Source organism: Neodiprion pinetum, chromosome 5 (assembly GCF_021155775.2).
Source record: "Neodiprion pinetum isolate iyNeoPine1 chromosome 5, iyNeoPine1.2, whole genome shotgun sequence".
In the NCBI taxonomy this organism is placed as follows: Eukaryota; Metazoa; Arthropoda; class Insecta; order Hymenoptera; family Diprionidae; genus Neodiprion; species Neodiprion pinetum.
This window is the reverse complement of record NC_060236.1, coordinates 15,882,909-16,164,377: the sequence shown is the minus strand read 5'-3', so window position 1 is coordinate 16,164,377 and position 281,469 is coordinate 15,882,909. Positions and strand designations below refer to the sequence as shown.

The following is a 281,469-nucleotide window of genomic DNA, read 5'->3' as shown; positions in this document are numbered from 1 at the left end:
TTTTCACTTCAGATCCGTAATCAACATTCTGAAATACCCCCGAGTACCGAATTCCCAACTTAAATAACTTGTAATCGTATAATTATCGAGTATGCTAGATCCGCCTTTTTATTTTTCCAGATTTTGAGTTTAAATTTATAACCAGCGACCAAAAGAACCGCCAAATTCGAAATTTCGTATCAGTGAAAAGTAAGGAGATATAAATCTATGTCTCAAATGAATAAATTGCACAGCCATCTCCATCCCATCATAGTTTCGTCAATACACGGATAAACAAATTTCATTTATACTATACAAGCCTCATTTTTCACACACAACGCTACGGGCTTACTATATAAGCGATAAGTTACGAGACACCCTGTATATCATTGTGTGAGGGGCGTAGAGGCTCGGAGAGGAAGGGTCAGGTCATCGGGACTGAAGGAAGGAGGCGGAGGGTAAAAGAGCGATTTCGTGGGAAAGCGTGTGGCGTGAAGTGCGTATCCTATGTACGTATCTCTGCGTGATGCAGGCGTTTGTAACAATGTGCGTATGTACGTAGGCAGACGTTTAGCAGAGAATTGGTTATAGGATTAATTCCCGATGCTCGATCAAGTTCCGATTGTTTTCTTCTTTGTAGCATTGAATATGACTCCGTGACAGAATGATGTAATGTTGAATATAAGAAACAAAGCTTTTCAAAATTTCAAAACCTTACCTTACTTATACATGCGAATCAAACGAATGGTGAGGGGAACGTTACTTTTTTACATTTAAATATTTAAATAACTCGAAAACTGCTGAACCGATCGAATCCAAACTCTAATATATGTACGTTGAGTAAACCACGTCGATTGAGACCAAAATCATTAAAATCCGTTAATGTATATTCTTAGCATACCGTTGACCAAAAACTGATTCATCACGCGGTTAGATGCCCATCTGAAAATGATTGCAGGTGTTTATGCAGGTCTTGAAACACGGAGATCGAATCAAAATTTAACTTTTTATTTTCGGCGTGATTATAATAAATCCCCCTCCAAGAACTTGAAAATGAACTTATCATCAGAAGCTTTTCTTACAGACTACAAAAAATTGTAGATTTGTATGTAAAAAAAATCTTAACTTATCCGCAGTTCGTGGATCATAGTGACATGTGAATGAAAGTAAGGAATCTTATTGCGCAATAAGGTATGAATACGACTTCCGAAGGCTCAGGGAATGGCAATAGAAGTCAATTACTTTGTAATATAACAGGGTTCAAGTAATGCTTTCTTTTTCTCCTGTCACTAATTTCGACTAATCGATTATCGACGATTGCAATGATAATTACCATGTAACAAGTTTTGACACTTTCTTTCTCCTTTTACAGACTGCTTGATGAGGAAAATACGGCCAAGAAATTTATGTTTGTTATTTTCAATAACATTTTTCGCAAAAAATATTTAAAACCAACATGATCGTTAAGTATAATGGGGGAGTTTCGTATTTAAACAAAATATTTGTCATTTTTATGATTTCTTAGGACAAGACAAAATTAACAGTGCAAGCTCTTTTTCAAGATAGGATGAATTTATCTCGAGTTATTATGATTTTTTCAATTGGGACCTTCTCATTATGAGGTGAACCTAATAATTGTCCATAGAATCTATACTAATACATATAATAAACATCTGTGAATCTTTGTAAAAATAAAACTATTGAACTGATTTTGATTGAAGTTTCACTAATAGTTATAAGAACTTATGTAGTGCGAAGGAGTAAAAATAGTTTACACCATAAAAGGAAAAATTGGGCATGGACTTGCGAGAACGTATAGGAAATTGAGAAAGAGGCAAATTGGCACATACTTTCAACTAAAGAATGTACAGGAAAAAATTGTTAGTCAAATTCAATGCTAGATAAATTTGATACTGCATATTTAGGGGAAAAAAATTATACTGACGAAAAAATATTGTTTGCAAACTAATTATATTATTAAGGGTATATCTGAGTGCCGACTGTAAGTGAACAAATTCTGTTTTACAATGTTTTTCTATCCCCAGTAATGAAATGGATTGAAACTTGAGAAAATAATACGAGTTAACTATTGTGCTTTTGCGATAATTGAAAAAAATATAGAAAATACAGTATTCAGGTATCAACATCGTGGCGTGACCTCAAAAGGATGTGAGAATTTGCTGCACGTACTCGTATATTCGTAGTGTTCCATACATAGCTTCAATTTTCCAAACTTTTTTCAATGACCACAAAAGCAAAATTGCAAAAACTGTCATTCCCCAAAGTTTAAACCGATTTGATCACTCTGGGTCGGGAAAAAGTGTAAATACGTCCTAATCACTCCGTCGTCAGTCCAACATCCCTTCAATGCGAGTTGCGACGAAGTACAAAAATACGTATAACAAGAGACTTCCGAGATTGTTAAATGTGTCAGAAATCTAACCTAATCGAGTAATTACAGTAATCCATGAACTGTAACTTGTAACATACGTAGGCATATCTACGTTACAGACGTGATCGCAAACTCTTTATCGGCATTACAGGTATCAACATATACCTGCGATTAACTTTGATAAGTATATCGCGTCTGCTTCTGAGCACCGTGGGACGAATCATGGGTTTTCCTTGATTTGTTGATTCGATACTCGTTCCACCGTGAAATCACTTTGTCTCCCCTTGATCGATATGCCCGCCTATGCCTACAAGCATTAGTGTGTGAATACCGCGCGTACCTCGATATAATGCAGTGGATTCATACAATGCAATGTACTCGGGTCGTTGATACGCATGCGTACCTGCGTGTGCGTCTATGCATGCGCATAGTCACGCGACACGCATGCGCCTCGATGGTACCGAGTGAGCAACGAGGGCGGGTTGCAGTGGTGGGTATCTGACTTCGGGGGTGTGCGCAATAAAGTTCACACAGGAATTGGTTGAAGCACGCGTTCGCACGATTATCGCCGAGCGGCATCGCGTAGTTGGTGCCGTGGTACGCCTGGGAAACTCGTCCGAAGGGTGTTTCTACGATCGATCTACAGATATCGTATTTTAAATGAATAAATGCACTCGGAATGACGGCCTTTAGTGACCGCGACTATACTTAGGGCAGAGCCACCAATTATTTGCGAACGATCTGGGCTCAAATTCTCAATTTTTATGCAACTTTGATCTCTTTTCGAAGATTCAAAAATTCTGCTATGTTTCAGACTTCTAACTCTTGCGATTTAGAACACGTTGGTCATTATTTTAAATTGGAACAGATTGATTTTGTCACCCGAAGTTCTATTGTAACCTTATCGTGGAAAAATATGACCTAATGTGTTTTTGATATAGAAGAGTCTGATGTTTCCTGACAATGAAATTCGTTTTGGGCTACATCCTCAGGAACCGTAAAAAAAATAGCAAAAACAGTTTTGCCTCAACTTAGACATTTTTATCTGAAATCTCGGAATTTTTTACATTATACACTCAATTTTTAAAAAGGTATTGGAAATTGGATTATGGCGGGTGCTGTAATTGATTTTTTAAGGCATAAAGTTTTTTTGTCGCAGCGAAAAATTTTTGAAAAATCCCCAATCTCTTCCCTCCGCTCTTTCTAGATGTTTTTGTTTTTTTTTAGTATGGACCCAATACAAATATAATGAAATTAAAACCTAGTACCTATAACATCGCATGTCCATTTATATGAAGTAACTGTAGTATAGTTGATTTTGAAACCTGAATTCACATCAAATCTTGATTACAAATTTACTGAATATTAGTGGAGGAAGAAATACAAATGATGTGAGCTGATTAGGTAAAACTTACGTCTGATTCATGGGAACCATTAACTCGACCTACTTAATTGTTAAAGGTTACATGCTTAAAAGTCGCGATATCTACCGAAATATTGTATTAAATGCACTTGGAATATGAAATCGCCTACATTCATACTATTGAAATTTCAATTCCCGTTGATTCTAAGCAAAATCCAACAACCCACGACGAACTGATGAATTACATTTGAACTCCCAGATTCCTGTGATCCTAATAACGATTCTGGAGTTGAAAATGGAAAATCAAAGTTGTGAGAGTTACATGTTACCACATCAAAATCATATTTCAAATGAAATTCATACACGTACATTGTTCGATAATTTCGGATCAAATTCTGAAAAATCAAATATTTCAAATCTAACAACACGCAAATACGTATAGACTAGGTGAAAAAATCGCTTCTTTTTAGCTAAAACTTTCAGGTAAATTTCTGTAAAAAATTGAGTAAACTTGTGTAAAATACAATTGAAACAAGCAAATAAAAGTCAAAAACAAACGAGTCGAAAGCAAATAAAAGTTTAAATGAAATAAAAGCAGAAAAATAGTTAACTATGTATGCGTGTTTCATCAGGTGCAAAATATGTAGTTGCATCTCATTTGAAGAAAATGTAACAATAAATCCATCTCGGAAACACTCCTCTTTCACCTCTCCCGTTTCATAGGCCCGTGTCATTTTTATTTCTTCACTGATGATTCTTTTCATAGAGCCACGTTCCCACAGGCTTTTCCCCTTCTCGTTGTTATTTCTCCCCTTTTCGTTCGTCTTTCCTAAATCCTCACCTGGGTCGGGTCCAATATCAGGTAGGTTATGACCCTTCTATATTGGCATGGGGAGGTGATCCTCTTCTTCCCTTAGACTCATGGATCTCAAGATTAGATTAAACAATCGGAAGTTCAAGGGGGTACATACGATTAGATGGCTGAAAAAATGGGTGAATATCAAAAATTTGTATCTCGATGACCAACTATTCAATTCCATTCAGGCTTTTTTCATGTAGATACAAGTTCATTCGAATTTTCGTTGAATCAGACTCTAATGATAGGAAGCATTGCTAGTGCCGATAACGTCAGCCATTTCATTCGGTGACATGTTCTGCGGTGCTCACTGTGTCTGAAAAACAGCTCCACTGATTTACATCAAATTTAAAGTCAGTTGGATAGTTTGTTTCCTTTGTCAAGATGTGAAATTTTTGATATTAGAGTTTTTCATCGAGAAGGCGACCGTTTGAAGTTGGTATTAGTTTTCTCAAACCAAAGTTAAAACTTTTTTTGATTTGCATAATTAATACAAAAATATGATTGAACAAGAGGGAGCGTTGAATGGACGGTAAATTATCTAAGAATGCTGTCTCCACATTTGAGGTAAATCGGTTGACGATGAGTCGTTTTGGAGATATCCTGAGCACCGCTGAACATGTCACTAAACGAAATGCATGACGTTATTATCAATGATCATGCTTTCTATTATTTGATTCTAATATACAAAACACATAGCACAAATACATAAATTAAGCTCGATCTATTTACTTTTGAACCCAACGAACCCCGATCGAATTGAAAAATTGATTGTCGGATTAGAAATTCCCAAAATTCACCCACTTGTTTTGTTAGGAAAAGGAAGGGTTCAAATGATGTCCAGCGCTGTTATTTCCGTCAATGACAGTAAACCTTAATGAAGGAACAGCTTTGGTATACAGTAGAAATGAAACGGATGAAAATTCGTATGATACAAGTTGAGAAAACGATATCATTAAACTGTAGTGTTCATGATCTGATTTTGAGACTGGTTTCGCTCAATTCCTAACTTGTAATTCCGATGATGAGGAAGTGTGACAAGAGAATGATAAGAAAATTAGGACGAAAAATCAACTTCCTCTTCGGACAGTCACCATAATGACATTCTTATACTGATAAAGAAATTGGTTTTATTTCCGTTTCGAAGTACTGGAATCCTGTCAACCGTCTCACCCATTTTTTTGCGGCCATACTTAGAGGCTCATAACTGTTAAATTTTTTTCAACAAAATATTTTTTATAACTTCTTGAAACATCAACAACATGGATCTAAAAAAAATTAATACTAAAAATATATTTTTTTTGATCGCAAACATTATACAGTTAATGGTATCGATGATTCAGATGTACTGCTATTAACTTTTATGCTGGTCATAATATTTATGGACTTTTCTGCTTATGATTCTTCGAAAGTGCTGCTCCGTAGCACGGTACCTAAAGTCTTCCTGTGAACCTTCGTTCGGCACGCGACTTCGCCACGTGAAGTCACGTGTCGTCGGCGACTCTTGTGTTTTGTAAAAAACTCATGGCCCACAGTCTTTAGTTCAATGTTTTCATTTCCTAACACAGGTTAGTGTTTCACTACGTCGTTTCAAGATAGCAGGCGACAATTTTTGAACCAACGCTATAGCCCGTTTTTACCGACCCCAATTATCCACAAAATAGTTTTTCACCATTCGTGAGCGCAAGCATGAATTCCAACTTCCCTTTGCTACTTGACCTTTTAATGCGAAGAATAGAATAACGTGATGGTGAAATGGTCAGTAAAATGGCAAATAAATTTTGCTCCTTATCGTCGAAGTTGACCGACCATTTCAAGTAAAAACACATCATGCTACCGTATCTGCAAATTTTCCTGCGATTTACAGACTTAGTGCAGATGGCAAATACATTCACACTCAGTGGTACACACAGTGTGAATCATTTGCCAAAAGAAAAAAAAATTGACTGATTTGATCCATGAATGAATCTTCCAATTAACACTTCCAAAATCAACATACACCAAAACTAATTGGGATTTGACACTGGTTCTCAGTACCTATTTTATAAGCTGCAAACATTAGAATTTTTGAAGTCAATAGGTGACAGGAACAATTGAAAAGCTCTTAGCACTAAGCACAGTGCATAGAAGGTGAAAAATTAAGGCATTAAGTATTCCAGACTCACAATCAGCTATTAAAATAGGAAGTTCCGAGTTTGAAATATCAAGACTACCCAAATAACGAAGCGCGTCTGTGCAGAAGGGGGGGGAAAGACTTCGGTAAAATTTTCATCTAAAGTGACAAAAAAAAAAATTAAACAAATCTTAAGCTTGCCATGATTGAGAGGAGAGGAACGCCCGATGAAATTAATATGTCAAGCAATTTGAATAGAACTAAATGCGTATCAGACTATTTATTCTCGGACCTTAAAAACCACGAACAATGATCTCAGAATCGAAAAAATGTTCTCACTAATGAGCGTTTCGCTCTTTGACAGATTCCTGACTATCCGCTCTTATTTCTCTGAAGCAAGATGTTGGTCTGTCATATCGATTGATTTTTAGGATTCCTAGCACCCATGCGAAGAATGCCTAGGATCGCTTTCATTTTTTTATGGCCCCGAATCTGAGGGAAAAAATTAATATCATATCCTTTCTCTTGCAATGCTTGTGTTATTCTTGTCGAACCAAGTATTCGTAACATCTTCCAATTTTTCGCCGTGTTCCCAAGGATCTATCCAAAGAATATCTAGCGTCGGTCAATTTTTTCCAGATTTTGTCTCGGGAATAAACATGTAACCATTTTTGTAAGACATTTTTGAAATTTTTCCGATACACATTCTTCCAAGTTTATAAATTAATGAATTTTGTATTGCATCATCACTCACTAGTATTTGTATATTATCCACTAATACATTTACATTTTTTACGGTGGACAATCGTCAATAATTTGCAGTTTATACACGACAGATCGTCTCGATGTATATCTATCTGTATTCCAGGTCAACTCAGTAAACGATCAATAATGAAATTTTTCTATTTTTACCAAGTATTTTTTATTTTTTTTTTATTTTTTTTTTTTTTGTTATAGTAATTTAACTCGTGAAAATCGTTGTAAAAAATTTTACAATTTGTTTTTAGACACCCGATTCAAGTCTAGAAATTTTCAAACCTACCCTAACAACTACCCAATTTATGTTCAAAAACTAAATCTGTAAATATTCGATTCTCAAATTGAAAACACTCACATAAATTTCAGAGTCGAAGGATGATTTTTTATTTATCTTTAATTCAATTCTTCATTCTTATACCGTTGTTTTACCGGATGCAGCCCATAGTCTGTCACAGTAATATTACAATACCTAATCAGGCTGATCTAAAGAACTGGCGACACGCGTCACTGAACGTTCGACTTCCGGCGTTTCCGGTCTTGTGGCAGCTACAAACAACCTAAAATTTTCATAAAATAAAATCATCACTTTAATATTTTTAAATATACATCGCTGTTATGAAATTTTTCGAGAAAAAAAAACATATTTATATTTACCATGAAAATTATATGGGAGTTTTCGTCATAGTAGACGTAAAGTACGGGAAACCCTGGTGGTAATAATTTCTACGCTTAACTACAGATTTTATTTTACAATTAATTAAAGAAATTCGGACACGTGCGTAGTTTTGGCATAGAATTTGTTCTAGATTATCGTACATTCTCTAGATTTTCTTAGATCTTTGTAATTTCCTCTAACCCGTTGACGCTTGTTTTAGAAGAAACTCATATTTTTTTTTTAAATTGTCGGACTTTGTCGTAAATTATTGCGGTTTTTTACAAATCAATGTAGAATTGCTTACATTTTCACCATTGTTTTTTTTTTTTTTTATCGAGTGCTATGATGGATATAATTTCTTGTAGAATATCGTAAAATTCCTGGCTTATAGAATTAACAAATATTAGTTTTGTCATAAGACTAACCTATTGAGACAAGGTGAGTTAAAACATTTATGACAGATTCTCTAAATCTGCCTCGATCATACTCAAAAGACAAGAAGAGTCTTCGAATGTGGACCCGAATTCTGCTGGAAATTTCTTGTCAGCGATAAGTTTTCCTTGTGAGAGAGGTGCAATATCTAGCAATGATTCAAAAATAATATTTCATACTTTCTCGTACTTATTCGTAATCTTATCGACAACCCTTCTTAGAAATTTAGACTTTTCTGCGAAATTCCAGACAAAACAATTGTTTCGTTTTCGAGTTGTAGATTTCCTCAACACTTTAAAAAATACCCAGTTTCTATTCCATGCTATAGATTTTCAAGGAAATTCGTGCAATTCCACAAGAGTCCACAGAATCTTATTTTCAATATATATATAATGGCCGGTGGATCTTTTTATGTTTTTGTAGAAAATTGTCGATCATCATAATTTTTCGTAGAAATTCGTAACCTTTAATAAGAATTCTCAGGCTCTTACTTAAATTTTTTGAGTTGATTTTCTTATTTTATAACATAGCATGGTTTTCTATAAATAGTCTACAAAAAAACAACCATTTTCTACGACTTTCCATCTTTCCCGTATTTTCGTATAAAATCTTATCACCGTGTGAAATTATCATAAAAGGTCGGACTTTTCAACGTAATTCTAAGAATCACTACGAGAAAAAACCTATTTTGTCTGGGTCCGAAATTGCAATTCCTTTTTTGTAGAAAATTGTAGATTTTTATAATTTTTCGTAGAAATTGGTAGTCTTTTTCTTTTATATTTTAATTTTTTTGAAGTGAATTGGGCCGTTTCTTACGTAGATTTCAAAATTCACATACAAAAAACTGATGATCGAGAAAGTTATAACAATTTTTTACCAGACTGTTTCCGAGGGTTTTCATTATATCACATGCAAAACCGTTGGTAAACATTCAAACCGTCGCTATTAATCGGAGAGTTAGTCAGTTGCCAATGGAATACCCCACATGATGGTCAGCCTGATTATATTCTCCGCGCCACCTTCCGACTTGAGAGCAGTGCATCTCATATCAAACCACTTGACGTCGCGAATCCATCAACCTCAAAATTAGATGTGTATATACGCCAGAGTCTAGTGCCAGGGACGTTTGACCATCGGTTGCGCAAACTGCGACTCGAGAGCCAAAAGGTCATCGTGAACGAAGGAAGGTCAGCGTGAGCGCCGTTCCTGCAAATGTAAGATAAATACGGTCGTGTATTAATCTGTATGTTCCACATTACGAGCACAAGCGCTGGGCGATTTTTGCGGTGTCCTTTGCCGGCTCCCTCTAATGAAATAATGAAAACATTCGCCTGGCCAGCTGAGTGCGATTGTCCCTTGAATTGGCTGCTCGCCGAGTGACCAGTGGTCAGTCGGTCCCTTTCCTGCGTCTCAACAGTTGGCTCGGCATTCGACACAAGTCGAAATAATTGGCGCATTGTCTGGTGCCGATACGAACTTGTAGGCACCTCGGGGTCAGCCGATAGTTTTGGACCGGGGAGGTCGTGTTATACCGAAAGCATTTCTCCGCGTTTTCACACATATGTCCGTGTCTGTGCACGCACTTTACGATTTGTTGCGGTTCTACTTTGATTCACGTATAATCGGGAATATGAATTTATCGCTGATCACGTTACTCCCTGTGCAATTGAATTATGAAGCGATTCGCGATTTGGACATTGTTTGGGCTCGTAAATTCGATATTCTGTGGACGTTCATTCTTCCCGCGTCAAAATTACGCAGTATGGAAAAGTAAATGTGTGCTTACTTTATCGTCGGATGCGAAACTGCTTTATGGATCATTGTGTGATGTGAAAATTGATTTCATTTCCGGAAGGTGTCTCAGATGTACTCGTAGAATCTCTTTTGGTCCTTTTGAAAGTTTTATACATTATTCTCCAGAGAAACTCTTTATTCGAATCATAGTCTCTCTAGATCGGACAATTCTCACAAAGAATTTACCCGAAATGTATGCACATCACCGGCATTATTCATTTCGTGACATGTTGTAGTAACTCAAAAAACATCAGAAGCGTATTCTTCCAAGGGGTAAAAAACAGCCACAAAGTGTACCTCTATAAATCGATATCGTAAGATTTCTCGATAATAACGTACATTTTTGGTAAAAAACAAATTACAGTTATAATTAGTAATTTGGTAATTACAAATTTGCCCAACATTGGTTGATATTGCATGTGGTGAAAATATTGCAAGTTTGAAAAATGATCATCGCAAGCCAAGACATTTTTCATAACAGAGAAATTCGTTTCGTCAAACTCAACACAATGTGGTTTATTCACAGATGTTAAATGTTGAAAATGACACGTATAGTTGAATATTAAGCCGTTTGTTATTGAAATTAAACTTCATGTTCTTGTATGATAAATTTCTAAAATAGTTTGGGAAATATTTTAGATGACATAACTTAGAGTAGAGATATTATATTATCTAATACATATACAAGTTAACGTGCGTAACATTTTTCCTTATAGTCACGTATGAAGTTTGAGTCGGTGATGCTCGGAATAATTGTACTACCGGAGATGTGAAAAATACATCGGCACAAAGAGTTACCAGGAAAAAAAATTAACAAATTTTCTCTTCAATACCTCATTAAGCTTTGCTTCGGTAGTTACGTACATTTGCAGGGAATCTGCGGCCACGAAAGACATGCCAGTTCACTTTGAAGATAATTCGGTTGCTGCTTTTTACGGTAAAATTTGGATGATAATCGGAGCCATGAGTTGAGAAAAATCTTGGGTATAGTGAAAAATTTCCTTTCATCCGTCATTATGCCAAAACATGTTTCGCCATGGCAAGGCCTCCTAAAACACTTGTTCTAATTGTAAGTATGACGGTTGATTATTTCCTCACAGGCCATTGCTTCCAGAACCTTATGCATATTCCCCGTATGTGCGCCAATAAGGTCAATTCTCACGTACAGACATTGTTAAATAATAAAAATATGTGCCCACCACCTTCAAACAAAGTCTAACTGTCAATTGGTGAGTATTCAGTCTGGTGTCTGATATTCTTTTATAATAATCTCGAAGGGCGTTCGGTACCGTGCATTTACCCAATTTCACTGTGAACTAGGACGAATTCGTCGGAGAAATTTTGCTACGTCACGAAACCACAGTAACGGTCATCACCGCTGCTGTCCCAGAGCATAAAGCACGGTATTGCCATCTGTGACTTGCGGTACAATACAGGTTCAATTGTAATTTTTATTGAATTAATAAGCATTGTTCAACCACTCTATTCCTGTCACTTGTGATGTGACGTACGAAAACAAAAGATCACTTCGAAAGCGTTATAATTTGATTTCAAGGTGGTTTAATCACGGTTTTGAACTCGCGTAGTTACGAAGTCCAATTTTTTCTCAAAACTTCTTATCGACTTGGAAATTTTTGAAAATTGATCATGTAATGGTCAAAAAGTGCGCTCTGATCATTTTCGTGTAATTAATTACTACGTCAAATTATGAAAAAGTACATGCTTCGGAACATTTGACAAAATTCAAAAAAACGGTCGGAAACCGTACGAAATCGTATAACGAAATAATAAATTATGAATATGGTAGAAACTTCTAATTTTCTATGACAATAACTACATTGAGAAAAATTTCATTTGTTATAGTAACTAAAAAAATCAGCAAAACAGGTATCGTTAAAAAAAACTGTTTTAATATTGTTGGAATTACGAAAAACGAGATACACGTAATCATTTTGCTCTATTGTCGATCCTTTTTTGGCAATTGCAACGCAAAACCAGTTTGTGAGGTTTACTGTATTTTTTTAGTTAAATAAGTCTTTAACATCAATTTATTGCTGCACAAGCATTAAATTTTCGCAACAGTTACAAGAAAATATAGTAACAGTGATCGTAATGAGAAAGAATAGTAATGGATACTAGACTTTCTGGTAACAGGTACAAAACTAATTTTCATTTTATACCTAGAACTATATTTTTCGATTGTGGTAAAAAATGGAAATAGTTAAGGACTGAGCGGTAACCGGAACTAAAAATTTCTCTCAGTGTACGAATTTTTACATTAAATTATTATAAAACTTACAAAAAATTGTTACGGGTACAGGCGGGTTGGTTTGACGAGCGGTTGTCAATCCATTTCTATATCCCGCCCAGGATGTTATTCCGGAAATTGGGTCCGGTCTCGTTACTGTCCTCCTAGACTGCCAGTAGGCTACCAGAGCCTACTCTACGCCCAGTTAAGGTGTTATTTGTGCACTTACGTGCCACTACTCCGAATGCAGAAAATGATAGAAGGAGGAAGGGATCGGTTTCAAGGGAGGTAAACGATTTAAACTGTATAGTTGGTTTATTATTAATCATCAAATAATTGAATTATGAAAGTCGTCAATGTAAAGGAGTTGGCTTGGGGGGGGGGGGGGGGGGGAGGGGGAGGCTTGGATAGGAATGGAGAGGTATTGTATATAATTAGAAATTACTCGTGTGAAAGCTAGGATGCGAGTGACATGCTTGTAGGACGTAGGAAACTCGCTAGTTGCGGTTTACAGATGAACCTGCTAACTTGGTGAACATGAGGCGAGGATGCAGGGTGTAAAGTGACTATGAGACTGTGAGAAAGGAATATGAGGTCTGGAGGACGTAACGCATGGACAAAATTAATTTTTTTTCGTAGAATATCGTGATATTTTGTAGAAAACTATGATTTTTTTATAAAAATTTAATAAAAAGAAAATATTTTCTACAAAACGCTCATCATCGATTAAACCTTAATCCGCAGCCGATGCTCATGATAATTTCTACGATATTCTACAAAAATACAGTAGGAATAGAAAATCTCGGAAAGTTTTTTTTTTTTTTTTTTTTTTAGGTTATCTATAGAAAACTATGATGTATTACAATTTGAAAAATCAAGGGAAAAAAATTTAAATAATACTCCATGAATTCTCATAAAGGAGTACGAATTGCTACGAACAATCATAAAAAAAAGTCCACCAATTACTTCATAATGAAAATTAAAGTCCGTAAACTCTTGCAGAATTGTATGGATTATAAAATATTAAACAAATCTACAACCCGAAAACGAAAAAATTGTCTTCCGTTGAATTTCGTAGAAAAATATATATTTCTCAAAATGATTGTTGATAAGCTTATGAATGTGTACGCGACAGTATAAAACACTATTTTTGAACTACCGCTAGATGTCGTATCTCTCTCGCAAGAAAATCTTATTGCAGACAAGTTAAGTACCTAGCAGAATTTAAGTTTATAATTTATTAATTATTAAGGCAGATACCAGCACTTTTTGAATCGAGTCGAGTCGGGTTCCCGAGATTGACAAAACCCGAAACCCGAGAACTCCCGAAAACGTCCGCATTAATGAAACTGTCGGGATTCCACAAAATATTAGTTTGGTAGAAATTTTCCGGATTCCTGGATATCCCTGATGAAAGATTATATACTTTTTACTGAAAATATTGATGTCTTTTAGATATGCTGTTTAGTATTTAGTATGTGTGCAATATTATAAATATTAGGAAAAACTGTCACTTAAAACTAACTGTCAATTGAATATATCGCATTATTCTATATTGCTTCGACAACAACATTATATTTTCACGATCTACAGTTCATTTTGGGCATGCATAAAGTAACTTTCCACAGAACGTTTAAATGAAGATATCAACTGCCATGTCTATAATAGCACAGACAAAAGGTGAACTGCTGAAAGTCAGCAATAAAAACCTAATTAATGTTATAAAGTTTTTTGAATTCCGCATTTAATAGCATCATGCCGACTACTTGTGTTTTAGACAACATGCGACGGTACTAGATTTTGGAAGAAAATTTATCTGATCCGACGAAACAAACAACGTTTTACAATATTATTTGTGTATTGGTGAGTAAATAATAATATTTTAGGAACAAATTAATTCTCCATGATTCAAATACATGTGGTGTAAGATCAAAGAAACTTTTTGCGTCAGTTACATATTTAATACGTAATAACCATATCAACAGTAGTCAAGTACCTAATCGTTCATTTAAAGACAATAAATTATTTTTTTACGAACACAAATACGAACTGAAAAACGCTATAAAACGACTCTGTAATGACGAAGCAAGTTTCCGAGTTGAAAGTAAATGCTTTTGCAAAGCTGTATATGTTTTTCGCGATGTCAAATACAATGGGCACTCTACTTTACGATCCTGCCTGATGAATTTTTGTGGCAGAAGCTAATCCCTTCGTGAAACAAATCTACTCATCCTTGTCGCACAAAATTCCAATTACACTGTACATTCAGCAAATAAGTATAAGATGAAATTGCGACGACAGTTGGACATGTGCAAAACCCTTGGGGCGTTAACAATGACTAGTTGCGATTGAAAAGTGATCGATCATTCATCGTGGTTGCAACCATGCTTAGTGATATTGTAAAATTGCAATGGAAGATTGATCGAGCGCGCCCCACCGAAAATGTGCTTCCAAAAGTAGCAGTACAAATGTGGCTCAATAAATTCAGTACGTAGTTCGCTCAATGTAGTATACTTACGAAAGAAACTTTAGAGAAAATGTTGCCGAGTATTTCGCTGTAAGTTTGATGTGACTGTAATAAAAAAGAAGTTCTACGGAACAAACATTTCCATTTGCTGGATTTAATTTAAAAATAATTTGTTCGGATATTATACGATCATCACGAATCTAACAAATTCATTTTAACCACTGCTATTGTAGTTAGATATTCAAACTTAAGTTGTAGGTACGGCAATGAAAGAACGTAATAAGAGTTTTGTTTGAAACTTCTATCTAGACCAGGGCCCTTCGGCTCTGGCTTGCTAGGGACTACCTTTGGGGACGCAAACTGCCAGGGGGCGCTAGTAGACCGACTCACGATTAACAAAATGGCGCCGACTGTCGGTGGAAGAGATATGGAGACTAGAGTAAACGAGCCCGATCTTCGTACATTTGATCCGGCATCAAAAATCCGTACAATAAGGGTTGCGCTAGCTGACGCTGGGCGGCGCTGATATCGCAAAGATCCGACGAGTGGTGGGGAGACTAGACCCAAGGATATTCCCTTTCAGATGAGGTGCAATTTCATTTCGGTCACGATCGATTTTCATATACATTTTTACCAACTTCACTTAGGAACTTTACAATGACAGCGCTGCTTTTGATGAAATCTAAAACTACTAAACGACAAATTTTCGAGGACGGTTTTTTCGTATGCTCGCCAATAGAGATCGGACTCCTGTACTCTAGTCTCCATGGGATGAGATCCCCCAGTATCCCGTAGCGCCCGAGGAATCAGCTTGTTCCCAGCGCTCCTAGCGGATTCATGTTTCGCTGCGTCACTTTAGGTACCACTTTATTCACAGGTATTCAGATAGGAGTCGGAGGGGGCTGATCTAGATGAAAAATTGAGAGGTTATGTGCATCTCGAAAAACAAACTCATTTGAACTCTTGGTGTACTGCAATAAAGTACTTTGTGAAGCATCCATAAGGAAAGTACCCCAGGTGCATCCACCCACAGAAAAAAAAGTAGTCGAATTTACCAAATATGACGATGAAATATGGCGAAAGAAATGTTTTCTTGACCTAGATAAATGTGGTACACTTGATAACACAAATCACTGTTCCAGCCACTTTTTTGTTGAATAAAATAACTTTTTTTTTTGTCATATTTTATGGCCATACTTAGTAAATTCGACAAATCCCCTTTCTGTGTAATAGAAACAAACTAACCGAGACGTAGAAGTAGTATTTTTTACGATACTTTTTGTCACTTTACAAACCAATTCATTTCTGGACGAACCATCAAGTATGATCAAGTTTTGAGAATATGTAAATTTGAACAACTGGTGAATTTGAAAAATTAACGACGGAGCCAGGAATCGAACCTGGAATCTAGCGATGCTTTACCGGAGACTTACTCCACTAGACCACCTAGCCGCCCTGACTCTGTTGTCATTAATTTCTCTCATAACCAGTGAGTTCAAATTTGTTTTCATGTGCCCGATTTGTATGAGTAAGAATTTCTTCTCTGCATGCACGATGTAAGGAGACTGTCGTGCATGCAGAGAAGAAATTCTTACTCATGATCAAGTTTTGTTATTAAAATTCACTTTTTTTCATAAAAAGGCTACTATATTTTCCACGAAATACTCTTTTATTGCATTATTTTATTCGTTTCGTAGCAATTTGTAAAAACCTTCCACGAACGTTGTATGGACCGCGTTGGAGTTCTTTGGTTGTTACGAATTTTTTTCATCAGAAGCTGATGGTCAAAGACAAAATGACAGGTCAATTTTGAATACCTATCATTTGACTGTAAAGTCGTGTTCATTTCAGATTTTTTCATCAAAACTTTTGAGGTCATCGCAGTAGTTTATCAGGACAAACTAACAAACAGATCGACATTTTTCGAAAAACCAATTTTTCAAAAATATCAAGGTACGAAAACGTTAAGATTTGTTGAAATCAGAAAACGTAATTTTCTAACGAAACCGATACTTTTCCTGTATCACCATAGGCAACGAAAAGTTATCACTCATTTTTTTTACCAGTGCTAGTTCAACCATTTAAGAGGTGAATCGACGTCTCAAGTTTACCCCTGAAAATCGATTTCTTAGGATTACTCACAATCAGTAATGATCGAAAATTTCATAACAAAACCAGTTTGACAGTATTCACTATCAACAGACGATATAATTAGTTTTTGGGAGTAAGTTTAAGGGATAGCTTTTTCGCCTTAACCGACCAAATCAACGTGTTGAAAAAAAAAACACCTGTCTAATATTTTTAATACACTACAACACAGAATGAAAAAAATAAGTGAAGTCCACCTTGGATACTTTTCTTGTCAATTTCATGTTTGAAACCTATTGTCAGGAAATTAGATAAAGTTTGAGATTCCGGTAACTTGGAAATTTGTAATCGAAGTTTTTCAAATTTAGTGTAAATATTCGACGATTGTGTAATAATTAAGGTACATACCAATTATTGAACTCATGTTATTTTATATACAGTGACCACGGGCTGTGAAGGGAATACATTTCTCAAAATCTCGGTTCCCCTACTCTGACTGTAAACGCTCGTTCTCAAGAATTAGTTCTCAAACCTCTCAATAGTACCGCGCGAAAAAGTGTACCTTTCGTGCCTTTGCATTCCATTTACGTACACACTACTGAATTATGGAAGTATGTATGTATTTCACCAGCGGCATTGTTGAAAGAGAATGTGAAAAACTGTGGAGTGGGGATTAAGGGAAGAACGGGTTGGGAGAAGTGGCATTATTGAGAGGTTGTACTGTACTCCTAAAATAAATAAATTTTTTTAAACTAATTTTATGGTCTGTTTTTTATGCTATACTTAAAATTCCGTGTGAACATGTCAGTTGTAATTTTCTGGGTCTTGAATTATTGATCACCGCAAATGTGCATAATGCGATCTGGTACGTAAAAAAAAGAAATATGTATCATTAGTATCCTGAAGTTTCACGAATTGCTGAGTGTCATTTCCGCACTCGAGAAATGTACGAATATTAACACTATCGAGCTATCAATTTTTTTTATAAATAAAAAATTGAAACAGCTCCAGCTGATCATCATTTCGGTCTCTTATACCTATAGAGATTACCTATCAGCGATTTAAAAAACATTAGCCGCATGAGACAACAGTTGTGACATCCGAGTAGATTACATTTTCTTAGGAGAGTAATGGTTTTTTGAACAGATCTATACAATTTTTTTGAATTTTACATTTTTTTTCATAGAGCTCGTAAGGATTTATGTAAAAAATGTTCTACGTACAAATTTAGTTCGTTAGTCACCAGTTTGCGAGATAAGACATGCAAATGATGCAAAAGAAATGTGACGTTTCGGATTTCTTATAACAAGCATAAAAGCAGGTATTGAGAATAATTCTGTTCAGTGTTTTTCAACGCTATACTACGCCTTCATATTATTCAATTTGTCATAAATCGATGGAGTTTTAATAACTACCCCATGTAAAGTTATGTGTACAGAATTTGTGTTATGAAAATCGATGATTTTTGCCGAATTTCATGAACATTTAATCTCCTCAGCTTTTCTTTAGAATATCTACACTTTTTTTAAAATAATATTTTCGGCATGAAATTGTTATAGTAGGTAATACGATTCAATTGAAACCACACCGAAGGGTTGGCCATCCTTGAAACCTGATGTAGACTACTCATGAAATTTTGTAAAATGCTGTGAAATCACGTGAAATCCCTGAAATATTTTGAAATCGTACAAAATCTCTTAAATTTTGTGAAAATATCTTATGTAGTTTGTTCGAAATCCGTTGAAGTCTTTTGAAGTCCTTAGAAATCTTATAAAATTATTTGGATTCTGTGAAATAATTGAGATAACGTGAATCTGTGGAATCGTGGAATCTTGAAATCTAGTGTAAATGCAAACTGATGAGCGGTCAACCCCTTCAAAATACCCTTTTCTCAGTTAAATCATAATAGACCATAACTCGTGCTTCAAGAACCTTTGTGAAACGTAGGTACAGCGCATTGCATACGGTATGCAATTTTGAGGTTTTATTATATCGCAGTAAAAAATATATCACGCCAGGGTAAGTTTGGGAGGGTTCGGAGGCGCGGGAACAAAATTAATGAATCTTGATTAGAGTGAAACGAGTTCTAAAGCATGTCGACTCACAGAATCGTCGAAACGAACGTATGTCCTGGTTTCGGTCTGTCAAGCACCGTTGACATCTGTCAGTTTAAAATCACGAGCCTAAAAAATTGCATAATAAGCGACTCTGGGGTTGCGTAACAAATGTATCGCCGTACCGCAACACTTGTCTTAATTCCAATTTCAAATGCTGACCGTGCCGAATCCCAGTTCACACGATTGGGGTGTGCCGTTCGAACCAGCATCTAATCCCGAGGGTGAAATGGCTAGGGGATTTCCCCAAACTGAAGCTATAGGCAAGGAAAGTATTTCGTCCTTCTGGGATTCTCTCGCCGAGATAGTTGTAATTCAGCAAATCGAGAGATCAGAAAATAAGTGGATTTTCTGTGTCGTTTCATCATGAGAACACAAGACGATACTTTACAAAATCCAATGTAGTTTTCACGATACAAAGTAAAGGACTGAGTCAGGGAGCTGAAATCAGCTGTAATTTATCACGACGAAAGACGAGGGCTTACCCATTCATCAATTGGTGTGTACACTAGGTTTCATGATTCCACAATTTGGAGACTTCACATTTCAAACTTTAAAGTATTTTACATGATCCACATGATTTACGTAGGATTTCTATGGCTTTAAATGTATTTATTAGTATTTCATAAGATAACGTGAGCAGGGTGGACCAAATTTGAAGGGTGGTCAATTCTTCCGCTAACAATAATAAGTTGTTTGTTTAACTTTAAAGCGTGTGGTGCCATTTCGCATGGAATAGGGAAACGATTGCTGGATGATTTCAAAAAAGAACCACGAGGCACAATTCAACGATTAAACAAATTTTCCGGCCCCCAACTTCATGCCAAATGGAGCCACAAGCTGCAAAGTTAGACAAATGAACCGATCGATTTTTTTCTGTTACAATTAATTATATCTGTCGTGCGCTCCTTGATTAGTGTATTATTTCTTCAAAGTCTTGCCATAACCATTCTGCAGGTATACAGGTGAGTTCGTTTCAGAGAGTACAGACGAGTAGACTGTTGAAAAATAAGGTGAATTTTGGGAAGTTATAACGCGACGACCAATTATTATTTAATTCCATTGGGGATATCGATTCACTCAAAATTACGTGCATCAAGCTTCATTGGCCTAATTTTTTTCAAATTGGAATTAATCAATAGGAAGTTTATTTTGTTAATAATAATGTCAACCATTTCAAAATTTAACGATGAAATTCAAATTTAGAGAAAGTATTCTTGGATAGTTAACTCTCTTTGCAACCATCCCACTTTTTCTCATTATCATGTTTTACTGAGGTAAATTCGAATATTTGTATATTTTGGATGAAGAATCGAGTTTCAACTTCAAATGCTCACCATTTAAAAATAACAATCGAAAATAAAAAATTCACATCTTGGCAAAAGTGATGGAGTATCTAAGAATACTGTTTTCAGATTTCTGTTCATTGATTCCATTCAAACAAAACGTAAAAGGAGTTTATCTACATACTTTTCAAGAAAAAAAATTCCAGCAGAATTGAATAATTGATTGGCGACTTATGAATTCCCAAATTTCACCCACCTTTACAGGCGTCCGCTGGTATACATACACTCCCTTAAAATGAATGAAATGGTACAATTTTTTAGGATTTGGTAAAGTTTTTCCTAAATCGTTTCAATTCTGAAAGACTCGGACAGTTTTCGAAAAATTTTGGGATCCTCACAGTCCAAAATCAGTGGTAACCCTAATTAAGAAAAAAAAAAGTAGGCTGAAGATGAAAAATCTCCAGTGTGAAAATTTAGGGATCAAATGCAGATAACGGATTTTTTCCTGCTAATCTTTTTTGCTCTTTTTCCTATTTTATTAGAATTTAAATGCACAACCATCTTCACTGTACCATCACGGGATGAAAACCTCAACTTGAGTGTAAATTCGTGCCCCCAAGTCATAGACAATGCTAAATTCCCATAAGAAAAAAGTTGAGGGTGCGAATTTACACCCAAGTTGAGGTTTTTTTTGCGTGAGGATAGACTCAAAATGTTTGAAATTACTATTTCAATACAATTTACTTCTAAAATTTTGCAGATCACGTTTTTTCTCGTAATAATTGTAAGAGTATCATGAAATTGAAAATGGTGAATCATGGTCAAATTGAGATGGTCTGGAATACCCCGTATATTTATGGTATTTTGAATACATATTTTGACCCTAATTTGGTGACAATTGCATCTACAGCAGCAGTACCTACCCATAATTTTATCTGATGAAATATACGTTTATTTTAATACACGAGTGCGCTAGATTTAGGTACAAGGTAGTACAGAAAGAATTAGCGTTGACTGAAGATATATCTATAAGGACTCACGGCCTTATGGGGCATTTCGGAGTCAAAAATGGATAAGATCAGGAAAGAAGAGGGAAGGTGATATAACTCCGTACTCTTTCCGGTGGCAAAAGTGGGACACATTCTGGTCGGAACTTTGTAGTACCGATAGCGTCACTCGTAGCGCTGGTTTCGTCTGTTGCATCGGAAATTTAAACGGCTATACGCGCGCCTGACGCGCGCACAATTTTTAAATGATATTCATTGTTGTCAGTCTTCAAAAGCAGTCCAACAAACGATATCTGCGCTGCGAGCAGCGAAAAACTCCCGAAAAAAACGTGGCCCACTTTTGTAATGGGGAAATATGTCTCCATCCCTCTTCCTTCCCGGACGACAAAAATTCATCGTGAAGCGGAGTACTTTGCATCGCGCAACTCAAGTCATTGCGTAAAGACAACAAGAACTAATGTTACCATCACTCACGGTATGTACCCAGATGGATAATGCAGTGTTAGTAGACTGGGCCAAAAAAATTGACTATTTTTTTTTTTGAAAAATATATTGAGAATATCATTCAGTATGGCAAAAAAAAAATTTCATGAAATTTTAAGCCCTTAATATTAACTTTAAGAGGTCTATCATCGCTATTTTTGATTTTTAGTAATAATTTGATGTTTTACGTCAGAACTGTCGAAATATTGAAGTGAAAATATTTATGTTCACTTATCCCTTTATAAAATTAAATTCCCTACAAAAAAGGTCTGATTATAGATTTTTGTCAGACAAGCCGTTTCCGAGTAATTAAGCTTAATAAATTGATATAATTTCTCGATTTGACTTTTTTAATTTGGAATTTTGTGACTAACGAATCAATGAATGTATAAAAAAGATCATGACAGATTCTTAAAGGAAATTTAATGTTCTACAAAAAAGATCTCTTAATATTTTTGCCTCAATTTAATTTTTCAAAAGTTATTCTCAATTAAAATTTTTCTTCAATTTCTCAATTTTTTCTTCAATTTCTCAATTTTTTCTTCAATTTTAATTGAGAATAACTTTTGAAAAATTAAATTGAGGCAAAAATATTAAGAGATCTTTTTTGTAGAACATTAAATTTCCTTTAAGGGGAGATATACTCGTACACCTAGAAAATTGAAAAAATCGATTTTTTTTTTTTTTACATTTTCTGAAAGTTTAAGGTCCTTAGAATATTTGGTGAAAATCGCAAATTAATTCTTCGAAAAATAAGGCAGTTATAACCGAGAACTGGAAACGTTAGATTTCTTTTGTGATAGAATTGTACAGTGCTCCCCCCCTAAGAAGGTCGAATTCGTCGTCGGCAACAAGCTTTAGATGCAATGGGAATTCCGTCGACTGTAGAAGACCTACACTATGGGCCTGGTATTGATGATTCCATGTAAGTTTAAAATTTCATGATTTTTTAATTCCTAAAATTTCAAACGTGTTTTTCTCAAAACTACGTTTTTCAAAGCGGTACCCAAAATTTCTCAAAAACCAATGTACCGATTGCTTTGAAATTTTTTGTGGTCATTCTATATAATATTACCTAGTATTTGTCATAGGATTTTTTTTTTTCGTTACTTACTCTTCATTTTATAGCCAAAGTAATTACACGTTTAAGGCCCGAAAATCGTTACCTATATTCAAATGGCCGCCATTTTGTTAAAAACCAATAATTTTGAAATCGGCTATGACAAGTACTAGATTATAGTATCTTATTTAATAATCTTTTTTTTTTTTTTTTCAGATGATTTTTGAAGATACGCCAGTGGGTACCGTGTGCGCCGATTTTTTCAAGGACCTCCAAGAATCCTACGATATCCTTGTATCTTTTTGATATTTGTACATAAAAAAAATTTGACATATATTGGAATGTATGTACTTTTAGATAATAAAAACTCTGATCTAAAATAAATGATTACTTTTCTTTGAAACATTTTTAAAATAGAACCTTTTTTTACGGCTTCTAGGTGTATATCTCCCCTTAAGAATCTGTCATGATCTTTTTTATACATTCATTGATTCGTTAGTCACGAAATTCCAAATTAAAAAAGTCAAATCGAGAAATTATATCAATTTATTAAGCTTAATTACTGGGAAACGGCTTGTCTGACAAAAATCTATAATCAGACCTTTTTTGTAGGGAATTTAATTTTATAAAGGGATAAGTGAACATAAATTTTTTCACTTCAATATTTCGACAGTTCTGACGTAAAACATCAAATTATTACTAAAAATCAAAAATAGCGATGATAGACCTCTTAAAGTTAATATTAAGGGCTTGAAATTTCATGAAATTTTTTTTTGTCATACTGAATGATATTCTCAATATATTTTTCAAAAAAAAAATAGTCAATTTTTTTGGCCCAGTCTAAGTGTTAGATATTATTATGACTATGAAATGACCACCGATTTAAATTTTTGCGTTTCGGCATATAAACGCCGTATACCCTCAACAACTATGCAAATTTATTTGAAGCAATTCATTTCTGCCAAATTCAGCAATATTAATCTTACTGCATCTCACAATCAGTCACATAGACAAAAATTTTATTTGAATACGTGCTTGATATGAATAATAGAAAAATAGCTGAAGGAATTACAATGAAGGGATGAAATTATATAGCGGTACTTATATGTAACTTATGTACTTATAACCCTAAGATACATGACTCATATTTTCATCGGCAGCAAAAAAGGGGGTGATACAAAAAGTTAATTTTGCACGCTTCGATTTATGTTGAATTTTCGAGGCTTATTTAAAACCACTGCATTTTTATCGGCAAACTGAGACTTTTTCACATAAAATTAGTATGTGGACATATTTATTTGAAATTAAAAAATGCACGATTGTTATTAATACTTGAACCCATGCTGCAACAAAATCCCTTTAACTTTAGGAAATCATTATCACAAATATAATGGTTTCGAAAGTTCCGGCGATGTTACATGCCACTTGAAATATTCCTGAAATATATTTCTGATATCGAAAATATTATATTGCACTTGCAATATGAATTTCTGAACCGTTTCAGAAATTACGAAGAAAATCTTTCGTTTTTGGTGGAAAACGTTTCTCTTGCAAAATTACATCGACTAGTGCGTTACAGAACTAATTCCAGCATCGTAGAAAATTGTTAACAAGTTCACTAAAAATCCAAAGGGGTTAGCCTTAATTTTCTGAGCAAAAAAATTTTAGTCCAATTCTCTATGCAGGGAATGGACGGTCAAAAAATGAATTAGTTACAAAGATAAAAGCTAGTTTAAATTAAATCAATAATTTATCTTTAACATTCAAGAATGTTATAAAAAAATTTACACTGTTGAGTGTGAAATTGTTATTAGTAGAAAGTATGATTAATCTTGGAAACGAAACTGCCTGAGTAATTAGCAAATAAGAGGAGTTGAAGCTGATGAAGATTGAGTTATAAATTGGCTTGTTGGAATATGGAATAAAAGTATATTTGTGAGAGGTGGAATCGACTTACATACTTGCAGAAAATGTTGAAAAAAATATATGTCTTCAGTCAGCGATTAATATCCATCGTGGAAATACATACCTTGTATGTCAAGACAGTGTGATGCGAACTGATGCGCCCGCCCGTCTTCAATGGATTAAGCAAATTGAGCCTGCTGCCGATGATCTCACAAGGACCTCCGTAAAAGTGGCCCACCGCTTGCTCAAAAAAATTGGAAAAAATCACAGACTAAAGAGTTATTTATGAGCTCTGCAGTGCCGCAAACCGCGATTTTTGAGCTCGCTTCTGTTACAAGAAAAACAATTTCGAAAAGTGGGGGGGGGGGGGGGGGGGGGCAGCTTACCGGAAAGCTGACCCGCCGAAGTGAAAAATAAAATTTTTATTTATTTTGACTACCTGAGAATTAGGAGTCAATTAGGAGCTCCTGATAAACTACAGACAATGTCGTGAAAGCAACCCCTATGGATATATCCACGCCCAATCACGATATAAGAAAAAAAAAATTCAAAATGATAAGTTCTGGCATGTTAAGTGATTTAAGAGCTTTTAAATACCGACAATGGCAATTTTTGATGTTCAACCCTTAGCGAAAAAAGACGACCCTTCAAATTCATCGCAGCGAATTATTTCTTACGGCAAAATGTTCAGCGATTTAAGACCCAACAGGATATGCTAAATTCGATTTTTGAGCCACATTCACTTCAGCTGCCTTACCGATTAAAGAGTCCTTAGAGTACGTTAGGTCTGATGTCTTCTACGCCTTACTTAATCTTTTACCTCCAGCTCACATTCGTTGCCAATGAATATGGAAACCAGATTTTCCTCTGGATTTGCATAAATCATCTACCTCGTGAGCGTATGTAGAAATTGATTGAATGTTCGTTCGTATTGTGTTCAAATACCAATGAAATGCTCTTTTTATTTTCAAGGACTACACATACGCGTATATTCACTCGTCATTATACTAACCTTACGTTTTAAATAATTGACAGTTTAATTTCAACTGAGTATCGGATACGGTGTGCTTAATATTTTCGCGGTTCCGCGGTAAAACTTTTACCGAGTTTGTTCACTTATCTTTAAACATACGTAAACCAATATTCAGATATTTTTATTCTTTCAAGAGTATATACAAGTCGACTGGTGAACAAATGGGTGAACAAATTTTGAATCATTCAATTCGAGTGGAGTTTGTGCCATTCTGAATAATTATTTTAAATTATTAGGAGGTTTACATCAAAATAATATACAACAATTTGCTGCAGTGGTTTTACAATTTGTGGATATGGATCCAATCAACCGACGTCTAATTTTTCCTCTAATAAAATAAATGAATAATATCTTCTCGGTCTCGTCTCACGTGCGTTGTTAATTGTTGGCTCTTTCCTTTAAATTCCGGGGACTCTCGGGTGGTGAGTTGGCGGAGAATTAAATTTTTGGACTCGTCAGGTGGTCGAATCGATCGGGATATGCCGAAAGTATACAGTCCACGTTCCCCTCCCTTCATCTCCTCTAATATGACATTTTAGTGGCCTAATAAGGCCGCGAATATTCAAATTCCGTATCGCCGATACGTGCAAAGAAATTCTCGGTATCTTCCTGCTCTACTACTTTCGATTGCCGTTTTCGGTACTCTTTTTATTGCAGGTGGCTACAAACCAGATACCTCTTTTTGAACAGCCTCTTCAACTCGTTCAGCTCCAGTTTTCGGATGCGTAACAATGTAGTCAATTCTTACTTTTTGAAGTTGAATAAATGCGCAACAGTGCAAGGTGTAACTATACTTGCTTCATCTTCCTTTGATGCTCAATCTCGATTCACTCACTCCCTGTCCTCTATTCGCGGATCCCACGTCATTCATCTAGTATCTATCGCTATCTCTTAAAACATTATGAGTATCTTTTATTAACGGTAGTACGTACAGCCGACAGGATAAAAATTAACTTCACAGATAATGTTGCATTCGAAACAGAACTTAATGAATGATTTGAAGTCAACGGATTATGCCCCTTGAAAATCAGTTATTGAAAAACAACTGTTGATTTATCAATAATGTTATTTATGTAATTCTGAACGTTTCAAAATTTGACCTGTGACAATAATCAATGTTTACGATTTCAACAATTGAGAAAAAAAATATGGTTTGATGAATACGTCAATATTATACAGAATTGTTATTTATTTTTGTATTCATTCAAGCACTTGCGTAATTTTTCTCAATTAAAACCCAACTACCGCTTCCAAATTTTTGGAAAAACTCAGAAAATAGTTTCAGCCTTCTATACATATATCTTCAACGTGCTTCTAGGAAAGAGAAAAGTGTGTCAGAATTTTTCAGATATGTTCAAAAAATTGAGACACTGAATTTTTTCTATTCATAATACTGAAAGTGTCCAACAAATCAAAGCAAAATTCTGCTTACGAACATTCTAGAAACGATTGAAACTAAAAATGAAGTTAACAATTTTTCCAAAATATTTACAACTCCAGGTTGACTTTGTAAATAACTTGGAAAAAAATAAATTGAGCATCTTAGAGATGCTACTGTCACCTATACAAGATTTGATATATTCATGTAAATATAAACGATACACGTTTATGCATTTGATTGACATTTATTTTTCGCGTAATTTCGGCGTACATATTCCAAGTGCGAGATTTTCTCAACTTTTTAATTTCACAACACCGATAGTATGTTACCAACGCCGGTGACTAAGGTTTATATATCTTCAGTCAACGCCATCGCTTTGCACACGATAGTTGTTGGTTATGAACAACTTCTCTTACCGGCGTGGTCACTTACTCGGTTGGTAATACGTGAAACTGTTAATACCCTAAAACCCACCCAGACCCGCCGAACTGTTACGAAAAATAACACAGGGCTGTAAGTCTTTACATATCTTCGATCAACATTATAGCTCTTTATAAGAGGTTAATGTTGTGTATATTATTACGTTTCTTTTCCAAAACTGGTGTTGGTACCATTGGCCTAAAGGGTTTAATGCTATAACAATGACCTATTATTACACTGTTTAGATTGTTGTTCAGCTGTTTTACCCTACAGAGTCATCTTGTATGTAGGCTTACCCTCGGTGATTTCGTTATCAAGTTCCTAATATACTCTCCAGGTAGTGCTCTATATGGCTCTGCAAGTCCCAAACGTTTATGTGCGTTGCCTATAATATGGCCCTTCAGGAAAAATTACACGATTCATACTGGATAATATGTATTCACGGTTTGGAGGTTCCGCAGTCCCTAGTTTTGTAGTTTATTGCAGCAATTCATCGAACTATGTTGTATCGATTAAACATCTATTATATTTCAGTCTTGTTCATCTCCAAGGCTATGTAGTGTAATGTAGATTGCCTATAATAAGGCTATGAACTCCTTGGTCGAAAGTAGCGTTATTAAGTATATCATGTAATGTTTGGATATACGGACTGAGTCACTTGAAACTCCGAGAATGAGAAGAGCTTAATTGTTGAATTAGGCCATACATCTCACAATCAGCTAATCTACTAGGAGTTCCGGCTGCTGTGCCACCGCCATTTTGAAATATTTTGATCTAAAAAAATTTATCAATATACTTTACATCATATATTTTGAGATATGCTTTATGTTACTTCAATAAACAATTCGATTTCTTGGCAAAAGAATCTTCAAAAACGTGCATTCATATGAGTAGCCCCCCTTAAGGGATGATACACATAGTTTGGACTACAATTGTATCTGATTTGTATACTTATAGTGATGAAATGTCCGTTACCAGTATAATTTTCGGCTTTTATGCCGCAATAACAGCCGTTCGTAACCATTTTCATGGCATTTGAACTCTTCTTCTTATCGTCTTATTCCTCGCTGGCTATCATTCAAACTCTTACACACGTCGTAACAACGGTTGTCTAACCTATATTGTAGTCAGTATCCAGCGTCTTCTACACAGGTCTGGGGATTCCTATCCCTTTGCCATAGACCGCGGCGTAACCGTGTCACGTGCGGGGCGGTCTCGCACGCGACGACTTAACCCTCTAGGTAACCGTAGAGGTTTATTCTTATTTTTTTGGTGGGTCGGGAGGTGATCGTCCTCTACAGGACGATCGTTGTCAAATGGATTGGAGGATGTCAATATTAAATTTAGGAATGTTTTCTATGGAACAAAAATGTTTAATGAAAAAGATAGCAAGAGAAATGGGAGACGGGGAAGCTTACAATGTTCTTTATCTTAATGTTTACTCTCTCTCTCTCTCGCACTTACTCTTCGGTGGTTCAGCTCCCAATTCGCAGAACGGCTCATGCTTTCACACTCACATTCAATTAAGACTACACAACTTGATTAAGTTCGTGGCACAGCTTCCTACACTTAAAGTCTAACTTCGAAGGCTAACGTCGCGACGCGAGACGCTTGGATCACCGTGTGTAGATTTAAAGGAATGCTCTCTCTAATCGTCGGAGACCCAAGACTTATAACTCTATACTCGACAGCTTTGAAGGAGCCTGTTTCCGTTGACGTTGGTTTGATCCTGTCTCTAACGGGACTGACTTCGCTCGCTCGTCCGACACCCCTTGGATCGTCGGGCAGCGAGCGAGGTTTTTGCTGAAGTTACAATTTTGGAACAAAGGCTCGCCTCGCGACGGTCATCCTCGAAGCGCGTGATTTCGCGCTCGCCTCATCCCGGTGTTGATTACACCCGGGATCTGGCGGGCGCGGACACGCTGACGTTGCTGACGGTCAACTACGCCGTTGCGCTTTGGTCGTGCCACGAACTGTTTTATAATTGAATAATTATGAATTTACTCATGAATTTAAAGCCATGCTTCCTCGTCTCTAAAGCGATATTAATAATTATTGACATGGTTATGATGATATATTCGGGTGTGAATATGCGGCGTTCGTGACATCCCTCCCCCCTTAGGTGTCGATGCCCCCATCGACTCGGTGCGCCGGGCCGACGGTGACACCGGCACTGGAGGGTTTGCTCACCCCTGACCACATATTTTGATTAATTGGTATTTACATGGTTTATACATCGCACATGCGCTCTTTCATAACCACGCACACATACGACACTTTTTGGTTTTGGTCACTTCACTCACTTTGTTGTCACTTCGCCGCTGGCTCGTCGCTCGGTTGTCCTTGCGCCTCACCAGCTGCGTCGTCCTCGTGAGCCTGGTCCTTTTTGGGTTGCCGTGGCGTCCTCGGTGTCCTCAGATGGCCTCGGCGTCCTCGTCTTCCTTAGGCTCGGCTAACGGGGGGGTCGCGGGTGGAGTTCCGCCCGGCGATTCCTCCCACCGGATCAGGTCTTCCACGACCTCCGGTTCACCTTGCAGAGCATCTGCGAGGTTCACCGGAGAGTCTGGTGTCGCGGGCGGTGTTTCGCCCAGCGACTCTTCCCAGGCGATCAAATCGCCTTCCTCCGTTGCGTTCTCCTCCGCGGGTCCGAGGAGTTGGTCCATTTCTCGCTGGAGCGAGAGCCAGCGCCCCAGGATGCGTGATCGCACCGCGGGAATCATGATCTTGCTCAGCCTACGGAAGTCTATCAAGAAGGGAGCTTCCTCTCCCTCCTGGATCATGATCGGGTCGGTCTGGGTCCCCTTTTCCTTGGTGTCCCGCTTGGTCCGGACACCCCTCTCCTTGGTGCTGACAGTTAGACTGCGTCGGGACGTCGTCGTCTGCATCGCGCCGTCCCGTGGGATTGTCTGCACGGGCGCATCGTTCTGCCGGGTCGTTGGGCCGGCCTCGCGGATGGTTCTCGAAGCTGCAGGGGCGACGGGGGCTTCCTTTGCGCCGAGGAGGCGCCCGAAAGCCTCCACACAGTGGCCCGCGTGGAGTCCCGGTCGGTCGCCCACGCTCTGGCCGCAGAGACTGCAGTTACTGCTCCCCGGCCTCCGGTGTGAGAGGTAGCGCTCCAGGTAGCACTTCTCCCAGTGCTGGTCGCTCACCTTCTTCCCGCAGGTTGGGCAGACCCCGCGCCTCATCTTTTCCACCGCGAGTGTCATCGTCGCTGATGTCATCTTCGCCGGCGGAGGCACCTTCATCAACTTCGACAAGGCAGTTGAGGTTGGTGGAGCTGGTGCTGGTGCTGGTGCTGGTGCTGGTGGTTCATTCTTGGCGTCTTTTGCTACTCTATCGTACTCCCGCGCCATTCTCCGAACATATGCAGAACACGCGCTTAATTTATATATGCTCTCACACTCATACTTGCGCACTCTCATACACATATTTGCTATTGCTCACGGCAATTACCGCGTAGCTCAGCTGTGCATTACGATATATTTTTATGGTACAATTTCAGTAAACTGGCTAGCGGCTTATACCACCGCCAGTTTTACCTTGTCTACATGCTTCCTTATCCTTTTCCCATTTTTTGCTTACAGTATTACATTGCTATGGTCAGTTACCTGGACAATTGTATAGGGACCATGATATTGGGAATCGAACTTACCCTCATGAGGTTCCTTAAGGACATAGGCAAGGTCGCTCACTTTACCTGGGAAAGGACGGATTTTCTTGTCATAATATTTTTTGGTTGTTTCTTTCGCGCGATTCTGATTTTCACCGGCCATTTCGCGTATGTCGGAGAGACGTTTTATTAACTCGATAGTATACGAATTATACGTTGATAGTTTATCGTCCACGGGGAACTGACTCGGGAGCCGAGGCAGCCTCCCGTACACGATTTCGTAAGGGGTGAAATTTGTCGCCTCGTGCACGCTAGTGTTGTATGATAATTCCGCGTAAGGCAACAAGCGATCCCAATCATCGTACGTATCTGCATACTGCTTTATGTATTCCGCTAACAGTATGTGACTTCGTTCGAGCGCTCCGTTCGTCTGTGGTCGATAGCCGGAAGTCGTTACTTGTTTTATATGAAAGGTTTTAGATATTTCGCGTAATAGATTTCCGGTAAAGGCTGCTCCGCGATCAGTAAGGATCGCACGGGGAGCACCAAATTGCGCAATTAATCGCCTCGCCATAGCTTCGGCGATCGTAGTCGCTTTTAAATCGGGTATCGATTCTGCTAAACAATACTTCGATAGGTGGTCTTGCATGGTTAGTATGTGTTTATTGCCATGTGGTGTTGTAGGCAACGGACCCACCATATCGAGCGATACCTTATCAAAGACGTCAGCCGGCGTATCAGTAATGAGCATCGGCTCGCGCGTCTTTGCTCGAACCAATTTACGTTCCTGACAGCCTTTGCAACGACGGATGTAATTTCGCACTTCGTGTCTCAGCGAAGGCCAATAAAAACGTTCTCGGATTTTGCGATAGGTCTGGGTTACCCCTCGATGGCCTCCAACAAGACTCGCGTGAAATTCTTCAATTATTTGCGAGTGTTGTTCATCCGGTAGCCGTCGAATTGTACCGTAGCATATTGTGGTGACTATGTTAGACTTACTGAGTAACCTGTTCAACCAGTCGAGGAATTTCGTGTGCGGTAATTCGTCCGTATAATCTCCCGAGCGTAAAATAAGAACCGACTTCACGGCCGCTCGTTGAAGGGCGAATTTAAGATCCTCGAGTCCCTTGAATATGTGCTCGGGTTTGGTTTCGTCGTAGTACCGCTTTTTAATAACAATACTATAAATTTTATTGGACCCATATGGAGTCACCGCTATTTGTCCGATTTTTAATATCCGGTCTTTAATTGTTTGTCCATCTACCCTTCCTAGATCGGCGAATACTTTTCCTACTGAGGTTGATAGTTCTCCATCCATAGAGATGAAATGGACTAGATTATCCGGTTTATACGTTAGGCATTCTCGCGAGCCTATTATCGTACTTGTTTTTCCTATAGATTTTTCCCGCTCAGGTTCCTCTTCACTGGATGAGTCCAGTGAGGACGACGTGATCGAGGACGAAGTCGTGTCCTTTGATCCTATTATGATGGGATCATCGGGAAAAGTTATGAGTTTGCTTTTATTCCCGCTAGAATTATCGGGAAGTGAAGCACGTGGTAACGCACGTGGTCGGTACGGTGTAGATCTTGCAGCCGGGGCCGCATCGTTGCTGGGCAATGACCATCTCACCGTGTGGCGGGGAGCGGGCAGTAGAGAGGTCCGAGCGGGCTGTGAGGTGTCGGGTTCGCGCTCGAGTCCCGCGGCCATACTTGTCTTGGGCCTCTCTCTCGCACTCACTCGCGGCATACTCTCTCTATCAGCTGGTGGCTCATCGCTCTCGTCGTCCGCCTCCGTTCCTTCTTCTACCGTGAGTGATGATGTCTTCTCTCCCGCACTCAGCTGCCGTACTAATTCCTGGTCCGATGGTGACTTGAACCTATTTTCTAACGCTTTTAAGCGGCTGGCAAGCTCGGCATCTCCGGCGATGTCATCGAAAGGGTCTTGTTCTTGGAGAATCTTCGGAGCCTACTCTTCTACCTCATCCCCCTCCGACAGATGATCAGGCCAGTCAAAATCTGTTTTATCAGGCCCTTTTTTGGGGTCGCGGGAGGATTTGGTGTGATGTCGCTCTTCCAAACGCCTTAATGATTCGTTAAATTTGTTAATTGAGTCTTCAAGGGTTGCGTTACCGTCTTCGTGCTATCTGCTTCCGATTCCTCCGTGCTTCCATCAGAATCGTTGCTAGGGGTGGTGAGCGTAACCGTGATTGCAGCAGACCTCTGGTCAGACGTCGCGCTTGCGGACTCCGATGAAGACGCTGGTTCTTGGGGATCTCCGAGGGGCTTGACCTCTACGGGGGGTGGAGGCTTCAGCCTTTTCGGAGGGATTAACGGTGAGGGCAACATACTGCGATGCAAGCGCTGTATGGGTGGCTCTGAGCTCTCCGATTCGAGTCCGGAGGGTTTCGCGACGGTGGGAGGTGGGCGCCTCGCGGGTCTTGTAACGATCTTCCCGCGTGTGCGTCTCGCCACCGCTGCACCGGGCCGGAGCTCTCCGAGCTCCCCTCTCCCCTTTCAGGTACCGTTGGCACTGTAGGCACGCTGCGTAGACGCGATCGTGTGCGCGCTGCTACGATTGATGCATCGGCCTTGGACGGGCCAGCTGATGTTTCAGATGTCGACACTTCTGTGCTAGACGTCAGGCCTTTACGAGTACCGAAAGGTTTTGAAGATAAAGACAAAACTTGAGCTTCCTGAGTGACGTTCGGCTCTACGCCCGAATCACTTGAAGACGAGATTATCATCGGGTTTACGGGATTACGGGAGAGTGCATCGGCATTTACATTTTCGCGCCCTGGCTTATGTTGGAATCCATAATCGTATTTACACAATCTAATTTTTCATCGATTGGGCCTCTTGCCTGGATCGAGCGTAGAACGCATCCATTTGAGAGGCTCGTGATCGCTTACGAGCTTAAATTTCCTTCCATACAGATATGTGGAGAAATGATCTATTGAATCGATTATAGCCAGACACTCTTGTTCCGTAGTTCCGTAATTCTTTTCAGCATTAGAGAACATTCTAGAATGATAAGCGACTGGTAGATCATGGGCATCGTGAATTTGCGACAACACTGCTCCGAGTGCAAATTCCGAGGCATCGGCCGTCAAGATGAACTGTTCGGACAAATCGGGATACTGTAAAATCGGTTCTTGACGCAGTGCTTTGCGAAGCTTGCGAAAGCTGTTTTTTTGCTCCCGCTCCCATACGAATGTTTTTCCCTTTTTGAGCAAGTCTGACAAGGGCTTCGATCTGGCAGCGAAATCCGGAATAAATCGACGGTAATAACCGGCGCAAGTCCCAGAAATTGGCGCACGTTTTTCTGCGTTCTCGGGCGCGGAAATTTACGCACTGCCTCTAGTTTCTTCGGGTCCATTCGCAACCCATCGCGGCTAACGATATCCCCGAGATACGCGACTTCGCTACGCAAGAACTCGCATTTGTCCGGTTCGAGGACAAGGTTAGCATCCTCGAGACGTTGTATAAGACGACGGATTTTAATCTTATGTTCCTCGAGAGTTTCCGCAAACACAACAATATCGTCGAGATACACAAACAGCTCTGTCCCCTGCAACCCGATCAGCACCCGATCCATCAGGCGTTGAAAGGTCGCGGGTGCGTTTTGGAGACCTTCAGGCATGCGAGCGTACTCGTAATGCCCGTTTATCTTGGAAAACGCTGTCTTTGGAGCGTCGCTCCGATCCATCGGGATTTGCTGGAAACCGCTCGCTAAATCGAATGTCGAAAAGTACGTAGCTTTTCCCAGCTGTTCGAGTATTTCTATCATATTCGGGAGAGGGTACACGTCGGAAATCGTCTTCTCGTTCAATTTACGAAAATCGATGACCATGCGCATCCGAGGATTCTCTTGAGAATCGGGTTTTTTTAGGGACTATCCAGACCTGCGAGTTATACGTGGAGCGTGAATGAACGATTATTCCCTTCCTTAGCTTTTTCTCAACTTGCCGTTCCAGTTCCGACCGATACACCACAGGAAATCTGTATTGTTTCGCGTTTACTGGCAGCTCGTCCACCGTCGGGACCCGATGGTGAACTTGATCCGTGCATCGCAATCTATAGCTTATACATGTGAGGGTATTCCTCGATGAGATTTATAACATGTGCGCGCTCTACCCCGTTGAGCCTATCTAATCGCAATGATTTAATTATGGCTTTTACCCGATCCGTCGGCGGAGTAGTCTCTATGCCGCTACCGTCGGAGTTTTCACCGCTCCAATAGCCGTCCTCTCGATAATGCTCGAAGTCTTCGAGCTTTTCGACTTCGATTTAGCGAGCGGTTTCCAGCAGATCCCGATGGATCGGAGCGACGCTCCAAAGACAGCGTTTTCCACGATAAACGGGCATTACGAGTACGCTCGCATGCCTGAAGGTCTCAAAAACGTGCCCGCGACCTTTCAACGCCTGATGGATCGGGTGCTGATCGGGTTGCAGGGGACAGAGCTGTTTGTGTATCTCGACGATATTGTTGTGTTTGCGGAAACTCTCGAGGAACATAAGATTAAAATCCGTCGTCTTATACAACGTCTCGAGGATGCTAACCTCGTCCTCGAACCGGACAAATGCGAGTTCTTGCGTAGCGAAGTCGCGTATCTCGGGCATATCGTTAGCCGCGATGGGTTGCGAATGGACCCGAAGAAACTAGAGGCAGTGCGTAAATTTCCGCGCCCGAGAACGCAGAAAAACGTGCGCCAATTTCTGGGACTTGCGCCGGTTATTACCGTCGATTTATTCCGGATTTCGCTGCCAGATCGAAGCCCTTGTCAGACTTGCTCAAAAAGGGAAAAACATTCGTATGGGAGCGGGAGCAAAAAAACAGCTTTCGCAAGCTTCGCAAAGCACTGCATCAAGAACCGATTTTACAGTATCCCGATTTGTCCAAACAGTTCATCTTGACGGCCGATGCCTCGGAATTTGCACTCGGAGCAGTGTTGTCGCAAATTCACGATGCCCATGATCTACCAGTCGCTTATCATTCTAGAATGTTCTCTAATGCTGAAAAGAATTACGGAACTACGGAACAAGAGTGTCTGGCTATAATCGATTCAATAGAACATTTCTCCACATATCTGTATGGAAGGAAATTTAAGCTCGTAAGCGATCACGAGCCTCTCAAATGGATGCGTTCTACGCTCGATCCAGGCAAGAGGCCCAATCGATGAAAAATTAGATTGTGTAAATACGATTATGGATTCCAACATAAGCCAGGGCGCGAAAATGTAAATGCCGATGCACTCTCCCGTAATCCCGTAAACCCGATGATAATCTCGTCTTCAAGTGATTCGGACGTAGAGCCGAACGTCACTCAGGAAGCTCAAGTTTTGTCTTTATCTTCAAAACCTTTCGGTACTCGTAAAGGCCTGACGTCTAGCACAGAAGTGTCGACATCTGAAACATCAGCTGGCCCGTTCAAGGCCGATGCATCAATCGTAGCAGCGCGCACACGATCGCGTCTACGCAGCGTGCCTATAGTGCCAACGGTACCTGAAAGGGGAGAGGGGAGCTCGGAGAGCTCCGGCCCGGTGCAGCGGTGGCGAGACGCACACGCGGGAAGATCGTTACAAGACCCGCGAGGCGCCCACCTCCCACCGTCGCGAAACCCTCCGGACTCGAATCGGAGAGCTCAGAGCCACCCATACAGCGCTTGCCTGGCAGTATGTTGCCCTCTTCGAGTTCCTGAGGCTCGATTTCTAATTCGATGTCGTCGAATAGCGTGTTTACTGCTAAGACGTAGCACGATCCTCCCGCAGGAGCAACGATACTTTCTCCGGTAAACACACCCGGTTGAGTTTCGACTTGCGGTAAGTATTCCTCCTTAAAATTCGCGTTTTTCAAAGGGATGCTTATTTGTTCACTCGTACGCGCGCGCAATTTATAACTTCGTTTATCCGAGGTGATTTTTGCTGCTAACACGCGCCTTGTTGGTTCCGCGTCGGAAGGAGGTAAGCCTACGAAAGGCTTGGGTCGGATAGGATCACTTGAGGTGACTGAGGTATTGTGATGAAACAAAATTTCGGCTTTCTCCGCGAAAAAATACGGTTTACCGATTAACGCGTCGCTTTTCAGTGGCAGGTTTCATAACACATAAAATTTAGCCGGTTTTTCGGAAATGTGAAGGACAACTGAGCCGAGTGTCGGAATATCCGATTCCTCTAAGCCTGTTACCCATATTTTATCGTCAGTATTTACAATTAAGTCCTGATTGAGGGTACTAAGTTTGATTAAGCCAGCTGAGGAACCCGTGTCAAGAAACAATTTTCCCTTCTTGTTACGAAGTTCGGGGGCAGTCAGTTCGACTACTGGGCTCTCCTCGTCGGTGGGGGTCCAGAGGACGAGGCATCGTTCTCCAGGAACCTCACTGTCTGTTGGTGTTCTCGGGGTCGACTCGACTCGCTTGCTCCAGTCGGGCCCGCAGGGGGATTTGCCCGGCGAGCCCCAGGGCAGTTTAAAGGCTCCCTTTGCGGGGAACGCCCCGGAGATGACCGACGCTTTAACGGGCAGCACGGGCAACCCCTGTTTTCTTTACAGCAATATTTATATCCGCAAGCTGTTGACGGACGAGAATATGACATTCCCGCGGCACCCTCGCGGTTATCAGGAATTTGCGCGGGTTTCAAAGTTCCGGGAGTCGGTTGTGGTGACTGGCTTCGATAAGTAGATGACTGTCTATTTTCCCAAGCCGTCGGCGACGGAGTTCGAGAGTCATAGCGAGCGTAAAGAACACGCGCCGATTCGTCCTGACTCAAGTCATTTGCTTTCCGTCGGCTACCTCGAAGCGCGAGTTTTTCAGCGATTTTAAAGGCTGCTTCGAGTGTTTCCGGCTCGCGCAAATCTACCGCGGTTTCGATATAGGTAGGCAACCCGTTTATGAATGAACCTAACGCGATGTGATGTAGCGGGTCCCGCTTCAACTCTGGCGGATCGATGCCAAAATATGATTTGAACGCGCTTCTTCCCCCGCTTAGCAAAATTCGTACTTTGTCGTAGAATTGCCCGACGGATTCATCGCGTTTCATACGGATCGTTGAAAGCGCCTCCGTGTAGTAGTCGTAGGTCTTTCCGCGGGCGAGTCGATTCTTCAGCAGTTTCACCAGCCCGGCCACGGTCTCGACTTTCTCGCCGTAGACGCAGTTTCGCGCGTCGCCGCGTAATCGCGATATTACTGCGCCGAGGTACTGCGCTTCTGCCGCGGCCGGCACGAACGTGGACGCGTTTTGGATGTCTTGCAAAAAATTCCTCAACGGCATATTTTTTCCGTCGAATTCGGGAATGTTCGCGAAATTGTTTTGGATGGCTAAGTTTTCCACCATAGTGGTAACACTGGCGACCAGTTCGGCCGTCATATCGGCGGCCTCTCTGGCTGAAGCGTGATTAGGCATTTTGACGAGTCCGGGGGTTGGAAAGGGAGAACGAAAAGGATAAGTGGTTCTTTCACGTATAGTTCGACTCCTTCGTTCGGCGCAATGAGCAAGATTCAGAAAAATTATATGATTTAAATTCCAAAAATGAAATCCTCGATTCCAATTCGCAAGGAAAAATCACCTCGGTATCCCACTTCTGACGTCAGTTTTTGTCTGTCACGTGCGGAGCGGTCTCGCACGCGACGACTCAACCCTCTAGGTAACCGTAGAGGTTTATTCTTATTTTTTTGGTGGGTTGGGAGGTGATCGTCCGCTACAGGACGATCCTTGTGAAATAGATTGGAGGATTTCAATATTAAATTTAGGAATGTTTTCTATGGAACCAAAATGTTTAATGAAAAAGATAGCAAGAGAAATGGGAGACGGAGAAGCTTACAATGTTCTTTATCTTAATGTTTACTCTCTCTCTCTCTCGCACTTACTCTTCGGTGGTTCAGCTCCGAATTCGCAGAACGGCTCACGCTTTCACACTCACATTCAATTAAGACTACACAACTTGATTAAGTTCGTGGCACAGCTTCCTACACTTAAAGTCAAACTTCGAAGGCTAACGTCGCGACGCGAGACGCTTGGATCACGGCGTGTAGATTTAAAGGAATGCTCTCTCTAATCGTCGGAGACCCAAGACTTATAACTCTATACTCGACAGCTTTGAAGGAGCCTGTTTCCGTTGACGTTGGTTTGATCCTGTCTCTAACGGGACTGACTTCGCTCGCTCGTCCGACACCCCTTGGAGCGTCGGGCAGCGAGCGAGGTTTTTGCTGAATTTACAATTTTGGAACAAAGGCTCGCTTCGCGACGGTCATCCTCGAAGCGCGTGATCTCGCGCTCGCCTCATCCCGGTGTTGATTACACCCGGGATCTGGCGGGCGCGGAGACGCTGACGTTGCTGACGGTCAACTACGCCGTTGCGCTTTGGTCGTGCCACGAACTGTTTTATAATTGAATAATTATGAATTTACTAATGAATTTAAAACTATGCTTCCTCGTCTCTAAAGCGATATTAATTATTATTGACATGGTTATGATGATATATTCGGGTGTGAATATGCGGCGTTCGTGACAACCGTATTGAAAGCGCTACAATCTCAGAGCTCTTTGTGGAGGCTGTGTGCAACAAAGAACTACAATCTCGGAGGCCGGGGTATGCAGAGTGTGCAGCAAAGAGGAATATACCGGGACAATCTCTAGAAACTATACAGTCAATGCGCATGCGCGAGTTTTATCGGCTGCTCGGGCAGGCTTGCCACTCCGAGTTTCAGCTGTCAAACTCTGTTTCTGGCAATTCTTTATTGCGTCGGTTGAATATTTTCCGATATCGACCACGGTATTGCTGAACGATACTATTCTTCTTAGCAATTCACGCTACGTAAAAATAAATCGCAACATAACCTCAATCCGCGGTTTTATGCGCGAGAGATTTACAGGTCTTGAGTCTTGTCTCATTTTGTGTACGTTAGCCCCCTGCTCAGCAGACAAAAGATCGCCGCAGGGCGATTTGACCGACCAATGAGATTGAATTATTTGGCGCATGCACATTGATTGTATAGTTTCTAGAGATTGTCCCGGTATAAAAGCTTTCCCTTCACTAGTGCCACCTTCCACATTTTCAGGTCACGGTTTTAGAGACGAAGCGCCCAGACCTGTGGTAGGGATCAGTGGGTGCCACCAGCGGGCTAACACAAGTTTTCCCTTCCACTTTTTTATTTGAGAACTTACCACATTCTATTAGCAAGAATAAACTGTCTATCATATAGTCCAGTTATTACTTTGGCAACAAAAATAAATTTTGCCAAGGAAATTAAATAGTAAGAGGGATAGCATTGATTATAATAATAACAAACAATGGAAATTTGTTTTCTCTTCTATCTCGAGAGTGCGCTGCGATAAAATAGTGTTACCAATAAACGTGCGGGGAAACTCAAAGTTCTACTAACCTTTGGTTACTTCATCAACGAGCTCGAGTCAGGTGGTATTATGACAATGTTTTGCAATAGGTTGTCGATTAAGGGTGCGTTTCAAAAGTAGGTGACAGTACTAAAACTCTCTAGGACAGAGGCAGAGCTACTCACGATTTCGGCAACGCAAAAGAAATAAAAGATTACTGACAGTACTGGGAGCTAATTGCGAAACGCACGGAGCGGATATGTAGAATTGGATATAAATACTACTTGCCGTAGTGAGGCATCCGCACTAATCAATTACCTGTTACCTATATTACTATTTAAAAAATAGGTACAGATGTATTGTAAGTTTTCTGATATTACCTTAAGATTATTCGATTTGGGGTTGAATAAGCTGTAAAATCAAAATTGGTAAATTTTGGACTCGTTTTTGGTATTTTCCCAATTTTGTGTAAAGAATGGTAATGAAATCTCGAAGTTTAATTGTATTTTACAAGGAAATCTCAAATTCACCTTTCTACTCTCTACTTGTTTTCAGATTCTCCATAGCAATCATTACGTCTTGTTCGTTGGGTTCCGCTACTCTGTTGTTATCGATGTCATGCGAATTGCGCTACTTTGGGCGCTCTACATTCTGGTTACCCTTGATTTATAAATGAATTCTTAATGAAGTGTGGTTACAATATAAACTGTGATTACATTTATAACTAAGGTTATGTATTTAGTATCGTCTAATACTATCTAGTGTTTTGGTAATTATATTTAATTGCTCCATCGACCAATGGTGATTTGGATCCTGTGCACGTATACTAGTCGTTGTTTCAATTAGAATATAGAAGGTATCACAAATGTCGCACAAACTCCTTCTGTGTAAAATCCGCGTATTACATAGATTATCATTCCTGTAATAGAAAACCATTTATTGTGCACCCGTGAAGCGGTTGTTTTCTGTTTGTCAGTTGTATATAATACATCAGTACTGTCTACTAATTTGTCAAGACAAAACACCGTAACCCGCCATGGCTATCCATAGACATACCTATAAGAATAGACCGCAAGAGTGAGCGAAAAATGTGACAGTCGCGTAGAAAGAAAGAGCCGCAATGGAGCCACTGAAATTATATTATAGAGTTAAGTGATTGGAGCCATTGGGAGCTTTCCAGCAACGACACAGAGCGACACTGTGTCGAACATGGTGCTTTCCAACAACGACACCGAACGACACAGTCGGACCAGAGATGAGTAGGGAGATCTCCAACGCTCGGCTTTTCGTGATACCAGCTAGGTTGGAGCGTCGACGTGACACCTAGGCGGCCACGCACCGAAGGTGGCCCATTTCCGACCTGACACCTAGGCGGCCATGCACCGAAGGTGGCCCACAATCGTGCATATATAGATATACTCGGTCGCTCGAGCAAGCGGTTGCCAATCGCATCCTTGTCCCCGCTCGCACAAATGTTTCCAGGAATGCAAGAATTGGGATTTTTTTGTTTCAATTATGAATGTCAGCGAATAAAAGTATCTCCGGATTTGATAAATTTTGGATTCAATTAGCGGACGTTGAACCAAAATAATTAACCATTCCCAGCCCGAATACTTTTTTTTTTTTTTTTTTAATAAATATTATTTTTTTATTGATATGAAAATATGCGACGCCTGGTGTTCTCGAATATTTGTATACGCAGTCTATGGAAAAATATACGAAGCCAGCTCGATAACATTTATGCAAAATGTGCAATGGGCAAGTGGTTCGAGGAAATTTTTTTTTTCTCGAACTGAATCTTCCAGAGAACCATCAGCGAATTCCAAGCAAGCTCCATAAACATACCGAGCAAACGCGCGATCACGGACGTAGCTGTGGTGTGGCTGAGTGGATACCACATGAGGATGAATTTTCAATCACAGGTTTTTGCGCGAAGTTTTCCTGTATTTAAGTTAATTACTGCTGCCTCTGCTATAATACTGCATTCAAGTCTTAAACAAAACACTGAAAAATTGGTTAACCAATTAATGTAAAACAAAATGTTAGATTGAGCTTAAAATTTAAGCCGGAGTTACATAAACTAAGATAATTACAAGTGCAATATTGTAAATATTGAGCATTTATTGTTCAGCTAAATAAATATGGTTTCCTCCTCAAAAAAAAAAAAAAAAACATGAGGATGGAGTGATGCGGGACACGGGTTCGATCGCAGTTCACTCTTTTTTTTTTTTTATTTTTAAATTCAATCCCGGCTTTTTTTTTGTATTTTCGGAGAGAAAAAACAAATGAAAGAAAGAAAATTTCGAGAGCCGGTCGATTTTTTCCTTCTTTCCTTTTGCTTTTTTTTTACTGAACCCACCTTTTTTGTAGAAGGGGTAACCCAGAAGAGAACAAATAATTGAAACAATAAAATTCCGAGAGCGAATCGATTTGTTCCCCGTTTTTGGCGCCTCTTTTTTGATAAGGAAAAGTTTTGACAGTAATGTAAAATAGAGATTACTAAACACAAATGTATTGTTTTTTAATAACACCGGCCCCACAAACAAAAAAGTGGTCTGTACTTTTGACCGGACCTACCTATCTTGATGTATTTTGACGCGCTCAATCCGAATCTGAAGTCAGTTTTGCCCGTACACCCTCAAAATTTTGAGTAAATTGCAAAAAACCATAAAAATCGCCAAAAAATTAGCATTTTTGGTAAGAAAAAAATTTATGGAAGTATAGACCAAGTATGATTTTTATGCATTTTGGTCCGCTAAACCCAAATCTGAAGTTTATTCAACCATAAGCCTTTTAAAATTTAATTCGGCCGGTGTTATTAAAAAACAATACATTTGTTTTTAGTAATCTCTATTTTCCAATACTGTCAAAACTTTTCCTTATTAAAAAAAAAAACGCCCATTTTATATCAGTCTTGACGAGCATTTCTTAAGAAGTTTGAGAGATGCGAGATCGGAACGACAAAATTATTTCAGTAGCAACAATGTATGGACCCCTCTCCTTTTCTGATATTGGCAGCCAGTTAAGAGGCTTCACAGTGTTCAGTTTAGTGCCAGCAGCTCTCGAGGTAGCAAGATGGTAAGTGAATTACATAATTATTTTACATGTATGGAAAAACCGGCAGGTTTGACGATCGTCTATTTACTTTATAGATTAAGAAGAGAAAAAAAGGGAAGGACCTGTAGTCGTATTTTATACTTTATTTAATTTTCCTTGAATTGTCAGACGTTTTTATTTTTGATTGTATAGGAAGAAGATGTGTGGGGAATTCCATTCTAGTGCCCAAGAATAGAGTACACATTTTCGATCATTTTTTCTTTTAGGAAAACATTTTCCTCAATTTCCAAATTTCCTTAATTTTTTGGTATTCAAATCGATTCTTAACAATTTTGCGCACAGGTGGGATTTCTTTAATTATTTTTTCCCTAATCCTGAGGATATTTCCTATCTGAGACCACTGTCAATAGGCGAGATTCCGAATATCATAAAATTACCTTTTTTTCTAATTAAAAAGAAAATCACATAAGGCCACTAAGAACTCGAAATGAAAATCTGAAAAAATTAGAGATGTTTTTTTATATTCTAAGCCATTAACGTAAATAATCCGTTTAACGACCATCCTAATAGATATACATTTTATATAGGGCATTCCGCGTCAAATTTGCAACCCATGTACCTCACCCTCTTCGATTTCGATAATTCTTTAGTATGATGTTAAAACCACGGTTTCAATCGACTTGAAACAGTGTCGGAATTTTTCGCAGATTTCTTTAGCCACCACTGAAATAGAAAAAAATTGTAAAACCGATTCCGAAAAAGCTTCTTTTAAAATTCTGAAGAAATTCACACTAATTTTATAATTAAGAATATTATTTGTAAGCACGACACGATAACGGGATCTCAACATCTACTACTTTTCTAGCAAGTTTTTTTTTCTCATGCCGGAATTGGAGTTTCTATTTATTTGTTCGGTCATAAATTTCTCTATTATTAATGGATTTCAATTTTTCTGAAATTCAGAGGAATGCCAGAAGGCCTGAATACAGTTCATACCATTTCAGTCTTTTTTTTTAAGTTATCCAAAGATCCAAGAAAACTAAAAACTTGCTAGAAAAGTAGTAGATGTTGAGATCCCGTTATCGTGTCGTGCTTACAAATAATATTCTTAATTATAAAATTAGTGTGAATTTCTTCAGAATTTTAAAAGAAGCTTTTTCGGAATCGGTTTTACAATTTTTTTCTATTTCAGTGGTGGCTAAAGAAATCTGCGAAAAATTCCGACACTGTTTCAAGTCGATTGAAACCGTGGTTTTAACATCATACTAAAGAATTATCGAAATCGAAGAGGGTGAGGTACATGGGTTGCAAATTTGACGCGGAATGCCCTATATAAAATGTATATCTATTAGGATGGTCGTTAAACGGATTATTTACGTTAATGGCTTAGAATATAAAAAAACATCTCTAATTTTTTCAGATTTTCATTTCGAGTTCTTAGTGGCCTTATGTGATTTTCTTTTTAATTAGAAAAAAAGGTAATTTTATGATATTCGGAATCTCGCCTATTGACAGTGGTCTCAGATAGGAAATATCCTCAGGATTAGGGAAAAAATAATTAAAGAAATCCCACCTGTGCGCAAAATTGTTAAGAATCGATTTGAATACCAAAAAATTAAGGAAATTTGGAAATTGAGGAAAATGTTTTCCTAAAAGAAAAAATGATCGAAAATGTGTACTCTATTCTTGGGCACTAGAATGGAATTCCCCACACATCTTCTTCCTATACAATCAAAAATAAAAACGTCTGACAATTCAAGGAAAATTAAATAAAGTATAAAATACGACTACAGGTCCTTCCCTTTTTTTCTCTTCTTAATCTATAAAGTAAATAGACGATCGTCAAACCTGCCGGTTTTTCCATACATGTAAAATAATTATGTAATTCACTTACCATCTTGCTACCTCGAGAGCTGCTGGCACTAAACTGAACACTGTGAAGCCTCTTAACTGGCTGCCAATATCAGAAAAGGAGAGGGGTCCATACATTGTTGCTACTGAAATAATTTTGTCGTTCCGATCTCGCATCTCTCAAACTTCTTAAGAAATGCTCGTCAAGACTGATATAAAATGGGCGTTTTTTTTTTTAATAAGGAAAAGTTTTGACAGTATTGGAAAATAGAGATTACTAAAAACAAATGTATTGTTTTTTAATAACACCGGCCGAATTAAATTTTAAAAGGCTTATGGTTGAATAAACTTCAGATTTGGGTTTAGCGGACCAAAATGCATAAAAATCATACTTGGTCTATACTTCCATAAATTTTTTTCTTACCAAAAATGCTAATTTTTTGGCGATTTTTATGGTTTTTTGCAATTTACTCAAAATTTTGAGGGTGTACGGGCAAAACTGACTTCAGATTCGGATTGAGCGCGTCAAAATACATCAAGATAGGTAGGTCCGGTCAAAAGTACAGACCACTTTTTTGTTTGTGGGGCCGGTGTTATTAAAAAACAATACATTTGTGTTTAGTAATCTCTATTTTACATTACTGTCAAAACTTTTCCTTATCAAAAAAGAGGCGCCAAAAACGGGGAACAAATCGATTCGCTCTCGGAATTTTATTGTTTCAATTATTTGTTCTCTTCTGGGTTACCCCTTCTACAAAAAAGGTGGGTTCAGTAAAAAAAAAGCAAAAGGAAAGAAGGAAAAAATCGACCGGCTCTCGAAATTTTCTTTCTTTCATTTGTTTTTTCTCTCCGAAAATACAAAAAAAAAGCCGGGATTGAATTTAAAAATAAAAAAAAAAAAAGAGTGAACTGCGATCGAACCCGTGTCCCGCATCACTCCATCCTCATGTTTTTTTTTTTTTTTTTGAGGAGGAAACCATATTTATTTAGCTGAACAATAAATGCTCAATATTTACAATATTGCACTTGTAATTATCTTAGTTTATGTAACTCCGGCTTAAATTTTAAGCTCAATCTAACATTTTGTTTTACATTAATTGGTTAACCAATTTTTCAGTGTTTTGTTTAAGACTTGAATGCAGTATTATAGCAGAGGCAGCAGTAATTAACTTAAATACAGGAAAACTTCGCGCAAAAACCTGTGATTGAAAATTCATCCTCATGTGGTATCCACTCAGCCACACCACAGCTACGTCCGTGATCGCGCGTTTGCTCGGTATGTTTATGGAGCTTGCTTGGAATTCGCTGATGGTTCTCTGGAAGATTCAGTTCGAGAAAAAAAAAATTTCCTCGAACCACTTGCCCATTGCACATTTTGCATAAATGTTATCGAGCTGGCTTCGTATATTTTTCCATAGACTGCGTATACAAATATTCGAGAACACCAGGCGTCGCATATTTTCATATCAATAAAAAAATAATATTTATTAAAAAAAAAAAAAAAAAAGTATTCGGGCTGGGAATGGTTAATTATTTTGGTTCAACGTCCGCTAATTGAATCCAAAATTTATCAAATCCGGAGATACTTTTATTCGCTGACATTCATAATTGAAACAAAAAAATCCCAATTCTTGCATTCCTGGAAACATTTGTGCGAGCGGGGACAAGGATGCGATTGGCAACCGCTTGCTCGAGCGACCGAGTATATCTATATATACACGATTGTGGGCCACCTTCGGTGCATGGCCGCCTAGGTGTCAGGTCGGAAATGGGCCACCTTCGGTGCGTGGCCGCCTAGGTGTCACGTCGACGCTCCAACCTAGCTGGTATCACGAAAAGCCGAGCGTTGGAGATCTCCCTACTCATCTCTGGTTGGACACTGTGTCGGATTCATTGCTGCCAATTTTTTAGTTAGAGATTTTATTTTCGACGCATGGTATTGTTTATATTTATTTATTAAATGCAATGATAATCTACACGCGTTTTACAAATGTTTTTTTTTTCCTGGAGCGCTCAATGATCCTAGATTTTTCGTACAATGCATGAGCGGACTCTAGTGACTGGATTAAGAACCTCAAAGCGTCCCACAAGCACCAAGGCATAGTGTTCGACCGTGTAACACAGTGTCACACTGTGTCTCCTTGCTGGAAAGCTCCCATATGCATCCTTGTCCGGCACGCGGGATTAGACAAGGATGCCTATGGCTTCAATGTAGCTCTCTTTCTACGCGACTATCGCAGCCGCTTACTAGCCCGCATATGACTGACGCGGTCTATTCTTATATTCCTATGTGGCTATCCGTAACTTCAACGGTTAGCTGTCTAATTTTGGTAATTTTGACAGCTAATAATTGAGGTTTGAGTTGAGTGTGGCGGGATATTTCAGTGAGTAGAATAGGATGCTCAACTTCAACATCAGCTGTAACATTGGTTGCTTGAATAAGGCGAACGCATCGTTCCGCGTCTAGACCGTAGACCAAAAGGAGAAAATCAGTAGTTTTCAGATGACTGTACTGTGTGTTCTGATGATGATAACTATATTTATTATAGAGGTTTGGAAAGCTTGAAGAATCAGCTTCTAGGATCTATGCATGGATTTAAAGAATATTGAATAGCTTACGATTAATTCAACTTTTAATGAAATGGGAAATAAAAATTAAAATAACGACTTGTTAGACTTGAGCTAGAGAGCTCATCTTTTGGGAGGATCTTTTTTCTATCAAACACTAACATTTGGGGGGGGGGGGGGGGGGGTGGAAATGAAAAAAATTATTTTTGAAGCATCCTAATATAGGTATGCTTTTTCGTGCACGTAAAGTGATCGAAAGTGCCTTTTTCCGGCTCGGAAATAAAAAGGCGGGCCCAAAATATGGTAAGCAAGCGCATAAACGTACTTTGCGCCCTTGGGCTACTGAAAATCACACTCGCGACGAACTTTCGCTTTTCGTTCTTGATACACAATGTATTATTCACGGTTTGGACTGGGCCGAGATTCAAACTTGGGTCCGTTCGCTTTCCAAGCGACTACTCCGACCATTGAGCTGCTCAGGCCGTTGCTGAATACTGTAATAAAAAAACATGTGTGCAGTTCACACGTGATAGAAGTGAAACCTTCATAAACTAAACTGCGAAAGAATGAGGAGAATGCAGTGTCAGGAGTGGAATAATTATTCGTTTCATTTCGTCACATCGATAGTCGCTTCAAATCACTACCGTGCTGAAGAAGTTAAGTTTACGTTACATCGATAGTCGTTTTATTTCGTTTCATCGAGTTTCAAATCACTCCCATACTGAAGAAGTTTTCACTTCAAAAGGAAAGAAACTTGAAATATAAAGGAAAAGGAGCTATGGAAATGAAAGAGTATTGCACAGTCGGATTTATTCCACCTGTTCACCTATGCCTCTGTATCGTAATAGGGTAGAACCTCGATTAACCGAATTAATAGGGACAGAGCCTAGTTCAGATAATCAAAACTTTGGATAACCGCAAAGCAATTTTTATCATAAGGTATAATAACACCGGCACACAAAAAAAAAAAAGTTGTTTGTACATTTGACTGGACCCACCTACGAACATGTAATTCGACCCGCTGAATCCGAATTTGAAGTTCGTTTGGCGTGGTCACCCTCCAGATTTGAGTAAAATGCAAAAAACCCCCCAAAAAAAAGGCAAAAATTGCGAAAAACTGCAATCACAGCGATGAAAAAATTTTTGTGGACTCGGATCAGGTATGATTTTCATGTATTTCAATTCCCTGAATCTAAATCTGAACGTTAATTAGCCCGTTGAGCCGTCAAAGTTTGAAAAAATTGCGAAATACCGAAAAAAATTGCAAACTCAAGTGGACAACAAAACTTTTTCAGGATTCGTATCGATAACAAAGGATAAAGAAATTATTGATCTGGCAGGTGTGACATTCGAAAATTTTGAATTTTTAATGAAAAGAATGTCAATGCCTCAAAAGTACATAGTATCTAAGAAAGATAGACTGTTGATATTTTTAATGAAAATGAAAACAGGGTCAACGTTTGCAGCACTAGGTGTATTATTCAGTGTTCACAGAACAACAATTTTAAGGATTTTTTTGAAATTTTACAATATTTGGCTGGTGCAACAAGAAATTTGGTATTTTGGCCAGATATTGACGCCGTGCAGGAAACAATGCCTGACTGTTTCCGTCCTGAATACAGTAACACCAGAGTGATTATTGATTGCACAGAATTCAGGATAGAAATTCCTTCAAGTGTCGACAATCGTGTATTTTCATACTCACAATATAAAAAAAACTTCACCGCCAAAGTTCTTGTGGGCATTACTCCTGGAGGTTTCATTTATTTAAAATCAAAAGTAGCTGGAGGGCGAAAATCGGATTCTCAACTAACACTAGAGTCAGGATTGGTGGATTTATTAGAAGATGGTGACATTGTTTTGGCCGACAAAGGTTTTCCAGAAATTAAAACAGTTATAGATACAAGTGGCAAAAAAGTGCAAATGGTAATGCCACCGTTTGTAGAAAAAAAAAAATGAATTTTCAAGAGAAGAAACACAACAAACATACAGTGTAGCAAGAGTTAGAATCCATGTAGAAAGAATTATGCAGCGATTAAGGACTTATCAAATACATATTATTAATATCGTTCCCTGTAATACATCTTTCAGCGAGGATTGTTTCATTTTCGTTGTTACTATCAATAGATAGATGAGAAAATTTATTTGATTCTAGACCCAAGGCTCCCTCAGAACCATCATAAAAAAAAATACAATGTAATAAGTGTAATGTGTACAGAGGTCGTAATACATTAAATGTAGTAAAGATAATAATAACAGTGATGCAATTAACACGTTGAGCGCCACGCCGATTTTGAAGGCAGTCCCCACATTGCAGGCCGTGCACCACTAAATGTAATTTCAGTGTCAGCCAGCGGTGGTTGACGCGGCCTAAATGGAAAGTCCAGTGTCAGCCACCGATGGCTGACGCGGCGCTCAACGTGTTAATAATAATAAAAAATACAGAACAAAAGGAATAATAAAGCAGTAAAATAGTTTCACAGTGTTAGCATCATATGAGGCACAGCAACATTTGATAACAGTAATCAAAGATTCAGCATGGCAAATTAGCAATTCTGCAAGTAATAATTATAGCACGCGCTACGGAACAGTTCAAGATTTTCGGCTTCAGTAACTTCAGCAGGAAACGCATTCCAAATGCGTATGCCACGAAAAAAAAAAAGAGTTTTCATAGATACAACAATTCGATCTAGGCAGACGTAAATAATCTTCTCTTAAATCGCCCCTACGCAACGCAACAGGCAAAAATTCTAAGTTACATCCGAACAGCTGATGATAATTTAATCGTATTTCTTTATAAAAGGCATGCTATGAAATAATTTCTTCTGTCACTCAATTTTAACCATCCTAATCTCTCAAAATACGGCGTAACGTGCTCAGCCCTTGCAATTTTAAAAATATAGCGAACACAGGAGTTCATTTTGCGCTGAAGTCGCATCTGCAAACTATTGGTAATATTTCAGTAAGCCGCACAACAATAATCAAATACTGGGCATATCAACGTGGTGACTAGCTTTATACGTAAATTCTCGTCAAAGATTTCATTATTAATCTTTAACTGTGCGAGAACTCTCACTGCACGACTACACACACTCATAACCTGGCTGTCCCAAGAAAGAATATTGTCAATTAAAACACCAAGATACTTAACAATTCTGTCATAGTGAATGATACAATCATTTACGAGAATGCGATCAGCGTACTTACAGTTATTACAATTAACTTTAACCCTCCTACCGAAAATAGCAGCTTTTGTCTTCGATGCGTTTAGCTTAAGGTAATTAATATTGCACCACTCAATGATCTTAACTATTTCTGCATTCAGCGCAGCAACACAATCATTCACTAGGTATGGACAGCAGGATAAATATATCACTAAATCATCTGCATAAAACAAATATTGACAACTCAGCCGCTGAGATAAATCGGAAATATAAAACGAGAACAACACAGGGTCAAGTACGCTGCCTTGAGGCACACCGTTCAGTACATCCCTCCAAGAAATATCAACATCGTTCAATTCATTTGCAATATTATCTTCAGTATTTTCAGTATTCTCAGTTATTAATGTTGAATATAAAGCAGGTACATAGTGATGAAAATAAAAATTTTCACTTTTTAAAATAACTGTTTTTAAAAATTCTTCATCTCGGTGAACTTGAATTAACCAGCTACCATTTTCCACTAACGAGTACACAAATAAGTCACATACAGTCATTCCAGTAACATACATTTGAACTTGATTTTGCGTATAATAGGATTCTTTTTTTTTCAATATTAATTCATCGCCAATAAACTGTAAATACTTTACGTTGCATGAATTATCAGCGAAATTTACTATTGCTTTTTTTTCACATGAACTGGAACATTTCAATTCGACAATTTTTGTAATAGAGCCATCTTCTATGACAACACCATCAAGACTAGCATACAGCCAAGGCTGGAATTTACTAATAATTACACCCACACATTTTACCATACAATTTTGCAGTTCCTCATATTTTTCTTTGGCGTGTCGTTCTTGTCTTAATCCGTATCTTGTTGAAGCACAATCTATCTTACTAGGGTATAACATTTCTGATACTAATTTTCCCACTGGCTTCCGAGATAATGTTTTAATGTTGTGCACATTAGTACTAGTCGCAATTCGAAGACGTCTTGCTTTGAACCACTCACGACATGACGATTGTTGTAAAGTTTCACAGCACAATTCAATAATCTTCTCTTCTGATAGTTATACATTCTTAATAAAAAAGTCTTCAATATTAAATTCTAGTTTAAATTTATTTTCATAAATAGGATGTTCTTCGGCAAAAATTAAAAAGTTATCAACACACTCTGCGCAGATTTCTTTTTCAAGATTGATTTCTACTTGTGTCAGTAAAGCATTCATGACATTTTTAATGGTGTGAATATTATTTTTAGTTGACTAGGGGCTTCGCCCCTGCGCGCTTCGCGCGCCAACCCCATCTCGGCGCTACGCGCCTCGGGCACTCGGCGCTGCGCGCCTCACTATTTCCTTACGCATTGTCTAGTAGACAGGCGAATTCCTTCATGTTGATTTAATGACAGGTCCTGCACTTGCTGTCCACTTCAATTCCTTCTGTGCTTACTTTTCTTTTTTTCATCAATCTAAGCTTCCATTCGTTGGTTGAAAATTGGTGTTCCTTCTCTATTGATATCTGTCTATCTCCTTGACTTGCTGAATTATTTTTGCTACCGCTCTGCCCGTTATTCTCCAAAATCACCTTCTTTATATTTTTTTTTTCTCTGTATTTATGTTGCTGTTCACTCCGTAAAACACCTCTTTTTCTTGTGGTCAACATCTATCATGGTCGTCCTCTTGCCTGGTTATAGGAATATTTGTTTATTATTATTCTCTGGCTTATTTGGTTCTTCGCACTTAAAATTTTATTTTCCTTTTTCCTTTGTGATACTTCCGACCATCCACCATCTTCATCGCCTTGTCTGCTGGTTGAAACTCCTCCTTTCTGTTCGTTGTTTGAAAAGCCAGTATGATATTTTTTGTTCGCTTCCCTATATTTTCGCTGCTGTTCCCGTCGTCTAATTTTTCGCTCTTCTATGTACATCACATTGGTTGGTCGTCCTCTCGATTTATTTTCCGAATCAATCATCGCAATCGATTCTTCTAATTCTTCGACACCCTTCGTTGAATTATTTTTACTGCCGCTCTGCCGGTTATTCTCCAAAATCACCTTCTTTATATTATTTTTTTCTCTATATTTGCGTTGATGTTCATTTCGCAAAACACCTCTTTCTCTTGTGGTCAACATCGATCCTGGTCGTCCTCTTTCCTGGTTATACGAATATTTGATGGATATTATTCTATGGCTTATTTGGTTCTTCGCACTTACAATTTTATTTTCCTCTTTCTTTTGTGATACTTCCGACCATCCACCATCTTCATCGCCTTGTCTGCTGCTTGAAACTCCTCCTTTCTCCATTGTCATCGTAAATCCTGGCTGTCCTTTTGACTGTTTGGTGATATATTTAGATTTACTATTATTTGATTGTTACTTTTCATACTTATTACTCACTATCTGAATTTTATTTTGGTTCTGCAAGACATCAAAGTGTCCACTCTCTCCGTCACCGGTGAAGAGTAGCGAGAATTGTGTTCCATTTTGTGATCCGATCCGGTGTGGATGAATTTGTTCTTCGCGATACTCGATTTAACATATCTTGAAAATTTCCGCAGCTGCATATATTGCATTTTTATTCATATGTGATTTGTAATCACCAGGTCACCTAATCACAGCACCGTTTGACTCATTACCTGTAATAAAACCCGCAAATGTAGACCAATTATCCACTATATTTGAAACGATACTCAGTCTCACCTCTGCGTGTCGATCTTGAGTGCCGTATACACAATACGCCAACGCGCGAAAAAGACAATTCCTGTCGGGAATCATCGTTATAATTTTCGTTTGCATGTTCATTTTTTGCGCGTCAGAAACAGATACCTATAAAGATATTTGTCAAAGACTGTCATAAACAGCCGATGACAGCTGTCAAAGGGTTTGCTAGATGCTTTTTGTTTTGTTTTCGGTATCTCACCCCACCGCCAACTTCATGCGTATACTATTGTTATTATAATCTTTTTTTACTATTGTTATTATAATCTTTTTTTACTATTGTTATTATAATCTTTTTCTACGTTCATTTGTTTGAAACTTTTTTATTAGATAGAGAGATTGCGCTTTGAAAATCTTTTTCAATGGAGAGTCAGACAGCAATTCAGAGACTTGAACTTCCTGAGCATTATGTAATTGAGTATATTTATGGGGAACCATAGTTTCAAAGTATGTCTCTTTAGCATATTTTCTTTTTGCAAACTGTCGAGCACTTGGTTTCCCCCATAGCTGTTCTTTACTTGTTTTTGAGACACTCCCCTCATGATTTACAAAATAAATTAAAGCTGCTATGTGTTTACATTTCTTGCTTTGGTTGTAAACGCAATTACAGTTAACATCAGTAACAAATCGAGCAGCATTAATCTAAGAAACCTAAAAAATACACTTTTGTTAATCTACTATCACTCATTAATAGCACTTACATCCAATAAAGCTTTACTTACATTTAACGAAGTTATGTAAGGTGTTGCATGAACAGATGCCTGTCTAATTACTCGGGATTTTATTAAATAACTCTCGTTACTTCTTCGGTGTTCCTCGACATCTCTTACATGTTCTGCAGTAAATAAGTTTTTACCTTTGATTATAGTTTGTGGTTGGAACTCAATTTGATGAGTTACTGCTTGAAACCCTGTTTTTATTATTACATCCATGTTTTCTTTTAAACTTAAATTAAAAAAGAAAGGCAAGTTAATAAAATAAATATTTTACGGTATGTTCACGATACAGCTATCAAATTATCTTGTCATTTTTATTCCTTGATTTAAATTCATTTTTTGTTTCTGTTATAAGCATATATGCTTTAAAATTGACTTGACCTATTATGTACTGAGTATTAAATAATTTGTTTATTGATTATACTTACGTTTTTTGCGATGTTTAGGTTAATATAAAATAGCAACTAATTATGTCACTGAAATTTTTTTTTACACTAGATTTATTTTTTTTTTAACAATTAAAAATTTGTTATTGTTAAGTCCCCTAAATGTATTGCGATCAAGGCCGTGTTCGTAAATTGACTGACGGTACTAGAAATTCCCTACGACAGAGTCAGAGCTATTCATGAACTTGAGTGCGCAAAAGAGATGAAAGATTGCTGACAGTACTGTCAGTCAATTTTCGAACACGGCTGAAATAGCGTCCTTTAGTTCATACCTCTGGTGGCGCTACCGTCACGCTCCTAGCGATATTGTGGCCCAGGACCCGCTCCCGCCGACCGACATCCATATACTCCTTGTAAAGATATGGAGTCCCACTTTTCAAGTCAATAATGGGGTCAGAGTTGAATGGGAAACAAACGCCTATATGCGTCACATGAATGAAAGACAATTATTCCCTTGTTACATAAGGACTCACATAATGTACTATATCTGATACAAACTAGCTGCGAAAAACCGTTGTACAGTAAGAATGATCTTGCTTCAGCTTCGTTTGAAAACCGATGTAAGAGCGCCTGGCAAGTGGCACCCCGCTATTTTGTGCTCTTTTATTCTGGATAAGAAAATTGGAAGTTTGCGCTGTAGGATAAGGAATTGTCAGCTTTATTGTAGAAAGAAAGAAATTTTTTATCATTTTCATAATTATATATTTATATACTGTAACGTGGCGTTTCAGAGTCGCCCGTCACAAGAGCACACAACCGTTATTATTTCTAGTTTACGCGTCCTCAGCAGGGTACTCCAACCGAACTCGATACAAAATAGGCTATAACTACCTTTAACTAATTCTTTCTTTGTAAATTCTTTATTTCGCGCTTCGGCGCAAGCTAATAAGGTACTTGGACGACAACGATCCCGACCACCGAGGGACCGATATCTACCGTTTCCAGCTCTCGACGACTTCGCCTACCGACGGTCTAATCGGACTATACTGGCTACCTTGGTGCACTTCTATACACCTGGGGTAGCATCCACCCGAACCTTCCGTACGCCTCGACTGCCGGTGAACAGGGAGATAAAAATCCTCCCGACGGCCGGGGGGACCGCTCCTCAAGGAAGAACAAGCCGCCCGCTCTATCGGATGCCGCAAGGATGGCGTGAAGGGCAGACCGTAGCCTGCCGTCCTCCGACTTACCGGCCTGGTGCCGGACCGACCCCAAACCACTACGTCCAGATTGATAAAGCCATCGTTCCGAGGATCGACGCAGTCTTCCTGTCGGCAAGGACTAATTGTGTGGGTCGTGGTCCACGGTTTAGCCAACCGTCTGACGGCACGACCTCGGGTACAGGCAGCCGGCTACTGCCTGTACAAAAGCCGGTGGAAGTGAACAGTGAGTCGTCACTCTCCACTCGGTAACTTTGACCGAAAGGCATCTTGTGTATGCCTTTGTCAAAGAAGTCCCCGATGATAGGCAACCTGGACAGTAAACTGAAGCAGCTACTAAATCGTACGAGTTGGTGTCAATGACGAAATCACGAGCAGCACATTACGCTACATCTAGCGGTAATTTTCGAAAACGCATGACCACGCCGTAACCAATATTCGCCCCAGGGGGATGGCCTATTTGCGGTGGGGGTCAACCAACCAATGAAAGGGAAGAAGAATCACCTCACGACAACCGCGAGATCGGCGAGCCGAACTTCGACCTTCTACTATACTACGCTTGACCTGCTGAGCGACGGTTGTGTCTATTCGTATTCTCCCGATTATTCTCTCGTTTTGAGCTACCGACCCTTTTTCCTCTCGTTCTATCGTTACTTTATCTACCGTTTCTCCACACCCTCTATCGTTGCACTATCGTTAACTTCTACCTATAAATTCAAGTCCTTTCCTTCCTTCTTATTTTCTTTTGACCATTCTAAGTTTTATTTGAAATAAATTCAGTGTTGTGTGCCTGAAGTCACCAACTAAGGTAAGGCTTCTGCCTCTGTATTGTATCGTTACGAAGTTGCTCATAATTTCTATTCTTTCTTGTGGTACCCATCGACTTTGTGTGAATCATGGTCCACGGCTTAGAGTTGCAGTAAGCCGCCGTGCGACTGCATGATTTCAGTAATTAATTATTTTCGTGTCTGAGCGACCTCGTAACTGCAGAATAATTATTTCTTTTGTATTTATGACTTTTCTGACTATTTGTGAATCTCTATTAGCCTGCTTCTGTATTTTCTATCGTATTTTGAGCCCTATTGGCTTTACGTTTCATTCCCTACTTTTTTGTAATAGTAGTGTGCCTTATATTTTATTTCTGTTACTGCTTATTATATTTTTATTTATTTTTGTGCCTATTGTATCGTATATCGAGTTCCTTGGAGTACAACCGAGCGTAGAATCAGCGCCTCTAAATATTACCGCACCTTTTTTTTCTATTGCTATTGGCAATTTTATATTATTTTTGCCTGTTATTCTTTTCTCTGTATCTCGTTAAGTTAAGTTCTGCGAATTATTCTTGATTCTTTTGTACTGCGGTGTATTTAGTGTATTTCTTTATTTTGTAAACTCTCCGAAATTCTCACTCTCATAATTTTGTATTTCGTATTCTCTCAAAAGTTATGTTCAGGAATTCATTGTTTAATTCCTCAGGTCCGTAATCATTATAAATTATCGATTCCATCGTTTATGAATAATTCTACCGAAAGTTATCTAGTCGATCGTTTGCGCTACCGATTTTGTAAATCGTTAATGAATATCAATCTCTCGTACTGGTTATAGTCTATGGTAAACTTGTCGTATTATCTACCGAGCTATCGTTACCTTGTTTTCTACCGATTGCAGTAAAGTTCTCTCGTTTCTAATTGACAGAATAATAACTTTCTATATTGTAGAAATAATAAGAACCTGGTTAATTTTTCACCTTAATGTACATGAATCTGCTGTTCGTTTTCATCGTTTTTCATATATACAGATACGCTGAAATGCTTGTCAGTCAATGCTATAATGTGATTTAACTGTTATGTTTATTAATATACCAAGGACTTTCCAGATTACAAAATGGTATAATATAATATCGTTATCTTTTTTAGCGCCTTGTTGAGATTATTCAGAACTAGAAATCACATTCTTATACATCACGTCGGAAGTTTGTAATCAATAAACAATTATAAAAGTTACTATTCCGTCAAAAGACTGCTGTAATTCTTCGATTATAAGTGTTTTAATAAATGTATGATTTTCTGATAAACATTCGGAGTATATTTTTAAAAAATCTCTTATTTGTATTGCTTACATGTTTTTTTATCATCTACATGAGAATAACAAGATTTTTATAGAGATGACCGCATAGAAATCTGACTGTCATTCTATCTAGATAAATGTGGAGAGAAATAATCTGACCTCTGAATACTTATTATCTTGTCCAACACTGCCGAGGCATGCAAGCACTGGGATTTTCCAGCATAACTACACAAAAATGAGATTTCTGTTCTATTCACCTTAAATAAAAAAGAAAAATTGGTATTACGAGCCTGTAAATTACTACTTAAAAAAGGTAAGAAACTGGAGCTACCTGTATACCTATTTTAAGTTTACGTAAATACGTTTATGGTATTTAATATCACTTGAACTTGTGTTTCATGTTTTTGGTAGACATATCACACTCGTGCGCATAAAATATCCAATGGTAGACTCGCAATTATACAGCTAGTTATATTCAGGTATAATATGTATTATATATGGGTGTGCATCAGGATGACCCTTGAAATAAATAATCAAAAATTTCTCCTAAAGCACATATCTCAACCTCAATCCTAAGCCCTTGTGCAAAGGGGGAATAGATTTTACCACTTGAAAAAACTCGGTTTTACCGTGTTTTCAGTTCATATTTTATCGCATAATCATTTACAAAAACATCTGTATCTGAAACAAGAAATTAATGCGCATCGATTTTACTACTTAGTAAAAATATGAGCATTGTCTATGGAGTATTCTATGCTAATTGTACATTATTTGAATCTAATTTTTTTCTTAACCTGACAAAATATTCCATGGATCAAAATATTGTAAAAAAATTTGTAAACTTTGCGCGAGTGATTTTAACACGTCCCATATCATACCGAGAAATTCATATGAATCGATGATTGATTTTGAATTGAGTATAAAATGAAAATACACGTTGGTTCTTGATTTTTAACTACGTTATTGTTACATAGGGCTGTAACACAGGATATATTCCATCTTAATTTTGAGTTATTTGAAAGAACGTCAGATTCAAACGAAATACAATTGACATGAACATGCCTATATGCTAAAGAATACATCATTGATGATGCTAATATTTTCACTATACAGTAGCCTTAATACTCGTATATTTCTCATAGTTACAGATTTTTTTCAAATATCAAATCCTGCTATGGAATATATAGCCAGTGCAGATACCGTAAAAACATGTACTTTTAAACAACGCCATTCACCCTTCACTAGCGCAATAGTTTACGGTTAATTGTAAGACAAAGAATTGTGCTTGGATAGAGATTGTGCATTTAGTTCTTGAGAGCTAATTTGGAGAACAGCTCAGTTCAAATTTTTACAGGCCTATTTCAAGGACCTTCCTCGTGTACATTACGTCAATTGTGAGTGGAGTTAAATGTGCTTGGTCAATGAACCAGCATTCTCTGCGTCCTACACGCATCACATGAACTAGTTTTATCATAAAATTAGAGTACACTGAAGTAAATTGTACGAAGTCTGTCACCATACCTTTATGCGTATGTATTATTATTATTAGAGGAACTGTACAAAAAAGTATAAAACGTACTTTCGCCCACCGAAAATAGAAAACTTATGCGATTTATAGCAATATTCTCAGCATTAATCCATACGGATTATACAATATTTAATTTGATTTTATTAGATTATACAATATAAGCAGTTTGGTACAACTCAGTACGAAAAGTAATCTGGGTTACTTTGATCGTGTAATTTCAGCAACCAACCGCAATACAACAGTATTCAAAGGGCCTGAGTCGACAATATACTCTATAATAGTTTAATAGGAAGACTAACTTTTTGTTCAGTGTGTGTACACGGTAAAAGTTGCAGTGGTAGACAGCGAATATAATAATTTTCAGATCCAAGTTTCTTCACTATTTCTTTTTCTACTTGAATTATCGTAGGAGTAATTCGCAACTTCTAACCCAATTCACCAGCCTTACTTTGACCTTCGAAGTACGTGGAAGTACCTGAGCCTAGCCAGCCATACAACGGGTTCTCTATTTATTTTTCGTACCGTTTCGTTTTATTTTTATTGATTTGTATTATTGTTTGAAAATCGACGCTAACGCGTCTGGCGCCCAACATGATTTATTTTGTTATAGTTTAATATTTTGAATAAGTGGAGAATCGCGCCAAAGTGTCAACGGTAAGTCCTCCTCCGAGGGTAACAGGATTTAGCGTTACAAATTGGCGCCCAACGTGGGGCCACAAAAGGCCAGTTACAGTAAAATTCCAGTTAATAATTCAGTTAAAAACTTGAGAGAGAATAAGAGAGAGAGAGAGAGAAAGAAAGAAATTATTATTAACAAAAGAAACCTCTTCCCGCTTTTACTCAGTCAGTTACTAACACAAAGATTCAAGTAGATCTTGAAAAACAGTTGATATTGAGTGACCAATCGACCCAAAATATTTAAATATTCAGCGGACTGAACATCCCGGATTACAGATATTATTATGACGACGGTATAATCCCTCGCGAGTCTTACTTCTAGCCGACGCATTGTTCGCGGAGAGCAGCGCGCGGCCCAAAACAATTTTTTTCTATCGCCCGCTATAGTTGTTGACAACTCACGAGTGAGACCGTATTTCTTGCTCGTGACCGCTTATTAACACACAGGATCAGCCGTGTGTATGCGCCCGCCCATCCGTGTTCATTACAAGCAGTATTGTAAATCGCAAACAATAATACATGCCTTCGTTGCCGTCTGTAAAAGACTCGTGGATATATTTCTTAACTACAGCGGAATTACGTTACGAGCTAAGACAGCGTGCATTATCAGCAGAAGAAACTCTACCGACTTTACGAGATCGTTCAATCCGATTCTACCGAATTTCTCGCGGAGAAATGACTGATCCCGCTACTCCCGATAAAACGACGCTTGATGCCGAAGCCGGCACATCGTTTTTACAAATACCGACGGACGAAAGACAAAGCCCACAATCGACGCATGAAATCGGAATAAGCGCGGAAAATAATATGTCGTTAAATAATACTTCTCCCGATAATACGCATGATTTATCGTCAAACCAAAACAACGCTCCGGCTATCGACATCAGAGGTCCTCTGGAAAACCGGATGCAAAATGTAAACACTGCGCGAGAACACCTCCCGATACCGCCTAGCTTTACCCCGCGTCGCGAAGCTCCCCCGTTCCATCATAGCACGCCGCGACAACCTTTCGACTCATTCCCGACAGCTCAACCGCCGCGTTTCAATAACAATACCTCAAATACACTCGCCGCATACGAGGTTATGCGAAAACTGAATTTAAAATTTGCAGGAACGCGTAATGAAGATTCGGAAGCCTTCTTAACGCGGATAGAGGAGGTTAGAACCTTATTTAATCTACGCGATAATGACATCCTGAACAGTCTCCCGTTTTTTCTTTCTGGAGTAGCTTTGTACTGGTTCCGAAGCAAACGACCCCAATGGCACAGTTTCTCCGATTTCGAACACGCTTGGCGTTATAGGTTCGGTGATCCAAATTTACAGTTTACATTACGTGAAAAGATCCGTAAACGTACGCAGGGCGAAAACGAGCCAGTCGCCGATTACCTCAAATATATGCGTGCGTATTTTGATCGATTAAGTCCCGGATTCTCCCACGACGAGGAGATGGACTATGCCTATCAAAACCTGCTACCGCGTTTTCAAGTGTTAATAAGACTGAGAGATCTCGAAGATCTTGATGATTTAGAGGATACCGCCCGACAATTGGAGATGAGTTTTGCGGCAAGTAATAAATACCAAGCACGACCGACTCCCGAAAACTCACTGCTACCGGATCTAGCATATCGCGGAACACGCGCTAACTCCCGTCAATCGCGATCCGCGTTAGCCAACCTAAATCTAGAGGATGAACCAAAGGATAACGTTAATGCTGCGTATCAAACGTGTATTCAAGAAAACCGATCAAACTCGAACGTTAATAGAAAACCCTCGGATCCTAGACCTGACACCCGTAATAACCAACGACCACCTAGGAATAATACCAGCAACCGGAATAACTACCGTCAGAATGAAAACCCGAGTAACGTCAACTCGCCTGTAACTTCTACCGCTCCGCCTACCGACTCCAATTCATTTCTACCGACTACAGAACAAACAACTGCACGCACACGTCCTAGATTTGCATGTTACAATTGCCAGCAACCCGGACATCATCAGCGACAGTGCACCGCGCCGCGCACGAAATTTTGCTTCACGTGCGGGTTGACAGGATACACCCGAGCCACATGTACCCGGTGTGCGGAAAACTATCAGAGGAACCGCGCGCAAAGGCAACCTCGGAACCCAGACCCACAGTAGAGCCCGAAACCTCGCTCGAACAAATTGTCAGACCTTGTTCTTTACCTACCGAAATTAATAATACTACCGAAATTAATAATACTACCGAAATTATTAATACTACCGAAATTATTAATACTACCAAACTTATTGGTATTTCCGAAATTAATACTACTACCGGTCCACCTACTGAACAAACTGACTTCTGCAGTCCAGTCTACCCGCTTCACGGGAAACCACTGTTATTTTTGATTCTCAAAATATGCGACTTACGGGTAATGGCTTTATTTGACCGCGGTTCATCACGAACCTTTGTGAATTTAAAAACTTCGGTATTGATCGAATCGAGAGGTTTCCTAATTCAAAAATCTGATATCGGAGCAGTCGTAACGGCCGCCGGCCGAAAGGCTGACGTCACGGGTGAAGTAATCGTGCCGATAGAATTAGAAGGGACTATCTGCGATATTCAAGTTCGCGTTATACCTTCCCTTAGCTTCGATTGTATTATAGGTTTAGATTTCATCCACACATTTGATATAATAGTAGATTTTACAGAACCTAACTGGTCATTCAAATATAACTCTCCCGTAACTTACAAATTTCAAACGCACTCCCGATTTACTCCCGAAACACAATGTAACGGAATTGTAGCTCTGAACGACGAGCAAACCGTCGAATTACGGAACTTACTAAAAACAGAGGTAGCCCCAGCGTCCGACAAAATAGGTACAACTAATTTGGCCACCCACCACATAGACGTAGGTGACCATCCCGCGATTAGACAACGAGCGTATCGAGTATCGCCAAAAATACAAGAAGCTATCGACGAGGAAGTTGACAAAATGCTTGCTAACGGAATTATCGAACCCTCACATAGCGAATGGGCAAGTCCGATCGTAATGGTTAAAAAACCAATTGGCTCCTACCGTTTTTGTATCGACTTCCGGTAAGTAAATCAGGCATCCAAAAAGGACGCGTATTCGCTACCGCGAATGGACAGCATTCTGGACAAACTCCGATCCGCCCGATATATTTCAACTATCGACCTAAGTCAGGCGTATTTCCAGATTCCTTTAACTCAGGCGAGTCGCGAAGTAACCGCCTTCATTGTTCCCGGTAAAGGACTTTTTCATTTTACGCGGATGCCGTACGGATTAACTGGAGCACCGGCTACGTTTCAAAGGTTGTTAGATCGCCTAATTGGACCAGACATGGATCCATACGCTTTCGCCTATTTGGATGATATTATCATCGCCACAAAAACATTTGACGAACACCTCGAGTGGCTACGACGCGTTCTACGAACTATCCCACACGCAAACCTCACGTTCAACCCCGATAAATGCGAATTTTGTTGCTCTGAAGTTAAATATCTCGGCTTTCTAGTTAACGAATATGGATTACAAATAGATCCAGATAAAATAGCTCCCGTTGTAAATTATCCGGTCCCACGTACAGTAAAACAACTACGTCGATTTTTAGGAATGGCTTCCTGGTACCGAAGGTTTATTCCAAATCTTGCCTCGATAACCGAACCACTGACGCGGCTCTTGCGAAAAACCCAATCATGGACTTGGGCTGAATCGCAATCTCTCGCTTTCGAAAAAAATTAAAAATCGTCTAACTACCGCTCCAACGCTATCGTGCCCTGATTTTAATAATCCTTTCGTAGTACAAACTGACGCTAGTAATTGCGGACTAGGCGCTGTCCTAACTCAAGCTGACCAAGACGGAGAACACGTAATCGCATACGCAAGCAGAACCCTACCGGATGCCGAAAGGAAGTACTCCGCTACCGAACCAGAATGCCTCGCCGTTATCTGGGCAATCGGAAAATTCCGCCCCTACATCAAAGGGTACCATTTCACGGTCGTGACAGACCATAGCAGCCTCCAATGGCTTCATAAGCGAAAGAATCCTACCGGTCGATTAGCTAGATGGTCACTTGAATTTCTTGGCTATGATTTCACTAACGTTTTTAGCTATCGTTTATCTACCGTTCGTTGAAATTCCCTACCGTTTTCAGCTACCGTCAACCTACCGTGAAGATCTAACTTCATTTCCGCAACGCTAAGTTATCGGAAAACTTAACTCTACCTTCACCGTTCGAGTCATTGTCTAAATTCTACCTTGTTTCTACCGTCTGATTTATCCTCAAACACGTAACTTTATTTCTACCGTTTCAAGCTATCGTCAAAACTTTACTTCAGTTCTACCGTGAAAAAAACTCCGATTCTTACTTATTCCGTCAACGTTAACTGTCTTGTAATCACTCCAAACCACCCTCTGTATCAACTGATTTTTCGCAAAAACCGTCACTGACTGAGGTAAGGGCAAAAACTCCTGAACCAAAAACAAAAACTAACAATCAACGCTCGGATATACAACCCTAAATTACCTGACTCGCCTTTTGTGTGATCTTTTACCATACTTTTCTTATTTTATTAACTAGCGCACACTATCATGCGTCAAAAATTACCGAGGCTTACGCGTTTTCCGTCTCTACCGTCTCTTACGTAATTTCCGTTAATTCTTTCGGCTAGTGTTGTCAATGGACAACGAAACCACTTATTCGTCAGTTTACGGGTCAGCCTCCATAATTTCTAATAAGAGCCTTCGTGACATTACCTAGGTAGAAGACCTGCCCGGTCTCCCCCTGGGGGGAGGGAGTTGTAACGTGGCGTTTCAGAGTCGCCCGTCATAAGGGCACACGACCGTTATTATTTCTAGTTTACGCGTCCTCAGCAGGGTACTCCAACCGAACTCGATACAGAATAGGCAGTAACTACCTTTAACTAATTCTTTCTTTGTAAATTCTTTATTTCGCGCTTCGGCGCAAGCTAATAAGGTACTTGGACGACAACGATCCCGACCACCGAGGGACCGATATCTACCGTTTCCAGCTCTCGACGACTTCGCCTACCGACGGTCTAATCCGACTATACTGGCTACCTTGGTGCACTTCTATACACCTGGGGTGGCATCCACCCGAACCTTCCGTATCGCCTCGACTGCCGGTGAACAGGGAGATAAAAATCCTCCCGACGGCCGGGGGGACCGCTCCTCAAGGAAGAACAAGCCGCCCGCTCTATCGGATGCCGCAAGGATGGCGTGAAGGGCAGACCGTAGCCTGCCATCTTCCGACTTGCCGGCCTAGTGGCGGACCGACCCCAAACAACTACGTCCAGATTGATAAAGCCATCGTTCCGAGGATCGACGCAGTCTTCCTGTCGGCAAGGACTAATTGTGTGGGTCGTGGTCCACGGTTTAGCCAACCGTCTGACGGCACGACCTCGGGTACAGGCAGCCGGCTACTGCCTGTACAAAAGCCGGTGGAAGTGAACAGTGAGTCGTCACTCTCCACTCGGTAACTTTGACCGAAAGGCATCTTGTGTATGCCTTTGTCAAAGAAGTCCCCGATGATAGGCAACCTGGACAGTAAACTGAAGCAGCTACTAAATCGTACGAGTTGGTGTCAATGACGAAATCACGAGCAGCACATTACGCCACATCTAGCGGTAATTTTCGAAAACGCATGACCACGCCGTAACCATTATTCGCCACAGGGGGATGGCCTATTTGCGGTGGGGGTCAACCAACTAATGAAAGGGAAGAAGAATCACCTCACGACAACCGCGAGATCGGCGAGCCGATCTTCGACCTCCCTCTATTCTACGCTTGACCTGCTGAGCGACAGTTGTCTGTTCGCATTCTCCCGAATATTCTCTCATTTTGAGCTACCGATCCTTTTTCCTCTCGTTCTATCGTTACTTTATCTACCGTTTCTCCACACCCTCTATCGTTGCACTATCGTTAACTTCTACCTATAAATTCAAGTCCTTTCCTTCCTTCTTATTTTCTTTTAATTATTCTAAGTTTTATTTGAAATAAATTCAGTGTTGTGTGCCTGAAGTAACCAACTAAGGTAAGGCCTCTGTATTGTATCGTTACGAAGTTGCTCATAATTTCTATTCTTTTTTATGGTACCCATCGACTTTGTGTGAATCATGGTCCACGGCTTAGAGTTGCAGTAAGCCGCCGTGTGACTGCATGATTTCAGTAATTAATTATTTTCGTGTCTGAGCGACCTCGTAACTGCCGAATAATTATTTCTTTTGTATTTATGACTTTTCTGACTATTTGTGAATCTCTATTACCCTGCTTCTGTATTTTCTATCGTATTTTGAGCCCTATTGGCCTTACGTTTCATTCCCTACTTTTTTGTAATAGTGGTGTGCCTTATATTTTATTTCTATTACTGCTTATTATATTTTTATTCATTTTTGTGCCTATTGTATCGTATATCGAGTTCCTTGGAGTACAACCGAGCGTAGAATCAGCCTCTAAATATTACCGCACCTTTTTTTTCTATTGCTATTGGCAATTTTATATTATTTTTGCCTGTTATTCTTTTCTCTGTATCTCGTTAAGTTAAATTCTGCGAATTATTCTTGATTCTTTTGTACTGCGGTGTATTTAGTGTATTTCTTTATTTTGTAAACTCTCCGAAATTCTCACTCTCTCATAATTTTGTACTTCGTATTCTCTCAAAAGTTATGTTCAGGAATTCATTGTTTAATTCCTCGGGTTCGTGATCATTATAAATTATTGACTCTATCGTTTATGAATAATTCTACCGAAAGTTATCTAGTCGATCGTTTGCGCTACCGATTTTGTAAATCGTTAATGAATATCAATCTCTCGTACTGGTTATAGTCTATGGTAAACTTGTCGTATTATCTACCGAGCTATCGTTACCTTGTTTTCTACCGATTGCAGTAAAGTTCTCTCGTTTCTAATTGACAGAATAATAATTTTCTATATTGTAGAAATAATAAGAACCTGGTTAATTTTTCACCTTAATGTACATGAATCTGCTGTTCGTTTTCATCGTTTTTCATATATACAGATACGCTGAAATGCTTGTCAGTCAATGCTATAATGTGATTTAACTGTTATGTTTATTAATATACCAAGGACTTTCCAGATTACAAAATGGTATAATATAATATCGTTATCTTTCTTAGCGCCTTGTTGAGATTATTCAGAACTAGAAATCACATTCTTATACATCACGTCGGAAGTTTGTAATCAATAAACAATTATAAAAGTTACTATTCCGTCAAAAGACTGCTGTAATTCTTCGATTATAAGTGTTTTAATAAATGTATGATTTTCTGATAAACATTCGGAGTATATTTTTAAAAAATCTCTTATTTGTATTGCTTACATGTTTTTTTATCATCTACATGAGAATAACAAGATTTTTATAGAGATGACCGCATAGAAATCTGACTGTCATTCTATCTAGATAAATGTGGAGAGAAATAATCTGACCTCTGAATACTTATTATCTTGTCCAACACTGCCGAGGACATGCAAGCACTGGGATTTTCCAGCATAACTACACAAAAATGAGATTTCTGTTCTATTCACCTTAAATAAAAAAGAAAAATTGGTATTACGAGCCTGTAAATTACTACTTAAAAAAGGTAAGAAACTGGAGCTACCTGTATACCTATTTTAAGTTTACGTAAATACGTTTATGGTATTTAATATCACTTGAACTTGTGTTTCATGTTTTTGGTAGACATATCACACTCGTGCGCATAAAATATCCAATGGTAGACTCGCAATTATACAGCTAGTTATATTCAGGTATAATATGTATTATATATGGGTGTGCATCAGGATGACCCTTGAAATAAATAATCAAAAATTTCTCCTAAAGCACATATCTCAACCTCAATCCTAAGCCCTTGTGCAAAGGGGGAATAGATTTTACCACTTGAAAAAACTCGGTTTTACCGTGTTTTCAGTTCATATTTTATCGCATAATCATTTACAAAAACATCTGTATCTGAAACAAGAAATTAATGCGCATCGATTTTACTACTTAGTAAAAATATGAGCATTGTCTATGGAGTATTCTATGCTAATTGTACATTATTTGAATCTAATTTTTTTCTTAACCTGACAAAATATTCCATGGATCAAAATATTGTAAAAAAATTTGTAAACTTTGCGCGAGTGATTTTAACACGTCCCATATCATACCGAGAAATTCATATGAATCGATGATTGATTTTGAATTGAGTATAAAATGAAAATACACGTTGGTTCTTGATTTTTAACTACGTTATTGTTACATAGGGCTGTAACACAGGATATATTCCATCTTAATTTTGAGTTATTTGAAAGAACGTCAGATTCAAACGAAATACAATTGACATGAACATGCCTATATGCTAAAGAATACATCATTGATGATGCTAATATTTTCACTATACAGTAGCCTTAATACTCGTATATTTCTCATAGTTACAGATTTTTTTCAAATATCAAATCCTGCTATGGAATATATAGCCAGTGCAGATACCGTAAAAACATGTACTTTTAAACAACGCCATTCACCCTTCACTAGCGCAATAGTTTACGGTTAATTGTAAGACAAAGAATTGTGCTTGGATAGAGATTGTGCATTTAGTTCTTGAGAGCTAATTTGGAGAACAGCTCAGTTCAAATTTTTACAGGCCTATTTCAAGGACCTTCCTCGTGTACATTACGTCAATTGTGAGTGGAGTTAAATGTGCTTGGTCAATGAACCAGCATTCTCTGCGTCCTACACGCATCACATGAACTAGTTTTATCGTAAAATTAGAGTACACTGAAGTAAATTGTACGAAGTCTGTCACCATACCTTTATGCGTATGTATTATTATTATTAGAGGAACTGTACAAAAAAGTATAAAACGTACTTTCGCCCACCGAAAATTGAAAACTTATGCGATTGTTTCAATCATGTGATAAGACCGTAAGAAAATACAGTTATTTATAGCAACATTCTCAACATTAATCCATACGGATTATACAATATTTTGTTTTATTTTATTAGATTATACAATATAAGCAGTTTGGTACAACTAAGTACGAAAAGTAATCTGGGTTACTTCGATCGTGTAATTTCAGCAACCAATCGTAATACAACAGTATTCAAAGGGCCTGAGTCGACAATATATTCTATAATAGTTTAATAGGAAGACTGAATTTTTGTTCAGTGTGTGTACACGGTAAAAGTTGCAGTGGTAGACAGCGAATATAATAATTTTCAGATCCAAGTTTCTTCACCATTTCTTTTTCTGCTTGAATTATCGTAGAAGTAATTCGCAACTTCTAGCCCAATTCACCAGCCTTACTTTGACCTTCGAAGTACATGAAATCCTGTGAAAGCAATGATCACTTGTTAGTTCATAATATATCAAACGAAATATTTATTACAAAATAGCGTTGATAAAAAATTTCACTCCCAAGTTCCTCATGTTTTCCACTTGTGCATAATCCAAAGAATTCTGACAAAATTGAATTGCACATTGTTATCCTTTGGAGACTATGATAACAAGTGTTTTTCGTTGCTTGCACTTAATGTTTTTACTTACGGCACACCGTACAGTCAGTACGCCAAATTTTTAGCTCCTATATAGCAGCACTGGATAGCTTTATTGAGGCACACAATAGATGGTAAAAATTGATATGAAAAGAATGTTTCTTTTACCTGGAAATTTCTCTTTAATAGAGAATTCAATCTCCAACAAATCCATGTAATGCAATTGAAATCTCCAAATACAAATATGATGTATATATATATATATTTTTGGTGGAGATTGAATTTTCTATTAATTAATAATATATATATATATGTATTAGGGTGATTCAAAAAAAAACAAAAATTTTTTTATTTCTCGCAAACAGGCTTAAAAGTTTCCTTTTGGCGTAAAAAAGTGCCAGTTAAAATTTGAGCCCTTAATATTAATATTAAAGTTGTCCGCATCGCGCTTTTCTATTTCCCATAAGAATAACATGGGAAAAATTTTTTTTGCACCTTCTGATTTTTGTTGCTAGCCTATCGTGTGTCATAAAAAAAAAACCATCACTTAATCTTGTAGAAAATTGAACGCTCTACAAAAAAGGTCTGTTATGATTTGTTGCGGAAACTAATAGTTCAAAAGTTATTCGAGGTCAAAATCCAAGTTATCTCAAATTTTACCGTTTTTAATGCATTACAGCGAATTTCATGGTTTGATCAAAAAAAATTTATCAGAAAATTTGTGTTTATCTTGAACTTAGTCTTAAGGAAAAATAAGTTTGTCAATAGTTTTTTGGTATAGTGAGGCCAGTGATACTCGTTAAGAAAATTTTTAGCGTCAGTGAGCCTTAAAATCATAGTTTGTTTCCTTTTTGTTTAATCTAAGGGCAATAAATTTTCTTTCAGTCATTTAAAATACTTACATGAGGTATAAATTTAGTGACGATTGGTTTTGTTAAGAAAAGAAATTTATTTATTTTACTTGTACTTATAAATTATTGCGAAAAAACTTATTCATAAATCTGATCTAAATTATTATTATTGAAGATTTTTTTTTAAACAGTCTGGATAACGTTGCCGATGCTCTCGAACTACTTGTAATAAATACTGTAGTTGCTCTTCATCTTTAGTGAGGTAATTATTATATTCCTCAATTAACGCGATCCCTCTTTCAGCTACGTCATTTGTTACTTTTAATGTTTTAAAAAATTCAGCACATTCAATGTAACTATCATCATTAGACCAAGTTGAAATGTCTTTTTCTAAAAAATCGCTCGGCAAATCAAATTTTTGGAACAATTCCAATGATTTTTTTGATACAAAATCACTTAAATCTTTTTGCAATAACAATTCTAACTCATTTCCGAGTACTTCATACCGCTGATTTGTCGTTTTAGAAGCTGATAGATAAATTTTTTTAATCAAACCATGAAATTCGCTGTAATGCATTAAAAACGGTAAAATTTGCGATAACTTGAACTTTGACCTCGAATAACTTTTGAACTATTAGTTTCCGCAACAAATCATAAGAGACCTTTTTTGTAGAGCGTTCAATTCTCTATAAGATTAAGCAATAGTTTTTTTTTATGGCACACGATAGGCAAGCAATAAAAATCAGAAGGTGCAAAAAAAATTTATCCCATGTTATTCTTATGGGAAATAGAAAAGTGCGATGCGGACAACCTGAATATTAATATTAAGGGCTCAAATTTTAACTGGCACTTTTTTACGCCAAAAGGAAACTTTTAAGTCTGTTTGCGAGAAAAAAAAAAATTTTTGTTTTTTTTTGAATCACCCTAATGTATATAGTCACGTACCGAAACTCCGAGATGGGACATTCTACAGGCTAGCGAACAAGATATTTCAGGATTTTTGTTTATGTTGTTTCGAGTATATTGACACCAGGCATGGAATCGGCGGCAAATTCGAAAGCATTTTGTGACAACTGTAGCGGAGAATTTCGACGAGGGAACACAATAGCGAGGCTACACCGCGAGCGGAGAGCCTCACGCGAGGCTACGAAGAGAGCGCCAACGTACGAGGTGTGTTCAAAAAGTAAGGTGACTTTTCTAATTTCGCGGGCTATGTCCGTTCGATCTTCGATTTTTTTTTATGTTATGTTGGTACACTTGTCCCGAACATCTGTACACAGTTTCAAGTGTATAGCATGTTTAGTTTGTTTTTGACAGATACAAAGGTGAGACGTATTTTGGTGTGCTCGGCGATTTTTTGCTATCAAGAAAAATGGATCAAAGAATTTGCATCAAATTTTGTGTAAAAAATGGAATTAAGTGCTCCAAAACACTTGAAATGTTGACAGTGGCATACGGTGAGTCTACTCTTAGTAAAAAAAACGTTTATAAGTGGTACAAGCTCTTCCAAGATGGCCGAGAAGATGCCAATGACGAACCTCGCTCTGGACGCCCCAGCACGTCAACAACAGATGAAAACGTTGAAGCAGTGAAGAAAATTGTTTTCGAAAATCGTCGAATCACTATCAGAGAAGTTGCTGAGGATGTTGGCATATCGGTTGGCTCGTGCCATGAAATTTTTTCGGATGTTTTGGGTATGAGACGTGTGTCAGCGAAGTTTGTTCCGAAACTGCTTAATTTTGACCAGAAGAATCGTCGCATGAGCATCGCTCAGGAGCTGTTGAATGACGTCAATGATGATCCTGATTTACTCAAAAGGCTCATATTCACCGGATTTGGCCCCATGCGACTTTTTCCTGTTCCCAAAACTGAAGAGACCTATGAAAGGACGGAGATTTGCAACGATTGAGGAGATAAAGACTGCATCGCTGGAAGAGCTCAAAGCTATACCAGAAAGTGCTTATCAGAAGTGCTTTGAGGATTGGAAAAAGCGTTGGCACAAGTGTATTATATCTGAGGGGGATTACTTTGAAGGGGACAACATAAATATTGATGAATAAATAAATAGTTTTTCATAAAAATATAAAGTCACCTTACTTTTTGAACACACCTCGTATATACACTTGTGGACAATGAATCTGAGACGGCTAATTTTTCACACTAGACAGTTAAGTTGGCCACTTAACTTGGCAGCACAGGAAACGTACAGCGCCATAGTTGGCCGAGCGCGAAACAAACTTAATCTCAATAAACGTAACATAACCCATGACCGTGGAAATTAACCATAGAATATGTGTCAATCCAATAAGTCATTATCCCCGCGATATTCTAAGGTTAGATTCGACGGTCATGAGTTATGTTATGTTTATTGAGATTGAGTTTGTTTCGCGCTCGACCGACTGTGGCGCTGTACGTTTCCTGTGCTGCCAACTTAAGTGGCCAACTTAACTGTCTAGTGTGAATAATTAGCCGTCTCAGATTCATTGTCCACAAGTGTACATGGTATAAGGATTAAGGTGTGCTCGATAAAGGACTAGATTTCGTACAAGGTCGCGCATTCGGCCAGTTGACGTCACAGTAAGTCATAGTAAGCCTACAGCGCATGCGCACGTTCAAATTACAACATAACCTCAACTATAACTTCAATAAACGTATAAACAAACATGGTGGGTCACACATCGCGTTGACGCGCATCGTTTCACGAATTCAATCAAATTTTCAGCTGTTCGGTTAAGGGCTGTAAGAATCGAGGTAGGACCTGCAGAGGTAATGGTACATTACGTGACAAGTGCGGGAAGTAGGCGATATCTGCCCAAACGAGTTATGTATACTATTGTTGTACACAAGTTGTGGTAAGGTCGCGATAAGATCTGATAAAAATGGCATTGGTATACAAAGAAAAGCTAATATGACCTTTTGTAATCAATGTTAGTAATCCGAGCATCGCCTTCGCTCCTTAGCGCCGCGTTTGTTTACATCGATTATATTCTGGTAAATACACAGTGCGCAGGAGTATGTTATTACAATCCTAGAGATCGCTGTAAAGGTAATATTCACTCACCGCACGTTCCGCAGGCACGGTAAAACGAATTTACCGCACGCTGTATAAAAAAAAGTATTCACATTTCCACTATGCGTGGACTGAAGAATTCTTTTTGAATTGACCGCTTGTTGCGATGTCAACTGGCGGAACGTTTCTATTGGTTCGTCCGAAAAGCTGCTCTGTAGTACATCCACGGTCGTGTATACAGGTCTGGGTACTCCGTCTAAAAACCTGTGCCTCTAACTGAGGCCGATATTTCCAAATTTCGCCACGTCGCTAGTGACGGAGGGGCATGCGCGCAGTTATTGCGTAGTTGCATTACCCGAGTGCACCGGAGCAAAACTTAATTTGGCCTATCCATCTCAAGGACGGTTAGTATAATTAATTACTGGCTCATCGCTCATATGTTCGACTCAAGGTTTTAATTTTTGTTTTCGACGAATTATTCAAGATATGGATTAACTTTTCATTACAGCCCCGCTAATACATGCGCGCGTATATCGCTCTGTCTCTGTCAGACACGTGCCCCCGAGATTGCAGCGCTCCGCGCTTTTGCGGCCAATGTGGGACACATGTGCCTCAGATATAGGCACACTGTGGGGTATACGAAATATATGGGAGTGCCCAGAACAGACCCCTGACACCCACCACTGCTCGTATACTGAAAAATTGTGCGCGTTTTGTCCCCGTTTTTTAGTTCCTCTAGGTGGCGCTAGTAGACTTCTGACACGCACACTGCCCTTGCTGAGTTCCGTATAGTTAGCAGATAAATATAACAATTATTATTTTTTATTGTTACCCGAGTAACTATACGGAACTCCCTCGCTGACCGCGCGCAAGCTTGACAGACAACTACTAGCGCCACTAGTGGTCGAAATTGGCGGCAGAATCGAGGGACATTTTGCGAACCACTTTTAGCAGCGTGTGTCAGGGGGCTGGCCCAGACCTGTATACACGACCGTGAATACACCTTACTCCTTACACCATGGCCAACGTAGACCTCTGCCACGAGGGAAACCGAAGCGGACGAGATTTCCGTTGTTGGCCAGCGAGCCGTAACCTCTCCTTAAAGCGCCAACATCGTACAGCCTCGCGAAGCCGTCTCCACACCACTGCCGAACGATGGAGTACCGTCGATCGTGACAGCCAATCAGCGTTCCGTGACAGCAGAAATCGACGTTAGCGATAAGCTAGCCTTTAAAAATGTTGTAATCCGAGAAGCAAAAATTCTGGGGAATCTTTCGCCACTAATTGCGCCTATTTTCGAAGCATGTGGAATTTTGGCTCCGCGTAGCGAAGCTGAACATACAGAGTCCTGGCGATGCTGGGAAACGTGCGAAACAGTTGAAAAGTTTCGTTAGAGAGACGTGTAGCGAGCGGTAGCTTAGAGGTGTTCTTTGTTCTGTTTGTTTTCTTCGCGAAGAAGAGACTTAGGTTGTCCGACTACGGGGTTAGGAGCTTTTTGATGTGGTTTCGTCGCGGTACGCGCTATCAATTCCCTAGCGAACCAATTTCGAGATTGATTTAGATCGGCGGACCGGTTGACGGTTGGCCATTTTGTAATTGCGTTACGACGATACTCCAAATTCGTTTGCTGATCTCCTTGTTTGATGGCCGTAGCTTGAGTTTTCGCAATAACTCGTAGAGTCCACTTTGTTGAAAATCTAGAGTTATTAAATTGCGTGCAGTCAAATGTCGCTGCACGGGGTCTAGTCGCACTAGCGTGTCACGTTTCGTGTAGGTCGCGTATCGCCGCGTGTGAGCGCTCAGTTTAGCGGTACGACTATTTAATTTTGGGTTTTGCTCGCGTACGAATCGGAGTTCGGATGCATCGCGATTAGTCGTCTTAAGTTATAGTTATTAAATTGAAACTTATTTTTGATTTCCGATACTAAATAATTTTGCGATTAGCGCCTTATTTTAGTAAAGGACGATCGCAGTTAGTGCGTTCGAATAATCCCTAATTTTTGGGTTTCGGCAATTTTATTTATTATTGAGAGTGCGACTAGCGCAATTAGGATTAACATTTCTTTGATATTTGTTTGGTCTTAACTTTGTTTCGTTTATTTATTTTTTTGTTATTTTCGATATCACGGGAGCGAATTTTAAATTATTTGATTTTTTTTTATATCGCCACTATTACCGAATATATTATTTTATTTTATTTGTGTTAAATAGCGTGTTGTTGTCGAGTGTCGCTCTCTCTCTCCAAAATCACCCCTCCGCTCTCCGTGGTACTGAACTACCACCAAGTATGTCAGCCGAGGTTTAGCGGAACTAAGGATTTCGAGACGTGTTCACGCCAGGCGCCTAACAGAATCTCGCGATATCTTTTATAAGATCAATTTTTCCAGCTTACATCGCGGTTCACCAAATTATTGCGTACATGGTAGTTCTCGGTTACTTCTCCAGGTGGCAGTGATCCAGCAAAAATCCGCATCACACATATATGAATTTTTAACATCTACAGTGTACCTCAATAAAGCTCTCCAGTACTACTATGCGCAGTTTCATGGAGCTTTATACCTATATATATAGTTTTTTTCTCTTCTCCTGTAGTTTCAAGTAGAATCTGCTTTTTTATTCTCTTATTCTTATTTTTATTCTCGGAAATTTTATATTCTACTAAATTGGGCGTAACCATTTTTACTGTTCCGTCAACAGTTGACGATATATTTAGCAATACCCATGATTGGAAACCTTGAAGCGCCATAAGTAAAAAACTGTGCACTACACAGAAAAAAGTCCCGTTTTTTATCAGCTACAGAAAAATTTTCGCTGTTTTTTTTGTGCGATGCACGGTTCAAGAGGTATTTGATTAAACGTGTTTTCCGAGATGACAGCTATGGAGTCCAATCCCAAGTGAAGTTTAGAATTTCGACGGACCAGTAATTCGAAATTTTTATTAACGGTAATTCAAAATATCGAAAGGCATTGTCAACAAAGAACTATGAAAAAGACATAAAAGAATTGAAAATGTACAATTGCGAAAATAAATTTTAATCGAAAATAAAAGTTGAAATATGCATCATAGCGAGGGGCGAAATGTTGAATCCAAGGAATATCAAACGTCCAATAATACGCGCACTTCCGACCGACCGACCGACCGACCCCCCTCCCCCGAATCCAACTTGAATAATTTACACTCAGGGGACACCCACAAACATTGTGCAACAAGAATATAAATTCTGAAGAAAATTGCAGAAAAGAAGTACCTGGCTAACCTGGTTAGCGCGCTGTACTTTCACCTCTTTGGAAGACAGTTTTCGTTGTAAATAATAATTGGAAGACGATTATTATTCATTCGTACGTGACCAGAACTGAATTAGATCAAAACTTCAGCTTTGAAAAAATGATTTCATTATGGTAACTTTGTGCGGGCTTCATGCGAGTGGAAGACGCACTACGTTGTACACGCGAGTTGGTAGACTGGTTTAATTTCAATCTTGACATTGTCAATAGCTCATAAACAAAGTTTGTTTGGGAAAATGAGTTGAAAATCTTTGTTTTTTGCGACTTTCGAGATCGCCCTCAGACTTGCCATTGTGGTGATGCGTTGGAAGACTATGACTACAATGGTGCATATGGGGTATTCCACTAGGTATGGATCAAGATCGGAAATCAATTCAAACTTTTTTCTGTGAAAGTAATGATCGAAAAACAAAGCCATGATTTTTTAAACATTTTTTCGTTCATGCATATCTGAGATATTACCATTTCAGAAGCGACCATTTATAAAATCTGAAAAAATTCAGGAAATCCTAGAAAAATATAACAAAATTTTCTGGCCCTATTCGAAGCTGGAGATTTGATCACAGCAAAAGATCGATTTCGAAAATAGTGAAAATTTCAAAAATCATTTTTCGAATGCCTTTTTCATATGAAAATAAACAAAAAAGTTTCCTATAACATGGGTCGAAAAAAATATATTAACAGGTTTACGGTATGAAATATTTATGAGTAAGAATTTCTTCTCTGCATGCACGATGTAAGGAGACTGTAGTGTGTAGATGTTATGTTTACCCTTTTTGAATCCTTTGCTTCCGATGAGAAGCCCGTAAGACGGCAATGCCGTCTAATAAATGAGATGCGGGTGTGCAAATCATTAATCTACGAGAGAATTTTGTTGAAAATATGTAAATTTGAACAACTGGTGAATTTGAAAAATTAAATTAGGCTAGGTGGTCTAGTGGAGTAAGTCTCCGGTAAAGCAACGCTAAATACCAGGTTCGATTCCTGGCTCCGTCGTTAATTTTTCAAATTCACCAGTTGTTCAAATTTACATATTTTCATGAAATATTTATGTTCCAGATACATATTACAATGTTTTATATATCATAGTTATTTGATTATCTTATGAGTAATATCAATACTTGATGCAGAATAGCGACGAGCAATAATTTTATTTTCGGTTAGTAATGGAATGACGCAATGCATTTGTTGCGTGTGTGGAATTCTACGCGCGTTATTATACTTTGGTGTTACGAACTAGACTGTGTTTGCGTACTAGTGTTGTATAAAAAAATTCTACTTTGTGAATGTTCACCTTGCACTATTCGTATAATGTTGTTGCGCTACCTAGCGAAGACTTAGGTAGTTACTATTTTTCGAGTTTAACTCTGTAAATATATTTTTTTTCGACCCATGTTATAGGAAACTTTTTTGTTAATTTTCATATGAAAAACGCATTCCATGAATAATTTTCGAAATTTTCATTATTTTCGAAATCCAACTTTTGCTGTGATGAAATCTCCATCTTGGAATAGGGCTACAAAATTTTGTCATGTTTTTCTAGGATTTCCTGAATTTTTTCAGATTTTAGAAAATAGTCGCTTTTGAGATGGTAAAATCTCAAATACGCATGATTGAAAAAATTTGAAAAAAATCATGCCTTTGCTTTTCGACCAGTACTTTCACAGAAAAAAGTTTGAAATAAATCGGAGAGATCAATTTCCGATCTTGATCCACACTTCGCAGAATATCCCATATGTATAGCACATACAAAAAAAAAATCAAGCTTGCGGATATTAGTCACAAAAATCAGTCCCCAGCTCTCAGACTATTACATCGTTTCATAAATCTTTTCGGCGTTACGTCCGTCAACAACTCGACTACTTTATAATTTTTAACAGGAGGTCGTACAGAAAGTAGGATTTGTGGCTTGTGCGCGCATAGGCGTACACGCCTTTGGCTCTTGCAGCACTTTACACACGACAAGAAATCCCCACTTTATGCAAACTTGCCAGGAAAATAACTTGTGCAACTCACAGACAAAAAGCAGTGAAATAGAATTTCTTTCGGGGCAACACTGTAATACGATCTTGGAATGTATTTGATGGGGATTTTTCATCAATGCAACTTCAAAACGAACGAAGTAAAGCATAAGTAATATTGAACAAAATTTTTCTTACAATCAGGAAACATGCACCAAGGAGAACTGCCTTTATTTTGACATCCAGATCGGCAGGGAAACTGATCCCAAACATATCCGAGTCCGTGAATAATTCTCGTGCAAATCCAGACCACTTTTTGGAAATTCGACCAACTTTGTGCTCGCCGTCAACTGAAAGTACCTGCAAATAACGATTAAAGATGACGTTTTAGAGATGCCGTCAGTGAGTCACTAAAACCACCTTTAGTTCATTTCTATAAGATCACTTATAGTATCTTATTGGGATTTTGTCATTTTTCCTACTCTTTTGCCCTTTAAGTTCAGAAAATCTCATCAAAGCTTCGAATTATTTTTAGCGAATATTTGCAATCACAGAAACTTCTCTACTTTTGAATCTCAGTTTTGTCGCTGTAACATCAAGTTGGACCGAAATAGTTTCTTCAAATAAAATAAACCCCTCTAAAGTTGAACGTGATGGGAGAATTTTTCAAGGTCGCTTAAGAGTTCGATTCTTATCCGAAAAACTTTTTCAACTTATCCATTTTACAGCTCACACCACAAATTTTTTTTTTTACAGTCCAAACTTATAAAGAGCGTCCAAATTTCACTGGAATAATGAAAATTCAACGGTCGCTCAATATCGACAAACAAAATTATATTAATAATACATAATTATACTCATCCCGACAGTCACCGTTTATATTTGTGTCTACTCAATATGGTTGAACAAAACCCCTAAAAATATGAATAGATTCCACTCAAATCTCGTGCGGATTCAGAGATATCGAGTAAGAGGAAATATAGGGGGTGAGAATCGGAAGTAGTAGACATATTTTTGCATTTGGACGAAATGATTCCCTTTAAACAATATTTTACAATGGAATTTGAACCGTTTTCACGAATTTGGAAGATGGAAAACTCAGAGGTTGAGAGTCGCGAAATTTACAAAAGTTAGAATATAGTTTTTTTGGTAAAGGTTCTATTTTCCAGCGTCTTGGAAAATATTTCTTCAATAAAATTAATTCCAGAGGTCTTTTTAACCCCAAAAAATATAATTCTCACTCCAAATCGAAATATTGCTAACCTAAAATTGCATAACGTTTCAGTTCGCTGTCGTGCGGTGCTGAGCTGCACCGTGTAGGGCGTTATATGTACTCTTTCTCACGGTCCAATTTTATTTTTTTCAATAAAATACCGGCCGATTGAAGTAGAACTTGGGGTTTTCGTTTAAAAAATTTTTTTTCGTGGCAAAATTTAAACTATCCAAGAATGTTGTCCCTAGGTTTGAAGTAAATCGGTTGAACCGTTTTTGAGGTAGGTATTGTGGACACGGCAAAACATGTTAACGAATGAAATGGCTGACGTTATGGTCATTAAAAGTGATTTCTATTAATTCATTTTCTATTTTATTCATAAAAATATATGTAACCGAAAACTTCGGCAGATTCACCAATTCCGTATAAATTCTTTGGAATACGTTTTAGGTCGTTTTCATTTGCTAGGTCTATACTCTGTCCAGCGAGAGATCGACCCACTTACAAAGCTAAACGCGTCCACTTCGGTCAGATCCCGCCCAATGCGCCGCCCATTTTACCCACTCCAGGTTACCGAACGGGTCTCGCAGCTGGCCAGATCCAGCTACAGCCGACACAGGTACCCAGCTACTCAACCTAACAGTTAATTTCAAACTTAGCGGTTGATTTCAAACCGTCGAGGGTCAGTTGTTACAAAATAGCGAGTGAGTTCACAGACTTGTGAAATTTCAAGTAATAGTCCAAGAGCTGATGACAAATTTAGAGAAGGTGTTTTGCCCACGTTAAAATAATAAAAAAACAACACTATTACTATGGGTGCATCTGGAATGGTGGGTCTGGTAGAGGTATTGCGGTTATTTTGCTACTGCGCAACCTATTAGGTTTGAAAAAAGAATAAACTCAAAAAATATCTATTGGGCAAGTTGAAATTTTTTTACCTATTGTTTTAGTAGCTGTATAATATATAAATAATAATCCCAGACTAGTTTTTGAGTTTTAAAGTATGACCTGACCCCCCCCCCCCCGAATTTATTTAATTAATATAGCCAAAAAATATACTTTAGGCATCCTATAATTTTTACGGCATATTCAATAAACAATTTAAAAAATACATGTCAATTGCCAGACGATTTGAACGGTTCTTAACAATCCCCTGACGTGAATAAAGATTAAAATTTAAATAAGTGCGACAAAAAAGTCTCACTTGTAGTTACAAGTGCGAGAAAGGTAGTTTATTCACGCCTGCTGGCAGCTGACGGGGCTCCTGGCTCCTCGGCCTGTGATTGGTCGCCTCAAGACCACGTGACCATGTGACCACTGCTTACCGTGAAACTTGTACTCAGCACACACAGCAGAGTCTTTTAGAGTATTTTTCATAACGAGTTTATACAACCACGTGGAAGATTAGTTTGATATTGTTAAGCTTCTATCATAGTTTTTACTGCAGTTTTTGTCGTTCTGGGTATCAAGATTTATCAATATGTATATATATATATGGACCAAATATCTGTGGATATAGTTAAAATAATTTCGTATTTTTGTAGTGATGTCAATTATTTCAATAATTTTAAAAAAATTAATAAATTATTCAAGGTAATACCACACATACCTCACATAATACTCCGTTTAGCAACTCTAAGAGTGCAAGGAATTTAATGACACGTTGGTATCAAAGAAAAAAAACTTATGAGCTTATATATTTGTTATTTATTATCGAAAAATTAATTACTCTAAAATACTCTGCTGTGTGTGTGAGAGCGAGTTAAATAGTAAATAGTGGTCACGTGGTCTTGAGGCGACCAATCGCAGGCCGAAGAGCCAGGGGCCCCGTCAGCTGCCAGAAGGCGTGGATAAACTATCTCTCTCGCACTTGTAACTACAAGTGAGACTTTTTTGTCGCACTTATTTAAAATCTTTATTCACGTCAGGGCTTTGTTAAAAACCGTTCAAATCGTCTGGCAATTAACATGTATTTTTTAAATTGTTTATTGAATATGCCATAAAAATTTTAGGATGCCTAGAGTATATTTTTTGTGATTATATTTTTTCAAATCTATTAGGCTGCGCAGTAGCAAAATAACCGCAAGAACTCTACCAGACCCACCATTCCAGATGCACTCATAGTAATAGTGTTGTTTTTTTATTATTTTAACGTGGGCAAAACACCTTCTCTAAATTTGTCATGAACTCTTGGACTATACGATATAATGAGCCCGCGATGTTCATATTATTTGACCTATTAGTTCTGTTACACAGCGTAGACTATTGGTGCAGGACACAAATGTAGGAAATTATAGGTACAATACTTGAATAGCGAGCTCCGCTATTCCCACTCGATTCCCACTCTATTACGCGACGTTGTGTCGATCTCTCGCCGGACAGAGTATAGAATTAAATTGAGGAGTATTATTCGTTATTTTTCAATTTTTAAAAATTAACTATTCCAAATAACATTTGGTTGAGCCAAGGCACGTACAAATTTCACTCCTGGATGACTACTTTGTGTCAGAACATACAAGAAGTTTGAAGCGGCATCGTTAGGCGAGAAAACGCTCGGTTGCAAACCTTAGTCGTTTTATCAAAAGATTCGAGATTATTTTAAGTCCACTTATAATAATCGTAGTTCTCTCAATAGGGGCGTGTGTTAATGATATTTTTAATATGATGATATTTTTAACATTTTGATATTTTTAACATTCTGATACAATAGCCATTTTTCATCTGATCGTGAACAAAATATCCTTGCGCGTGCTTATTAATCATGATTGATATACGTAGACTGCCAGCTGGCATCTATGAATAACCTTGGCAAAAAATTTTTTACCCTCTTTTTTCTACCCTCTATTGTCACGAAAAAACCCGAATTGACGATTGGGGCATGTAAGATAATTTTTCGGTAGATACAATCCTGCAAAATTTTCTAATAGAACTGATTTCGGAGAAGTAAGCCCACTCCCTTTCAGGCCAGTCGACTTTTCCCTTACAGTTTTATTTATTTATTTTTTTTCCTAGTGAACATACAAAGATGCGGTTCACGAGATATTATTTTACAAGAAGTAAAGTGTTTAAAACAATGAAAAATAACAGTTAAAAAATTTCTTTATTCCCGAACGGGCAATATTATCTCTATGTACGAATTATTCAAACTAATTGTTAAACTATTATTTATACCTAGATATAATATACTTACGTCGAAGTCAATATCAAAACATGAGCACATGCATATGGGGCCTTTGATACTTAGAACGCTGTCTCCACTGGCATCGCAGATCGAGAAAGAAGGGCGGATGGGATTCCAGTTCTGTACAATGGAGCCGATTTGAACACCGTTAGAAGATACCTCCAGTTCCTGATAAACAACAAGTGACACCATGAATAATGAATATATGAAACGTTTAGAAACAAGCAACTTTAGGCTGGCCATGACTCGGCCCTCGAACTTTCCATTCTCACACTGCAAGCCCGAAGTACACAAAAGAAATTTAAAAAAAAACGATAATATTGAGTTCGAATTTTGAACTACAAATTCAGATTCATGATTAACGATATGAAAAACCTCATATGCCATATTAAATAAGACACGACGATTTTTTTATATTATTTTAAACCACCATTACAAATTTTGGAAGTCTGATCTTGGATTCGCTATCGGTGACCCAAAGGATTTCCGCCCACTGATTCCAACGAAAATCCGAATTTATTCAGATTTTTTCCATCATATTTGATTCGCTATTTTGGTTTTCGAAAATCTCACCTCAAATTCGTGATCAGCCACCCAGCAAACCCGTGGGGACCAATTTTCATAAAGATCCAAATGTTATTAGTTTTTTTTTCAGCATATTGCATACGCCAAATTTAAATTTTGTAATTCTGACTTAAATTAGACTTGTCATTAGCGACCCAAAAAACCTTGCGGTACCAATTTTCATTAGAATCCATTTATTTATTCTCAAGATATCATTGTTTTTATTTTATTCTTTGGAATTTAGTTATTTAAATAATTCAAAAAGTCCTGAATCGATCAAAGCCAGAATCTAATCAGTTCTAAGTTTGGAAAAGCCGCGTCGATAGAGAGGAAAATCATTGAAATTCGGTAACTCGTTCTCGAGATATCGTCGGACGAAAAAGTTGATCACACACATACATACATACATACATACATGCGTACATACACACAGCCGTCCATCCGAAAATGGTTGGAGGTGATTCTCTATATCTCGTAACGTCGAGATCTAGTGAAAAGTCAACTTTTCATTTTCGAGGTGATTACAGTAATTTCCTTTTTTCTCTGAAAACAGAGAAAAAAGAGAAGTTAAAAATGTGTACACATTTTAATATATGTAATATCTATTAAGACAGAGGGTATAGATAACTAGTAAGGCCATAGGGAGATAAGCAGGGTAAAATGGCTTTTGCGAATATCTCAATACCATTTTATGGATAAGTAGCTATTCAAATACTGAAATCCTGAAAGTATCAGACCTCAATGTGAATTTGTTTTGGAGACAAAAAGAAACAAAAAAAAAAAATAAAAAACATAAAATCATTTGTTCCACAGGACTTTACCGATTTTATTGAAAATTTAATATGTTATTCAGGAAGTCAAGGCACAATGGACATATTTTTAGACGAATAAATTCATGATAAAAAAATGATTATCTCTTAAATTTTTGTTTTTTATTGTGATCCTGTTCGAGCAATATTATGGAACTAATATTTTTACATTCATTATAGATTCTTCAATCACTTGTATTTATTTTCAACATTTTCTTAACGGTACGGCGTAGTTAAAAAAAATAAAAAACATTTTTTTTCTAGAACAACTGAGTCATTAAATAAATTTTAGCTGTATTATTCCAAATTGTACTCGTTTTTGATATAGGTAATATATTAAAATAATTCACTTATATTAGGTGTGAAAAAAAAAATTCTTCAATAAATTAATGATATAAAAAGTTGCAAAAAAATTTCGTAAACTTACTTATCCATAAAATATCATTAAGATATTCGAGAAAATCATTTTTACCCTACTTATCCCCATATAGCCTTTTCCCCAAGATATAACGTATATAATATGATGCCAAGTACAATCGCTGCACAAATTGTGAATCGTAAAATACATTGACATTTCTTATCACCGAGAAAAATTATCCCTGAGTTTTTCATACTACCAATTTTTCAAGTTCAACAAACCTTCATCATGTACTTTCCAAAAAATTTTCAGAAAAACATTCAAAACCCTTGAGAATGTCATGAAAAATGCACCAAATTAACTAAAGATTTCACTGGACTCAGTATTTTTTATTGCTATTGTTCTTGTTCGTCAGAGAGAATTTTTCTAACTTACTAATTAGGGAAGGCTGGCGTGGAAGGTAACAGCGCCGATTACGGCCTTTCAATTTTTTTTATGATATAAATCGTTCAACTGTGGATTGTATATTGTTTTGACATCAAATAATACGACTAACCAAAATTTAATTTATAATTTGGGGGAACTTGTTATTTTATTACTATTCGTTAATTTGCTTAATCTGTTCGCCTGTACAAATAAGGTTCAATATCGACAGCTTATAACTATACATCGGGATATCTTAGATCTTCATATATTTAGTGCTACCCTTAATATGTACGTCGTTTAGCCTTTCCGACTCTTGTTGCAGATTTCGCATACGCTTATCATAAATGTGCACAGTAGCTTGACTTCTTGTGTCGTTTCTGCGCTTAATATTTCACATAGTTTGTTTATTAAATGTTGCTTGAATATTCGTCAAAGACGTTGCCGAATATTTTTATTCGGGCATCGTGATAGGCAGAATATTCAAGCAGTAAGTGGGGCAGGTTTTCTTTCTGGGAATCCACATGCTTTAGAGTAATCACTATTCAGGTTTAATTCAATGCGCGCATTATTTATTAAGATTCTTACCATTTTTGATATCAGGCGACATTGAGTTACAACTTTTGTCATAGGAAGCGGAGTTTTTCTATTTAAGTAAAAGTTGTCGTTGACACCCCGTACTATACATAGTCAGGGGTACACTTGGGGACAATGCATCTGAGATGGCTAATTTTTCACACTAAACAGTTATGTTGGCAACACAGAGAAATCTACAGAGTACAGCGTCATAGTCGGCCGAGCGCGAAACAAACTCAATCTCAATAAACATAACATAACCCATGACAGTCGAATAAGTCAACAAGTCATCATCCCCGCGATATTCTAAGGATAGATTCGACGGTCATGGGTTATGTTATGTTTATTGAGATTGAGTTTGTTTCGCACTCGGCCCACTATGGCGCTGTAGGTTTCTCTATGTTGCCAACACAACTGTCTAGTTTAAAAAATTAGCCGTCTCAGATTCATTGTGCTCAAGTGTACAAATCGAGGCTTGACGACTTACTGATTCTCGTTATCATCAATGATCAGCAAGATTGATTTCTTTAGGTATATCTTTCAAGGAATTCTATTTTCTAATCTGTTATTTCGTTTGTACGGGCGACGTTTTTTTCTGTTATTCAAGCCTTGATTTATTATTATGTGTTTTAGTTGCAGAAACGTATTCTATTCAACGATAACTTGATTGTTATGTTCAAGTGATACTAATCTGGAGAGCAAAATTTTTGGAAGCTTGGTAGATACAATGCGATTTATTTTTTCACGCCAATTCATCCTTATTTTTAATGCATGAACGGAAATTAGACATATCCGCACTTCGTTTCGAACTGTGTAGTGAGCAATATTTTTTTCTAGTATGATGTCTGAATTTGGTCTATCCGAGGGTTTATTCACTCACGAGTATACTCGCTTCTTAATTACCTTATTTAACTTATTTTGTTTATCTATCCAAATATTCGTCGGAAAACTATTTAAAGTGTGAATAGCGTAAATAGTAGAGGGCTTAAGATTTCACCCTGTAACACTCCTGCTGTAGCGTCTACTTTTAGGCCGATGGGGCTACGCACGGTAATGGTAACATTATCGTATATGTTTTTACAAACTTGTATAAATTTGGACCTTGTGACCATCAAAAATAATTTTTTCCACAGCAATGAGTGTTTTATTGAGTCAAACGCCCGGACAAAGTCGTAAAAAAGGCGTACCTTTCTTTTTAGTCCAAGAGCTAGTAACACGTGTTTCATGAAGTGTTTGATGCGCCTTGAAATTTTGTGCCATAGCATCTACCGGATAGGTGAGCAGGTAAACAAGTGTTGGCTAGCCTTACCTGGGGACACCAGGTACTGCGCATGGGAGAAAGGTGTAAAAAAATTTTGCCCAAAAAAAGTGTTTGTTTCAGAGGCCAACAAACAGAAATCAAAATTTATAATCACATAAAACACAAAAATTAATAAGGCAGACACTTTTGAGGGGGTTAATATTTAATAAAAACACCCTCAAGTTTTTTTATTTTAAATACAAAATAAAGTGTTTGATTCACGCTGATATTTTAACAGCGTCTTAATTTCATATAATAAAAAATAATTACAAAAAGGCAGACACTTTTTTTGGGGTTTAATTATCGGAAAATATAAAAATAAATATTAATTTTAATAGAAAGAGATAGGCAGCGCGTAGTCGTGGATGTGAGTGAGAGCACTGGTTACCGGCGAAGCAACGGTGTTTCTCTGCGCTCTCATTGGCTGTTGATCACGTGTTCTTGTACAGCTGTACTGACTACACATTTTCAGTAAACATTCTATCCGTTGTTGTGAGCACATGTTTTTGTGATTTCTTTTATGCGTGTGTAAATTTATTAATTATTAATAACAAAATATGTGAATTGGATATCTTTTAATGTACACTAAATTTTCGAGTGAACTATTCTTTTAGAAAAATGGAAGAGGAGTGTCAGGAACGTGTGTCTGTGTCATGTGTTATATGTAAACAGAAAGATGCTGAAAAGGTTAGTGTTTTCTCTGAGACATCTTTAAATAAATGTCGAATAACATTGAAAATCCGTCAAGAATGTAATTTGAAATACAGTGGTGTAAGTCTACCATCGGTAGTGTCTACTAAGGAGTGTTATCATCGGCTATGATACGCGAATTTTACAAGTATTAAACAACAATACAAGAAGAATTTGTCAACAATTTCTCCAGAGACTCCTTCTTCGTCAGGTATTGTACAAAATTCAATTATGATAAAGTTATACTTAATGTACAGTTAAAATTTTAATATTAAAATATACGTAAACTAACAAATCAGCTTTTTTTTTGTAATTCTATCAAAATTTTTAAATTAAATGCACTTCATAATTTTTGCGTAACATAATATATAAAATAAGGCAGCTGCACGCATTTATCTATTACTAATGATATTTACCTAGATTTTGCTAGAATAATCATAACAACTTCTTATTAAGGTTTTATTTCTTTAGGTATTTCCCCATGAAGTGACAGAGTTGTCGAAAATGTTGGAACTGAACAGACGGAACCTCAGCTTCTGGAGGGTGTTGGTCACAAAAATAATGAAGATTGCCAATCTGCTGAAACCAATGAAGATCATCAGTCTGAAGTTTAAGAAAGTTCAGGTCAGAGTTCTGAACATATTACGGCAGATCTTGATGCAACATCAAAAAACACCGATGTTTGTATTTTTTGTAAGAAAGTTCGCAGAAAAGTTAAAGGCCGGCACGAGCAATTATATTCTATGGAAAAAGAAGCTCTGTTTAAAACTCTTCAACCATACAAAGAATTCCTAGAAGAAACGGAAGTATATCGACAATTACAAAACTCAGTAAATGTAAAAGCTCACCGTATTTGCCGAACTGAATACGTAAATTCTTTATGTCAATATCAAGATAAACCTAAAACTGACTATCATAAAAAACTAAAATATCGCGAAGAAGCTTTTAATGAAGTTTGCTCTTTCATTGATGAAAATATAGTTAAAAACAAAAAATGCATCTTTTTTTCTTTTCTGTGTAACTACTATATCGATACTTTAAAGAAATTAAGTGCTGACAATGGAGAGGAGTTTGATGGTGACTTGGGTAAGAGTTTCTTCGAGAAAAAATTAATGAAAAAATACGTGGATTTACTGCAAGTTACAATTATGCATCACAAAAAAATAATTGGGCCTAAGGGTCGTGAAATTGACGAATATTTATTTTCATTCCTCAAATGAAGAATCCGAGGACGGTGATGAAGAAGACGAAAATTAAAATTATACTTTAATTTTCAATTAAGTCTACGCGTATCACCTATATTTTTTATAACTATAATGAATGAATAAAATTTCTCATTAACACTAATCATAGGAATTTTAATAGTAACCCCAAGCGTCATTATTTTTTTCTTAAATGTGATAAACTATAAATGCTATTTCTTTCATTATTATTATTATTATTATTATTATTATTGTACTATCTTGAAAGATTAAAGGTTTAAAAATAAGTTATTAATCAGGATAAACATATATTTCTTTTGATGTTACTCCAGAATTTAATTTAAAAATGTGTAGTCAGTACAGTTGTACAAGAACACGTGACCAACAGCCGATGAGAGCGCAGAGAAACACCGTAGCTACGCCTGTAATCGGTGCTCTCACTCACATCCACGACTACGCGCTGCCTATCTCTTTCTATTAAAATTAATATTTATTTTTATATTTTCCGATAATTAAACCCCAAAAAAAGTGTCTGCCTTTTTGTAATTATTTTTTATTATATGAAATTAAGACGCTGTTAAAATATCAGCGTGAATCAAACACTTTATTTTGTATTTAAAAGAAAACAACTTGAGGGTGTTTTATTAAATATTAACCCCCTCAAAAGTGTCTGCCTTATTAATTTTTGTGTTTTTCTGAAACAAATACTTTTTTTGGGCAAAATTTTTTTACCCCTTTCTCCCGTGCGCAGTACCTGGTGTCCCCAGGTAAGGCTAGCCAACACTTGTTTACCTGCTCACCTATCCGATAGATGCTACGGCACAAAATTTCAAGGTGCATCAAACACTTCATGAAACACGTGTTACTAGCTCTCCGACTATTTGGGTTGACAGAGATATATCTGGGAAATAGCGTTTAAGACAAATATGCAGTCGACCAATGATCATTCAAGTTCACACAGCGGAATATCTTTTTTTATATCTATATTTTAGAGACAAGCGTTTGCAATAAATGTTTCATGGTTTGTAGGGGGATGTGACGCATTTTCCGCTTGTTCACATAAGATGAAAGTAATATCTTGCTGGATCATGACTTTTTCGTTGCGGTCAACTTGTTGCCTTTTAAGGTTGCATCTTCCCCCCTCTGTCTCAACAGATATCACGCTCTTATTGGTTGTTTTATTATAACTCTTTCTTGTGGAATATTGTTTGACAGTGCCAGTTCGAGTTGTTTAAAGATGGCTGCTTTATCAAAGAGTGGTTTTTTTCCAGCGTGAAGCAACGAATTTAATTTGAATAGGTTTAATCTTGCATGGAGAGCATTTACCCAACCTGTATGCCGTACCAATATAGTGTTCAGGCATGTTTATTCCAATTTGCTTGAAGAGATTCATGACAAACGTCATGAGGACGTTGTTTGTCTTTTCACTTTCCAGTACTTTGATGATTGTCAAGTCGTTTGCTCTTTCTGTTTTATCCAGGTTCGTTAATATCAGGTGTATTTGCTCGATTTGTTTTTATAGTTCCTGGTTGTTCCTGTCTTGTGTTAATTCGGGAATTTTAGTAAACCCAATGTCTTTATGCACTGTTTCACTTGTAAGCTTAACAGTTGTTATATCGTCCCAGATTTCCTCCAATATTTTTTGAAGTTCCTCGGAATTCATTTTGTGGGGGCTCCTTCCACTTGGTTGAGTGGTGCAACGACCGCAGTTTAAATCGTAGAGTCACTGTTAGATTCTGTGGATCGATTCAGTAAATAAATACTCTCTTTTATTTATTATTAATAAAGAACAATTTAATTAGTCAATAACTTTGACGGTAAACTCATTTAATAAAGACTACATTGTGTCATGAGAGTCGACGACGAACAAGAAGGAGCAGTAGCAGTACAGACTCTCTCGTCGATTCTCGATCTCTCTAATACTAATACGCGCCGTATGCGCCTTACCTCTACTGCGCATACTGGGCTCTATAGTAATACATAGTACATAGTATGCATATATATAGTATTCTGAAATTACATTCTCAACAGTCACGTTTGTGTATAAGTCCTGTTTGTTGACAAATTATGTTTTTCGAGTGAGAGCGATCGTAAACACGTCCGCGTCGCTAAGCTGCGAACTCGAGACCACCCGGTTTGGCGGAATAAGAGTTGATTATTTTTTTCACTGCTGTTTAAATTATGGATTTAAAAGCTTAGCAGGTACAATTTTACACAATTTATTGATTATGGAATATTATTGCAATGCATGGGAGATCATAAAACTAAAATATCGTAAAAAACGCTTATTCCAATACACTATAACTACATCGCCTACACAATATGTCAACGTTAATTGTGATTTAGACGTATTTACCTAATGAAAACACACTTATCAAAAAGACTTCAAACCAACGTCAAACTTACCATCTACGAGTTACACTGTAAAGTGACCTCAATTTACATGATATTCGACTTCTACAATAATTTACTAGAATTAATTCAGTATAGATTGTAAACCAACGTTCGATTGCGATTCACATTTGTTTCAATAGCTCTTCATTATTTTATTTCATTAAAAATACTTTCTACACAAGCCATTTTTATGTTCAGTAATATCCCATGAATATTCGAATTTTTGAAACATCATGTTACGTCCGACGTACCGCCACACGTCTTCCCCATCTATTGTTCCTACTTGCTAACTCTCCCACATTTCTTATATTAACGCTACAGTCTCTATCCAGTCCTCCTGTCTCCATCCAGCCTCACGCTACTCGCTATCGCCCTTACTCATTGTCATCTAATTCCATTCCCCTCACTCTGGATTCTCACACCTTTTCTGCACGCATACACTTCGTGTCTAAACTCACTGGTATTCCAACTTTCAACAACCACACAGCTCACTCAAAACCCTACTCTCTGCAAACACACATCTCTACTCTACATACAATTGCATTTGCCATATATTTTCAAATGAGCCATCTTTCGACCAACAAGAAACCATTATTCAATATCTTATCCAATACTTTCAGATGTGGTTGCTTTGAGCAGGAGGCAACCCATTTAATAATCCGTAACGGACATAACACTCATAACAAATTTTTTTCGATTAATCACTAAATATACGTTATATTGCACCCCGGGGACAAAGGTGACACAACTCAAAAATCGGCGATTTTCAGTATGGGCAAAAAGTTGGAAGAACTCTGAAGGGACACTGTTTATGCTAAATGCGGTCCAAAACCGGTTCGCTGCGATAACACCATTTTTGCTCTCTAGTGGCAAGTGTCGCAACTATACAAGTGTCACTTCGCATGGTTATAGATCCGAATATCGGCAATCGAAATGTAGTATTAACTCAAAAACGCCGATTTTTGACTTGTATCACCTTTGTCGCCGGGGTGCGGTATTAAACAGAAAATTTGCGTACACATACACTATATGCCCATACAATTAATGACTTACAGAAATTTCAGAATTGACGCTATTTTTTGCCTACTTTTTTGCATAAAATATTAAGCTGTGATGGAATATTTGCTAAGTATTTATCAACCAGGTATACTAAAAGCACGCCAACTTTCACAAACGTTTCAGAAACATAGAAGCTACAATAATGGTAAATTTGGATGGCTTACAGTGGCGGACATTCGATGAATAGTGAAATCGAAATTTGAAAATTGTATAGAAAAGTGCTTGAAGACAAGAAGCCATTATGAAACCTAACAGTTTTATTTGGCCTGAAAATTGGGAGAATTTTTTTAATATAATAAAAACTATATTTTAATCAAATAGGAAATGTATTCGTGTAAAATTTGTTATTCCAAGCGAGTGCAAATTGTGGGATTCACAACCAGAAAACTAGTTAAGACCGGTAAAAAATTGGGCATGTGTAGGTTGCATTGTGTACTTTTATTAGATTTTGAACGTATAAGTACCGAACCTGCAAACAGCACGGGAAAAAGCAACTAGCGCACTTCAAGGAGCGGGAAAGGTGGATAACTTCCTTCATCGTGACGTCGACAATCCTAATATCGAAGGCCCGATATTTGCCACAGCACATTCTACCACAACAGTCTGATTCTTCTGCTACGTAGTACACAACTTGTCCTCTAGGATCTTTCACCACGTACTTATTCTCCGATTCCCATCCGGTGAAAGCTACGGTTCGAAAAAATGAAACAATGCTGCAGAGCCAACCATAACCGTTTCTTTTTTGCAGTACATGTATATTATATATACGTGTACAAGTGATTTCCGCGTACTGACAAGGCAAGTAGCGGAAGCGAACCTCACCAATTTTTTTAATTATTATACGATATATTGTATTACGTGGAAAAACATTAGACATTTATTTTTCGCGTGCTCATTCAGTACATAAAAAACTAAGTAGTCAAAGTTTTTGACGTACTAACAATAAGTTAAACGTATCACAGAATGTATAAAATCGGTGAAGTATACTTCAAGTACTTTCCATTTCATATCAGAGATGATTACGTACTTGTCGGAATTTGGAGAGACATCTTCTAACAATTTTAGATTCACAGTATCGAAGAGTACATTGCTTTTCATAATATTTTTACTGTGGATTCAAAGTTTTGGCGCAAAACCAAAATGGCCACTGTGAGACACACTTGCAATTTCATTCCTGCTCTTTGCTAACTTTGAGCGATCGTTAGATATCACATCTCACGCCAAACTAAATGACATCTATAAAGCAACTAAACGTGGTTTTATTCACCTCGGTAGGTGCTATTATGTCATCTGTGTGATCCCAGTTGTGACCATATTCATAATTCGTTACGTGTAATCTAACAATAAGTTTATGACCAAAAATAGTACAGATGTGATCTTATGCTTAATTCTGTATTTATTAATCTGACTTTTAATCTCTTCGACTACTCGATTCATTACTAAAATCCAAATTTTAATCAGTTTTGGCCAAATTTTTTCATAATTGGTAGGTTCTATTGTTTGAAAATTATGAATGTCATGAATCGAGTAGTCGAAGAGATTAAAAGTCAGATTAATAAATACAGAATTTGACAAAGATGCTCGCAAATGGTGCAACTATACTCTACTGGTATACATGCGTTGCAAAAAGAAACAGGTGTGCTTGGCTTTTAAATAACTGATTTCACGATCACCACTTGTAATTATATTAATATAATGTAAAAATTAAAAGGTGTGGAAAGAAGGTGTGCGTGCATTACGTACCCTCGAGTAACTCAACCTGTTGATCCACCATCAATCGATCAAGGGCCATAAGGTACTCCAAGCCAGGTGGACAGTTGCTGTTTGGTATCGGCCAACCACCTGTAAATGCGTGATAAATTAATTTATGGATGCGATATGAAATGTCGATATTAACCCTGAAAATGAGGTCTATTCTCACATTTATAGAACGAAAATCGCAACCGACATGGTTGTCCAAAATTCTTTCGTGCAGACTTGAAACTAATGTTGAGAGCGAATAGTTAAACTTGACCTATAGGAAGCTCTGAACAATATTTTTAAGCTGAATTTAGAGTTAAATCGCGACTTCAAATTATTTATGGCTCATAAGCACTTGATGGAATCAAAACGATTATGTATTCTCACTCCTGATACAGTTCATTACCTAATACAGTAGAACCCCGATTAACCGAGCTGCTCGGGACCGGAGAATCCACGGATAAGTGAAATCACGGCATGAGATGCAATATGCGAACTACGTGTATCTTCACAAGTCTAAGCCCGTTTCAAGACAACCGCTAACGCGATGTGCTTATAGCGAGTTCGGACAAGTTTCGCGCCTGCGCGTGTAACCATATCCAGTTGCTCGCGCGAAGCGCGCAGGCGTTCGAGAGGACCACGGTTAAGGAGGTTTGGGAGTTAAGTCGAAATAATGAGATCAATTTAAAATTTTCAAGATCGATAAAAATACATGTAATACGTGTTGTGTTAAAATTTCAGTGATCTAGGGTGCATAGTTTATTTATAAAACGAGATTAAAAACAGGTCGTTTAACATTGTTATGCCATACCAGACCTCACACCAACTCATGTTTTAATAAATTTCATTATGAAAAAATAATGAGAAAGGTTTAAAAAACTCAAGGTGTGAAAAAAATAAATTGCAAAAATTATTGAAAAAATAAAATTAAGTTGAGGGTGCTTGGTTATAAAAATAATTAAGTTTAAAAAATCGAAATTTCAAAAAAATAGTCAGCCATAGCAAATGTGGTTATGTTGACGGCAACGTCACAAATGGTGGGTCACGCGGGAAATTCAAAATTTCAATGTAATAGGTTAAAGGAAATCGGTCACATAGGTCAAGGAAAGTTTCATAAAATTTTTATTATTTATTATAAAACATAACATAATTAAATAATGAATAATTTAATGCTAATATCCTCAATATTGCAAAAACTTAAACATTTTATAAACCTTTGTTCTTAAATGATTTAACAAATTTTCAATAATTGTTTTAGTTTTAGTAACACGAACTTTGTCATTTTCATCTTTTCCTAATAATTTTTTTATTCCTGCATCCCCATCATCACGAAAAGTGTTGATTAAATCTTCATAGGTAATATCAGCATCAGCAATTTTTTTTTTCATGCCAGTAGATATGCAAGTTCCTAATTTGTCGAGTGTTTTTAACAGTGTAGCTGATTTTTCAGCATTACGAATACTCGCAATTGTATCACTCCAAGTTATACTGCGATCCATTAATTGCTTTGTTGTAATTTGAAGATTCTCAATAATTTGCACAGAATAATTTGCATTAAAACATCGTATACAGCATTATGCGCACCATCCGCAGAAATTTGTAGCCATGAAGCCAGACCTGTTAGAGTACACTCTCCTTTTCCTTTACGATTTGTTACTGATTTAATAAGAGGCAGTGTATCTGCAAAACCTACAACCACAGACCCAAAGTCATCCGTCATAGTCATTTTTTTAACAGAATTAATAAGAATAGGAGCATCAAATTTGCAGTTGTGAGCAACTAAAACCACCGGATGCTTCAGTTTCGTCAGAAAGTTACGAAAAGCATCCAAAGCTAATCTCAGTGGAATTGATGGTACTCTAGTACCATTGAGCATCAATTCACCTCTAACATTTGTTAAACCATTTGCCTCAGATGCTTGTGCAGCAATTTTTTGAGTAGGATTGACATAAACTGAAAATTTGGATTTATTGTATTGAGCCGCAATTTGAAGAATATCAGATTGTTTTGAAAAGCTTGATGTTTCCAAATCAAAAATACTGCAATAGGTTCTGAAACTTGTGTTCCATTATCATCAGCTTCATTGATCTCTTCATTTATACCCTCTGTAATAAGAATAGAGTCGTGGGCAACATTTGTTGAAAGTAATCCCATATTAGATTCATACTGGATACCTTCCATATCTTCTTTCTTCTTGCGCAGATTAGTCCGCTGTTCTTTTAAAAACAAACGCCTTTTTTAAACTCTGGACGTTTTGTTCTTAAATATCGTCCTTTTGCTTCTTTTTCTTTTCTGTCCACGTATTTAGTGGTGTGAAAGCCAGGAGATAAAAGTCTTTTCGATGCAGCTTCTTGAAGGTATCTTTCTCCGAGATTTTTCTCACCAATAGCGCAGGCAAACCGAAAATCTCCAGAAGCCGTCTGAGAGTAGCATCGAGACTTAGGGTAATGGCTTGTCATAGTAGCATTCAGACTTTCGTTTGCTTGGCTAGATGCACCAGCAGCAAACCGATCTGCGTTATCTGCTAATTTCCCGAATATATGTTTTAAATCTTTATATAAATCAGGGCTCTGGAAACCTCCTTTAATAACTTTATGGTCATAAGTTAAAGGATTCTTCACATATCTACACCAATGGCCACAATTATTATGGTTGTTAAAGGCATGGTCAGGAATATTTCTTAAAGCATCAGCTACTTCTTTGGTATTTCCTGCATTTTGAGAAATTGCATATGTGAAACACTGATGCAGATATGATATTGCGTCACTTTTCAATTCCTTGTGAGCTTTGGCATATTTATAAAGTGTGTTTGAAACACTGCGACTAGTGTGATTTTTGTCCGAGAACTTAATCACTTGTGATTGGCTTGCAGCACGGACAGCAGCAATTGTTGAGCTGTCGTCATCTCCAATTAAAATTCCAACTTCAATATTATGCTCTTTAAAAATTTTACTACTGGAAGTCATACTTGCAGCAGCAAAAGGTTCCATAGCTTTTGCACTTCCAACGAAGTTTAGCCTACAATCGTGGTCTGATTTGGGATGACCTAGGGCACACATTCAACAACCACGATTTGTTGTTAAATAATCTATGGCTTTACCAGTTTCTCTACCCAAGAATGCTGCATATCCATTCATACTATCGTATGTTCTTCCATTTCTTTTTGTACTGTAACCCATATCATACGACGCAGCAACACGTACAGTACCATTGTAAGTTTCTTTGGAATTTGAGAAATGACTTGACTCAGAATGATCACTTCTTATATTTTGATTAATCATCTCAGGCGCAATTAGCGCCATCGTTGTCTCAAAATTTGTGGATGTATCAGCTGGTCTTATCGCAGTCTCTGACAATCCTGTATTCCACTCTGGTAATATAAAATTAGACGGTGCACTTTCTGGTCTACAATAACAGTAGAAAGAAAAGAAAAGTTACGGGATGGAAACGGGAAAAAGTTGAATTAGATAAATATTGATAGATAAAAAATTTGTTGGAGGTAATTGATTCTTTTATTCAGTCGTTGTAAAAATTTAGAATACAAAAAAATTATGTAAAAAGTGTAAAATTATTATAAAAATATTTTAATGATCGATTAAATAATTTCATTAACACCAAGTAAAAAAGAATGTTTTACTTCCTGTTCATTAATTTTGAGTATAATATTTACAAATTATGACGGTTTTGAATTCATAACTTCGATTTAAATCCTTATTTACAATTTTAAAATCTAATAATTCTCACTGTACAATTTTGCAACATGACAATACTTTAAAATCCTCGATCATCTAAGTATTGACTGTACAATCGAGTACCAATTTTTTACAACATAAAAACATCTAAATTGACAATGCTTACAATGACTGTTGAATCTTATCTGAATTTTCAACCGTCATTTTACGTTCAACTTCAGCCCATTTATGACAACTTTCTTTAGCCACTTCTTCAACAGCTGTTCCCATTTCATTTTCATGTGTCTTGAAAGTTTTGGAATCAATTGAAGGTATATTAGCAGAGGCGAACATTTTATTGAGATGAGTTGCTCCAATCCCAGAGTGAAGTGCGCCTGAAAAAATATTATACATAAATACTCTTTATACATTAAATACTCTTTAATTTTATTCATTCAACTATATAAAATTTACAAACCTATTGCAATCTTGGAATTTATATCGAAACGTTGCCTTTTAGTCGTTGCATCTGGATGTTGCTTGTCAGTAGTAACTTTGTTTAAAATATTGCAAGCTGTACACAATACATGCCAAGTCGAACCCAAGCCACGTCGTTCTTCTCTTTTAAGATTTTCTACCAAATCCAGCAATGCCTTGCAATGTACGCATTTTAGTTGTTTTAGGAAATGACAAACTTCTACTATTCTCCTTCCTGGTACAATGTCAGACAACTGAGAGGTTAGATCGCATGTTTTCTTTCTTTTCTGTCCGTTCTTGCGTTGAGAAATACGTAGGTTGTAAATTTTTTCGTTCACTCGCTTTCCTTTCCAATAATAACGCTTTTCTCCGTCACTCATTTTTTATTTATTCTTAAAAATTTTATTTGTGTAAATATCACTGTCTGAATAGCATTACATGTTACCATACACACAGACACATCACCAACACGAATAGAACAGTCGACGCATGCGCAACCGCGGTAAAATTTGCTGCGTCGCCAAACTTTTTAAAAAATATTTAAAATTAAAAAACTTATTATTTCATTTAAATTAATAATAAATTATCAATTATCTTATAATAATATAGTCAGTTAATTCATAAAATATTATTTTGGTAAGCTAAATGTAATTAAATCACGAGTTAAAGCTTGCTACGTTTTGTGAAAGTACAGTCTCGAGCAAAATTAATCCATCTCTAATCACGTAATGTGGTATAGCTATATATATGTATTGAGAGATAAAATGCAGTGAACGGACTGTACGTCCCAAACCTCCTTAATCCGCTCCCTGGTTAAACGTGGTTCTACTGTGGCTACACAGCAGACCGGTGTTACGTCCGTTATGGACAATGATATGGGTTCTTCCCGTTCAGAGTGATAGCACCTAAAGAGTTATAGATGGATATTAATTGCTGAATGATGTTGGTCGAAATGTTGTTTATTTATGAACGTAAATTTAAAGACTACTTGGTACATGCAATTGAATGTAATTGAATTTAGGGCCTGGAGAAGTATTTTTAGAAAGAGTTGACTTTTGAGTGAGAGAAGGTATCAAAACGGAAGATGTTCAGCGGAGCTCTGGGAGAAGTAGGGAGTCGCACATAGCTGAGTAGGGCGCCATTCTAATATTACGTATCGTTCAAAAGGAGGGGGGAAGGGAGAGGCGGTAGAACCAAATGCTACTGTTCGTTACAGGGGGGGGGGGGAGGTGAGCCGGGCGTTACGTTACATTAAAGTTTAAAGGACGATTTGCCGCGAAAGCAAGAAAACTTCACACGCGCCATTGCATGCACTGTCTGACACCTAACGGGTTGCGGAGGAACTAAGTCACGGAATATTGCAGTAGTTCTCCGCAAGGGGGTTATAACCAAAAATGTGTCTCTAATAGCCATCAGCTGTGTAGTATAGCAGTCTAACAAGCACGTGTCGCATTGTAAACATTAGCAGCACGTGGTTTACACAATGACGTCAAATGCGGGTGACATATACCAGAAATTGTTTAGCTGTCACAAGATGTGTTTCTTTAACAAAACTGGCGAAGCAATGCCAAAAAGGAACTAATGAGATATGGCAAACAGAAAAAAAAAGCGTGTGTGTCAGCTCCGACGCACGACTGGAGTTTACTCCTTACGAACGATAATTATGATATATATCGGATAGAAAAAGAGGGTAAATGAGCGCATCTTCCAAAATGATAAGAGAAACAAACATATATCTAATTATTCGGATTATTTATATTACTTCAAAAATTTCCAAATTGTGAGTACATATTCGTAATAAGTAACCGCAAAAACTCCTGAGTACCAACTTTCGTTCCCGTCAAACGACTTTTTGCGTTTTGGTCTGCCATATTGGATCCGCCATCTTGAATTTGTAACTTTTGAGTGCGGATTCATAATCAGCGACCCTGAAAACCCCCGAGTACCAACTTTCGCTCTTGTCAAACGACTTTTTGTGTTTTGGTCCGCCATATTGGATCCGCCATCTTCAATTTCTAACTTTTGAGTGCGGATTCGTAATCAGCGACCCCGAAAACCCCCGGGTACCAACTTTCGCTCTCGTCAAACGAGTTTTTGCACGTTTGGTCCGCCATATTGAATCCGTCATTTTGAATTTTCAAATTTTGAGTGCAGATTCGTAATCAGCGACCCCAAAAACCCTCGAGTACAAAATTCAAGTTGATAGTCAGTAAGGAAAAATGTGTGCCGCTAAGGGTTAATATAAGTAATATAAAATATTATATCAATATAAAATATGTATATTAGATCAATTAATCAAAAATAATAAAAATACTAAATAAAAGATCTAGTTGTTCGTATTTGAAATGTATATTATTCATAAATGTAAAGGATAAGCTTACCAATTAACCCCATCCATGTGTTTTTCGAATTCTTCTTCACTATCATATCAATCAATTTCTTCCATATTTTCAAATATTTTGACGTGATAACGTCACGTTTTATAAATTCATACGCAGGCACATAACATACACGTACAAACATACGCACACATTCAACTCTCAGCCCAGAAGTAGTCAACTATACAGTAAGACTACGAAGCACCGCACAAGGAGGAGACCCCGAGTATAGGATACGCTGTGTAATGTATTCCATCTCATTCTTTTGCGCGTTCAATATATATGTTTGTCTCTTTCTATAACGCCTCAAGTTTTCGTGTTACACTTGATTTTACTCCTCATATAATTTCCGTACCGGGCCCTATAACTCAAATCGTTTCTTAAGGAGTAAACTCCAAAAAACACAAATTTGGCAGCAAAGAGTTTCATGAACCTATCACGACTCGGATCAAAACTCTTGAAGTTGATGCCACAAAAAAGAAAAGTTCAAATATTTTGTATTTTTTCTTCAAGGTAGGCTGAAATCTTCTTTTGCCTGATTTGCATACATTTTATACTCTTATACACACGCAGAATTAGCAATAAATCAGCCATAATAAAATGCATACTTTGATTCTATTTTATTCCATCAAACGTAATCTACATTTTCCAGGGCTCTACTAAAACTACTGGTGATATTTCAGCGACGTCTGCTTCACCATTTATTAACAGCATTACGCCAATATTATGAGAGGCACGTGCGTAAGAATATCTGCGGAAAATTAACGTACAGTACGAAATATAGAGTTCCAACAGTAATAATATCTCCGCGAGTCTATGATAATTTTTTCTTCGAACTTCTCAACGATATTTTGATAATCAACTTCAACTTAAAAGAATAGAATGATTCTGGCAGTAAATAGCAGTAATTAAATATAGTATATTATGAACTGACGGCCATAATTTTGTTATTTACAAAGAGTTAGCCAAACTTCAGAATCTTATTCGCTGCAAAACACCTCTATAACTGGACAAGAAAATATATCTCCAGAGGATGAATCACAAACGAGAAAAGACCCGAACGAGGACTCGGAAGCTGAGGATAATCCACCAGGAGTAGAATAACCTAAGCCCAGCCGGCAAGCAACATCGCGAAAGATCAAAATTTTTCAAGATCAAGTTGAGCATCTTCGTGATGTTCGAGATTCTGGGCTTGTGGTGAACAATTTGAAAAAAAAATCAGAGACACGACCAAAAAATTTGAAAAGGAATGAGCCAAGTTAAAGACACAAGTTCAAAATGCCCACAGACAAAAAGAATATAGAAAAACAGTCAAAACAAAAATGAATAAATTTTGCGAAGAAAATCCACAAGCTTCGAAGGCGCTGGCTCCTTGTGACCAGCCTGGTCGGCCTCGACTTGTCGACAAGCAGTCTGCTCTCCTGGATACAATAATCAACATTGCGATTCACGGCAACTCAACTGATGAAAGTCGGAGAACCAATATGTTAAAGAGTTGCCGAAACTTATAACAATTACATGAAGAACTTCTAAAAATAGGGTGCACGTTATCTCGAAGTGGCACATTCCTCCACCTCCTGCCACGAAGAGTCCATTCAATCGAAGGAAAGCGCCATATTAATACTGTTCCGGTGCAGCCACGCCGGGCGAAGAATGACTTGCATCATCAACACCCAGATACGGAATTCGCTACGACAACTTTGCGGAATTTGGAAAGCTTGGCATCGGTTTTGGGTCCACAGCAGGTCACTTTCATATCACAAGACGATAATGCGCGGGTACCTTTAGGAATCCCAGACCATGATTGGGTCGTGACTGAACGGCATAAATTAATTATTTCCGTTCACGCCGGGATTCTGATACAGGAACAAGGTATGGGGCGCCCACATACTCTGGTCCGACCTATATTGCTATCAAGAGCGGAAACATTCCTCTTCTACTGCGGCCACGCATACAGCAGATGTTGATAGACTATTGAGCCTAGAAGCCTTTTAATAACTTACAAGAACCGTAAATAGTAAAGTCTGTAGACGAGGCCATTAATGATGTGATGGTGGACTGTACTGGTACTGATACTACTCACGATGAGACAGGCGGACAAACTGGTGGATCAGAATTGAATGGTGAAATTGAACGTATCACGATCATTAGTGTGGACGGTAGGCCAGATGAAAACCCCAAGTATACAAATGTGATCAACTATGCAACAAGCATTTTATCGACTATGATTTTGATGCTCTTTACATAGCGACAAACGTACTAGGAAGGAGTGCCTATAATCGAGTAGAATGACTTATGGCACCTCCGAGCAGACAGTTAGCCGGAATGATGCTGTCTCATGATCATTTTAAAACTCGTTTAAATTCAAGAGGGATAACAGTTGATGAAGCCTCGGAAAAAGAAATCTTTAAGCATGCTAGCAACGTTCGATCTCAAATATGGAATAACAGAGTCATTGAAGAACACGAAGTGTTGGCTGAGTACTGAAAAATCTTCCAAGTGGTACGTTGGCATGTTCGAGAGCTCGAATATTTTTTACAAATCATCAAATGTGATGAGGTTGGAACCTATTGCAAAAAAAGGAAGAAGCGAACTGAAATCTGTCTTGCATAACGGCTTTTTACCCGCACCTTTTCCATCATGGCATACAGAATCTCGACTTGTAGTACCAGATCTAGTCTAGTCTGCAAAATGGCGGAGTTCGTACCTCTTTTTATAAGACTTTCAATTGATTAGTAACCTGAGAATCTCATAGGCAGATTCAAAATCATAACCTATGATTTGTATTGTCCTTCCGTGCAAGCTCAACTCTATAATTGGGTTTACAAATCATATGGACTATATTTTGCGTCTCAAAAGACAATGAAGATACACGTAAAACTTCTCCATTCTTAGTCAATCGAGAGACTAGCACGCATAGCAACGCACAGGTCGCGAGAATTAATGTGTATTATATCTGATTTTTCGATACAATTCGAAGATGTGGAATGGCTTGCAGAAGACGTTAAGAACGACCTAGTGACTATTCCATAAGATACAACAGAAAACACACCATTGCCATGCCATGAAATACGAAATATTATGTGGGAAACTTGAACATTTTGAAAATTCACAGCTCGTTAACAACATCGACTCCTAGCTGGAAATTTTCAGCGTTGTTTGGAGAAAGAATGAAGTATTTTCCCTGAAAATTTCAAGCGATTTCGAGTCGACAGAAAAAAGTTACAGCTATCTGAAAACAGCGATTTTCCAGAAATCAGTTGGTTTTGCGAGGCCGTACATAAAAAGGAACGTGATAATTAATAATAATTCGTGTAGGTAGTGATAAAGTATACCTAGCCGAAAAATTTGAGCCGTCGATTGGCCGTCTACTTGGAAAATTCTTGACTTGGCAGCGTTTCAAAGTTATGCGAAATTTTGCTAAAATAGTAGTTCATGAAAAGGGTCCTAATTAAACTGGATTTTGCTTTGGAGTAAAAAACTATTTTTTTCCTCAAAATACAAGGTCAGAGAAGGGGAATGCCGTTTGATTCGAGTCTTTAAGTCCCATAGAGCTCCCATGAAAAAATCTTGAAAATAACTAAAAAATTGAATTATTAAAAACTTTAAAAATTTCTACGTCCACCAGATTTTCTTATATTAAGCTCAAATTTGGAGAATCGTCTTTTTTATAACCTACTGTCTTGAAAAAAATCAGCAGCAGAATCGCTGACCCAAGCCCGCAGGCTCCGGTCGAATAGTATTGGACGTACCCATATACATCTATATATATGTGATATTCGGAAAATTCTGGATTATATTTGATATACTTAATATATATATGTATATACACACACACACACACTCAACACCGTGTAGTCCGAGCATGCACAGTTCGAATTCAATTATGCATATCGATAAAATTGCGGAATTCTGTCCAGAAGAAACATTTAGTGACTGAAATGAAATGACGAGGTAGCAATATGGACAAGTTTTTAATTTGCATGCTTTTGTTTCGCACAAATCGTTATGCGAGTACGGCAATTTTTCCTTTTGTAATGGAATACTCTCCGTTACGAATTACTTTTTTTAATTTTTTATGGAACACGCATCCATTACACATTACTTTTGTAATTTATAATCGAGAACTTATCCAATACACATTTTTTAAAGTAATGAGTAATGCATTACTTTCACATTACTATTTTCACAACTCTGCATACAATAACAGGTCTCTCTATCTATCTGTGTGCCGATCGTTGATCAAATGAGAGCAAATATTGAAAATTGTCAATTCAAAAATTTGGTGATTTCGAAAAATTAACGACGGAGCCAGGAACCTGGCGTCTAGAGATGCTTAACCGGAGCCTTACTCCACTGGACCACCTAGCCGCCCTGACTCTGTTGTTAATTTCTCTCATCACCAGTGAGTTCGAATTTGTTTTTTCGTATGACTGGTATGAATGTATAAGAATTTTCGTCTCTTCAAGCACAGTGTATATTAGGCTGATTCAAAAAAAACGGCTAATTTTTTTTTTTCAAAATCCTCACATAAAAACTTCCGAGAAGGTGTGAAAAGACGCCTGTAAAAAGCAGAGCCCTTAATATTATTATTAAGAGGTCACGCATCGGGAATTTCTATTTCCCGTTTAAATAACACAGGAATAAATTTTTTTAAATTTTGCAATTTCGTATTTGTGCAACGGCTTATTGAATTAGCGGACCAAAGCACATTTTTGTAGGAAATTTGACGCTCTACAAAAAAAGTCCTTACAAAGTTTTCGATAGTCACACTCCTTCAAAAGTTATTCGAGGTCAAAGTTGAACTTACAAAAAAATTCAATGTTTTTTTTTTTTCGATGATACTATGAATCTTTTCTTATTATTTTGTTATAAAGATATATTTAATAAATATATCTTACTCTAATTGGGCTTTTTCAATCATTAACTTCCCCATCGAGTCAATATAAAGTTACCTTACAAAAATGCGATGTTAAATGATAAACATGTTATGATGGAGAATCCATAACTGATGCACTTGACTATTTAAAAATGTAATTGTTCCCAAATCTATCCTCTTTATAACAAAATAATGAGAAAAGATTCATAGTATCATCGAAAAAAAAAAAAACATTGAATTTTTTTGTAAGTTCAACTTTGACCTCGAATAACTTTTGAAGGAGTGTGACTATCGAAAACTTTGTAAGGACTTTTTTTGTAGAGCGTCAAATTTCCTACAAAAATGTGCTTTGGTCCGCTAATTCAATGAGCCGTTGCACAAATACGAAATTGCAAAATTTAAAAAAATTTATTCCTGTGTTATTTAAACGGGAAATAGAAATTCCCGATGCGCGACCTCTTAATAATAATATTAAGGGCTCCGCTTTTTACAGGCGTCTTTTCACACCTTCTCGGAAGTTTTTATGTGAGGATTTTGAAAAAAAAAAATTAGCTGTTTTTTTTGAATCAGCCTAGTGTATATATAGGAATGTAATGTGTAGATGATGTGTTTACCCTTTTGAATCCTTATTACATTCCTATATATACACTAAATTCTTGAAAAGTTAGCACGCCATCCGCTTTTTTTTTGAAAATTGAGTGCGACAAAAAAAAAAAAAAGCTGCGCGACTAATTTACGGATAATTAACGGCAAATTACGCAATAGTCCGAATTCACATTTTCGACAATTGGCGAGCCAAGTTCATGTACGTGTAAGTAATGTATGGTTTATCAGACGTATAATGATTGTTTTATTTTTTTTTGCAAGTAGTACAAAGTCGCGAATTACTTAGTTCTCATGTGTACATTGTTTATGTTCTTGTCGAATCAAGTGCAATTAAAGTATGAATATGTTTTAGTTAGCTAATGAAACTGTAATCGAAAATGTACCACATAAAATTAATAAAAATAACTACAGTATAAAGAAATTGAGTTTAGTACAGAAGACCTATTAATTACAAAGTTTATATCGAAGCTGAAACGGAATATTCTCATATCCATACCGTCTTTTGCGTTGTACAAAATGGATAAAAGTTATTTTCTATGTAATTTTCGAAAAATGCCTTTTTTCCTAATGTTACGGAACGAAAAGAAGAGGAGGGGGGGGGGGGGGGGGGGGTCTTCCTGGACGTAACGGAGCGTTAATGCGGGGAGGGGGTGTCAGAAATAGCTAAAATCAGCGTTACGTAATATTTCAACGACACCTCAGGTACTTTTCAGCTATGTACAAGTCCGACGAGACGTGAGAGATAAAGGGACAAGATGAGAAGTATGAGATTACAGTGAAGAGATAAAAGTAGCAATCCAGGACTCTGCCACACGTAACACTCGGATAAAAAAAAAACCAAAAGGGAATCAAAGACGAACTAATGGTGCATTTAGAATTCAGAAGAAAATTTATAATTTTTATGAAATCGGAATCAAAATTGGAAGATTCGTTCACAAATAAGTTTTAATTTAATCCAAATCAAAATGGACTACTCAAAACTTCAATGATAACACACCGCGGAATTTTTAATACTTATTCGCATCTCTCGTGTCGCTGAAAATCTTAACAAAAAAACTGAGATCGTTTTCATATCGCTAAGATGTTAGGAGCTGTAGTATTAATTGAATACTACAAACGTAAGTCATAATCAAAACTAGAAGTCTTATTTAACCGAATTGAAAATCAAACAAGTTCGGAACATCGTGATATATTTAATAAAATCAAGGCACTTCGCAATTCAAAATGGTCTCAAATAAATAAAGAAATCACCAATTCCATAAATTATTTTAACACTGCAATATATTTTGAATAATTCGTCCTCGTGTAGCAGAAAATGTAATTCAAATCCAATTATGCAGTTAAAGATAAATTAAAAAATGCATGAACCTTTGTTCCTCTTCAGTGAGGAATCGTGTGTACTCCTTCTTCTTTTTATACCGACGCACGGTTTTTCTTATAATGTAGCGAAAGTGTCTGCGTACTTGTTTGATCTTTAACTTCCAGGATGTTTCAAAATATTCAGATTCCATATTACAAAAAAAAAAGTGGTCGTCAACAGTTGTAGTTTTTCTATTATACGATCTTCAAGTCACAGTCACAGACAAAAACATTTTATAAGGAGAATCGACACCGCTACCAGGCTTGACTGTTTTCATACAACTAATGGCTTATAAGGCGACGAGAAGTTTCTTGGGCATTCATTTTACCCAATCAAAGTCGTGAGTATTTTCACACAAAGTTTATCTCATTTCCAGCAATCGCCGCACTCGATACACAACGAAGGAGAAAATAACGGGTAATCTTTGTTTGCTTGAATTTAGAACAACGGCGCGTTATCTTCCATGTTTAAATTCCATCATTGGAGGTTCACTATTATATACACAGATAACGTACTCAGAATTTGTTAAACGTCATAGAAGAGCAAAATCACTTCTAAACGCCAATACTCAAAATTCAACCATTTATCAATTTATGCTACTGGTACTACCACGGTTCATTTCAAGTATTTAAAGTTTCCTGATTGTTTAAAATCCCGATGGCATTAGTAGTATCGTAACCTCACCTGGGGGAACTTGCATTACAGGTCCGGGTTGTACCGGAAGCCCAGGTTGCATTGGAAGACCAGGTTGTACCGGAAGTCCGGGTTGCACGAGAGGTATTCCGGGTTGCGGGGGCGCCATGAGGGGTACCGTAGGCGGAGTATTCATCGCTTGTGCGCCAGAATGCCATCCCGGTTGATGAGGATTTTGCCAATCACCCATGATTAGGTGTCGGTAATAACTGTAAAAAAAACATTGTTGATAACTTTTCACATTTACTACGACTTTTTCGAAAGTAATGAAATTTATCTGGAATATACGGTCTTTGGAAACTAGGTTTATTTCCATACTCCCACACCTAAAATTTTTGTTCTTTGTAATATGAAAGTAAACCTCCCAAACCTTTTTAGAAAGGTAGCTAAAGTGGACATCAGAGTGCCAACGACATGAGCAAATCGTAATTTTCACCTCTTTGCCCTTCTACAGTAATGAAACCGATATGAATTTCGAAAAATGATAGTATTTTCTGTTATGCTTGAGTGGTGATTGGAAAAACTTCAGAGAATTGATATAAAAATACGGAAAACACGGGATTCAGATATCAGCAGCATACCATAACCTCAAAGTCAGTGAGAATCTGTTGCTGCAAGTTCAGTGTTTTCATTGATTTTTCGAAGTTTTTCGAACGATGACACAAACACAATTGCAAAAAATATATCTTTTCTCAAAGTTTGAAACAATTTCTTTACTCTAAAAAGAAGTAAATTGTAAAAAAATACGATTGGCTCATTTCATCGGCACTCCGACTACCCGTTAATCAAGTTGTTATTTCCCCATTTAAGAAGTACGGAGAAGTAAAGTAAACACAAGATATCAATAAGTGAGAAAATAAAGAGATTGACATTAAACATACACTGATATAAAATGACGCTATTATACAAAACAACATGGCATCATTGAAAGCAAGCTGTTTAATGCAAAGTTATAAATTTATAGCGGGAACTGCAAATTGAACACAATTGAAAATTTCCACCGTTTTACAATACTACATATGCCGTTAGTAACTACTCGCTTAAAGGGTCCAGGATCAATGCTTATATCTATAATACGACTGGAATCGTCTTCGTATTTCAATGAAGACAATTTCTGGTGATCGTTAAATTTTATTTCGTGAAAGTGGTCGTAAAATTTAAAACTAAAAGTAAAACGCGAAATGCGGAATGGCCTTTTGGTAAACAGGCGCTGATAAGTTCAGAGATACAAAACATTTGTCTGTTTAAAATGTTTTACCCTTGTAACGTGACGTCAGTTCATGAAACAAACGGTTAAGGAGCTTCAGTTCAACGAAATAAAGCAGCAAATTGTTATGATAATATTGCATAGGTAATTAGTTCGACCCGCAAACTGATAAACCTAATAAATATGTATAACACAAACACTGCTAGAAATTGACGAAGCTCACTTACCAGCAAACCGGAGCAATTACCAACCGAGTTTTAGAAGAGGACTTCACGTGGTGATGGGACTTGTACTTTGTAGCCTACAAACCTAACATACAGTGGACTCTCGATACTGCCGCAACAGTACAAGAGGGGAAGCGATTTTCCAGGAATTATTGGTCCCCCAATAGATACCTTCGCGCGATCGTGATGTCACGGAAAAGTAGTAAACTTTCTCATTACGGCTAACCTCTCATGCGCGCGCGGATACATTGTTATCATCGGTTAAACTCCCATTTTATTTTATTTTGACCTGGAAAAATACTTAAGTGTCAATATTTTATTAACACATCAGGTTTTTTTTTTTTTTTTTTTAAACATAATTATTCATTTTATACATAATTATGAACTAAAATAAAAACCGAGGCAATAAAAATACTTATACATGGGACATTCCACACCAACTCTGTAAATGACCATAGCTGACCATAACATTTTTTAATTTCGTGGTGGATTTTTCCCACGTTAGTATCATCCTTGAAAACCTTTCGAAAAAATATTCGAACATTTTTAATGACTCGTATTTATACTATGAATTTTTAAGCCCATCTCAAAAACAGTCAAATTGACTTCTGTGATACAAAAAAAAAACAGATGTCGTTTTCGAAAACAACATTTTGCAGGCAAGTTTCAGAGTGGAGAGTTGCGGATGCAGGTTTTACGACTTTTTATTTTATATTGTTACTTTCGGCGGAAAAGATGAGTTAATGGAAATCATGGGAAACAGTTAACGTAATGTGTAAAGTGTATAATTTTTCACCGGTAAGATGCGTCAAACCAGAACAATATTTGCACGCGAACTGATTTCTTATCGCTCCAAGTTCATTGAAAACATGAACTTGCGCGAGCCGACGGACTATCTTTTATTGTATGCTTATAGATTTTAAAAGCTGCCAAGCCTTCTGCGGTAGCATGGATGTTTTCCATACAATTGAAAAAGTTGTACACCTACATATGTATCTCAACTTGGCTTACTGATTGGCAAGCAACTATTACATCTAACCGTATTATTTCTACAATTTCTGTTGATTGATTTATCATCATATGGGTTCGAAATGTTTGTGCTACACAATGCAAGCTGTAAAGTTTGTACCTATTACAGCGCTACTCGGGATATCTCCAATTATAGAACAATCCAATGAAAGAAAAAGCCTGCAAATTGCTCCGAATCTTACAGTTACACATGAATACAGTACCGTATTCTATATTTAATTATTTTCATATCACATTCGATTAGTGATGCATGTAAGAATAATTATTAGTGATAAAGCAGAACATCTTCCTCACTTGTTTTTTTGTTTTTCATGTTTTACAGTCACTTTGACCATTCCTATTCCATTACCGATAGATTAGAACAAACAAATGTTAGACTTTGGCAAGATATAACAAAACAAAAGATGGCTTATATGGGCCCCTAAAAGTTGACACTCTGTCTCCGTGGTTCATTGAAATGAATCAACTTCCACCAGACTACCAACCTCTAACTTAGCCTGCCTATACTTGGGCATCACTACGGTTGGGAGATAAACATTTTTTATATAGGGGGTTATATTTTTTACTTTTGTTATTAATGATTATTATTCATTTGAATTCATAATTATTTACTTGATACGTATCACCCCACCACGGCCGCGGTCCGGGTTCGCCATTGTTAGTCTACTTTTGATTTTCAATTTTCAAGTTAACATCAGTAAATTTCTTAAAAATAGTAACTGTATAATTCACTTCTTTTATCGGTTTTTGATGTCCAGTTACCACACATACTCTTTTCCTATACACAATTGCTGTAATAGCGATTGACGTTTTATTCACGGAATCAATCACCCTCATAGAAGTGCTTCTGAGATCGCATAGTAATATTAGCAACCACTATAATGAAAAGATTTTTCGTAGACGATAACTTTTCATGTATAATAACGCAAAATACTTACTAAATATAGCAATTAAATGCATCATTATGTGATACTAGTGTTTTTTTTTAAATTGCAGCATTTTTAAATATCTGACAACAGTTTCATCAACATCAGGCCAGAGCAGTCATATTCTGTGAGTCAGTAAACTTTTTTTCTTTGAAGTATGGTTTATCTACAAGATTAAATACTCAGCCAAAACCATGTTGCAAGGAAATTCCGGGATTCCTGGATTAATTACACTTAAGTCTGGAGAAGAAGATATTAGATCAGTGAATGCAATTTAAATACATTGTCAATACTAGGTTCAATACTACAAAAATATTTTTTAAACGAAATGGGAAAAACGAATTCTGCTGCAGGTACTTTTGCTTGTAACTTTCATCTTAAGGTAGTACGAGCGGAGTAGCTAGAAAATTAAAAGTCTATGATTACGAAAATTGGAAGAAGCGATATAATAATAAATTTAGGTGTGATAATAATAAAAGTACGTAACGAGATATTTTTGGAAATATGTATCATGCCCATGTGTTGAATTATACGAAACGGAATATTTATTTATGTATTTATTTATTTAACTGGTTTACAGGCATAAGATCGGCCTTTAGAGAGTATAAAAGAATTAACGCAAGTAGAGCTACAAATAAGTTGGCGTGAGGCATACCTACATGAAGAAATGAAGGTATACACAAAACAACTACAAAATACAAAATACATATTACATAGGAATATGTTATATCAACAGTCAGATTGACTCGCATTGTCTAACCAGCTATATCATTTTACAATTCCACCGATATAAACGGCAACACTGTACTCAGGTGCTAGAATTTCGGTCGCGTGCTACGTGTATACAAGTTTATACCTATACCAGGTGTATACCAGTGATCGGAGCACACCTGGCGCCATGCAGCATTGCCAAGTCCATATCGTTGTTATCACGTTAGCAGAAGCAGCCGACGCACGCGATAATTAGACAATACAATCGACGATTTCCAATCGGAATATCCCGTAACCCGTATTTTTCATTAGAAGTACGTAATGGTGACCTTTTTCTTTTTCAACGTTTAACAACGTTTTTTATTTATCGTGTCTAACCGCGAAAGGTCTATATTTCCGAGGGGCTGCTCACTTGAGAAATCATTGAACCATTTCATCCAAAATCAGACAGGCAATCGTTAAAAGTTGCTGGAAATCAGTCGAATCGCATGATTCCTGATTTCCTCATGATTTCTTAAAGTATAGATATATTCATAGGCATAGATACATTCTCGATGTCATCCCCTATTACAAATGAAAAAATTTTTAATGTTTTTCAGAGAATAAAAAAATTATTCTAATTTCTTTAATAATCTCTGTTATTGATTGAGTATCCACGTATCCCCGATCGTAAATTAATTATTGTTAATCTATAACAATTAATCAATATTCATTTCTCGAGAGTCTAAAAGTCAATGATTTCCAAAACCTAGAAATCACTTTTAATCGTTGGAATAGGTCATCTCATTGATTCGGAAATCACGGGAATCACAGTCTAAATCACAAGAAATCGATTCCCTTCGGAAATCGTCGTGTCACCGAATCCGCGAGTGAGCAGCCTCTCGTATATGTCTATCTCAACCTTGTGACAACACAGATTTCCGATATTGTGTGGGGTAATTATCTTCATTTCACACATTAATTAATATTATAATTAGTCGGTAAGTCGCTTAGAAATTTTGCAGGAGTTTCCGTACATGTTTTTGCTGTAGCATATAAAAAAAACGTGTATTTGTCTAATAGCGAGGTACGTGCTCGTACTACCTTAAGGTGCCGCTGACCTGGATCTAAAAGTTGTAATCGATCAAAGCGCCCTCTGTGTAAGTTTCCTCGGTTCCAAACCATTCGAAGGTGGTACTCTCCACCGGGAAGTAGCGCAACCTGCGCAACACAATATTAGACAAAACGCGGTCGGTAAAAGACCTGAATCTGAGTCGGTAACCATACCAACAGGATTCACCCGAATTTTGCATGCAAATGATGACGTCATGTGTATAGCGATTGCATTACGACCGAACTGATTATTTTGATAGTTTTACGGTGAATATAGCAAATTCAATTTATTGTTCCGTGAAACACCCTTGAATATGGGACATTCTTTGACGAATCGGACAGATTTAGATAAAAATCGACCGACACAATTTTGATGTAGCTTAAAATTGTTTCACGGGTTCTATATCGAAAAAATATAGATACGTATTCGAGGATTTTTTTATTTTACATATTTTGTAACATAGAGGGGATCGAAAATTTGATAATTTGGTGTTTTCTGGCACGGAGAACTCATTTTCAAAAATTCATAACGCCGGTTCTGTTTGAGCTGAAAAGTTGGTTTTTTAAACCCAAAGCTAATAGAATGAATTTCAATGCAACAATTGTTTCATTTACGATTATTCCGAAATTTATATTGTTATAAATAATTAATATGTTTAAATCGATTTTTAGTAATTGCCTTCACCTCGTAGTGAGTTCTCAGCACGACCATCGTATTCTACGTCAAATTATCTATCAATAACGCATTTTTATTTGATGGATAAATTATTATTACTGTAGGATAAAATTAATTTATCCAGCGCGGCACGTCACATCGGCGCGCGCGTTCCATTGCACGCCTCATTATCTTGCCTCGTATCGTTTTCTTCTGTAATATAAATGATTACTGTATATTCTCAATTGAATAATAATATTCAGTAGCAAGTAAGACTTTATAAAAAATGTAACAAAAAAATTATCAAATACAAAATATTATTGTGTCAAATAAAAAATCAATTTATTAAGATTTCAATACATTATTTTTAGTTAATAAGTACCTCGTCCTACAGTACGTCGTATCATATTTACATTTATTCTTGAAAATTTGTGTGATTCCAACCTCTCTTGAAGAATTGGAAACAAAGCAATTCTCATTGTGTCAACAAAAAAACGGTTGTACAAATTTTTAAACGAAAAATACTATACATATTAAAAGTGAATGTAAATATTGTGAGACGTAATACAGAACGAGGTGTTTATTAAATAATAATAATGTATTAAAATCTTGGTAAATTAATTTTTTATTTGCCACAATAATATTTTTTATTTCATTATTTTTTTGTTAAATTTTTTATAAAGTCTTATATGCTAATAAATAATATTATTCAATTAAAAATATAGAGTAATCATCAATATTACAGAGGAAAACGATACGAGGCAAGATTATGAGGCGTGCAATGGAACTCGCGCGCCGATGTGACGTGCCGCGCTAGATAAATTAATTCTTTTCCTCCAGTAATAATAATTTCCCCATCAATTCAAAATACGTTATGGATAAAATATTTGACGTAGAATACGATGGTTGTGCTAAGAACTCGCTACGAGGTTGAGGCAATTATTAAAAATCGATTGAAACATATTAATTGTTTATAACAGTATAAATTTCGGAATAATCGTTAATGAAAGAATTGTTGTAATAAAATTCATTTTATTAGCTTTGAGATGAAAAAAACGAACTTTCCAGCTCAAATAGAACCGGCGTTATGAATTTTTGAAAGTGAGTCTTCCAAGCCAAAAAACACCAAATTATCAAATTTTCGATCCCCTCTATTTTACGAAATATGTGAAATAAAAAATCCTCGAATACGTATCCCTATTTTTTCGGTATAGAACCCGTCAAAAAAAAATTACAGCTGAATCAAAAATGTGTCGGTCACAAAGGTGTTCGGTTGTAAACGAATGTCCCATATACGTTAAAACATATCGCGCAATATTAGTTTTACACAGCACGAAGTATTTTCAAAATGATTTCATAAATATCACCATTCACCATTTGTAGATATTTGGAAATATGTTCGAAAAATACGATTGAAACAAAACGGGTACGAATCGTTGTGGTCTCGTTTGTTGAAGTTACGCCATCGGTCGCCCCCCCCCCCCCCCCCCCCTTCGCACAACTCCGCTTCTCCTTGTCGCAAACTTGAATGGACATGTTTATTTTCCGTCCGTGCATTACATTGTATTCGATTATTCGCTCAGTCTACGGATAGCGGCTGTGCGCGAGAAAAAAAAATCTTTGTGTCGTCAGACGACTGTGCTCGAACATTTTGTAGTTCGAAAATAAAGAGTATTTCTCATTCTTCTTCAGAGGTTTTCTATGAGGTACATACATGATTATCTCTGGTGAGTATTTATACATATATATTAGGATGCTTTTTTTTTGGACTATTTTTTTTTTTCGGTCCCATCGTGAAATTTTGTTGGAAATACAACAAAAAAAATTCCCTGAAAGATTGAGCCCTTAATATTAATATCAAGTGCTCGCCCAAAGCATGTAAAGATTTCCCACTTAAAATACACGTAAACTTTAATTTTTTTCTTTAAAACATCTACAGCTCAGAGGCATTCTATGGTGTAGTCTAGGACGTCAGTAGGTTTTCTTCGGAATGAAATGCTCTACAAAAGTGCTCATTGCGGTGAAGTCGTAACTCACACCGGCGAAGTCGTACGGGCCACCCAAACCCAATTTTTTCATGAAATTCTTGTCTTTTTGCCCGTATCTCGTAAATAACAAGAGCTGCAAAAAAAAATATTCAACAAATTTGTAGGAAATTTAATTTCCTACAAAAAAGTTCTAGAAAACCAAATTGCTAACATCGATATTTATTGAGATATTGGGCTTTTAAGGTGAGGAAGTATGGAATTTTCATGAATTATTGAGTTAAATTATCGAATTATTGATTGTCGAATATTTTTTTGTTTTGTAGCTCTTGTCATTACAATTACAATTCTTGTCATTACAATTACAAGAGCTACAAAACAAAAAAATATTCGACAATCAATAATTCGACAATTTAACTCAATAATTCATGAAAATTCCATACTTCCTCACCTTAAAAGCCCAATATCTCAATAAATATCGATGTTAGCAATTTGGTTTTCTAGAACTTTTTTGTAGGAAATTAAATTTCCTACAAATTTGTTGAATATTTTTTTTTTGCAGCTCTTGTTATTTACGAGATACGGGCAAAAAGACAAGAATTTCATGAAAAAATTGGGTTTGGGTGGCCCGTACGACTTCGCCGGTGTGAGTTACGACTTCACCGCAATGAGCACTTTTGTAGAGCATTTCATTCCGAAGAAAACCTACTGACGTCCTAGACTACACCATAGAATGCCTCTGAGCTGTAGATGTTTTAAAGAAAAAAATTAAAGTTTACGTGTTTGTAAGCGGGAAATCTTTACATGCCTTGGGCGAGCACTTAATATTAATATTAAGGGCTCAATCTTTCAGGGAATTTTTTTTGTTGTATTTCCAACAAAATTTCACGATGGGACCGAAAAAAAAAATAGTCCAAAAAAAAGCACCCTAATATATATATATATATATATGTACATTATACAGTTGTATAAAACGTGCACCCCGACTTACGTTTCTTTCGACTTACGCCGTCAATGCCGGAACGACCCATAGCGTAACTTCGGGGTATTACTGTATCGGAATCATTCTGAAATTGTACATCGCTTGTTACACACAACTCTACTGACAATAACGAAATAATTTTATGTTCGAAGCTATTTTACTAGTGAAAAGGGTTTCAAAAAAAGATTATATATGATATTGGAACACTTTATTCATGTTACTATGGATATATGAAACAATTGGGTATTTGCATGATTTTTATATTTCTTAACTTTTGATGTTTTTCGATTCTATAAATTTTTTTAGAATTTTTGAAAAAAAAATATTTTGTTTTTGTTTATAAGTATTTAAATAATTTAATAAATAAAAAAAAGGCAATATTTAAATGAATAAGTAGCTCCATCTCGCGTATGTGACGTCACAATGCTGAATTTTTTTGAAATTTTTAGCGCCAAGTTCTCCTGTAAGCACGCCGTACGTGTAATCAGCTGTTTCTCTGTGTTGTGATTGATGAAAAGAACGTCTGATAGTGCTGTTTATTATAAACTAAAGTTATTAAATTATTTAATATGTCATTAAAAAACGATTTTTGTTGGTGTATAGTACCAACTTGTGAAAATACTCAAACTAATGCTTGCTTAACATTCTTAGTATAATAACATTGACGTGATCATAACCTCCACACAATTATCCGTGTGAGTTAAAAAAAAAAAAACACCACACAAAAATTGATTTCTATTTTAATTATTTTCACCGAAGTCTGACATTAATTATACAATGTATCAAACTTAAAGTTTAAAAAACTTACTTAAAATTTTTTTAGCGCTAGAAAATATTGTACATTACTCTTTGTGGATTCAAATAAACGCGCCAGTAGCAGCACAATGACGTCAAACCAATCACATTCCGTTTTATGTCACGTGACTTTTATGTGATTTAGGACCACTTTTATTTATTAAATTATTTAAATATTTATAAACAAAAACAAAATATTTTTTTTTCAAAAATTCTAAAAAAATTTATAGAATCGAAAAACATCAAAAGTTAAGAAATATAAAAATCATGCAAATACCCAATTGTTGACATAGACGTTGACGATTATTTTTATATCCTCTGAAATATTAAATGCAAGGAAATAGTATCCGAGATTCGAGGTAACTATGAAGCTGCGGGTTGTGCGAAACAGTTCCTTCTCCCGGTTGATGGGAGTTTCTAGCATCCTTTGCGAAGTAATGTAATTTGAACATAGTTCACCACTCCATGAAGATATCCTCGCGGCATGTGACATTGCGTCCGTCCAACGGTTACGACGGATTATCCTGTAAAATATAAGCGTGTTCATTTGGTTGTTTCGCTTTTTCAATGCAGAATCCATAACATGATTAGTACTTGTCGATAAAAATATACTTTGGCAGAGAATTCGTGCCCTCCCCTCCTTATCATATAAAGACATACAAATACATGGGTCCTCTTCTGTTCTCTTACAACCATGTGTTGGCGCCATCTCACTATACCCAAAAATGTTAAAAGTGAATGGTCGAATCTGATGAAATGGAATAGTGTGATTAAAAATTTTGATCATCTTGAATAATCCGAAAAGTTGAGATAATTCTGTTGAAATTAAGATATTCATTTTTTACGAATCACTCTAAATTTCACCGTGTTCAATAGTTAGTTTATTGTATTATTCTTTTCGAGATTTTACAATATATATATACAACATAGTTCCAATTTATTTTTTAATACTAAAACTCGCTTATTGGCTATAGTACACTGAATAATGAGCAAGCTCAAAACATGTAAGAGCATAAACTTTCTCAATATTTTACCATCTATTGGGAGAGAAAAAATCGTATGTATATCAAGCGATACGTTTTCTAAGAGAGGTAGTTTTAGTCCGACTCTTTTATAGTATAGCTCTCTACATGAAACAGTCAGGTGACCTACGTCTATAACTTCGCTGCAATAGTTACAGTATCTTCCTTCAGATATTTTGTAATGCCTAGAGTCGACTATTATTCTTGTGTAGTAGGAGTTCGCTAGCTTATATTGACAGGTGACTTTTAATATTTTCAGAGGTATTGACGCTTTCAGATATTCCTGAACCTTATTCTCAGCCTGCAACCAATTGTACATGATAAGTGAGGAGGACTGTGCTACTTTTTTTCCATCCATATCGCTCAAGTATTCCTTATACTTCTCTAACAGTTCAGGTTCTTGCAGCGTTATTTCGCCTGGCGTCGTTTCATTCCACAGGTCTAGCCTGTCAATTGGTTCAAAGAACATTTTCTTCACTAATACCACCCAATTATAGTTCACATTATCCTGGGCACTTTTGTACTGACTTAAATGCAGTTGTCTAAGGAAACAAATTTTCGGGTATCGATCATCTTCCATTCTCAAAATTTTATTAATCCATCTTATGACTTGCTTAAAGACTAAGAGCGAATATTGACCAAGTCTCAATTCTCTTCTTACCGCATAACTCGGTGTGCACTGAGGTAAATTCATGAGTTTTTTGAAGAAACCTAACTGTATCTTTTCCACACTATCTAGATGCCTCAGTGAATACACCTCTGTACCGTATAATAATATTGATTGTACAAGCGCCCCAAATAGGTCGTCGTAAACTTTACAAGAATTCGCATGTATTCTATGTATTAACGCTAATGTGGAAGAGCACGCTGCTTTGGCTTTGGAAACTATTTTTTTTGTATGTGATTCATATGACTCCGTTTGAGAAAAGGTCACCCCCAGATAAACGTATTCCTTGACTATTTCAACAGAGCTATCCCCGAACATGAATTTTTTTTCTTCCTGTTTATGTCTGCGACCGCCTTTTCGAAAAATAATTACTTTCGTTTTTTTGGTATTTACAGATAACTTATTTATTACACAGTACTCATATAAGGCTTCAATTATTCTCTTCATATGAATATAGCTTTCGGCCAAAATGACAATGTCGTCGGCATATGCTAGTAACAAAATTTCTACTAAATGATTAATTGATACACCTCTAATATACTTTTTTTTTAGCAGAAAATCTTCTAAATTAGCAATAAAAATTGAAAAGAGGATTGAGGAAAGTATCTCACCCTGCAATACACCTTTTGTAATATAAATAGGGTCTGAAATCCCGTCTGAATTCCCAATTCTGATATTTACCGAAGAGTACAAGCTTTGAAGAATTTTTATAACTTTTGAGCTAAGCCCTTTTCTTTGCAGTTTACCCCAGAGCATGGAGTGATCTACAGACGGGAATGCGCTTTTAAGATCAACGAAAACCGCATATAATTTGCCTCTTGTCTTCTGTATATGCAATTGGATTATTGAATTGAGTGTGAATATATTATCTAAGCAACTTCTTTTTTTCCGGAAGCCTGCCTGCCATTCGGAGAGAATATTATTGATGTCGCACCACGCATCAACCCTTTTATTCAGAAGAAACGTAAAGCATTTGACAATTGTATTTACAAGCGCAATTGGCCTGTAATTATTTGGATCCCTAATTGCTCCTTTGTTTTTATACAGCATTTTAGTTAGTATACAGGACCAGTTGTTTGGAGTCTTTTCTGTATCCATAATCCTATTGAACATTACATTCATATATAAAACCCAATTCGGAGTAAGATTTTTCAGAAACTCGTTTGTAATCGAGTTTATTTCAGGGGCCTTGTTTGATTTACTATGAGCAATACTACTGTAAATTTCATTTAGACCTATTGGAGAATCCAACATCTCATCACCATTGGTGAGCTCAGGAGTCGGAGCTGTTACCGGGTTGTTAACCTCGTGGAACTCTCGAAAAAAGCTACACCATTCATTCAAACTAATACTCTCAGCCCCCTTTATCGGCTTTTTTCTGTACCTGTTCACCGCTTTCCAAAATTCTTGTGGATTTTTTGCGTCCACTACTCCGTTAATAATTTTTTCCCTATATTCTTTTTCACTGCGCTTGCATACCTCCTTGTATTGCTTTTTGAGAACTAGATAGTCGTAAACCTGTGGCTTTTCAAATTTTGATTTTTTACAGATCTTTAGAGATTTTCTGAGCAGGCTCTTTATCCTAGTGCATTCTTTATTTTTTCGGCACTTTTCTAACGAGATTCCCCCTTGTCGTGAGATCATTCCCAGTTCCCTGGCCGCTGTGATTATATTTCTAGAAAGAAGGCTGTCCATATCGTCTAAGTGCATGTTAAGGTTGTTAAGGTATAATGAGTAATACGATTGATTCGTTGGCAGAGTTGCTGAAGAAAGTCAGCGAGACGGTTAACGAAACTAAAAGTGAAGTGAATAAAATTGGAAAAACAACTGAAGATCTCTCAACCTCAGTGAAGGAGGTCAGAAACGAACTAAAAGAATGGACAGGGAGATGCAGAGCTCCGGAGCAAAAGTATGAAGACCATAAGGAGAGGATTGATAATATTGAGATGAAAATAGATTTTTTGCTGAAGCAGGAAAGAGAGAAAAACTTGATGATGTTCAAGGTGCCTGACACTTTGGAAGTGAATGGTGATTTAAATAAATCGGTGATGGAAATCTTGAGGACAGCGGGCATAGGCATTGCCGAGAGGGATGTAGAAGCAATTTTTAGAGTTGGAAAAGAGGTCGGGAACAGACCAGTGAAAATCTCGATGGTTAATAAAAGAGCAAAGTACTCGGTTCTCAAGTAGAATATGAAATTGAAAAATACCGAAGTTATCCTAGAAAAAGACTTGTCAGAAATAGAGAGGGAAAAAAAAGAAAAATTGCGTTTGCTGAAGATGGACCTGGAAAAGCATGGCAAAACCGTAAAAGTAAAAGGTTTTAAATTGTTAGTGGATCAGCAATTTATGACTTATCAAGAGGCGGAAAAAAAATTAAACTCGTTTGAAAAGCAGATACAACAACAGAACATTGAAAGTGTGCCCTTTACTCCAAAAAAGACAAAAAACAGGAGCTCCGAAAGATTAGCAGCGCTAACGAGACCGAAAAGAATCAGTAATAAAGACCTATAGCTAAAATCAGATAGATATAAACACTCGAGAATAATCTTTTGGAATAGCACGGGTATTTCGAACGTAAACGAACTTGGGAGTGTTGTTAAATCGGGCGACGTATTAGCTGTTTGTGAAAACTGGTGTACCGAAGAGCCGCAATAGTCTAAGAGCACGCGATGCCCAGACGTTCGTTATATTATAAAAGCTGAAAATTCTTCTATATGTATATGTCCCCTATACAGGTATAAGCAAACCCAGCCTATACAACCTGGGTCGCGGTGGCTTTGGCAGGTAACAGGTAGTAAAGGTGAGTAAAATTGTGTTTCAAATTTGTGATAGTATAAAACTTAGTTTTCATATATTTTAACTTACAATCATATTAGAAACCGCCTTGTCTATTGGCGGACACTTAGGACGGTAACAATCCCTTTCCAGACACCCTCACAGTCTAATTATTTATAAATCTACTTTCGTCATAGTATAAAATCTGACTTTTATATATGTTATTCAGAAAATTAAACGAATAATGTTTCCACAATCCCCAGTCACTTTCGATGGTTCCCCTATCTTCCCAGACACATTGAAGTCTACTCCAGGCGTGCGCGCGATGAATATACATGCAGAGATGAGTAGGGAGATCTCCAACGCTCGGCTTTTCGTGATACCAGCTAGGTTGGAGCGTCGACGTGACACCTAGGCGGCCACGCACCGAAGGTGGCCCATTTCCGACCTGACACCTAGGCGGCCATGCACCGAAGGTGGCCCACAATCGTGCATATATAGATATACTCGGTCGCTCGAGCAAGCGGTTGCAAATCGCATCCTTGTCCCCGCTCGCACAGATATTTCCAGGAATGCAAGAATTGGGATTTTTTTGTTTCAATTATGAATGTCAGCGAATAAAAGTATCTCCAGATTTGATAAATTTTGGATTCAATTAGCGGACGCTGAACCAAAATAATTAACCATTCCCAGCCCGAATACTTTTTTTTTCTTTTTTTTAATAAATATTATTTTTTTATTGATATGAAAATATGTGACGCCTGGTGTTCTCGAATATTTGTACACGCAGTCTATGGAAAAATATACGAAGCCAGCTCGATAACATTTATGCAAAATGTGCAATGGGCAAGTGGTTGGAGGAAATTTTTTTTTTCTCGAACTGAATCTTCCAGAGAACCATCAGCGAATTCCAAGCAAGCTCCATAAACATACCGAGCAAACGCGCGATCACGGACGTAGCTGTGGTGTGGCTGAGTGGATACCACATGAGGATGAATTTTCAATCACAGGTTTTTGCGCGAAGTTTTCCTGTATTTAAGTTAATTACTGCTGCCTTTGCTATAATACTGCATTCAAGTCTTAAACAAAACACTAAAAAATAAGTTAACCACTTAATGTAAAACAAAATGTTAGATTGAGCTTAAAATTTAAGCCGGAGTTACATAAACTAAGATAATTACAAGTGCAATATTGTAAATATTGAGCATTTATTGTTCATCTAAATAAATATGGTTTCCTCCTCAAAAAAAAAAAAAAAAACATGAGGATGGAGTGATGCGGGACACGGGTTCGATCGCAGTTCACTCTTTTTTTTTTTTTTTTTTAAAATTCAATCCCGGTTTTTTTTTTTGTATTTTCGGAGAGAAAAAACAAATCAAAGAAAGAAAATTTCGAGAGCCGGTCGATTTTTTCCTTCTTTCCTTTTGCTTTTTTTTTACTGAACCCACCTTTTTTGTAGTGGGGGTAACCCAGAAGAGAACAAATAATTGAAACAATAAAATTCCGAGAGCGAATCGATTTGTTCCCCGTTTTTGGCGCCTCTTTTTTGATAAGGAAAAGTTTTGACAGTAATGTAAAATAGAGATTACTAAACACAAATGTATTGTTTTTTAATAACACCGGCCGAATTAAATTTTAAAAGGCTTATGGTTGAATAAACTTCAGATTTGGGTTTAGCGGACCAAAATGCATAAAAATCATACTTGGTCTATACTTCCATAAATTTTTTTCTTACCAAAAATGCTAATTTTTGGCGATTTTTATGGTTTTTTGCAATTTACTCAAAATTTTGAGGGTGTACGGGCAAAACTGACTTCAGATTCGGATTGAGCGCCTCAAAATACATTAAGATAGGTAGGTCCGGTCAAAAGTACAGACCACTTTTTTGTTTGTGGGGCCGGTGTTATTAAAAAACAATACATTTGTGTTTAGTAATCTCTATTTTACATTACTGTCAAAACTTTTCCTCATCAAAAAAGAGGCGCCAAAAACGGGGAACAAATCGATTCGCTCTCGGAATTTTATTGTTTCAATTATTTGTTCTCTTCTGGGTTACCCCCACTACAAAAAAGGTGGGTTCAGTAAAAAAAAAGCAAAAGGAAAGAAGGAAAAAATCGACCGGCTCTCGAAATTTTCTTTCTTTGATTTGTTTTTTCTCTCCGAAAATACAAAAAAAAAAACCGGGATTGAATTTTAAAAAAAAAAAAAAAAAAAGAGTGAACTGCGATCGAACCCGTGTCCCGCATCACTCCATCCTCATGTTTTTTTTTTTTTTTTTTGAGGAGGAAACCATATTTATTTAGATGAACAATAAATGCTCAATATTTACAATATTGCACTTGTAATTATCTTAGTTTATGTAACTCCGGCTTAAATTTTAAGCTCAATCTAACATTTTGTTTTACATTAAGTGGTTAACTTATTTTTTAGTGTTTTGTTTAAGACTTGAATGCAGTATTATAGCAAAGGCAGCAGTAATTAACTTAAATACAGGAAAACTTCGCGCAAAAACCTGTGATTGAAAATTCATCCTCATGTGGTATCCACTCAGCCACACCACAGCTACGTCCGTGATCGCGCGTTTGCTCGGTATGTTTATGGAGCTTGCTTGGAATTCGCTGATGGTTCTCTGGAAGATTCAGTTCGAGAAAAAAAAAATTTCCTCCAACCACTTGCCCATTGCACATTTTGCATAAATGTTATCGAGCTGGCTTCGTATATTTTTCCATAGACTGCGTGTACAAATATTCGAGAACACCAGGCGTCACATATTTTCATATCAATAAAAAAATAATATTTATTAAAAAAAAGAAAAAAAAAGTATTCGGGCTGGGAATGGTTAATTATTTTGGTTCAGCGTCCGCTAATTGAATCCAAAATTTATCAAATCTGGAGATACTTTTATTCGCTGACATTCATAATTGAAACAAAAAAATCCCAATTCTTGCATTCCTGGAAATATCTGTGCGAGCGGGGACAAGGATGCGATTTGCAACCGCTTGCTCGAGCGACCGAGTATATCTATATATGCACGATTGTGGGCCACCTTCGGTGCATGGCCGCCTAGGTGTCAGGTCGGAAATGGGCCACCTTCGGTGCGTGGCCGCCTAGGTGTCACGTCGACGCTCCAACCTAGCTGGTATCACGAAAAGCCGAGCGTTGGAGATCTCCCTACTCATCTCTGCATGTATATTCATCGCGCGCACGCCTGGAGTAGACTTCAATGTGTCTGGGAAGATAGGGGAACCATCGAAAGTGACTGGGGATTGTGGAAACATTATTCGTTTAATTTTCTGAATAACATATATAAAAGTCAGATTTTATACTATGACGAAAGTAGATTTATAAATAATTAGACTGTGAGGGTGTCTGGAAAGGGATTGTTACCGTCCTAAGTGTCCGCCAATAGACAAGGCGGTTTCTAATATGATTGTAAGTTAAAATATATGAAAACTAAGTTTTATACTATCACAAATTTGAAACACAATTTTACTCACCTTTACTACCTGTTACCTGCCAAAGCCACCGCGACCCAGGTTGTATAGGCTGGGTTTGCTTATACCTGTATAGGGGACATATACATATAGAAGAATTTTCAGCTTTTATAATATAACGAACGTCTGGGCGTCGCGGGCTCTCACTCCACAAGTAAGAATTTTCAAAACAATCCAGTATAAACAAGAGCTCACCTATAGCCCAGCAGTACGAACAGCGGAGAGGGGAAGAGCAGCAGGAGGACTGGCCGTGTATACAGATTCAACAACTACGAAGAAAACAGTCCTCTTCAAATCTAAGTATTATATAATACTAAGGATAATGAAAAACAACTTTAGTTTTATTTTCACAAATGTATATATCAGCCCCAATGCGGATATTGGTATAGTTCTGAGCGATCTGTATGATAAAATTAATTATTTACGCAGCGAATTTCCTACAGAGGCGTTTATAATTGCAGGGGATTTCAATGCCAGAATCGGATCAGAGAACCCCATCTTTGATGAAGTCTTGGTCAATTCAACACTATCAAGGACGAGACTCTTTCTAGATAAGGAATCAAATAAAAGAGGGAGGCTTTTACTGGATTTCATGGAGGAATTTAGTTTTTTCGTAATTAACGGTAGGACAGCAAGTGATAATCCGGGAAGATTCACATTTGCAAGTGAAGTTGGTCGGTCGGTAAATGATTTGATCTGGGGAAATGTTATTGCTCTAGAGTACATTCTCACCTTGAAGTCTTGCTTTTACCAACTTTATCAGATCATTTCCCTTTAGTTTTAACGCTAAGTCAGCTATACCCGGAGCAAACAAAAAAGGAGTTAATTAGATGGAAGCCACAACTCTGTAAAGAGTTTCAGTCCAAAATGCAGGAATTCGAAGTTCCGTGTTCAATATTTTACTACCGATAGCAGATATCTAATGTATGGTCATTCGGAATGAATATGAATGGGAAATTCCTCGTCAAACCCGATGGATTATTTGTAATCGGAAAGATTTTTTACAGAATGTATAAAATGGTAGAAGCGTCGCCAAAAAATGTTGCCAATAAACAATTCGTTCGTTAATAACAATTACAATGTTCAATGTTTCCGGATAAACCAAAGTTTTCTACGAAAGCTTATCCTCTCTACTCGCGAATGTGCTGTGAATAATTGTCTACGTCAAATAGAACCGGAGATGAGATATTGATTCTTCAAGTTTACTGCGCGCTCATTTTGCAACAAAATTGAATGACTCGGCGCTTCCGGAAAAAAAATCGTAGAAATAGGTTTTCATTTTTTATGCTCACATATCACTTCGAAAGAGCTTTCATTGTTCTGGAAAATACGCGGTCATTTTTTGTCAGAATGATATTTCTGACTCAAGAACCTAAATTTCGTCCCAACTGACTTTTTATGGTTTATATGATGAAATAATAACAGTCGTAATATTTATTTTCCTTAAGATTTGAAATTTCTCGCATGTTTGTATCGTACTTAGGGTATATGTCAACACGGGTAAATTTCTCCAATTATCGGAAAAGAAAATTACCGTACGATTATAATAATTGAACTCTCCGAGCATTCGAATCTAGGCTCCGATAAAATTGTGGTATTCGCAACGAAGCATTCAGCAATTCTAATGTTCTGCACACTCCTAACAAAAAATCAAAATGATTATAAATGAAGAGAACAGAGAAAAGAAAATTTGAAACACGTATACAATTTGGTTACTCAATATTTTGAAAAATGTCAACAAAACGACGATCTTTCGAACGCCACTCTTTCGAAGCAAACAGACGATTTGTTTTCTACATTTTTTTTCTATACTATGAAAATGCTGGAAGTCCCTCCCAACTCCTCAACGGTATACATTTTCGTAGAAATACAATGAGCATCATGAGTACAGTGAGAACACTCTGGGGCGAGTGTTTCCATACTTATGAACGGTAATGTATATTCAGTTGAAAAAAAAAACGGCAATTTCTCAAATAATGAATTGAAAAATCTGAAAAAATTCACACAGAGTACCTTTTAGTAGTACTTTGATGTAACCAATTATGGGGCAGATCTGAGATGGTCGAAAAAAAAATGACGGAGAATCCTTCCTTTTCGGGTTAAATTCCGAAAATATCGATTTTTGGAAAAAAAGGTGGAAACCGAAGTTGTTCAGAATTTGATTCTCAACAAGTTTGTTGCTATTCATTTATGCCATTAAGTTGAAAATAAACGAGATAATGGAAATATTTCGAATTTGTCACTTTTTTCAGGTTCAATTCCAAAAATCTTGATCCTAGAAGAAAAACTGTAAGAACTAAACTTGTAGAGAATCAAAATTTACACAGCTTTTGTTGTGACGGTTTTTCTGTAAAATCAAAACTGGCCGAGTTATTCAAGAAAAACCATTTTAACCTAAAAAACAATTTTTCGAATATACGCATAAGTATGATTTGGTCGCCATTTTGAATTTACACTCCCAGTGACCTCTGCGAGACAGCTGTGAAAATAAAATTTTCGTACAAATTATTTACAAATTAACCGGGGAATTTCGATATCAATTCTGACGAAGACCCAAGAAATTAAAAGGTTGATCGAAACAGAAATCCGAAAAAATTAAATTTCCATTTCTTTGAATGAAAAAAGGCGTTTTCCCGAAAAATTTCTTAGGAACTTTCGACTCCAATTTTGACAAGGATTCGCCCTGCCAAGTATTTGCTGTGAATTACGAATCACCCTGCATAGCAAGTGCAGATTTGGCAGGATTCTTGTAAATGATATCTATAATTACATAACAGAAATTTGCAGTTTAAAACACTTACCATTGCAACGAACGATTCCTTCGTCGGCGCGTCAAATTTAACCTTTTTTCGGTTCAGCCGTGCGACGTAACTTATCCATTGTTGCACTCACAAGATTATTGTTGTTTGTAACAAATATATGTATACACACTGGCCGCGTGAAAATTTGCACGTGATTAGAACTTGTGACACGGCAAATTACGGACGGTATGCGAGGAAACGCAGAAGTGACGGCCGTGCGGATAGTGGGGACAGTGGCGCGTGAGGGATAGTACTCGGAATCCGAAGAAGTTGATTCCTTCGAGAGTTCCAAATTTCTGTGAAATATTATAGGATTGTGCTGGACTTTGATGTACAGCAGTAACATATACCCTGACTTTTCGTAGGTCGTATACGATGCAGAAACCAACCCAAAACTCGCTAGCGTATCCGTAGCGTATACCATCTACGAGAAGTCACGGTATGTAGTTTTATAACGATTTCCACCTAATGAGTAAATTTCAGGTAGTTCGTCTGATGTGAAAAAAAAATTTTGGTAGCATCATTCAGAACTAGGCGTAATTGACAAATGAAACGAAGCAAATAAAGTATGAAATCCTTATTTGTTGAGAATTAAAAACAGAAAAAATTGGCAAGCAAATCTTCATCAGAATTTTAACAAGGATCGGCCCTGTAAAATGTTTGCCACGAATCTTGAACCGTTGTATGCAGTAATTGTATGTATGTACAGTGACATAGATTTTTTGCGGGATGTATTTCTAGTATTGTTAAACACATCCGGTTCAGAAACAATTTCGCGTATGTATTAGGGTAATCTTTAAAACAGGCTCGGACGATTATCAACCGGCCCACCCCCCCCCCCAAATTTTTTATAAATAAATAAATAATGATGTGTTCAAGAGCACAATTTTTATCTCAACCCTAAACCCTCACGCCTATACTTGCGTGTTTCCTGCAATTTCGGTATTTATTTTACTGCCGCATCTAATCTTTCGGTCAATAATCTGTAAGTATGACAATTTTGCGGACATCGATGCTACTATTAGATGAGGATATCCGGAGCGTATATGGGGCATTCTATGTAAATTATTCGCCATTTATATCTGCCTTTTCGACGAACAGGAATTAATGGATAGGTATTTTCGTTTTTGTTAATGATTTTCTATCAAACCGATGAAAAAAGGCAGATTTAAGTGGTGCGTACTCGATGTAGAATGCCCCAAAACCCTTCAATAAAATAAAAAAGAATAATTTTCTTTGTGGAACTACGACTCAAAACGAGAAAAGAAACAGTATGTTATTTTAATATCGGGTTTTGGAAAAGCCATGAGAATTTTAAAAAAAATTGTGCGATTTGATAAACTTATGGTGTTTGGATGGGTTGAGACAAACATCTAAAATATTTCAGAAAGACTGCTTTTGGCAGGTACAAGAAAATGTAAAATTTTCAATAGAATCAAAATTGGTCGGGGTCACGAGTTGGTCGGTTTCGCATGGAATGCCCCGTTCACGTACAGTCGGGCTACGTGCGATTACGAATAGTTACCGCGATTGTAAACTGATGTTACCATTTCCAAACGATGCCTTATAATATGCACGAATTTCAAAATCTAACGGTTATTCTGAGTGAGTTGTACATTTTTTCGTATCTACCTGAAAGCCTATATATGCTCTCGTCGGCACTGCAGATTCTTGCTTTAGCAGAAACATAGGACGTGTGCGTATTACCATGTCGTTTTACCACCTGGTACCGCTTCGGTCGACTACAGCGCTTCTGGTGGTTCAACGTTGAACTAAATTACGGACTTCTCGTGCATCAGAACGGGCTCCTGTCACCTGAAAATCGCCCGCATAAATCGTGCCATATTTACAGAAAACTGACTGGTGCTATAGGTTTTCCCGGATTACTTGTGTGTTTTTGTACGTCGGTATCTCCCTGGCAAAAGTGAAAGAAATTCTGATATCGTACAAGCGGTGAATATTCAACAAGTCGCTAGCCCGATCGGCCATGTTTGACGCGACGTGATTTTATTGAGTTCATCATTATTTTTATTAGACGTTATCAGTGATCTGCGATAGTAGTGATTGAGATACAGACGTACAATTTTATTCAAGCTATCTTTTGAAAATTTTCCTAGTCAGATTCGTACCCCCGTTTTATCAGGATTTGTGCGGGCGATTTCCCCGCTTCTGACGTCACGAAATATATATAGGACATGCCAGGTCAGCGGCACCTTAAGCGTAATCCCCAACATTCGCGGTTCAGAATTATGACAGTGGAACCATAAATTTTGAAAAAGTCGATGCTTCGCTCTCGTTTTACGACACAATATTGCAGTTCTAGATAGTCTACACAGTCAAACCTATTCTCCAACATTCTACGTTTACGACTACGACAATGTAACTAACCATTGTATCCACGCCTTAAGCCCGAAAAGCTAGCGGTAGTGTCGTCTAGACACGGATAGCGTTAGGCAAGAGCGGTCGGCAAGTTACCCAGCAAAAAAGCAGATGAAAAGGCGAAGACCTCCCCTATCCACCCAACTGGCTACGCAGAGCGGACAGCGTAGGCTCGCTAAAAGATTTTTGCAAAAGAAAAATAGGGCGTCGGATAGAAAAAGAGCGGAAGAAGAATTCGTAAGGAATGTGGAGAAGCAAAGGAATGTCTACAGATTGCCTCCAAAGTCGGACAGCAAAGGGGAACAGGAACAAGAAGAAATGAAAGAAAAGAAAGATATGGCAACGAAGAAGCAACTGGACAAGATAAAGGTAATGATTACCGTGCAACAAGACGTAAAAGACTTAAGAATAGACAATGCAACAACAAGAGATGAAATAAGGTAGATCGAGGCTGATAGAGGACCTGAACAACACAAAAAAGTTAGAAAAGAATCAGAACTGATGACCAAGGAAAAGCTGGCCGACCTAGAGTCGGAGGCAATCGGCAGGAACGATAAGCTCGAGAGACTGGTGAAGAAAGAAGAAGCCAGGGAGAGGAGAGAAAACAAGAAGAACATCGTAGTCAAGGGATAGAACGCCCCACAAGGGGCAGAACTAAAGGCAGCCGTGGAGACGCTTCTAAAAGAAGGGTTTCATGTGGTATGTAGGGTAAATGAAGCGCACCTAATGGTGTCTTTAACTTTACAGCAATTTCACTTTGAAACTTTTTTAGAAAAAAAAAATGTGACAGTTCAAGAATCAGTCGTAGAATATCTCACGGCGTTCATGCACCATCAAGATATCTCTCCACAAGTACAGCACACTGATACACAACATCTTATTCAGCTATATGACCAATATACATCGGAAACTTTAGAAGGCAAGCATGGAAAAACGGCACAATTTTACGCCATGTATATCGATTTGATAAATCTTTATCATTTATTCATTAAAAGTATTCGTGTAGGAGACTTAGATTTATATTTGTATGCACTTGGGAAAATTGTGAATTTATTCTTTTATTTTAATCAGCAAAACTACAGTCGGTGGCTAGTTTACTATATTAATCAACTGCAACATGTAGAGAATACACATCCCGGTCTCCGAGCCGAAATAGCTAAAGGCTCGTTTGGTGTTCGAAGGACAACTAAACGTTTCTCGCGGATCCCGGTAGATTTAACATTGGAGCAGACGATTAATGGTGAAGCAGCACGTCGGCTTACTGGAATCGTGAATTTTACGAACTCCATCTCTGCTAGACAACGTTGGGCACGAAATCATGGAGCTCGGACGCGAATAATCTCGCATGTTCTAACTCGTGCAGGACTTAACAGCCATCACGACATCACCGCAGACTTACATCCAGATCGAATTAAAAAACACCACAAACAAATTGAAGCGTTCAGGAAGAGCATTCAACAGACTACTAATCCATTCTCTTCTTCAATGGATCAGGACCAACTGTACAATATTTCAACTGGACAGGCTACTACTCCAGAAATAGCAAATAGTTTGTTGACTGCTGTGTCATCCGGAGAATTTTTGAGAGATTAGTTTATAACGGAGTGTAATATAAATTCAGACAGATTTCACAAAGCATTAAAAAAAAATCAGGTACTGACTTTCGAAAGTTTAAAGAAAAAAAAGACAGTCAAAATTGGAGGAAAAGTACATGAAGTCAAATTACAGCGAGATTTATTTGGGCGGTTATTAGCTTTATCATTAGACACTAATTTAAATCTTGAAAAAGTACTTTGCTTCCCTATTACTCCAGTTCCCCTATCACTATGTCACATAGACGGTTCAATCAATAAGACTGTTAAGTCAGTATTAGTCCAAGAGTTGGAGGAAAAAAATGGAAGAGATGGAGCAACCTCCACAGCAGATAGATTTTCTTATTGTAGATGGCTTCTTTTTTTTAAACACCTTCAAGCAAATGCCACGCAATTTTGGAGATTTATCAAAAAAAATTTTACAATCCCTCGTGATTAATTCGGCAAGTCATGTAATCATTGTATTTGATCGCTACTTTACACCTTCGATCAAAGATTGTGAGCATGCTCTCCGAGGTCATACGAATGACAAAGACTTCCACATCTCTGGTCCTCAACAAACGAGAACATCTGACTTTGCGAAAGACTTAAAAAATATCAAGTTTAAAGAAGCTCTCGTTAAATTTTTGATCGAGCATTGGGCTGATCAAGAGGTGGCTTCAATTATCGGTGACAAAAAAATATATCTCAGTCACGATTTGTGTTATGTATATTCTGTTACTGATAATAAAGTAACGCGAAACATCGATCATGAATTGTCGTGTCCTGATCACGAAGAAGCGGATACGAAAATCGTATTTATCGCTTGCTAAATAAAAGAAGATTCCACAGTTACTATCAGAACTTCCGATACGGATATTGTTGTGATTATGTTGGCCAATATGGAGCATCTTCAAGCATCGGTAAAAATCTGGATTGATCTTGGAGTAGGTAATACACGCAGATTTATTGATATTTCCGATCTTTTCATCAAGCTAGGTACACTAGTTTCACAAGCGCTACCAGCTCTGCATGCGCTAACAGGGTGTGATTATAATCCGGGTTTTTATCGACGAGGCAAAAAAAAGCCTTTGGACATTTTAATGGGATCTGTAGTTTTTCAGAAAACATTTGCGAATTTGGGATGTGAATCTTACAATGTTGGAGAATTACTGAACAATGTAGAATTTTTTGTTTGCCACATGTATGGTTTGAAAAAATTAGCGGATGTCAACCGAGCTAGAATAGAAATATTCAATAAAACCTACAAAGTCTCAGATACATCACAGCCCTTCTCATTAAACGTGCGCAATTACGACGCTTGCAATTTACCACCATGCCAATCGGAGCTACGGCAACATGTATTACGAACGCAATACATTGCATGCTTATGGAGGAATGCCCACTATCGAACTGTCACAGACATGTCACCAACAGATTTCGGCTGGAAAAATGTGGATGGCAAGCTGGAGATGACTTGGTTTCTCGGCAATCAACTACCAGAAGCATACGAGGATATCGTCATAAGACCTGACATTCTAGGGGATACTCCAGAATCAGGTATGTTTTTTTATAATACACTACTAATATCATGAAATAAATGCAATATTGTCAAGTAACATAACCATTTTTGATTACAGAAACGCAAGATGATCAAATTGATTCGAACTCCGAATATGAGGATGATTCATCTGATGATGAAGATTAAAAAAATCTTTATTAACACTTCCTTTACCATGAAACCATTTGAAATATTACCATTTGAAATATAAGCAATCGAAAGTCGTACATTTAACATTTATTCCGTATCCATAGTTAGAGTAGTAGAGTGAGCATTTTATTTAATAACAGCCATATTTTTCTTAGGATTGTTTTTAAAAACTGAGAATTATTAATTGAGAATATAACAAGTAATTTTTTTCAAAAAAACCATAAACAAGCAGTATTTATTTTTTTGTAAATAATTTTTAAAGTTGGTGACTTGCGATGATTCACGTGAGTGGAAGTAAGTGAGCGATAGTCGGTAAAGAAAGACAGCACTAGTGAGTGAGAAAGAAAACAATAGCCATTGACTATTGGTGTCCTTTACATGTCACGGTACTACCTTAAGCTGTCAGAACAATGAAATTCCTCCACATAATTATCAGATTATAGGTGAGCACAACAAGGACATCGAGCTGAACTGTCTGCATATAAATCTGATGAGCTTGAGTATTTCAAGGTCACTATTTTTTTTTTACATTTTCAAAAATCGGCTGTGAGTTCTGACTGCATCCAAATCGTCAGTCTTTTGAATAGGATACCTTTTAGAGGTCACTTAACATTCCCCCTGAATATCTGATGAGCTTAAATAAGTTTTTTTTTTTTTTCATTTTCTACCCCTTCGTGCTGCCACCCCCGACTTGTAAGCCGGCAGATTAATACTTCTCTGTTACCGGAAGCACATAGGGCGTATACGATATTAATGTCTGACGCACTCGAGTATTTCTTAATAATAAATTTTTTTTACATTTTTGAAAATTAGTACCTACTTCCCCCGGCAGTAAAAGAGCATATATCATATGAACTTTTTTTCTTTTTAGTATCTAATCTTTATGATCCAATAGGTTCTCGCAGCGCTAAAGTGACTTACCATTTAGCCTCTTGGGCTCCCCTACTATAAGCAGAACAGGCGACGAGAGAGAAGAATTGAAAATAGCCGACCTGTAGAACTTCGAAGCGAAACTGGGGGTAATGAAAAGAACGAAATACTCGAGAATAGCAACAGATACATACATAGAGAGCGACCTCACCTACAAAGAGAGAGACAACAAAGAGAAATCGCCAAAATCGCTGGGAAGGGAGAAAAAGAAAAAGACAACGACAAGCGGATAACAATTGGCTACAGAAAGCTGACAATAGACGAACGAACGCACCAGTGGGAAGACAGAGTAGGCTTTAGCAAAGGAAATGCGATGAATACACCTACATCGAAACCAGAGGTAACTCGGTAATCGACTACGGGCTGGCAAACGTGAACGCCCTAGAATATATGGCAGACTTCTCAGTCATAGAAAGAGCGGATTCAGACCACCTGCCCCTGAGAATCGACTTAAGAGTCGTGGAAAGAGACGAGGAACAAGAGGAAGAGAGAAGGAACAGAAGGAAAGAAGATCCTGGACAAAAGACAATACCCTGACTTTCAAGTCCATGGCTAGAAGCATCATCTTTAATGAAGGAAGGACACATGAAATGATGGAAGAGATTATCGAAAAACTGAGCAAAATAGGGCGGAAAGTAAAAGTGAAAACGAACAGATCGACGATCGGGCAGTTGAACTGGCGGGACGGTAAATGTACGGAGAAGAAACGGAAAACCAGAAAGGCACTGAGGAACTAGGGAAGAAGATTCAGGGATAAGGGACTCTACGAGGATAAGAAAAAACAGTTAAGAGACCTGTGCAGCAAGAGGAAAAAAGAGCGACAAGAGATCGAAGACAAGGAAATACAATAGATTAAAAACGAGAGCCAGGCATGGAAATACTTCAGCAAGGGAAGAAAAAGAAGGACGAGACTCACAAAAAAGGTCAAGATGGATGAATGGAAAAACCACTTCACTCAGTTCCTGGACAGGCCCGACGGAAAGACAGACAGAATAGGAGAGGCAGAGAGAAACACCTAAGACGTAAAAGAAGAAGGTGAGATCACGGGCCTGTAAATAAGAAAACAAATCGCCAAACTGAAAAATAGAAAAGCACCGGGCAAAAATGTGCTGGAAAACGAGATATGGATAAATAGCAACGAGAAAATAATACAGAACTTAAAAGGACTAATAAACATAGTATGGAACGGGGAGGGTCTCTCGAATAGATGGAAAGAGGAAAGAGGACCATAGTAATCCCAATCTACAAAAAAGGCAACAAAGACGTGGTCAAAAACTACAAGAGAATTACCTTATTAAACATGACATATAAGATCTATCCAATGGTTTTCAAGGAAATACAGGAGAAGCATCTGGAGGAGAGGTAGACGATTCCCGAAACACAAGCAGGATTCAGGAAAAACAGAAGCACGATTGACAACATATTAATACTGAATTATGTGATGAACAGGGAGCTGGCGAATAATGGCGGGAAAATCTACGCTATCTTCAGAGATTTCAGCGCCACCTTCGAGAAAGTCAACAGCCACAAGTTAAACGCATGCATCAGGAAAGCAAATACAGCAGGCTAAGAGAGAGAGTAAAAGAAATTTATGAAGAAACAAGAAACGCAGTTAAAATCCACAGAGAAACATTAAAAAAAAATTTGGACGCAAAAGAGCGTGAGTTAGGGTTGCCCTCTCAGCCCGACACTTTTCAACGTATACGCCGCAGACTTGGAGGAAACGATGCCAAGGGCATAGGCAGGAGGAATAATAATAGCAAAGGAAAAATCTGGACCCTAACCTACGCCGACGAGACAGTCCTGCTGGCCAGAAAGACTGAGGAACTGAAGGAGATAATCAAGGCATACCAAAGATATGTGGAGAAGAAAAACCTAACGTTAAGCGTGAAGAAATCCAATGTGATGATCTTCAAAAAAGGCAGATGCTTCAAGAAGACGGAATGAAAATAAAAGAAAGAGGAGATGGAGATGGTGGGAGATTTCAAGTACTGGACGTTCCGCTACCAAAAAAACCAACGATTTAAAAAACACATGGAGGAAACAGCACGAATACCGAACATGACAATGAGGGAAGTCGGGGGCACAGAGCAGTGGAAGTTCAGGGATAACTTCGACAGAAGGAGGAAAATGTACAAAAGCCTGGTGGAGAGCATCATGCTGTACGCGTCCGAGATTGAGGATTGGAAAGAAGAGAAACTGCTGGAAAAAGTACAGGAAAGATATCTGAGATGGACTCTAGGACTAGATCCAAACACACCCACGTACATAGTAAGAAAAGAAACCAAAGAAGAAAGCAAAATGGAAGAAGAGAGATTGGCACTACCAGAGAGGCGGAGGAAGGAGCCGGGGAATCGGTGAGGCAATGGAAGCAGGAACCAGCAATGAAGAAGAACTCCTACAGGCCGACACACGGGTACAACAAAAGGAACTCAGGAACAGATAAGGCTAGGGAGATACTGCCCAAGGTACCAGGAAATACTGACTGAAGTGGTCCCGGAACACATCGAAAAAGGATATAAAAGGAAGGACCAAAAGTTAATAGCCAGATTCAGGTGCGGCAACGAGGAATAAGGATACGAGCATTGGAGGAAGGATGACGAGAGACTGCATAGTCTCATATAGGTATGCAAACGAGAGAACACTCTCGAACATCTACTGTACGAATGCGACGACGGTCCAAGAGACAAAAGGAAATTGGCAGAAATACTGAGCACAAAAGGAGAGGGAACGGGCTGGATGAAAGAAGTGAGAAACCGCCAAAGAAAGAGAGAAAGAAAAAATAAAAATAAAAATAAGAAATGCAAATTACAAAAGAAAAAGTCAAATAAAATGTAGCAGAGTGAAGCAGTAGCGCGAACCAAATGTCACCTCTTTTTGAGCCGAAAGGCAAAAGAAAAACATATTCTGTAAAATAACATATACTGTAACGTACCGGTTACCCGAGCATACACGCATGATAGAGCAACATAGAAGAACCAATCTAACGTGAGCGGGATTACCTCACGCACGACGAGGCGACAACACTGAAGGATTAAAACCGACTATATAAAGGACCACGCTGAGCAGCAATAATCAGCAGTGTTCGAGCAAAGGGATGGCCTGTCTCACCAGATAGTTTCGACGCAGTAGACGAGGCAAAACGCCCGCCTGACTCGAGGGAGGAGAGTAAATTTCAATAGATTCAATTTAACATTGACTATTAAATTTAAAAATTCGAGTCGAAGCGACCAATTTAATCAAATTAAAAAGAAATGTGATTTCGAAAGCGAAACTCAATCGATAATGAATCAAATCAGAGAGAAGTAGGAAACCAGATCCAAACGATAAAATTAAAAGCAACGAAATAGAAAGCGATGTTCAAACTGATCATAACCAACTAAATTCAATAAATTAAGAAGGGAAAAGGAGGCGATAGCATAGAGATAAATACAGCTTCACGATTAAGATTAAACTTCAGATTACTGTGAAACTCAATTTATTATTGTATTATTTTTCTTTTATGTCAATTTTGTTATTAATATCATCGAACTATTATTTTGTAAAATGTATTATTATTCGTGCATTCGGCACTTTATAAACTATACGCGGTTGTTTCCTTATTCGATAAGATAGGGAGTAATCTCGTATAATTTAGGGGTTCAGCGACGGTGACACAACCTTACACTTGGCATCGTTATAAACCATGACCCAGTCGTGTAATTGTGGATCCCGAGCCTGATTGACAGCCACGGCAATCCACGCTGGACTGTAGAAACAAACTATCGATAAAGTAAACGGGCACGGCTGGCACGGGAATTTCAAACGCTGCATCGCTGGAGGGACCACGGCGACGACATTAGCGCTCGAGACCGTGGAGTAGGTTAAAACACGAACGACGGCTGTAGTCCAGCTCTAGTTGTGAAAAAAAGCGGTGAAGGTAATTCCTTAGCACGTCAAGGATAAATTAAAGCAGCGCAGGGTTTTTTTTTTTTTGAACTGGCAATAGCTATCTTTCTTGTCTCTGTTCCCTTCAAATAGCCCGAATTTGACGAATAAACTCACTATTAACATCTTTCTGCAATGAACTCACAACCGATGCACTTTCCATGAGCGAAACAGCCCTCGAGAAAGTCAGCAAACGTTAGAATACATACTGTACGATAATATTTACTTCGCCGTCCGTGACCGCCACATTCATTTGATCGAAACAATTATGCCTCTCCGTGTATCAAAGAAATAATTTTTGTATCAATTATTCGATAAATACCTTTTATATTCGGAAACTTCGGGTACGCACACATATTGCAAAAGGGACGGAGGTAAAAGATAATTGCACTGAGAAAAAGCATCGTTTGAGCCAAACAAATATTTCTTTGCGCGGAGTGGCGGAATAAGTATTTTGTTGCTCGACCTAAAATTTTACTTGATCTTACCAATTTTTACACTGTTTCGAAAACGCCAATATTTTTTTTTTCTTTTAGTTTGACGAAGAACAAATGACAAAAATAGTGCATGGTCAGCTAATTTCTTATCTTCCTCAACAGTCTTATCAAACGGCAGGAAACTCGACTTTCAGAATTTACTGATACGTGTAGACATGTATTCCTACCGCATGATTCAAGAGTTGAAGCAGTCAACAGGAAATGTGAACTTTGGGTGAGTATTTATGTCCCGTGTGTGTCAGCATACACGTTGCCTATATCAACGGTATCAAAACTTTTCATCGTTACACCAGCCTGCGTTCATTCTTTGTAATTTCTGAATAGATCGACAAATATTCGTCTCTGTCGAGGTCTCTGTGAATATTATTGCTAACCCTGCATTAAAGTTTTGGGGAACCATAAATCATATTCTGACCTCATTGCACTATAATACTATAGTAGGGTGCTGATTTTATATTGATTCATTCTTTCGATATGCATATAATTCTGAGAACGAAATGATTTTCCGCGTCAAGAGAATTTCGTTATCTATTTTCCATAATTTTCTAAATTATTATTTTCGAACTAAATAACTTTTACCGACATGTTGTGAAACACATGCAAATTGCGTAGAAGATTGACTTATGAGAAAATCAAAAATTGGAGCCTCGCTTTTCAGACTATAATACAGACAGTATTGAATACCGCTGATTTTCATGATCTAATCGGATACATACAAATTATTTACACTTTGTAGTTTTCCAGAAATCAATTGTTGATTATAATTTGGTCTTATATAGTTAGACAATTTTGTATTACCTCCTCTTTACAATTGTAATTTGCAACGATTTTTTAAATTTCTAACGATAAAATATAATTGTGTAAATTGACATCAAGATATTTTTCTAATTTCTACTACTTTTTTCTACTCACTATACAAAACTATAATTTACCATTCTTATACAAATTCGGTAACTATTTACAGGGTGTGCATTTTTTTATAGCATATAACACAGTGTATTCTGAACAACTGCACGAAGGGGTTAGTTTAATCCGAAAATACTAATTTTAAAAGCGACGAAAAAACAAGGTAATATTGCTGATCTCATATCCAAAATATCATATATAATTAAAGTCAACACCCTTCTATGATTGTAACATAAATAACTTAGCAAGCTGTATGTCCATAATCCGTACTCTGTTTCTCTAACTTATCACTTATATTGCTATTGGTTTAGCCAAATGTTTAACGCCGAGGAACATTATAACTCGAACTGGAAACAGAACTTTCGGATCGTAGGCGACGTACCGCGTTACAAACATACATTACTAATGTAAGTGCTAGTTCATTCCTACTACGGCATACCCGATTTTATCAATACAGCTCCCGCCGACCACATGCAGGTTAATTTCACTGTCGAAAAACGTTGAAAACGGCGGTCACGGCAACTGATCGAAAAGAAAGTAAGTCTTTCTTTGGAGGGTGACAATCTCGTATACAGTCAGCCTTCTGGCGAACCAGCTAATTTTAAGAAGACCAAAACGTGATTTTGAAGCTATAATATAAATGTAAAATTAATTGGGCCCAGTAGGTAAATTCGTGAATTTTAAAGTCAGAATAAAGTGATGGCTGCAAAACTAAAGAAAGTTAGAATGTTTTTTCACATTACCTTTAGAGTAGGATGAATAGCAAATAAATTCTTTAAAAATGTAGCCGACCCGAGTTCCAGTTTTATATTTCAGCTTAAACTGGCGTTTGGTTATTTTTAAGACCGGTTGTATTGCCCAAGAGCTGGATGCCATTTATATACTTATAAATAATAGTATACTGTGTTACAAGTGCGAAAAATGGGCGATTTCTTACGAATGTGAAGTTTGTAGCGTGAGCCGGAAAGGTTAGTGCCGCGTTCACACGAGTGCTGCAATCGCACGAATGCTAGCGTAAACGTAGCATAAGCCAATGAGAGTGCTGTAAACACAAGAATCAGATATCCCTGGTAAGAATAATTTCTACGATAAACTAAGAAATATAGTAATATATGGAAAATCATAGTATTTCCGAGTTTTTGTCGTAAAAAACTACGAATTTCAACAAACAATTATGAAAATCTAATATTTACTAAGAATAATTGAGAAGAAGTAAAATTAAACAAACTTATTAAATTTTCGTAAACTATTGTAGAAATTTACGTATTTATTTCAGTTGGGTGATCATTTTTCGTACATCGTCATAAAATACTACAAACTTCTACCGCCAAGTTACAAAAGTTCTGTACTTACTCAATGCTCAAATAGTTCTTCGTAATCTATTGTACAAAACGATACATTTTCACGAATAATCACGCAATTCTATTACGGGTGAAAAAAATAATAGTCTTTGTAAGTTTTCCTAATCCGAACGAAGGTGCGAGGTCGACAGTAAAGCGTTAGATATAATATAATCTTATGAAAATAGCATATTATTATGAATTATTAGAGTACAAAGCTCATGTTCCACAATCACCAATTATTTTCAAGTTTCGGGGTCAGTGCTGAATGTGATTCTAAATTTACACACCGAATTTCGTATGCAACAACCTTTCCGAACATCAGATAGGTCTTGGCACGCGAATTAGCAATCAGCAATTTTTAACAATTTTACAACGGCCATCCCCCGAATTTGGAAGTGAGTTCCGAATTCCTTCCCAAATCTACAAATCAAAATTTGCATACATCGATTATTCAGAGCAATCATAGTGCATCTCCGCGGATACCTTTTGCTTCTGGCCCCTGAGGGTATCAGCGTCAGCGATGCTGTCAGGTGGTGCGCGTGGCAGCCAGCTCTGGCCGTAAGTTTCAGCTTCATAAATGGGCCAAATATGCTATTGAATAGTAGTTTTGGTCGCAGATAATCATAGAAATTATTTTCATCGGGGATTGCCCATTCGCACCGTTGCTGTATAAGTATGCGTGATGAGTAACATGTGTCTGTATGTCTTTATGATCTTGGTTTCTTTATGAAGCACATTTTATATAAAAAAATGTAAAACACAAATGAACTATTGTATATTTAATGTAATCATTGAAACATGTTCACATTAAGGTAGTGTGTTGCTGAATAAGTATGCGTGATGAGTAACATGTGTCTGTATGCAAGAATCTGCTTAACAACAAGTTAGTCCCGAGTTAAACCTCGTGTTGTTCACACGTACTATACTTGTCCCCTGCTCCAAAATAAAATGTTATTCCTGTATTACGGTATTAGTACAGGTTATGGTCTGCTCGCGAAAAAGTACTGGCAATATCTTGCCACGTGTGTGCAGCGTGTGTGCAAGTGAGCATTATTGTGCTGCACCAAAAAAGACAAATAAATAATAAAAAAAAAAACGGTTTCTTATGTGAAAAAAACCTCGTGATATCTCAACGTGTCGTGTTGTAATAATAGACCGATTTACCAATCTATTGAGAAGCTTATTGGCTTTGAAAACTATCAAGACTGGGCGATGTGGGGCGGTGTCAAAGTTCCGAATTTGAAAAGTTCCGAAGGCGCAGAATTCCGAACTTTTTCGTGATGAAACTTAAAGTAAAGAAACAAAACTTCGAGGAATCATCAAAGTTTCGAATGGTCAAAAAACCGACGGCTCAAAGGTCCAAAATGCAAGATTCCGAAAAGTAAAATTCCGATAGAGCAAAATTCCAAAAAGTAAAGTTACGATAGAGCAAAATTCCGAAAAGCAAAAATTCCAATAGAACAAAAAACTTAAAACAAAGTTTATTGAAAATTTTATGTACTACAAATTTGGTTCACACCATTTTTACTTTCATTAACCATTAACTATATATTTAGCAATAACTATGCTAAAGAAAGTTTGATACGCTATAAATAAAAACATATGCATTATACAGAAAAAAGTTTCTAATAAAAGTTATAGGAAATATTATCATCCACAAAATCTATTGTTACTACATTTTTGTCGGGTGCGGGTAAAAAAGCGGAAAAACCAAAAATCAGAATGGTCTGCATGAAAACAGTCTCGCGATGGCTCATTTTACTCCTTATTCTTTTCGCACTTTCGGAATTTTGTCTTTTCGGTATTTTGTCCTGTCAGAATTCCGCCTTTTCCGAACTTTGAGCGTCGGATTTTCGATCATTCGAAAATTTGATATTTCGTCACAGTTTTGTTTCTTTACTTTAAGTTTCGCCACGAAAATATTCGGGATTCTGCGCTTTCGGAACTTTTCGAATTCGCAACTTTGACACCGCCCCGGCGATGTTTATGGAAGCATATTTGCAAATGGAAAGACTTTGGAAATTTATTGAGGCATCCATTCCAGATGAACTTGATCCCAATAAACAAAATAATATCGAAGTGCGTTCCAGAATCATAATGACCGTTAGCTCCGACGTTCGAACTCATTTCGACAAAACGGATACGGCGAAAGTCATTTAGGAAAAAATAAAAGCTGTTTATGATGACAACGCGGTGTGTAATGCATGTACCCTATGGACCTATGTGTCACCTTCTTAAATCAGTGTAACTCTGCCGAAGAATACATAACAAAAAAACCCAACGCTGCCAAACGTCTGAAGGCTCATGGTATTGCCATATCCGATCAGCTGGTTGGTATACTTGCTTATGGGCCTACCGGACGATTATTATCGTCCGATGAAAATGGCACTTCGAAACTCAGTTACAACGATGACAACCGAACTCGCCAAGAAAAGTATCCTTGAAGAAGCAAAACAAAAAGAAGGCACGGAGTTACGTGACGGTCGCGGCTTATATTCGCGCGCATCACATCAAGATTTTCGGTGAGCAAACAATCATGCTCGTTTCAAGCCCGCCTTCAAACATGCTTCAAACCCAAATGTCATGGATGTGTGGCAGACCTGGCCACTACTCGATAGACTGCAGATTTGTCGCTTCAAATGGGCATGTAAAAAAACTGCTTTTACAAACTTTCGCCCTGGCAAAGTAAGAAGCATTTCTATGGCAAATGTAAAGAAAGTCTTAGTTGAAGGTGAAGCTGAAGTAACTATAAAATGCAAAACACCCGGCGAATATTGTAAGGTACATCTCACAAATGTCTTATGTGTACCACAGATAGTGTCTAACCTAGTCTCAATCAGCTGTGTGACGAACAATAATGCGTATGTCTCATTTGAAAAAAGCAGCTGCCTTGTTAAAAATGCTGAAAATTGAATTGTGATGTCAGCAAAACAAATATTTAATAGAATCTACAAAATTAACTTGTCAAACAATTTTAGCCCAAATGCGACACCGTGTTAACCAGTTCTTTTATCTGCTACCACCAACAAGGCAAAGATGTTTGCCTGGCACCGAAGGCTAACACATTTGAATTACCAGTCTCTCTCTCAACTGGTAAACCATGCAGACGAAATCCAAATATCTGACAAAGAAAAACCATTCCATCAAGCTTGCACCTATGGTAAAAATGTCAAAAATTCTTTCCAACCATCAAGAAGAAAAGCTAATTCCGACCTGGAACTTCTACACACAGCCCTGTGTAAAATCAGACCTACATCAATAGAGGGTCACAATTATTTTATGGTTATGTGTGACGACTATTTAAGAATGATTTTTGCGTTTCCGTTGAAAAGAAATTGTGAAGCTGCCGAATCTCTGGAAATATTAATAATTTTTGCTCAGAATCAGACCGAATAAACTGTGAAAGTACGAAGTGACACTGGGCGCGAATACGTCAACATTGACCTTGTAAGTGTGAATATAGAAAGTGTTCTTCCTCTTCGAGACACAACTTGTAAGAATGTCTGTAAGTGTGTTTACATTTTGGAATCTTACGCTTCTTGATGCGAAGCTCGTAAGACAGTCAATGACCGTCTAATATTGAAATGCGGATATGCATCATCAATATTAATATTAATCACGAGGCATTTTTCATTGTTGAAACGTATAATTTTGAAAAACTGGTAAATTCGAAAAATTAACGACGGAGCCAGGAATCGAACCTGGTATCTCCCTAAGTGGTCTAGTGGAGTAAGGCTCCGGTAAAGCATCGCTAGATACCAGGTTCGATTCCTGGCTCCGTCGTTAATTTTTCGAATTGACCTTGTAACTTTAGGAAAAGATTGGGCATAGATCATTAACTAACTGTTTCCGGTAACTCTTAATCAAATGGTTGAGCTGAACGGGTAAACAGAATTCGAGAAGAAAAAGCTCGATGTATGCTGGCTGATTCAAACTTGAAGAAAATTTTTTGGTCCGAAACCTTTGCGACTGCAGCTTATCTGGCTAATCAATCCCCAAGAGCTGCTCTTGCTACAAAAACACCTTACGAATTATGTTTTGGAAGAAAACCCAATATTTCTAACCTAAAAATCTGTGGATATAAAGCCTATTCACTCATTCCATCCAAGGATCATCAAAAATTCGACAAAAAATCATCGGCCTGCACATTTGTAGGTTATTGCAAGGATCCAAATACCTATAAGTTGTGGAACATCAATAACAAAAAATTCATAAGAAGCAGAGATGTAATCTTCGATGAAGACTTGAAAAGGAAAGACTCAAAATCGACTGTCATGTTACCACTAGGCCAGAACGATGCTCAACCACTGGACCTGGAAGAAATAACAGACCCTGATGACAGCAATGCTTTTGAAGATGCTAGCTCGAAGCCTATCGATGAACCTATCCCAACCGAAACTTAAATTAGGGAAGAGCAAGAAACTAATTCCTCCGATGAGACGGACTCGCACGATTTCTCCTCAGACCAGCTAAAAACTACAGCCAAAGAAACAATCAATGAACCCAAACAGTCTATGGGATCGATTAGAAAACTGCAAAAAAATACCTCAAAAACTCAAGGACTACGAGTGCGATATGACGTCACTTCTATCAACTCTAACTGAAGCAAGGACTTATTAAGAAGCAATATTCAGCGCTATTGTTCAAGACTGGAAGAAAGCCTAGGACTGCGAATACAATTCAATAATGTCTCATAACACATGGGAACTAATAGATCGTCCCACTGAAACGAACGTTATTTGGACAAAATGGATTAATAAACTAAAACAATCAGATGACGGAGTCAAATTCAAGGCCAAACTGGTGGCTCAAGGTTTCAAGCAAGTTGAAGGCATAGATTATCAAGATATTTTTTCTCCAGTTGCTCGATATTCGACAATACGTATGCTCTTTGTGCATGCTGCTCAATATAACCTAAAAATAATATATTTGGATGTTGTAACAGCCTTCCTTCATAGCGATGTCACTGAAGATATCTATTTAACTGAACCGGTTGGCTATATCGGTCGAGGCAATCAAAACAAGGTATGCAAACTAAAAAAGGCTATTTATGGCCTCAAACAGGCAAATAGGTCTTGGTACATTAAACTCGAATTAACTCTTACTTCTATAGGTCTATCTAAGTCAAGAAATGATCCATGGCTTTGTTGACGATATTGTTCTGTTCTACAAGCATGCCAAAGTCATTGATTGGTCTAAGTCACAATTAAAACATATTTTAGAAATAAAAGATCTTGGTCCTGTAAAAAAATTGGTAAGTATTAATAATATCCGAGATGAACAAAAAGGAACTATTACGCTTCATCAACATTATGTTCAAAAAATGTTAGAAGATTACAACCTTGAAGTCTGCTCAGGTGCTTCGAAACCTATTGATCCGGGATTAGATCTTAAATCTGATTTGACAGAAAAAACTCGAAAACAAATTGACAAGCTGAAAAAGATTCCATACCAAAATGCCATTGGTTCGCTAATGTATTGACTGCAATCTACAAGGCCTGATATCGCCTACGCCATCAGCTTATTAAGCAAATTTAACACTTCCTACAATCAAACTCACTGGGAAGCAGTAAAATATCTTTTCCATTACCTAAAAGCAACGTCTCAACTTGATCTAACTTTTTCAAAAAATAGTTGCGTAAAAGCATTTGGCTATTGTGACGCTAGTTATGCCTCAGATAAGACAGACTTTAAGTTGATAACAGGATGTCTTCCTGATGCAGGAAAGTGCAATAAGCTGGCGCTTAAAAAAACAATCAACTATAGCCAAATCCAGTACTGAAGCAGAACTTCAATCCCTATCGGATGCGGCAGATGAAACCTTATGGCTCAGAAAAATCATCAAGGAACTCAAACTTGAAGACGAAGGGCCAACAATGATTATGTACGACAACAGAAGTACAATTGAATTTGCCAATAATGCAAAGTTTAGTCACAACCTAAAACACATCAACGTCTGATACCACTCAATCATAGAAAAAATCGATAAACGAGAAATTAAACTGAACCCAGTATCAGCCGATGAAATGATTGCTGACATGCTCACTAAACCCGTGGGCCCAAGAAAAATACAATAGTTTATAGAAAACACAAGATTATCGGATAAATTTCTCAAATAATAAATATGCACATAACCCTGTGAGGTCACGAAAATAACCTTCATCATAGACTGGAGTGCTCTAAATGCATTATACGATTATAATTAATAACAAAATCTGTACAAATAGGAATCCTCATAATATTAAGGCAGTCAGCTTCATAAATGGGCCAAATATGTTATTGAATAGTAGTTTTGATCGTAGATAATCATAGAAATTATTTTCGAAAAAAAATCGTAGCAGGCTATAATCCACAAGATTTCTAACTAAATTCACAACTAATTGAATGTACTGATACCGAGTTCCGCCAAAAATTTCTATGTCAGTTGTAGATGTACGTATTTGTAGATGTACGTATGTTGTAAAATCTACGTATTTACATCTACAACTCGACATAGAAATTTTTGGCGGAACTCGGTATCAGTACATTCAATTAGTTGTGAATTTAGTTAGAAATCTTGTGGATTATAGCCTGCTACGATTTTTTTCCGCTGCTCTACTTAAATAAAGGCCTTCAAGCTCGTTTTTACCATTTGGCTCCAATATTAAACTTTGACCCTCTTGGGCCACGGGTAAACGTTGTCCGATTGGGCTTAAACTTTGCACACATTTTTTTTTTGGCAAGTGGGAGATATGCAAGGGGTGAGAGGTTTGAAATTCCGACTTACCCAAAATAAGGACCACCCTACTGTATAAGTATGCGTGATGAGTAACATGGGTCTGTATGGAAGAATATGCTTAACAACAAGTTAGGCCCGAGCTAAGTCTCATATTATTCACACCTAGTGTACTTGTCCCCTGCTCCAAAATAAAATGTTATTCCTCTATCACGGTATTACTACACGCGCATATGGCACCTGCTATTTCCTCAAACAGCTGTGAAGGAAACTTGGATTTGAAAAGCAAACAAATGTCATATAATAATATGAAAGAAGTAAAGAAGTAGTAGAAATATCAAGGGCAATCAAGAGGTTCAGAGGCACACTCTTGGCTTCACGAAACCTAAGCTAGATGCACAAACATGTTAAACTCAGCCCAATGACGTCACTGGTGGTGCATAAAGTCCATGCGTAAAATTAACTTATCGGAAAGTGAGCATGCGCCAAAAAGCCCAAATGTGTGAAATTAAGAATTTCAGCTAAGCGTTTGCGCCAAAGTCATTTTACCGCACTGTGAATGTGTAGGAAAAAAATTATCCTGCATCGTAGAATGTGTATACATGCTATGAAAAATACAGTCGCATAGATATAAAAGACCTGCAAAAAAAATAACATCAACCTTTTTTGGTTTCTAACGTGACCAATCAGGTTAAAGAGGTGTACCGCAAAACCCTTAGCAACCCCAATGTTATCAAACATGAGATTCATTGTGCGGCCGAAATCAAGGTTCCAGTATAATTATTCTTATATAAAAAATAATTGCAATAAGCCCCACATTATGTAAATGATATTGTTCGTAAATTTTGAAACTACGCAGGCTGTGGGGAAAGTGGTGAACATAAGACATAAGATCTTATATATATATTCGACAATTTAACTCAATAATTCATGAAAATTCCATACTTCCTCACCTTAAAAGCCCAATATCTCAATAAATATCGATGTTAGCAATTTGGTTTTCTGGAACTTTTTTGTAGGTAATTCAATTTCCTACAAATTTGTTGTTTTTTTTTTTTTGTAGCTCTTGTCATTTACGAGATAGGGGCAAAAAAACAAGAATTTCATGAAAAAATTGGGTTTGGGTGGCCCGTACGACTTCGCCGGTGTGAGTTACGACTTCACCGCAATGAGCACTTTTGTAGAGCATTTCATTATGAAGAAAACCTACTGATGTCCTAGACTATACCATAAAATGCCTCTGAACTATAGATGTTTTAAAGAAAAAAATTAAAGTTTACGTGTATTTTAAGCGGGAAATCTTTACATGCCTTGGGCGAGCACTTAATATTAATATTAAGGGCTCAATCTTTCAGGGAATTTTTGTTGTTGTATTTCCAACAAAATTTTACGATGGGACCGAAAAAAAATAGTCCAAAAAAAAAGCACCCTAATATAATATGATAATAGTAACACGTAATTTCTTGAAGTGAAATCTTATAACTGTCGTGACATATAAATTTTAATCGAATTGCTATTTCTTAGATACGCAGTTATAGGTTTTGTGACAAGAATTAGAACCATCTGCTAACCTCTGGTTAAAACCTTCTTCATTAACTATTTCTTCAGCCCATGTTAAAACTCAAAGACGAAACCTGTAGAGAAAGAAAATCACGTTGAAGGTTTTACTACATAGTAGAAATATGAGTAAAACAAAAAAAATGTATGTACATTAGACTGTATAAAAAAAATGGATTATTTTCTTTTAAAAATTCAAGTCAAAAATATTGTTTGAAACGATAAAACAAAGATGCTGTCCAAGTTTCAGCTCTTAATGTTAATATTGAGAGGTGCCTCGTCGCGATTTTCTAATTCCCATTCAAATAACATGGAAAAAATTTGTTTTAATCTTTGGAATTTTATAACTTGTCAACGCATTAGTACATTGATAAGACTAAAAAGATAATTGTACTCTTTCGAAAGTTATTTAAGGTCAAAGGTCAACAAAGGACGTTAAATAACTTTTGGAAAAGTAGATTTATCACAAAATGACAAGATGCCTTTTTTGTAGAGTGTTCGATTACCTACAAAAATATGTTCTAGTCTTATCAGTATGCTAATGCGTTGACGAGTTATAAAATTCCAAAGTTCAAAACAAATTTTCGCATGTTATTTAAATTCGAATTTAAAGAGAAAAAAAATACAAGGGCAATAAACATGTGAATGACACTCGTTAGAATAAGCATTTCATTTAAATTGTAATCCGAACAACGGCATGAACACTGTCATCGCGTTTGCAATTTGACGTTCGGACAGCATCATTCAATACTTGGGCTTTTACACTGAATTGTAAATCATCAACCGATGATAAGTGAGAAATGGATACGCAATTGGAAACGTTTTGTTACCAACCGTAGGTGGAGCAAATTCTGGTCGGAACAACGGTGCGGTAAAGCACTGAAAGGTCGACGCCCATCTGAAGCGAGCGGCCAGACTATGAAGATTTATTTTTAAGGTCGTTAATCTAATGTTAAAAAGGGTAGAGAGGTTCCCGCTAAATGTACGCATAGTATCTGCGTTGGAGCTTGTCGACTAGATTCCGAAAAACGCTTACACATATAGACCGTCAACGTATTATACTAATCGCCAGACGAGCCTGCCCTCAGCTCTCCGTGTTGAAATAACTTTCCAATACTTCGCGGCTGCATTTTTCCGAAAACAAGGCTTTGTCCTTCAGTCACGCGATTGCAGTCATTTTGCAATGGAACACGGCTCGATGATCTATGACTATCACCATAGATATCCTGGGAGTAGCTAGTCTGTTCGGCAGCCACACCACTCGAATTTTTTCCGTGCCTGTTTTGAAAATGAAAATGGGAAAACTCAGCTGAGGCCAGTAAAAATGTTAGGGCCTCAATTCCTGCGACACTTTGTGAACTTCGTCTGATCCGTCATGATTATCGTGCATATGACTGTACCGCCATATTTCTTAGAGCTACTTTTATTATTCATTCAATACGTAGATGTTATAATGCGAATGATGCATCACTCCGATATGTGTACTTTCATGCGGTGACATCATCGTGCTGGATTGCCACCACTTTACGAATGAGCAGGAGCGTAATCACCAATCGCGCATTGGCGCGTCTATAGTTCGTCTGATCGTGAAATAGACAGTCGAAATTACCGCATTGAAAGGAATCGAGACGGATTTCTTCAGTGATCTCGTGTCGTTCGTATTTGTTCCGGAACAGGTGAAAAGCAATGTGAAATTCACCTGTACGCCTGATTGGCTGTCCAAAAGTTTTTGGCGAATCAGCAGCTCGTAAGGTGGTATTCACATTGATATATACCAGGTACCTATATTAAATTTTCGAGACTAAAAACATTTCGGTTTTCTGACTAGCCGTCGGTGCTCGTAGTTACGAATTGGCTCACTCAACGTCCTCGAATTCTCGTAAGAAAGTAGATATGGCGTTTGTAGTATTTGTAATTTTAAATGCAAGCCTGGCAAAATAGTGTTCAGTATAATCGAAATGAATATATGATGTATAATGCACTTCGTGGGCGTGTATATTGTTTACGCGTATAGCTTAATTGCAATTCTTGACGGGTCGTGTCGAAATTATTCACTCGAACACGTATCAGCTTTCACATGCACGAATATCACCCGAAAGTGTTAACCTACACACGCAATAAAAAGCATGCACTTGACAGAGGCGTGACTCACGTGCGTCTCTCGAGTTTCGACCCTAGAGCTGCTCGAGGTTCGTTTCTGCTCTATTGTCTTTGAGGCCTTCGACCACTGACCGCCCGTCAACCGGCTCAAATAAACAGTTTCCAGTGTACGTTATAACTACGTCAAGATAAATTCCTCTTGCGTCCTGCTTCCTTCTACAATTCCGAGAATTTATTTTTAGTACACGGACTCACTCACTCACGCGCGCACGCATACGACTACACACACGCTCGAGAGAGAACCCTTTGAGAGAACCGAGAACGCCTCCTCCGCGATTTCCGGTCGATGAGCGGCGGCTTTGGATGCGATTTCGATTAAAAATCGACTTTAAACTGTTGTTTGGATACCGCGTTACGTCACTCCAGCGACGTTTTTACCGTTGGCTTCAAATTTCAAGTTCCAAACCGAGTATCGGATACGTGAAGCTGGCGCAGATACAATAGGGTATTAGCTCGATCGAATCTGTCACAAAATAATCGACTAAGTAGAAGTCGAAATACCACACACACGGATGCGTGCGCATCCCTTATTCATATACATATGTTTTTCCGCAGAATGAACAGATGGCGTCACCGTTCCGAATCTCCTGTTCCCTGGGCACCCGTGTTGAGAGAGAAAATGGCGGCGCGCAGAGCCGAAGCAGTAGCAGCAGCGAGAGTGACGAGTAGCGATATCGGTAGGGAATAGAAGTGAAGTTTAGTGAAGTGAAGTGAGCGACGGATCAGGGCCGCGGCCGATCGGGCAGACACTCGGACAGACGGACAGGCAGACAGGCGAGGAAGTGAGTGCGCGTATTATTATGTCTCCCGTGTCCGAGTCCTCGGAACGGTTCCCTTTGTGTGAATCAGTGTAAAACAAGGCGCGAGACCCCGAAGAGAGGCTCGATGCACGAGACACGTACAAAATCGTGTGCGGGTTTAAGCAGCGTCGAAGCAGCGAGGACTTGCTAGCCCTTGTCGGAGGGTGTTAACCGGGGCACGGGTGCGGTGTTAAGCGGAGCGAAGAAGGCCGCAAGCAGTAGTGTTTTGTTTCAAATATGCGGGAATTCAAGGTAGTCGTCCTCGGCTCGGGCGGGGTGGGAAAAAGCGCATTGACGGTGCAATTCGTCTCGGGCCTCTTCATGGAGAAGTACGACCCGACTATCGAGGACTTTTACAGAAAGGAGATCGAGGTTGACAACTCACCCTGTGTCCTCGAGATCCTTGACACCGCTGGCACCGAGCAGTTCGCCAGCATGCGCGACCTCTACATAAAGAACGGCCAGGGTTTCGTCGTCGTCTACAGCCTAACCAACCACCAGACCTTCCAGGACATCAAAGCGATGAAGGAGCTCATCACTCGCGTCAAGGGCACAGAACGAGTGCCGGTCCTCCTGGTCGCCAACAAACTCGACCTTGAACATCAGCGCGAAGTCCCAACGACTGAGGGCAACGGCTTGGCCCAGTTGTGGGAATGTCCCTTTGTCGAGGCCTCCGCCAAGAATCGGACCAATGTCAACGAGATGTTCGCAGAGATCGTCCGGCAGATGAACTTCAGTCCTGAGAAGGAGCAGAAGAGATACTGTTGCTGTGCGATCCTCTAATACTTAATCAAAACCTTGGCCGAGCAGACTGAACGACGATAGGTAGATAGTTTTAGGTAATACACACACATATATATGTTTAAGGTATAACTACCGAGACTCGGCCGAGTAGTTTCGAGCTGTGAATTAATATGATGAAAATTAATATGGATCAAGTGATGATGTTGTCTATTAACAATTTATAACAGTAATAATAATAATAATAATAATTACAATAATTATTCCCATTTATATAAACTCAGTGACGCCGATGGTTGCATATTTCTATCCGCAGTTGCAAGAAGAAGAGATCGGAGTCGACAATGAAGGAAGGCATTTCATATAGTGAAACTAATTGTAAACAGATATTTTAATACACCTATGATAATAGTATTATTATATGGGCATGTGAACAGAGCACGGCAAACTGTTACCGAATGCGTATTTTCGATAAGAAAATAAAGAGATTGTGTCTAGAATTTTATTCAACGGGCAAATCGATAAAATTTGAAATATGTGATCAAGTGATGCAAAGGTGCTAAGTTTTGTGGGTCTAATGGGGAAATTTTTCAAAACAGATAAAACCTAATTGGAGAAGAAATACCAAACCAAAGCGGTATTGAACCCATTCTTCAATTGATAATACGTATTTTGTAGTGGTTTTCAACTATGTGCAGCAGCAGCAATAGCAATAGCAACAGCAGCAGCCTTTCAACCAGTCGATAACTAACATTAAAGAAAATACAGTGCATCAATTTTTTTGGTAATTTTAAACATGGATTACAAAACTATGTTTCCAATTGTAACTCGTTTTCAATATTTGTGTTTAGAAGACTTACCTATGTGGAGAATTCCATCTGTGCAAATTCTGATATTAAAATTTTTTTACCTATGTCTTTTGGCCGGTGAGTTGCAGATACGTGTTCGTGTTCCACGAACCCATATTTTCAATACCGAACCTATTTTTCTACCATGTTGAAAGTAACTTGAAAATTTTTGCTAAACTAGACTGTCAAGTATCGCAATGAAACATTGTTTCACCAAAGTAATTTCATCATCTTGCAATTGACAAAGTAAGTACGTATCTGCTACCAACACACTCTGTCGTTTTATATGTATATGTAATATTCTTGTAATATATAGCAGAAATATAGGGAGGCAAACGAAAAATGAATAAACCCGTTGTAGTTGTAACAGCTTCGATGCTACATTTTGCCATATTAATCATGCCGTCAAGAATGAGGCCAATAATATGCGACAAGGACATATTTAGTAGAAAAAGGGTAGACGAAAATCTTGACTGCCCAATGTTTATCGTTACGTACCAACAGAACCCTGAGATCCAGTAGACATTACACGCTTTCTGCTCAATTAAAAGAAGTAACATATGTAAAGGAAACAAAGTTCGACACCGCTCTGTATTCGTACATGTTGCAAATTAGGTGCTGAATTACCTGGGGAAAGGTTGGGGGGGGGGGGGGGGGGGGGCGAAAACCAAGAGAGAAATGAGAAAATAGCATTGCTGCATCAAGTAAATGATAAAAAAAAAAAAATTATAAATATACTAAGTAATGATAACAATAATAGTAGTAATTATATTAATAGTGATAATAATAACAAGATCAATAATTATTATAATGATAATATAGGTACAGGAACAACAATATGGTACATAATAATATGTGGAATGTCGTTGCTTTACATATGCGAATGCAGGTCTCTTTTTTTTAAATACCATTTGTTACGAGTTTGTCGAGGAAAAGAATTTAAAAAAAAAATGTAAAAATGAAAATATTGCTCCCGTATAGTTATTAGTAATAGGGTTGTGTGTAATTTTCTTGTGTGACCAAACTCATCTTGTACAATGGTTTAATATCGCTTGGATACTATAGCAAGTCATTATATTAGCTCAACATAATATTTAATAATTCATTAAATTCAATTAACAAAGTCGCCATTGTTACACCCTACCCTTATTATAAATTTTAAATTGTATTTTCTTTCTTTTCCATAATGCTCGCCAATAATATTTTAGACTATCCTTTCTTCTTTTCACATTTCATAGTTATCCTCTTTAGGTGTCGTGTATATTTTCCTAGGATATGCCACCTTCCAACGACATTTTCACCTAATCAATTCCTGGCTGTCAATGAATCTAGATTCATCGTTTCATTCCTGAATACTTTTACTTTATTTTACTTCCGACTTTTTTTTTGATTAAGAGTTCTTTGATTTCGATTTACCTTATGAACACTTCTTGTTTGATCAAGTTTTAAATCTCTGAGTAACCGACATCGCTGTAATCTTGTAGCAACACCATAGAATTCTATCTTTCCTTTTTGTTTTTTTCTCACTAGCAAAAGTTTCTCATCTTCTTTGAAAGAACCAGTGCAAAGGCCTGTTCACTGATTATTGAAAAACTCCATCACTTGATAGTTATGGCTTTATTGAAGAAAAAGTTAGCTCGTTGATGTTTGTTCATTTGTTAGTTTTATTTTTAATTTTTTTAATTTCTCTTCCGCCAAATTTATAAATTAAATATGGCTCACTTCACTGATTCAAAACAGAAGTCATACAGATAGATCTCCAAGTAATCAATACTCAAAATACCTATTTATATATTTGTACATGAAACTGTTTAGTGCTAAGTAGCTTTACCCAAGGCGAAAGAAATTGCATAATATTTTTCTAAACATACTTACTGTGGTCACAAATCAAGAAATTGTTTTAGGAAAATTATTTAATCGTACTTGGGGAGCTATCGACGTTGTTCTATGTCTAAAGTGTTCTAAATCAAATTAAAAAACAACGCGCGTGCGTCAGCCAGCATATCATCTCGGAAGGACCAGAATTTCTTTTGTGATCCCATTTTTTCTTAATCATAAATTCATACGTATATCAACAAATATATGATGAATGATTGAAAATGACAACAAAACGTTCGTAATTATTACACAATTTGGTACGTGAAAGCAAGTTTGTTGTTGTGCAACTAATCGTAAATAACACTGATGAATTAGTAAATTAGCTAATTAAACGAAAGAAGAAGAGATTTGAAAACAAATGGAGAAAAAGAAACAACACCACAATTTAGATATATATCGGCCTTTCAGTACTACCTGCGTATAATATTGAGTACGAAATATGTTATATTTTTTACAATGTGAAGAATCTGTAAATATTATAGTGTCAAATTATATACATATATACGTATTACACAAATACGTATATATCTATATATATATTATATAATAAAAATAGTTATCTCGGATGTGGGAAGAAGAACAGTGAATAATACGCGGTGTAAAATTGTGCACAACTTTATTACTCAAGTTGTTGATTTCAATGCATCTCACTTCACATTTCATCTTTTTTTAATGCACCAACTTCTTTCTGATTATTAACTGTGATTAAGCCTTTCGAAATTATTTCACAGTTGCGCAAGAGGAGTAATCTTACTTCAACTGCTAATATTCCTAATGTATTGGAAAAAATTTCAATCCTTTTTAGCATTTCATAATTTATAAGGTATTTCGCATTTCGGTTGCATTGTCTGCTTTGTCAATTAATTATTTCCACGTCTTCCTACTCGTTATTTAATTCTAGACCAATGATATAATTTTGAATATTATGCTGCTTTCTGATTGTACATAATAATATATTTGAGCGCTGGTTTATTCTGATTAAAATTATGTTTGAGTTAAGTGCAGCATTAAGGATTGATTTCAAACAAAATTTTGCCCAAAATGGACGAATATCTATTTGGAACACTGTGTAATTTGCTAATTATAGTTTACGGTTCAGTGCACAATTTTCTACCGTGCATACATTTTTTCACATTTTTTATCATTAACCATTGTAATGGCATTTTGGCAATATCGCACAAATATAATATAGAATGAAACAAACCAAGTTTTACAGTAGTTGTACATTTTTTTTTCAATTTTCAGTAATACCTTACACCACTTTTATCTATTTGTAAAAATTTCATCAATCTGTCATTTTTTCATACCAGTAATGTCGTATTACATAAATTTCAATGATGAAATAGCTAGACAATCCTTTCTTAATTGTACATGGATCCAGTTACATCTAGTTCACTAAATGAGGAAGAAAAAATGAATTTTCAATGTTGAAACTCAGCTCTGATCAATGTATTTATTTAAAATAGGTTTATTTTTAGGAACACATATTCGATTTCACTATCATTGGCAATGTGGCTTATTTCAGAATAACAAACTATGCCACAGCTGTGCAATGCACGTATTCCAACGCACACTATGGGAAATGCAATAATACTTTCGTTACAATGGGTCGTTTTTATTTAGATACGTGTATATATTTATTTGGTTGTCGCAGGGTTCGACTAACTTTTGCTTACATTCTACATCCTGAGCTACGTTATTTTTTAAATGGTTTACATTCATCAAGCAAACAGCAACATTCAGTTTCTTTTTCTTGTTCAAAAATTTGCACGCAGAATAATTATTTATTTTTGTAAATTATTTTTTTCCTGTCTTCTATGTTCTTGAACACAATTCACATGTTAGAAAAATTCTTCACTTACAGTATCAAATCTCGTATCCTCTGAATTCATACAACCGGAAATTTCATACAAAATTCAAACAACAGGTGATTCACATTTCTTGTAACCGCCCGAATTTCTTATTACTGCACGCAGTGTATAAATGTCAATACTTTACAAATAATACAGGTAAAAAAATTATACATCATATGGTCAAGTTATGGTTTTATTTTTACCGATCTGTCAAATCTGACTAGAAATTTGACGGATAGCAAAAAAAATACCATATTTAACATGGAACAGAATTTCCCTGGCAGCATTAATTATTTCATCATTATTTACCACCTGTACTTGTTCCATGAACGTTTTATATGAAACAATTAATGGTCTACACAAGCTCTGCTACAAATACTACTGGCTGTCCGTATGAATTGAAAATCTTTTGTTCGTTTGACGTATGTTACATATAAGTACATTCAAGGTCAAGAAGTGAGCTAAATTTAGCAACGATCGAACTTTGGACCATATTCACTTTTAAAATTATCTGCATTTCATTGGCCCTTCCCATCAGACTACAGCTGTAATAAGGCAATTATCCTACCTCGAAGTATGCATAAGACGAAGCATTCCTCTGATGTTAGTTTTCAACCAATAGCTCAGAGTGTCAGGCAAAGGAAAGCGAGATAATGGGGTGAGATAAAAAGGAAAGCTGATAGTGGTTTCCCATGCAATGACGAGATGACTTACTGACGGTAAGTATATAGTTTTTCTTTTTCCTGTATGAAATCTAACAATTTTTACAACCTTCAGACACTTTAGCATAGCTTTTGTTTTCTCTCTTTCCCAATCACAGAGACAACAATACTGAACTGTATGTGAAAATGGATGTGATGACAAATGCGGGAGTTGACGGTATTTTAGTTCATTCATCAGGAGGCAACATTTCTACTAACAACATGCCTGTGTGACATAGAGTATAATTTTTTTTTCAACCTTTGATATAAACAAACTTTGGTCAGCTTTGGGCAAGTTTGTACAAATCGAAATAAGCTTCCAATTGACGTAAAATCGTAAAGTAGATAATGATATAGCATTAGTGTTCGATATATAGTGCTCATAACTGCACAGACATTCATCTCCAAATTCGTAAATAGCTTTAATCAGTTTTCTAATCATTCCATATGAATACAGTTGACTATGGGCAAATACATTCATTTTCGTTTTAAGCGATTCAGATAAATGTGATGGAAGAGTTAGATTCAAAACGCTTATAGCAGTGACTAGGCTCTTCTGCACTGATTCATAATCATTCATTTGATCAATACTAATAAACCATAAGGTAAGTTTTCCCAAGCTTTTGATGAGCGATGTTATCTTCTGACCTACACATTTCCAAGCTTCTAATAGATCATGTGAGATCAAGTAATGACTGCACGCATTTGTTGTAGATAGAGAAAGATTAGCATAAGCATCTAGTTCATTCTTCCATCCAAAGTCATTCCAATTCATTATTATCGCATCTTTTGCAAACCTTAGGTACTCAAATTCTGTACACTCCAATATTACATGTTGCAAAAAATCTCGACATTGAATACCATATGTAATAAAGACCTCATCCATGATTGTGTTGCAACTCTCTATAGTTTTTAACCTGTTCATGATACAATAATATCGCCTTTTATATTCCTGCAGTACCTGAGCTGAGATTATGTTATTTTGTATCCAGTTCCATTGCGAAATGAAGTAAATTGTGTCCACAGGTTGTAATACAGCTTCCAAATTCTGTATGGAAGAATCCCTGCAATCAACACCAAGAGAATTCAGTGGGCCTTCAGTGAAGAGCCTAATTGTCCTTATCAGGCAGTTTAGTGCTTCTTCTTTGCCGCTTATTGGGAGACTAGTATTTCTACGCAACGAACCTATCTGTACAGCTAAAACATAAAGCAATTCTTCATTCCTCAGTTTTGGAGTCAGTTGATCCTTCACATTTCGTATGCTAGCGAGCATTGAATTCATGTTTGGAAAAATGATTTCTCTTTTCAAACATGGGATAAATATGTCGTTCAGAAGATCATCAGCCAAAATGATACTTCTTTCTGTTAAGATCTGTACAAATTCTATGAATTTCTTACAACTCCAAGCTGTATTTTCACTGCAAATTGACACTAGGGCATTCGATAAAATCAAGCAATGATTAGCATCGCGAATTTTCATTATTGATGATAACTTACAGAGATCTTCTGGCAATACAACGCAATTTCTGTATTGAGGGTAACCAATAGCAGCTTTTATCAAAACCTTTAAAACTTCTCTAGGATTCTGAAGAATAAAAAATAAGATAATCCGCAGTGAGTTATTGTTTGAACACAATGCCCCACCATTGTTAACATAATTTTGTAAGTCAGACGCAAAGTTTACTGACTCTAGTACTATACATGCGTCATGAACCAGAATAAATTCCACAACAATTTCTACCATGTCTACCATCTTCTGACTGAGCAATATTTTCATTGCTACTGTATATATTTGAGTACAGAGTTCCTTGTCCGCAGGAGTCACATCGAAAAATTCTACAGTATTATTGAGTATGCCTAAACATTCATTTTTATCAATTAATGCACTATTTTTATCCAGGCATGAAATTGCTACAGTATCCCATTCTGTAAATCTCTTGATTAAGTTTCTCAAGCATTCTCTATTGCCTTGCTCCACTTTCCTAACAAGCTCCTGCAGGCTCATTGATGACGGCGTGTCCGGCTGGCTAGACAATTGCTGCAGGCAATCTATAACATTGCTATGTTTCTCCGCCTCATCGCTAGTCTGAAAATATTCTATAAAATAGTAACAAGCTAGACCGACTGCACGCTGCATTGTTATTGATCTATTGTCCTCGTAGTCAATGTCTGCCCATCCTAGGTAAACATGCATGTCAATTTTTTTAACATGTTCAAGTAGCACATGAATAAATTCTTGAGTAAGATCATCTATAGCCAATGCTACAACATCCGGATCAAGTCTGACTGTAAAACGTCGCCCGAACATCACTCCATATAACTTTTCTGAATCCTGTTTCATTTGTGAAGAGACATTCTCCATTGTTCTGCATGTAAGGCATTCCTTTACTGCATCCAGGAGGCGGATTAGCACCCAGCCGCACCATTTATATTTCACAGGCTGTGTCGATTCTTTACTTTTTTTCTTCTGGATTCCAACAAGCAGAGAAAGAAGCTCTTGAACACTTCCAACAAATGTTTTCAAGCTTGTCTCTGGCTCGAGTACTTGAGTATGTCGATGGCTCACTAAGAGAAGCTTTTTGTAGCAATTGACAATCACTTTCAAGATGAAGTCGAATGCTCGCTGTAAATCTATTTCCACGCATCTGTGCAATATGTTAAGTATTTCGGTGCACAAATCTATTGGAATGTGAGCAAAGGAGTAGCATAATATTTCATTGTAGTTAAGGGCCCACAGTATTTCAATGAACAAATAAGGAGACAATGGGGGGCACATATTTACCAAATGTCCATTGACTTCGTCATCGCAAAAATGTTCTTGGACTTTGAATTTGGTGTTGAGTAGTAGAAATTTGAAGTACTGGACGGATCGCTCATCAATTACGATAGTCGAGTCTGTATCATGTTTTTTCCTAGCGCAGTCTAGTATGGCTTTTATTGAAGTACAAATATCTGTTATCTGCGCCACATTTGTTGCTGTCGTTCGAGAAGTGAGAAACCTCAGTGTCTCACATTCTCTATCCTTCTTTATCAGATAGGCTTGTATTTTTGTGTAGACTTCTTCCATAGCGAATTACCTGAAACATCTTCAAATTATTGTGTGCTCAATTAATGAGCTTTCACTTTAATATACTGTATCAGCATAGCTTATGAAATCGTTACAATTTAATATAAGAAAACGAGCTTAATTTCAGAAAAAAATTTAGAAGTTATCAATGAATCTACGGTCTACTCTGCAATTCCAAACCTTCAAGCGGTTAACCGGCTGATTGTAAGTTGTGAGCGATCTGTGGAGTATGGCGGGTAGAGGTAAGGAGAGCAGTCTTATGTGGAGGACAAGTTGAAAAAGTGTTCAGCGTAAGCTGCGAATAACAGTTCAAGAACCCACCAGAATAGCGCTAGCGCTGCGAAAGGGTATGATGTGAATATAGCAGTTGTAGTCGGAGTGAAGTGTGCTGAGTTGAACAATTCAATATTTCTAGTGGCTAGTGTACTTAATGAAATCGTGGTATACAGAATCTCAACTATTTACGTAGTCCAAAATAAATAAGTAAATATAACCTATCAAACTGCCGTGAGTTTACGTGGAGTAATTTAATTTTTGTGAACTTTTGATAATACTTTTTAGTGACTTTATAATGTATACTGTTATAAAACTTTTAAAATTCATTGCACGATAATGAGAAAAATTTGTATAGTAAAAAGTTGTCCAAGTGGGCGAAAAATGAAAAATAACAAAAATGATGCGCCTCAGTCTTTGTCTTTTTCCAACCAACAGTATGTATAACAATTTTTTAAGAAAGATTTGTTTATTTACGATTTGTTACTTTTATAATTTTCTTGTTTACTTTAAAAAATGCGCTATAACAAAGCAGAAATCTTTCTTTCCTTGTTACTTCGCTATCCTACTCTAATAACTTGTAGCGCTTCCTTTAAAATATACCCTTCTGCTACCATAACGTCACCTTAATTTGACGCCTTTCGACGGACACTTTTTCGTACACAGAGGCGGTTCTCTTTACTGCTCCTTACCTCTACTCGTCATACTATGGAGCCATGAAGGTGTAACATCCGACCCACGGTCTTACATACAGGTCTTGCGACTCAATAGAATTCCAATGGTAGAGAGTGGCTCCTCTATTGAAGAAAAATCCAGATGGAGCTGCGATCGAGGGATGCATCAACATAACCTACAATGTTTGAATAAGCCTTTGACGACTGACGTGCGTGTTCCGTATCGTATTTCGTTCACAACACGGTCAAGACCGTGTCCTTGTCGCACCGGGCATCCCTCGATCGCAGCGACGCTAGCGGCTTGACACGTTAAGAGGCCCACGTCGAAACTCAGAGTCGCAAGACCTGTATGTAAGACCGTGATCCGACCGGAACGTCCGTATGTTTTATCGACTATTATTACCAGAGATGAGTAGGGAGATCTCCAACGCTCGGCTTTTCGTGATACCAGCTAGGTTGGAGCGTCGACGTGACACCTAGGCGGCCACGCACCGAAGGTGGCCCATTTCCGACCTGACACCTAGGCGGCCATGCACCGAAGGTGGCCCACAATCGTGCATATATAGATATACTCGGTCGCTCGAGCAAGCGGTTGCAAATCGCATCCTTGTCCCCGCTCGCACAGATATTTCCAGGAATGCAAGAATTGGGATTTTTTTGTTTCAATTATGAATGTCAGCGAATAAAAGTATCTCCAGATTTGATAAATTTTGGATTCAATTAGCGGACGTTAAACCAAAATAATTAACCATTCCCAGCCAGAATACTTTTTTTTTCTTTTTTTTAATAAATATTATTTTTTTATTGATATGAAAATATGTGACGCCTGGTGTTCTCGAATATTTGTATACGCAGTCTATGGAAAAATATACGAAGCCAGCTCGATAACATTTATGCAAAATGTGCAATGGGCAAGTGGTTGGGGGAAATTTTTTTTTTCTCGAACTGAATCTTCCAGAGAACCATCAGCGAATTCGAAGCAAGCTCCATAAACATACCGAGCAAACGCGCGATCACGGACGTAGCTGTGGTGTGGCTGAGTGGATACCACATGAGGATGAATTTTCAATCACAGGTTTTTGCGCGAAGTTTTCCTGTATTTAAGTTAATTACTGCTGCCTTTGCTATAATACTGCATTCAAGTCTTAAACAAAACACTAAAAAATTAGTTAACCAATTAATGTAAAACAAAATGTTAGATTGAGCTTAAAATTTAAGCCGGAGTTACATAAACTAAGATAATTACAAGTGCAATATTGTAAATATTGAGCATTTATTGTTCAGCTAAATAAATATGGTTTCCTCCTCAGAAAAAAAAAAAAAAAACATGAGGATGGAGTGATGCGGGACACGGGTTCGATCGCAGTTCACTCTTTTTTTTTTTTATTTTTAAATTCAATCCCGGCTTTTTTTTTGTATTTTCGGAGAGAAAAAACGAATCAAAGAAAGAAAATTTCAAGAGCCGGTCGATTTTTTCCTTCTTTCCTTTTGCTTTTTTTTTACTGAACCCACCTTTTTTGTAGTGGAGGTAACCCAGAAGAGAGCGCGTTTTGCAATTCTTGCATTCCTGGAAACATTTGTGCGAGCGGGGACAAGGATGCGATTGGCAACCGCTTGCTGGAGCGACCGAGTATATCTATATATGCACGATTGTGGGCCACCTTCGGTGCATGGCCGCCTAGGTGTCAGGTCGGAAATGGGCCACCTTCGTTGCGTGGCCGCCTAGGTGTCACGTCGATGCTCCAACCTAGCTGGTATCACGAAAAGACGAGCGTTGGAGATCTCCCTACTCATCTCTGCTTTTATCAACTAACCAAACTCGAAGTACGAGAACCTTGGAACCATAAGGAATTAAAACAACTGTCTAACTATTTGGAATATCCCCAGATGGAAATAACTATGGCATTCACTAACGCCCGTATTCATAGTCAGTTCTTAAATTTAAGCACGGTCTTAAGTCCTCGTTTACCATGACTTGAGATAGGACTTCAGGGTCTGAAGACCGTGCTTAAATTTAAGAACTTACTATGAATACGGGCCTAATCGAAGCTTCAAAACCATGTTACGAGATCTTCGCACTACAAAGAGCTATAATATCATTATACGTTATTATATATCACCATCATATTAACACCATAATTAACTAACACGATTATATCCAATTATTATATAGCACTCGACAATGCCATTTGTGCATTCGGAGCTGAGAGCTATACTATAAGCAACTTACGCTATACCATATAGCCTGGAGTATAGAAGACTGTAAAACCATAGATAAATATATAACCAATATAATGTAAAGATAGCACTGCTGCAATAACCCATAAGACCAGAGACTGCAAAACCTTCAAAACCGTGAATACTAATTATCCAGCATGAATCATACTCTCCTCCGTAACGCCGTATTGTAGGCAACACGCGCAACTTTTTGAAGGTAATGCAGATCTCCAATGTGGAGCCATACAGAGCTTCATCTAGAGAACACATTAGGAAACTTACCAACGAAACGCTTGAAGGTAAATCAACTCGCAATAAACTCAAAGATGCATACGTGGCAACGCCCAATAATAGGCAACCAACAAACATAAGAAAAACGTTCTAGAAGCTTCCAAGCCGATTTATATCAATATAAGAATTAATAATTACAAAAGTGAATTATATACGAAAGCACACATGTAAACCTGCTCTAAAACTACGAATTATCAAATTGTTAAATACCCTAAATCTGTTAAGATCGTTGTAACACAAACACCTAAGAATATTCGCAGCAGCGCGATTCTAATAATGTTAAGCAAATAGCAACTATGTCTCATAAACAATCGCTATTGTACTCTAGGTGAATAACGACAGTAATCAATTATAATACATATGCAATTTTACATATTTACACGCTATAAAAGTAACAAACGACGAGTAACCAATATGACAATCTTAATATATAGACTTTGTAACGAACAGGATAGTAAGAATATTTAAGAAGTAAACAGGAACTAGAATTCAGCGCATCGTGACCCCGAAAATGCACACGGCACTAACATACACCATGAAACATGGGTCACCTCTAGCGCATACGCACTGCGATTACCATATTAGGAAATAACTGCTAAAATCGGCTCGAGTCCTAACGCCCACTGCGGGGAAGAAGCACGGTAGCCGAGGGGCCAAGGGGAGCTTGCTGCCCCAATAACAAAGCCCACGCAGAATGGAAAATTACAGAGCAACGACCCCGCACCTACACCACCGCACCAGTGCAGCGTTATACCATATGTAAAAACTTGCAATATAGTAATAGCTAATGAACCAAGATCACAGGCGTGCATGCGGCGAAGATTTCGTGTCCTAATTAGAATTCCTAGAAAAAGGGGGAGGTGCGCAAAAGGTGACAAATTCTAAAGAGGGGGATCGTTCTGCGCAACGATCGACCCCTATAAAAACGGCGACCGATCACCCGATCGTCCTCTTGGTTTCTACCACCAGATTCGTCATCTTGTTCCGGTACAGTCTCACGGTAAAATCCTTTTGCCTTTTGCATTTAAACTTTTCATACAACGTTACTCTGCCTCAAAGTCCAGCGAGCTTTCAGCTCCATTTTGTCATATTAATTCAAGATCTTACACTAAGTAACTCCGTTTTTGTGACTTGAAATATTGAACTTATAAAATAAATCCAAGTTAATCAAAGTATCCAAATATATTAGAATCAGTTATTCCGTTAAATCCTCTCACCAATCTACGCTGCAAGTCATCATATCCAGAGTATTCTCAAGAGGTAAGCCAATTAATTAAATCTTTTATCCAATAATTACTCCTTCCTCGGTTCGTTCGATTAGAGCGACAGAATGCCTGTTGATCGGTGTATTTCAATACTTAATCGGTAATTGGTGACCCAAACTACTGATGTGAGTCTAACTGTGGCTGTGTAAATGATTCCGGTGTCTAACATCTGGAAATTTCCATCAGGTACCGTCCGACATCACATCCGCCATTACCGTACTTTCTGGATTGTATCACGATGATCACGATTGTACGGATGCGGTGTTAACTAAGAACTGCGATGATTAAACGATGACTTCAGTCAGCGACGGTGGCAATAGACTATATCTCTATCCAGGGGAGTTTACCGGATTTTGAACGCCTTCGTTTTTAGTTTTTGTTACAATATTAACAATTTTCTTCTCAGTAACGCAGAATGAATTTTTGTCGTTTCAAATAATTTAAGACCAGCGTCACTGCAGCTCTTCTGCATTTCTACGATTTTACGCAAATCATTTTCTTTTTCTTTTTCGTGAACTGAATAATTTTCATCGAGTAAGTGGCAATGGCGGTAAGTTGATCGATAGAAATGATAACGATGGAATGATCCACGCCCAGTCGAGGCAAATTATACATAACATTTACCTACGTATATACATAGATGACTAGGAAAAAAGTTAGCGGTTACGATATGCATTATTATTTAAAAATTCTGGTACATATTCTACAGTTTCGCAAGAGATTATTTTCCGTAATAAACGCAAAACTATTCATGTTTTGTGTTGAGAAATATTATATTTTGTCGTATGCAAACTGATTTCTTGAATATTGTTGGTCACAGCTGAAAAAATGAGTACACAATCGGTGTTAAATATTTTGCCTGTAACAAATGAACCTTTGTCATTAAATTTTGTAATCTAAGAAGTATGTACAGTTATGATGATCCAAAATGTGTACTTGCATTCGATTCATTTGTACTTGTTACTTATAAGTATGTTGAAATAAACATTTGTCATTATTCCATGAACTGTTGCAGAAAAAATTAACAAATTTGCCTTGGTTAATTGTTGATTCAAATGATTATTCATTTACCTGTTTAACCAAGTAAATCGACATTGAGCTTTGATCAACGTCTTATATTATCAGTCATCTAATACTGTGCATGTGAATTTTCTTTCGCGAAGCTTCGCAACAAAATTCACATGTCATGTTAGTCTTATACGTATTTGGCGAAACATGATTATCATGTGCGACAATCTTACACTTCATAGCATTTGCCACTTTATAGAAATCGTAACAGCACTCACAATCACTGATGTTATCACGATCCTGAAAATGTAAACTCGATCTATACGAATTCAACAGTGTGATAGTTTTGTTAGTTAGAGAATAAAATGATTGATTTACTACATGCAGTGCCATGAGCAACGATGTAATATTGAAAGTTTGTTTAATCTGAAAATAAACTGAAAGTGCATAATATTGTAGGCTGTAAAAATTACGTTTGAAATTTAGGGTATTTGGATCAAACATGAAATGAGATGGAAGAATGAATAAAACAAGATTATGTGATTTATTGCAAATAATATAGAATTGGTATAATCATTTATCCTTGCAAAGATGATAATTGATTTTTCGAATGCTATATTGGTAGGAGGCTTTACAAATGATTGTCACATTGTGATAATTATGCGCTCATCCTTCATTCAACGAAACGACATTTTATTTGTTTTCATTGAGTTGAAGTTAGATTCAGGTAGTTATTGGTTTAACAAAGAGTGCCGTATCACAGTTTTCAATGACTACGTGGCACAAGTTTTTTTTATCATGCTTTCCTTGAATATTATGGGGTGCCAAAATTAGGACAATTCATTTCTGAAGATAGATTTCCTTGGATACTATATCTTAGTGTGTAGTTTTAATACAGACAATAAATTGGATCATTGTTGTACTTGAACAATGCTGCATATTGCTCAATAGAATACCTTTGATGTAATGAAATTTTACAATAACAGCCTGCTGCGATACCATTCCAATTAAGGGGTAAGGCCACTGTAACGGTCAAAAAAAAAAGGTTTTTTCACGAATTTTTTGCTTCCAAAATTGAAGGTAATTGAAAAAAAACTTTTAAGGGTGTTATCGGGCATACATTAAACTTTGTTATCAAATTTTTTTACAGCAAAAAAAAACAAAATGGCGGTTCCACAGCTATCTTCCCGGGGCATGTTTTGCTTGCAGGGCTCCGCGGCACGCAGCACCACTGGTGCACTTTTGAATCTAGAACAAAAAAAAAAAAACCATCAATCTAGAGGGTTATAGCTAGAGAATGTCGATCGGATTTTAAAAAGTATCAATTTTTGTGGATTTGGCGTGCGTTTGAAAAAAAAAATTGATTTGTGACGAAAAAAACGGCTAGTTTTTTGTTAATAAAAAATCAATAAATAAAGTTATTGAAAATTCCGATCGACATTCTGGAGATAATGTTAATGTTCACATCTGGTCAAAATTTCAAGTAAAAAAAATTAAAATTGTTCGAGTGATGCTGCGTGCCATTTTGAAAAACCGTGTTTCGAGAAAAACGCATTTAAAGTTTTGCGAATAGTTTTTTATTGGAAAAAATAAAAAAAAGAAGGTAAAAAAAAATTTTACCGTTAGTCTGCAATCACAGCACCATACATTTGTCCTTCGATGGCCAAATTTTCGTCTTCTTCGTCTTTCCTGGTGGATTTTTGGAGCGCGCACGCACTTTTTGCCGCGTCGCTCAGAGATGTCTCCGCGTGCGTAATGCGTTTGGCGTCGGCTTCGATGCAGAAATTATATAACTGTACACCAATTTCCACCTCCAACATCTTGAATATTTGCAAGACGTTGGTAAGGCCGCCATTGAATGTGCAAACAGCGATATCCGTCGCGATATCTAGCACAGTTTTTCCGCTTCAAGATGATTTCGGGGGCCAAACAAAAATTTTTCTCGCGCGGGACCTTTTTTCCTTATTCTAGAGGGTTTAAACTATTTTTGAAGCCAATAAAAAAAAAATCGATTTTTCAGAAAATTTACAGTGGCCTTACCCCTTAAGTTAATCTGCATGATTTACAATGGGCTATTACCCTCTGGCTTTGTCACTCCAGATAATATAATCAAATTGACAACATCAGATATTAGTCTTCAAACATTTTTCTTCAGTCTTTGAAGATTGGCATTCACCACAATTATATTTTGCTCCTAGCAATTGAAAATATTGGATAGGTTATCGAAGAGTAGTTGATAGTAATTGCAGGCATCAGTAAAATACCTGAATCTTGATATTCATTAGTTTTGTGTTTAACAATCAGTTTTGTTCGATCCAATTCAGTTTAAATTGGTCATTTAATTAGTGATAATGTGATTCAGTTCAGTGCGAAGGAAGGCATCACTTCGTTCAAATTTATTTCATGTGCTAACTTGAAGCAATTGAAGGACTAACAGCTATTTTGCTTTTTTGAGACCATTTGTCTTCAAGTTGAAGCATGTAGAATTTTTTGTAATATTTTTCTCTCAATCAAATTTTGTAGGATCGAAAGAGAAGAACAGACGCATGCTACAGGCGTACTCGTGAGGACCCGGCATACAGCATGGTGAAGCTACCACGGCGTAACGAGGCTATTTATGCTGTAACATCAGATAGTTCTGAGTACAATGAGGAGAGAAAAAGAAAAGATCTAATACCAAGTTTGTGGTGTGGTCTGGCGATATTGTTAATATTGTTGATCAATGTGACGTTACATCATTACCTCTACAATGGATTGCCAACGCCACTTACAGTAAATGACTTAGTAGCTGGCAAAGATCTCTTCATCACCGAGAGAGCTAAGTCTGATTTAATTGGGTTGGCAGAAATAGGGGAGAAGGTAGTTGGTAGTTATGAGAATGAAGTTGTGGCTGTAGAGTACCTGACCAATATTTTGCAAGAAATTCAGGCCGAAGCGACAAATAACAAGACTGTCCAAATTGACGTCGCAAGAGGTAGTGGTGCTTATTTTATGTCCAATCGTCGTTCATATACGAACGTTTACCTCAACGTTGGCAATGTCATCGCTAGATTATCAGATGGAGACAATTCCAGTGTGGCTCTACTGGTCAATTGTCATTACGATTCTCAACCTTCCAGTCCAGGTGCAAGTGACAATGGCATAAACTGTGCAGCAATGCTCGAAGTGCTTAGAGTGTTATCCCAAAGTCAAACTACATTGACTCACGATATCATTTTTCTATTCAACGGTGCCGAAGAAAATGGATTGCAAGCGTCTCACGCCTTTGTAACTACTCATCGTTGGGCGGCAGATGTACGCGCATTCCTCAACTACGATTCGGCAGGATTTGGCGGTAGAGAAGCACTTTTTCAATCTGGTCCAAAAGATCCGTGGCTTGACGCATATTATGCCTCCGCTGTTCCTCATCCTCATGCGTCGGCAGTTATCACTGACTTGTTTGAAAGTGGCTTGGTCCCATCTGATACCGATTTTAGGATATTTCGAGATTTTGGAAACCTTCATGGCCTGGATATGGCCTATTACACAGGTGGCCACGTATACCATACGCTGTATGACGATTATCAAATAATCCCAGATGGATGCTATCAACACACCGGAGACAACATGCTGGCACTAATTAAAGCCCTAGGTAATGCACCAGAACTTTTGGAAAGTTCTGTCGAGGGTAATTCAGTATACTATGATTTCCTGGGATTGTTTGTTATTCGATATTCAACGACAATTGCGATTATACTGAATGTATTGACGGCACTTTTGGCTCTTGCTTCACCTTTCTGGCCAACTCCGGGATGCAGCATCAAAGACAAGGCAAAAAGTCTTGGAATAAGCTTCCTCTTCCAGATGTTGGGGATTCTATTGGGATTTGGACTATCTGTCTTTTTTGGCATGCTGCTTGACTGGACAGATAATGCAATGAGCTGGTACAGTAATCCAGGGCTATTGATTGGATTGTTCGTTGTACCGACTATGCTTCCGATGCTGGGTGTTAATTGGGCGATGACTGCTCAACCTATAGAACAGGTGATCTCAGTTAGTTCGGCAATTTTGCTTAATTTTTTATTTTATAGAAATTGAATCGATTACTTAAAGTTGATAATATTATTAGATAATTTGATGCAAAGAATTACCGATTGGTGATGTTTTTTAAAAAAAATTTCATCTGACCAGGTAAATAAGTTAAAAGTTTCACAGGTAAAAATTTGACTCTGCTGTTACTTATAAAGATATTTAATTTTCAGAGCCGTTTAGGTACTGGACAACGAGTACAGCTAAATACACAGGCCGTAGGAATGTTATGGGCAATCATTCTGATTGCATTGACAATTTATGGTTTGAAATCAGCATACGTAATAGCTATAATTGTTGGATTTGTATCTGCAGCCAACATTATTACTTCAATATTGAAGCTGCAAAGACTTGGTTAGTGTATAAGAAATCTTAGTACTCCAAATTTCAATTTTCATTTAATTCATTGAATATAGTAACAAATTACATGATCTTCATCCGTTCGTTCAATTTCTAATAGTTAATCTAATCAAGCGATTTGAATGAAACCTTGAATAGGTGACAAGATTACGTTAATTTTCTGGACAGTGTTTACATCTTGAGGATGGCTTGAAATAAGAAAAATTTGCCAATGAAAGTTTATTCATTAAATTATTCATTTTTAATACTATCTTTACTTTTAGTCAGAGTTTGGCTCGCGATTTTTATCGGCGTTGGGCTCTTCATTCCAACTCTGTATTTACTTTGGCTCGGATCGATGACGACCAGTTTTTTACCAATAATGGGAAGATCAGGATCTGATATTACTCCTGATCTCTACATATCCCTGATTATGGCTGCGATCACTTCAGTGATTGGCTGTTTTTGGGCGCCTTTGATAGCTGTCGTTCGAAGGCCACAGGTTTTAGTACTTGGGTTTTCATTAGCTGCTGTTATCACTATCTTAGCAGCTACTGTCACGACGTATGGTTTTCCATACACAGTTGATCGCACAAGCCCAAAGCCACAACGGTTTTGCCTTATTGTAAGTTCCTGTCAAATCTACTTGTTCATACACTTTCAAGTTTCAACAATTGGTACTAAATTATTCTTTGGCTTGTACTCGTAGTTTTACTCAATCAGGATACAAACTCCCGAGTCCTTATCAATACTTGCAACTGACTAATATAACCTGAACGTGTGATTTCAGCATACAGAAAGAACTATGTATGATATTAATGGGAATGTAACGTACAATGATGGGGGATTCTGGATTCAAAATCTAGATCGGAACGGTCCCAGAACAGTTGAGAAGTACATATCTGAATACAGCAATGCTACGACCGTAGCAGATGCGTGCCTGGATACAATCTACTGTGGACTTCCAATCTGGAATGGTAGAGAAATGGGCATGTTGTGAGTTTTCATGCTGTTCAGAGGGATCTTTTATATTGCAAAGACATGTATTGGGCCATAAAGATTAAAGTCCCTAATTTATCAGAAAGTACGTAATCATATTCTATTATTACTTCATTCCAGAAATAAGAGCTTTTGGATACCAAATGAAGTGCCAACTGTTCAGTTGTATCAACCGTCGGCACTTTTAGGTGTTTGGAATGACACAACTACAGAATCAAGGCGGCTATATCTGAATCTGACAGGGCCCGACCATATGAGACTAGTGTTTGCGCCGAGAGATGGTGTAACTTTATCCAACTGGTCATTGCTCGAAGAAGTTCCTACATCAACTACGTGGAATGAGAGATCGGTTTATTTTGTGCTTCACGATTATGCGATAGAACCGGAAACTACTGTAGAAATTTGGTTAGACTTAGTGGTGGGTATTTTATCATGTTTTTTCCAGTAGTTCTAATAGTTATTTGGTTTATAATTGAAATATAAAATTCAAGCTACCATTATTTTCTTATAGGTTTCGGATGGAGTAAATCCAGTTATTGATATCTCTCTAAATGCTCATTATGTACACAACACAACAAGTGCGAGCACACCTTATGCCTCCATTCTTAAACAGTTGCCACTGTGGGTTGCTCCGCTCCATTGGTCATCAACTTACAAATCTTACATTTTTTAGAGAAAAGAAAGTTTTATTTTAGTTACTGGTTTTTTTTATTTAACTGGGGCCTGAGAACACAACTCAAATATAGTTTAATTAACTAGAAGTATATGACTTGACATGAAGCTTTAAACTTAACTTGAAAAGACAAGACTTTATTCTGATTTCGGGACAACTTTTCCGGAATAGAGAAGGTCGTGATAGCTCAGTACGTGATAAATTTCAGTGTTAATGGTAAGAGATATGATTGTTTCATACCAGTATAAATGTGAGTCTGTATGTCGGATATTTAGTCTGAATCAAAGGTTTAGGGGATGCAACCACCACATAACATTAAAAAGTTTTGACACTATCTTTTGATAGGATCAGTCCCCATTCCTGTTAAATAGGACGAATGTTACATCGCTAGATAGATTCTCAAAAAGGTACTGAGTTACCTTGTTATTCTCAAAAGACGTTACGAAGAATGAATGAACGACTGTTATAAGCACGACGTGTAGCAACGTGTACAATTATAAGAGAAAAGGAATGCTTTTTGTAATTCATTTTTATTCGAAATGTAAGCTATTTATCACTTACGCCAGATGCTCATGTTCACTTAAGCAAATAATCATTATTCATTATGAATTAATAAGTAATAAAAATTCGATAGTTTGTTGATATTTTACAGTTTTTGCTTTTCCTTCTTTGCCTGTTCAACAATTGCTTCTAGTCGATCGTGTTCAGCAATCAATGCCTCCACTTCAGATGCTGGTAGAATACGGGTCTTTGTTTTTCTCAGCACCGCCGTTGCCAGTGACGTAACTAAGGCATTAGAGGCAATGTACAAGAACACAAGAATCTACGTGAAGGGCTCAGATAAGGTCGAAACCTTAAGACCATACTTCAACGACATAGGAAACCTGGATGACCACGGTTGCCCGCCCTTAGCGGCGATTAAAGAAAGCGGAGTACCCTGCATCCAACACTCTTTTATGGATTTTAAATTCAACTGTTCACTCTGCAATGTCACAGCATTACTTCACTGAATGAAACAATCCTTCCGCGAGCCAGTAAACTACGACAAATGGACAAACGAACCTAATCGGCTCCCACAAATAGTAATGCCAAGCTGTCAACGACAACAAGGGGCACCGAAACGGGAAACACCGAAACGGGAGGTGCCCAAGTCATATGAGAAAATGGCCCTGAATTTACTGGGACACATCGTTAACACGATCGAAAAAGTTTGCAACGATCCCGAATAAAACCAACACCCCGTCTAAACCCAAGGAACATGCGACCTGCCGAAACTACAACCTGTAACTAGCACCATCAAAATGCAGCTCCTACAACTCACCGAATACTCAGAGGCACGAATCACGCAATGCAAAGTAGAGATACATCGATCGATCTTTCACTGCGGAATGCATTCGCATATTTCGGCAACTAGCAACGGACAACTCGAATATATACACTTTGTATCAAAAGAAGAATGCATACAAATGCACCTGTACAAATCGTGGAGATTTGGAGTTAATAGCATTATATCCTTATTAAAACCAAATGGAACAACGACAAAAACTATATCACTTGGCGGAGCAACGAATTTTGACGGGACTTGCGAAGGCATACAATACTCCGACGAATATGGAACATGGAGCGACATAATAGTCCAAGGATACGTAAAGATCAGTCTAGCCGAATATACTGCAAAAATAAACCTAAATTCAAATAAAATTATATTTCGATCTGGAACAACGTGTGACTTCAGCAACGGTAATTGCGTAGACAATGAAGGAGGAAACACGTTTTGGGAAACCTTGCCAAAGGATTCCTGTCAACTGGACCGATACGACGTCTTATACGAAGGCAGAGCCATAAAAATCAAAAAGAGCGATGAAACCTATGACGAAGTATATACAGTTACCACTCAAGACATAACCTTCGCCTTTTCGAAGAAAGGACGTCAACAATTATGCGGGTACGAGTTGATTCGAACCGAACACTCGAAACTACTCATCATCGAAGAACCGACTACAAACGCGTTCACTCACAAAAAACCCATAGCAACCAGCAACTTGGGCATTTTCACCTAAGTAAACTCAAAATTCGTATACGTGGAAAGACATATGAGAATGCAGATGTCAGCATTATACCGAGACGTACTCTCGCAGAAATGCAAATTGGAACAACAAGTTTTACGGAACTTATTGACAACCGCAGCCCGAACGCCCGACGACTTCGCGCACCAATTAATGAAAGGACCAGGCTACATGGCAACAATAGCAGGAGAAGTAATCCATATAATCAAATGCATACCAGTCGACGTAAAAGTTAGAAAGACGGAGAACTGTTACCAAGAATTACCGGTATTCAGAGCAAACACCAGCATGTTTGTATCACCGAAGAGCCGCATGTTGTTAAAAACCGGAGTACAGATAGAATGTAACCCTTTCATCCCAGTAATGTTCAACCTCGATAAGAAATGGTGTAAACTACTACCAGAATTGACCGAATCAGTGAAACCAGGCACAATAGAACCTTTGACCACACCAACATGGAAATACATTAACCCCAATAACCTAGCAACCAGCGGAATCTACTCCACGGAAGATCTGGAACGACTGAGAGATCATATCATGTTCCCAGCAGAGAGATCTGGAATACTAAACGACATGGCAAGAGGGATGTCGGGACAAACCATAGCCAACCAACAATTATCTATCATGCAATTCCTAACCGAAGAAGCAATGCAAAAAATAGCCAAGAACACATGGACAAAGATGTAGGGTTGGTTCGTAAGCTTCGGCACCCTCACCGCAGGAGGAATCGGAATTTGGGTAACCATCCAAATAACCAAATTCATCCTCGACACAATAATCCATGGATATGCTCTGAAAAATGCCTACGGGTGCAGCTTTCACATGCTTGGAGCCATATGGAATTCCCTGACCAACCTGCTCTTACATTTAGCCCGACAAAAACAAGAGAATGATACGGAATCCAAAGGACCATCTAACAATCAAATTAAACCGCCGCCAGAACCAAAACCGTTAGATATATCCTGGCACCAAGAACAACCAAAACCGAAACACTGCTCCGGAATCCCCGAAATACACATGGATATGTCAATCAAACACGAATACGCGATACCTGGATCCTTCAAGCAAGAAGTACCAACGCCAAAACCTACGGTCACGCAATATTATGAACCAATGGGAAACAACACGAGAAATGTTAACCAGACTGAATCAACAACAAAAGGAAACGGAGGATACAAAACACCCGAAGGAATGCCGATACCCATATATCCCAATTTAAACATGAAACCAAACAACGCAGCACACTCATCAACCCAAATACCAATTGCAAAAAACGTCTCAACATCAACGATGGACCCCAAGGACAATCAAAATACCGTATTGATTCAAAAACCTACAGCACCCAACGACCGTCAGGAAGAATGATCGAGCAGCGGCTCGCCATTCTTGCATAAAGGGGGAGGTGTAACATCCGACCGGAACGTCTGTATGTTTTATCGACTATTATTACCGCATGTTACTTTTATCAACTATCCAAACTCGAAGTACGAGAATCTTGTAACCATAAGGAATTAAAACAACTGTCTAACTATTTGGAATATCCCTAGATGGAAATAACTATGACATTCACTAACCAAAGCTTAAAAACCATGTTACGAGATCTTCGCACTACAAAGAGCTATAATATCATTATACGTTATTATATATCACCATCATATTAACACCATAATTAACTAACACGATTATATCCAATTATTATATAGCACTCGACAATGCCATTTGTGCATTCGAAGCTGAGAGCTATACTATAAGCAACTTACGCTATACCATATGGCTTGGAGTATAGAAGACTGTAAAACCATAGATCACGGTTTTACATACAGGTCTGGTAACTCCGGCACTTTTGAGTGGTAGGGGGTGTCACCGTTAGTGAGGCACACGGTCCTGTTTCCTATCTATCCGCTAGAGGCGCCATTGGCCCGGGGTATGATAGATATAGATATATACCGATAAGATAACCTGCTCATCGAAGTTTTTGACAGTTCATAACTCAGTGTAAAGTGTGTAAACGGTGGATCATCTACACAAGATCTCAAGCTGTCTTAAAAGTTGTGAGCCCTCGCTTGATGTTTATGGATTTTATTGACTTAAACATTTGAGGATTCCGTTAAAATAAAACAATTATCACGCCCACCATGGAATGCTAGTAAACATCTCAATCATTTTTTATTCGCATCTTTCTTCATTTTTGAGTGTTATTCAGGATTGTTGATTCCGAAAAATCAGCTGTTCGGATCTGATTTATGATTGGCTCACCCCGAGGGAACAGCGCTGCAGACGGCGAAGACGAGAACCACGGTTTTTCCTCATTATCTGAGTCATTCCCCACCCTACTAGTTTCCGGACCTGTATGTAAGACCGTGCCATAGATAAATGTATAACCAATATAATGTAAAGATAGCACTGCTGCAATAATCCATAAAACCAGAAAGTGCAAAACCTTCAAAACCGTGAATACTAATTATCCAGCATGAATCATACTCTCCTCCGTAACGCCGTATTGTAGGCAACACGCGCAACTTTTTGAAGGCAATGCAGATCTCCAATGTGGAGCCATACAGAGCTTCATCTAGAGAACACATTAGGAAACTTACCAACGAAACGCTTGAAGGTAAATCAACTCGCAATAAACTCAAAGATGCATACGTGGCAACGCCCAATAATAGGCAACCAACAAACATAAGAAAAACGTTCTAGAAGCTTCCAAGCCGATTTATATCAATATAAGAATTAATAATTACAAAAGAGAATTATATACGAAAGCACACATGTAAACCTGCTCTAAAACTACGAATTATCAAATTGTTAAATACCCTAAATCTGTTAAGATCGTTGTAACACAAACACCTAAGAATATTCGCAGCAGCGCGATTCTAATAATGTTAAGCAAATAGCAACTATGTCTCATAAACAATCGCTATTGTACTCTAGGTGAATAACGACAGTAATCAATTATAATACATATGCAATTTTACATATTTACACGCTATAAAAGTAACAAACGACGAGTAACCAATATGACAATCTTAATATATAGACTTTGTAACGAACAGGATAGTAAGAATATTTAAGAAGTAAACAGGAACTAGAATTCAGCGCATCGTGACCCCGAAAATGCACACGGCACTAACATACACCATGAAACATGGGTCACCTCTAGCGCATACGCACTGCGATTACCATATTAGGAAATAACTGCTAAAATCGGCTCGAGTCCTAACGCCCACTGCGGGGAAGAAGCACGGTAGCCGAGGGGCCAAGGGAGGCTTGCTGCCCCAATAACAAAGCCCACGCAGAATTGAAAATTACAGAGCAACGACCCCGCACCTACACCACCGCACCAGTGCAGCGTTATACCATATGTAAAAACTTGCAATATAGTAATAGCTAATGAACCAAGATCACAGGCGTGCATGCGGCGAAGATGTCGTGTCCTAATTAGAATTCCTAGAAAAAGGGGGAGGTGCGCAAAAGGTGACAAATTCTAAAGAGGGGGATCGTTCTGCGCAACGATCGACCCCTATAAAAACGGCGACCGATCACCCGATCGTCCTCTTGGTTTCTACCACCAGATTCGTTATCTTGTTCCGGTACAGTCTCGCGGTGAAATTATTTTGCCTTTTGCATTTAAACTTTTCATACAACGTTACTTTGCCCAAAAGTCCAGCGAGCTTTCAGCTCCATTTTGTCATATTAATTTAATATCTTACACTAAGTAAATCCGTTTTTGTGACTTGAAATATTGAACTTATAAAATAAACCCAAGTTAATCAAAGTATCCAAATATATTAAAATCAGTCATTCCGTTAAATCCTCTCACCAATTTACGCTGCAAGTCATCATAACCAGATTATTCTCAAAAGATAAGCCAATTAATTAAATCTTTTATCCAATAATTACTCCTTCCTCGGTTCGTTCGATTAGAGCGACAGAATGCCCGTTGTCAGGTGTATTTCAATACTTTATCGGTATTGGTGACCCAAACTACTGATGTGAGTCTAACTGTAGCTGTGTGAACGATTCCGGTGTCTAACATCTGGAAATTTCCACCAGGTACCGTTCGACATCACAAAGGCATGGAGACTAGAGTACAGGAGTCCGATCTTGGTACATTTTATCTGGCATCAAAAATCCGTACAATAAGGCTTGCGCTAGCTGACGCTGAACGGCGTTGATATCTCAAAGATCCGACGAGTGGTGGGGAGACTAGACCGAGATGGGTAAAAACACACACGAGAGCAAAAATGAGACACTTTTAATTTTCAAGTGATCTTTCTCCCAAATACCTCAATTAAATGGAAAATTGAATATTGAGGCTGTTCACGTGTAACACTTTCGCAGAGGTTACACTGTCCATTTTTTCTTTCATGAAACCGTCTTCCCCAAAAATTTATAACTAGTTTGTGAGGTCATGTTGATCCTCAACCTTTACTCATTTTTTTGATGGAGATACTCAATTAAAAAGCATCATATTTTTACTATCTTTGCTAAGTGATATGCGGTCAATTTTATATCCTACTTTAATATAATGACGATAATCAACACTTTTTCCACATAAATTAACACGGTCACGCGTGCTTTACAATATGCTCTTTCAGGTGAGGGGCAATTTCATTTCGGTCCCGATGGATGTTTATATATATATTAGACTGGGCCAAAAAAATTGACTATTTTTTTTTTTGAAAAATATATTGAGAATATCATTCAGTAGGGCAAAAAAAAAATTCATGAAATTTTAAGCCCTTAATATTAACTTTAAAAGGTCTATCATCGCTATTTTTGATTTTTAGTAATAATTTGATGTTTTACGTCAGAACTGTCGAAATATTGAAGTGAAAAAATTTATGTCCACTTATCCCTTTATAAAATTAAATTCCCTACAAAAAAGGTCTGATTATAGATTTTTGTCAGACAAGCCGTTTCCGAGTAATTAAGCTTAATAAATTGATATAATTTCTCGATTAATTCTCGATTAATTCTCGAAAAATTATATCAATTTATTAAGCTTGATTACTCGATTAATTCTCGATTAATTCTCGAGAAATTATATCAATTTATTAAGCTTAATTACTCGGAAACGGCTTGTCTGACAAAAATCTATAATCAGACCTTTTTTGTAGGGAATTTAATTTTATAAAGGGATAAGTGAACATAAATTTTTTCACTTCAAAATTTCGACAGATCTGACCTAAAACATCAAATTATCACTAAAAATCAAAAATAGCGATGATAGACCTCTTAAAGTTAATATTAAGGGCTTAAAATTTCATGAAATTTTTTTTTTGCCATACTGAATGATATTCGCAATATATTTTTCAAAAAAAAAAAAAAAATGGGTGCGTGTACTTATGTACGCGCGTGAGAAGTTATACTTCTTTGGCATCATTAAAAAACAATAAAACAAATAACGGATGTCTTACATTATATTTAAATAATCTATTAAATTTTTGTCACGAACTTTTTATTAAATGTTCTATTAAATTTATTTCTTTATTTTGTAAATATTAAAAAACCAATAATAAATATTCAACATTGATAATTTGATAATATTTAGTATTAATTATATCAAGTAATGATATTTTAATTTATATCAATAAATAATACATACGGATAACTAACCTCAATTATATTGGAGCACTTGAAAAAGTATTTTAGCACAATTTTTTCACTAATATTCACATATAGTAAATAATATTAATCCAAATATTCAATTTAAATCACTACTGAATATATTTTATTGCCACATATATAATTCGCACTTGTATGAAAATAAAACACGTGTTGTGACTGTAAAAACTAAAACCATGTGGATAAATATTTAGCTTTTTTTCGAGACTTAATGAATTCGGTTGAGTGGGCAACTTCATCCTGTTAATTTTGTGTTACAGTTTTGTGTTACAGTGATGCGCGCGCATCCTGAAATTTCACTCTCATCAGTTTTTCATAACGCGCCTAAAGAAGTATAACTTCAAAAAAATAGTCAATTTTTTTGGCCCAGTCTAATATACATATATATATAGTCAATTCTTACCAACTTCACTTCGGAACCTTACGATGACAACGCTGCTTTTGATGAAATCTCAAACTATTGAACGATAAATTTTCGAGCACGAGTTTTTCGTATGCTCCCCAATAGAGATGGGACTCCTGTACTCTAGGCCGTGTTCGAAAATTGACTGACAGTACTGTCAGCAATCTTTTATCTCTTTTGCGCTGCCGAGTTCATGGACAACTCTGTCTCTGTCCTAGGGAATTTTTAGTACTGGCAGTCAATTTACGAACACGGTCCTAGTCTGCATACATGAAGAAGTAGGGGAGAAGACATATCTCCGCGCTAAAAAAGTGGGCCACATTCTGGTTGGAAATTTGTCGTTCCAATACCGCCGCTCGCAGCGCTGGATTCGTCTGGCGCATTGGCAATTTGAACGCACTATACGCGCGTCAAAGAAAATAGCGCCTGCTGGTTGGCAACACAAAATAAACAGTCAAACTCTCACAGACGCCATCTTAACGCTTTGTTATCGGAAATTTATTGTGTAATATTAAATGTTACTATCTGTTGATAATTAACCCCTTCGCAGCTCTGTATAAAAAAAGTTTCATCAATTTCGCAATTTTGGCATATATTTATGCTTGAAAGGCAAAGTTAATGAGAGAAATATTTATGTCGGTATTTTCGGCTCATATACCGTATGTCCATGAGGAACGTGCGCATCTTATGCGTATGCGTTAAGTCGTTTGAATCTTATTGGCTGACAGTTACCGTGTGATTGAGTAGCCAACGTAATGCCAATCGCGACTTTCAGGAACTCGGAAGAGGTTATGTTCTCAAGGGAAGCGCGAAGTTTTGGTAAAGTATTTTGTTACTCATAACTTTCGGATTACAGTGATAAATTGACCGTCGAAGGAATCCGATGATTTGATTAACACGATTAACGTGTGTCTGATTTATTTTACTTCGGATCAGCTCCGAAACGACGAACTGTTTTTCGTAACAACACCGACAGCAGTTGCCCACAGGTAACGGTGAGCTCCTATGGACATTTTCTGACGGTCGCGATTGGTATTGCGTCGGCTGCTCAATCAGACGGTAACTGTCAGCCAAGGAGCATTAAAGAGAAGCACAATCTCTGACTACGAATATGGTGCCTTTTTTCATATAGCATCCAGGTAGCGTTCCGATCGCTCAAGACCCTCCACGTCCGGCATAGCGGCCATGTTGAAGACAATTTGCAAATGACGGTTTCCGCGTTGGCGTTAGAGGTACGGAGCCACGGAACATTAAAGGTATATATTTCCCGTCAGTCGTCTACGTCACAGTCCAATTTTAGCAGATGATTTTCAACAAGTTTCTCTTGCGTGGACCATTATGTTCAATTTGGTTGGTTTTATATATCAATCGCGTAGACTTCATTTCCGGGTTTGTATTTTCCGCCCACCACCGATATTAGGGGTCTGGGCCGATTACAGCGCTACCCACCGGCAGATTTTTTTGGAACCACTTTTCGACCGATATCCAACCAAGATAGTGCTCCTCTTTAATGTTCCGTGGTCAGGAGCAGCTAATAGAAAACGGTCTGCGAGAGCAGGCCAAAAATGTATCCACCTAATAGAAAGAGACAGATAACGGTACGGGACTGTTCGTGTCTTTGTTCAGCTATGTTTATGAGATATTTAGTCAATAGAGGTCTTATCAAGAGACAGCGATTGCGCCAATAAAGTTAACGCTAACAGTGCTTTACCTCGCTTGCACAATGGTGCACATGTTCTGTGCATTGCTTAGGCGAGAATACGCGGTCCGTTCTCTATGTCGATGAGTTTGACAGTATGCGCTCGTAGAGCGTCGATTATCCCAGACGTCAATTATCCGAATGATGATTTGGTTTAAACGAAACGTCAATTATCCGAAAGATTATTTAGTCCCTGGTTTTTCGAATAACAGGCCGAGCTTTCGTTGTGAAATAAAGGAAAATTGTGGACTTTTTTACAAAGAAGTAAGCATAAACTTGCCACTTAAAAAATTTTTAATATTAGTATAGACACTTGTTTTTCAATACGTATATTTTATACACTATATGTTCTATTACGTAAGCCTTCAAATTTTACACAGGTGTTACACTAGGATTGCGTTCGTGGAGCACCCTTTAAGCGCTTTAAGCATTTTCTGCCGTTCGACTTGTCGCTCACAGCAATCGTAAGCGTTAGCATGGACACTCGGAATCACGGAACTGGAACGCTTACAAATGCTGACTCTGGCGAGGTGGGGCAGTGTGAGCGTTACGGTCAATTTACAACGCCAAATCGAACGGCGTGAGCGTTAGCGAACATAAGCGCGCTAGTCCCAAGTCGAACGGGTCCGTAAACGTTAGCGCTCAAAGCAGGGATGAGTAGGGAGATCTCCAACGCTCGGCTTTTCGTGATACCAGCTAGATTGGAGCGTCGACGTGACACCTAGGCGGCCACGCACCGAAGGTGGCCCATTTCCGACCTGACACCTAGGCGGCCATGCACCGAAGGTGGCCCACAATCGTGTATATATAGATATACTCGGTCCCTCGAGCAAGTGGTTGCCAATCGCATCCTTGTCCCCGCTCGCACAGATGTTTCCAGGAATGCAAGAATTGGGATTTTTTTGTTTCAGTTATGAATGTCAGCGAATAAAAGTATCTCCAGATTTGATAAATCTTGGAATCAATTAGCGGACGCTGAACCAAATTAATTAACTATTCCCAGTCCGAATACTTTTTTTTTTTTTTTTAATATATATTATTTTTTTATTGATATGAAAATATGTGACGCCTGGTATTCTCGAATATTTGTGCACGCAGTCTATGGAAAAATATACGAAGCCAGCTCGATAACATTTATGCAAAATGTGCAATGGGCAAGTGGTTGGGGGAAATTTTTTTTTTCTCGAACTGAATCTTCCAGAGAAGCATCAGCGAATTCCAAGCAAGCTCCATAAACATACCGAGCAAACACGCGCTCGCGGACGTAGCTGTGGTGTGGCTGAGTGGATACCACATGAGGATGAATTTTCAATCACAGGTTTTTGCGCGAAGTTTTCCTGTATTTCAGTTAATTACTGCTGCCTTCGTTATGATACTGCATTCAAGTCGTAAACAAAACACTAAAAAATAAGTTAACCACTTAATGTAAAACAAAATGTTAGATCGAGCTTAAAATTTAAGCCGGAGTTACATAAACTAAGATAATTACAAGTGCAACATTGTAAATATTGTACATTTATTGTTCACCTAAATAAATATGGTTTCCTCCTCAAAAAAAAAAAAAAAATGAGGATGGAGTGATGCGGGACACGGGTTCGATCGCAGTTCACTCTTTTTATTTTTTTTTAAATTCAATCCCGGCTTTTGTTTTAGTATTTTCGGAGAGAAAAAACAAATGAAAGAAAGAAAATTTCCAGAGCCGGTCGATTTTTTCCTTCTTTCCTTTTGCTTTTTGTTTTACTGAACCCACCCTTTTTGTAGTGGGGGTAACCCAGAAGAGAACAAATAATTGGAACAATAAAATTCCGAGTGTGAATCGATTTGTTCCTCGTTTTTGGCGCCTCTTTTTTAATAAGGAAAAGTTTTGACAGTAATGAAAAATAGAGATTACTAAAATCAAATGTATTGTTTTTTAATAACACCGGCCCACAAAAAAAAAAAAAGTGGTCTGTACTTTTGACCGGACCTACCTATCTTTATGTATTTTGACGCGCTGAATCCGAATCTGGAGTCAGTTTTGCCCGTACACCCTCAAAATTTTGAGTAAATTGCAAAAGACCATAAAAATCGCCAAAAATTAGCAGTTTTGGTAAGAAAAAAATTTGTGGAACTATAGACCAAGTATGATTTTTATGCATTTTGGTCCGCTAAACCCAAATCTGAAGTTTATTCAACCATAAGCCTTTTAAAATTTAATTGGGTCAGTGTTATTAAAAAACAACACATTTGTTTTTAGTAATCTCTATTTTCCATTACTGTCAAAACTTTTCCTTATTAAAAAAAAAACGCCCATTTTATATCAGTCTTGACGAGCATTTCTTAGGAATTCTGAGAGATGCGAGATCGGAACGACAAAATTAATTCAGTAGCAACAATGTATGGACCCCTCTCCTCTTCGGATATTGACAGCCAGTTAAGAGGCTTCACAGTGTTCAGTTTAATGCCAGCAGCTCTCGAGGTATCAAGATGGTAAGTGAATTACATAATTATTTTACATGCATGCAAAAACCGGCAGGTTTGACGCTCGTCTATTTACTTTATAGATTAAAAAGAGAAAAAATGGGAAGGACCTGTAGTCGTATTTTATACTTTATTTAATTTTCCTTGAATTGTCAAACGTTTTTATTTTTGATTGTATAGGAAGAAGATGTGTGGGGAATTCCATTCTAGTGCCCAAGAATGTAGTACACATTTTCGATCGTTTTAACTTTTTTTTTTTTTGGGAAAACATGTTCCTCAATTTCCAAATTTCCTTAATTTTTTGGTATTCAAATCGATTCTTAACAATTTTGCGCACAGGTGGGATTTCTTTAATTATTTTTTCCCTAAACCTGAGGATATTTCCTATCTGAGATCACTGTCGATAGGCGAGATTCCGGAAATCATTAATTACCTTTTTTTCTAATTAAAAAGAAAATCACATAAGTCACATCACTACTTTTCTAGCAAGTTTTTTTTCTCATGCCGGAATTGGAGTTGCTATTTATTTATTCGGTCATAAATTTCTCTATTATTAATGGATTTCAATTTTTCTGAAATCTAGAGGAATGCCAGAAGGCCTGAATATAGTTCATACCATTTCATTCTTTTTTTTCAAGTTATTCAAAGATCCAAGAAAACTAAAAACTTGCGAAAACTATAGTAAATGTAGAGATCCCGTTATCGTCTCGTGCTTAAGAATCATATTTTTAATTATAAAATCAGTGTGAATTTTTTCAGAATTTTGAAAGAAGCGTTTTCGGAATTGGTTTTTCAATTTTTTTCTATTTCAGTGGTGGCTAAAGAAATCTGCAAAAAATTCCGACGCTGTTTTAAGTCGATTGAAACCGTGGTTGCAACATCATACCAAACAATTATCAAAAGCGAAGAGGGTGAGGTACATGGGTTGCAAATTTGACGTGGAATGCCCAACATAAAATGTATATGTATTAGGATGGTCGTTAAACGGATTTTTTACGTTAATGGCTTCGAATACAAAAAACCATCTCTCATTTTTTCAGATTTTCATTTCGAGCTCTTAGTGGCCTTATGTGATTTTCTTTTTAATTAGAAAAAAAGGTAATTAATGATTTCCGGAATCTCGCCTATCGACAGTGATCTCAGATAGGAAATATCCTCAGGTTTAGGGAAAAAATAATTAAAGAAATCCCACCTGTGCGCAAAATTGTTAAGAATCGATTTGAATACCAAAAAATTAAGGAAATTTGGAAATTGAGGAACATGTTTTCCCAAAAAAAAAAAAAGTTAAAACGATCGAAAATGTGTACTACATTCTTGGGCACTAGAATGGAATTCCCCACACATCTTCTTCCTATACAATCAAAAATAAAAACGTTTGACAATTCAAGGAAAATTAAATAAAGTATAAAATACGACTACAGGTCCTTCCCATTTTTTCTCTTTTTAATCTATAAAGTAAATAGACGAGCGTCAAACCTGCCGGTTTTTGCATGCATGTAAAATAATTATGTAATTCACTTACCATCTTGATACCTCGAGAGCTGCTGGCATTAAACTGAACACTGTGAAGCCTCTTAACTGGCTGTCAATATCCGAAGAGGAGAGGGGTCCATACATTGTTGCTACTGAATTAATTTTGTCGTTCCGATCTCGCATCTCTCAGAATTCCTAAGAAATGCTCGTCAAGACTGATATAAAATGGGCGTTTTTTTTTTAATAAGGAAAAGTTTTGACAGTAATGGAAAATAGAGATTACTAAAAACAAATGTGTTGTTTTTTAATAACACTGACCCAATTAAATTTTAAAAGGCTTATGGTTGAATAAACTTCAGATTTGGGTTTAGCGGACCAAAATGCATAAAAATCATACTTGGTCTATAGTTCCACAAATTTTTTTCTTACCAAAACTGCTAATTTTTGGCGATTTTTATGGTCTTTTGCAATTTACTCAAAATTTTGAGGGTGTACGGGCAAAACTGACTCCAGATTCGGATTCAGCGCGTCAAAATACATAAAGATAGGTAGGTCCGGTCAAAAGTACAGACCACTTTTTTTTTTTTTGTGGGCCGGTGTTATTAAAAAACAATACATTTGATTTTAGTAATCTCTATTTTTCATTACTGTCAAAACTTTTCCTTATTAAAAAAGAGGCGCCAAAAACGAGGAACAAATCGATTCACACTCGGAATTTTATTGTTCCAATTATTTGTTCTCTTCTGGGTTACCCCCACTACAAAAAGGGTGGGTTCAGTAAAACAAAAAGCAAAAGGAAAGAAGGAAAAAATCGACCGGCTCTGGAAATTTTCTTTCTTTCATTTGTTTTTTCTCTCCGAAAATACTAAAACAAAAGCCGGGATTGAATTTAAAAAAAAATAAAAAGAGTGAACTGCGATCGAACCCGTGTCCCGCATCACTCCATCCTCATTTTTTTTTTTTTTTTGAGGAGGAAACCATATTTATTTAGGTGAACAATAAATGTACAATATTTACAATGTTGCACTTGTAATTATCTTAGTTTATGTAACTCCGGCTTAAATTTTAAGCTCGATCTAACATTTTGTTTTACATTAAGTGGTTAACTTATTTTTTAGTGTTTTGTTTACGACTTGAATGCAGTATCATAACGAAGGCAGCAGTAATTAACTGAAATACAGGAAAACTTCGCGCAAAAACCTGTGATTGAAAATTCATCCTCATGTGGTATCCACTCAGCCACACCACAGCTACGTCCGCGAGCGCGTGTTTGCTCGGTATGTTTATGGAGCTTGCTTGGAATTCGCTGATGCTTCTCTGGAAGATTCAGTTCGAGAAAAAAAAAATTTCCCCCAACCACTTGCCCATTGCACATTTTGCATAAATGTTATCGAGCTGGCTTCGTATATTTTTCCATAGACTGCGTGCACAAATATTCGAGAATACCAGGCGTCACATATTTTCATATCAATAAAAAAATAATATATATTAAAAAAAAAAAAAAAAGTATTCGGACTGGGAATAGTTAATTAATTTGGTTCAGCGTCCGCTAATTGATTCCAAGATTTATCAAATCTGGAGATACTTTTATTCGCTGACATTCATAACTGAAACAAAAAAATCCCAATTCTTGCATTCCTGGAAACATCTGTGCGAGCGGGGACAAGGATGCGATTGGCAACCACTTGCTCGAGGGACCGAGTATATCTATATATACACGATTGTGGGCCACCTTCGGTGCATGGCCGCCTAGGTGTCAGGTCGGAAATGGGCCACCTTCGGTGCGTGGCCGCCTAGGTGTCACGTCGACGCTCCAATCTAGCTGGTATCACGAAAAGCCGAGCGTTGGAGATCTCCCTACTCATCTCTGCTCAAAGCGCGTAGGCGTGCTCCGCGAACGCACCCTAGACAGTTGTGTTGGCGATACAGAGAAACCTACAGCGCCATAGTGGGCCGAGCGCGAAATAAACTTAATCTCAATAAACTTAACATAACCCATGACAGTCAAATCTAACCTTAGATTACCGCTGGGATAATGACTTGTTCAATCCATGTTCAATCCAACCTCCAATTTCACGCTCAGCCGACTATGGTGATGTACGTTTCTCTGTGTTGCTAACATAACTGTCTAGTGTAAAAAATTAGCCGTCAAGTGTACAGTAATGTTCAATGATGCATGCACCGTGGCTAACTTTTTTTTTCGACTTTTGTTTCCTTTCTACTCGTATCTTATGTGCCCATGGCGGGTGGAGCAGTTGACAGGAGATGCTGAGGAACCACGACGACAGCCTCGCGCCACTGTCTTTCGTATAACCTCTAAGATCGCGAGAGCACGAGACACTACTGTGTTGGGGACAATGAATCTGAGACGGCTAATTTTTTACACCAGGGCTGAGTTCAGAGACCTTACCTGTGTGACTCGAGTATCATCGTGTCTTTGTTTAATCTCATGTGTTAGACAGAGACACTATGATATCCGAGTTCACTCGGGTAAGGTTTCTGAACTCAGCCCAGACAGTTATGATGGCAACCACATGGCAACACAGAGAAACCTACAGCGCCACAGTCGGCCGAGCGCGAAACAAACTCAATCTCAACAAAGATAACATAATTCATGACCATCGAATCTAACCTAAGAATATCGCGGGGATAATGACTTGTTAGATTGGCACGTATTCTAAAGTTAGATTCGACGGTCATGGGTCACGTTATGTTTATCGAGATTGAGTTTGTTTCACGCTCGGCCCACTATAGCCCTGTGGGTTTCTCTGTGTTGCCAACATAACTGACTAGTGTAAAAAATTAGCCGTCCTAGATTCATTGTCCCCAAGTGTACATAAATACCATAGACCTATAAAGATAGACTGAGCACTCTTATGAGCCGCTTGAAGCAAACATCTAAAGGACAGAAATATGTCGGGAGACTCGTTTCTCTCTCTGACGATATTTCTGGCGGGGATCGAGGCGGTAGAGGAGAATGAGGCGAAATTATTCGCCTATATCTATAGCTGTTCCACTTCCACTGCTCCGTTGTCTCCCACCATGACGCCGATTGAAAAGAGAGAGCAGTACTCCCGGTATTTCTCTGTCCTTTATATGTAATTATCAGCGCCTCTTATAGGAGCGCTCAGTCTATCTTTATAAGTCTATGATAAATACACAAACCTTCAAAGGAAGTGACACATTGTTGTTTATATCATGCTTGTGGGCACGTGATGCCCCTGGTGGATTTCAGCCGTACTACTTCAAAACGATCTCAGTCTCGAGTCAGTTCACCACCTTATATACTACTCACACTGTGGGTGACGGTCAATGTGAAATCAGAATGTGTACCGTATTTCGAAGCTTACTGCATATGAATAAACTGCTGGGAGTTTGGTCCTTTTCACAAAAAGCAGTTGAAACTAGACGTTTGATACATTTAGTAGGTAAATTGAATACATACAATGATCCCGTCAATGATCGCCCGCCAGGAAAGGTGTCGTCATTCGAAGAGGAGCATCACAACCATAACCTTACCGGAATTGTTCCTCCGAAGTACAAAGTATTTCGAGACGAAGATGCGCCAATCATTTTTGATGTTGATGAAGAACGAGCAAAGATAAACCTCGAAGAAATTGTTACACCTTATGAGGAATCCGACATATATGAAGGGATTAATTTAAACCGTAAGATTACAGTACTACCGTCTGCGTCCCATCTGGTTAGGAAAATATTTTTTGTCTATCGTTGAGACTATATGCATCACAGAGTGAACCGACACAGGTCACTATATACATTCGAAATGTCTGTGTGTCCTGAATTTTCTGATTGTCATAAATTGTTATAAGTTTAGCATCTGATGAGTCCCAAAAATTTCAATCGATCAAGTTTGATAAAAAAAAAATCAAATAATAAGGTCTTGAATGTAAATAAAATTTGGTAAGGTATTCAAAACTACGAAACGTTAAATATGAGCTCAAATATTCCGCCAATCTATATTTATTAATCATTCAAAATAAGCAAGAATGTGAGTCATCAATCATTCTTAATTGTTTAAAATATCTAATAACGCATTGGGAATGCACTTCCATTGAAGCATAAGACATTTTTGTATGATCTAGAGGCGGGTTGCATAAGATCGCTCTCAGTAATTACCAGACGAACATGTGTTTGGAATGACCTGAGAATAAGTTCATTTTATAGTGAGAATACATATTTATCCATAGCAGCATTTATCCACATTTGCTCTTCCGTTCGCAACATTAATGTGTCATATATTCACGCATTATATTATGGCAAGGGCAAGTGTACATGGGTTTACCCATACCAAACGAAACAGCCTATTTTATTTCTAGTCAATATAAATTCATTATATTTCAAATGGTGATGAATACGTTATTGAACATCATGTATGGCAAGCACATAGAAGTTGCTTAAGGACATGGATGAGCTAATAATTAATTGTTTTATCGATATCACTACAAAATAATTGCGTATCGAGTATTTATCAATTTAACATATTTATGAGCTAACAATGTTTGCTCTGAAAAAAACAAAAGAAAGAAATACCAAAATCGTCACAAAAATTGAGTTTTCAATGTTTCCGTTCAAATTGCTTCAAAATGTATAAAAAATCTAGCAGTTGTGTTCCATGTCATTTGATGATGCCTCATTTTATTTAGAAGAATATTTTCGACAATCAGACTGAAACTTCATTTTTGAGATGTGTATTGTTAAGTACTTAATTTCACAACACTGTACCGATATTGAATGTGATCTACAAATGGTAACACTGAATCAGTTAGTGCAGAACAAAAACGTCTTAGTGAATTTGTAGAAAATAATCTGCTAAGAGTGAAATAAAATGAATCCACCAGAGATTTTTCATCCTTCAAAGTCATTTTATTGATATTTCAGCTTCTGTTCGTGATTTCAGTGCATTTTACTTTCGTATTTTTGAAGGAATTATCATTGCTTACGGACATATATCAATTTAGTAAATCTTGAAATCACGACTGTCTTGTAGTGACACTGAACTTGGCAGGTAAAAACCAGCAGATAATATGTGTAAAAAACTTGCAGGAGGTGAGCAAACGATAAAACGTCGCAGGGAATTCTAAATATATTCCTGGATATTTTAGCGTTTGCTTATAATCTGAAAGTTTTGAACAGATAACCAGCTTACTATCACCTGTTACTTTTGGCTTTATTCTTGTAGTAAAATTATAAATAGTATTAATTTTTGGCTCGTCAACATCATTAAAGCTAACCGTATCTCATGACTGATTAAATGAGATTGAAGTTGGTGGCCTTGAAGTAACGAATTGTTGAAAAATATCTACTATTCGACAATTTTAGAATGACATTGAAGAAGTTACTTTGTTAAAATCTAAGTAGTTTGATGCTGCATTACGGTTAATTGAATTTCACATAATCTCGAAAGTTGTGAAGTAATGAATTTTCTTAAAAATTTTACGTTCCAACAAGGTTGCAAACTGCAACGTTGTATTGAAATGAAATATATACATACAATTCAGTTATTTCCAATGATTAGGGTTTAAGAAACGTCATAATATAAATATGTTATTCTTCAAATAATCAATTTTATGCAGAAGTTCTTGTCATCCTATAAACCTTTAATATTTGCGGTAGCTGGATTTTCTGTCTGTACTTTTATCGTATTTACATAACAAACTTCTACCTGATTTATAATAGCTAACCTAGGGCTGCAAAATTAAAATAATACACTAGTACGAATCTCTGAATCAGTTATGCATTGGAATTGATACCACATGGTAAAGCGCTATTAGTAAAATATCATCAGATTTTTACAATGGTTGTACAAAAAATTTCAAGTAGCTATTTGAATCAGTTTCAAGTTATTGAACTTTTTTTTATTTATTCCTTAATGCAATTTCTTCATATGCTGAATGGCAATTAGTTGTACGTAATTGTAATAACAAGATTCCTAATATGTCATGAATACCAATTTATCAGCATGCGTTTATGTTTCTATAGGTGGGATTAGTGGAGTCTATGAACTCGACGACCTGGTTGATCTCCTCCGTAAAAACAATGTTATGGATTTATTTGTGGCCGCTGTGCCACCTGAGCTGGTCTACGTCGATTATGTTATTATAGTAACAGGTAGATCGTCGAAGCACATGAAGGCAACGGCAGAAATAATTCGTAGAGTTTTCAAGAAGAAAAGGCACTCCACAGATCCACTGCCGAAAATTGAGGGAAAAAATTCCAAAGACTGGATTGCCATAGACCTAGGTCAGTAGCTAAATTCTGTTTTGTTTGTTTCGAACTTCTACGGTCTTATCTGTTAGACAGCGACTGCACTGTAAATGCTAAGGATATGAGTTTGAAATTTGTCAAGGTAGTCGGAGCCAAGTTGAGAAATTTCAGGCCCAATAATTGTATTCGTAATTGAAAAATATGGATGTATAGAAATGTTTGCAATTCGGTTCTGTCCAAGACAATATATTACGAATGACCATGATCAGTAAAAGGAGTGACACATACTAGATTTTGTAGATTAACAATTGTAGAACCTCATGCAGAGCTTATTTTCATTCGGTATCCAGAATTATTTTTTTCTTGTGCTAAAAAATAAAAATAGTTAAAGATTGTGTAGTATTCACAATTAAAAATTTCTCACTTTGCATTGTCATAATAGAATTTTTTCTTTCTCGTTTGCAGAATGAATTTTTTCTAACATCTGCTTGGAAAATTCGATTTTCGAAGCCTATGGAGCGCACCTAAAGTGCCCCATTTCCGAACAGTGCAGTAAAACGATGTTGGTGCATGCGCACAATTGAAATGCAATAGCTTACACACTGTGGCTTCTTTTGGTGCCCAAGCACTTTCAAATAACTAAAACTTACGCACTGTGTTATTGAGCGTGAGTTACTTAACCCCGATTTCACACGTTGTAAGTGGGACCGTCGGTTCTTCTCAAATCAAATTTTCCTTCACAGTTGTTGGAATAAAAAGCGTGTGTCACAACACGTGGGTGGGCGATATCTGACTCGTGTGATTACAGTCCTCGCATTAACTCATGCTGTGTTCTCACTAGTACTGGTGGAATTTCAGTACTTGTCTTTGGCTCGTGTGGCCAACTTCGCACTTATTGGAAATCGCCCACTTTCTGTACTTGTGATTCTATCATTTAATATCCTTGACTGTTTTTTCAAAATTTTTCAGTTCATCCATTTTGGTTATAGAACAGAATTTTTTTTTTTGGCTATTCGATCAAATTTTACCAGCGTTCCTCTTGAATCATTAAACATTCAATAATACTGTAATGTTTTTCAACATCTGCATGAAAAAGTGATTGCCATCCACATACTGAAGTTTGTAATTATTACAATTTCTATTATAAATTTGATAACTTTGCACTTGACTCACTTTCCTTACTTTGTTAGACCAACTACTGTAGTACAAGTAGTGTATCAGCAATGTTCAGCGATGCATATGTAGAGTATTCCCTGTGAACTTAGGCACTTTTGTTTTGTAACACTCATGGTATTTTTTGCAATTTTTGCACATTGTAGCTAATGTTGGAAAAATGGACTAATATATATTTTACATTTTTAGATCCAATCATTTTTATATGCTGGGAATCCCAATTCACGCCACTCTGGCGATTTTTTAACGGAATCTACACACACATCCAAAGATTGTGCAAATTAGGCAATATAGAGGTTCCTCTTGCAGAAAAAAATGTTTCTCATATATTTCCGTGAACAATGAACGTTTAAAGCGCCATAAAATTATAATTTAAAAAGTTCATCAAATACTGAAAAAAAACTACAACTTTCTTGACTTAATATTTTTTTCTGCAACATATAGGTTTCTTTTTGGATATAAAATTCTGTCAAAGAAAAATAACTCTGAATTCTTATTAGACTCTTGACAATTTCTTAATTTAAAACAATTAAATTTATTATTTTTTCTCATATTTTAATTTTTTTAATTTTAGACAGAATTATCAATATTCATTTTTAGTTAGTCAAAGTTAGAGGTGAAGTGCTTACCTCCCACAAATCTCGCACTTGCTTTTACTCTTACTGATACAAGTGGAAATCAGTTGGAAACAATTAGCCTAATAAAATGAGCATTTTTAATTGTAACAGCGATGAAATTTCGGTGCTCGTGACCTTTTGAACTTGTTCTTAGTCAATTTTCTTGAGGTCTGACAAATATTGAAAAAATTCTCGAATTGCTAACACATTCGTGAGATTTCATTTTTCTTTAAAATCTCATATCATTTGTGATTAACAAAGTTCAAAAATTCAAAAAAAATCGAAAAAAATGTTTGGAAAACCACGAAAATCGTAGGCAATTGAATCAATTACGCTCAAAAGACACGCAAAATTGCTTTAATTAAAAATTTCGTCACTTTCATCGTTATTCTCTTATTTCAGGAAACTTAGCGCTGCACATTTTCTCCCAGCAGGCAAGGAAGATATACGACCTTGAAACTTTGTGGACCGTTGGTTCCAAATATGATGACCAGTCCAATATGCCCATAGATCAACTGACTGGTTTACTGCAAAAGCACTCCTTCTTGGATGGCTTACAACCAGCTGAGATCAACAACTGACTTTAAACACTGTACATAAAGCTAGAAATAATATAATTTATAAATTAATAAAAAAAAAAAATCCAAAAAAAATAAACGTGCATTATTCTCGTAAATCATATACGAAGCTGAAGCTAGTAGCTAAATATGCTAAAAATTACATTTATAGAATTAAAAGGGAAAAATGTGTTTTGTTATTTAAAAAAAAATTTTAGAAACGTGTGGCTGCTAATTCGAATTATCAATTTCATTTCCATAAAGCATATGAGGTATTTTACGAGGTATCAATTAAAGTAATTCCTTCCACTTTCGTACACACACAAATGCAGGACACACGTACATACGGACACAAGTCTAGTACTGTTGGCATTTTTCTCGTTTTCGCCTACTCGCGTTTTTCGCGTTACAAAATCCTCAACTTTTGGAAAAATTACTCTGAAACAATACGGAACGGCAGACTACACTCAGCAAGGGAAGTTTTTGTCACTATATCCTCTATAACATACTCGTTTTTCATGAGGGTTCTAAGAAGCATTTTTGAGAAATTCACCGGAATGTAGATCTTTAGCATATCACCGGAGGCTCGAGACAGGGAATCACATCTTGACAGTTGAAGCGACAATTAATATTTTTAGATTGTTATGGCCAAGCTCACTCAGATTTTAACTGCTCATGTAAAATATTGTAATGAAAGTATATCATCGGTGGAGAGCAACAATATCTCAAAATTTGGTTTAACAAAACCTGATCCTAGATTTTGAGTCAACAAATCTCCATTTTAGAATTTCGTTGAACAGAGTCGTATGTCCAAAGTGATCTCTGGGGAGATACAACATTTTTGAACGAAATTCTGCGATGAGATTTTGTTGAATCAAAGTCTGAAATGTTGCTCTCAGCCAATGATACATTTTTTTTTTGAAACGATAGTAAGAAAACGAATTTTGGGATGAACTACCTTAACATCAGAAGTTGAGATCATAAATTTGCGCCAGAACTTTTCATATGAAAGTACTAGCCAAAAATGTCCCACTTTAAAAAAAAAACATTTAGCTTTCTCTATCTGAGAAACGATTTAATTTTCTATTTCCAAAGCACTCATTTTCTGAAATCTGATGAATATACAGATAAATGTAGCGGAACATGACAAAATTTCTGAGTTGCTATCGAAAATGGAGTTGTAGTTACAGAAAAAAGATATCTTATTTTGAAGAGTGATATTTGAAAAAAAAATAGTTATTTTAATGAATTTTTGCTATGACAACAAAAAAGAAATGCACATCCGAGTAAAATTATAAAGTAATGGAAATATTGTGAAATGAAATATTTATAATTTATAAATATTTATAATTATTATTCAAAACATAAATATCTTTTTTTGTAACAAGTCTATTTTAGACAAGGGCTCAAAAGTGTTGTTACATCTTATGAGATTTTTCTGAGTTTATTGCACTTCTAGGAAAATAAGCACTTTGAAATATGAAATTAAATTATATTGCTAATTGGGGCGGGTAAAAATTTTTGGACCTATTTGGATTTGTACTTTCATACGAAAAATTCTAGGGGAAATCTAAAATCTCAAGTGCTAGTTGTGATCGATCCCTCAGGCAATGCTCCACATATAAAACAATTCCAATACACACTAAAAAACTTGCGAGATATGAACAAGTAAAAATAATTACAATTTGATGTTATTAATCATTTTTGTGACAAGCATGACAACGTAGCTCTTAGTTAAAGAGATTCTACACCTTTGGTGAAAATGTTGGCAGGAATTAAAACAAGCTCGCTGATTGGTTCTATTAAGAACAAGTTGATGTTAAAATTTCATGAATACTGTGGAGTTCGTTTGCGAGTAGATCGAATTCCAAACTCGTTGTGCCGCAGTCGAGGAAGTTCCTTCCCATTAGAAAGTTTCAAAGACTTCAACGCAAGTTCCTTATATCTATTTAAATTTTTTCAGTGACTTTATGATACTGGTTACACTGTTTGTGATTTTTTTTTGACAGTTTTTATAGTTTTTATTTTGTTTCACCGCCCCTTATTTGTTTTAATTGATTTCCTCGACAAAAAAAATGTTGATTCCTCCGATAGACGTTTTCTGGCGTGCTTGGATTGATTTTTGTGGTTTTTGAACTAATTGAATTATAAGAGCAAACGTATTTTACGGGTCATAAGCCTCCAGCGGACACCGAAATATGTGTTGAATAACTCTATTGTTTTCATCAGCAGAATAGGCTGACTGATTCAATCAGCTATATTCTGAGGCATGCCCAAAGGCTGGCCTTGAAATTGGAAGGTAGGGATGGTAGGCGTTGTCAGCTTCGTGGTCGTGATTATACATGTATGTCAGTGTTGCTGTATGTGGTAATTACGTATAGTCCATACCTGTACACCAATGCTATGGCTTGCTGCTATCTTCACGTTATTGTAACTTTCATATCAATGAACCTTTCCAGCTTGTGGGTTCCTACACAAATCTTATCTCACTGTAGTAGGAGTCTTATCTACTTATCTTTTTGTTGTCAGGAGCTGACTAACCACCATAATTTTACAACAGTGTCAGTAAAGTGCATTTATCATTGTAGAAGAAATATTTTCACAGTCTTCTGTTATTTATTTCCTAGTACCAAAAATTATGTCAACGTATCTTTCAAAAAGAGCTACAAGCCTTCTGTATATATCTGGTATTCAATCTGCGTATCCTCATTGTTGATATTTAAAGTGTGATGTGTGTGCTGCAGAACTCTTTTCTATTAATATACATTCTTTGTTTATTTGAATTACACGCGGAGTATAGCCAGTCGCAGATACAAGATCGCTACCGGCTCTAAAAAAAAACGTCAATCAGTTCTTTTCCAACTTCTGGAGTTCAACTATGTAATAGTTGCCACGAATTTCCATGATTACTCACTTTATACAGTTGACTCATCCACCTGAGATAATAAAATTGCACTGAACAAGTGTAGCCAGGGAATTTTGTACCGTGAAATAGACAGCTGATGCTTTGTACTCGACCGATGAGTGCAAAAAACGTCTTGACAGAAACACGAGAGACAAGTGATTGCGGAAAGTAGTTATCGCATACGGAATTGCATAGGAGTGACAGAGATGGTGAATGACGAGCCTCCAATTTGCCAGGCCAAGGCAACTCACTGCATGCGCATGCCCCTGCGATCAACAGAACAGATTTACTTGGTGTTCTTGATACCGACGTTGATAAACTGCACGATTTACTTGGTACATTTCTCAGCTGATCTGGTCGTTGTTGAACAACACTTTAGGGAGAGCAATCCCATATGGGGCAGCTGCACCCTTGCCATTATGTACGCACCTGCGATTGCCTATTTTGTGTTGACCGTATCGAGGCCCGACTGGTGGATGAGCGAAGATGAGAAGATATCGAAAGGAGTTATTACATGGTTCATACTGCAGATTTGCCAGTTGTTTATGTTTCCACTTTTCGCGTTGTACAGGTAGAAGTCGTTAATATACGTAAGCTGTGATTAATTCTAAAATTAAAATCCCCGTTGTAGTTGATTGTTGCATGTTTTTAGGTATGCCGGTATGATAGTGTTGGCTGTGGATGCGATAATGCTCTCGGGTGTTGAGAGAACTAGAACCCTGACTATTGCCGCAAAGCCTGCAGCTATCGAACTGTATTTCTTTCTTCAAGCATGGTTTCAAGCAGCCCCGCAGTCGATCTTTCAGACTCATCTCCTTTTTAGACAACAGTCTGTTTTGCGGTCATACCAGTCAAGTATGTATTCAAAATTATATTATTGTCTGTTATGAATTTACATATTGGCAAAGTTACTGAATCATGTGAGAATGTAAATGGGGCATTCTTTCAATTCTGAGGACAGTTCTCGATCTGATGGTTCTGATATTCCTGTAACTTTGGGAATACATTTTGTTGAGTGGAAAAGAGTTTTTAAAATTTTTTCAAATTCTTTAATACTACCAGAAGCTAGTTGGATTGATAAATGCACGTTTTTAAAAGTTTTAGCTTGTGAAATAAGTGCTTGAAAAACGTCTTTTAAGCGAAAAAGTTAATTTCATCAATAAAAATACACTCATCACGACCAAACCATCGCCAAACAGTAAAAAATATGATTTAAAGATGAAATCTCATTGTGAAATATGAATATACACACTTCAAATAAATATTTTGTTTTGTGTTTAGTGGGTCATTTTACTATGAACCTGAAATTTTGTGGATTGGATTATCAATAGAATCATTCAGTTGAATAATATTAAGCAAAGAACAAAAAGCATGTATGTTAAAATAGTATGTTCCTCGTTATACTTGAATTACTGAACGGTTCCTCAGATATATTTAACATTGATTTTTCTTTGACTATACGCAGGAATTCAGCAAGATACATTAATATAGATTTAATCCGATCGCTGTAGCGTCTTTTTTGCACCACTTAAGTGGGGCGGGGCGGTGAGGTGAATCAACCTCATGCTCAAAATGGCTCGAAACCATCTTCTTGAAAACCTGAAAAAATTCATGTGTCACGCTTAAGGCTTCTACTTCATGATGAACTTTTGCCATAAAATGTTTTTTAAATTTATCATAGAAATAACAATAAGTACATAAACTCGTGAAAAAACGTAGTATTCTTAAAAAATTAAAAATTCAGAGACCAATGTATGAAATGGAATGGGTAAAAATGCAAATTAAAGATCAAAACTGCCTTTCAATAAAAAAATATTACAAGATAATTTTATGAAATTGGAACACTTATTTTTTTATGAATACATGAATTTTTTTTAGGAATGTAGGAGGTTTTGATAGAAAATATACACAATATACAAGTTATCCCCCAAAGCGTCTGGCCATTTTTCAATCTAAATCATGTACACACGATATTTAATTTGAATAATATCAAGTGACATTCTACAAAAAAGTACAAAAAAAAAAAAAGAAAAAATTATGCAATAATATATAAAATTATAAACTATTGTCTGTCACAATGTAAATGTTAAGAGTAGGGATAGCGGTTAAATTAACCCAAACCGAATTTCGACCGCTCGCTATGGCTGACTGAAAGGGGGTGGGGACTCAAAACTCAATGTGAGATTTTTACTTGAGAGTACGATTCTTGAAGTAGGGGTGCACGCCTGTCCTCTTGGTTAGTTTCAGAATAGGAGGGGGGGTTTGCGATTCCGACCTGGATCGAATCGACCCCCCACTTACACTGATTGGGTTGATCATATACAATCTTAAATTAAAAACTTACATTTCCATTTCACTGATGTGTTCAATTTCGAAAGATAATCCTTGTTTTCGTAGAATGAATGAATTTGTAAAAAGTTTTGGTGTTTGAGTATTCTGTACGTGTTCCAAAGAATCATTTACTAGTATAATAGCTTGATAGCCATTTATTTATTCATTTATTTATTTATTGTTCAACGGGTAAAGCACCCTTTTACATTCATAAAAAAAGAAAAGCAAAAACAGTTTACATAGTGGTATATGGGAAAGGAAACTAGAAGTAATAAACAAAAAAGAGTACATTTGCAACTACCAATTATACAAAAATAGTTTGCGGGGCTAACAAGAGACAGAAGGCAAAGTAGAATTATACATGTCCAGCCAATCAGCGTTATCGTTACACAACCAAAAAGCCTATAAATAGGTGAGCAGGAATCTTGATTGTAATTAGGATTGAACTGTCGGAGCAATTCACTACAATCATTCTGCTTCTTTCTCAATTTAAGATATCACGTTCTTCTGGTATAATTTGAGATGTCACATTTTTCTGGCACAATCTGAGATGTCACGATCTTCTAGCACAATTTTATATGTCACCTTTTTTTGGCGCAATCTGAAATGTCACGTTTTTCTAGCACAATTTGAGATGTCCCGTTCTTCCATACTGCCGTCGAGCAGTAGAGGCCCGGGGCCTCTAGGTAATTGAACTATAAAGCAAATCAGGAAAAATGAGTGAATAGTATAAGGTACTGAAAGTAACAACATTCTTGAATAATATAGAGAACTGCTTGACGAAGTTGATCTTCCTAACAGATTTGTAGACGACGTAGTCAAGATGTTTGTTAAATGTCATTCTGCTATCGAAATAAACCCTCGGATCCTTTGCTCCATTCGCCTGATTCAAAAGCGAGTTACTGAATTTGTAATAGCTTGTACAAGAGCTGGCAAGCTATAATAGCTATAACTGAGTTCGATTGATAGTCAGTACTTGCAAAGCTTGTCCGACCGATCCAGTTTTCTTGAGTACACATATAGCGACAAGCATTCAACCTATTTTTAAATTGATTGACTGCGCTTGCATCAATAAACGCACTTCGAAGTGATTTCTACACTGCTACCACTCTATTACTAATAAAGTTTTTCGATGAATGATTTTTGATAAGTGGACTGCGCTCAAGTTTTAGACGATGGTCTCATAGCTGCATGTTCCTTGATAGCCTGAAAAACTCCTTCTGATTCATATCATAGTGACCCGTTAGAAGCATAAACCATTGGAATTGGTCGCCTTTTTCTCTTCTCATTTTTAGTCAAGGAAGATTCAATTTATTCGACCTTTCATTATAATCCAAATCCAAGATGCAGTTTGTTAAGAACTTTTTGTAGGGCTTGGACCCTGTCCTATATACAGGTCTGGAAACTGATCGAAATTTTTGATCGCGAGGGTTTCCCACTTACTGTCTATAAATGAATGCCATGGTTCTAATATTGATCATATGGTTCGCGATATACAAGAAGTCCCCAAACTGATGTATACATAGGTATATTACATCACACGGATCTATGTTCAGTGCAGTGACCAGCAATAAGAGAGAGATAGTTGTGTTTTATACCTTCTGCACTTGTCTAATATGTGGTGACCATTTCGCATAAAACATTGACCGTCAGAGCAAATGACTGGTGTGTTGGGGTGTTTGCTTCAAGCGCGGCATAAACTGTTGCTGACAGTTGAACCTGGTTATATTTTTATTAATTTTATTTAGATGAAACAGCTATTCCAGTTTAACATGAATTAATTACCGAGACACGTATTTACATTTGTATAAAGATAATTAGACAGTAATATATCTGAGAACTGAATAAAACAATTTCGAATTATATCTTCTCACATCTATTATATACTTTTCTTCCCTTTCATTGGTTTCATAAGGACTTATACATACATATAATGCACTGATAATATCTAAATTCGATGCACTTCCAAGATCTGTCAAAGCACCTGACTTACATTTGCAGCACAGAACGCAGTTATGTGTGCGACAAGTACGGAAGGTATGAAACAACTAACTTGCTCTCACCGGCCCCCACTCCCATCGCGCGCATTCCAGTGTATATAGAGTTCCGTGCATAGGAGCACAGTCTTACATATAGGTCTTGCAAAGAACAGAATTATCAGTGGTGATGGTAGTCTGAACTAGGATCGACGGCGCATGCGCCGCATTTGGAAAAAAAAGAGACGGAAGCTGCTTTTTTCTTTGTTTCACATCACATCCCGACATCATAAGTGCACCTTGCGGCGTAAATCAAAATAATAAACACGGACACTAACAAGCAGAATATCACACCTTCGGATCACAGAATCTGTTCAAATTTATAAAGGTGTTTACTTGGACAAAATATGAAGCCCCTGATGCACAGAACAAATCCATAGGCTTTTAGTTGCTTGACTCATTCAATAATGTAACATTGTCGAGCCATTTATCAGTCCTCTGCTACGGCTCTAAACTAATTCAACCAACTCGAGTATATTACTGAAACTTTGTCAGCCAACTACCAAAATTAATATTGAAAGCGCACACTCACCATTTTTCAACTTTGACGCCACAGCAAGGCCAACACGCACTACTCAGTAATGAGGAAAATAGAGTTGAAGAGAATTTTTGTATCACGCTGGCTTATGATGCTTATGCTAATAGATGCATTGCGTCTGTTTGATTCGGATTTCTTTGAAATATTGCGCCATTGTCCTTTACAAGTATCAAACAGGCTTGAATTATTTCTACGCCCTCATTCCGACGCTGGCAATTGGTTGTGCCATATGCATTTCGTTGTTTTTCTCGCAAATTTTCATTTCCATTCATAAATGTTGAACATCTTTAATTTGACGCAATTCCTTATTAACGTTTACACCACATACTCAGTAACTGCACATTCAATGTAAAGACAATAATCCTTTTCTCACCGGTGGCATTCGAAAACCTGCAAATAATCACAGAGCATCAATTTCGCTAAGAAAAATTATATAAATAACCATATTGAAAATGTTTATTTTTATAGTCAATATTTTCGGAAGATTATATACTTATCTAATGCAATGATGCTAGCCGGGTCTGGTTAATTTACTTATATCAACGTTTAATTTCGAGAGGTTATGTTCTTTCGCCGTTTCTATGCGACAGCTCGACGAATACAGAAACTACGAATCATCATGAAATAACCACAAACTATTATTGATCTATAATTAATTTTTATTGTTTTTGTTCGGAACAGGATAGTCTGGAGTGGTTAGATAATTATTTCAACCAATTTAGAATCAGAAAGCAAGCTCCTATGTATCTGACAGATCACGACAGATCTCGACCAATGCACTACGCTATAGTTGCCAACCATAGAGGTATTATATAAGCATGATGGAGGGTAGGCGGCTCGGAACGTGTCGCCTAGCTACAAAGAGAAAGAGAACGAAAACCTTTCTTTCTCTAGCGGCATATATAACATACAATTAGACGCTCTACACAGTTACCTTGATTTTCTTTCTCTAGTAAGGAGACACTTCTGCTTGCACGAAAGCTTACAGCTCCTCTGCTGTATTCTTATACTTTTATGGGAAGAAACCACAGAACCACTTCTTATTGATCGATATCTGTAACCGTATGAAAGTGGTAAAAATTTGTTTTCAAGCTTACCACTATAGATGATTTTGTGGCGCTTAAAATTTTTGTATTGAGCTGTGACGTACACGCAATCGTTTGATTGATAAACATAACCTAACCAAACATACACAAGCTAACAGGATCAATCATTATGTGTGTGAACTTGGCCAGCACTTTTCGAAATTAATATTTTTAAAAATTGTGCTGAGTTGTGCTCCTTTTGTGCTCACTTGTGTCGTAAAACTTGATATCTCAACCTCGACAGTTTTCCAGGAATTTTGAAAAAACCAAATTACGACCAGCCCAGCACTTTTCGAATATCAACTTTTTTCAAATCGTGCTGAATTGTGCTCAATTTGTGCTAACTTGTGCCGTATTTAGTTTCCCTGAAAAAAAAAAAATTATTACTTTTACTGAGGCGTGCTAGAGAAAGGCTCAAACTTTTCTTACCTTACCGTACCGTTATTCGAAGATCTGCGACTTGTGCTGAGTTGTCCTCGAATTGTGCTCGCTTTGCCTTTTTCGTTTTTGAAAAAAAATTCAAACAAAACATCAAAAAAATGATTCTTTTTTTTTAAATCCAAAAGTCGAATCTATGACATGTGCTGAGTTGTGCTAGGCCAAAGCTCAAACTTTTATGTGTGACGAAACTCGCTCCGGACAACCTTTACCATTGTAAGAATGAATAATCCCCCAAGCAGTGACCAAAATTTCAAAAATGTCGATAATTTTGAGAAATTCGAAAGTCTGCAACTTGTGCCGTTTTGTGCTCGATTTGTGCTCGATTTGTGCTGGCTTGTGCCGTTTTCGGTTTCGAAAAAAAAATTAAAACAAAAAATCAAAAAAATAATTTTTTTTTAAAAAAATCCAAAAGTCGAATCTATGACTTGTGCTAGACCAGGGCTCAAACTTTTATCTTCGAAAGAACTTGCTCCGGACTACCTTTACCCTTGTAAGAATGAATAATCTCCCTAGCAGTTACCAACAATAAAAAAAAACTCGATAATTTTGAGACGTTCGGAAATCTGTCACTTCTGCCGAGTTGTGCTCGATTTGTGGTCGTTTGTGCCGTTTTCAGTTTCGAAAAGAAATTTGAACGAAAATAAAAAAAATTAATGTATTTTTAAAAAATCAAAAATTAGAATCTATGACTTGTGCTGAGTTGTGTTAGGCAAGGGCTCCATCTTTTGGTTAAGACAAAGCTCGCTTCGGTCTGCCATTACCCCTGTAAGATTGAATAATCCCTCGAGTAGTGACAACCATTTCCAAAATCTCGACAATTTCGAGAAATTCGAAAATTTCTCACTTGTGCTGAGTTGTGCTCAATTTGTACCTACTGGTGTCGTATGCGGTTAAAAAAAAAATTTCAATTAGACAATAGAATTTTTTCCTCGGCTTAAAAAACTCACTTTACGTCCTCGGTACATAATTTACTAATCTAAAAAAAAAGGAAAAATTTAAATAGCAATGTATTACTTTTGCTGAGTTTTGCAGACCAAGGACTCAAACTTCTTCCAAATCTAAATTGGCCCTCTTCCCGCTCGACTACAGAAAGTCCGAGAGTTTTAAAAAAATGGTCTACATAAATATCTATTGAATGCCAATTCTTAAATAAGAGTATTGTCGTTCGCATTTAAAAAGTAGATCAAATTATCTACCGACAATCGCACGAGTCTCAAAAATTTAGATTTTGATGCAGAATATCTATGAATAAAATAAAATTGAAGCGTATTTTATTGTCGACTTTTGCACTTTGATTAAAGTTCTATTATCCATTAAATAAATAATTAATGGATCATGGATTTAAATTTCATTAACCATTAACGAATTAGTGAAATATAATTTTGACCATCAATTATTCATTACCTGATTAATTAGTAACAGCAGCTATAATCAATTGAAAAATATGCATAATACATTCGGTAATGCATTAAAGAAATAATGAATTTTTCACAACTTTCGGTCTCCGCGAGTCTTGTTAAAAAATTGAGGCCCCTCGCCAGACAACTTGGCACAAATGCAAGGAAACAAAAAATGCAGAAAAAACTGAAAGTAAAATTATTTTTGAAATACTTTTTTTTTCAGCTGAAATAGCACAAGTTAGCACAAATCGAGCACAATTCGGCACAAGTTGCAGATTTTCGAATTTCTCAAAATTATCGAGATTTTTGAAATTTTGGTTACCGCTCGGGGGATTATTCATTCTTACAATGGTAAAGGTTGTCGAGACTGAGTTTTGTCATAGACGAAAGTTTGAGCCCTGGCCTAGCACAACTCAGTAAAAGTAATGAATTTTAATCTTTTTTTATTTTTTAAAATGTTTTTTTATTTTTTTTTTTTTCGGGGAAACTAAATACGGCACAAGTTAGCACAAATTGAGGACAATTCAGCACGATTTGAAAAAAGTTGATATTCGAAAAGTGCTGGGCTGGTCGTAATTTGGTTTTTTCAAAATTCTTGGAAAACTGTCGAGGTTGAGAGATCAAGTTTTACGGCACAAGTGAGCACAAAAGGAGCACAACTCAGCACAATTTTTAAAAATATTAATTTCGAAAAGTGCTGGGCCAAGTTCACACACATTCAATCATTGCATTAGGTAAGTAGAACCTGTCGGAAATATTGATCGTGAAAGTCAATCTATTTGATGTGCAAATGGTTATGATAAAAGTATCGTTATCATAAAAGTGGTAAGAGTAGAGAAATTACTGCTGTGTGATTATTTCCAGAGTTACAGGTTTACATACACCGGTATTTTCTTCACACCACAACTAGTGATATTTACTTTAGTCCTGTCAATGCTGTTTTTCCCACGCACCTATCGTAGAATGCAATGAGGACTGACTGCGAAATTGGAGCGTTCGAGATCTATTGTTCAACTATATGTCAAGTGTATTGCAGTCATCGGCTATGACTTGCGTTTAGTGGAGAGTATCCAATGCTTGAAAATGCTAAAAAGCATCTTAGAGTATCTCGAACGCAGTACAATTATCTGATAATATGACTGAATAATCTCGAAAGTGAATCAATGTAATTGGAAGTTATATATTATAATGCTGTTTTATTATGTTGTTCTTCAGTTTACTTTATTTCTGAATAATTAGCCGAGTCACGCTAAAACATCTCTTTAGTATGATACTAAACTTTACATCGGCTTGATTCCCGTTATTCCTGCACAGTGGTACGCCTTACTGTAGCGTCAAAGTTAAAGAATGTTGAGTTTGTGCATCAAATATTAAGTTTCGTAAATCGGCTGACAAAGTTCTGATAATACACTCTAGTTGGTTGAATTAGTTTAGAGCCGTAGCAGAGGAGGATAAATGGCTCCTCAGTGGTATATTATTGAATGAGTCGAGCGACAAAACCCCTGTGGGATCGTTCTGTGCGTCAGAGGCCTCATATTTTGGGCCAAATAATCACCTTTACATGTTTGAATAGAATCTGTGATCTGGAGGTGTGATATTCTCCTTGATTGATTGTAGACAGAAACGCTGCTAGGAGCCCATACAATTGGGGTTTTCATAGATTTTTTTACACAGTTATTCTTTCATTCCCATATAATGTGCATTGCTAAAAAACGTATTCAATTGTATTTCAGCTTTCTCCGCATTTCCGTAAATCACTGGCAACGATATGTCACCTATGAAAGTTATTATTTAAAGACGTAACTTGATCTTAATCGATTTCTCGTTTTTTTTTTTATTGTGAAAATACTTAAAGTACCATTCTTCTTTATTTTGACCTACTAAGATTAATAGCTGTTCATAGTCTTCATAACAAATAGTTGTATATTTGTATGTTCGGTCTGTGGAAGGTAATTGAATGTTCAAAAGTTTACCACCCTTAGCAGCAGTTTTCGCATCTAGATTCGCGTTTTCTTTACTCGGTATCCCGATATGCGACGAGATTCAGATTAGGACCATCTCTGCGTCTATTTTAAGCTAACAATAAGACTTACTTATTTCTCAAATCAGTCATCAAGGGAATTCAGATTCTACATTTTTTTTTTTTATTATTCAGAGCTTTAAGCACGCTTTCAGAGTCAGTAAAAATACGAAACTCTTTGTGGTTATGTGTACTGATCGATAAAGTCCATACAATAAGTGAGCGCTACGCATTCCGTGGAGAAAATGGAGGCTAAGTCAGGTATTTCCTTAAGCTTTGTAATTCGTAAAAATCGCTTAATCCGTAGATATCCAAAAATCCATACATCCCTTTTCGAAGCCTATACCTCAGAAACTACTGATTCTTCGGATTTCTGACCATGAGAACTTTTGATCGAGAGGATATGTACTCTTACGTAAGTGGGCGAAATAAATAATCAGGAGAATTCAAAAGACTGGGGCGGTTTATTTCGGATAAAAGTACACGTAGACGTGTGTCGTTTTTAGAGTCTGTTTCAGGAATTTACAAGCTACTCGTTGATTCCAAAAGACGTTCGTTGTCAGGGAACATCAGATCTTCATTTTGATTAATTAAATAAATACATGCATATTCGAAGGGGGAAACCGTAACAGTACTATAACATATTGAACATCCAGACAATTAGATCCGGACCCACTTTCTATGAGGATTCTGCGGAGTCCTTTAGAAAACATATCAAACTATTTGATAAGTTAATTGTGAAACCATATTTTTTTATAACAATCAAAAATTAGTGGTTTTGCATAATTGTTTTCAAAAAGAAAATTAACATATAGGCCATGAATGGCTTCGAGATTTTAACAATACGGTTTTTTTTATTATAAGACATGAATTTAATCCATATTCAAAGCATAAATAACTAATTTTGTATTTTAAGTAAGGGACTTTTGACTCCCCTGCAAATAAATTAATAGGGGTATTGTGTCTATATCCCATACAAATTATTAACGAAGTGTTTTGAATCTATTGTATCTTGCCAAAAAGTGTATCTGGGTACGGAGAAATTAAGAAAGTGCAGTTCCCGTCGGAACATAGTAAGTGATTTACACAAAAGGAACATCATTTTAGGATCGGCTCTCCATCAAGTTTTCCGCAGGCAACTGAGAATTCAAACAGTAATATTACATTTAGTATTGATATAGTTAATGTGCTCTCGCGGATTGAGTTTTCTGTTCAAAACCGTTCCTAGAAATTTAGCCTTATTAGAGGGTGAGACTGTAGTGCTGCCAATTTTGATTGTGTTGATTTACTTTAATGTTATTTGTGTTGAAAATGACCAATTGGCATTTATCTGGAACAAGTTCTAGATCTGTTTTTTCTAAATATGCAACAAGATTGTTAACCGCGAGTTGTAAGTTTATCATAGCATTGGCTAAATTTTTATTTTTAATAAATAGAGAGATATCATCAGGGAATTGCTGATTCTCTACATCATTCTGTACGATAGTAGAATTTGTCTTGCACAGATTACGTATAAAATGGGACTTAACACACTTCCTAGGGATAAGCCTTTAGTTACAACACAAGATTTACGATCTTTGGAATCCAAACGCAAATATTGCGAAAAAAAATTAAGATTTTTTATGAACTGATTATATTTTTTAAGTCGTTTCAAGGACTTAAGATTCTCCGGTACATTTGTGCTACTACCTCATTGAATGCGCTTTTCACATCAAGAAAAAGAGCTGAGAGGCTTGCCTTTCTACGAAAACATTGTTACATAGAAGTAGTCAGGATCGCGAGATTATCTGCGCAAGATTTATCCTTCTGGAAACCGAACTGTGATGGGGAATAAAGTTTATTGGTTTTTAGCCACCAGATTAGATATCAATTACAATATCATCAGTACTTAGGCTAGCCGCGTTCGGGGCCACCACAATCTTCGTAGTCCCCAAATCGACCTACCGCGCATGCGCAACGGCGAGAAATTTGAAATTTGTGTAGGTAGAATGTGCATACGTACTTGGCAGGCGAGGCGGGGGTAACGAGTCGTTTTCGACATCTGTAGTGTTGATAAAGGTATCAGGTTTCATTATTTTGTATCCTTTGTACGAGTCCGCTCAACCCCGTAATCACTCGCAGCATGTTCGCTCAGAATAAGCGCATGTAAGAAGTTTCTCAACGATGACGACACACATTCGGCCCCAAATACCTGCCTCCAATGGGTTGCTAATTGTTCCTTAGGAATTTCGATGATGTCACTGACTGAGTAAAATCACCTTTGAACGTTTCAACTTGTTTACCATTAGATTGCAACTACGGATTCTCGGAATCTAGGAAGACTAACAGTTCTTGGAATCGTCAGACTAGTTTTGACATGGCTGTCGAGAGGTCTGCGTCAAATTTGACTTGCTCTTCAGATCGAAAATGTATCATATAGACATATGAAATTACACTGCTCAGTAAAATCTCCATTGCAGGCTTCAACTTGTTTCCCATTACATTGCGACAACGAATTCTTGGGATTTAGGTAAACAAACAGTCAAAGAAGTGTTGGAAGAAATGAAAGATGAAATGAAATATGAGCAGAAGAACGAAATCGAATCTGATGCAGCAGATTCTTATGAAACTGCTGCAGAAGACGAAGAGGATGAAACTTTCGTAGAATCATTCATGGAATTAGAAGATGAATCTCTTGAGATGTTTGACGATAAACAAAAATAGAACGATTTGGACATTGTGTACGGGGTGCAGGATCTTTCTACTGCCGGACTGATAGTTGGTGACTCACCGATACGCTTTGAGCATGGATGCATTCCCATAGGCGATATGTGGTATCCAGAAACCAAGGTACTGTTGGAGTTGTTGTTTAAAAAGATGCCGGATAGCGCTCACGTTACCTCCGACGACAAGGAGAAATACAAAAATATCCTCGCGACCAATGCTCATAGAAAATACTACAGCGCCAATGAGCCTATCCAAAACGCTCGTAACTCAAAATTCAAGTATGAATTTGATTGCAGCGCTGCCCAATATTTCGAAGCAGGCAAAGATGTATTGTCACAGACGTTGAAGCGTACGGGCAACGCTGTTTTGCTACCTCAGACTTGGATTACTTGACCATGTGTCAAAACACATTATATTTTCTGGAACGACGCCAACGAGTCAGTAGAACGTCATCGCTTGCTTATGGCATCTCAAGCAATTGGAAATACAAGTCACAACAACGAAATAATGTCGATTCTCCAAGAATTTCGGGAAGCGAGAATTACCTATTAGCAAACTCATCGCTTTTTCAATCATATGCGAGATAAGGGTCGACGTGTTTGGACGGCAGCTGACAGCGCAGGATCTAGGGGGGGGGGGGGGGGGGGGGGGGGGAAGTTGGCGGCTTATGAACACATTTGCCCTAGATATTTTACCTGAAAATAGGATATTAAAAAATTCGAACTTGCGTACTTTACATGCTCCTGGAAGTTCTTTCATGAAATTGTTCAGCTTCCATCATTCATAAACGAATAGAGTTGAGAAAACGGGTTTTCTTAGGACGAATGTGTTGTTTATAAATCAACCTGTAACATATTTCACCAAAATTTTCGTGTAGGTTGATTTTTTATTCAAACAAATCACATTGAACATTTTTTTAGGATTCATTCCGTTTTTACGATGATATTTCAGAAAAAGCTAGAAGATTCTGATTATTCAATTAATATCTACCAGTTAATTTCTGAATTGTGATGCAGTGAATGTTCATTTCCGAATGAATCACTTCTATCCGTTAAAGATATAATTCACAAATGAAGAATTAGAGAAGTCGATTTTCAGCGAGTACTTCTATTTTATGCATTCACAATATTAAAAATCTGAAAAATACGAATGAAACCAAAGTATGTCATCAGTGTGAACGAAAGGCTATTATTACGTCAAGCGTACGGGGGGCTTCAAGCGGTACCTACCAAATCGTCAGTGTTTAAAACTGGTAATAAATTATGAATCAGAAAATTGAAAAACGTTTTCGAGAAAGGTTGTACTCCCAATTCGACGCCAGAAACATTCATGATCAGTCAAATAGCAAATACCACCCTAGTAACGTACAAACTCAAAGACTACCAGAATGAACCTATCGCTGGCGGTTTCTATGAACAGGAGTTGCTCAGTGTTAAGGAGTAACACCACTATAACAACCTAAAAAGTGCACCATTTTTTTGGGAAGGCGGGAAAAACAAGATGATGACATGATACAAAAAATTATTACCAACAAATATTCAGAAATGGCCTCACTGGAGCCATTCTCGCAAGACATGCGGCACCGCATGGTACCTGGTGCAAATTTAAATTTGTAAAAAAAAAAAATAAGCATTCAATCTCAGGGTGGCCACTCAATTCCGCTCACGGAATTCCCTGACATTTCCCGGTTTTCCCTGTCTAAAATCATTATTTTTCCCCAACATTTTGATGAACAATTTGTGCAGAAATCACTAAAAACTATAGTAACCTAGGTAAAGTATGGCCAAATATATGAAAGTTATAAAAGTTTTTAAAAGTTGTTTATTCCGTTCATTATGATTTTTGAAAGTTGACAAAAAATTAAAATTTCCATTTCTGTGGTCGTGTTAAGTACATATTTAAGAAGGGGCTCCAAGAAGCGAAATATTTTTAGAGCTATTATTTGAACATTTATGCTGTTTGCAACGAAAATCGAGGTTCGAAGAATTATGACTAATTAACGAATGTGTAACTTTTTGAAAAATAAACTTACAAATTTTTTTCCAACGGGACATTTTTCTTTTAAGTGTTAAGAATACACCACAATTTATCCAAATTTTTAAATTGATATCTAATACAGCAAAACAATTATCTTATGCGGTGTACTGTCTAGACGCGGCGCGTCTATGCCGTAACAGTTGCGCAGAGCCCTGTGTTCAGCGTTAAATTAAAATTACTAATACTGAAGATAGAATTCCGGGTGCTCGTATTTTTTCATTGGAAATTTCCTCCTCTTTAAGAATCTTTTTAAAATTTTGGCTAGCGCTTTTACTTTTTGAGTTATCGCCAAAAAATTGAGGCTTCGTTTTTTCTAGACTATTAGGCGTCGGTGAACGTGCGTCTCCACACGCAGTGACGGCCATAGATAAATCAAACCGATGTCTGCTCGTACTACTGAATTCATGTGACAATCGACAACTAAGCTTATAATCGTCAATAAGAAGAGAATAAAAATTGTGATGATGCGGTGATAGCATCTCAATTTTATGGACAAGGCTTTTGAAATCCGTGAGTTCTATAAAAAGTCCCTGACCAACCAAAAAATTCCCTGACATTTCCCTGACTTTTCCCTGACATACAAAATTCCCTGACATTTCCCGGTTTTCCCGGTTTTCCAGACGGGTGGCCACCCTGAATCTACATATTAATAGCTACCCAAATACGTGAGGGATTTTCAATAAGTTAATTTAAACATTATTTATTAATCAATAAGTGCCTTTTCTGTGGTCGAAAATTGAACATTCTCATTCAAATACACACCAATTACACAAAAATCAATATTTTTAGTACATGTAGATTAGGCAGTTTTTTTTCTAAATTCATATTAGGACCAGTTATTCTACGTGCCACAGAATTCAACGTGTCTTACGAAAATGGCTCTAGTATCGCCATTGTTGAATATTTGCGGATATTAATTTTTTGTATTATACTTAAATATATGCCTAATAACTTCCTTAAATATTATTATCTTATTCTTCCATCCAAAAAAAGTGATCAAAAAAGCACTTTTCTTTAGTTCTTACAGTGATATTACCCCTTAATACCCGGACATTTTTCCCGTCGAGAATTGGGTTAAGAAACGTGGAAAAAATTATACATCAAGCAATTAGGGTTTGAAAGTACACATAACAATTGGATAGATGTATCTGTTAAATGAGAATTGTTATTCAACTAACGGAAAAATGGGAATGTCTCTGTAGTGTCAGGAAATATGATCAGCTAGTCGTTACTCCAGCTGATTGTGAGTGCTATTTTTCTTCCGTTCTAGGCATAGACGTATTGTTTTTTTTCTAATTTAATATTAGCTTATGATGTGTGAAAAAATGTTGTAACGCCGAATCGTGTTGTCGACACATCAGTGTTCACATCCGCTAATCTTTTTATTTTACCGTGTGTCCATGAGGAAAGTGCGCACCTTATGCACGTGCGTCAAGTCGTTTGAATCTTACTGGCTGACAATTACCGCATGATTGAGCAGCCGACGCAATGCCAATGGCGACTGTCAGGAACTCGGAAGAGGTTATGTTCACAAGGGAAGCGCGAAGTTTTGGTCAAGTATTTTGTTACTAATGACTTTCTGATTACAGTGATAAATTGACCGTTGAAGAAATCCGACGATTTGATTGACACGATTAACGTGCATCTGATTTATTATACTTCGGTTCTTCGATTTTTCGTACCAACACCGACAGCAGTTGCCCACAGGTCACGGTGAGCTCCCTAGGGATATTCGCGATTAGCATTGCGTCGGCTGCTTAATCAGGCGGTAACTGTCGGCCAATAAAATTCGAAGGACTTGACGCACGCGCATAAGGTGCGCACTGTCCTCGTCGACACACGGTATAATGACCAAGGTCATGTAGTATGAAGTAGCAAGTACTACTTATCGTCATAAGGGTTAAAAGCTAGTTCAACTTGCATAACAGTTTGTACTGCATGTAACTTAAGCCGAAAGGTGACGATTGATATGACGATTTTGCATCGATGATTGCAATATCAGTCGTGCAACAATAGGGGAAGTGTAGGTAGCCGCGGACGGCGGGTATCCTCGGACACTTGAAGTATGCAACAATAGTCAATAGCGTAAACAAAGCGACCCGTCTTAGCGTGTGCGTAATGCGTATATACAAGTTGAGATGTGTCGCTTTGTTTATATTTTTGTCTCTATCGTTGCATACTTCAAGTGTCTGAGGATATACCGAGCGTTCGAGGTACCCGCACTTCCTCTACCTGTTCTTCACATCATCAATGAATTTATTTTTCTTTCCCTTCATGGCCATCTTAATTTCTGTTACAGTCGTGGTGCAAATATTGAGCATTTTCATGTCAATCGTGGTGCTCTCCATTCAAACAATGTCTTTCCAAAGGTTTGAGAGCCAAAGAATAAATGGTAGGAAATTAATGTGGGCAATGTGGCTGAAGAAGTACCGTGAGCAGGTAAACAAGAAATGAAATAATGGAAGATTCTCTATTAGACTAATTTATTACTCTAATTGTCTGTTTTCTCAAATCGTAGGAGCTTCGAGACTTTGCAAACCAAGAACCTATGGAATCGACAACGTTATTAGAAACAGATGGGAAGACTGAAGTTCTTAACGCTGCCGAAAACACAACAGAAACAGACACTAGGGAGTCAATTCCTGATGATCGACTTTTGACTCGACAGATATCTACGACACCACCCTTACCTCCAAAAAATGCACACGTCACACCTCCTCCTACACCTTTGAGAGGTGTTACCATTGTTACGCCTCTAGAAGTACCTAAAATGCCGGCTCCACCTCGGCCAGATTCCGTACCAAAAAACGAGGATAAAAATTATGGACACGAGTCGTTGATCAGGCCAGTGAGTACAGATGCAACGGGTATTGGCCTTAATAAATCTACGAGTTTGAAACTGCCTCAAAGAAGATATTCACAAAAAGGTCTAGACGAAGACGATCCTATGGGCAGAGCAATAGGTTCTCTATGGTGGTTTTTATTCATCGCGCCTCGTATATTTTCCATAGCTGTGTTTTACGAATTTTACCCTGGGACATTGTTTGCGGTGCTGGGTGTCCACTACCTCATTATGCTAGCTCATTTATTTTACCTCGCCAAGGACTACACGGCTGCAACATTTTTCATAAATCTTTGGTTAGGCTTGGTTTACATTGTCGCTGTAATAGAGTATAAAATTAAATTCAAATATGCTGATAAGTGGTTATTTGCTTACTACACATTTGTTATGATACAAAATACATGCTTTACAACTGTATGGTACTTTCACGCCGAGTGGGACGGATTTTGGTACTACTATATATTTTATGCAATATTTGGTAGCATGGGACTCTGCATCATATCCACAACGGTTTACCAAATTTTACTGAAACCCAAAAAACGGCGAGTTTATGTCACCTGATTTTATCTCCTTCGTATTGATATGCATGTTATTATACCTCAAAATGTGACGACGTGTAACAAGTTTTTATATCGTATTAAATGTGACAATACATTTGTACCTGAGAAATTGTTTCAATTCATGCAAATTTGTGATCTACCTGGTGACATTATTACTCTGATGTTTATCGAGCAATTTTTTACTAACCGAAAGTTTCATCCAAATTTGAATAAGCGAGATACGCATTTCAAATATTTCTGTACTACCCGTTGCCGTTTTTCGTTGACCCGCTTATTATATATCATCCAAAACTATCATTTGTCCAAAATTCGTTATAGTGCAGTTTTGCTGAATTGCATCTTCAGATTATTGGTAATTAAATTTAAAGGGTTACATCGCTTTACAAACCGATAATGCTGTTGAAATTCAAAATATATTTTTTTGCCGGTATTGGATGAATGAACCCAAGTAACACAAATGTTTAACAGACGTCTATACGATGCATTTCAAAAGTTAGCTTTCCGACTTTCAAATTTGTGAACAAAAAGGCAACTCGAAGATGGAACGTATTGTTATCATTGAATATATTATAGTTACTGAAAAAGTCACCATAACTAAACGAGTTGGGTTAATAGTTGTCTAAACGTACGTATATCACAATTTGGAAGTGTCTATATGTTATTGTTCGAAGGATGCCATGAAGATATCTTTTTTGAGATAACATTTCGTAGCCCAAGGTAGTACATGTATAATTAGGTATCTATAAGCTGACAATTGTGACTCCATGTAGATAACGTTAGTTAGTCGTCTTATCGCTATGATGGTTGCGACATCCTAACCAATCCTACTGTGACCAAGTCAAAGCGTGCATGAAATCTACCAGGAAGGAGCCTACTCCAGTAGCAATAATGTCTTATCGGTAACTTTAAATCATCGGTTTGAGGTTGCCTGTCGGACATTACCGTAAGATAACTACTGCACGCCTTTAAATCGACATCTGTTCTGCTGTTGCCTTAACGGTAGTGTTTTATGGTTTCTTAAGTAATGAGGGAATCTGTTGTCCGAAATCTTATTTCGTCCAATAGATGGATTTTTGAAGTCATCAGAAAGTTATTAATTTATCGTGAACTAATTTATGAGTATGAAAGTTGCCTAGAAAGTATCTTTTGACAGCGCTATTCTGCCAGCTATATGCTATATCCCATTTTGGCGGGATACTTACAACAGTTTATTTAACAATAAATGCCATTGAAGAGATGACTAAAAATTGTCTACACGCAAACGTTAGCAAACCGCTATAAATATATTAATACAGCAAAACATTGTCTGATTTGGAGAGAAAAAGTACTATTCATGCCAACTAAATATCTCGTTTAAGTGGCATAATACTATCGACGTAAGTATTGTATAATTTCTATGATCATCGCCTTTTTTCTATATTTATAAGTATATAGGTATTTATACGTTTAGGTTATAGCTTAGGTTCAGGCAATTCAAGGCACACGTTTATTTTTTAGTCGGTGAGAGGCCACCAACCTCGATTGACACTGGCATTCGTATGGAGTTCCCAGCTCAATTGACTATCAATTATCCAAATAGTGATCTTAAAATTTCTCTTGCCTATTGGACAATCCAAAACAAGCTACTTCAATCCGTTGTGAATGATCTTTTGGTAGGGTTGCAGAAATTCAGTCACCCTGAGCTTCCGTCGGATGCTAGGACATTGTACGAGTCGTTTGGACCCTCGGAGACAAAGGGACGCCAAAAATTTTAAAATTTACCTCTCATATATAAACGTACTTTTTATTTGTTAAAACTTTTTGTTGTACTGCTCGACGTGAAAAAGCTACCACGTGTGGGGATATCATACGAATAATGTGTATTCATAAACTTTCTCAGATATTACGCGTGAGTGACGCATTTGAGGGAACAAAAATCAAAAGCGTTGAAGAAAGGATCGCTGACTGGCTTCGTCGTGGGAGCGACAGAATTAAAGCAGTGAGAGTTGCTGGTCATAGACATCGTAATGAGCGGCGGCAGCAATAGTTACCCGTATATACATTTTTCCTTCATTCTATATTACAAATATTATAGTTATGAATCGAAATCACCAATCGAAGTTGCTATTAAAATATAAATAAATTCGATAATCTGTTTTTTGTTATACATGCAGCTTATGAAGGGTATACTGATTATTTTAAGTATGTAGTCTGGTATAAGAAATACTGATGTAAATAATATACAGTTGGTTGTTGTATAATTATTAAGAATTTTAATTAACAATTAACATTATATTACTTACATCTGTAATACAAATACCGAACTTTTATTATCTCACCTATCCCATACATTCTATGAATTACCATATAATTGTTGGATATAATTATTTGGTGCTGCACAGTGGTCGGAATCACCGAAAAAGTCGGCAAAAGTACACCAAGGTTGAGACTTTAACGAAATTTCGAAATTTTATGTTTTCGAGGTCGCTGACCACAAATCTGAAGTCAAATTTGTAAAATTTAAAATGGCGGGTCCAACATGGCCGATCGATAGGGGTGGGGGTAAGAAATCAGAAAAACCAAAAATCAGAGTAGCCAGAATTCCGAATCTAATAAACTCGAATAACAAATATGAGAACAGATACTAACAGAAATTTTAAGTCCCGAATGGTGCCCAATAAAAATCTGCAGTTTACCTAAAATGTATTTAGTAGAGGGCTCTATTATCCGAACCCACTTACTTCAGAGATCGTTAATCCAAGAATTCAGAGATGCAGAATTTAATAATGTATAGAGTCGATATTCTAGAGAATGAATTTGTAGAAAGTTTCATATTCTCAAATGTCCAAATATTATAAAAATAAAAGTTAGAACTTCATCATCTAGAAACGATGGAAAACAAATATCCAGAATGTAGAAGGGTCATTATTCAGAATAGTACAATTCTGAAAGATCGGTATTCCGAAAGTAACCGTATAAATGACTTATCACCAGAATTTCACATTCCGACTCTATCCAACTAATCTATTTTGACTTGTAAAATGTTTTATAAACAGAATCAAACAAATTCTTTACTCAATACTTAATAAAGAAGAAAGAACGCAATGCAAATGGACAACTTTGAGTTGTTAAAGCTGTTGGGTTAGCCCTTTAGAGTGTTAGAAACCATTCCATACTAAGTTTTATCAAAATCAAATAACTTAGAATTCTCATCCGCCATATAGGATCCGCCATCTTGTATTATAAGACATCGAGTTCGGATTCGTAATCAGCAACCCCAACATCCCAGGTAGGCAAAATTTAGAGTGAATCGCATGTAAGAAAAGATGTGTGCATAAAATGGTTAACTCACAATCAGATAGGAGTGTGAGAATCTCGAATTTTAAGCAGGTGCATCGGGCGTATCTTTTCATTTGCAATATTTTTATCTCATTAAAAGATTGAATACGACTTTTGATATCATAAACTTATATTCCTTGGCTCCTAATATAATATGAGTTAAAGACTCTTCTGATATATTGCGATTCTTCATTCTGACGATTCTGATATACAGCAATTTTATATTCTGAGCCTTTTATGAGATTACTACTCGGAGTTCTAACCGTTCTGATTCTTGATCCTTCGCATTTATGAATTCAAATAGATGAAAATTCTACTTTATGATCCATCTGAAGGTTATTTATTTATGAATAGACAGTTTTCGTCTCTTGAGCACCCGATGTAAGAATGTATCTAGATGAATGTTTACATGTTGGGATGTTACGCTTCCGATGGGAAGCACGCGCAAGACGGTCAAAGCCGTCAAATAAAGCATATGCGGATGTGCAGTATCATTAGTTACGAGAAAATTCATTGTTGGGAGATATAAATTTGAAAAATTGGTGATGTCGAAAAATTAACGACGGAGCCAGGAATCGAACCTGGTATCTAGAGATGCTTGACCGGAGCCTTACTCCACTAGACCACCTAGCCGCCCTGATTCTGTTGTCGTTAATTCCTCTCATCACCAGTGAGTTCAAATTTGTTTTCTTGTGCTTGGTATGTGTGAATAGAAAGTTTTCGTCTCTTGAGCACCCGATGTAAGAATGTATGTAGATGAATGTTTACATGTTGGAATCTTACGCTTCCGATGGGAAGTTATTTATTTATGTTTATGAGCAATCGCATTTACTTCATTCTGCTAATGTCCTTTCAGAATTTTCACCAGTTGTGCATTTTAAATTCTATAACTGCAAATTTCGATATTTTTATATTCTATTTCCATTATTTCTGGCTTAATGAAGATTCACCAATTTGTTCTTTCATGATTGTGAGTTTTCGATATATTTATGTTTGGAATTTTGACCATTCTGAGTTTTGGTTTTTCTGATTTTTTACCCGCACCCGACCACTGAACATTCTCCTGGTTCCAATTGTTCTTTTTTACCGAATAATAAGCGGACTGCTGCTGAGCAATAAGTTTCCGTGTCACCAGCGATTCCAGTTGTGCTTGGAATTTTTTCAAGAAATCTTCCACAGGTGTTTGCATAGTCTCGGGATTTGTTCTATCCATTGATACTGTAACAAAGGGTGAAATCACCCATCTTACCATCTTTTAATGATCTAGTAGTCATCATAGATAAAAGACGTTTATAAACCTTTTATGTCTTTAAAAAGAATAAGGTTGCTGCGTCAACCAACATTATTATAAACACAGTCTTGTTTCAGACTTCAAACCAGAAACACGTACCCTGCAATTAAAGCTCTTTCTCAGCATTTTATTTACGCCTTTGATTTTGTCTTGATGATCAAACTCATGAATCCATATTTATTTCCGTAACGTCCAGGCACGTTACACTGGTGTCAGAAGTGGGATAAAGAGTTTTAATCGAGTCATTTCGGTGCGTGAAACTTTATTAACTATCAGCAATAGTCGTATGACACGCTCTCGTCGAAGGGAAAGTGGCAGAGAAGAACCTTCCATCATAGAAAATCCGCGGGTTTCCGAGACAATTTCGACACCTTCAGTGGACCCTTTTCCCGTACCTTCGGTGGCCTTATTCTCTCAAATCGATCTCCTGAGATTAATGAACCAACAACACGAAGCCACCGAACGTCATCAACAACAACTTGTCCAGCTGCTTCAAGAACAACAAAAAAGAGAACAGGAACAGCGGAGATTAGATCGTGCGGCACAGGAACGTTCGGAAACCAGTCTACACGACCTGTTCCCGACAACTGTAGCGGCTCTTCAGGCTGTCCATCAGGTGAACGGCTCTGGAGAACCGGGCGTCACTCTTCGGGGTTCCAGAGTTGCTACTCCGCTTCCCTCTCCTATTCCCTCTCCCGCTGTTCGGGAAGTCCAACATCCAGGGCAATCCCAGGATGTTCACAACTCAAGGTCTGTGCCTTTTATTAGGGAGATAGACAATTCCCTAATTTGTAGATCAAGGGTAGAAAACGAGGTTGGCTTTGCCGAGCCTTCGTCTCACGTTCAGCTACGTTATTCTCGTATGAATCAATTAAATAATTCAAGAATTCCTGGGGTTTCTTCTCAAATATTCGAGAAATCTTTTTGTTCTCTAAAACCGCCTGTTTTTGATGGAAAAATTCCATGGGCTGAGTATAAGAGACAATTCAATACAATAACAAAACATAATCAGTGGGACTCCGCCATGAAGGCTCACAGCCTTGCCTCTTACCTTCGAACTCCCGCTTTAAATGTATTGACAGCATTGTCAGAAGAAGAGATTTCCGATTATGATAAACTTAGCTCCGCGCTTAAATTGAGATACGGAAGCGACCATCTGACGGAACTGTACACAGCTCAATTACAGACCAGAAGACAAGGACGAGACGAAGACCTCGCATCACTTAGCCAAGATATTGAACGGCTTTCTCGTGTAGCTTTACCGGATCACGAGCTGTCTCGTAATTTACTAGCGACTCAAGCTTTTCTAAACGCAATTAGCGATCCGGAAATCAAAATGGCTGTTGGAACATCAGGTTTAACTTTCCTGCGAGAGGCAACGGCCAAAGCTCTCGAGGTGGAGGCCATGCGAAAGCAATATTTTGGGTCAGGCAAACTTCGTCAAATTGAGGTGACCAAAGAAACCTCAGAAAAACGAGAACAAGGGCGCTCGGAAAAGACCAAGACACAAAATTATAGAAATAAAAATAGAAATCATAATTTTAAACGAAGAAATCGGGGTTCTTTTCAAAACCAGAATAACAAACGCGAAATCAAAAGCGCAGTCACGACAGATCAAACTGTCTTATCTTGTTTATTTTGTAAGAAAGTTGGACATAACGCCAACCATTGTTTGTTGCTGAAGAAAATTACTGGAGAACCGATGCAAAATTCGAATCCGAACTCCTATAACTGGCGAAAAAAAGATATAGAAATTAGGGAAGGAAATCCTCAATCGAGCTCTTCAACAGGAACTCGTCCAAAAAACTAATTTCAGATGATTTGTCGGGGCGAAAATCATCGCAGATTGTTTAGAGTGAAAGCCCTCTTAGAGAACAGTTTTTAATTAGAAGTCTACGACAGTCTGGTCTTTACGTGCGCGGTACTGTAAATGGCGTCGATTGTCTCTGGGTAATAGACACCGGCGCGGAAGTAACCGTAGTTCGATCGGATCTCTTTAAATCCGATGACCAGATTGTTCCCTCTTTATCCCTGCGAACAGTCACTGGAGAGACGACCCCGGTTTTGAGACAGGCTACTGTCCAAATTAACCTTTTTGGGTGTATCGACTCTCCACATAAGGTTTTTATAGCAGATATAGAGGATGGAGGTATTTTGGGAATAGACTTTCTTACAGCTCATAACTGTGTTATCTCGACCAAGAGAAATTCACTAGCTTCAAATAATCGCAAAATAACTCTTTGTACAAATAGGAATGGAATGTATTGGACTCCTCCTAGAATTCGGGAAATAGAACTTTCAGAGGATGATTTTCAACAACATTTTCCTTCACATTTACAGAGCCTTGTTGAGAAATCTTCGATTTCGTTAAAACCAGCTCAGTCAGAATCGGTTAGATCTCTTTTATTACAGTTTGTGGATTCTTTTGCCAAGAATAGTGGCGATAAGGGCCGATGTACTTCCGTCAAGCACAAGATCGACGTCGGAGAGAGTTCACCAATAAAACAAGCTCCTCGAAGACTCGCTCTCAACGCCCGAGAAGAGGTGAAGAAGCTCGTGGAAGACATGCTAACGAACGATGTCATCGAACCATCGTCTAGCCCCTGGGCCTCACCAATCGCCCTTGTTAACAAGAAGGACGGATCCAAACGATTTTGTATCGATTACAGGAAACTGAATGACATAACGAAGAAAGATTCTTACCCTCTACCCAGAATCGACGAGACACTCGACCTGATAGCTGGTGCAACTTGGTTCAACACCATAGATCTTCAGAGTGGATACTGGCAGGTCGAAATGGATCCTCTAGACAAAGAAAAAACAGCTTTTGTCACGGGTTCAGGAGAATTATGGCAGTTCAAGGTCATGCCTTTCGGCTTAAGTAATGCCCCGGCTACCGTTGAACGAATGATGAAAGCTGTTCTCCATGGGCTCACTGGCAAAATATGCCTCGTTTATTTAGACGGTATAATCGTCTTTGGCAAGAACTTTGAAGAAGTTCAAAATCTCAAACAAGTTTTCGCCAGGCTGAAGCAAGCAGACCTAAAAATGAGCCTGAAAAAATGCCATTTATTCCAGAAAGAAGTAGGCTTCCTCAGACACATCGTCTCAGCTCAAGGTGTGAAGACCGACCAATCCAAAATCGAAAAGGTTTCTTCTTGGCAGACACTTAAAAATAAAGAGCAAGTACAAAGCTTTTTAGGTCTTTGTACTTATTACAGAAGATTTGTAAAAGGTTTCGCTAGTATATCTAAATCTCTCCATCACTTAACCGGAATCAAGATTCCTTTTGACTGGACCCCGGAATGCGAAGAAGCTTTCAAGAAATTAAAAAAAAATCTTACTTCTTCGCCGATTTTAGTCTATCCAGAGGTCGAACTTCCTTTTATTTTAGATACGGACGCCTCTCTTTCAGGAATAGGCGGGGTTCTGTCACAAATTCAGGGAGGTCAGGAGAGAGTGATAAGCTATTTCAGCAGAGTTCTGAGTAAAACCGAGAGGAATTATTGTGTCACTCGTAGAGAACTTTTAGCTGTTGTTAAGACCGTGGTTCATTTTCATCATTATCTGTACGGTAGGAGATTTTTGATACGTACAGATCATGCTTCTCTTAGGTGGCTACTTTCGTTCAAATCTCCCGAAGGTCAGGTAGCAAGATGGTTAGAAAGGCTTGGTCAGTACGATTTTGACATTCGTCATCGAGCAGGAATTCATCATGGAAACGCCGATGCTCTCTCTCGGAGACCCTGCGAGGAAATGCCAGAGTGTAAACAGTGTGCACGATTAGAGAAAAACCGTGACCCCTCTCTTATAATACGGAAGATTTCTCTTAAAAATAACCAGGAGGAATGGAAAAAATCGCAACAAGAGGACGACACTTTGACTCAAGTGAAGTCTTGGAAAGAAGCGGAAACTCGCCCGGACTGGCAGGATATATCTTCAGCCGAGGCAGATTTGAAAATTTATTGGGTTCAATGGGACTCTATCCTTTTAATTGACGGAATTTTATACCGAAAATGGGAATCTGTAGACTTGAAAGAAATCAGGTGGCAACTTTTGGTTCCTAGGACACAAATTCCAGAGATTCTTGCTCTTCATCATGATTCTCCTACAGGCGGACACTTCGCCTCAAATAAAACTCTAGGCAGAATACGCAGCTTCTACTTTTGGCCTCGTTACCGGTCGGACGTTGAAGATTGGTGCCGAAGATGTCGAATCTGCACAAAGAAAGGACCTCGAGCTAAAGGACATAGCTCTCTTCAAGTTTATAACGTGGGAGCTCCTTTTGAGAGAATAGCAATGGACATTCTCGGACCTCTCCCTACAACCTATACAGGAAATAAATATGCTCTGGTTATTGCAGATTATTTTACCAAGTGGCCCGAAGTGGTTCCACTTGCCAATCAAGAAGCTTCTACTGTAGCTCAAGCGTTCGTTATAGAGTTTATCTGCAGACACGGAATTCCTCTGGAACTTCATACTGATAAAGGCCGAAATTTTGAGTCAACCTTGATGAAAGAGGTTACCCAGATTTTAGGGATTAGAAAGACTCGTACGACTCCTTTGCATCCACAATCTGACGGCATGATTGAGCGTCTGAATCGAACTTTACTACAATATTTGTCGTCCTTCGTAGAGCAGAATCAAAGAGACTGGGACTCTTAGATCCCTTTCTTTCTCTTATCTTGCAGATCTGCGATTCATGAGACGACAAAACAGACGCCAGCCCTCATGCTTACTGGAAGAAATCTTCGACTTCCGTCACATTTAGAAAAAGGTCCTGTTCCTGTACAAAAACAGCATCAAACAGATTATGCTTCTCTTTTGCAACAACGATTAGAAAAAATTCATAGCTTTGCTAGAAGTAGAATTTCTATGGCTTTGGACAAATCAAAAAATCATTATGATATTCTAGCCAGGGACTTAAAATCCAATCCCGGAGATACGGTCTGGCTCTTTCAACCCCGAAGACAGAAAGGACGATGTCCAAAACTATAAAGAAATTGGGAAGGCCCTTACTTAGTGGTTAACCGGATGAATGATGTTGTTTATAGAATCCGAAGATTTCCTCATTCACGTCAGAAAGTGGTACACCTAGACCGTCTTGCTCCATTTGAGAAAGATTAACCTGGAACAGTCTCTCCAAGACCTGGAACATCCTTCGAGGTTAGATCTTCAGACGTACACCCTTGACAACTGTGATCGACTAAACCTTCTTTACAGTCGGTCATCGATTGGGAGAAGAATCTGCCTTTTGGAATTCATTTGAGTAAAACTCGATCGCTTACGATCATTATATTGAAGGAAATATCGGTTTCGGAAAAATAACTTTCACTAAGAGGTTTTTAACAGATCGCCAGGTCTGTACACTTTTAGAACCTCTTGAGGAGTATCGAGATGTCGCTGGGATTAATCTCTTGGATTTAATGTACCAGGATCCAGGTCGTTATTGCTATTATTTTCAACATTTCGCTCAGATGTTTATGTCAGATAGACATCTTCAGACAACTTCATTACCTGTAAAGGTGATGGAAATATCGATATTCAGTAGCAATTGTTTCGTAGAAGCTCGTCGAAGGTTAGGTAATTTTCGCGACTTCGAATCTCATTTATTGATGAAAAATTTCGATCTTCTCATTCGCTTGTCTGAGCTCAGAGTAGATTTGATTGTTTATTTGCGAGTTTCCCCAGAAACTTCGTTCGCCGGAGTCAGTTCCCGTTCTCGTGAGGAAGAGTCGAACATTTCTTTAGAGTTACTCAGAACTATTCACGAGGTTCATGAGGATTGGTTAATAAAACAAACCTTTTCTTCTTTATCGGCTCCCGTCTTGGTTATCAATGCAGAATTCACAGCCGACTAAGTTTATTCTAATTTTTGTTTTGCAATCTCACACGGACAAGGTTAAGCCTTTGAATTTGATACTAAAAAATTTTCTATTGAGGATTTGTTTCCAAAGAAATTTATTAAATCAAATATTCAAACAGTAAATTAAATATGAGTAAGAATTTCTTCTCTGCATGCACGATGTAAGGAGACTGTAGTGTGTAGATGTTATGTTTACCCTTTCAATCCTTTGCTTCCGATGAGAAGCCCGTAAGACGGCAATGCCGTCTAATAAATGAGATGCGGGTGTGCAGAGTCAGGGCGGCTAGGTGGTCTAGTGGAGTAAGTCTCCGGTAAAGCATCGCTAGATACCAGGTTCGATTCCTGGCTCCGTTGTTAATTTTTCAAATTCACCAGTTGTTCAAATTTACATATTTTCAGTAAATTAAATAATCGGAAAATAGAAAGTGGTTTTAATAATTGTTTTCAGTTCCGCCTTGACGAACTCGCATTCTTCGCACTCTTCGGTCCGCTTCTCGATAAAGACAAGGCTTTCTTTGCAGCCTTTGTAAGAAGTTTTGTCTTTGAGAAAGGTTGCATGAAAATCTATTTCGCAACGCAGATGTTCGGGACTGGAATTTTCAAAGATTAGAACAATTAATAAAAGATTAATAAGGGGAGGTCGTTTCTTGTGTTTGCTTTTTTTTTACTTACTCGTAAACGAAACATGATGAACATAGGAAACCAGATTTTCCTTTTTCAATTCTTCCTTCAAAAAATCCGCAAGAAAACTCTTTCCATTTTTGCTCAAATTTAATCTCCATTTCTTCCTCCGAAAGATTTTTGAAACTTTGAAAATTAAACGTTTGGGACAATATCCCGGCGTTTATTAAGTTATGAATTTGAGACATGCTCCTTTTAATTGAGATAACTTGATAATGATTTGTTATTTCTGAGTTGCTAATCAACTCAAAGTTTGTTTTCTTCGATTGTTTCTTTCTAGAAACTTCTTTTTTTGAATCGGATTTTGTGTCGGATAGGCTTTGGTTTTTTTTATGATGTGAATAGGGCCACGATTATTTTTCAAGGTCGATGGGCGATTGCTTGATTTTCACATTTTATTAACCCAAAGTGTCAGTTTTTGTGAGCACTTTTTCAGGTTATTTGACACAGCTTTTCCTTCCGGCCTTTCCCGATTCCTGAGGATGACTGTTGGCCTTATTTTGAAGAATTACACGAAAATAATTCAGATAAGATCGTTTCTTTTCTCTCTAAAATGAATATTTAATTCAGCTTACTGATGCTTTTCCGAAATTCGCTTAGCGAATTTAGATTGATCTGCCACAACTCACGTTTGTCCTCCCAAACTCTAGGGTGTGCTGTTTTTGAAGAAGTGTTGGATCCAGTCACTCATTCTTTTCCCTGTTTCCTGTGCCGATTCTTAGAGGGAATCAGCCTTTTCGTTGCCTAGGACCCAGAGTTGTCCCGGTTACGGTTTCCCGCCTCGACGTACTCGTCAGAGGAACGGATTTACTTTCCGACGTCGATCCGAATGATTTTGATTTCTTCAAATTCATGAAGATACATAACACTAAATAACACTTAACTTTATAAAACAAGGCACATAAAATTTTGAAATTCAATTTAACGCTCAACTATCTGCTCAAGGTTTTCTGTGGTTTACCTTGAGACTGTGGGTAAATGCCAGATAGTAAAAAAGGGAGTCTTTTAAATTTTTAGAGCCAAAGCTCCAACTCACCTTCGAGCACTGACTGCTAGATCACTTTTACAATTGTTTTATCTTTCCCGAGTCGGCACGACTCTTTTCCTCGGGGTGAGTAGTGTAACAAAGGGTGAAATCACTCGTCTTACCACCTTTTAATGATCTAGTAGGCATCATAGATAAAAGACGTTTATAAACCTCTTATGTCTTTAAAAAGAATAAGGTTGCTGCGTCAACCAACATTATTGTAAAAACAGTGTTGTTTCAGACTTAAAACCAGAAACACGTACCCTGCAATTAAAGCTTTTTCTCAGCATGTCATTTATGCCTTTGATTTTGGCTTGATAATCAAACTCACGAATCCATATTTATTTCCGTAACGTCCAAGAACGTTACAATACCCATTATTTATATGTCACGGTATCAATCAATTACTCTTCGAATGATTCTTTCAACTGCTTCACTACATTTTCGGTACCTGGACAACTTATACATTGCTTCAGATGACATACATGTAACTGCTGGTGGGTTGTATATTATTAGTTTCAAACAATCTTTGTAATTATTTAATGGCTGCGGCGTATTTGTTGTCAATTGTGCTATTCTCGTAACCATCTAATAATAGTTTCAGATTTTTATGGATTCCGCATACATAAACAGAATGAATCCCACTAGGTCCAGGGGGTTACGCAGTGTTTGGGCCTTAGGCTACAAAACTTTGAAAAGCCGATCTACAAATCGGGGTATTTTTCCTTGAAGGTGCGGTATGTGTCTTTTAAATTGGAAAGTATCAGTCGTTTCTGTTTATGTATTTTCTGATAATTTTCTTTGACCGCAATACAATTTTGTTTATCCGCCATGATAGGACTGATGAGATCAGATGTATAAAAATCTACAACACAGGTCAGTGTAGCTTGGCACAACTTTGTACCAGTCTTCACGTTGGGGGTGGATAGAATTCAGTGTTCTTCTGCTGTTTTTTGGGCTATGGCAATCATCCGGTTCGAAACAGACGAAGTTTTTATGAATTTTGAGAAATTACCAATTTTGAAATATTGTTAAAATTTGAATTTCCTTCTTACGGTCATTTGTACAATGAAACTCTTTCTTTAATTTTCGAATTATTTCACTGTTTGTTGTTTTCACTTCCGATTCTATTTCAATTTCACCTTCAATATCAAATACCTCTGAAGCTAGTGTTAGGGTATTTCTTCCGCAGTAATTTTCTTTTACTGTTGGATGATGTTCCCAGGTCAATTAAATTCTCATTTAGTTTTAAAATATCCACAGATTTTTTCCTTGGCGTAAAATTCTCTTAGGCGCTTGACGATTGAATTACCGCACTGATACTAGGTTGAGGATCCTCACCTGTTAATGAAGAACTATCACGGATTTCCCGATTTCAGGCACTTTTGCAAGTTTCAACGAACAATAGAAATGATCAGCTTTGCCGACTTTGTTACATTTTTCATTTTCATCTCTACATCATCGTTGGAAGTACACGTCTCAAATTTTTCGCAGATTTTCTTAAGTGCTTTTATAAATTGAATGGGTTGAAGCAACGGTCATCACTCATCTGTTTTGGTGCCATAATAATTATTGATGATTTAATTTCAAAGCACTTCGAAAAATACAATATACTTGTGATTCGTTTGAAGCTACATGATCAGAAAATTGATGTGACTCCGGTAAGTGTCAAGACGACACTGAAATAGACAAATAATAGAATGCATTCCACCAGCCATAGGTCACGAATACCTGAAAGGATAAATAAAAGGAGATTTACAAGTGCCTGGTAAAAACCCAGTTCTTGTCCTGAATTTATTCCTGAGGATCCGCGCAAATAATATTAGTAACTTTTGAATCATTCGAGTTAAAAAATAAAATGAAAAATAGTTCGATGCATTAATTTTGTGCATAGAATCTGTAAAAAAAATTATGAGAGAATCAGTAACATCGAGATATATTTTTGGCCAAATCCGTCTCGCTTGACGTAAAATGACTTATATCCCTACGCCAAAAATCTTTGACTTTGAATATTTATTCACGCCAGTATCATTCCGTTTTTAATTTTTAACAAGTTTTTTAGAACGTTCATTCAAGAAAGTCAAATTTGATTTCGTGGAATACCATTCTCTTTAATGTGATAATAAAATATTTTTTGAAGAGCAACGGCACGTATTCAACTGCAGGTACAACCTTCTTCAACCGGATCATGCGAGTTGGTGCAACTAAATAATGTTTGGAACTATCAAACTTACGATGGAATCAACCGTATAGTTCAAATAATTCATATGGTTGATTTCACTTTCCAAAATTTATTAGGGTGACTACGGTGCACTCATCTTATTAAATAATGATCGAAGCAACAACTCTTTCAACAACTCAATCATTTGATTGGTTTCACATTTTTTTTTCCACGGTCTATGCAACGGACAATTTTAGCATTAGCTGTAAAGTCAGATATTTTTAAAATGGGAGTTCAGACATAAAATGTAGCTTTGCTTGCCGTTCTTAGACTTTTTTGCTTGTTTCCGCGTTTTTCGCAACATACAGAGAATAAAGATGTGATCGATCTAGCCCAAAAATGCTTGTATCGAATTCCAAAAAATTCGACAAAAAGGTAACACAACTGTCAACATTTTCTGAGGATTTACGATTTTTTAGCTGATAATTAGGGCAGCGGTAAAAAAAAGATAAAAAATCACGAAACATCAATGCTTTTCTTATGGGAAAAAGTAAGGCTTCCTAGCGGTGGGTAAATATGGAGGGAAAATTTTTAAGAAAATTCTGACCTTTTTTTTGAATTATTACGACCCAATTTGGTGGTAAGACCATTAAAATTCGAGTTTGCCCTTCTTAAGGACAGGTCTGATGTACACAGACAACCAATATTCTAATGATTGCATCGTAAATGATGTAATTGAGCATTAAATTAGACCAACGAATATACTTTGCAGTAAATGTGACGGTAGACATATTGCTGCGAAAACAGTATACATGCAAGTATAATATATTGTTACAAAGGGTGAAATCACCCGTTTTGCCCCCTTATTAATGATCTAGTAGTCATCATAGATAAAAGACGTTTATAAACCTCTTATGTCTTTCAAAAGAATAAGGTTGCTGCGTCAACCAACATTATTGTAAAAACAGTCTTGTTTCAGATTTTAAACGAGAAACACATATTTCGCAATTAAAGCTTTTTCACAACATTTTATTCACGCTTTTGATTTTGACTTGATAATCAAACTCGCGGATCCATATTTATTTCCGTAACGTCAAAGAACGTTACATTGGTGTCAGAAGCGGGATCTTGAGTTTCTTTTTAATCGAGTCAATTCAGTGCGCGAACTTTAACTATGAGCAATAGTCGTAAGACACGCTCTCGTCGAAGGGAAAGTGGCGGAGAAGAACCTTCCATTACGGAAAATCCGCGGGTTCCCGAGACAATCTCATCACCTTCAGTGGACCCTCTTCCAATTCCTTCGGCGGTCTCTCGGATTGATCTGCTGAAGATCATGTCTCAACAACAAGAAGCCGCTGAACGTCATCAACAGCAACTTCTCCAGCTGCTTCTTGATCAACAAGAACAGCGAAAAAGAGAACAAGAACAACGAGAAAGGGAACTTGCCTCTCAGTTGGAGCAGCGAAAGCAAGAACTCGTCAATCAACGAGAACAACGAGAAAGGGAACTTGCCTCTCAGTTGGAGCAGCGGAGGCTAGATAGAGAAGCTCAAGAACGATCCGAGACCAGTCTTCATGAACTGTTCCGGGCGACTGTGGCAGCTCTTCAGGCTGTCCATCAGGTGAACGGCTCAGGAGAACCGGCCGTCACCCCTCGAGGTTCCAGAGTCGTTACTCTGCTTCCCTCTCCTGTTCCCGTTCCCGCTGTTCAGGATGTCCAACATCCAGGACGGTTCCAGGATGTTCGAGACTCAAGGTCTGTGCCTTTTATTAGGGGAATAGATGAATCCCCAATTTGTAGAACAACAGTAAATAATGAGGTTGGCTTTTCCGAGCCTCTGTCTGAGATTCAACCTCGTTATTCTCATTTAAGTCGATTAAATAATTCAAGATTTCCTGGGGCTGTTTCTCAAATTAACGAGAAACCCTTTTATCCTTTAAAACCGCCAATTTTTGATGGAAAGATTCCATGGGCAGAGTATAAACGTCAATTTAACACAATTGCAAAGCATAATCAGTGGGACTCCGCCATGAGGGCCCACAGCCTTGCCTCTTGTCTTCGGACGCCGGCTTTGAATGTTTTAACGGCATTGTCTGAAGAAGAAATTTCCGATTATGAAAAACTTAGCTCCGTGCTTAAATTAAGATACGGAAATGACCATCTGACAAAATTATACACAGCTCAATTACAGACTAGAAGACAAGGACGAGACGAAGACCTCGCGTCACTTAGCCAAGATATTGAACGGCTTTCTCGTGTAGCTTTGCCAGACCACAAGCCGTCTCGTAATTTATTAGCGATCCAAGCTTTCTTAAACGCAATCAGTGATCTAGAAATTAAAATGGCCGTTGGGACATCGGGTCTCACTTCTCTACGAGAGGCAACGGCCAAAGCCCTTGAGGTGGAGGCAATGCGAAAACAATATTTTGGGTTGAGCAAGCTTCGTCAGATTGAGGTGTCCAAAAACACCTTAGAAAGACGAGGTTTTGAGCACTCGGAAGAATCAAAGCCTCAAAATTATAGAAATAAAAATAACAATAATAATTTTCAACAAAGAAATCGTGGTTCTTTTTAAGACCAGAAAAACAAGCGTGGAATTAAGAACGCGGTCATGACAAATCAAACCGGCTTGACCTGTATATTTTGTAAAAAAATAGGACATGACGCCAACCATTGTTTTTTGATTAAAAAAATTAATGGAGAACCGATGCAGAATTTGAATCCGAACTCTTATAACTGGCGTAAGAAAGATATATAAATAGGGGAAGCAAATCCTCAGTCGAGCTCTTCAACAGGAACTCGTCCAAAAAACTAATTTCAGATGATTTGTCGGGGCGAAAATCATCGCAGATTGTTTAGAGTGAAAGCCCTCTTAGAGAACAGTTTTTAATTAGAAGTCTACGACAGTCTGGTCTTTACGTGCGCGGTACTGTAAATGGCGTCGATTGTCTCTGGGTAATAGACACCGGCGCGGAAGTAACCGTAGTTCGATCGGATCTCTTTAAATCCGATGACCAGATTGTTCCCTCTTTATCCCTGCGAACAGTCACTGGAGAGACGACCCCGGTTTTGAGACAGGCTACTGTCCAAATTAACCTTTTTGGGTGTATCGACTCTCCACATAAGGTTTTTATAGCAGATATAGAGGATGGAGGTATTTTGGGAATAGACTTTCTTACAGCTCATAACTGTGTTATCTCGACCAAGAGAAATTCACTAGCTTCAAATAATCGCAAAATAACTCTTTGTACAAATAGGAATGGAATGTATTGGACTCCTCCTAGAATTCGGGAAATAGAACTTTCAGAGGATGATTTTCAACAACATTTTCCTTCACATTTACAGAGCCTTGTTGAGAAATCTTCGATTTCGTTAAAACCAGCTCAGTCAGAATCGGTTAGATCTCTTTTATTACAGTTTGTGGATTCTTTTGCCAAGAATAGTGGCGATAAGGGCCGATGTACTTCCGTCAAGCACAAGATCGACGTCGGAGAGAGTTCACCAATAAAACAAGCTCCTCGAAGACTCGCTCTCAACGCCCGAGAAGAGGTGAAGAAGCTCGTGGAAGACATGCTAACGAACGATGTCATCGAACCATCGTCTAGCCCCTGGGCCTCACCAATCGCCCTTGTTAACAAGAAGGACGGATCCAAACGATTTTGTATCGATTACAGGAAACTGAATGACATAACGAAGAAAGATTCTTACCCTCTACCCAGAATCGACGAGACACTCGACCTGATAGCTGGTGCAACTTGGTTCAACACCATAGATCTTCAGAGTGGATACTGGCAGGTCGAAATGGATCCTCTAGACAAAGAAAAAACAGCTTTTGTCACGGGTTCAGGAGAATTATGGCAGTTCAAGGTCATGCCTTTCGGCTTAAGTAATGCCCCGGCTACCGTTGAACGAATGATGAAAGCTGTTCTCCATGGGCTCACTGGCAAAATATGCCTCGTTTATTTAGACGGTATAATCGTCTTTGGCAAGAACTTTGAAGAAGTTCAAAATCTCAAACAAGTTTTCGCCAGGCTGAAGCAAGCAGACCTAAAAATGAGCCTGAAAAAATGCCATTTATTCCAGAAAGAAGTAGGCTTCCTCAGACACATCGTCTCAGCTCAAGGTGTGAAGACCGACCAATCCAAAATCGAAAAGGTTTCTTCTTGGCAGACACTTAAAAATAAAGAGCAAGTACAAAGCTTTTTAGGTCTTTGTACTTATTACAGAAGATTTGTAAAAGGTTTCGCTAGTATATCTAAATCTCTCCATCACTTAACCGGAATCAAGATTCCTTTTGACTGGACCCCGGAATGCGAAGAAGCTTTCAAGAAATTAAAAAAAAATCTTACTTCTTCGCCGATTTTAGTCTATCCAGAGGTCGAACTTCCTTTTATTTTAGATACGGACGCCTCTCTTTCAGGAATAGGCGGGGTTCTGTCACAAATTCAGGGAGGTCAGGAGAGAGTGATAAGCTATTTCAGCAGAGTTTTGAGTAAAACTGAAAGGAATTATTGTGTCACTCGTAGAGAACTTTTAGCTGTTGTTAAGACCGTAGTACATTTTCATCATTATCTGTACGGTAGGAGATTTTTGATACGTACAGATCATGCTTCTCTTAGGTGGCTACTTTCGTTCAAATCTCCCGAAGGTCAGGTAGCAAGATGGTTAGAAAGGCTTGGTCAGTACGATTTTGACATTCGTCATCGAGCAGGAATTCATCATGGAAACGCCGATGCTCTCTCTCGGAGACCCTGTGAGGAAATGCCAGAGTGTAAACAGTGTGCACGATTAGAGAAAAACCGTGACCCCTCTCTTATAATACGGAAGATTTCTCTTAAAAATAACCAGGAGGAATGGAAAAAATCGCAACAAGAGGACGACACTTTGACTCAAGTGAAGTCTTGGAAAGAAGCGGAAACTCGCCCGGACTGGCAGGATATATCTTCAGCCGAGGCAGATTTGAAAATTTATTGGGTTCAATGGGACTCTATCCTTTTAATTGATGGAATTTTATACCGAAAATGGGAATCTGCAGACTTGAAAGATATCAGGTGGCAACTTTTGGTTCCCAGGACACGAGTATCGGAGATTCTTGCTCTTTATCATGATTCTCCTGCAGGCGGACACTTCGCTTCAAATAAAACTCTGGGCAGAATTCGCAACTTCTACTTTTGGCCCCGTTGCCGGATAGACGTTGAAGATTGGTGTCGAAGATGTCGAATCTGCACGGCAAAGAATGGACCTCGAGCGAAAGGACAAAGCTCTCTTCAAATTTACAACGTGGGAGCTCCATTTGAAAGGATAGCGATGGACATTCTCGGACCTCTCCCGATAACCCATTCTGGAAATAAATATGCTTTGGTTATTGCTGATTATTTAACTAAATGGCCTGAAGTAGTCCCTCTCGCTAATCAAGAAGCCTCCACTGTAGCACAGGCATTCGTTAAAGAGTTTATTTGTAGACACGGAGTTCCTCTAGAACTTCATTCTGATAAAGGCCGAAATTTTGAGTCAACCTTAATGAAAGATGTTACTCAGATTTTAGGGGTTAGAAAAACTCGTACGACTCCTTTGCATCCGCAATCTGACGGCATGATAGAGCGTCTGAATCGAACCTTGCTACAGTATTTGTCGTCCTTCGTAGAGCAGAATCAGAGAGACTGGGACTCCTAGATCCCTTTCTTCCTCTCATCTTACAGATCTGCGATTCATGAGACGACGAAGCAGACGCCAGCCCTCATGCTTACTGGAAGAAATCTTTGACTTCCATCAGATTTAGAGAAAGGCCCTGTTCCTGTGCAAAGACAGCATCAAACAGATTATGCCTTTTTATTACAACAACGTTTAGAAAAAATTCATCACTTTGCTAGGAGTAGAATTTCTATGGCTTCAGACAAATTAAAAACTCGTTATGATATTCGAGCCAGAGATTTAAAATTTAATCCTGGAGATTCTTTCTGGCTTTTTCAACCCCGAAGACAGAAAGGACGATGTCCAAAACTACAAAGAAATTGGGAAGGCCCTTACTTAGTGGTTAACCGGATAAATGATGTTGTTTATAGAATCCGAAGATCTCCTCATTCGCGTCAAAAAGTGGTTCACTTGGATCGTCTTGCTCCATTTGAAGAAGATCAACCTGGAACAGTCTCTTCAAGACCAGAAACATCCTTCGAGGTTAGATCTTCAAACATACACCCTTGACGACTCTGATCGACTTGACCTTCTTTACAGTCGGTCATCGATTGGGAGAAGAATCTGCCTTTTGGAATTTATTTGAGTAAAACTCGACCGCTTACGATCATTATTGAAGGAAATATCGGATGCGGAAAAACAACTTTCACCCAGAGGTTTTTAGCAGATCGCCAGGTCTGTACACTTTTAGAACCTCTTGAGGAATATCGAGACGTAGCTGGAATTAATCTCTTAGATTTGATGTATCAGGACCCAGATCGTTATTGCTATTATTTTCAGCATTTCGCTCAAATGGTTATGTTAGACAGACATCTTCAGACAACTCCATTGCCTGTAAAGGTGATGGAAAGATCGATATTCAGTAGCAATTGTTTCGTAGAAGCTCGTCGAAGGTTAGGTAATTTTCGCGACTTCGAATCTCATTTATTGATGAAAAATTTCGATCTTCTCATTCGCTCGTCTGAGCTCAGAGTAGATTTGATTGTTTATTTGCGAGTTTCCCCAGAAACTTCTTTTTCTCGAGTAAGTTCCCGTTCTCGTGAGGAGGAATCGAGCATTTCTTTAGAGCTACTCAGAACTATTCATGAGGTTCATGAAGATTGGCTAGTAAAACAAACCTTTTCTTGTTTATCGGCTCCTGTCTTGTTCATAAATGCGGAAGCTACGGCCGATCAAGTTTTTGGGGATTTTTGTACTTCTATGACGTGCGGGGGTTAATTCAGACTTGAATAATAAAGAAATATTCTTAATTAAGAGAAAGACGAAAAGCAAAATTTAATTTTCTTTATTAGAACATGATAGAAGAAAGGAGCGAATGATGAAAACGGGAGATGATGTATAAAAGGAGTCAAGTTTCAAAAATTTGCTCTGCTATAATTTTAAAGGCAGACTTAACTTCCTCACAATCTTTACAACCTTCAGTAGATCTTGTTGAAAACAATTTCTTCTTACATTCACGCCAGGCTTTACTTTCTCCCGCGAAGGTCGAATGAGTTTTTTTATGTTCGAGGAAATTCTTCATGCCCGCGCTAAAATCAATCAGACACGGGAAACTTATATATTTTTAACTAAAAATTCTCGTGAGAACTTACCGAGTAATCCAACAATTTAAACACACTAGCCCCATTTTGTGCTTTTCTCGGATGGTTTCACCTCGACCACATTTTTGAGTTCTCCATTGTTCTTCAAAATGAATTTTAAACTCCTGCTGCGTCATGCTTTTGGTATTCTCCCACGAACAGTTTGAAACAATTATACCCGCATTAATGAAGGCGGAAACGGAGGGTGTTTTTACGATAGACATCTTGTTCAACTGACTAGGACGAAGGGTTTTCTTATAATGATTTGTTATTTCTGAGTTGCTAATCAATTTGAAATTTGTTTTCTTCGGTTGTTTCTTTCTAGAAACTTCTTCTCTGGAATCGAGTTTTGTGTCGAATAGGCTTTGGTTTCTTTTGAAATGTGAATAGAGCCACGATTATTTTTCGAGGTCGATGAGCGATTGCTTGATTTTCACATTTTATTAACCTTAAGTGTCAGTTTTTGTGAGCACTTTTTCAGGTTATTTGACACAGCCTTTTCCTTCCAATCTTCCCCGATTCTTAAGGATGACTGGTGGCCTTATTTTGAAGAAATACAGGGAAATGATTCAGATAAGATCGTTTCTTTTCTTTTGAATACATATTCAATTTATTTTATTAATGCATTTTCCCAAATTCACTTAGTGAATTTGAATTATTATACCACCACTCACATTTGTCCTCTCAAACTCTAGGGTGTGCTGTTTCTAAAGAAGACTAGGATCAGTCACCCATCTATTTCCCTGTTTCCTGTATGAATTTTCAAAAAAAAAAGGGATATGCCTTTATCCTATTTGGCCCTGGAATTTTCGGTTCCCGCCTCGATGTTTTCACCCGAACCTGTTTTGTTTGGACAATCCTTAATGAAGAGGATTGGATTTCTTTTCGACATCGATCTGGACCGTTGCTGATAACTTCGAATTCATGAAGCCACATAACACTCAATAACACTTATCTTTATAAAACAAGGCACATAAATTTTTGAAATTATTTAACGCTCAACTATCTGCTCAAGGTTTTCTGTGGTTTACCTTGAGACTGTGGGCAAATGCCAGATAGTAAAAAAAGGGAGTCTTTAAATTTTTAGATCCACAGCTCCAACCCACCTTTGAGCACTGACTGCTAGATCACTTTTATGATTGTTTTATCTTTCCCGAGTCGGGACGACTCTTTTCCTCGGGGGGGGAGTAGTGTTACAAAGGGTGAAATCACCCGTTTTGCTCCCTTTTTAATGATCTAGTAGTCATCATAGATAAAAGACGTTTATAAACCTCTTATGTCTTTCAAAAGAATAAGGTTGCTGCGTCAACCAACATTATTGTAAAAACAGTCTTGTTTCAGACTTAAAACGAGAAACACATATTTCGCAATTAAAACTTTTTCACAACATTTTATTCACGCTTTTGATTTTGACTTGATAATCAAACTCGCGGATCCATATTTATTTCCGTAACGTCAAAGAACGTTACAATATATTAGTGATTTTCGAGAACAGGCATGCTAATTCCATCGAAGAATTGTTATATTTGTTTCAATATAATATTCGGAAAAATCGGATTTGAAGTCTTCCATTATTCTGAAAAGTTATTGTAAGTAATAGAAGTAGATAAGGCTTCTAAGGTATAGAAGGGTGTCGGTGTTACTTACCAAACCCGCTAATTATTATATACCGCAAGATAATGTGTAAAAAAATCTTCTTCATGCAGTCTTTGTTTCCTTGCATAATACAATCATAGTGTTAATCATCTGAACAACGCTAATACTTCTCAAAAAATTTATCAATTAGGACTAATTTTCGAGAGAATCGATCACCATGAAAACGGTTGCCGCAGAAACCACCCTCACGTGAGAATCTATGCAGACAGTAGCAGCAGCGCGAAAGTGACAGGTATTAATCTAAGTACAATAGAGAGATGAGCACGCAACGTTTAAAACTGCAAACTTTATCCACTATTAGTCTTAAAATTAAAGGTAGACTAGACGTGAAATTTCACTTCCTGCTGTCATCACTGCAGATACATTTATTACATGTGGCAGCAATTTACTTGATATCGTATGAATAAAAACAGTTTTTTCCGTATATTGTGTGTTCACGTAGTTATAGTATTTACAGCAATAAATATTATGTACAATATCGTTAAAAGTTACGTGGCTATACGTCTACATTTTTTTTACTATCCGTTAAAATGCGTCAAACCCAATTTGTCTGTTCCAACTTATTCATTACCTAACATGTATAAAAAATGATTTTTTTCAACACATGCATGAAATAGGTCCTTTCTTGCATGTAAAGTGGATGGAAAATCGCTCATTTCGATCGTAGACATCACTACAATGAGCAATTTTCGATCCACTTTTCCCCACAATTTTTCAAAACGCAATTTCTAGCTAGGGTCAGATGATGGTGTACAAGCCGGAATCAAGGGTGACTAAGTGCTCGAGAGGAAGTAAAGTGTAACTTCATATGGCCCTCGCTAGAAATCCCCCCCCCCCCCTCCTCGCCCTCCCTTTGTTATACAATGTACAGATATCTTCAGTCAACGAATGTACACGCAACTTTAGGTTTCGATTGTGTCAAACATAATTCACTTGTTAACATAAATGTAACACTTTGTATACTACGGCTCTTTCAAGGTAGCGTTTATAAATACGTAATACGTAATTTTCAACCAAATCCGCTCCCACTCTTTTTTTTTCTCCTTCACATGACGTACCCAGTGTTGGGTAATTTTGTTGACAAATTTATCGATCTTATCTTGAATATCTATCAACTTTGTCGGTATTAAAGGTCAAAAAAAGGGAGAAAGTAAAGTGTTTTACGTTTCGGCCTTGAGGGGGGCCTTCCTCAGAAAAATTAGAAAATATTTGGGTACGTCCAATACTTTTCGACCGCAGCCTGCGGGCTTGGGTCAGCGATTCGGCTGCTGATTTTTTTCTCGAAAGTAGGTTATAAAAAAAGATGATTCTCCAAATTTGAGCTTAATATAAGAAAATCTGGTGGCTATGGAAATTTTTGAAGTTTTTAATAATTCAATTTTTTAGTTATTTTCACGATTTTTTCATGGGAGCTCTACGGGACTTTGAGACTCAAATCAAACGGCATTCCCCTTCTCTGACCTTGTATTTTGAGGAAAAAAATTGTTTTTTACTCCAAAGCAAAATCCAGTTTAATTAGGACCCTTTTCATGAACTACTATTTTAGCAAAATTTCGCATAACTTTGAAACGCTGCCAAGTCAAGAATTTTCCAAGTAGACGGCCAATCGACGGCTCAAATTTTTCGTCTAGGTTTACTTTATCACTACCTATACGAATTATTATTAATTATGACGTTCCTTTTTATGTACGGCCTCGTAAAACCTACTGATCTCTGAAAAATCGCTGTTTTCAGATGGCTGTAACTTTTTTCTATCAACTCGAAATCGCTTGAAATTTTCATGGAAAATACTCCATTCTATCCCGAAACAACGCTGAAAATTTCCAGCTAGGAGTCGAAGTTGTTAATGAGTTGTGAATTTTCAAAATGTTCAAGTTTCCCGCATAATATTTCATATTTCATGACATTATAAACTATACACTTCATGGGACACAAAGAAACAAATATTTAATTTCAAATAAATAATTACAATACGAATGATAAATAAAAATATTTTATACTACTATAAATATCCTACTCTCGTAGTCAATGAGTTTTTTTCTTAAGGCGATACAAATTATAGGGATGTAAGCCATATTTTTATAACATTACTTCAGTATGTAGTTTTGCAAGCTCTTCATTTTTTTTTTTTTTATTTAGGTTAATAATCGACAAGTGTAATTTTTCCACGCGCAATTCAAAAAGTCGTTGATAATGCCATAAAATACGAAATATTATGTGGGAAACTTGAACATTTTGAAAATTCACAGCTCGTTAACAACATCGACTCCTAGCTGGAAATTTTCAGCGTTGTTTGGGGATAGAATGGAGTATTTTCCCTGAAAATTTCAAGCGATTTCGAGTCGATATCAGTTGGCTTTGCGAGGCCGTATATAAAAAGGAACGTGATAATTAATAATAATTCGTGTAGGTAGTGATAAAGTATACCTAGACAAAAAATTTGAGCCGTCGATTGGCCGTCTACTTGGAAAATTCTTGACTTGGCAGCGTTTCAAAGTTATGCGAAATTTTGCTAAAATAGTAGTTCATGAAAAGGGTCCTAATTAAACTGGATTTTGCTTTGGAGTAAAAAACTATTTTTGTCCTCAAAATACAAGGTCAGTGAAGGCGAATGCCGTTTGATTCGAGTCTTTAAGTTCCATAGAGCTCCCACAAAAAAATCGTGAAAATAACTAAAAAATTGAATTATTAAAAACTTCAAAAATTTCCATAGCCACCAGATTTTCTTATATTAAGCTCAAATTTGGAGAATCATCTTTTTTTATAACCTACTTTCGAGAAAAAAATCAGCAGCCGAATCGCTGACCCAAGCCCGCAGGCTGCGGTCGAAAAGTATTGGACGTACCCAAAATATTTATTTCCAATTCAGGGTTCGTACGCTTTTTGGAACCCGAAATTCCCTGACTTTTCCAGGTGTTCCAGCCTGAAAATAGGATTTTTTTTCAGTAACCTTCCAAGAAATATGCCGCTGAATAATGACAATTTTTTTGCATATTAATACTAATACCTTCGATATTACCTAGTAATTAATTTACTGTCTGACTACTAATTTACAAACAACAGCCAGCGATTTTCAGTAAGAAAAAAAACGAAAGGAGGTTTGATATAAAGTAATGTACGTATAAGAACGAGTTTATTTCTTCAAGAAACTTAAAATTCCAGTTTTATTTTCGAAATTCCCTGACTTTTCCCTGCTGTAAGAAACTCCCTGAGAGTTTTCCCGGTTTTCCAGGTTTTCTCTGTGCGTACGAACCCTGCAATTGTAATGACATGTAGAAATTATCGTAACAAAAAAATAAAAATTCACAAATCGAAGCCTAATATAAAAAACAATAGGACTGTATAGATAATTAAAGTTACATTCAGATATGTAAGGTAAGAAGGTTTAAAAAATATGAAACCTGAAGTCGTAATTACAGGGCCGAAAGGTAAAAAAATTGACTTTCTCCCCTTTCTTTTACAATCAATTACAATTTTACAATTGCAATCCCGAATCCCGGGCCATTTGTGTCCGGCTCGTTTTTTACTAATCTAATCTATGATAAAAATTTATATACTACCTTTGAACCTGTCACTATAATGCTATGAACAAACATCCTCATAAACCTTTTTGGAGTGTCGGTGACTAACCGCGTGGAAGATATTTCTCGACCTATTCGAACAAATCAAATCGGCTCGGAGAAAAATAATCCAGATTTCGGGGTTAAGGAATAAGTGACGATTTCTTTTCTAATCGCAAATTACAATTTGTATAAAAGGACGAATACATACGTATTTGAGCCACCGATTTATGTTCGATACACTTGTATATTCGGTATTCATCGATACATGATTTTTGAATGTTGTCATGAATTACGACCAAATCAGTAATTATATACGTTTGAGAATTGTACGATATATATGTACAGCTAAAAAAAACAGTGTCACATTTGTAAATTAAATTTAATCGGAAAGTAAATACGAATCACAATTGTACTTTGTAATTAGAAGAAATCCCGATACGATCTTTGCAATTGAAAATAATTACACAAAATTTATATGCCAATTGTAACTTTTATTTGCAATTAGAGAAAACTTTGATCCTAATTACCGTTGTTACTTGTAATTAGAACAAAGAATAGAACATAAATATGTCAACAAGCAACTGAAACTGTCCTGGACGAACTCCCCTCCCCCATACAGATCGTGTTAGATTAATCTTACGAATACGTGGCTATCATTTTCTTATAATGCATTCATATAGAACAGAGAAGAAAACTTAAACATCGTGTCGGTCCATAATAAATGTGAAAGTGTTGGCCTACGATGAAGTGTACACACAAACGTTTGACCAATCGCAAGCTCGAGCTTTGGAAGTTAGAATGTCAAACGGGAGCGCTAACACACGCGTTTGCAATTTCAGATATAGCGACCTATAGAAATCCACTCTTGAACTCTACGGGAAAGGAAACGTTTCATTGTAGACCGACTTTAAACTTTAAGACCATATTTTATAATTAAATACAGTCTGGTCTAATCGGTAGATTTTCTGCCACGAGATGTCGGAGCACCACATTCTCATTCCCAAGAGAGATGTGACAGGTGTAAATTACAAAGTTTTGCGTAGTGTTTGTCTTTCGCAATATTTTGACACTGTGAAAACGAGTCTACTGGATGCAGAAGGCATGGGTAACCTCCCGTTTCTAAAGAAGAAAGCGAGGATCAAATGTTTTTAAGTCTAAATCATATATTCGGAATTTTGGGATAATTTGATGAGTATAAACGTTGGTGTTCACTCTCGGGTAATTCTTTATCGAAACGACAAGTAAGTTGATTGAAAATATATGGAAATAGTATCTGATGAAACTCGAAATAAACTATACACATTGATCGAATAGAACTACTATAATCCTAGGTTCTAAAAATGTAAGGCTTTTAACTGCGCTTCAAAGGTCACAAAATAATTTTGACACTGCCTAAAGTGCCCACACCTGGTTAATTCCCCCGTGAGTTATCACTTCAAGTTTATTTTTAACTCAATTGTGTATTGAATTAGTCATTACTTTACTTTAATTACGCATTCTAAGAATTAATAATGGGAATTTCAATTTATTTTAATATCATATTGCAAAAGTAATCACTACATAAATTTATTATTACTTCATAGAAATTTGAAAATGTAGTGAGCAATTACTTCAAAATTTCATTAGTATTATGATGTAGTAAAGTAAAAATCACGTGGTAATCAATTTTTCCCGCAGAACGGAATTTAGTATTGTTCCACATTTTAGCAAATCATGGCCACGGTAGGGTCTCAAAAACATGGTAAAAATTCAAAATTTCAGCTCAAGGGTGGTAAAAATCATATCTAACATCAATGTACTTTTTTCAACAATAATATTGTACAGAGTAAATCAAACAAGACGGAACCCCAACAAATAGTAAATCTTTCACGAGAATAATAAGAATGAGAGGTTTTCATTTAAAAACCATAGGTTTTAGCCATTAAATAGGCTGGGACCCAATATCTCATTTTTTCACCCGATTTTTCGTAAGAAATTCGAAATATTTTGACTCGAGCAATTTTTCGTGAAACGTTTTCGATCCAAGGTATTCAGACGATCTTTTTGACAAACCCTTTTAATTATACATATAGTTAACGTTCTCTTAGGGGGATTATTTTATTGTGGTCGTCTCTACCTCACCTATCAATTCTTTATATTCAAACAGCTTCTGATGATCAGATCTTTCGGAATGGGCTGCAGCGTACGCAATTATATATCAGCTAACCCTAAACTACTGGCATAGATAGTTAAATGTCAAGAAATCACGTGCTGTAAATTCGTAGATTAAAAAGCCTGGTCTGAATCAGGATTTTTTGATCGGTATGCAGTCACCAGTTTCATTAACCTCACCAGGAGGATAAAAAAAATTTGTGTCTAACACTTCATGATTTTTCACTTTATTTCATCCACTTTAACTCAATCATAAACGTTTGTTTTTCTCTCCTAAACCGATCCACCTCCATGTGGATACTATTATTTGTGCTAATCTCATCGCGAAGAAATATAAATATGCCAACTTAGACTGGAAACGCGCAGTCATCGCTTTTCTTTCGCTTAGCCGGTTGAGGGGTAGACATAAATTGTGTTGGTGAAAGCAAAACATTGTAATTTCTTTTGAAAGTACTAAATTCACGCAAATATTTACCGTTTCGTTTGTTAAAATGCGTGTAATTTAAATATGTTGTTCCAACGATACGTGATTGATTTTTTTTAAAGTACCCGACACTCAATGTTAGGTTGTATATGGAATAGAATTAAATTATGTCATAAATACAGTTGACATAGCTGCCCATCTAGGTTATACTAGGTAATGTATAAGTTGTTCCATATGTGTTTTTATAAATATATCTGTAGTAATTTGTGTGAAATTGATTTAATTGAAAAATGATGAGCGTAAAATTGGTAACGTCAAGATAACGAATTATTTTTTAAATAACAATTAGTTGACAAATTTGGAAAGGTCAGAGATGCACTTAGCTGTGGCGTATGGGTTGATAGACCACTGCCATCAGGATGTGACCTTGGAATAAATCTAACGTGAATTTTTTACTAGTTCCCTCCGCTTTTATAAGTAAGAGTTCAAGAGTCCTAACGATCTGTTCTACATATAACGTTTGTACGAAAATTGAGGGAAAAAGGCATAATTTGTTTGATTTTTTTTTGATAATATCTTCGTTTCTATTGAATTTATAACTAAGAAGGTTATGTAAATACAGAAAAATAAGAAAATTTTCTCACGAAAAAGATTGTTTACAGTTTTTTCACAGAAGCAATAATTTCTACGAAAACTTGGAATGAAAGTCAGTACTCAAGCAAACACTACTATTGTACTTCATCCCACAGTCAGACGGGGGTTCAAAGATGAAAAATACATAAAATAGAAGTTACAATTTCGAAGATACGGCAGGAATAGACTGAATAAATGCAACGTTTTTAGAAGAAACCTTGAAGTGAGTAGCTAAGCTCTTCTCTTTCTTTTCGTAGCCAAACCGGATAATATGCCAGTTTTGGTGAGCTCTCAGTCGATGACGAACGTATTTTCCAATACGTAAATAAGATTCAGTGTAACATGAGAAACAAGTTGTGTTAAAAATGAACAGTTTGAATTTTTGCAACGAACTGCTCGGAAATGAAAACTCTGTGACGGTTGAGCGTGGATTTCTGAAGTTAATTGAAGTTAATGCCGGGTGAGAGGATGGAAAATGGATTTCTGTCGTCCTGTTACTTCAATTCCAGTGCATATAGAATACCGTAAAAATTATAGATGAGATTCCCGCGTTAAAGCTTTCAAACGGCAAAGTTCTTCGAACAATGCCGCCAACTCCTTGGCGCATAGCCCGCCAAAAAGCGGACTGCGGTCAAACAAACTAGCTTTCAATTTAAAACAGTCTTGTTTTATTTATGGAGATAATGCGGATGAGAAAATAGAAAACAGGAAGCGCAAGGGCTTCAAAAGAAAATCAAACACGTTGCCACAATCATCTTGAAAGAAAATATCGTGAAAATGGCAAAGAAAAGAAGTGACTGGAAGTGACCAACTGGCAAAAGCTGTTGACTCTTAACTGGACTTATGGGGTACCAAACGCCTCACTTGTGAAGACACAAAAAATTTCAAATAGTAAAAACTAATGTATTTTTTCGATTTTTTTGGAGTTGTCAATTGATTTTCCATGTTTATTATTATTTTTTTTCACGTTTAGTATATGAGGTATTTCATGCCAACTGAGAGGACATTTTCCCTGACCCCTGCTAATTTGCTTCATTATTTTTTATATGATTTTAAAACCTAAAAAAAGCACTCACAATTCTTTTCAGATTTTTCGTCCCAACCATTCTTTTTTAAAAAATGTTACAAACCTTTTTGTGATCCTAAAAAAAAAACGCCACTTTTTATTTTTTTACAAAAATTCACATAATTTTTGGTTCCCAAAACAAACATTTTGAGCCATAGTTCAGAGTGGAGAATTGATTTTTTGTATTTTTTAAATATTTTTTTAGGGGAGTAACTTTTCTTATTTTGTATGTACTATCTAGTAATAATTCCTAACGGCTCGGCATTTGCCAAACTAATGGATTTTTTCAATTTAACAATTATTTATAATCGAAATAGTTAGAATGCTCAATTTTTCTTTTAATTTTTCTAGAATCGGCTTGGACGATAAACGTCTTAAGGAGGTTGGCTCGCCTTGTCAAAATGATAAGAATGAGTTAAAATTTCTCAGGAATATACGTCCATAGGGATTACGCATCTGTGAAAAATTTCAAGTCGATCGTCTGCATGGTTGTCCTGCAATTAATTATTGAAATCTTACTCGTATACATGGGCGACGATAGCAAAATCGTATGATATTTCATGAAATACTTCATAACTACGTAAAAAATGCTAAGAATGTACTGAAAATGGTTCGACGTTTATCGTCCAAGCCAATTCCAGAAAAATTAAAAGAAAAATTGAGCATTCTAACTATTTCGATTATAAATAATTGTTAAATTGAAAAAATCCATTAGTTTGGCAAATGCCGAGCCGTTAGGAATTATTACTAGATAGTACATACAAAATAAGAAATATTGTTCCCCTAAAAAAATATTTAAAAAATACAAAAAATCAATTCTCCACTCTGAACTATGGCTCAAAATGTTTGTTTTGGGACCCAGAAATTATGTGAATTTTTGTAAAAAAAAAAAAAATAAAAAAATAGCATTTTTTTTTAGGACCATAAAAGGGTTTGTAACATTTTTAAAAAAAGAATGGTTGGGACGAAAAATTTGAAAAAAAATGGTAAGTGCTTTTTTTAGGTTGTAAAATCATATAAAAAATAATGAAGCAAATTAGCGGGGGTCAGGGAAAATGTCCTCTCAGTTGGTATGGAATACCTCATATACATAAATTGGAAAACAAACTACCTAGTCATGTTTGCAAATTAAAATAACCAGTACTTTTCGCGATATGAATTTTAGTGGTTAGGGTATGAGACGTCCAGTATACCAGTATTACCAGTTATATTATGCTGGAGGACGGTGCCAGCTAAGTGTTAAACAACGCATTACTTATGAATCTGTTTCAGTTGAAGCTGAAGCCAAATACCACGATGTTTGCTTTGTTAACTGTCATGCTTTAACTATAAGAAACAGAAAAGGTCACCTTCTGGATGCTCAAATTGTTGTAACGATGAAACTCATTTATTCTTACATAAAAAATAATGACAACTGCCACTTTATATTGAAGAAATTGAAAGAATTATTGGAACATTATAAGTCAGCCGAAAAAACAATGAAGAAAACACTTGAAGAAAGATACGGGGATAGTCGCTTTTTCCAATAACATTGGAAAATTAACCATTGTTTGCTTATGAGACGTAGACTACGATTTGAACAAAAAATGGTATGAAATTTGAAAACAGGATTTCCAGGAAGTCCAGTTTAGAGTTCCAGCAGCATCTATAGCAATTATTTAATGCAATATTTGTTCAGTAGCCTGCAAAACTGAATGTTATCCTCAAAGCTATAATATGTTTGATGACATCAATGGTTTCATTCCTAAAGCTTTTTTTTCGGTTGAGAAAATTATTTTGAAGGATAAAAAAGGAAAACGAGAGCTGAATGAAACAAAAAATGACCTTGAGTTGTCGTGTTCTCAAATCTGTAAACAATCCGCATTTAGCAGCAGAAAAAGTATAACCTTTAATTATAATAAAATGTATACATTCTGACAGCTGCTTTTTCGAAAAAATTAAGGTTTTTGTCATAATGCATTTCAACACTTTTTTTTTTATATACAACTTATATGCATTCAATATGTCTCTCGTTCAAAATATAACTCACAGGTTCTTTTTGTATAATAAAACAGTAGTATTTGCTTGTGTTGTGACTTTCATACTGAGTTTTTGTAGATATTATTGCTTCTATGAAAAAAACTATACACAATCTTCAACATTTGAAATTTGCTCAACTTATCATTTTTAACCTTTGTAGTTGTAAAATCCTTATCCAAACTTAACTAATCTGAGCACTGTCAAAAGTACTGTCTATAACAGATCGCTGGAAACTTTTCACAGCATATTATGAATGATAAAAGGTAGGTGTACTAGAAAATTTAGCTCACTTGGAGTTATTCCGACGTCACATCAATTTTTCAGCTAGTAATAATACTATAAATGAAGCGAAGCATACTCACTTTGCAATCGCAATACCTGCAAATTTCCGCAAAGGTTGCGAAAGGTTGGTACCTTGCTTCATTGATTCGTTGCATTGACGCTACAAATTTCAACTTTGTGAAACTCTTACAGTTTCATGGGTAGATGAGTGCAGTGCTCGTGGATTCTGTTTTCAAAACATTGAATTCAGCACATACGTTGTCCATCCCCCAAAAATGAATGTGTCCTTTCTTTCACATTATACACCAAGTGGATGATATTACTATGTACAGTTTCTTTTTATATATGTATACTTGAATCTCTGTGGAGATTACCAAGTTGTGCTTCGAATAAAATATCATTCAACAGTTTTTCACTAATTATCCTTTGATCAAGTCGCATGTTGCGTAATTTGGCCGCAATATTACGACCAATAGCGTCATACTCATCTTCGACCACAAATGAGTTATTATGTGACAACTTCAATATTTCACCAGTGTCATTTGGCTCTTCCGATCTCCGCCTGCGAGGTATTGGAGATTCAGACCATTCGATCGGCTGATCACAAGCTTCGTCTGATCCGGGTGGGTATTTCTCCTTTGAGAAAACAATAAATTAATTATTAATTGTTCAAAGAAGGAAGGAAAAGTTCAAATTATATGAGTCATCTTTAGTGTAGCCAAAAAAATCGAAATGTGAAATACTTCAAGTCTTGAGAACTTTTTTAGAACCAGAGATAATTTTGTTTCAATATTTTCCATTTTGATTCAAATTAATAATACCAATTAAACCCGACTGTAAAGAATTCCAATACTGTAACATTATAAAGGATTTTCGGAACTTAATCTTAAAGGTCGAATGAATGGCTTATTTGAAATTCATAATCATATATAATGAACAATAATTATTACCGAATTATATAGAAAATTATTATTGACAAAGTAGAAAGGATATATCACGGAAGTACTTCATATTCAGTCAAGTAAATAATTGAGGTGATTTATTGATTAAATAGTAGCATCGATTTGTATTTGTTCGTAATCATTCAAACTATGATGCAGAATTTCATGAAATATTTGATCGAATCAAAAATAAGACTGTATAAAAAATTTTCATCATATGGTAACCAATGGCTGTAAGTAACAGTCGCACAAATTTCCAATGATTTAATTGGGCAATACTGAAGAAATTGTAGCCACAGCATTTGAAAGGTAGCTTTTCAGAAAATGATCTCGAAACCCTACCAGCAATATTTACAGATTTACTTCACCTTTATTATTGTTCTAGTTCTATTTTTTATATTCCAGAGCTCAATCACAAGTTGAATAAACCTCAAAAATTCCAATCAATGAAAATGAATTTATCAGGGTTGATTAATCTTCAAAATTTTAAACTTTATAAAAAAATGAATCCTTGGTTTCGTGTTTCCCTAAAACGTATAATTATGTCGGTAGAAGTTTACTGTCTTGAGGATCATAAAAAAAGTACTCTTTGAGCCACATCATTAAGACCAAAACTTCACCACTATTACATTACTACAGCAAGCTTAATTACAATCTTCGAATCAAAGATGATAGTTTTTATGCTCTGCATGTGCATTTCTTCAAGAACCACAAACCAGAATTTGAGAAATACAGCCCCTGCAGATGAAGATCACTATTAGGAACTTGTGAACAAAATGTGCAATGCTGAATTGATCAAAAATTTCAAAATGTTCTTTGTAGCATTGCTCGGACATTGGCTGAATACCTTTGCAACGTGGCCTTCTATTTGCCCAATTTTAAGAGATTGAAGTATCACTTGCATTTTTACCTCGTTCTTCTTTTTTTAGTAATATTATGAACGTAGATATGTTGTGCGTGATAAAAGTGTGATCTCATAATATAATATAGAATCAGTCTTCAAACGGTTAGGGCTGTTCAGGTAGAGTATGAATACACGAAAAAGTTGTATTGATTGACTATACGTACAAATGTGCAAATTTGTTTTTGAATCAAAACAATATTGGTTTTAGTAGAAAATCACTATTTCTAATTTCAACGAATCTTAGCATTTTCGAACCTCTAGAACCCGAAAAACAGGTTTTTAGAGAAATGTTGCTTTGTCTGTCAGTCTGTCCGTCTGTCTGGCAAACTCCCGCAATGATCTTGGAAACGGCTCGATGAAAAAATCTAAAACTTACAGGATCTTACAACCAAATAGTCGGCATGAAAAATTGCCATATCCTGTTTAATTTAAACTTGTGATTTTACCGAAAATGAATCCATTTTTCATGTTTCACCAACAAACCTATACTTTTTCTAAATAAACGGGTGTTTTTCCGAGATTACTTGTTTATTTAAATAATTTTTTTTTTTCTCATACTATTGAAGATGTTGTTTTTCTTCTTTATCACTTGTTTTTTTTTTACCTTTTACTGATAACCCTGTACATTTTTCTTTTCGTTCAAAAATATCGCGAAAGTAACTGTTTTTTACGGTTTTTTTTCCGTTACGGCAAGTGGAAATGGATTTTATTCATCTGTAGGAACACGTCATTGAATCTGAAATAGCGGTACAGAACCCAAAAAATAAAGTTTCGACATTTCTGAGAGTTGCATAATTTTTAACAAAATGGTCAAATTATTTCTTCGTAGATGAATGTTGAATTTCCCCATCTGAAGGGAAATGTCGTTAGGTATTAAAAAATGTATAGAAGGTGAAAAAAAGTGATATTTAAAATATGGACAATAGTTGCGAAATTTTGCTCATTGATCTTCAAACTAATTTTTGGTAATCAAAGTTCTTGTCAAGGTTCTAAGTACTTTGTTTTTAAAAGAAAAATTGGATTCAAGATGAATCCATCGACCACCTTGTTTTTTGCTGATAAAAGATTTCAAGTCCAAGATAACATCGATTCAAAATTCTCAGATTTTATAAACTATCGAATTTGAACTCTTGACAACTCTGCAAAAGGACCAGAAAAATTGTGAAAAAAATCAGGGAAGGTTTTATACTCTAATATAGTATAAGAACAGCCCAGGAGGGGAACAATATCAAAGGCGACAAGGTTTGAAGGTGACCTAGGACACATGGAATGTCCTACTTTTACAAAGGAATGAGCATCCCAATGACAGTCAAATTGTCGTGAGTATCTGCGATTCACTCGCTGTTTGATATAATGATTTCGGTCCTGTTGCTACACAGGCACGTGAGGGTATGCAAAAAAAGTTTTTTTTTTCAAACGTGCCTCAAAATTTAGGTAGAGTATCTCGAATAGAATATCTTAGCCGAATATGAGCTCATAATATTGATATTTAGAGGCGCCTATTTAATTTTTCTATTTTTCGTGTGATTAAAGCGTAAAAAAAACTCGGAAAATTGTTGAATTTTTTTTGCACGTAAACGGCTCTACTTATAAATATTTAAATACGGATTTGCAAAGGAAATTTCATGGTTTATAAAAAAGTACTGAGATATAATTTTCCCAACTCTAATCGATTAAGAGATATTCAAAATTACTTAATGTTTATAGGTATCTCTTATCGGTTAGAGGTAGGAAAACGTTATCTCAATACTTTTTTATAAACCGTGAAATTTCCTTTACAAATCTGTAATTTAGATATTTTAAGTTAAGCAGTTTATAGAAAAAGAAATTCAAAAATTTCGCTATTATTTTGTGTTTTTTAAATGGAAAAAGGAAAAAATAAAATAGGCATTTCTGAATATCAGTATTAAGAGCTCATATTTGGCTGAGATATTCTATTTGATATACTTTACCAAAATTTTGAGGCACGTGTGAAAAAAAAATTTGTTGGCCCACCCAACATGGTCTATATGTATAACGACTTTGGATTAAGTTGGAATATGAAAGATAATGCATTTAACAGAATTTCGAGGATCTACACATAAATGGAATACTAATGCCAGTAAAACCTTACACTTTTGTAACATTTCCTATATCCTCTCTTAGTTCTGACGATTTCTGGACAGGAGTCAGCAGTCATGTCTATATAAACAGTGGCAGGTTTCCTTTGATTCGATTTTGTTTTAATTTTTTCAATCAAAAACGGGTGTACTCTCTGAAAGAAGAGAACTGCTAGATTAATACTTCATAAATAAATGAAAAGGAATGGTCATACTTTAAACATAATAATGAATTATAAGTGTATCATACTTTGACGTGACTAAGAAAATTCCCAGTTGATTTGAGGTTCCCGTTGAGCAATTTCTGACACTGTAGACATCTGACTGTGACATTCGTCTCCTGAACTCTGATTACGGTGAAGAATTCTCCATCCAGGATTGCCGGAAGTCGTACCGGAGTAAGTGTTGCATTTGGCTGAGAGTTTGGTTGAATTTGTATTAACGGCAACGGTGTTGACTGATGCTGTGGATGCATACCATCGTGACTTTCTTGAGAGTCTATTTGCTGCTGCGGCTGCGACTGTTCTGTGACTGATTGAACCATTTCTGGTTGTTGGTTAGGAGCATCGATCATACAAGAATCAAAGCTTTCCATTTTAGTCTCGGTGTACCTCTGCGTAGAAAAATTGTCCATCGTGTAATGCAGATGAATGTAAGTGTTCTGGAGGATAAAACAAGTGCAGGACGTTGTATATTGAAAAGTTAAATTTTTTTTGAGAAGACGGCTTATTTATAATTTTAACCTGCACTACGATATCACAAAACAACGTTGTTCACTAGAAATACAGTAGAATACAATCATTTATCTATTGAAGTTTAGATAAGCAGGTAGATAAGGCTGTTCCAAACACATCGAGAATCTAAATCAGATGATAGATGAGACTACGACCATGGCACTGTTCATAGGGCTCTATAACTCTATGAGTATGTACAACGAAGCGTGCGTTGGCGTGCGTTTTGAAACTGGCTGCCAACACCATCGGTGTTGATGGCCAACACTAAAGACTACCTAGGATAAAGGCAGAGCTAAAAGCCCCCTGCACACGACGCTTGTTTTGCTGCTGGATTGCTTGCTAGATTTTACCGCTGGGTTCCAAGTTGGCTGTGGCGCTGGGTGCAACGATGGCGCCCTCGTTGGGTTGGCTTCACACGATGCTTGTCGCTAGGCGTGCTGGCGTGCAGGGAGCCTAGAGAGAAAGTATGGGCGAATATGTAGTCCCAGCATTTCTAACCTCAACAGTACCATGGACGCTCGAGTGCAACAAACTATTGCGGCTGAAATAATTCGACGTAGGAAAGCAATTATCGTGTCAGCTGTAGTAACTGCTTTTAAACGTAAACATCTACTGAAACAACGAAAACGTAAATTGTGGAGTCGCGAGTGGCTGTTACGGCGTGATAGAGGACAGAATGTTCTAAATATGGTATTTCGTGAGCTCGGGTATGTAACCATATGATTTTCATTTTATTTATTATTACTTTTTTGGATTTTCAATTTTATACTTGACTTTTCAATGCATATTTATACTAAATTTTTGTTTAGCCCTGAAGATCCAGCCAGTTTCACCAATTATACTCGAATGATGGAAGATGACTGGAATGAGTTGTTGACACTTCTGACTCCGGCCATAAAAAAACAGGATACCGTTATGCGTCAAGCTATATCACCGAGGGACAGACTCACTGTGACTCTTCGATATTTAGCAACGGGTAATACCTTTCAAGATTTGAGCTACTCCACTCGCATAGCCGCGAACACAATTTCAAAAGTGATTGATGAAACTTGAAGAGCAATAGTAGAAGTACTCGACTCAAAAGTATGGAATTTCCCATCATCGCCGGAGGAATGGCAGGTTATCGCTCACAAATTCGATACTTTATGGAATTTTCCTCATTGCATCGGTGCGCTGGATGGAAAACACATCAATTTCCGTCCCCCTCGAAGTGACGGATCGATTTACCGTAATTATAAGGGAAAAGACAGCATTGTGCTTCTGGGTCTTGTCGATGCTGAATACAGATTTTTGTTCGTTGACGTCGGAAGAAATGGACGTATGCACGATTCTGCTGTTTTGCGTGAGAGCCCATTATGGACTAAGATCAGCGATGGAACGTTGAACTTACCTGCTCCATGTGAAATTCCAGGCTTTTGTTACAAATTACCGTACGTGATTGTCGGTGACGACGCATTTGCCTTGAAACCTAATTTGTTAAAGCCGTATCCGGATAGAAACTTGACGCTTGACAAAAGAATATTCAACTACAGATTGAGCCGTGCTCGCAGAACTGTTGAAAACGCTTTTGGCATACTGGCAAACAGATGGCGCGTTTTACTTTCTACGATATCTCTCTCCGTTCAAAAAGTAGAGAGAATAACTTACGCGTGTGTGCTTTTACATAATTATTTAATCAATAAATCTAACAATGATTCCAGTCAATGGTACGTACTGCATAATTACAGAATCTCAACCCGCGTTGATAGTAATTGTAATGCAGTACAATTATCCGAAGGGCAGAATTCCTCCCTATATCTGAGAAATAACCGAAGCAGTAACGAAGCTCTAGAGATACGAGATAAATTTTGTGAATACTTTAATACTACAGGCATAGTGCCATTTCAATATACCGCTATTGAACGAGGTAACTATTAGTCGTTGCTCTCGTGTCTCTACCTCTGTAGAAAAGCAAAATACTATTTTTAAAAACCTGATAAAAAAACGACGAACGAGAAATTTTTATTTTCCACGTGTTCCTTTTCAAAATTCAAAAGTCGAAAAAAACACCCTATCGTTTCTCTATCTCTGTGGGAAAATGAAACATTTTTTGACGAAAACGATAAACAAGAGAAAATTTTATTTTTTCCGTTCAAGTCAAATTTTCAGAATCTGTCGAATCGAAAAAAACACCCTATCGTGCCTTTATCTCCGTAGAAAAGCAAAAAAAACTTTTAAGAATCCTGAAGGGAATGATAAATGAGAAATTTCCATTTTTCATGTGTTCCTTAAATTTTCAATTTTCAAAAATCGACAAACAAACCAGAAAAAAATGATGAACGAAGGAAATTTTTGTTTTCCACGTTTTCCTTAAATTTTCAAAATTCAAAAATCGAAAAAAAACAATCATGACAATTTCTTCGATGTAAAATCTTGTTCGATCGAGGAGGAATAAATTCTGGTTAGAAAGTGACAGAAAAAGAGTACACCAACCTGTTTTGACATCACCGACAACCAAAAAATCTTGATTTTCATTTTCTTGTATAAAAATTCCATTCCATAAGTCTCCTGTTTGTTTTTTCATTTCGTTATTTATGTTTAATATTTCACGTCATTCTTTATGTATAATTGTAAGCATTAAAAATTACTCCAATTGCTAAAATTAAGGTCAACGCGAAGCGGCAAGATCGATGAAGGAACAAAAATTAACTACAGTTCACAGTTCTCAGGAACTATGGATTTTTCTCGGTCGAACTTTTCTCTCTGACACCAGCTTCGATAATCGTTGAGAAAAAGTCGTAAAAAAATATAATCTTTCCCTTCGTCGCTTGCACTTCGAACGACACTCTGGCCATTCACACTCTCCGGAATTTCTCGAAATTTCCCAGAAGTCCTCGGTGAATATCCAAAAACTCGAGAATCTGTGTAATTTTGGAGGGATTCTTTTTTCAATTGTCGATGCTGCTTAGTCAAAGAGATATTTTCAAAAGTCTTTCGTACACAAACAAAATTCGAATAATATAAAACCAGTAATGGCATTTATTTATTTCTGTATAAACTTTGTACAAATACTGTCAAATACAAATACAAGCCGCGGCCGCAGTGCTAGTAAATAAATTAATAAATGAATAAATACTATGAACTTGCTCGTAGAGCAACGACTAATAGTTACCTCGTTCAATAGCGGTATATTGAAATGGCACTATGCCTGTAGTATTAAAGTATTCACAAAATTTATCTCGTATCTCTAGAGCTTCGTTACTGCTTCGGTTATTTCTCAGATATAGGGAGGCATTCTGCCCTTTGGATAATTGTACTGTATTACAATTACTATCAACGCGGGTTGAGATTCTGTAATTATGCGGTACGTACCATTGACTGGAATCATTGTTAGATTTATTGATTAAATAATTATGTAAAAGCACACACGCGTAAGTTATTCTCTCTACTTTTTGAACGGAGAGAGATATCGTAGAAAGTAAAACGCGCCATCTGTTTGCCAGTATGCTAAAAGCGTTTTCAACAGTTCTGCGAGCACGGCTCAATCTGTAGTTGAATATTCTTTTGTCAAGCGTCAAGTTTCTATCCGGATACGGCTTCAACAAATTAGGTTTCAAGGCAAATGCGTCGTCACCGACAATCACGTATGGTAATTTGTAACAAAAGCCTGGAATTTCACATGGAGCAGGTAAGTTCAACGTTCCATCGCTGATCTTAGTCCATAATGGGCTCTCACGCAAAACAGCAGAATCGTGCATACGTCCATTTCTTCCGACGTCAACGAACAAAAATCTGTATTCAGCATCGACAAGACCCAGAAGCACAATGCTGTCTTTTCCCTTATAATTACGGTAAATCGATCCGTCACTTCGAGGGGGACGGAAATTGATGTGTTTCCCATCCAGCGCACCGATGCAATGAGGAAAATTCCATAAAGTATCGAATTTGTGAGCGATAACCTGCCATTCCTCCGGCGATGATGGGAAATTCCATACTTTTGAGTCGAGTACTTCTACTATTGCTCTTCAAGTTTCATCAATCACTTTTGAAATTGTGTTCGCGGCTATGCGAGTGGAGTAGCTCAAATCTTGAAAGGTATTACCCGTTGCTAAATATCGAAGAGTCACAGTGAGTCTGTCCCTCGGTGATATAGCTTGACGCATAACGGTATCCTGTTTTTTTATGGCCGGAGTCAGAAGTGTCAACAACTCATTCCAGTCATCTTCCATCATTCGAGTATAATTGGTGAAACTGGCTGGATCTTCAGGGCTAAACAAAAATTTAGTATAAATATGCATTGAAAAGTCAAGTATAAAATTGAAAATCCAAAAAAGTAATAATAAATAAAATGAAAATCATATGGTTACATACCCGAGCTCACGAAATACCATATTTAGAACATTCTGTCCTCTATCACGCCGTAACAGCCACTCGCGACTCCACAATTTACGTTTTCGTTGTTTCAGTAGATGTCTACGTTTAAAAGCAGTTACTACAGCTGACACGATAACTGCTTTCCTACGTCGAATTATTTCAGCCGCAATAGTTTGTTGCACTCGAGCGTCCATGGTACTGTTGAGGTTAGAAATGCTGGGACTACGTATTCGCCTATACTTTCTCTCTAGGCTCCCTGCACGCCAGCACGCCTAGCGACAAGCACCGTGTGAAGCCAACCCAACGAGGGCGCCATCGTTGCACCCAGCGCCACAGCCAACTTGGAACCCAGCGGTAAAATCTAGCAAGCAATCTAGCAGCAAAACAAGCGTCGTGTGCGGGGGGCTTTATATTTTTTATTTAAGGTTAGTTTAGATTTTTTTGTTGAATAGTAAAGAATACTTACGTCATCGGTGCCAGTCCCGCTTTTTAAAGAGGATTTAACCTTTGAGTGCTCAATATTGAATTGATTTCGCAAATTATGGAATTTATTTGAGCACTCTTTTGTCGTCGACGCTGGCCTTAACCTCAACACTGCGTTGTTCACTCGATTAAGAGCCATGGTTCGAAGGTTTTTATTGTGATAGTTCGGCGAATTGGTTGCATACAAACACGGCTCCTCTTTGTATGCATCAATTAAAACTGTTATTTGCTCCGCGGACCACCTTTGCGTCATTTTTTAATTTGGATCTCAGTCGAAAAAAGTCAGAACAATGAAAACGCGCAAGAAAACCATCACGAAAAATAGCACACGTTCTATCACCGAAATCCAGTGTTCCCAACCCGTCCGTGGGGGGCTATGTGACCAGGGCCGTGGCATTATAGTACCGAACAAAAAATTATAGTACTTTTTTGAAAATGTTAATAATGCAATAAAATCACGGAATATTATTTTTATAAGTATATTATCCCTATCCATTACAATACGCGTGCGTACTTACATTTAATTGTACGAATGACCAGAAGGTACTTATTTGAATTATTTTTGTACACACTAGGAATGACGGCAGGAACTGGCGGGAAGCGGGAAACGGGGCGCTCAAATCAACACCAACGCGCCTGAGCCCGAACCGTGCATGTCAGCGCCCTCCGCAATAATGTGGTTAAAATTAAAAACCACATTATGGTGAATGGCGCTGACAATTTTTTGCCTAGCGCGAAAAGATTTGAATACGTTTCTTTTGAAAAGTATTAAAAATCTTTTTTTTTCGAAAAGTATTAAAGAATTTTGTCCCGCCAGTTTTTGTATTACAAAAAAAAACTTCTTTTTACACAAATTTCCAAATTATAGTAGATTTCCGTCACATAATGAAAGTTCTATTTTACATAGTACGAAGTTCATATTTATGTGACATCTACTATAATTATGTGACGGTTGGGAACACTGCCGAAATCCAGCACGCGACTACGCTTCAGAGTCATCAGAGGCGCCACTTTCTAGCAGCGCTCCCAGCAGAGCAGCCATCCTAGTACCCCGCATACGATCTATCAGCAAAACAAGCACCGTGTGCAGCGGGCTTAACTCACGAACTCGGCAGTGCAAGAGAGATAAAAACATGTCGACAACACTGGAAGCTAATTTTGGAACGCATCAGAAATTGTCGAATTTAATGGACTCGACGCGGCCATCTTGAATCCGAAAAACAGGTTTTTAGAGAAATGTTGCTTTGTCTGTCAGTCTCTCTGTCTATCCGGCAAACTCCCACGATGATATCGGAAACGGCTCGATGAAAAAATTTGAAACTTACAGAATCTTACAACCAAATAATCGGCATGAAAAATTTCCACATCCTGTTGAGCCGGACTCGACGCGGCCATCTTGAATGCAGCTACAACCATTTACGATAGGTGCGTTCCGATATTAAATCCCAGTGCTGTCAATAATCTTTTATCTCTTTTGCGCTGCCGAGTTCGTAGGTAGCTCTGCCTCTATCTTAGGGAGTTTTTAATGCTGCCAGCTAATTTCGAAACGTACCCTAAATTCTTGCAGGCACACATATCTTTCTTAGTCTGGATTTTCAAAACTACTGCTGCCGCAGTATTTTGCTACCCAGTTCTTAACCAATAGGAAAGTCATGTCGCAGCGACAGTTCCCGGAAATTCCAGAAATTAACCGCTGGAATTCGGTAACGAAAATACAGCTAGACGCACACTCAATAGTTTTGGGTCGCCAAATACCGGTTAAGCATTGAAATGCATTGGAATACTCAACTCAATCGCTCGTTTCAGATAACAGGGATTAATTCCTCAAAAAAAAATTAATAATTATGACCACTTGCCTTTTGGAATGCCGAACTTCGCTGAGTGTGGCTCTGCTGAAGTGTCGCTACGTTGCGATTATGACGAGAGGGGAAATGGGGATTTTAGTGCGACCAATGTTATTTCAAATTACTGGAAATATATTTTGAAGTATTTATTTTCTCAATAAAGCGTTTACAAATACTAGATACTGGATAATCATTTAAAAATTAGATTGGAGAGATCGCTAGTTGTTCGGCCAAAACTAATGTTGTAAACAAAATGGAGTATTTTAAGAACGTGACAAAGATTACTTGTTCAGAATTTTTATAACTTTTGAATTCATAGCGTTATTATGTGCAAATGGCAAAGTACCGAAAGACTAGGTAAAGTCTAGAGTCTACAGGTGGGACCTGAGGTACGAACCAATTAGAGTAACGTTATATGAAATGGAAGTTTTATAACTGGTAACAAAGTAATTTTAAACGTCAGAGAACAAAAGGATTATACCACAAAACTGAATCGTGAACAAGATGTCAAATCTGGAGGCATGTAGCGGAGGAAATTTTGAGTGCAGGGGGACGATTGTGTAACTCAAATGAAGTAAAAATGTTAAAAGTAAGCGACACACGCAATTTTGTAAGTTTTACTAGCGTGAAAATGAGAGACTTCTCACGTGAGTTTGTTTAGCAAAAAATTTATTGACGAATTCTGAAGTGCGTGGGAGATAGAGCGGTAGGATGAGAGAGTAACGCGCGGTGGTACGTGCTTCGTTGTATACATGGTGTAAGGAGTAAGGTGTGCTACAGTGCAGCTTTGCGGACAGGCCAATAGAAAAGTTTCGCTCCTTGACGTCACAACAGGCGGTAAACTCAAAACTGTTAAAAGATTCCAAGGTAGATTAGAATATTACACGTGAAACGTTGACTGAATTCTTCATTTCACGCATGGCGGAAATGTGATTACTTTCACTTCTACAGGTTCCACCATGATTCTTGCAGTCCTAAATCGAACAGTTGAACATTTTATTGAATTCGTGAAACGATGCGAGTCAACGCGATGCGTGACCCACCGCGTTTGTTTATACGTTTATTGAAGTTATAGTTAAGGTTATGTTGTAATTTGAACGTGCGCATGCGCTGTAGGCTTACTATGACTTGCTGTGACGTCAACTGACGGAATGCGCAAGCTTGTACGAAAATTCGTTCTCTATCGAGTACACCTCACTTCCTAACACCCTGGAAGTAAGAGAGAAGGAGACGAAACCCGGAATATAAACTTGGGCCAGATTTCAAGGTAGAGTTAGTAGTACCTAATTTTTCCACTCATTCCATCTGTGTTATTTGGTCGTTCAAATATTATGATCATTATGTGTTGACCAGGTGTTGACAGCACCTCCGTGAAGTCGGCCCCCCGAAGTTGTTATTTTTAAATCTAATTAATGCAATTCGTTTGAGAATCGTTTGAGAGGGTTTGAGAGTAAAGAAAAATCGTTTGAGAGTTAGTAGTTTTTCCGGAAAATTGACTTTGATTTTGGGTGTGAAGTTGGCCCCCATATTTTCTATCTCCTCAGAAAATGGACTTAGACGTTTAATTTTTTTTTAATCGTTTGAGAATCGTTTGAGAGGATTTGAGAGTAGAAAAAAACTGTTAGAGAGTTAATATTTTAATTGATATTAAATAATTATTCAATGTGCGAAAACGTCGGATAAATTTATTATACGACTTTATTCCAAAAGTTCTTTCGCTCTTTGAACATTATTGCTCTCGTTGGAATGTTGCTCAATTTTTTGAAGGATTAATTGATTTTGTTACTGGAGAACACACGATGAAACAGAAACGCCAGTTTCTTCGGCGCAGAACACTCACGACCGGCCTCCAGCTGATTTTAGATACACTGCGCATGTACACCACGCATATCCATTGCGCAGGCCGGAAGTGCTCGGAAACTAGGGGAAATCATGGGGAAATCAATCACTCAATAATTATGGAATATCAATTAAAATATTAAATCTCCAACAGTTTTTTTCTACTCTCAAATCCTCTCAAACGATTCTCAAAAGATTAAAAAAAAAATTAAACGTCTAAGTCGATTTCTTGAGGAGATAGAAAATATGGGGGCCAACTTCACACCCAAAATTAAAATCAATTTTCCGGAAAAACTATTAACTCTCAAACGATTTTTCTTTACTCTCAAACCCTCTCAAACGATTCTCAAACGAATTGCATTAATTAGATTTAAAAATAATAACTTCGGGGGGCTAATTTCACGGAGGTGTTGACAGCTGCCTGATTTACATATTTCGAACGACCGAAGAACAGGAACGCGGCGAGTGGCGGAAATCGGTACTACTAACTCTACGCCAAAAACGGGCGCAAGTTTTACTGGTACGCAAGCTTGAGTTTCGTCTCCTTCTCTCTTATTTGCTGCTTACACCAGGGTTGTATACAATGATCGTATATATATGTGTAGCGATTCAACCTCAAAAGTTTAACAGCGTTATGGCAGATATCGCGATTGCTTTGAGGTTCATAAAGTTAGCACTCAAAGTCAAGATAATCGACTGAAAGTAGTTAGGATCGTTCCCGCGTGGCTTGAATATGAGGAATATCACTCGCTCTCGTTTGCGCGGTCTCTCGTTTTTGAAAAAAATCATTATAGATTTAGACTTATAGATTTCAGAAGCATTGTCGTGCCAATCGTTTGTGCATCGGTTGGCGCAGCCAGCACCACGAACTAATTGAATAGAAAATATCGAAATTACCAGTAAAAAAAATTATTTTTTCTCATTTACAATATTTGCTACATACCAGAATGAATTACCACGCATGCGCCGAGAGCGGTTCAGTTCCGGACGTTCCAGATTCCAACAAGATACACCGTACCAGGACCGTAAAAAATGTGGTAAATAGCTAAAATAATGCGTTTCTATTACTTTAAATCGTTCACGTGGTTTGTGCGTCACCCAAAACTGAGGAATATCACAACAATTCGTTTGCGTTTTCGTGCGGTGTTAAGAAAAAGTGGAATGAACACCAGGTTCTGAATTTCAGCACCCATGCTCTTCAAATATTGATCACATATGAACCTAGTTTGGAAAATTGCAGTCATCTTGTTGCTAGAATCGTTTGCGCGTTGTTTGCGTAAACAGCACCTGCAACAATTATCCAGAAAATAACAATGTCGAAAAATTTAAGGTTCTGAAATTCGTTCATACATATTTGGCCTTATTGTACTTCTAGAAAGTATGAATACACACAGCCATTTAAAAATATTTTTTTTCGTAAGGTTTAGTTGTCAAGTTATGGGCTTGTAGAGAATTGGTTCTGCAATTACCATTCCAAGAACTAAAAAGTTGTACGCTTTTATTCTGCTAACCGAAAGCCTTCTTGTAAAAAGAACTAGTTCTAGCGTTGATTCTCATTGTAAAATTGTCAAAATTATAGAATGAAATTGTTTTTCTTTTGTTACAATGTTTCTTCATTTATTCATCTCCATATGAGACATAGGCAATACGTGTATCCATGGAACGGAACAACTCCAGAACTCCATACCTACGCCATGCTAGAAACCTCCCAATTCGTCATAAAAAAAATTATACTCACCAACTGTCTTGACAAGGTGCGACGGAATGTTATCAACAGAATTCGGAATCTAGTAAATCCTCTTAAAGTAATGGTCGATTTATTTCAAACTACCGCACAGCGACACAGCCAAACACACTCCGGCACAGTTCAGGGGTACTCGTGGAACGGATGAGAGTACCATACACAGACGCCAGTACACTGTCAGTTAAATTAGGACCCATAGGTACTAGGTCAATTATAGGGATACTTATAATGACGTCATGACCTATAATTTACTGATTTGTTTTAAAATGGAGAGGATATAGTTACTGGAAGAGAAAAATAATGCTTTAGGTTCAAATATCAAACTTATAGTACATTAGGTATTATAGTAGAGTAGCTCAAAATTCACCTAAGAATTTGGCGATCCTGCGTCGACACAGAGACAGCTTGACACAGTTTGCGAGCTGTATTGATTGAATTGTTTTTTGTCGTTTTAAACCGGAAGCCCATAACACTTTCTTGAGTATAGACAGCCTACCGCTCAGAAATATCCAAAATTTCATCCAATGTCCCATATTACGAAGATTACATCGCACCGACCAAAATCGGTGGCTTCTAGATAGTACGCTGGCTCACTTAAAGTCGTTCGGAAATTCGGATTTTTGTATTACTTAACGTTCGGCACGTGTTGCAGGATATTCTTGAAAAAAAATCTACGAGAGACAACGCTGGACTTGTAGGGTGGCTTTGGGAGGCATTAGCGTCGCATGGTTCTGTAAAAAAAAATTAATTCAACAAATCATTATAACTTACTGTTTGGCATTTAGTTAATTTCTCCAATTATTCACTAAAACTCAAAGCAATACGATCGCCGGACATTTTGGTTGGCTAGGGGCTACCCAGATCTGTGTACTTCCGTATTTCGGGTGTTCCTATGTATGACATTATAGCTTACCAGGCATATGAAAACAAATTCGAACTCACTGGTGATGAGAGAAATTAACGACAACAGAGTCAGGGCGGCTAGGTGGTCCAGTGGAGTAAGGCTCCGGTTAAGCATCTCTAGACGTCAGGTTCGATTCCTGGCTCCGTCGTTAATTTTTCGAAATCACCAAATTTTCGAATTGTCAATTTTATTACAGCTTACCGCTTAGCATAAATTTTATAACATTTATAAAATAAGATAGAAGTATATAATATATATGCCGAACAAATTAACCGGATACAGATTTGTTGCAGACAATAAAATACAACATTAGTAAAAGAATTATACTCTACTGTTCGGCAATGGTCTTTAATGACTCATTTTAATATTTTTCACTTAAAAATGTTGCTCCTGAACATAATCATTAGCTATGTTATTCGTAACTACTACAGAATGATTGTATTAATCTTCTTTCAATTGAATCAAATGAATAGTTAGTTATTTCACGTGTAGGAGGTCAACTAAGGTACACCGAAAAAAGAAATGCAACTCCCAAACATTTAACTAATTAAGGAGGGCTTTCCCGCTTATGTATTTATGTCCGATGGTAGTGATATTTTTGACCTACTGTACGACGTTTGTTGATTGTTGTTTATTACATAGTACAAAGTAAAACAACATTAACGTTGAACACTATATGTTATAATACAATCGTTGCAACCCCAGAGAAGTCAAAATGCATAAATAATTCTTCTTTACCATTCGTTAATATTGTTACATAGGGTGAAATCACCAGTCTTACCCCCTTTTAATGATCTAGCAGTCATCATAGATAAAAGATGTTTATAAACCTCTTATGTCTTTAAAAAAGAATAAGGTTGCTGCGTCAACCAACATTATTGTAAAAACAGTCTTGTTTCAGACTTTAAACTAGAAACACGTTCTCTGCTATTAAAGCTTTTCCACAACATTTTATTTGCGCTTTTAATTTGTCTCATTAAATAAGCTCACGAATCCTTATTAATTTTTGCAACGTCAAAGAACGTTACACTGGTGTCAGAAGCGGGATCTTGAGTTTTTCTTGAGTCAATTCAGTGCGTGAATTAATTATGAGCAATAGTCGTTTGACACGCTCTCAGCGAAGGGAAAGTTGCGGAGATGATCCTTGTATCACGGAAAATCCGCGAGTCCCTGAAACAGTATCTACACCTTCAGTGGTCGCTCTTCCTGAACCTTCGGCGGTCTCACTCAATCAGATTGATCTGCTAAGAATCGTGAATGAACAGCAAGAAACCGCCGAACGTCACCAACAACAACTAGTTCAACTACTCAAAGACCAACAAGAACGTTCGGAACGTTCGGAAGCTAGTTTACACGAGTTGTTCCGGACAACTGTTGCGGCTCTTCAATCAGTTTATCAGGCGAACGGCTTTGGAGGACCGGCCGTCACTCCCCGAGTTTCCGTAGTTGCAACTCCAGTTCCCTCTCCTGTTCCTTCTCCTGCTGTTCAGGAAGTCCAATATCCAGGACTTCCCCAAGATGTTAACAACACAAGGTCTGTTCCTTTTATTAGGCAAATAGACAATTCCCCAATTTGTAGATCAAGGGTAGAAAACGAGGTTTGCTTTTCCGAGCCTCTGTCTCACGTTCAGGCACGTTATTCTCGTTTGAATCAATTAAATAATTTAAGAATTCCTGGGGTTTCTTCTCAAATATTCGAGAAACCTTTTTGCTCTCTAAAACCGCCTGTTTTTGATGGAAAAATTCCATGGGCTGAGTATGAAAGACAATTCAATACTATTGCAAAGCATAATCGGTGGGACTCCGCCATGAAAGCCCACAGCCTTGCCTCGTGTCTTCGAACTCCTGCTTTAAATATTTTGATAGCATTGTCAGAAGAAGAAATTTCCGATTATGATAAACTTAGCTCCGCGCTTAAATTGAGATACGGAAATGACCATCTGACGAAACTGTACACAGCTCAATTACAGACCAGGAGACAAGGATGAGACGAGGACCTCGCGTCACTTAGCCAAGAGATTGAACGGCTTTCTCGAGTAGCTTTACCAGATCACGAACCGTCTCGTAATTTATTAGCGACGCAGGCTTTTCTAAATGCAATTAGCGATCCTGAAATTAAAATGGCTGTTGGAACATCAGGTCCAACTTCCCAGTGAGAGGTAACGGCCAAAGCTCTCGAGGTGGAGGCCATGCGAAAGCAATATTTCGGGTCAGGCAAACTCCGTCAGATTGAGGTGACGAAAGACACCTCAGAAATAAGAATAATAATCATTACCATAATCGTGAAAATCGTGGTTCTCTTCATAATCAAAGTAATAAACGCGAAATCAGAAGCGCAGTTACCACAGATCAAACTGTCTTATCTTATTTATTTTGTAATAACATTGGACATGATGCCAATCATTGCTTTTTACTTAAAAAGAATAGTAGAGAAATGATGCAAAACTCGAGTTCAAATTCCCAAAATTGGCGAAGAAGAGAGATAGAAATTAGGGAAGGAAATCCTCAATCTAGCTCTTCAGCCGAAACTGGTACAAAAAACTAATTTTGGATGATTTTCCAGGGCGAAAATCATCGCGAATTGTCAAAAGAGAAAGCCCTCTTAATGAACAGTTTTTAATTAGAAGTCTAAGACAATCTGGTCTTTGCGGACGCGGTACCACGAATGGTGTCGATTGTCTCTGGGTAATAGACACCGGCGCGGAAGTGACCGTGGTTCCATCGGATCTCTTTAAAGCCGATGACCAGATTGTTCCCGCTTTATTCCTGCGAACAGCCACTGGAGAGACGACCCCGGTTTTAGGACAGGTTACTGTCCAAATTAACCTTTTTGGATGTATCGACTCTCCACATAAGGTTTTTATAGCAGATATAGAAGATGAAGGTATTTTGGGAATAGACTTTATTACAGCTTATAACTGTGTTATCTCGACTAAGAGAAATTGACTAGCTTCAGACAATCGCGAAATAGCTCTCTGTCCGGTTAGAAATGGAATTTAGTGGACTTCTAAAATTCGAGAAATAGAACTTTCTGAAGACGAATCTCAGCATTAATTTCCTTTTCATCTACAAAACCCTGTCGAAAAATCTTCGACTTTGTTAGATCCAACGCAGATAGAATCGTTTAGGTCTCTTTTGCTAGAGTTTACAGATTCTTTTGCCAAAAATAGTGGCGACAAGGGCCGATGTACTTCCATGAAGTACCAGATCGACATTGGAGAAAATTCCCCGATAAAACAGGCTCCTAGGAGATTCGCTCTCAACGCCCGGGAAGAGGTGAAGAAGCTCGTGGAAGACATGCTAGCGAATGACGTAATCGAACCATCGTCTAGCCCCTGGGCCTCACCAATCGTCCTTGTTAACAAGAAAGACGGATCCAAACGATTTTGTATTAATTACAGGAAGCTGAATGATATAACAAAGAAAGATTCTTACCCTCTAGCCAGAATAGACGAGACACTCGACCTTGGCAAAATATGCCTCGTTTATTTAGACGATATAATCGTCTTTGGCAAGAACTTTGAAGAAGAAGTTCATAATCTTAAACAAGTTTTAACCAGGCTGAAGCAAGTAGGCCTAAAAATGAGCCCGAAAAAATGCCATTTATTCCAAAGAGAAGTAGGCTTCCTCGGACACATCGTCTCAGCTCAAGGTGTGCAGACCGACCTGTCTAAAATCGAGAGGGTTTCTTCTTGGCCGACACCTAAAAATAAAGAGTAAGTACTAAGCTTTTTAGGTCTATGTACATTAGGGTGAATCAGAAAAAACACACAAAGACACCAGTTAAAATTTTAGATTTTAATATTAATATTTAGGGGTGGCTCATCGCACTTTTCGATTTGCCATAAGAATAACATAGGAAAAATGTTGTTTGCTTCTTCTAGTTTTTATAACTAGCTAACGAAGGATCGTACAAAAAATCCAAAGACATTTTTTTGTAGGAAATTGAATGCTCTACAAAAACGGTCTGTTGTCAAAATTTCGTAAAACTAACTGTGTCAAAGTTACAGCCTGTCAAAAGTTGAGTTACTTATAATTTGACCTTTTTTGAATATTATAGCGTAACTACCGGTATTATAAAAAAGTGTACATGAGTTTTTTTGTAAAGCGTACACTCGACTTTAAATAGATGATAACTGATAATTCATTTTTGCAACAATGAAACAAAACTATCTTTTACCACTAAAAAAAAAATAATAAAACGAGAAAACCAATTTCAGAGCAGATTTCTGCTAAAAATTTTCTTAAAGTGTACAATTTTTTCATTGTTACAAAAATTAATCATCAGTTATCATCTATTTAAAGTAAAATGTACGCTCCACAAAAAAACTCATGCGCATTTTATGAGACCGGCAGCTACGCTTTAACATTCAAAACAGGTCAAATTATAGGTAACTTGAATTTTGACAGGCTGTAACTTTGACACAGTTAGTTTTACGAAATTTTGACAACAGACCGTTTTTGTAGAGCATTCAATTTCCTACAAAAAATGTCTTTGGATTTTTTGTACGATCCTTCGTTAGCTAGTTATAAAAACTAGAAGAAGCAAACAACATTTTTCCTATGTTATTCTTATGGAAAATCGAAAAGTGCGATGAGCCACCCCTAAATATTAATATTAAAATCTAAAATTTTAACTGGTGTCTTTGTATACCTAAGTGAATCTTTTGAACCTGTTTGGAAGAAAAAAAATTTTTTTTTCCGAATCACCCTAATGTACATATTACAGAAGATTTGTAAAAGGTTTCGCTAGCATAGCTAAACCTCTCCACTACTTAACTGGAATCAAAATTCCTTTGGACTGGACCCCGGGATGCGAAGAAGCTTTTAAGAAATTAAAGGATAATGTTATTTCTTCGCCGATTTTAGCCTATCCAGAGGTCGAACTTCCTTTTATTTTGGATACAGATACCTCTCTTTCAGGAATAGGTGGGGTTCTGTCACAGATTCAAGGAGGTCGAGAGAGAGTGATTAGTTATTTCAGTAGAGTTCTGAGTAAAACCGAGAAAAATTATTGTGTCACTCGTAGAGAACTTTTAGCTGTTGTAAAGACCGTGGTTCATTTTTATCATTATCTATACGGCAGGAGATTTTTGATACGAACAGATCATGTTTCCCTTAGGTGGTTACTTTCGTTCAAATCCCCCGAAAGTCAGGTAGCTAGATGGTTAGAAAGGCTCGGACAGTACGATTTTGATATTCGTTATCGAGCAGGAACTCATCACGGAAACGCTGATGCTCTCTCCCGAAGACTGTGCGAAGAATGTAAACAATGTGCACGTCTAGAGAAAATCCTAAGCCCCCCTCCTTTATTACGGAAGGTTTCTCTCGAAAAAGACCTGGAGGAATGGAGAAAATCTCAACAAGAGGACAACACTTTAACTCAAATTAAGTCCTGGAAGGAAACAGAGACCCGCCCAGACTGGCAGGATATATCTTCAGCCGAGCCAGATTTGAAAATTTATTGGGCTCAATGGGACTCTATTCTCTTAACTGACGGAATTTTATACCGTAAATGGGAATCTGCAGACTTGAAGGAAATCAGGTGGCAACTTTTGGTTCCTAGGATACGAGTTCCAGAGATTCTTGCTCTTCACCATGATTCTCCTACAGGCGGACACTTCGCCTCGAACAAAACTCTGGGCAGGATACGCAACTTCTACTTTTGGCCGCGTTACCGGACGGACTTTAAAGATTGGTGCCGAAGATGTCGAATCTGCACGGCAAAGAAAGGGCCTCGAGCTAAAGGACATAGCTCTCTTCAAGTTTACAACGCGGGAGCTCCTTTTGAGAGAATAGCAATGGACATTCTCGGACCTCTCCCTACAAGCTATTTAGGAAATAAATATGCTTTGGTTATTGCCGATTACTTTACCAAGTGGCCCGAAGTGGTCCCACTTGCCAATCAAGAAGCTTCTACTGTAGCTCAAGTTTTCCTTAGAGAGGACTTATCTGTAGACACGGAGTTCCTCTAGAACTTCATACTGATCAAGGCCGAATCTTTGAATCAACCTTAATGAAAGAGGTTACCCAGATTTTAGGGGTGAGAAAGACTCGTACGATCCCTTTGCATCCTCAATCTGACGGCATAATAGAGCGTCTGAATCGAACCTTACTACAATATTTGTCGTCCTTCGTAGAGCAAAATCAAAAAGACTGGGACTCCTGGATCTCTTTCTTCTTCTTATCTTACAGATCTGCGATTCATGAGACGACAAAACAGACACGAGCCCTCATGCTTACTGGAAGAAATCTTCGGCTTCCATCAGATTTAGAAAAAGGCCCTGTTGCTGTGCAAAAACAGTATACTAAACAGATTGTGCCTCTCTTTTACAACGACGATTAGAAGAAATTCATCGTTTTGCTAGAAATAGAATTTCTATGGTTTCGGATAAATTAGAAACTCGTTACGATATTCGAGTCAGGGATTTAAAGTTCAATCCCGGAGATTCTGTCTGGCTCTTTCAACCTTGAAGACAGAAAGGACGATGTCCGAGACTACAAAGAAATTGGGAAGGCTCTTACTTAGTGGTTTACCGGATCAATGATTTCGTTTACAGGATCCGAAAAAACCCTTACTCCAAGGCAAAAGTAGGACACCTGGACCGACTTGCTCCATTTGAAGAAGATCAACCCGAAACTGATTCTCCAAAACCTGGAATATCCTTCGAGGTTAGATCTTCAGAAATACACTCTTGTCAACTATGATCGACTTAACCTTCTTACAGTCGGTCATCGACTGGAGAAGAATCTTCCATTTGGAATTAGATTGAATGAAACTCGACTGCTTACAATTATTATTGAAGGAAATATCGGTTGCGGAAAATCACCATTTACCAAGAGGTTTTTAACCGACCACCAGGTCTATACACTTTTAGAACCTCTTGAAGAATATCGAGACGTTGCTTGTATTAATGTTTCAAATTTAATGTATCAGGATCCTGATCGATATTGTTATCATTTTCAGCATTACGTTCAAATGGTTATGTTTGACAGGCATCTTCAGACAACTTCATTACCTGTAAAGGTATCTGTAAAGGCGAGATCGATATTTAGTGGCAATTGTTTCATCGAAGCTCGCCGAAGATTGGGGAATTTTTGAGACTTCGAATCTCATTTATCGTTGAAAAATTTCTCTCTTCTCATTCACTCGTCTGAGTTCAGAGTAGATTTAATTGTTTATCTGTGAGTTTCCCCAGAAACTTATTTCGCCCGGATCTGTTTCCGTTCTCGTGAGGAAGAATCGAGCATTTCTTTAGAGTTACTCAGAACTATTCATGAATTTCAAGACGATTGATTGATAAAACAAACCTTTTCTTCTTTGTCGGCTCCTGTTTTAAATCGATACTGAATCCACAGCCGACCAAGTCTACTCTAATTTCTGTGTCGCAATGTCACTCGGATACAATTAATTTTATACCTTTGAACTTAACATTCAAAGAATTTTCTATTAAGGGATTTGAAAATTTATTCAATCAAATATTATATTAAACAATTGGAAAATACAAGGCACTTTTAATTATTGTTTTTAGTTCTGTTTTTACAAAGTCACTTCCTTCGGTTGGTTTCTCAATGCAGAAAAGGCTGTCTGCAATTTTTACATAATGTTTTTTCGTTGTAAAAGGTTAAATGGAGATTCACTTCGTGTAGTAGATGTTCTAGTCTTGAACTATCAAAGAAAAAATAAAATTATATTAAAAACAGGGAAATTGTTTCTTATATTCACTTTCTCACTTACTAGGAAATGAAACATGTTGGACACATAAAGTCAGGTTTTCCTTTTTCAACTTTTCCATTAAACATTCCACAAGAAAATTCTTTCCATTTTTGTTCAAACATTATTTCCATTTCTTCCTCCGAAAGATTTTGAAATTTTTGGACATCAAATTTTTGAGCCAATACCGCGGCGTTTATTAGACTATGAATTCTTGAAGACAGGTTCCTTCTGATGGGAATAACTTGATAATGATTTTTTTCAATATTAAAAGTTGTTTGTTTTGTTTTTGTTTTAGTTTTATGTTTTTATGGTTTTTCCATAAATTTTGTTTCTTTCTAGAAACTTCTTCTCTTAAATCGAGTTTCGTGTCGGTTAGGCCTTGGTTTTCTTTTATAATGTGAATAGAGCCACGACTATTTTTCTAGGTCGCTGAGCGATTGCTTAATTTTCACATATTACTAACCCCTAGTGTCAGTTTTTGTAAGCACTTTTTTCAGGTTGTTTGACATACAGCCTTTTCTTTCCGACCTTTCCCGATTCCTGAGGATGACTGGTGGCCTTGGTTTTGAAGAACTACATGGAAATGATTGAGATAAGATCGTTTCTTTTCTCTTAAATGAATATTTAATCCTACTCATCCGTGCTTTTCCCAAATTCGCTAGATTGATCTGCCACCACTCACATTTGTCCTCCCAAACTCTAGGGTGTGCTGTTTCTGAAGAAGTCTTGGATCCAGTCACGCATTCTTTTCCCTGTTTCCTGTGCCGATTCTCGGAGGGAATCAGCCTTTTCGTTGCCTAGGACCCAGAGTTTTCCCTGTTACGGTTTCCCGCCTCGACGTACTCGTCAGAGGAACGGATTTACTTTCCGACGTCGATCCGGATGATTTTGATTTCTTCAAATTCATGAAGATACATAACACTAAATAACACTTAACTTTATAAAACAAGGCACATAAAATTTTGAAATTCAATTTAACGCTCAACTATCTGCTCAAGGTTTTCTGTGGTTTACCTTGAGACTGTGGGTAAATGCCAGATAGTAAAAAAGCGAGTCTTTTAAATTTTTAAAGCCACAGCTCCAACTCACCTTCGAGCACTGACTGCTAGATCACTTTTACAATTGTTTTATCTTTCCCGAGCCGGGAAAACTCTTTTCCTCGGGGGGAGTAGTGTTACAAAGGGTGAAATCATCCATCTTACCCCCTTTTAATGATCTAGTAGTCATCATAGATAAAAGAAGTTTATAAACTTCTTGTGTCTTTAAATAAGAATAAGGTTGCTGCGTCAACCAACATTATTGTAAAAACAGTCTTGTTTCAGACTTTAAACTAGAAACACGTTCTCTGCTGTTAAAGCTTTTTCACAACATTTTATTTGCGTCTTTAATTTGTCTCATTAAATAAGCTCACGAATCCTTATTAATTTTTGCAACGTCTTAGAACGTTACAATATATTCGAAGGACTAATATTATAAAATTTCATGAAAAAAAACCAACTCCCGAATAAATAGTATAAAGAAGGCATCGACAACAAATAGGAGACTCTGAGTCCAGCATTACAGTACAGGCAATATCTGGGGAGGGAAATTTCTTAAAATGATCTCAATCTCAACAGACACTAATTGTGTATTAAATATAGCGCTTAAAACATGATTGTTTTTATTCAAAGCACGTTTAATCAATGAAAAAACACATGGAATATTATCATTGCTCGATTTTCTTGAACTCGGCTGACGCTGAGAAACAAAAATATCCTTCGCGATGGACGATAGTTACGAGCGAGAGCGAGTAATGCTCGCTCTCTTTCTTTTTTCCTCTGCGACTTTTGTTTGAAACTTTTTCCTGATTTTTCATCCGTTCATGAGATATGCGCATTTCAACCTATAAATTCGTTTATTCGTTCTGACGCAGGGGGCTAATATTGAAAATTCTTACGTAGATCAATTTGAAATGTCGAAAAACGTATCATATTATCATTTATTTGTAGCCTGAGAGCCAAAAATGCTTCACTTTGGACGATTTTGACTGGACTAACAAGGAAGGTATCCCAGGTCGATCTCTCCGATTTGATTTATTTTGTAATCTATTATAGTAGACTAAAAACTAAGTGACACATACTTTTTTTTATCTGCCATTAAGCACTTCAAGAGGGTGAATCTACCCATCAAAGTAAAGTATGTCAAGGGGCGATTTGGCATTTTTTTCTCTTAATTATGAAAATTGCATGTATCAATTCTCGTTATGAGAAAACTTTTCCAGTTGGATTAGTTAAAGAATATAATGTTCTTGTCTATCTCTATATCTCTATTCAGTCTATCTCAATAAGGGGATGATCACTATACCTAGCGGGTAACATAACCGAATGGATAAGTGCGCTACAGTCGACTGCGGTTTTAAAATTCTAAATATTTTAAAATGTTCCTGAAAGTAATGTTGTGTATAGTCATAACGTTCCCAAGTTGGCTGGGGTTTGAGTAACCCCGTGTAAGTAATGTGGAAGTTTCCATATGAGTAAGTGACTAGGGTTGAAAAAAATTCCTAAATATAGGTATGATCTTAGACCGTCCAAACTGTACCCGTCCCTTGAGGGGTAATACTACTTTATGTACATGAAATCAAGGATCATTTTCTTCACTTACTTAAGAAAAATTAATTGATACATTTAAATTCTGTTCTTCATACATGTAACTCCTGAAGGACAAGATCAATTTTTTTTGTAATTCTCTTAAAATAAAATGGTGGTGGAGTGCCTGATGAATGAAAACTTGAATGAACTCCACGGGCGAAATAACAAATACCGAAAAAGATTTAAAAACATGATGCCGAAATCTGGAGCAGTACGTAGATTTTTTTCGGTTGATTGAAATTTAACGACTTTACGACTGATCTGTGGCCGATTTTTTCATAAGGAGAAAACTTTTTCCTTCAAATTGACGCCAATTTGGCAAAAATTAACATTTCTGAAAAATGCTGCGTACTTCACTAGATTTGGGCATCTTTTTTCAAAATCTTATTATTATTTTTGTTCTAGATTGATAATTGCGACCTGCAGGTGGTCGCCCGTGGAAGTCATTCATTTTCCTTTCGTTAGCCGTTCCACCGCCATCTAAATTGATATTTGACATAAATGGTCGTCATCATGACTGCTGAAAAATTATTTGAAGCATATACCAGATTTCGGTCAATAGTAGATGTCGAGTCTGATGCAGCTCAACATACGAAATAGCAAATACGGACTTGGTGAACCTGTTCCGAATAAAAAAGAGTTATCTCGCCTGCTTGAATTGTAATTTGATGAATTTGAATATTTGATTACATTAGATCGCGAAATTCCATGAATACCTGGATTCAGAGAGTGATAGTGAAACAAACCTGATAGTTTGATTCGTAAGATTGTGGTTCGATAACTCGACTACAACGAACATTTAGACGAAGATAATTCAGTTAATCACGCACCTGTAATATCGACTCATCATCTTCGTCTTATTCTCCATCCGGACCATCTCTATCTTTAAGCCGTACAGAATTAATCAACATTGAATAAAATAATTAATTCACTACAATAATCTCTGATATTAGTTTTCTTAAGGCTCTAGATAACCTTTATAAAATTATAAAGTGAGTTTGACTTTTTAGTAGGGGGAAGTCCCGTAACGCCGGACAGCACCTAGTGCCGGAAACACGTAGTATATTCCAAAGTCAAAACAGTGTCTGCAGTTTTCTTGCGTGATTCGAATATGTGCAATGGACGTGGCGATCGGGGTATACCGCAAGCAGCAGCGTGCATTCGTGCGTTGTTGAGAGCCAGTTCACGTTTAAGTTCGCATACATTTGCGTCACACCTAATTTTCACATACGTATATTGTGAAAAATTAGTGATTCTGTCGTTTTGTTTTTCCTCAGGGATGTTTGTTGGTATGAATTCTTTTAAACAATGTTCAATGAAAGCTGATATATTGCGAACGAGCACATATTTTGTCATTCACGCGTGCATTACGGGTCCCTAATACCGGACACTTGATTTGTCCCCCGGTACCGGGCATCCATTTTTTTCTCATATTTTTGTTATTTACGTAAAATTTGTTCCTACTTATTTTAGTAATATTTTACCATAACTAACCAATCGAAAATACTCAAGAAAGGAAAATGATCCGAAGGAAACATGAAAAAGGCAGTTCAAAAGGTCGTAGGTGGAAATATGACGGGTAGTATAATATAGTACCAAAAAGTACCATTCAGTGCTGAAATTTCAAAGAACTGGTGCATGAGGTGTGCGCAGATATTCCTGAGTTCTGCGACCAATATATTTGTGATCATTGCAAGATTTATTAATTATTTCTTTCCATTCGTATCCCCAGTGTCCGGTACTAGGTGCCGCTTTTCTAACTTACTGGTTTTTACTACCGAATACAATAATATTTTTTACTTAGTTTATCGTTAAATAATAATTCACAAGGTTACTACATCAGTCAAAATACTCCAAAGATGAACATAACAATAAAAACCATTATTTTCACGAAGGTTACGATTTTATTAACGAATAACCTTTATGCGTCCGGCACTTGGGGACCTCCCCCTAAATAGGGCTCTATGTTTTTTATTTGGAAATCAGTGTTCTTTATTGTGGCGTGTACAAGGGTTTTCAATACAATTTCCTGCAATACTCGACTTTATTACCATTTCAGTCTCATGAACGAATCGTCATAGTCATTATCTCTCCGCCCTTGGCACCCGTTCATCTGCTTCGAGACAGCGCGTTATTAAATATTGCGATTTGATGGTGAGATGATTGGCCGATTTTCCCAGACTATTGCGGCTGCATCCGGCGTAAGATCGATTTTGTCTGGAAATTACTAGAAATTTCCTGTGTCCCTGATCACTGCAAAGGCCAAGAAACACTCAAAAAATATATGCGAATGTAACCGAGCCGGGTTCCAACCTTAGCTCATTGATGAGGCGCCTGGATGATGTGACCCGCCTTACAGCATTCATTCTGCCGCTATATGTATAGGAGATTTGAACCTTAGACACTTGAACCGAACAGTCTTCCATCCTTTACAGTCTCGTACACACGCACGGCTCCATACACAGTTTCTTCAAAAAATTGAAATTTTAACAAGTATTGAATTACTAGGATAGAAGAAATATCAACATTCTCATAACTGTCGTTATTATCAATACACTTAAATTAATATCTTTGGACAGTTGGAAAATCACCGTTAATCACGCATATTGGGCTCCAATCATATTATTCGGATATTTTCTTACAGGTATCTAACAGTGAAATCTAACATTCAAGATTACGATCAAATTATCCGAACTATTCCAATTAACCTAGCCCTAATTATTTCAATCAAAAATTGCACAAAGTATTCATATACTCAATTCAAACCGAATTATTTGCACATACTTACTCTTTCACAAAATGTGATAAAACATCACAATTTTCACTACTAATAAATTTCTCTCTAATGGATAATAATAATCCAATATTTGGGAGTGACATTTGTTAAGTCAGGTAGGAGCGGTGGTGGGTACTCAACGTATAGCTGAAGCGAGCCATTGTCTGTGGCGTCTGCACAAACCGAAAAAAGGAATCATTGTCGAAATTGGCACCGTTGCCCTTCATTTGTCAATTGATTCAACCAAAAATAAGGAACGGGATAATGTGGCTGACAAAGATAGGTCTGTTATGCGAACGGCATGCAACTCTCACGTGCAAATAATGGCAATTTTAATAGATATGAAAGAATAGAAACAAAATGAGTACACTATCGATATACTCGTTGAGATATTGAATTTTCAGCGAACTTCTCGATGACTTATCGTTTCCGAATTGAAGAAAATATTTAGAAAAATTTGCGTGTAGCGACGTTGGGTTATCTAAAGCTTTTTCTTGTATAGGAGAGAAATTGAATTCAGTTGATGTTTTCAGGTGCATGCCGAACCAAATTCAGGGAGAAATGTAGTGATTAGCCTTGTTTGAGACATCTCGCATACCTAACATGTATATGGAGAACTCCATGCAAACTCAGCCAATGATTCACTCTCACCATTTTTGATTTTGTAAAAAAATTTTATACAATTGTCCCAACTCTGAAACAGTGGTCCGAATTTTTTCAGATTTTGTGTTCAAATCGGTAATTATTTATAAATATTTTAAAAAATCTTGAAAACGAACGATGTTGAAGTTTTCGAAAGCTGTATTTTCTATTCAAAACATTTCAAACTGAGGACCCTGATGGACGAGTTTTTTAGCACTTTCAATTTTTTTGATCACCTAAAACCTTGTTTGTACGGTCTGACTATTCTTAAAAAATTCTAATAACTTTTATTTTTCTAATCGATTTACGATGAAACAGGTTAAATAATGTTCGAAGTCAACAAAAGTTTTAAATATATTTAAATGTTTTGAGAGTCTATAAAAGTTTTGAAAATTTTTCCGGAATTTTTAGAGAGTTTAAATAACGTTTTACTTGACCAAAAAAATTCAAGGCGCTAAAATAAATAGCAAAAAATCGGCCCATCATGAGAGCGGTCTTGAAATGTTCGGAATGGGAAATACAGTTTTTAAAAATATTTTGACAATTTTAACGATTATCATTTTCAAAATCACTTTAAACATTTGTAAATA

At 37.3% G+C, this 281,469-nt stretch overlaps 10 protein-coding genes and 4 long non-coding RNA genes across 26 annotated transcripts; 8 read left to right on the top strand and 6 right to left on the bottom strand.

Moving 5' to 3' along the window:
* Positions 1-69,705: 69,705 nt before the first annotated feature.
* LOC124220589 (phospholipid scramblase 1) lies at positions 69,706-153,085 on the bottom strand. 3 transcript variants are annotated; one of them, XM_046629715.2, is made up of 7 exons: positions 152,959-153,085; positions 108,895-109,112; positions 94,843-94,941; positions 93,569-93,786; positions 83,734-83,892; positions 79,529-79,690; positions 69,706-70,060 (listed from the first exon to the last, which is right to left on the bottom strand). In XM_046629715.2, the coding sequence occupies exons 2-7, from the start codon at positions 109,091-109,093 to the stop codon at positions 70,013-70,015; spliced, it is 885 nt and encodes a 294-aa protein (XP_046485671.1). In that variant the 5' UTR covers positions 109,094-109,112; positions 152,959-153,085; the 3' UTR covers positions 69,706-70,012. The 3 variants fall into 3 exon arrangements, with proteins under 3 accessions (XP_046485671.1, XP_068992576.1, XP_046485670.1); XM_069136475.1 differs by lacking the exon at positions 152,959-153,085 and adding an exon at positions 110,338-110,410; XM_046629714.2 differs by lacking the exon at positions 152,959-153,085 and adding an exon at positions 109,274-109,317.
* On the bottom strand, positions 98,355-108,640 carry LOC124220590 (uncharacterized). Its single transcript, XR_011177276.1, has 3 exons — positions 108,219-108,640; positions 98,989-99,892; positions 98,355-98,905 (listed from the first exon to the last, which is right to left on the bottom strand). It is a non-coding gene; the product is annotated as an uncharacterized lncRNA (long non-coding RNA).
* LOC124218507 (uncharacterized) lies at positions 121,929-122,387 on the top strand. Its single transcript, XM_046625027.1, has one exon. The coding sequence runs from the start codon at positions 121,929-121,931 to the stop codon at positions 122,385-122,387; it is 459 nt and encodes a 152-aa protein (XP_046480983.1).
* On the top strand, positions 131,761-132,282 carry LOC138191040 (uncharacterized). Its single transcript, XM_069136503.1, has 2 exons — positions 131,761-132,018; positions 132,094-132,282. The coding sequence occupies exons 1-2, from the start codon at positions 131,761-131,763 to the stop codon at positions 132,280-132,282; spliced, it is 447 nt and encodes a 148-aa protein (XP_068992604.1).
* LOC138191039 (uncharacterized) lies at positions 147,221-148,494 on the top strand. Its single transcript, XM_069136502.1, has 4 exons — positions 147,221-147,365; positions 147,480-147,559; positions 147,648-147,788; positions 148,258-148,494. The coding sequence occupies exons 1-4, from the start codon at positions 147,221-147,223 to the stop codon at positions 148,492-148,494; spliced, it is 603 nt and encodes a 200-aa protein (XP_068992603.1).
* Rap2l (Ras-associated protein 2-like) lies at positions 152,372-156,022 on the top strand. 6 transcript variants are annotated; one of them, XR_006883624.2, is made up of 3 exons: positions 152,372-152,584; positions 153,522-154,605; positions 154,824-156,022. XR_006883624.2 is itself a non-coding variant. In XM_046629719.2 (2 exons), the coding sequence occupies exon 2, from the start codon at positions 154,004-154,006 to the stop codon at positions 154,547-154,549; it is 546 nt and encodes a 181-aa protein (XP_046485675.1). In that variant the 5' UTR covers positions 152,372-152,558; positions 153,522-154,003; the 3' UTR covers positions 154,550-156,022. The 6 variants fall into 6 exon arrangements, 4 of the variants coding, with proteins under 4 accessions (XP_046485675.1, XP_046485674.1, XP_068992577.1 ...); XR_006883623.2 differs by having other exon boundaries at positions 154,792-156,022; XM_046629719.2 differs by having other exon boundaries at positions 152,372-152,558; positions 153,522-156,022.
* Positions 156,023-156,752: 730 nt separating this feature from the next.
* LOC124219043 (uncharacterized) lies at positions 156,753-163,154 on the bottom strand. Its single transcript, XM_046626152.2, has 2 exons — positions 163,035-163,154; positions 156,753-162,864 (listed from the first exon to the last, which is right to left on the bottom strand). The coding sequence occupies exon 2, from the start codon at positions 162,852-162,854 to the stop codon at positions 160,002-160,004; it is 2,853 nt and encodes a 950-aa protein (XP_046482108.1). The 5' UTR covers positions 162,855-162,864; positions 163,035-163,154; the 3' UTR covers positions 156,753-160,001.
* Positions 163,155-167,484: 4,330 nt separating this feature from the next.
* LOC124219244 (endoplasmic reticulum metallopeptidase 1-like) lies at positions 167,485-175,067 on the top strand. Of its 3 annotated transcripts, XM_046626555.2 has the most exons (8): positions 167,485-167,569; positions 167,761-168,124; positions 171,106-172,614; positions 172,824-173,004; positions 173,274-173,614; positions 173,780-173,985; positions 174,109-174,406; positions 174,500-175,067. In XM_046626555.2, exons 2-8 carry the CDS (start codon positions 168,119-168,121, stop codon positions 174,659-174,661), a joined length of 2,703 nt encoding a protein of 900 aa, XP_046482511.1. In that variant the 5' UTR covers positions 167,485-167,569; positions 167,761-168,118; the 3' UTR covers positions 174,662-175,067. The 3 variants fall into 3 exon arrangements, with proteins under 3 accessions (XP_046482511.1, XP_046482509.1, XP_046482510.1); XM_046626553.2 differs by lacking the exons at positions 167,485-167,569; positions 167,761-168,124 and adding an exon at positions 168,174-168,268; XM_046626554.2 differs by lacking the exons at positions 167,485-167,569; positions 167,761-168,124 and adding an exon at positions 168,175-168,268 and having other exon boundaries at positions 171,106-172,605.
* LOC138191003 (uncharacterized) lies at positions 168,238-173,955 on the bottom strand. Its single transcript, XR_011177206.1, has 3 exons — positions 173,825-173,955; positions 170,203-172,594; positions 168,238-169,830 (listed from the first exon to the last, which is right to left on the bottom strand). It is a non-coding gene; the product is annotated as an uncharacterized lncRNA (long non-coding RNA).
* Positions 175,068-191,658: 16,591 nt separating the features above from the next.
* Positions 191,659-197,044, top strand: 312 (ribosomal silencing factor RsfS-like protein, 312). 2 transcript variants are annotated; one of them, XR_011177218.1, is made up of 4 exons: positions 191,659-192,058; positions 194,391-194,651; positions 195,081-195,312; positions 196,808-196,949. XR_011177218.1 is itself a non-coding variant. In XM_046626682.2 (3 exons), the coding sequence occupies exons 1-3, from the start codon at positions 191,716-191,718 to the stop codon at positions 196,984-196,986; spliced, it is 783 nt and encodes a 260-aa protein (XP_046482638.1). In that variant the 5' UTR covers positions 191,662-191,715; the 3' UTR covers positions 196,987-197,044. The 2 variants fall into 2 exon arrangements, 1 of the variants encoding a protein (XP_046482638.1); XM_046626682.2 differs by lacking the exon at positions 195,081-195,312 and having other exon boundaries at positions 191,662-192,058; positions 196,808-197,044.
* Positions 197,045-198,874: 1,830 nt separating this feature from the next.
* Positions 198,875-220,086, top strand: LOC124219067 (uncharacterized). 2 transcript variants are annotated; one of them, XM_069136152.1, is made up of 5 exons: positions 198,875-199,261; positions 199,763-200,438; positions 200,520-200,722; positions 216,761-216,900; positions 216,980-219,732. In XM_069136152.1, exons 2-5 carry the CDS (start codon positions 200,074-200,076, stop codon positions 217,862-217,864), a joined length of 1,593 nt encoding a protein of 530 aa, XP_068992253.1. In that variant the 5' UTR covers positions 198,875-199,261; positions 199,763-200,073; the 3' UTR covers positions 217,865-219,732. The 2 variants fall into 2 exon arrangements, with proteins under 2 accessions (XP_068992253.1, XP_046482151.1); XM_046626195.2 differs by lacking the exon at positions 198,875-199,261 and adding an exon at positions 219,743-220,086 and having other exon boundaries at positions 199,289-200,438; positions 216,980-217,309.
* On the bottom strand, positions 202,364-206,479 carry LOC124219068 (uncharacterized). Its single transcript, XR_006883312.2, has 5 exons — positions 206,287-206,479; positions 206,067-206,222; positions 205,707-205,826; positions 204,767-205,162; positions 202,364-202,893 (listed from the first exon to the last, which is right to left on the bottom strand). It is a non-coding gene; the product is annotated as an uncharacterized lncRNA (long non-coding RNA).
* A 21,380-nt stretch (positions 220,087-241,466) lies between the features above and the next one.
* Positions 241,467-261,130, bottom strand: LOC124219080 (uncharacterized). Of its 2 annotated transcripts, XM_046626219.2 has the most exons (4): positions 260,770-261,130; positions 255,467-255,877; positions 255,231-255,371; positions 241,467-251,908 (listed from the first exon to the last, which is right to left on the bottom strand). In XM_046626219.2, the coding sequence occupies exons 1-4, from the start codon at positions 261,037-261,039 to the stop codon at positions 251,612-251,614; spliced, it is 1,119 nt and encodes a 372-aa protein (XP_046482175.2). In that variant the 5' UTR covers positions 261,040-261,130; the 3' UTR covers positions 241,467-251,611. The 2 variants fall into 2 exon arrangements, 1 of the variants encoding a protein (XP_046482175.2); XR_011177337.1 differs by lacking the exons at positions 241,467-251,908; positions 255,231-255,371; positions 255,467-255,877 and adding exons at positions 260,058-260,198; positions 260,301-260,676.
* On the top strand, positions 256,254-267,898 carry LOC124219082 (uncharacterized). The gene is made up of 3 exons (XR_011177338.1): positions 256,254-256,657; positions 256,760-260,728; positions 266,866-267,898. It is a non-coding gene; the product is annotated as an uncharacterized lncRNA (long non-coding RNA).
* The last annotated feature ends 13,571 nt before the right edge of the window (positions 267,899-281,469 follow it).

Bases quoted from the DNA above. Each gene is read 5' to 3' on its own strand.
- LOC124220589 (XM_046629714.2), bottom strand. From the start codon at position 109,302: ATGTCCACTTTAGCTACCTTTCTAAAAAG. The intron at 93,787-94,842 runs GTACGTAATGCA...TTCGAACCGTAG, and splicing joins ACAGGTTGAGTTACTCGAGG to CTTTCACCGGATGGGAATCG. The intron at 70,061-79,528 runs GTAAGAAAAATT...TTGCTTTCACAG, and splicing joins TTGGTGCATGTTTCCTGATT to GATTTCATGTACTTCGAAGG.
- LOC124218507 (XM_046625027.1), top strand. From the start codon at position 121,929: ATGAGTAATACGATTGATTCGTTGGCAGAGTTGCTGAAGAAAGTCAGC.
- LOC138191040 (XM_069136503.1), top strand. From the start codon at position 131,761: ATGAAAAGGCGAAGACCTCCCCTATCCACCCAACTGGCTACGCAGAGC. The intron at 132,019-132,093 runs GTAATGATTACC...GAAATAAGGTAG, and splicing joins AGCAACTGGACAAGATAAAG to ATCGAGGCTGATAGAGGACC.
- LOC138191039 (XM_069136502.1), top strand. From the start codon at position 147,221: ATGTCTCATAACACATGGGAACTAATAGATCGTCCCACTGAAACGAAC. The intron at 147,560-147,647 runs GTATGCAAACTA...TTACTTCTATAG, and splicing joins GTCGAGGCAATCAAAACAAG to GTCTATCTAAGTCAAGAAAT. The intron at 147,789-148,257 runs GTAAGTATTAAT...TTCCTGATGCAG, and splicing joins TTGGTCCTGTAAAAAAATTG to GAAAGTGCAATAAGCTGGCG.
- Rap2l (XM_046629719.2), top strand. From the start codon at position 154,004: ATGCGGGAATTCAAGGTAGTCGTCCTCGGCTCGGGCGGGGTGGGAAAA.
- LOC124219043 (XM_046626152.2), bottom strand. From the start codon at position 162,854: ATGGAAGAAGTCTACACAAAAATACAAGCCTATCTGATAAAGAAGGAT.
- LOC124219244 (XM_046626553.2), top strand. From the start codon at position 168,215: ATGACTAGGAAAAAAGTTAGCGGTTACGATATGCATTATTATTTAAAA. The intron at 172,615-172,823 runs GTTAGTTCGGCA...TTTAATTTTCAG, and splicing joins CTATAGAACAGGTGATCTCA to AGCCGTTTAGGTACTGGACA. The intron at 173,986-174,108 runs GTGAGTTTTCAT...ACTTCATTCCAG, and splicing joins GGTAGAGAAATGGGCATGTT to AAATAAGAGCTTTTGGATAC.
- 312 (XM_046626682.2), top strand. From the start codon at position 191,716: ATGTGTACCGTATTTCGAAGCTTACTGCATATGAATAAACTGCTGGGA. The intron at 192,059-194,390 runs GTAAGATTACAG...ATGTTTCTATAG, and splicing joins TGAAGGGATTAATTTAAACC to GTGGGATTAGTGGAGTCTAT. The intron at 194,652-196,807 runs GTCAGTAGCTAA...CTCTTATTTCAG, and splicing joins CTGGATTGCCATAGACCTAG to GAAACTTAGCGCTGCACATT.
- LOC124219067 (XM_069136152.1), top strand. From the start codon at position 200,074: ATGGTGAATGACGAGCCTCCAATTTGCCAGGCCAAGGCAACTCACTGC. The intron at 200,439-200,519 runs GTAGAAGTCGTT...GCATGTTTTTAG, and splicing joins CCACTTTTCGCGTTGTACAG to GTATGCCGGTATGATAGTGT. The intron at 200,723-216,760 runs GTATGTATTCAA...TTTCTGTTACAG, and splicing joins TTTGCGGTCATACCAGTCAA to TCGTGGTGCAAATATTGAGC.
- LOC124219080 (XM_046626219.2), bottom strand. From the start codon at position 261,039: ATGACGCAAAGGTGGTCCGCGGAGCAAATAACAGTTTTAATTGATGCA. The intron at 255,878-260,769 runs GTAAGTATTCTT...TTTATCCTCCAG, and splicing joins GCGGGACTGGCACCGATGAC to AACACTTACATTCATCTGCA. The intron at 255,372-255,466 runs GTATGATACACT...CTCTTCTTTCAG, and splicing joins ATTTTCTTAGTCACGTCAAA to AGAGTACACCCGTTTTTGAT.